At 46.9% G+C, this 219,616-nt stretch overlaps 17 protein-coding genes across 29 annotated transcripts; 7 read left to right on the forward strand and 10 right to left on the reverse strand.

Annotated features, from left to right (window-relative positions):
• Positions 1-21,573: 21,573 nt before the first annotated feature.
• On the forward strand, positions 21,574-31,857 carry LOC143374410 (uncharacterized). The gene is made up of 2 exons (XM_076822566.1): positions 21,574-22,447; positions 30,156-31,857. Exons 1-2 carry the CDS (start codon positions 21,574-21,576, stop codon positions 31,013-31,015), a joined length of 1,734 nt encoding a protein of 577 aa, XP_076678681.1. The 3' UTR covers positions 31,016-31,857.
• A 37,247-nt stretch (positions 31,858-69,104) lies between these two features.
• Hmx (H6 family homeobox) lies at positions 69,105-87,478 on the forward strand. The gene is made up of 3 exons (XM_076821490.1): positions 69,105-70,686; positions 81,456-81,802; positions 86,585-87,478. The coding sequence occupies exons 1-3, from the start codon at positions 70,109-70,111 to the stop codon at positions 87,406-87,408; spliced, it is 1,749 nt and encodes a 582-aa protein (XP_076677605.1). The 5' UTR covers positions 69,105-70,108; the 3' UTR covers positions 87,409-87,478.
• Positions 87,479-104,859: 17,381 nt separating this feature from the next.
• Positions 104,860-106,123, reverse strand: Tpx-3 (thioredoxin peroxidase 3). The gene is made up of 3 exons (XM_076822591.1): positions 105,777-106,123; positions 105,472-105,704; positions 104,860-105,398 (listed from the first exon to the last, which is right to left on the reverse strand). The coding sequence occupies exons 1-3, from the start codon at positions 105,816-105,818 to the stop codon at positions 104,939-104,941; spliced, it is 735 nt and encodes a 244-aa protein (XP_076678706.1). The 5' UTR covers positions 105,819-106,123; the 3' UTR covers positions 104,860-104,938.
• A 132-nt stretch (positions 106,124-106,255) lies between these two features.
• Positions 106,256-109,220, reverse strand: Nelf-a (Negative elongation factor A). The gene is made up of 6 exons (XM_076822588.1): positions 108,980-109,220; positions 108,175-108,607; positions 107,674-108,087; positions 107,406-107,602; positions 107,240-107,339; positions 106,256-107,165 (listed from the first exon to the last, which is right to left on the reverse strand). Exons 1-6 carry the CDS (start codon positions 109,187-109,189, stop codon positions 106,933-106,935), a joined length of 1,587 nt encoding a protein of 528 aa, XP_076678703.1. The 5' UTR covers positions 109,190-109,220; the 3' UTR covers positions 106,256-106,932.
• A 433-nt stretch (positions 109,221-109,653) lies between these two features.
• Positions 109,654-111,620, forward strand: P53 (p53). Of its 2 annotated transcripts, none has more exons than XM_076822589.1 (3): positions 109,654-109,879; positions 110,256-110,487; positions 110,565-111,620. In XM_076822589.1, the coding sequence occupies exons 1-3, from the start codon at positions 109,794-109,796 to the stop codon at positions 111,288-111,290; spliced, it is 1,044 nt and encodes a 347-aa protein (XP_076678704.1). In that variant the 5' UTR covers positions 109,654-109,793; the 3' UTR covers positions 111,291-111,620. The 2 variants fall into 2 exon arrangements, with proteins under 2 accessions (XP_076678704.1, XP_076678705.1); XM_076822590.1 differs by having other exon boundaries at positions 109,716-109,962.
• A 24-nt stretch (positions 111,621-111,644) lies between these two features.
• LOC143374423 (uncharacterized) lies at positions 111,645-113,694 on the reverse strand. Its single transcript, XM_076822587.1, has 4 exons — positions 113,225-113,694; positions 112,931-113,150; positions 111,980-112,825; positions 111,645-111,901 (listed from the first exon to the last, which is right to left on the reverse strand). Exons 1-4 carry the CDS (start codon positions 113,470-113,472, stop codon positions 111,662-111,664), a joined length of 1,554 nt encoding a protein of 517 aa, XP_076678702.1. The 5' UTR covers positions 113,473-113,694; the 3' UTR covers positions 111,645-111,661.
• A 419-nt stretch (positions 113,695-114,113) lies between these two features.
• LOC143374427 (oxysterol-binding protein-related protein 11) lies at positions 114,114-115,280 on the reverse strand. The gene is made up of 2 exons (XM_076822593.1): positions 114,753-115,280; positions 114,114-114,660 (listed from the first exon to the last, which is right to left on the reverse strand). Exons 1-2 carry the CDS (start codon positions 114,985-114,987, stop codon positions 114,308-114,310), a joined length of 588 nt encoding a protein of 195 aa, XP_076678708.1. The 5' UTR covers positions 114,988-115,280; the 3' UTR covers positions 114,114-114,307.
• A 634-nt stretch (positions 115,281-115,914) lies between these two features.
• Vret (vreteno) lies at positions 115,915-122,006 on the reverse strand. 4 transcript variants are annotated; one of them, XM_076822362.1, is made up of 15 exons: positions 121,842-122,006; positions 121,276-121,356; positions 120,943-120,991; positions 120,498-120,766; positions 120,182-120,367; positions 119,978-120,110; positions 119,718-119,887; positions 118,375-119,628; positions 117,907-118,285; positions 117,674-117,788; positions 117,402-117,589; positions 117,095-117,329; positions 116,851-117,017; positions 116,517-116,757; positions 115,915-116,442 (listed from the first exon to the last, which is right to left on the reverse strand). In XM_076822362.1, the coding sequence occupies exons 2-15, from the start codon at positions 121,326-121,328 to the stop codon at positions 116,273-116,275; spliced, it is 3,609 nt and encodes a 1,202-aa protein (XP_076678477.1). In that variant the 5' UTR covers positions 121,329-121,356; positions 121,842-122,006; the 3' UTR covers positions 115,915-116,272. The 4 variants fall into 4 exon arrangements, with proteins under 4 accessions (XP_076678477.1, XP_076678478.1, XP_076678474.1 ...); XM_076822363.1 differs by having other exon boundaries at positions 121,276-121,370; XM_076822359.1 differs by having other exon boundaries at positions 120,943-120,997; positions 121,842-122,005.
• A 169-nt stretch (positions 122,007-122,175) lies between these two features.
• On the forward strand, positions 122,176-134,675 carry Mbc (dedicator of cytokinesis protein myoblast city). 5 transcript variants are annotated; one of them, XR_013086640.1, is made up of 22 exons: positions 122,176-122,637; positions 123,196-123,434; positions 123,529-124,274; positions 124,396-124,552; positions 124,629-124,799; positions 124,862-125,242; positions 125,314-125,529; positions 125,598-125,920; positions 125,999-126,347; positions 127,358-127,456; positions 127,719-127,909; positions 127,985-128,335; positions 128,421-128,697; positions 128,761-129,008; positions 129,100-129,231; positions 129,312-129,591; positions 129,659-129,882; positions 129,957-130,569; positions 130,646-130,755; positions 131,081-131,206; positions 131,746-132,174; positions 132,276-132,402. XR_013086640.1 is itself a non-coding variant. In XM_076822355.1 (22 exons), exons 1-22 carry the CDS (start codon positions 122,595-122,597, stop codon positions 133,072-133,074), a joined length of 6,000 nt encoding a protein of 1,999 aa, XP_076678470.1. In that variant the 5' UTR covers positions 122,183-122,594; the 3' UTR covers positions 133,075-134,675. The 5 variants fall into 5 exon arrangements, 4 of the variants coding, with proteins under 4 accessions (XP_076678470.1, XP_076678471.1, XP_076678472.1 ...); XM_076822355.1 differs by lacking the exon at positions 131,746-132,174 and adding an exon at positions 132,613-134,675 and having other exon boundaries at positions 122,183-122,637; positions 132,276-132,537; XM_076822356.1 differs by lacking the exon at positions 131,746-132,174 and adding an exon at positions 132,613-134,675 and having other exon boundaries at positions 122,183-122,637; positions 124,399-124,552; positions 132,276-132,537.
• Positions 134,613-136,890, reverse strand: LOC143374319 (uncharacterized). The gene is made up of 7 exons (XM_076822364.1): positions 136,742-136,890; positions 136,054-136,422; positions 135,517-135,987; positions 135,374-135,427; positions 135,007-135,150; positions 134,866-134,940; positions 134,613-134,791 (listed from the first exon to the last, which is right to left on the reverse strand). Exons 2-7 carry the CDS (start codon positions 136,405-136,407, stop codon positions 134,702-134,704), a joined length of 1,188 nt encoding a protein of 395 aa, XP_076678479.1. The 5' UTR covers positions 136,408-136,422; positions 136,742-136,890; the 3' UTR covers positions 134,613-134,701.
• A 529-nt stretch (positions 136,891-137,419) lies between these two features.
• LOC143373680 (uncharacterized) lies at positions 137,420-138,910 on the reverse strand. Of its 2 annotated transcripts, XM_076821141.1 has the most exons (4): positions 138,797-138,900; positions 138,625-138,702; positions 138,219-138,547; positions 137,420-138,149 (listed from the first exon to the last, which is right to left on the reverse strand). In XM_076821141.1, exons 2-4 carry the CDS (start codon positions 138,632-138,634, stop codon positions 137,550-137,552), a joined length of 939 nt encoding a protein of 312 aa, XP_076677256.1. In that variant the 5' UTR covers positions 138,635-138,702; positions 138,797-138,900; the 3' UTR covers positions 137,420-137,549. The 2 variants fall into 2 exon arrangements, with proteins under 2 accessions (XP_076677256.1, XP_076677257.1); XM_076821142.1 differs by lacking the exon at positions 138,625-138,702 and having other exon boundaries at positions 138,835-138,910.
• Positions 138,911-139,124: 214 nt separating this feature from the next.
• On the forward strand, positions 139,125-140,330 carry LOC143373681 (uncharacterized). Its single transcript, XM_076821143.1, has 4 exons — positions 139,125-139,261; positions 139,356-139,754; positions 139,858-140,012; positions 140,093-140,330. The coding sequence occupies exons 2-4, from the start codon at positions 139,443-139,445 to the stop codon at positions 140,184-140,186; spliced, it is 561 nt and encodes a 186-aa protein (XP_076677258.1). The 5' UTR covers positions 139,125-139,261; positions 139,356-139,442; the 3' UTR covers positions 140,187-140,330.
• Positions 140,331-141,182: 852 nt separating this feature from the next.
• LOC143373678 (uncharacterized) lies at positions 141,183-142,686 on the reverse strand. Its single transcript, XM_076821140.1, has 3 exons — positions 142,300-142,686; positions 141,839-142,242; positions 141,183-141,773 (listed from the first exon to the last, which is right to left on the reverse strand). Exons 1-3 carry the CDS (start codon positions 142,301-142,303, stop codon positions 141,198-141,200), a joined length of 984 nt encoding a protein of 327 aa, XP_076677255.1. The 5' UTR covers positions 142,304-142,686; the 3' UTR covers positions 141,183-141,197.
• Positions 142,687-143,729: 1,043 nt separating this feature from the next.
• Positions 143,730-148,027, forward strand: LOC143373635 (coiled-coil domain-containing protein 142). Of its 3 annotated transcripts, none has more exons than XR_013086494.1 (13): positions 143,730-143,915; positions 144,167-144,384; positions 144,477-144,609; positions 145,038-145,186; positions 145,383-145,570; positions 145,658-145,849; positions 145,941-146,080; positions 146,162-146,458; positions 146,526-146,642; positions 146,728-146,881; positions 147,227-147,344; positions 147,606-147,714; positions 147,782-147,797. XR_013086494.1 is itself a non-coding variant. In XM_076821047.1 (13 exons), the coding sequence occupies exons 1-13, from the start codon at positions 143,745-143,747 to the stop codon at positions 147,916-147,918; spliced, it is 2,202 nt and encodes a 733-aa protein (XP_076677162.1). In that variant the 5' UTR covers positions 143,730-143,744; the 3' UTR covers positions 147,919-148,027. The 3 variants fall into 3 exon arrangements, 2 of the variants coding, with proteins under 2 accessions (XP_076677162.1, XP_076677163.1); XM_076821047.1 differs by having other exon boundaries at positions 147,527-147,714; positions 147,782-148,027; XM_076821048.1 differs by lacking the exon at positions 147,782-147,797 and having other exon boundaries at positions 147,606-147,755.
• A 2,362-nt stretch (positions 148,028-150,389) lies between these two features.
• On the forward strand, positions 150,390-159,476 carry LOC143373634 (uncharacterized). Of its 2 annotated transcripts, none has more exons than XM_076821044.1 (4): positions 150,390-150,943; positions 153,438-154,434; positions 155,566-156,664; positions 157,270-159,476. In XM_076821044.1, exons 1-4 carry the CDS (start codon positions 150,801-150,803, stop codon positions 159,345-159,347), a joined length of 4,317 nt encoding a protein of 1,438 aa, XP_076677159.1. In that variant the 5' UTR covers positions 150,390-150,800; the 3' UTR covers positions 159,348-159,476. The 2 variants fall into 2 exon arrangements, with proteins under 2 accessions (XP_076677159.1, XP_076677160.1); XM_076821045.1 differs by lacking the exon at positions 150,390-150,943 and adding an exon at positions 151,835-152,108.
• Positions 159,477-159,513: 37 nt separating this feature from the next.
• Positions 159,514-204,252, reverse strand: Kl-2 (dynein heavy chain 2, axonemal kl-2). The gene is made up of 64 exons (XM_076822136.1): positions 204,218-204,252; positions 203,696-203,949; positions 203,056-203,513; positions 200,165-200,301; positions 199,614-199,956; positions 198,618-199,137; positions 196,636-196,778; positions 196,079-196,224; positions 195,924-196,017; positions 193,953-194,123; positions 193,513-193,702; positions 193,354-193,450; positions 193,023-193,274; positions 191,630-191,757; positions 191,335-191,453; positions 191,016-191,130; positions 190,825-190,958; positions 190,580-190,773; positions 190,121-190,349; positions 189,517-189,662; positions 189,150-189,400; positions 188,506-188,726; positions 188,332-188,446; positions 187,483-187,654; positions 185,645-185,820; positions 184,809-184,971; positions 181,703-181,927; positions 180,323-180,611; positions 180,108-180,245; positions 179,573-179,743; positions 178,734-179,025; positions 178,551-178,642; positions 177,902-178,201; positions 177,637-177,842; positions 176,669-176,854; positions 176,365-176,584; positions 176,118-176,284; positions 175,663-175,883; positions 175,467-175,576; positions 175,251-175,366; positions 175,089-175,189; positions 174,681-174,859; positions 174,224-174,523; positions 173,424-173,711; positions 171,939-172,129; positions 170,860-171,035; positions 170,330-170,481; positions 168,795-168,959; positions 168,555-168,721; positions 168,159-168,330; positions 166,584-166,796; positions 166,186-166,401; positions 165,872-166,022; positions 164,766-164,915; positions 164,483-164,615; positions 163,929-164,273; positions 163,579-163,851; positions 162,825-163,169; positions 162,380-162,514; positions 162,035-162,311; positions 161,461-161,868; positions 160,685-161,203; positions 159,814-159,964; positions 159,514-159,684 (listed from the first exon to the last, which is right to left on the reverse strand). Exons 1-64 carry the CDS (start codon positions 204,250-204,252, stop codon positions 159,530-159,532), a joined length of 13,098 nt encoding a protein of 4,365 aa, XP_076678251.1. The 3' UTR covers positions 159,514-159,529.
• Positions 204,253-205,249: 997 nt separating this feature from the next.
• Positions 205,250-210,635, reverse strand: LOC143374203 (uncharacterized). The gene is made up of 4 exons (XM_076822137.1): positions 210,519-210,635; positions 210,356-210,457; positions 207,062-207,181; positions 205,250-205,642 (listed from the first exon to the last, which is right to left on the reverse strand). Exons 1-4 carry the CDS (start codon positions 210,633-210,635, stop codon positions 205,250-205,252), a joined length of 732 nt encoding a protein of 243 aa, XP_076678252.1.
• Positions 210,636-219,616: the final 8,981 nt, after the last annotated feature.

The raw sequence follows: 219,616 nt of genomic DNA on the forward strand, positions 1-219,616 counted from the left end.
AGCTACGAGGTCGTGACCTCCTCTGGTTAATGAGCCAGTGCCATCAAAATTATAATAATGCCTCGTCCTCCACCCCACACTGTCTAGCATTCCACTTGCACTCCAGTGCATCCCTCATCTCCTACCATCCCGACGATCTCGCGTATATTCATTGCACTCGCAATACTTTCCTCGACGAACCGAAGCATTTAGAGAAGCATGCAAATTAAATCTGACGCGACGAGCGCCCCTCGTCGCCCCGACAATCCCTTTTTTCCTTTTACCGGAGACACTGCTGCAATTCGTTTGCATTCACTTTCAAGAGCTCCCGGTAGCCTCGAACCTGGACACCTGGTGCGCCCGGTAATTCTCCTTACACCCGACGACACCCGGGGCCCTTGAATTTCCCAATCTTTCCCGCTCGGTGTCTCCAAGATGCGGGGAGCGAGGTCGTCGCAGCGATCGAGCACATGTCGGGCCTCGAGTCGCGCCCCTTTGGAAATCCCAGGCCTTATTTCGAGGAGACTACGTGTCTGGGCCCGGCTCCAATCCCCAGAAGGACTAATTGTCTGGCTTTTTCGTGGTATTCCCTCCCTACGAGATCTCGCGCGAGTTTTTCGATGGACGTCGGTGCTCCGTGGGACAAGCAAGAGGGACGCGCGTCGAGCTCGCCAGGCGCACGTGTTGCCAACGCATTCTCCGACAAATTGACTTCAGACCTCGACGCGATCCGCTCCGCGGCCGTGCCTCCTTCCCCTTGCCACGTCGACGCGCCGCGGTGCACGACGGCGTCGTGGTACCCTCTGAAAACGATCCTCTCTTCTCGACCCACCGCCGGCCCATGCCCACGGCGACGCCTTTATTATTAGCCGCGGCGAAGCTAGTTAACCGAGTTAGTTAAGTGAGAATTATTATTTAGCCGTCCCGTCCCGTCACGACCCTCCCGGCCCCTCCCTGGACAACCTCGCGCCCCCTTGGCCCTCGCCGCCATCGCGGGCTGAATGGAGGAGAGAGCTTCTTCAACGGTGAATGCCGCGTAGTGTAAGCGTAGCACAGAGTCGTCCCACTCGTCGTCGCGGTTGTCGTCGCCGCTTCGTCTTCTCCACTCGGCGTCTTATTTGTCCAGGAGGACCGAGGTGTCGAGCACTTTACGATTTCCGACTACTTTTCCATGCCGTTTCTTTCGCGTGGCCTCCAACGGCCGCATCCACCCTGGGCCTCGTGGCGGGGAGTATCAGCTGCTTGATGGAGACGACGTGACGTGTCGTGGGCCACCGTGGATATTTAGGGAGTTGGAACTGTTATTATACTCCGCGGCAGGGAGGCTGCGGTAAATTTCTGTCGGTCGCTTCTCGTATTTTGTCGCCGTTCGGCGGATATTGTTGCGATGATAGAAACGGTCGAATCTATGAGGCGAGATATGGTTACCGCTCGCTCTGACTCTCAAAGTGGAACGCATGGGAACGTAGGTTCTAGTGAGTGGGCCAGGAAAGTTTGAAGTTTGAATGATCGGGGAGGTAGTATGGTGGAAGATGTGGAAGAAGTGTGTTTAATTCGCTTTTGTTAGGAGTTTGCAGTGGAATAGTTACCACCCACATTCACTTCCATTCGGATCAAGGAAGCCTAATTCCAACAAATTTCAAAACAGAAACTTGACGAAGTATTAAGGAGTTAAGAGTACTTAGGATTAAAAGAGTACTTAGTCAGCTTTCGAAAATGAACGCGATTTTCGGGAATTTTTTGTGCACTATCTAATGTATATTTTTTTTACAACTATTCGCTTATATTAAAAGTTCACATATAGAGAAACTGTCAGTAGGGTAAACCAACCAGTAATTGACCGCATGCCAGTGAATGACCGTTAGGCAAAGAAATGTAAATTATAAATTTAAAAATTATTGTATGTTTATAAATGGAGTGTAGTTGCACTCTTAATATCCCATATTTTTAGTTACGCGTATTAAGCAAACATTAATATGTACGATTCTTATTAAAAGTATTTAGAAAATGTATCCCGTAGCCACTCATTCAAGAATCGCCAAATTTTTAGTAAGAAGGCAGTAAATACGTAATCTCGAAAATGAAGTATTGCGCTAGTAATGCTTATTGTTTTTATTTATAAACTAAATGACAACGAGGAGAAAATCTCATTAATTATTAAAGTTAATTTTATGTGTAGTAAAAATAATTATAAATATTCATTGTTTTAAACTTTCTGTCGGTCATTCTTTGGTATTGAAAACAGAAGCGTTCTGCCAGTAAATGAACGACTGGTCAAATATTGGCAGGTTAGAAATTCATTACAACCAGTAAATGACTGTGAACCCTGCTGAGCCTGCTAAGCACGTTGTCAAGGTTATACATTTATAAATTATAATTTACAGTTAGTAAAAAAAGTATTTGGACACTTTTTAAAATCGTATAATTTTTTTAGAATTGGTCCAAGCCACATGAACTTTTTTGAGAAGCTGGAAGGATTAGTTTGCTAAGTGACGTGTTTTGTCGTTTTGAAAAAAATGCAATTGGTCGGAATTGGTTCTACGAAAAAATTACCAAATGTTCTTTAAATGTTGCACTTTTAAGCACAAAAAGTTTTGTAAAAATATACGCTTCCGTTTCTTCAAAAAAAAATTCACAAATATTCGCCTCTTACCGTTCGATTTGCTTGTACAGTCAAAAGGTGGAGTCTAAATCGGCCCGATTTCCGGACACACATGCTCAGTTTTGCATTACAACTTTTGACTGCTCAAGCAAATCGAACGGCACGAAGGAGCGAGTATGGCGGCCTTTAGATTCGGCCTGAGTTTTCCAGCACCCAACAATCCCACACACCGTGGCACTTATTGCTCCTCCAACGTTCTCGCTGGGCAAAGTTGCACAATTCCTTCCAGAAGCTCGTATCCACATCTCAAGGCGTTCACGGTAGAACAAGTCCCAAGTAACGGGCCGAAAGGTTACAGATTACCCCAGTAACGATCTCGTGGCGGCCGCGCGCGGCGCGATTCAAACTTCACGTAAACGTTTAAAACACAAGAAGTGGCCACAAGAAGTTTGCGCTTCGGCTTATATCCGAGTACAAATTGCCTTTCGCTTAAGACCTAATTAAGAAGGCAGTCCCGGCCCCGTCGGGAAACGGCTCCGCAGACGGCGGAAAATATCTCTAAACTCTGGCGAGCCAGCGTCGTGACCCTTGGACTGGAGAACTCGAGCAGAAGCGGCAGACCCTTCGCCGTACCTATACAGACCGACCGAGTAATCGTTACGACCTACCCCCGTAGACAGATAAGAGCATCGACTTGCCTTCCGCCTCGATTTCCTCTCCCTCTGTTCAACCCTCCCGCCCCCGTTCCCCCCTGCCAGCCCCACCTCACCTGGCCCACCGGCCCAGAAAGCATAGAATCCTCTCGGATTCCCCGGAGTCGACTTATCCGCGTATATTCCTGAAGTGGCGGGGTGATCCTCGATGAACCGTGACCGGTCAGGATTCCGGCGGATCCAGGGGACGAGCATCGACCAGCCTCGACTCATTGAAAGCGTGTTACGTTCGATTTAAGAGTTACGAGCGACCCGACGTTTAGAGGACCGTGAACGGTCGCCTCGTTCCTGGCCCTGCCTGAATCTTCTCCGTCCTACGCCAGGCTAATCCGATAGATTCCCGAGGTCCTCCGGGCAGCTGTACCGAGAGTAATTTGCTCGTTACCGAAGGATCGCGATTCCGTTGGGTCCTTGCGATTATCGGTCGGAAGATAGGAGGACAGGGTTCAACTGTGAATCGTGGGTGTTGAGATTGAACGTTGCACGAAGTATTCTTGAAAACGGTGCTAGGAATTTCAGTGTACAGAGTTATCTTAAGAGGTTACATCCACCTAGAGGTCCAGGAAAAGCATACAAGTTCAGGATTTTTTGGGGGAAATTTACAAGTGAAAATCATACACAATGTTTTTCTACTAAAAGATGCATGTGTTAACTATATTATTCTAAATTTTTATGAGATATTATTATTAACTAAAGGTGATATCGGCTTGGATGTGAGTGGTGTTTTTTTTAAGCATTAGGTGGTGGACATTCCCTAGACCAAACGATGTATCTGAAAGCAAAAATTCAAATAGATTTTGAAAATAAATAACTTACAGAAGTACCTGACATTCTCCGAATTTTAATATTGTATTTTGGTAAAAAAGGGCGACCGTTTGAAGTTGAAATATCGAATTTTGTAGAAATTTTTTTTTTCAAGAAAGCTTTGCAAGTATTTCCATTATTGCAAAATTAAAAGCAAAATTTAACAATATGAGAACGTCAGGTACTTCTGAAAGTTATTTAATTTTAAAATCTATTTGAATTTTTGCTTCCAGGTGTATCGTGTAACCTAGGGAATGTCCACCAGCTAATGCTTAAAAAAAACACGACTCACATCCAAGCCGATATCTCCTTTAGTTAATAACAATATCTCATGAAAATTTAGAATAATATAGTTAAAAGATGTATCTTTTAGTAGAAAAACATTGTGTACGATTTTCGCTTATACTTTTCCTCCAAAAAAATCCTGAACTTGTATGCTTTTTCCGCACCTCTAAGTGGATGTAACCCCTTAAGGAGTTAGGCCACCTTCAACGCAGCACAGTTATACGAAAAGAAAATAAGACTTTTTCCGTCGAGAGTTGTACAACAACAGGGTCATATTGAATTTTCCATTTATTTCATTATCTCCCTAAAAAAAATTGTCGAATTTGACCATAACTTTGCTTCGTCCAAGAAAAACCCAGGGGTGGCCTAAAAGTACAACAATTTCTGAGAAGTTTTCCGCAGAAGTTGATTGGAAATGCTCACCTCTCCTCTTTCTTCAGCGATGAAATTGTGAATTTTTCGTTCCGATTTACCAGAAAAGAAATAAGTACAAAATCGCCAGGCGAACGATCCTTGAATTACACCCCCAAATAAAACCGGCGAGCGAGAGTAGCAATCGTGGGTGGTGAGCGGATAAATTGCCAGGCGAGATTGTCCGGAATGAAAACAGGCAATAAAGATATCGCCCCGTGAAAAGGGGGGGATGTATGCAGAGCCCGCGGAGCGTATTCCGCGGTCGGTCTGCTTCGCGAGGGAAAGAAAATTTTCGCATTCATACGAAACGTCGTTGCGATAAAAAAATTCGTGCTCTGGGCAGGTTCGCCGGCGCGATGATGCGAGCGGAGGCGCGCCCGTACACCGGGGCTCATATCGTATTAATAGGCAATCCGGACAGCCGAGGGGTGTCATAAACTCGAACCCCTAATACTCGCCTAAACTACCTCGGTTAAATAATGGAATCCCTATTCCCGCCAGCGCCGCCTCCGCTCGCGCTCCTCTCCGCAGCTATTCCCTCGTTCCTCACCTACTACAGGAAACCGGAGGGCTTTGTGTTTCTCGTTGCGGCTTCCGCCGCGGCGACGAGAATATCCGCGAGATATCGCGCACCGCAACGGCGATGATCACGGAGCAAATTAGCCGCCGGTTGCTCCATTACTCGGGCATCCTCATTCCTCGCGATTGACTTACCTGCGTCTTTCCGGCGGAAATAATAGATTACCCGAGATGGACCACGAGAAAACGAGCAGAGACGCCTGGAATAACCAAAACTCAGTCGACTGTAGTCATCGTGAATTATCGCAAATCTCCGTGAAAACTTTAGTCCCCTACCCTCCGCCAATCTTCCACGCCACACGACCGATTAACTAGCCGCGCACTCAATAGGGAGCCACGGGAAATTCGACGATCGGCGCGTTAACAAATGCCCCGGGAATCTACATCGTATTAGCGAGCAATTTCGGTGCGCTGAGTCCACGTCCCCGTTCCGTCGTCCCCACGCACGGAGCCGACCCCCCGGCCCGGCACCCTTCGGCGAGTCGATCGCCGATCGTTTTCTAATTTGCCGAGCAAACACTCGCGCCGAAACCGAATAGGTTAGCGGGCACAATCGCGGTGCCACGGCTCGTCTCTAGAGGGGGAGGGATGTGCCCACACGGGTGGAGAGAAAGGGAGGGCAAGCGGGAATGCGGAATATAGAGGAGAGAAAGGGAGGAAGCGGCCAAAGCAAGTACCGGCGAGATCGCTACCCCCTCGCACCCTCATTTGCACGCATCTGTGCGAGTAAGAGTCGCCAGTTTGCGTGACGGGTAAACGATCGCGGTGCCCCGAACGCAGCGGGAAGATGGTCGTGTGTGCCCTACGCTGCCACAGGGTGGTGTTTCCGCGGATCGACATCGTAGTCGTCCACCGTCGACGTCGTTGACGTGGATGTGTACGCGTGTACCAGCCGCTCCCTACCCCCGTGCAACCGGGCCAACAGAAGGCAGATCTCTCCCGAGAGACTCGACGCTTGTTTGCGCTGCTTATCATCAGTTCCCATTAATATTAAACCGCATTCAACGAACGAACAGCCCTGCCCCCAGCGGCGGCCCCCGCCGATGTGTACATAGGTGGAACGCGTACATACGCGCGGTTTACATATATTAAACGCGTGCGCGCACACCGTTGCCGAACGTTCCTGGCGACCTGGCGTCGCGGAGGAGTTCTAGAAACGTCGGACACGGTCAACGTTCGTGATTGGCGCACTGCTCGTCCGCCGAGGCTCGAATTGCTGCGGTCACTGCTGGTAGGAATTGAATGTAAACGTACACGCGATTACACGACCGCGAGAAAGCGGTAATTCCACCCTCCGAAGGGTTGCGAGACGGCTATAATAGTACACTGAAGTCTTTCGAATGGAACAGTGGCCGGATAAATATCCGGAAAGACAAACCCTTAATATTCTACAGTCTGTTTACACTCATCTACCCCCTAGCTAAAAGACGCCGCTGCGTACGGCGACCACCCTCGCTCGGAATTCCCCGGGGACAAAACAAATACGCGAATAGAGAGAATGAAGCGCGTGATGAAGCAGATATCAGGGTAAAGTCGAAAGCTTGCAGAAAAGAGAGAGAGAGAGAGAGAGCCGTGGAACGAGAAGGAAATGACCACACCGGAAACCGCCGCGCGTTACGAGCGATCGAGCCAGGAAATTGCCAAGGGGTGGGTGTAGCCGATGCGCTCGTTCGAGGCGCGTGTGCCCCAACCGCCGCGGGGGTAGGTCGGTGCTCAATTTTCACCCTTTGTTTAATCGCCGGCTACGGAGTCGACTACATTAATTTAATACCCACGCGTGCGCGCCGGCCCACTCGATCCCGCGAAGGGGTGGCCGTCTTATGTACGCATGGGGGCTGCTGGATGGCCGACTGGCTGGCTCCGAGCGTTTTTTTGCACGCGGGGCACCTGTTTTGCCCCTTTGTGGCGCCCGATCATTTGCTCGGCCGAAGGGTCCACAAAGCGTCGTGATTCAAAAGGGGTGGGCTTCGACGCTTTATCGACGCACGGACGGAATTAAGCCCCGACGGCCCGGAGAGACAATTCGCCGACGCTTTTTTAAAAATAACGCTCGAAGCAGAGCGTGACGGAGACGCTTTGGTCTGCGATGCTTTCCTGCGCGATTGTGGGCGGCACGGGTGGCAGCGAGATGGGAGTGGGAATGTAGATTGTATTGGTAGTTTGAAATGAATGGATGATTAGCAGCTTGAGGGAGGGAGTAAATAATACAATCTGCATATTTAAGGGGTTCTGCCTACCTGTGAGGTCTGAAAAAAACATGTGTATTCGGGAATTTTTGGAGGAAAACTTGAAGGCTTTTTTAATCAAACCTTTATGTATTCAGAAGTGTACATGTTAAAGTACTTGTGGTAATTTTTGCGATGGAAAATATAAATAAATTAAAGAAATATCGCTACAAAAAACTACAAGATCTTTAAAATATATACTTTCGAATATACCACAGTTTATTTAAAAAAAATCTTCAAGTTTTAAAAAAAATTCTGAAATACTTGTGTTATAAGGGGACTAGGTAGTCGTTTTCGGTGAAAGAAACACTTTTTTTTAATGTATTTGTAAAAAAATGAAAGCAAATCCAGATGTATCCTTTTACCCGATGTTTATTATTATCATAGAGATTATAACAAAGTTGGTATGAAATGTACATGTGCTTTAAAAATGGCGGTGCTGACTGGTAAACAATTTAACGTTCTTCTGTAGTTTTCAGGTAATATTGGTCTTAAAAAATGACGTAATCCAATTTCAAGGGGTGATTCTTGTTTGTTACATCCGCAGTATCCCGCGCAACCAATAAAAACTAAAAAAAAACAGAATTGTTAAATTGGTGGCCGAAAAACTGCGATTATTTCAAGAAAAATTCGGCCGTGTTTGTAGGTTACTAAAAATCTGCGACTTTCCAATTTTTTTATGAAAATCTCGAATTTTTACGGACCATATAATAGTTTGCGCGGGAAATGGCACATGTTTCACACATCCTGTAATTTTTTCAAGTCTACCTGTACCCCCGTTCATTCACAAATACGGCAAAACCAAGAGGAAAAAAGATTTGAGATAAACGCGTTTACAGTTTCTGGGCAAAGGCAACGCTATAAGTTACCGCTTGACCTTTTTAGCTGCCAAATCAACAATTTTGCGAATTTTAATATAAACTAAACGGCATTTTATTCAGAAAAGATAGTACTTTCAGCAAATACAAACAAAATCGATTTTTCGACTGCCTAAGTAGTCTCCTTAAGTGCTTTTTCAGACCGACTCTCTATCCATGCATTGCGAGTGTCGAATTCATCTTGAAAAGGCACTCTCGAACAACCCTACGCGAGATTCTCCCGCCGATCGCTAAACGGTTCATCAAATTCTACTGGTCCTCGTGCCCCTTCCACTGTCCCCGCAATTTTTCCATTCCACCGTCGAGCCCAAAGCAATCCCACGCCCGATGCCAATCTCTGTTTCGGGAAATTAATTTCCAAGTAATTATCGGCGGCGATGGATCGCGCGGCTCGCCGGGCAGAACGGAAAAAGGAAGGAGAAGAAAGAATTCGAGCGGATCGCGTCTAAAATAAGACGAGTCATCCGGTGTGGAATCTGTACTCCGAAACGCGTAATAGAAACCGGTGGATGCTGGGAGGGGTCGGACGTCTCACTCGTCAGCAACGGTGGGCGGGAACTCCGATCGCTTAGAGGCCAAAGGACGATTCAATTAGAATCGACCAGAGCAATCCTGTACTCCAACTGCTCCCGTTGACCGTCCTCCCTCTCTCTCCCTCTTCCTTTGCCCACACATGTACCACGTTACTCTATTCGATCGGGCCCGGCAGGCTCCCTCGCAGCGATTAAAACGCTGCTGGGAGACACGCTCGTGGAAAAAAGCTACGGATAATGACCGGAAAATGGGAGGAACAGCGCCGACCGCGAGCGTCCGCTTCGCAGACTGGTCTGCTCCCCAATGACCGAGGCACGTGAACGTCGATACGCCCGATAAATAACCAAAAATCCGCCGTATCGCTCGATAATACCGAGCCAGCCCCAGGGGCTGAATATTTCACGAGCGTTAATCGTATTTTCATAACCGTACGCGCGATCCTACGCTCCTATTGTTCAACCCTGTCGCTTCCGCTGAAACGTTCCGCGGCTGTATCGCGCGGTTTCATGCCCTTAAACGTTTCCGCGGAGCCGCGTGACGCAGGCTCGTCGATTACCGCGTAAAAGCGCGCAAAATCGACGTCCCTCCCAGCCGATGGCTGGCCGGCAGTAAAAACCCCCCCTGGCGTTTAACGAAACCGGCCCTCGTGAATAAAAACGAGCAGCGTAAACTTTTCAAGGCGAGCGGAGCCGCCCGCCGCTCCTCTGCCCGCCGCCCAGCAGCTTACGTTCAAAGAGCCTTGGGTCCAGAGAATGCCAGGGGTGTCAGGCAAGACGCGAGATGGCCCGTGTGAAGTCTCTTCATTACCTTGACGTGCAGAAATTCGATTCGAATTGGCGAGGAGAAAGTAATGGCAGCGAGTGGAACGCGTCAGCCATCCAGCCGTCGTCGGCGGAGGAAAGGGGTGAGGTCGGAGGGTGTAGTTTAGGCACAAAGGCCGCGCTTGGCACCGTGTCCCGTAACTTTCAATTCGTCCTCGCGTCTCTCAGACGCCGCCGCGACGCGGGACGTCTGAATTCTTAACGACTGTACGCGTATTAACGACGCGGTCGGTGGCAATTTCGTGCGAAACTTACGGCCCCGGCCCATCGCGACTCGTTAGTAAAAATAATCCCCGGCAGGGGAAGGAGGACCGTTGGGGCGATCTTCGCACGCCGTCGCTCGCGGAGATCGCTCGTCGCGAAACGGGGGATAAGGTGAATATCTCAATTTCTGCTCATGTCCCCATTTCTGCTCGTTTCGTGGTTTTCTTATTATTATAAGCGTCACGTTTGTACTATAGTGACAACGGAATAATTCTAAATTATTTGAACATTTACGCGAGTGTTGCACGAGCTTGGGGCTAATCGAAGTGCAGCATAAGCAAAGAAAAACTTTTGAAATCAGAGACTCATGATTTTTCGAACGTGTTTTAGCTGGTCGTGGTAAGCAAGAGGGTCACTATTAGTATTCGATAATTGGGCAGAGAATAGCTTTTGCAGTAAAAGTTCTTATTTAATAACAAAAACAGATACCGTATTGTGCTCTGGGTGTAGATTTTGTATTATTTTTTATTATTTTAGGTAGAAAACAGGTGATTAGGTTTAGGGTCAAGTGAATCACCGTCGTGTCCGCATTTCTACTCGCCAAAATTTTATGCTGTAACCACTATTTCTATTCGAAGGCATTTTATTTTTTGTTTATCATTATTTTATGCTTTACTCTTGTGTTATAAAACATTTCCATAAAATATATGACTTATTTTAACCTGGAAAGGCAACATATTATGTGAGCAGAAATTGGTACAAATGGTGAGTAGAAATACGTACATCGCTATTTTTCGTGAGCAAAAATACGGACATTTAAAGCATTATATTTAATTACAAATTACTAGTAGTTAAGCATCTCGAAATATCTTTCTTAAATAGTATTCGACTGGTTGATTTATTATTAAAGAATTAATCAAGTACTCTGCAAATTTTGATCATAAACAAATTTTGTACTCCTTCTTTCTATCGAGTAACCTCTTAAATGAGCAGAAATTGGGACATTCACCTTACGCGAGCAGCGAAAGGACGCGGACCCGCGCGAAACGTAAACGAACGGGTCTATAAGTCCGCGTCAGGTCGCCGGGCGCGAATAAACTTGGACAGTTCTGTCTTAGCGGTCGGCTCCTCGCCCTCTTTCTCCTCTGTTCGTACGTTCGTTCGATCCTCCTTCTCCGCCCTCCACCAGTTGGACGCTCGCCTCTTCAAAGTGTCAAGTGACAAACGGTCCCGCTACCGAGTAGGCGTAGTCGTCGGGGTGGATATAATTTGTCAGGAAATCACCCAATTAGCCTCCCAGTTATGCGGCCCAACAGATTTAACCAATTAGTTTAGCTATGCGAGCCCTAATACATTTCCACGCCGCCGCCGGCTACCAGCCGCAGCCGTTTCTCTCCCCCTTTTCTGCTCGCGCCTCTTTCTCTCTTCGCCTCCGCGCGATTTCTCCACTGGCCCTCCAGCTTTGTCGCCCACCCTCCTCCCAGACGAATATTATATATCGCCTTCCCCTCCCCCGCGTCGAGATGCAAATGCGCTGGACCAAGGGGGCACGGTCAGACGATGAAGACGGCGTCGCGATCGACTCGAACCGATTCTCCCTTTGCGTTCACGCGTTCTGCACATTCTGAACGTGCACCACGTCGCAGGGGAAAGTGGTTAGTATCTATTTATAGGGCAGCGTCGCGCTCCTGTGTGCCGCAGGGCGGACAGGGACACGGAGCAAGGGGGAGAGGGACGGTATACAGAGTCGAGAGGTGAAGCAATTTGTCTCCCTAATGAGATGTCACCCCATCCGCGCGCGTGCAGCCGCGGCCAGTAAGGAGACGGGCCACGGTGGAACCGATCGAGTAGAAATCCAACCGCCTCCCTCCCCTGTCGTCCTTCTGCTTTTTCTCCCATGTCCTTCGCGGGACCCTGCGCCCGTGGACGCGTCCTCGACGGTGAACGATGTGTCGCGACGTCCTCGCTGAAAGAAATCTCTTCTTCTTCGCCTTTTTCTTCCTCTGTATATCATCAGCTGCGATGTTTCAAGCCCTATCGCTCTTCCCTATTATAGGATTTGCGGCTGGAGTTAATAACCATTGTGGGTAAACTTCGTCCACGCTCGCTGATGGAGAGCAGCCAACTTCTCGCCCGCAGATTATCATCATTATTTTACACTTTCCTCCCCCGTGCCCCCTCTACGCGAGCAAAAGAAAGGCAAACGCGAAGCCAGCGTCTAAAATATTGCAATGGCAGCGTGGTCCTCCGGAATCGCCGCTAATTGGATCCCCGATAAACTCTAAATGAGACCATCAGGATCACGATTCCCTCGTCTTAAATTTCAAACCCGGTCTCCAGCCGGGCGACTCGCTCGCTCGTCTACGAGATGCGCCAATTTTTCCCAAGACTATACGGGGGCTGGGCGTGCTCGTTACCGTGATTTATCGCGGATACTCGAGAGTCGAACGCGGATTCGTCAGGGTGAAGGCACGAGAGGTGCCCGCCGCCCGCGCATAAATATCACGTCGCGTGGCGAATCGGCCCGATACTAACGGCCGATTAGCCACGAATCGTCGCCAAAATTCGGGCGACGGTCGATCAGGCCGACCACTTTGCGCATTCCTCGCGGGCAACGCTTCTGGCAATCCTGCCAGCGTCTAGACGAACTTGTACGCGCCTCAAATTTAAGAGTTCCGCGACGGTGGAACAGTGAGACGTTTCGGTGGGTCAGCCATGAATTTCTTGGCGATGCGGTCTGCGAAATCGCTATTAAGCGTGCTATTAGCCACGATTTGTACATCCACGCGAACTACTGATAGCTCCGTGAAGTTTGCACGTGAAGACGAGTCGCAGGAGCTGTTTGGTGTGGAGAGATAAGTGCTCGACAGAACTGTATATTTAATCGAGACCATTAGGTTTGATATAAAAAACATTCTGTAGATTTTACTTTGCTTCATCTTGAAATGGAGCGTGCAATTCTCGAGCGCACGTGGATTTGATCTCGATTAGTTTCTATCTACGATTAATCGTGGCTGAATCTGAAAAGTTGACGAGCACTGGCGATCAGTAGAAATACTAATTTTCACTGGGTTCTACGATGCCAGAACATATTTTTCATGCGAGAAGGCGTCCGAAGTTTTTAAGTGGTATATCCCGGCGCGTAATAGAGACATTTTCCACTCGAAGGGGGAGCCAGGGCGAGAATTAATGAAGGAGAGCGCTGGCTGACACACTGTGCAGCTTTAGCTCTAGGAAAATTAAACGGATTATCTTGAATAGCGGTGCGTTTCAACACCACATTATTCGTTTAACCTTTGCAGGCAATTCTCTGATATTTTGTAGCTCTTCTTATGCCGTAATCTCTGTGTCGCTATAAAATCAGCCGACTGACGTGTTTCCAGAGGACTCATTTTCCTCTTCCGAAGGATCAGACGTTTCTAATCACTTATTCGGTGCATGTAACTTGAATGATTTGCCACGGTAGGTATATTTCGTGGTAAAGGAAGACAGGAGTTTTGTTGAACTCACAAAAGGGCAAGGCAATGGGTCACGTAATTACATCAAACACTCGTTTCATCTCCTCACCTAATTCTTCAGCAAACATGAGAGAGAATCTCAGTCGGGGGTTTGCATTTTCAGCCTTTCGGGGCATTTGAAGTTTCACTGCAATCCATTTAATATCCCTTTCCCTTTTCGCCTCTTCGTTGACTCGTCCAATTGTGGTCTTGAAACTACTTTCATGCCACCATTAGTACTTGTAATAATAATAATAACAATAATAAAAATAATAATAATACGTTTTTATTACACCAACAAAGGGCGGTAGATTAATCTCCACAGTTTAGCTGTTTGTCATGTGACAGATGATTGGGTCTCATGCATTTGCTGATTTGTGGCTAGCAATTCCCTAAGATACAATGGAGTGCCGTCTTCGAGTAATTTATGTGCTGAGCAACGAATGTAGAGTATCCATTGTTGTCTCACGTTGAGCCAACCAAACAACTGCAAAGATCTTACAGTAAATACTTCATTTTCTATCGCCGCTTTCATCAATTTCTTGAGTCTTTACAAAACACTTCCCTGAGAATCATTTACATATTATCTTCCAAAATGACTCCCCTACCACAAAAATGAAAAACGAATTAGCCCACGTTTAGTAGAGATCCTCTAAAATCTGTTCCACCCTTATCCCGTGGAATATCAGGATTCTTCAGAGCGTGTCGCCTGAAAACGCGCATCGTTGGCCGCAAATTAAGACTCAGCGACGAGCACGGTCCCCGACGGCTGGCTCGAGCGGAGAATCGCGGGATATACAGCGGGCGTTTAGCCCCGGTCATAGGCGAGAGCCGTGCAAGTGGATCAGATCGCAGTTAGGGAACGCGAAGGAGGGAATCTTTTAATTTGACGCACCATAAAGCACGCCTAGCCGGTTTCCATGGGATCCCCGGACCACGCCGATGGTGTGACAGTTGGTGCCTACATTGTATATGATATGGTGGCCCGGGCCCCCATGGGAGGTCACGGGTGACACCGTACCGTGTCGTATCGCTGCAATAATAACGCGTAAGCGATACCCTAGTCCGCGTTTTCTCCACCCCTAATGCGATATATTATATATGTACCATCGGCGACCCTTTTACGGGGCTCGGCAGCGCCCGTACGCTCGGGCACGTGGGTGTCCCCGCGCGTTTCCACCGCGTAATCACCTCCTTTGGGCCCTATTCGCACGCTTCGTCCTTTGGAAATAGTGCTACTCCTTGACATCGAATTATCCGGAAAGCTGTGTCGTCATTAGGTCCATTATGCTCCCCGTTACGGCCATTGTTCCCGATATCCCGTGCATACTGGAATATCTCCGGACCGAGGTGGGACCCTCGGCTCGGAAGGGAGTGTAAATTGCGATAACCTGGCGGATCGGTATCCTGATTCGTCGACGAAATTTTAGGCGGTTGAAATCGAGGGGATTTAGACGTCGATAGGGTCTCGCGCAGATTCGTTTGACTCGAGGTGACGGATGTTAGGGGATGTTTGAGGGAGCTTGGATGAAATTGAAAGGATGTTTGAATTGTAATTTTAAGTTTTAAGACTTTGCTGCGCAGAATTGGGGATGCTTCGAGTGATCTGGAGTTGAAAGGACTGACATGAAATTTCAAAGATGTGGGTGAAAAGTGGGTAATAACTTGGAAGCTACTGAATGAAAATCTCTTTTGTCTAATTTCTCGTTTACCTGCAGCCATACGTTCAATGGCGTGCTAGCTCCTGATAATGTCAACTCGATAAGCCGCGACGCAATAATCACTCGAAATGGAGCTTTATTAAACAAAGGCTCAATAATTATCATTAATCGCTGGCCAATAGTCTATAGGAAATGTTAATTGCGAGGCGGCAATTGGCAACAATTAACGTTTACGCGATTACGCATTGAACGTCCTCGGAACGGTGCTGATTTCCATAATGCAAAATTCTGCGATGGTATGACACAGTCCTCCGGGTTCCTTTTATTAATCTGACCGTGGAACGCGTGGAAGGAGCTCGGTTCTTTATTCGAGGGGATTTTTTCGGGTGGGCCGTGAAATGTAAATGAAAGCTACGCTCCCAATTAAGAGGATAATTAGGCAGCCTCGGAAATAGAGCGACTGCTAGCCGCCCAAGTATCTTAGTGCGGTTGTCGCTAAGGTTACTGAAGTATAACGGTCATACATCATTCTGTTCTCCGCGAACCTAATTTCCGCTCGTGTCACGCGTAATTTCGTCTACTTTTTCAAGGCTTCCCCGATCTCTAATTAGGGGTAAACGATCAATCACTTGCCTCTGGAATGAATCAAAGTGGAGCATTCCTAATGAGACATACATCACGGATCGTGTGGTTAATGGCTTACCATTTCCAAAGATCCTCGATCGACTAGAAAATAATCACTGAAAATTCAAGTTCCTCTAAATCCGCTTTCACAACGCGCTGACATCAGACTTTAAATTTGAACTCATCGTAACTTGAATCCGAGATCCATTGTAGCATCCAATCACACGACTAAAACTCCGCAACAAGAGAGTCTTGAAATGAGCGAGACATTCACCCTCCGCGCCCATCAAGTCAAATCAATTAACATCCAACCAATCCGTCAACCCCCGCCGTGCCTGGCCAACCGGGCATCCCACTGTCCTCCTCATCAATCGCCATTGTATCGATACCTGGGAAACAAGTCCCGGTAAACAGACCGCGGATGAGCGCAGAGAGACTCGAGGAATATTCCAGTCATGCGTCACGGGGTTAAGGAGAGGGCGTGCTGGCCGCATTGATTTACGCGGAAGAGGACAGGACGTCGAGAGGAAGACTAGCCCAGGGTGCCGGGGGTTCTGCGGGGGGGTTCGGAACCAGCGCGGAGGGAACGAGAGGGCCAGGTGGAGAGAAAGGGAATCGTAGAATCCGAAGCCACGTAATCGGAATAGTCGATTCCATCCCTCCGCGTCGGTTCCTCCGCGGGCAACCCTCTCGCGCTCCCGGGCCCTCCCTTCGCTCCCGGCAGGGCGATCCTCTCCCTTTCTCTCTCCGGCCCTCTCTGTCTCCTCTCCCTCGCCCGGCTATCCCCTTGGTCGCGTGGATACGTGGTCGAACCACCGCGAGGATACCGTATAATTATCGGATGCCAGGTAACTCGAACGCTCTCGGCCGGTTTTAATTGGCCAATTATCGTGGCGCGAACGAAGTCGGCGGTGCCGTCGGTCCAGATAGGCGTGAAACTTTTGGGGTGGCCAGGCGCACAACGAGCAACAACACAACGCGACTTTCCTCTCTGACGAGTATCTTTTGGCATGCCTGGCCCGGCCAGGGGTCTCGTGCACGCAAGATCGACGGCCGTTCTGTGTCTGCGCTCCCGCTCGACCATGTATACGAACGAGTGTCGCTGCATGTATGCAGGGAGCGAGGGGGCGAGCGGGATCGGGATCAGAATCGGGAGCACGAACGGGCGCAAATTGGTCACGGCTGGTCTGTTCGATCTCCGTTCCAAACTACCCCATCCCTCTAGCCACCTTCTATCAGCCTCTCCCTGTCTCTGTTTGGTCTATCGTCTCTTATTCTATATTTACGTCCTCCTCTGTTGGCTCGTCAACCGACATAGGGCTGTCTTTGTCCCCGCTGTCCCTGTGTCTATCGATCTATCCTCCTCTAAGTCCGCAGCGGCTGCATAACACCGTCTCGCTCCGATCCTCCTCCTTTTGCCGGTCTAGCCATCTATCTATCCGCCTAGCTTGCTCCTCGACTCGTGCACCGTTTCGGAACTATTAGGAACGCTCGCCTAAACCCACATCACTTTGGCAGGTAGGGTAATCCGGCGGTGTGCTCACCTGCAACCTGGCAACCCTTCCGCCTCGGTTGCGCGATACTTAACGGGGTGGTTTCTTTTTTCCACGCGCGACCATCGAACGCCGATGAGTTTGAAAGTCGCAGGTCGAGCGTGACGCGTACCGGGGATTTTAAGTTGCTGGTTACTCTTCGTATCTCCCCCGTTTCACCCTCTATTTCTTCGTTGTTCTGGCCTGGTCCCGTGGTAGGCGAGACAGGGGCAGATTGTAACAAAAAAAGTTTTCAGTTGTTTCTCGAAAGTGTTTTCCTCAATCAGGAAATAATTTGCGTGATTTACTACTTACATGTGTGGTGAACTAATTGCGTGAAAGTACGTGGCAAAATCTTGGACACTTAGACATCTAACTTCATCTTTAACAAATCTGAACCTTTGTTACAATCTGCCCCAGTCCCGGGGTAAATTGTAACACATCTATTTTACTTATTTAAATACAAATATGAACACAAATAAACATTTCTAAAAAATATAAATGAAAGCACATATCAGTATTAAACATTTGATATACATGAGTTAAACAATAATTGCTTATTCATATGATTCTATCAAAATCTTCTCTTTCGCTTTCTTTACTTTTGTCTTTATACTTTTTTTTTATACTTTTTGGATTCTCGATTGTTCTCTTGTGCGTCTAGAGCATCTTTTTCTAGTGTGTCAGCAAATAGCTTGCTTTATCACCATTTAGAGCGGAGTAACTAGTAGCATGTTACAATTTACCCCGAGCTTGAATTTTTGCGTTTGATCTCAGCAAACGAGAAACTAAACATCAAATTACTAAAATGCGTACACATTATAATAAACCAATATGTACTGATTCGTTTGCGACAAAAAAGCAAAAATTCAAACGGTTTCTAATGACGGTTAATTGAAATAAAAGTGCTAAGACAACGTTTACTTACGTGCGCTAAATACTAAAATTCTGGGCTATAACCACAAATTGAATACCCAACGCTTGTTTGTGTCACTAAAACCGACGGTGCTGATATCGTCAAGCAGCTCTCGGATGCTGTGGGTTACCAGATTTGTCGTTCAAAAGATTTTACTTATGTTACAATTTACCCTATGTTACAATCTGCCCCGGTCTCCCCTACGATTTTCGGCGCGATCGCTTACCGAGAAGTTTATTTTATCTTCTCCACTCACTGCGTCACAGAGCTGTTTTAAAACCGCGGGTACACGTCCGAGATGAAGATGCGTCTCTCTGGAAAGGCCTCCGGAGGAGCCTCGCTCGGGAGACAGTTCGAAGCGCCCAATGGCACGCGAGCGACGGTGTGGAGCGCGAGCGCGCAGATTACATTGTCGGTGTAAATTTTTAATTAAGCTTCGGTGGCCGGGCTGCAAATTGAGCCGCAGCCGGCGCGGCGGCATTCAATGCAGTAAATGCACCGTGCACACCGTACGTGTCATTTACGAATTAAATTAATTTGTTAGTTCTTATGCGGTGGCCGTGCCGGGAGAGCGAAATAAATTTACGATAATGCTCATTAGCCGCGGCCGCGCGCACCGGGAAATTAGTGCGCGTACCAGGCATCCTGGAAAATCACGCGGGCGGCGGAGAGCGGGAGGGTGGCGAGGAACAGAGAAGCGACGCGATTACGAGCGACGTCGACGCTGAAACATCTGTATTTCGAAGTAAAACGCGCCCGATAAGCTGGCCAGGGGGATTATAAATATTTGATCTGCTTCATTGTGTTATCGATTCACCGCGGAGAAAGAAACGGTCGGGAGGGAGACAGAGAGGCCGACTCGCACGCGGACCTATTATTACAGCTTATTAACGGGGGTGAGATCAATGGAGGCGGCCGAGCGGTTTTTTCAAGCCGCATTTTCGCCTGTAACTTTAAAGAACGCCGGGAATGAAAGAGTCTCCGGGGGTGGTGGTGCATTAATCATCGGAGGAGCTAAGTAGCGGAGGCAGCATCTGCTCAGACACCCGCAGCGCATATCGAGACGCTTACGCGATATATTTCCAGGCGGAATGGCCGTTCCCTGAATTATTGCGTTCTTTCTTTGATGTGGCGAGATTGAAACGCGGCCCCGGTGGCCGGCGTTTCCCAATTATCGCGACACCGCGATACACGCGGGAGAGGGTGGAGTGTCGGAGGACGGGATCAATAACAGATTCCCCGGGTGTTACGCAATTTTAAGACAACCAGACGCGATGAAGGAGCACTCCCTTTTCCTTCCGCCGTGCCCGTTAATTGGACCCATCTCACGGGGGATGGTTTGCGTAACCTTCCCGACGGAACTATTAATACACCGCGTCGACCGATCGTCACGTTTGATCGGCCATTGAACAATCGGACGACTGGCCGTCGCGTGGTGCGGCGTGGGGGTGTAACGCGTAGCTCGTCAATTTCGTGGAAAGAATCGATCATCGCCGGCGGGAATAGCGGCGTCAATCTCGCCGAACGATTGGCCCCTGAGCTAACTCGATGATGATCGGAGGGTAGTCTGAACAGGGATGGAGATAGAGGGAGCGAGAGAGATAGATAGGGAAAAAGGGAGGAAAAACGGCGAGCGGGGAGGGATCGCGAGAGGGCAGATGCATGGAGAGAGAGAGAGAGAGAGAGAGAGAGAAGAGAGAGAGGAAGAGAGAGAAAGAGAGAGAGAGAGAGAGAGAGAGAGAGAGAGAGAGGGCTCGGTATTGCAGGCTCATCCGCCGGTTACGTTCGATTGGCTGGCAGGGCGGTAGGCCAGCAATTACCTAAATGGTCGGGTAAACAATATCCGGTGCGCAGAGTTAAGAGCGGCGGCGGTAGCAGCAACAGCAGCACCACCAGCTCGAACAGCAGCAGCAGCGTAGCTGGCTCCTCTATCCGTCGTTCGGTCGGGTGGCCGACCGTTAGTATTGGTCCCTGGTTCGCCTCCACCCTGCGCCAAAGAGGCCGAAGAGGAAGCCAAGGCGCGAGCAAGAGAGGAGAGACGGATAGAGGAGGCAGAGATACCCAGCGTAGCCGGCGCGATTATACTCCCGGCACGATTACTGTACACAACGATCCCGGAGGCGAACGATGCGCCGCCCCCGCCGAACCTACACGCCAAGATCATCGACAAACCCGGCGGGGTTTCACGATCACTAATGCCGAGGAGCGAGCGGAGCGTGCGACTCCTCCACACATCCTCCGGAAACGTTGAACGACGGCAACGTGCGTGGAAGGGAAAAGCGTTCCTCCATCGACGGAGTCGGCGGTGGTGGTGGCGGTGGTGGTTAAATCAAAGACAAACCACTTTAGCCGGTCGGATCGCGGGGGAGTGGGACGAGAGTGGGCTGGATGCAGGCGGAGAGTGGAGGGAAGGTAGACTCTTGTGTGTACATACCCGAGTATCTGGCGAAAGCTCCGCTCGTGGGGCCGCGAAACGTCTGCACGCGGCTCCCGTTCCCGTGTTCGTGCCCGTCCATTCAGCCAGCCCTGGTTGTCTGAGTGCGTCTTCGTCGTCGTGTACGTCCGCGAGCACGTGAACCCACACAGATGCAGCCGTGGACCAGCTCTCGGACACCCGCCACGAACAAGGGGGTAGCACGTGTGTGCGCGCAACCCCCGGTGGAACGCCACCGTGCACGCCCATTGGAGCCTGCCGGAGCTTTTTGGTAAGCTAACAGGGGTTGGACACGCCCACTCGAGGCGGAACAACCCCCCCACCAGAGGGTTCCCGATGCTCTCCGCTGCGAGGCTAGGTTCCTACGACTGCTCCTCGGGTACTAATAATACGCCGATATACCACCTATTCAGCCACCATGGCTCTACGTGCAAGTCCCGAGAGCAGCTTTCACGGGACGCGCGGCGCGTCTGCCTGCCAAAGACACTGCTAATCGCGCGACCACGCTGATCGGGAGCCAACCCTGAACCCGATGATTTCGCTCGATCGTCGGCTCTCGTTGCTCCAAGTGTCTGTCGCCAGTTCAGTGAACGGATAGGAACTGTATCCTGCTGCCACGTCGCCAGACATCGCGGACCGTCGGTGCTCTGAATAAACTGGATCAGTGCAACGATTTATGGATTAGTGGTGATGACCAGGGGGTGGGTTGAGTGCGATGTCCCTGAGGTGTCAGTGATGTCCCCTGTCGGGGTGTTCCTCGGCGAGATTCTCTGAGCGCGAAACGGTGTCTACGGTGACGGGCGCCGACAGTGTTCCTGGTTCGACGCGGAATGGAGCGTCGCGAGGGCACGTAAAGAGGGACCGCGGGGTTATGTGGAGGATGCAGGACGGCAGGACCGTGTCGCCTCTAGGACCGGTCGTCCTACCGCGGGAGGAAGCAGAGATGCGTGCCGGACTGTCGATGCCGCCTCAAGAAAGGAGGCACGTGTTGCTCCACGTACGAGCCGGCGAGCCTTTCGTGCGATACGACAACGTGCGCCAGCAGCACTCGCCTTCTACCTCGCCGATCCTTCGGCCCGTGGAGAAGGAGCAGTTCCACGAGATGGACCCGCAGGCCAGGGAGAAGAGGATGGAGACTGAGGTGGATGAGGAGGAGGAGCAGGACGAGGAGGAAGAGGACGACGGCGAGCACGCGAGGAGCGCTACGCTCGAGAGGAACGTCGCCGAGGACGAGGAGGACGAGGAGGAGCAGGAGGAAGAGGAGGAGGAAGTGCATCCTGGGAGTCGTAATGGGAATTACCAGGAAGACGAGGATGTGGAGGTCGACGTCTGCCGCGACGAGGTCGACGAGAGCAATCCTAGCAGCCCCGTGGACCTAACTGCCCCTTCCTCCAGGGGTACAGGGTCCGAACAGTTCCTTAACCCTTTCGCGAGTCGCGGCGTGCACCCTTTCTCCTGTGTTCAGAGTGGTGGCCAGACAGCTGGCCACGGGACTCCTGTGTACATATCCGCGCACGCCGCCGCTGCCTCGAACGTGATGACCGTCTGCACTTCCGGTAACGCGGCCAGAACCACTGGTACCGCGACCGGCAGCATCACCACCACGGCCAGCACCGTCCAGGCGAAGAAGAGGTGCCTGGCATTCTCCGTGGAGAACATCCTGGACCCCAACAAGTTCACCGGCGGGCGAGTCGTCCACAATCCGGTTCACAGGCGACATCGGCGGGCCGATAGCGTACACGAAGGTGAAATCTTGGCTCCTTTCCTCGATTCGCCGATGATCCAGCCGATGGTTAATCATTTCGTTGCGATAGTTGACGTGGGACAGCGTTTCGTAATGTACGGATGATGGATGTCTGAATTTTAGTTGGCAGGAGGTAGCGTGTGTCTAACAGGGGTTCTAGAATTGAGTGGTAGACGTCGACTTTGTTATTTCGTTTCGTTAGGGTACGTTGATTGGCAATTAGTCCTCGAGGAAGCGACTTTTTTAGGGGTTGTAGGTGGAGGAAGTACAGTGGAGTTGTAAGAGTAGTGAGAAATGAGAACTTGAACTGTAATCAGTGATAAAAAAAATGTTACGTATCTCACTCAATTTCCTCCACCCACGGCTTTGTTAATTATCAGTTGAAGCGACGCTAGGTTCGATCAGAGGACCCTCCTCAGCTCCAAAGTCTTTCCAAAGGTGCTAATCCACAATGAGATTTTACATGCGACTGTTCTATCATGAGACAAAAATCTCAGCGACAACAAAATGTAAAGAATGGAAACAAAAGAATTATAATAATGGAAATTAAAATCTCATGTGAGACATGATATTTTTGTTTCATTGTGGATTTGCACCGTTACGGAGTATCTTTGCTCGAAGAAATATTGAAAGTACAGTCAGTGGATTGGCCAGGTTTGCAGGCAGCCAGTAGAAAACGCTCCATGTCTGTCAGCAGCGACCCCATCAAGCGATCATCGCCGATTTCGCTGTAACCCCGGCTTGGGGAGTAAGCTTCAGGGACATTCCATGCGAACTCGTACAGATTTCGGAGTAAGTTTTCGTAGATTGCTGAAATTTGAATATGTTGTAGTCTTTAGTGATATTTAAACCTCAAAGGATTTTTCAAAATTTTGATAAATGTCGATTTTACAGCTGTTTGAAGTTAAGTGCTACCTGGTCATAGTATACCATATGGTTGAATGTGTCTTGACAGTCGCCTTCATATTGGTTAATCAAATATATAGCATTCCATTTAAAAAACTAAATGTCACCCTTGTTTCAAGGAAAATATTGCGAACACCAAAAATTGAGATACCGTATTACGTTGGATATAAAAAACAGTAAAAGTTTTCCTCCTTCGTTTTTTTTCAAATACTCAACATTTTCGAGAATCCTGTATAAGAATATCAGGTATAACCGCTTGGCCGCTGCGAGTACCGCACGGCCCGACCGGTCGAGCCTGTGCTGGGCGACGCAGCGTCAACTTTCGGCAATTTTTACAGGGCCAATTTTAAAATGTCCATATTTTTTAAAATTTGTCCATCAAGGGGAAGGATAGAACTATATTCTCCTTTCCAGATTTTAAAAATCGCGCCCGATGTTAAAAACCGGCATTTGTTTAAAATAATTACACAAAAAAATGGTTCAAATATATTTTTTTTCAAACTGAAATAATTTTTTCTTAAAACTTCAATGTCGTCTCTATAAGCACCGTAAAGCTCATCTCCATCCGTTTTCTACTTCCATAGCTATAATATATTGGAAAAAAGTTAGCACTTAACTTCAAGCAGCTGTAAAATCGCCATTTTTCAAAATTTCGAAAAATCCTTTCAGGTACGTTTAAATATCACTAAAGACTACAACATATTGAAATTCCAGCAATCTACGAAAACTTACTCCGAAATCTGTCCGAGTTCGCATGGAATGTCCTTTCAGCGAACGATTAGTCTCGAAGAATCTGTTGCTTCCGAACAACTAGCTGCTCCGCAAAGTCCCCCAATCCCCGGTGTTTTTTCCTCTGAAAGCCGCGGCTCGCATCTTTATTGCTTCCTCCTTGCTCGCGCGTCTTCCGTCGTCGTAACCGTTCGCCAAAACACTGCACGGCTCTCCGTCTCGTTCTTCTGCGAACATATGGGCCTCGTCTCGCCCGAGATCCCGTGATCTTGAACGATATTTTTTCGTCTTCGACCTGTGCTCCGTCGCTCTCCGGGCGCTCGTCTCGCTTCTTCCTCGTTCTAACTTTAGACGCTGGAAGGATGGCTTCTTCCCCGAGCGCCGCGCGATTTCGGCCGTTTCGGAGTTATTTGCGTGGACGGAGATCCCAACAAAAGTGACGATGTAGACGGGTTACTCGGAACACGGCAACGGGAGCCCCTCGAACATCGTTAACGTCGCCGTGACCGATTCGTTCGGCTGTGATCCGCTTAAACGCCCCTTCATCGTCCCTCCAAGTAACTTAATTAGCAAATCTTCAGTCGCTTTCGTGGCGAACTCATCAAATCTCTGTTTACGAATCTTTCGTCCCACTGGAATTTACTACACAACGTTTCTTATTGTTTCAAATTCCAAATAGACAAGCAAAATTCATTTAAAAACTGAGTCTTTTCTCAAGCAGAATCCACTATTCTGTCTTCAAAAATAGTCGCCCTTAAAATACAATAAATTTCCTTGCCTCCATGGGCACCGTGTCTCCCAGAGTTACCGCCAAAAGTCCCGAGAAAACAGAGACAGAAATATGGCGAATCCGCGGTGCCGTTTATTAAATTCCCGTGCATCTGCCGCGGAAAGCTTATCTCCTGCCGATGATCGAATCCGGAGAGTCGCGCCGCGCCGATCCCAATTTCACAGTTGACTTTCGAATTTAATGGAGTCTGGCGGACAGATAAGAGGAGGAATCCCGTCCGCCGATAACGCCGGAGGAAGAAGCATCCAACGAAGGGGGTGAAACGACGTAGAAACAGAGCGAAGGAAGCCATCCGCGCAGCGGGTGGACGGAGGGGGGGGGGTCGCGAGGGTGGCCTGTCGGAGCGTGACAAATTGCTCCGCTAATCTGCGTTAACCAGTCCTTGAACCCCATCATTATCGTCCCTTTATCCCGGTACGGGACACTGGCTGCAAACGAAATCAACCGACAGCCCCGCGTCTTCCGTCACCGGCGCGGGTGAGATGCCGAAGGGAAAAAAAACGTCGTATCTCGTCGCTCGTGGTCCAAGGAGCGTCGCGAATCTCTCGCGCGTGGACAGTGGAACCGGTGACGGGAGGAGCGCGGTCGGCAGGATCGATTCGCGGCGATGAAATCGGGATTACACGATCCTCGAGCCCATCCATCTTCCAGGGAGGGGGTGGTTGGTCAGGCAACCCCTATTAAAAGTGCATCAGTGCCAGGCCCCTGATCGGCGAAATCCGTTTCGACTGCTGTGCGGGCGAGGACTCGCAGCGAGGCCCCCTTTCGCGGCAAATCCACCGACGGAATAATATCGTCGGTTGTTATGATAATCGCGCAGCATCGCGGCGTATCGCGTCGCATCGCGCCAAGCCGCCCAGAAAATTGGCTCTTCTGCATCATAATGACTTCTCTCTCTCCCTCTTCGTGGCTCCGCGCCTGCTCCACGCTACTCCAACCCCTCCGCGCCCTTGCACACGCCATTCCCCCCTGCCCGTCTTTGGCCATGGAGAAGCTCGCACCCCCCCCCCTGTCCCATCCTGGGTTCATGATCCGAAATCTCCCGGATTTTCCGCTAGATTTCTGGAAAAATTGTAATTACCCCTCGCCGCAGACCGAGATACCGTTAAACGCTGGATCCTTGGGCTACTCGCGGCGGTGGTTGCGCCTTTCTTATCGAAACGAGCGATGATATCGCGGCGGCTCGTTGAGGGAGCGATTCCACGGTCGTAACGGTGCGTATTGTTCTCTTCTGGATGGCCTGCATTGTTCTTGCTTCGGGAAATAATATGATAATTGGGTGTAGCTTGTTGGTGGGTGTTTGGATAGGGGTGAGGCGATAAGAATTTCAAAGGAGTTTTGATGAGAAGCGTAGAGTGCTTTCTAGATGTACGAATTATCACGTGGGTGTAAATTTCAGAGCTGAGATAATTGAGGGAGGTTTGGCGCGAATATCTGATTGTAGGATAAACTGTGCATCCAGTTGTGAATAGTAGACGAGATCATTGAAGCTTTAGGATACCAGTAGCTTAACAGAGTCTTCGTCAAATTGGTGTATTGAGAAATATTCTGTACATTCGAATCACCGTTGATACTCACTTATCAACGACTTGGAACCCTCCGCTTCGCACTTGGGCTCAAACCATATGTTCCCAAATTGCGAACTTTCGTTCACATGGCGATCTGTACGCGAGGATAAAGAGAAGGAAGGGAAGTGACACGATATTGCTCTGTAATCAATAATTCACTCGCCAGCTGAATTTATTCCTAGAACTGCTCTCATCCCCCTATTGGATCCATCAGAATCCCATCATTCATTAAATTTTCCGCGCGTTTCCTCTGTCTCCGTTATTGCTGCCAGACGCTCGTACATCTTGCAATCACGCATCATTCGTACCTCTATTAACGTTTCTAGGCTTCGATCCAAGCCGCGCGTTTCGCGTGCTTCGTCAACGTCGGCGACGGGGACACTGTTTACCGATATATTCCCAAGCCACTTGCCGTCAAACGCTGTCATTGTGCTTAATGAGGAAAACCGAAATAAGTATTCGTGACTGTACGGATCCGGCGTGTTCACGAGCCAGCATCCCCTGTGCACCCTTAGCGCCGCTCTCTGGGGACGCAACCCCCCCGGATCGCTTCTCCGGCACAGAAGTCCCGCGATCGTGCTTAACGAAGAAGATCTAAGCGAGATAAATGCCTGGAGCCGAACCTGACGCTATAAAAAGTCGATTGAACCGATAAGAGGCTGCTTCGTTACGGATGCGTCGACTGTTTAATCGCCCGAAACGCTTCATGACCACCTTCGCGAACGAGCACTGTTACTATCGATCTCCGCATCGACTGTCCGCAAGGTAGTTTAAATAAATAAATAAATAAAAGAGAAGCGATGCAGGTATTTAAAAACTAAAATTATCGACATCTTTGGTATCTTCGAGTACTCTTAAACACTTGTCGATGCAAATATCAACGTGTTTACATGAAATATTTATAGAAATAAACTTGGAAATCGACATCGTTAGATAAAACCTGAACTTGTACTCTTCTCGCGCGGCAAAGTGCCCACGGAAGTTCATGCATAGGATATGAAAACAGCGCGTTTGAAATCTTGGATGCGTCGAGATTGAAGGGGATGAAAGGTAGCCGGCCACCGTCGGAAATAGGCAAAGAAAGAGGAAACGGAATAAGAAGAGAAGGGTAGCCGTTCAGCGGCCTGTACGACGGGGCAAGAACGATCGCGCGTTAACGAGATACAAATCCCATTACGGCGTAAACCTTCTCGATCCGTCGCCCCCTACGGACTTCCAACCCCCCCAGGCACAGTGCTCGGCTACGGGCTATGGGCCACGAGCCACGCCAATTCGGATAAAGTCCCGCTGCCGCTCTCTCCTTCCTTCTTTCTCCCGCGTTGCTTGTCTTTACCCTTCTCCCATCCACCGATATCCCACGTTCTGCCCTCTCTATCCGTCTATCCGTCCCTTTCAATCTCCTATCTCTTTCTGATTTTATCCAGCAACCTATACCCCACCCCCAGGGGCGCCCCAACCACCACGGACCGGAGCCAGGGAATATCTGTCCCCGGGACATCTGCGTGCTGATTGAATCTCCAATCTCCTCTCTCATTGAGCGAACGATTGGCCGCTCTTTCTCTTTCCCTCGTAGCCGCGGCCAGTGCCCCGTCTCACCTCGGTTCGCGCCGTTTCAATCGGTTTCGCGCGGACACCATCGACAACGGGACCCGCGATCGGACGGCCGTAGCATACCCGGCTACCTTTCCGCGAATTACCGCGTCTCGAGCAAACAAAAATTAAATTAAATGCGCCAGGATACCGCGCCACGAACGTTTGCGGCCGGGCCGGCGACACGCTCGTTAAACTGATTGCGTCGAACAAACGGTGCCGATCTTGGCTCCCCACAGTAGTACTAGGGGTTTGTTCCAATGAACCCCGTCGAACGGCTAGTTGCGAAAGCTCAATTGTCTTCTGGGCGTCTTTGGTTCTGCGTTGCTTTAACTTTACAAGTGGATCGGATGATTTGGACGCGTGGTGGTCCTGCGACTCGGTGGTAGAGTATTGTGGGGCAAGAGTGCGCACTTAAAGTTTAGACTTCCCTAAAATACTTGGTATTACACTGATAGCACGTATCATTTTGTGTGAAATGACTACTATCCCTTGTTATTTGATAGGCAGAGACTTCGTGTAAATTTACCTGTCACAAATTATATAAAATAAATATTTCCAAAAAATGTCAAATGCGAACTTTTACCCGATATGTGGGGCAAAAGTTCGCATGTTACGGGGTCAAAGAACAGAACGAGAAATTTCCACAACAGTTTTTTTATTTTCCAACATGCAATAGTTGTGGTAATATAGCAAAACGACTAATAGTTTAAAATTAATTTTGTGTTAATCAAGGTAACAGTAATCGCACATAACACTACCCCCTTCGTACTTTGCGCAGGCATCAGTCTTCTGGAGGATCTCTGTATTCTTCTTCGCACGCAGGACAAATTATTCTTTCCGTAGACGTTGATGGTTGGGCTATTCTCTTCTTGCAACCGATTTGTTTTGTTCCTTTCAAACTTTTTCAGAAGTAGACGTAATTTTTGGGGATTTATGTTACTTTTCTAATTATTTATTTGCACGTTTGCATTCGGATTTTCTTTTCATTGCTTCATTTACTTCAAGCTGATTTTTTAATCAAAAAGTTAATTAAAACGGATTTTTGAAAAATATTGTGGAATAAAATAAAGAAATTGAAAAGCTGATATCAGCGTGACTCAGCTATCATAAACTCAAAACTTATTTCCATGTTGTGATTGATAATTAATTTCAAATTTATTTTTTATAGTCGGTTCAATCAGTTTTCGTTATTAATTTAGCAAACATTAGAAATAAAATAAGTTTAATGAATTTATAACACCCGTCATATTATTTTGGGGCAAAAGTTCGCATTCGAACTCTTGCCCCGCTGCATTGTGCGAACTTATTGGCCCCACAGCTACTTTTCGATTGTTTAATCAATCCTGTTATCTATGAGGAGAATTTAAAACTTCTATTAGTACTTTTGAATAGAAGAATTTCAGCTCTTTCAGACGGCATATGAATTAAAATATTTACTGATCAATTTATAGGAATAATATTGATTCCTAAAAATGAGAATATTACATCAGAATTAACGAATTCAGTACTTACCGCATTGTACGATAACAAAACAAAGGACAGCTACACAATTCGACACTGCTGACTCTACCTTGATTGACAACTGATCGTCAATCACCATTGGCCACTGCCACAACTCAAACAATGAAATTCACATAGTGCGAACAAAATTTACCCGCTGCAAACTTTTACCTACCTTTACTCTACTCATCATTCGAATGCAGTCCACCCAGATTCTAACTTCTTCTTGTAAGATCGAGTATCTTCCTGTCCAAGGCATCTAGCACACTTATTTAGGGTCACTGGACTTAACAAACCCCAGTTCGTAAGGCTTGAGTCCTCTACTGCCCACTTTCTCGTTACAATATCAACGCGTCAAGCCCGAAAGATCATACCAGACCGTATCCTAGGATTGAACGCGAGCGTAACCATTATATCCCCCCGGGCAGCCGGAGGAAAGCAGGGTGTGAAACAGCGGCCGGGATCGCGTTACCTCTCCGTCATAGGTAAACCGACACCAGCCGCGCAATTTTATCCCCCGGTATAATCAATTTTCGTCACGCAACACCGTATCGCTTTCCTTGCCCGGCGAGCGATCCATCGCGAGGCGCGATTTCGCTGATCCCCCGTGTTATCGCTTTCAGATGGAGACTCGCGGGGCGAGTTCGCCTGCGGCAGCGGCCAAGAGGACGAGGAGGGCACACCGGACACGGGGATGGAGGACATGGACGAGGACCCTGAAGAAGAAGACGAGGACGAGGACGTGGAGATGAGAGTGACAGACCAGGAGTCGTCGAACGCAGCCAGGGAGGGCAACGCCACTGCGACCAGCAACGTCACCAGCTCCAGCTGTAAGAAGAGGCAGTCGTCCTCCTCCTCGTCGTCGTCCAGCGGGATGCAGACGCAGGGGTGCCAGGGCCAGAACCAAAGCAGCCAGAATGGCACTGGCGGCAGTGGTGGTACCGGGGGCAAGCCTAGAAGAGCGAGGACGGCGTTCACGTACGAGCAGCTGGTCGCCCTGGAGAACAAGTTCAAGACGACCAGATACCTGTCCGTCTGCGAACGGCTGAACCTCGCGCTATCCCTCTCGCTGACGGAGACCCAGGTGAAGATCTGGTTCCAGAACCGACGCACCAAGTGGAAGAAGCAGAACCCGGGGCTAGACGTGAACAGTCCCACGGTGCCAACCACGCCGCCACATCCATCGCCTTACGCACCGGCCTTCCTCTTCGCCACGCACCCTCATCAGCACCCCCTGCCGCACTCCCATGCACACCCTCATCCGCACGCCCACGTCCATCATCCACCGCCAGTGCCACCGCCACCGCCTGGCTATTATCACCCGGCAGCGCCACCTTACCCACCCACAGGGCCCACCTTCTTCGGCCACCACCTGTCCGCTACTCCTGTAACCGCGTCCGGCCCGCCGCCAACCTCCACGCCATCCTCCACGGGCCTCACGCTGTCGTCGCATCCACATCCACACACGCACCCGCACGCGTAGCGAACTCGACAATTCTCCGCGTGGACGTCGTCCTCGCCTTCTTAGCCGCGCGTCGACGAGAGCGAGCGGACTTCGACGGGGAGAAGTATGCAGCATGGAGTTGAGAGTGGTTTGTATGAGAGCTGATGAACTGTTACATTTGTATGGTGATGGTGTTGGCACCGGGTGCTTCAGAAACGCAGGTACAAGTGGGGTGGCTTTCGATTATTTGCCGTAGGAACGATTCCTTTCGGAGTAGATTAGGTGGACTTGTATCTGCACTTCTAAAACACCCTGCGCGTGGGTTTCTTAAGGGGGTAGTGGACTATTGGATACGTAAAATCGTTAGTTTCTTTGACGCTAAATTACTTTGGTACCAAACAATCGGTATAGTCCTGCTTTTGACAATCTATTGTGGGCATGTTTGCGAGTATTTACAAAGAAAAAATCGTCGGAATGTATAAAATTGTCGAAGTTATTAATCGTTGAAGATAGTCCTGTACGGCGCGCCGCTGCAGGTGGTGTACATCGATTCAGGTTAACCAATCATCTGAAAGCAAAATGCTTCGAGGTGATTATTCTATACACAAATATCTACAGTGTGCAAACTTGCCGATGAATTTGAACAAAAATTGTGGAAGTTACACGCTAATCAATTTTCTTTCCACATTTTTACGGGAAAAAGTCGTCTTTAATCAGTTATAAAATGTTTCACAAACATCCAATATTGATGCGGAATTTATACACGATAGAGAATGGAATTCTACAGCTCCATTTAAAATTTTAAGTGAAAATATTCATTCGTTCAAGAGTTATGATGTACACCGTTTCTGAAAATGGTGTTTCGAGAAAACCGGCTTCAGAGTTCGGGGTGTTACCATTATCGCGCGGTTACTCGGTGATACACTGTGTTACGTTCGCTGCTATAACTTCTACAATTATTTGAATTTTTCATGAACATTTATTTAAAATGATCGTAAAGGATAGGACTTTTAGAAGCAGTCAAATAAAAAGTATCGATTTTTTTAAGCTGAAATAGTCCACTACCCCCTTAAGTTAATGGGCCACGAGATGCGGTGGTCGAACTGCTGGAAACGGAGAAGCTGCCTTTGTTGATTGTTAAAGTCGAGATATTGAAGTGGTAATTTTGAGAGTATGACGAGGAGGTATCGCGAGTGTTTTCCATCGATTCGAGAGGGTGAAATAGAGGGTGGTATATTTATTGAAGCTATAAGGGTTCGAGTTTAAGTGTAGGGTAAGTCGGGGAGAGATGGCCCACTTTTTTAAAGCAATCAGTACACCGTGAATTTAGTAGTTTTATAAAGGACACAAATATATTTGCAAGAGGAAATACATTTAGATAAATAATATAAAATTGAATTAAAAAAATAATCATACATTTAAAAAAAATAAAATAAAATTGCAGCCTATGCGAAAGGCCGAGATGACCCATATGAAAAATACATGTTATGAGGTTAATAAGACGAAAAATTATTTATTTTTCTTGCACAGAACTTTTCCACACTTATTGCATAAGTTCACAAATTTTGAGCATCCTTATCACCTGCAAGGCCATCTCACCCGGAATTACCCTGCATTAAAATATCCCCCCTGCTTTCGTGAAATTTCCGACCAGAAACTGTCACCTGCCGCTGATTACTTTCAAGTCTCTGATCAAGTGTAAATATTCCGTCAAACGTGGACACCTCTGCTCCCACGCAGCTCGACCGCCAGCTCCGTCGCTCTTTCGCTACCTTATCCCCGAGTTCGTTTCGTTCTTCCCCAAGAATCGTTCGGCAAACCCCCGAACACGGACACGAACGTTACCGTCGAGTGTTGCGAACTACGGTGTCAGTTGGCTCGTCGAAGGCGCTCGAGAATGCGTCACGGGCTGTTCGTCGTCCCACGCACGCGGGTCGTTCCGATAGGGGTAATCGGTTTACGCGGGGGTGACGCGCAGAAAACGAGCGTATCTCTTGGAGGATATCGCCGGAGCATTTAAATTTCGTCGGCTGGAGCGAGAGAGAAAGGGGTGTGGGGGGGGCGGGAATCCGTCGTCCGAGCGGAAAGATAAATACGCGGTGATACGTAAACGAAGAATAACACGCGCTCGATCGCAGGCCCCGCCGCGTAAACCCACCCTCCACTTCCATTCGGATATAATTAAAAAATTAAACGGACGGGGTGACGTTATAAAAGCCGTCGGAGCACCGCGTTCGCGGTTATATCGCGCTTTCGATCCGATATCCCCCGTCGACGAAACGTGCGTGGGCGGGAAAAAAAAAGAGCGGAGAAACAAACGTCCGCGATATAAAATCCAGAATACCGTACTTCTCTCTGGGCGAACGCGCGGCCGAGTCTCGCCGTGTTTTGCCACCGTTGTAACATATTCCGTTGATCGTCGTGAAAGAGGGCTCGTTCTAAAGAAGGAGAGAGGAGGGAGCAGAGAATGAGGGGGACGAAGTAGATTTTATCGGGGATGAATAAAAAAAGAAAAATCAAATGAAGAAAAACGCTCGTAGCTGTAAGGTGTGAGTGGATATTAACGAAAGGGTGGGAGTGTGCGCGAGTCTGTGCAGGACGAATGAGCGGGAGCGGATTTAGCCAGCAATTTTTTGTGCTGAACGCAAAATTGAACCACGTCGGAACGCAGTGGTACGTTCCTGTGTAAAATAAATACCGTACGTTACACTCGTAAGCTTTTTGCCAGTAAATACACGCAGATTATCCCCGTAGCACGCGCGCAGCGAGAGGAAAGATCGATTTTGATCGCCCTCGGTGATGATGATGCAGCGTGAATTGTTCGCCGATCGTTGCAGCGGAGTTGCAGCGTTACAAGTTCATCCTGCCGTCCCTTGGAATAAGAATGTTTCCAGATCGACGAGAATTTATTGCCCTCGCCCGTGACTGCGCATTATTCTTTTAACGATCAGACCAACGATCGGAGTATCCCTGATTCCTGGCAGAGCTCACGAACTCCAGATTCTTCTTCAGTGCCCTCCGCTTCATCTTCCATTTCTTCCCCACGAGTAGCCAATCTCCGAGAATAATTAAACACAGCGAATGTGAGAGCTCCTCCCAGACACGTTCGTCTCCGAAAAATCGTAACTCCCGTGGAGCTGCAGGCGATCCACATCGCTCAAGGGGAGCCCCAGATGTCCAGGGATTCCGTTCGCGGGATTACAATCCTAATTGTCCTCCAGCTACGACCAGCTCCGTTCGCTTTTTCTTTATCAGACCTCGGGGCCGGGACGATCGTTTTTCCGTCCTGCCGTGCAGCGCGCACACACAAGAAAAGTGGCTGGACGTTTTCGTGGAAGAGCCGGGGACCAGAGGGAGGGCCGCTAAGTGAGCTGAACCATTAGACGGCCGGATGGCGGAGGAATATTCCTCGCTTTGAGACTCGTTTAGCCTTCCACGCACGGCTCGCGACGGACAGAACAGCCTTGTCGTCGGCCCTACCAAAGGCAGCCACGTTCAATTGACGGAAAATCGCTCGCGCCTTGCTTTGATGCTGAAATTAGAAGCTTACCGTTGCGTGCACGCCGATCCGCGAGGCACGCCAATCCCTCGCGAATTAGCGGCGAGCGGAAACTTCGTCTGGGGGCCACAATGGGAGCCGCGGCACTTGCAGAAACCGGTGGCCCGCCTGTAATTGGATCTCTGCGCCTCTCCGGCGCTGAAACATTTTTAGGAGACGCGTGTCATTTAAACGCGGAGTGCTGGAAGAGGAGCAGAGTCTGGCGGCCACCTCCCTCGGAAACGAGAATGTTGAGCGTGAAGCTGATAGGTGACTGACGGTGGGCTTTTTGTCACCGCACATAGCTTGATGCGCTCCAGAAGAGGTATCGAGCTGTGTGTCGTTCGTCATCATCGACGAACGTCCGTCAGCGTTAATGAGAAGAATATTTCGAGCCTGACCTGACGGTGCGGACACGTCGATACCCAGCCGCTGAGAGGTCAGCTGCATTTTGTCGGCTGTCGAACGAGCTATCCGGTGGCCTGACAGCGTGAAATATTTTCATCGGCTGCGCGTGCTTCTATGAAAATTGTGCGCCGCGCGTTGTGCGAATATCACGCCGCGAAAGTAGAATTTCCAAGTAGAGGGTGGATCTACCTGAATCTGTTAGTTATCAAGAACCAGAGACAACAGTGTCGAAGGATTCTCCAGCTGTCGTTCCAAGTCGATCGCGGGGGCGCGCAGAAATTAGCCCCCGGGAATCTGTCTTATCGTCCGTTCAGCCAGAGACAATGAAAAAGCGTGTCCCCGCTTTTAAGGACACTTCTGCCCCTCTCCCCCACAGAATTCAGGCCTCCTTTATCTCGACCCTTCGAAACGACTGCGTTATCAAGGCATGGGCCAGGAGGAAGTTAGATCGACGCGAACGGTAATGTGAAAGGAGAGGCGAAAAGAAAGATCCCAGGAGGGGAGGGCGCGGGTGGGCAGGGTACGGAGCCCAGGGAGGAGATGATCCTGAGTGGAAGCAGAAGAGGTGGCTGTCGCTCGGCCGCCGGACGATTCTCTCGAATTAATTCTTAGGGGTGGATTTGGAAAGGGGCTGCCACCGCCGCCGCCTGTAAGGGGTGTGAGTGGAGCGAGTGGACCGTGAAATAACCAACCCCCGCGCGACACTCGCACACCCCACGTTCGGAAGCTACGACAGTGGCGTAACCACGCCGCGGACGCCTCTGCGCGGGGGTCCAAGGTTCTTTTCGAGAACGCTCAACTTCGCCCGAGAACACGAGGGGCGCTAATTAACGATCTGTCTCGGGACTCTTAGTGCTCGAGACCCGTATTTCTTAGCCGTGGCTCATTAGCGTCGCGAATTAACGGCCACGTCCGCCGATGCTCCACTGGAGGCTAGAAAAATACCCGGGAAAGCAATCGGGATGTTCCTTCCTGGATCTTAGAATGACCTATTGAGGCTACAAGAACAATATCTACCAAATCTATAGTTTCAATTTTGCTACAGGATCATTAATATCGTTAAAATTAACATTCACGTTGGAAAATCGAGAAATTGGAAAATGGGAGCACCTTCCCTGAACGATCTCTTTGGAAACCTAATTACCTAAATACCTTATTAGTCACTAATCGACAATCCCTGACGTTCGAGTTCAAGCTAAGGAAGCTTGAAATGGTCGGTAACGTTAAAACAGAGGGCTAATGAGATTTGCATCCCCTCAAAGTCGTCCACATTCCATTGCTGCCTGTTTTTCAATGCTCTCGTCAGGAAACGCTGGGAATTACCAGGAAAGTCCTCGAAGACAACATCGTGCAAGCGGTGTAATTATTCATGGCGAAGCAGCCATTCCCTTTGGCCAGGCCTCTTCGCCTTCGTTTGTTCCGGTGCAACGAGCTCCGCCACCGCTCGAACACCGCGCAGTCCTCGTATTCGCTCACGGATTACCAGCTTGAGGTCGTGGCGTTGCACGCATCGGAAGCAGCAAGGCACGCCACTGTAGTCAGGCTGTTCCACTTAAGCGTGTAATAGCTCAATAGCTGTCGGTCCCGTGTCTGCGAATACGTCGACGGTCACCACTGCGCTTCGGCCGCCCGCTGGAGCCCTATTTATAGGCGAGCGTCGACCCCGAAAAAAGACACTGCTCCATGTCTCCCGACAAGCCATACAACGTTTCCTGATTAATCGTCGATAATAATTTGGTCAGACTTTAATTGGATGGTGTTGATTCGACACGGACCTCGGCGAAGGGGGATGGTCGAGAGGCTGGTTTCAATCTGTTATTTGGGTAATTGGTCCGGGAGAAGAGTGGCCCGGTGAGTGATCAGACATTGGGCCGGAGGGTTGAGGTTGATATAATTAATTATACCACCCTGGACACGATTTCGAGAAATTAGGGATAAGTGACGTTTAGTGTTGCGGAAGCTACTCGTTCGTAGAATCCTTTCTCGCGAGATCCCAGAAGAATTTCTTTCCCCCTATTGGTGTCCTGTCTTTGGTTGACGGAACAACGAAACTCGAGCAATATTTTTGCAGGCTCCGTTTCACGGATGGGGCTGCAACGCGGTGAGATAAAGTCGGTCCTTACCCGGGTGCCGCCTCCATCGAGCGTTCGTAGTTAAATCGGATAACGGGACCGTAGACGAACAAAAGCCTCCGTGAATCGATCGATTGGCTGTGAGCCGTTATCTTTCGCGTCCGCGCTTCTCTCTTTCCTTGTCCAGCCCGTTCCGCCGTTCCTCGTGGCGATGCGAGCGCATCTCGGTTGTCTCGTGCCTCTAACGAGATCATCGAGGATTACGGGGCCCTGGGAAACTCGCGTCCTTTCTTCCCAACTTCCGACCATCGGGGCTTCGACGGTGAAAGGACGCGGGAGCTCGGCACAAATTGTCGAAGCCCGTTTAATCGTCGCCTCTAATCGACGTAAAACGTTCACCTGGACCTCCGGCACAAGCGATTGCCAGCGGAACCACGGGCTACCGGAGCAGTTCGAGGTAGAACTTGGTCCACTTAAACGTTAATGGTGTACACGTTCCATCATTGCGACGAAACTCCGTTTCTGTACCTCGAATGCCTGAATTTCTAAATGGTCACTGGGAACGCTTCAGACTTACGAAGCTCCTGTACAAAAGGAACGGCGATAATTGCTATTCTGAGAGGCGCAGAGTTACCTCGCAGCCTCGGTGAGATTTAAGAATCCAGAGGATTGCGATCTGTAATTTCAAAGTAATCGATGTCATTTAGCCGTCCCTTTGCGGTTCAATCTTCCGAGCCGCGAGCTTCCTTAACGAGGCGCAAATGAACCACAATTTGCTTAATCATCGGTAACAATTATTTCGAGAGACAGAATGAAATCAAGAGCAGTTTGGTTAACCAGTGCTACTGCGAATTCCCCCCAATAAACTGGCTGGTGAATTGGTAAAACCGTTCTGTGCAACCGTCTACGTGCACTTTCACCTTAGCCATAGCGGAGCGTGTCGGTGAACGTTGCCGTATCTGGCTGCACGCACACACGGCGGATCCGGCCAGGCAGGAACGGAATTCGGTTCGACCTCAACAGTGCAAACAGAAGCATTGATTTCACCGCTTTCAAACACCCCCTAGCAAAGCGTCAGTCGCTGAGGGGGTGGTGGTCCCTCTCCCAGGCGTGTTGTACGTGTGCGTGAGGGACCTGCGCGTTTAGACGCGGCCGACGGCCGACTGTGTGCGCCCCGACGAGGACGGGCGACGATCGGCGCTCCTCGTCGCCGATGCGGTCCTAATAATAATGCTAATTGAAATCAGCACGCCCGCGAAAATCGACGGCGCAGCCCTTCGCGTTTCCACGCTCGAGTAGCTGCCGCCACGGATCACCCCAACCGTCTTTTCCATCTCGATTCTGCATGAACCGCGGCGTCTCGCTTAATTCGCGGGACGAAGTTCCACCATGGCAAGTACCTGCTGGTATGAATTCACGCACCGAAGTATATCTGATTTCGAACACTTATTTGCATTTTCACCACGATCTACGAATTATCCCAACGTGTCCCTTATTACAAGAAAGGTGGATTGCCTTGCTTCGACTTAAGTATCGTCGAATTTGAACTCCGATCACAGTAGCGCAGAACCTCCCTTCCATTCGCACGAACTCTAGATCCACGAAACCCCGAGTTCCCATGCTAGCTCGTTCAATTTCGCCGGAGCTATCTCGAGCGCAGCAGCCGATTCTCTGGCATTTCCTAATCAAGCTATTACCAACCAGCAAGTAGCTTCCACCTCGTTATCTGCGACGTTGAACAAGCTCAGCCGCTCGACCAGAAACGTCAATGGAGCCACGTAGGCGGGCAAGTATGAAGCGTGTGGACAGGCCCTGGCCAGAGACAATGAGCCATGGGGCCAGCAGTTGCAGCTCTCCGCGCACCTTTCCGCGAAGAAGAGAGCAGTCAGGGTGGCAATAACCCGGCCGGCTACGGGGGTGTGGAGGGCCGCTCCAGCTCGGATAGTCGAGCGGTAGGAGGACAGGAGGGGCGGTGGCGGCGCAGGGAGGGGTGGCAGGGACGGCGAAGCGAACGTTTAATAAAAGATGCGCAGAGATAGCGCCATTACCCCGGCTTGCATTATTTACCGGTGCGAGGCAACTCTCTGGCCGCGTTCCGCCGCAGTCGCGGCGTTAGGTAGGCGTGTCGTTGTCCGATGTGTGTACAGGGACCGGCGAGGGTGTGTTGGTGACTGGATCTGTGTGATGCAGCGGCGTATACCTGCTGCCTCATCTACAACGCCGCGTCGTCTTGGTTACATTCCCGATGGGAAGAATAAGGGGCGAGGGGGTGTTCTCGATGACGACGTCGGAGGTAGGTGTAAGATCGTTGCGAGGGGTCGTGATCGTTGATTCGAGGAATGATCGCGTTGAATCTGCGTGACTCCAGGTCGGAGAGCATGCGAGAGAGGTACTGCACAGCTCTGGAGAAATTCGAGGTTTTGCTGGTCGTTTGGGGAGAATTTGCAAAATTAGGAGAAAAGGGTTGTTGATTTTTAAAACTGTCAGCGTGGTTGCGGAGTTTGGTAGGAAGTCTGAGGGTGAAGGACTTGGTAAGGGCAGACAATTCTGAGCGTGAAACTGTGTTTCACGATCGTCAGGAAAAATGATGAACCCACTTCGAAATATGACGATGGAACCTCGCATAGGAGAGCATTCAGCGAACAGTGTGAGAAAATTAGGTGAAGATGGGGTCCCAAGTAGGTTACCGTTAATTCCACGGAATAATTATTGAGTTTACGTGACTGCGGGGTTGTAGAAGGGAGCGGATTATTAAGACGATTCTCGGGAGCTGCGAACAATTCAAAGGGTGGATTCCCGCGACCTTTTCAAAGTATACTGGGTAGGCGAATAGCAATTAGCAGCGTAATTACGTTCAAAACTGTAACGTTTACAGAAAGTCCTGTCGAAGGGAAACTTCGACAAATTTCCTTCCAACTACTGTAATTTCACAAACACCGCTATACAAGCACTTCCTAAAGCCACCCTATCCAAGAAGACACTCTTACCAGACTCGAATAAATACACATGATCGCCTTTGATCTAAAACAACTCGGTTCACATCGCTCAAAACTCCTGCGCGCCGGTAGACGAAACTCCTCGATCAGCGGAAGGAAGTCCACCCCCGAGCTCCTCCAGAAACACCACCCTCTCGGTGTTCTACGGCCAGAAACCGTCGTAACGAGGAGCATTACTCCGGGGGATGGAAAACACCGTTAATTACCTCCCGCTGGGCCGTTCGTTATCCACTGGACCTACCCCCGTGTAACGGTGGTGTGCGGTTCGCCCAAATTGCCTTCTCACTTCCTGGGCGAAGATCGCCGCGATTACGCCCGGATCGTTGTTTCTCTTCTCTCTGCACTTTGTTTGTTGTTTCGCCGTCGAGAAACGGTCGGGATAGGGGCGGCGGGGTGGCATGGGGCGGCGAAGCAACGGAGCTTAGAGAAAGATCGCGGGCTGAGGGGTTGTCGGACTTTGCGGAGCCGAGGGAAGCGAACTGTGAGCATACTCGCGAAAGGTAGGGAGCGGGGGAGGTGGTGGAAATTCGGAAGGAACCACGGAGGGAAAATTCGAGGATCGCGAGGGGAGTAAGTAACGACAGGAGCCGAGGAGCAAGGGAGACAGATACAGAGCGCCCGTCAAGGACAACGAGAGGGCTGAAACAACCCTCAGCGATGAAAGAGAAGGACGCATGGGACAGGGAGGAAGGGGAGGTTCGAGTGGAAAGCCGAAAGACGAACTTGACATTTATATCGGGGATTCTCGGCTTTACACCGGGAGGAACCCTTTCTCGGTGGATACCGTGAACGGCAGAAGGGTGGCGAAGGAGCTACGGGGGTGCCCCAAGATCCTTCCTCATGGGCTCCATCTCTTCTCCTTTCTTACGGTCCCTCTAACTCAGGGAAATTATGTCCAGACAGTTCGCAGTCGAGGGAGCTTCAATCGAGCGTGACACCGCCTGGGCGCCGTGGAAACTTTCCATATGGATGACGATTCTTGGCAATGGTTTAATCCTTCCTTTTCCTCGTGGCTCCTTGTCTCTGACTGCCCCGTATCGCTACTCAAGCACTTTTAAATAATACTGTCTACAATAAAAGTTTATCTCGGGATTAGCTAAAAAGAATACTTATAAAGAGGAACATTCTTAACTTGGTGAGGGGGAAACTTGTGCGTATGAGGCTCTGCGTTCGAATCGAGGAAATGGGGGATGCACAAGTGCAATTTCTCGAAGGATAACAGAATTCCTATCAACAGAACTCGACTGAGGTTTTCAGTGCTAGATAAAGTGGAGGTGTAAGCTGATTCTCAGACGGTATATATTAAATAAAAATCAATAGCTTCCGTGGACAACCAAACTTCCTTTCTTTAATGGTGTCAACAGTGGATGACGAGGGATACTGTGTTACAGGCCGAGGGTAACTACCAACGGACGATCGATTGCCGCCAGCTGGAAGGTTCCGAGGGTTGCAGTCTCAGCTGCCTAGTGCTGCCATCACAGACGAGGTATAGAACAGACCTAGTGTTCCTGATTTCTCCATATTTCTTGTTTCTCGAGAAATCAGAAATGAGATCATATTTCTTGAGAATTCTCGCGAAATCAGCCTTCAGCAGTTAATAATATCGAATCTCCTGCACTGTGATTTTCTATTGGAATTCATATAGGTTCTAATGTTATTAATAAGATGTATTATAAATTCTAGATGTGTTTATACGTTCGCGATTAATTAGTAATACATTAATTTACGAAAATAAATTAGATTTATAATATTTTTCCTAGACTTAAGTTTCTGGAGAAATTAATAGTATTTCTCGAGAAATAAGAAATAAGTTATTATAAAATTTCTCGAGTAATTCTCGAGAAAGAATTCTCGAGAAGGAACACTGGACGGACCTATTCTATACCTGGTCTGTGATAGGTCTATCCGTGCTGCCACCGTCAAGGGTGAGTTTGCTCTCATGGTTACCTAACTTCAAGGATAGTTTGCCCGTAATCAATAACCCACCAGTAGAAGATAACACAGCATCCTCCACCATTTGTCGACCAGTTATCCGCATCCCCTACTCGTTTACTTACTCCCCTGCACCGAGGCGTTAGGTGACGATCTTCCAGCACCCTCGATTCGAGCCTCATCCCTCCCCCCAAAAGCGCACCTAAAGTGCAGCGAAAACCGCTGAAATTTCGGCGAGCGTGAAATTTCGAACGGTCACGGGGAAAGAGTTATCCGCGACACTTGCTCGTGCCAAGATTTATTTGCACCAGCGCCAATAAATTGCGCCGAAAAACCGTCCTTATACCACGTTCCAGAAACGAAAACCCATACCGCACACTGTAGCAGTGTATAAAAGGCAAAAAATGACGTTGAAGAATCGCCGGACTCGACGCGTTCAGAAGTTTCGATCGCGGGGCAAACGCGTTACCTTTAATCTTTTACGTTTGAGACGTCCCTCATCTCCCGCCCTTCTTAGTCGCAAATTGGCTACGGCATTCTCTTCTTTATCATTGAAAAAGTTTCCATTATACGAGAGAATTTCCCCGTTCCGCGCGATACCGTCCTGAATAGGCGATGTCTCCGATAATAAAAGAATGAAACGGGACAACGGGGCGCGCAACCGTACAGAGAAAGAGAGTTGAATAACAAGAGGCAGCCGGTATCACGGAAAATCACGAACGGGGAACAACAAATGCATTTGGCATGCGTCCTAATGAGGTCGTTTAGCACACGGCTCTACTCGTCGGTCTCTGGAGGACAGTATTAATGAATCGAGGGGGGTATGTAGAGACGGAGGCAAGGGGGTTGGTGATACGGTAGGGGGGAGGGAGTGGAATTGGTGCAGTGCGCCGCTAGAAGTGCATCGCACAGCCGGGCTGGCAAAGTGAGCGCATTAAAGGCGCACCGTTTTCACGTGCAATTAGCCTCCTTCATCGGCAACGGATCGATCCGCGTAGAAAAGATAAACGAGCGCTCTTTTTCGGCCTGCGATGTTTCTGTTGCCGAGCGAAGAATACCCTCCGTTGCGCCCAAACGAATAATGTGAATGAAAGAACACGTCTCATCTGCATTTGAAGCTTGATTGAATGAGATTCACCATGAGGGTTGATTTATTGGGTGTCTTGCACGGGATAGGTTGTTGGGAAGGAATAATGAAAGTTCTGTATAGTTGGAGGAGGAAGTATTACTCAATCTTTATTCTCCAACGTTGATGTAATTGTACAGTATCGATATCACTGTCGATTAAACACGGAACCAAAGAATCTACCCCCAAATTTTCGATTCTCATTTCTCTTGAACAAGCACACCAGCAGCTCAATTGATTTGGATCCGTGGTCCAGCGAAAAGCAGGCACGGAATTCTTCGATCCCATCTCGAGGACGGTTCTCAGTCAAATCTACCACGTTGGCCGCGTAATCGAATTCGTGAGATTCACGGGGTAAAGGAGGGTGGCACCGGGACCGCGACAAAATGGCGGGCTAGGTCGAAATTCATAAGAATCCCGGCAAAGCCCAGGAGATCCAGCCGAGCGAGCACGGGACGAAAACTTCATCGTGCGATTCCTCCTCTTTTCGTCTTCCTCGCTCCCAGCCTCCCCTGCCGTCACCCGGGGATGGAAGTCCTCGGGAATCCGCGGCAGCCATATCGCCGGGCGAACCAACAGATTGGAGCTTGCCGCCTTAATGCTTCTGGCCCGGGTAACGGGGTGGGTGACAGGACAAACAAATTTATAGGTCTCTTATCCGAAAGATACACGGGATTATCCCCCGGGTCGCGCGCACTGCGGCTCACCGTAGACGCCAGGAGGTAGATTCGGGCGGAGGCGGAGGGTTGACTCTCGAGGCAGAGCTCGAAAAATCGTAAAAACTTTATATAACTCGGCTGAAGGAGCGGAAGATATTCTGCGGACAGGGAGGGCGACGGCGGGAGGTAGGGAAGGAATAGCGACGGGGGTTGGCCGCCGCCAGATTTCCGTGGAGGGGCGGGAGGAAGGAAAGACGGTTACCAGAAGCCTGCAGCCAGAGGGGTTTGTTCGGAGGGGGTGGTGCTGAAGCGTTTCAGAAAGAACGAGAGGGAAGGAGCGGGTGGCTGGAGGGTAGGAGGTTGATTTCAGAAGGAGAAACGAAGATTATCGGGGCGAAGGAGGTTGAGCTGGGCGGGCGTAGAGAGAGAGAAAGAGAGGCCAGGCCGTGGAGGAGGCAGGGCAGGGTGAAAGCGACGCGTAAAGAGAATAAAACCGCGGGAGGAGGCCGAAAGGGAGCAGGAGGCAAGGGTCGATTCATTCTAATTCGGTTGTGAAGGCTACAGCTTGTCCAACAGCTCTGTAGTATCTGTAGGGTGGCTGCTGGCTGCCACTGTTGCTGCCAATGTGGCCGGTGTACTCACTGTTCCTCCACCTCCGCATCCTTGTCCACCCACCCCGCGGCCTCTCTGTCTGTCCCTCTGGCCCTCTCCTCCCGGCCTTCTCGCCACCGTCTATCTGTCTCCGGCGCCGTTGACTTCTCGCCCTTCGGGGAGGGAATATTTTTCAGGAAATTTCCGTGCCCGGATGGATAACGCCGGCGATGATACTTGCCGGCGACACGTACCGCAGGACTTTCCAACTTGACAAATTGATGGCCGCCCTTGTCGCCTCTATTAGCGTCGCGAATGAGGATTTCTGGCGAGGATGTCCTCCCAGCGATGAGATTCTTTCGCTGCCCTCACCATCGCGCCATGGCCGCTCGCTTTTCCACACGATACTCCGTTCTTCTGCCACGTATTAACGATCTGCTTCTAAAATCATATTTCACTTCACAGTTCACACATTCGATTCTTGTATTCGCAAGGAATCAACCGTCCGTCTCTATCACTCTAGCAAAATCATCACACCACTGCACAGTGGTCTGGATACCTACTTTTAGCGGCCAAAATTTTAATTTTTCTCAAACTTGGTGATCAAAGGGTTTTGAGGTCCCTGATAACGAATCTGATACCAAAAATTCAAAATTCAAGACGTCGGATTCAAATTTATAGCCAAAATTGGAAACACCTTTATTTCGATTTTTTCCAACGCAAATTTCATTTTCTATTATATAATTCGACTATTTATCGTAAATTATTAATAAAAAATACTGTTATTATTAACTAAAAAAAATCGTGACGAAAATTAAATATCAATTTTTTCCGCATAAATTATTGTTTTATCACGGAATTCAATAAGTACTTATATTTTTGAAAAAGAATCAGTTTTAATATTATCTTTAACTAAGTAAATATAAGTAAACGAATAAATAAGTATTATACATATACACGCAATGATAACATCTGCATAAAATTGAAGACTGCAGGAGACTGCACTTGAAATTTGCGTACTCTTGTTAGCAATTGTGTAAGCTTTCATGTAAGAAATATCCGACGTTAATCACTCTTAATCATTTTTTATAAGCCTTCTCAAAGTTTAAATTGATATAAACATTGCACTCTTTTTACATGGACTAAAAAATGCTTATGGCAAAAAGTGAAACATACTTCTTTACCTATATAACTATATAATACAAACATGTATTTGAATGTTCCATAATGAGTAATTAAAACAATTAGATTCACATAAAATTTTATGAATTTGACTTCGTAATATTATATCTAATCAAAGAATCGTATGAAAAAGGAAAGATATGCGGATTTAGAAGCTCTAGAGTGTTGTCAATTCATACAAAAAAAAATACATTCTAAAGTTGAAGTTGAGAAATTGAATTTTGGCCACCCTCCAGACCACTGTGCACTGTTCAGGTACTTGTGTACTTCATTCCAAGTCTCCTTTATTCCTTTGCAAATAATATATCGAGTTCACACCGCGAGACACCCTGATCCCCGGGAAAACGAAAATTCGGGACGCCTCTCGCCCAGGAGCAGAGGCGACGGAGCAAAGCGTCCTCAAAGCGCACCACGGAATCGAGAGAGTACACGTTGGCTGTTTACGTCGATACGGGGCACAATGTAGCCTCTCGCCGCTCGTTCCCCCCGTTCCTCCCGATCTATCGGGAAACTTCTATCCGGGAGACTTTCCATTCTGCGCGGGAAACATTCCCTGGGAAATTTCAGCGACCGAAAGCCAGCGGCGGTGACAAGTAGCGCCATAAATAGAGCCGATACGACGGATACGCCGCTCGTTCCCTGTTCGTTCCACAGCACGCCTTTGCAAGTCAACCCCTCCACGACCACCCCCGATATCTTTCTCTGCTTTACACACCGCACCGCCTGATCCCGTGAAAATCACCGTCGACCATCAACGGACGGATATCACTGCCTTTCAGCCCCTGTTCCGCCTACACGTTGTCGGGCTTCGTAAATAAACGCGCGGCAAATAAAAATTACTAGCCGAGCGAGGATCGACGAGTTTGACCGCAGCAGCTATCTAGTATCTACCCGCGGAGCGTATTTGGAGCGTGCCGTCCACGCTCTCCACTCGTATACGTTTTCCGCTTGTAATTGGAAATCCTTCGCGCATAAAGCTAGCGATCGTGTTCGGGCCGCAAGGCCTGCCGGCCCGCGTACCGCAGCGTGAACGTTTAACCAGCAGTTTCGAATTTTTGTTATCGCTATCTCGCGAGAGGTCCATCGCGAACACAATGTTTCTTTTAATTTCCCCGCATTCGAAAATCGCTATCCGCCGATTGTGTTTTTCATACCGGCCGCGATTTGCAAACCGTCAATTCGAGTGATCATGTAACCGCCGCGGTACACTCTCTCGTTCCCTCGCTTTTTTATTTTAACGTGAAATACTGTAGAAGGAACTTGTTACCGACGATCGCTTGCGAACGTTAAACTGACCGCCTGCGAGGCAATTATCGCGCCGCTATTGCGGCCCGGTAAAATATTTCACGTGCGTGTTTCCCGCGAGCGATCGCGAACGCGCCAGGAAATGGGCTGTCGCGGTTTTCTATCGCTGTCTGTCACGCGACAATTATCCGAATTTCCGCGGAAATCTCGTTAATATAGAGCAGTCGTTAATTGCGCGTCGATGGTTTACCGGGAGAGTTTCATTAGTAGCGAAGCGATTAACGTCGTCTTTAACGCATCGTAACCAATCTACCTATTATTCTTTCTCCATCAACTTTCAAGATCCCCGAGTTCCCTGATATTCGACGCAGGAACAAATACGCCAATCTACACCCTTTGGTACTGTGGAAAACAACAAATTTCATTGAAGAACGCGCGAGAGCCCGCGTAGAAATTCGAGAGGGACGCATTAACCAGCGATTTCGCGGGCGATTTGCAAGGCTGGCCCCCCCCCCGGGGGTGCGGGCGGACCATTCACTCGAAAATGCATTCCCCGTGCACCGGCTGGTGTGGCACAGACGGTGGCCCCCGATGGACTCGGATAGCGGCGTTTACAATTTAATCGATGATAAATGCCGACAGATATTCGCTCACCCCGCGCACCCCCGGCCGTCTTTCCACCCCATGGCGGGAAACCACTTGGCGCTCGGTTGCTTCCTATTAGACCGCCTCTATAGATTTCCCGGCATGGTCCATTTGGGGCGCGACTCGTGGTCCCATCTCTCCTCGGAGGGGCAGGGTTAAGGCCGTTGTCGACGACATGTGGGCTCACCGAAGCAAAACCAGCACGGGAGCCGTGGGTGTCGTAGGTGCGACAGCATCCATCCATCTATCCGTAGGCCGGCGTAAAGCCCGGTACAATATCCCTTGTGGGACTTCTTTTCGTCCTTTTAATGGTCCACCCGTGGGTATCCTTTCGACATCCAGCCCCGCATTACGCGGTCCGCCGCATTCTCGACGCCACGATCGTTCTGCGACCTGCCGTCGACTCTGGCAAAAGGGATCGGCAGTCACGATGACGATGACGCCGTCCCCTTCCATGTTTTGACTGTTACTCGCGTGGTAGCACCCCCAATAACTGGCGAGCCGTGACGTCCTTGATTTAGGTTCAGAGTGACATCCTTGGAACCGCAGGAGGCATCAATGAACGCACCTAGACTATAGAGTTTAGTTTTGCTATAGGGTAAACCAACCAGTGAGTGACCGAATTGTCGAGTCTATGGACCTTTGAGATTAATACTTGAATATGTATTTATGTATAACAACAAAACGACTGTTGAAATTGCATTTAAATTTATTTTTCTTGAAATTTCTATAAAAATAATTACTCATTCTTATCGTAATTTAAAAGAAAAAAATTATAAAATGCAAAACGTGTAGAAGCCCAGTAAATGACCGCATACTTTTAGTAAGAATTGTACGTATTAATGTTTGCTTAATACGCGTAACTAAAGATATAGGATATTAAAAGTGCAGCTACGCTCCATTTATAAACATATGATTATGTTTAAATTTATAATTGACATTTTGACCCTAGATACGTTGAGGCTGCGGATGAAAATATTACATGGCATAGCAAAGTCGACGTATCTTCCAGTGCCCACCTCCATCGTATTTGAAATTCCTGACAGACGTATTCCGTTGATAACATATCGTATTCCTCGATAATGGATGAGCCGAATCTCCGCCGCGTTTCCGTTACCAGCGACAGCAACGTGTCGAATTCGGAATCGTTAAAGTCCCGTGTACACGATATTCGCCGGGAATTCGGGATAGACGTCGGTCCGAGGAGGGGCCAAGCGCGTTTTACGGCGAGTTACGGGGAGTTGAATCGCGGCGAAGATCGATTCGCGGCTGCTGAGGCCTGGAAAATCGCGGAAATTATCGAGCGTTGCGCAGGCGGGCGCGGTCCGCCAGCGATCGCCCCCTAATGACGGTAAATGTTTTTAAGTGTATAAAGGGTCTCGCTTCAATATCGTTTAAGCCGGCCTATAGTGCTAAAGTGCAGTTTACCGTGCATAGAGAGAGGTCAGTTTCGCGTCGAAGCTAACCGCTCACTCCGCGCTACATCGCTCCGAGCCGTGTACGTGTGGTTTCGCCCGTTCTTGTTCGCCCCCGTCTGACTCTCGCCGTAAACTGCGCTTCAAGCTTTCCTACAGCCGCCGTCTAATAAGCGTGCGCCCTCGTAAAGGGGTGAAAAGAGGCGAATAGTTCGGATAAAACGTCCCTCGGAACCGCGGAAAATGTTTTTATCCGCGAATCGCGTTACACCGAGCCACCACTCCCCAGCTGTTTTCTTCGCGCTCCCGTTCTCGGTCGTTAAGGTGGCTTAGGGGTGCGGGAGAGCGTCGCTGGATAAGAGGGTGGAATCGCCGCGGATGGTAAATTTTTAAACGATACTCCACCCTCGGAGTGATATTTTCTCTGCACCGGCTCGCGTAATCCGAGACCACCTGAATTTCTATTTCTTTTCTCTGCGGTGTGCCAGCGGTGGAGGCTGGTGGCTATTGCGAGAGAATAACTTCAGTAAATTTCATCTAAATCGGAGGAGCTGCTTTTTATTAAAAAATTTTGTTGTCCATGCTCCCGCGCGTTGGAATCGGATCGACAACTTACTTGGAAAAGCTTTTATTGATTGTAAGACGTTAGAGAGGAACTGCCTGGCAGTCGCCAGCAGTCGCTAAAGATTCAATGCCTGGGAAATGGGTGAAAAGCTTTAAACGCGAAGGATTCTAGACACTCGGGGGGAAACATTGCAATTCCCGCAGATTGAAATGCATATTCGAGACGTTAAGAATTCTTTACGCGCCGTGGTTTCGGGGTGAAATTGAAAAGGCAAACTGCATTCGGTCGCGGAGCATTTCAATTTTCAAAAGTTGCTTTTTTTCTGCGATTAGACTCGTTTTATTGGATTCGCAGGTTTTTGCGAGATTCGCAAAATTTTCGAATGCCCCGAACGATTGCCACGAATCGGGGCTTCCCGTTTTTAATCCGTCAAAAGTATCAAGACGCGGAGGAATATAAATCACTGCCATTTTTAAAATCTGCCCATCCGCGTCCAGATCCAGGCGAAAATATTTCCGGGGTTATTCGTTTCCTACGTTCTTTATTTCTGGCATTACTACACGTCCCACTCGGTTGATGCGTAATTATAACGTTGCCTGTTAAGCAGAAAATATTTGGACAATATCCAGTCCGAAATTCCTCCGCGAGGAATTTTCGAAGAAAATATTATGCGCGCAAAATTCTGCCACTTAACGAGTTGAATTTTAATCCACAATACCGCGATATCATCGAAGTCATCCCGTTACAATTAAAAATAGAAAGACCCTGAATAAATATGTACACTATACCCACTTGAACCACTGAAAGATACGTGGAATTACAACCCCTTAAAAATAATTCCAGCGCGGACTCGATAAAACCATGTCTTAACCCTTCAATAACAATTTTTGAACGACTGCCATTCTCATCTAAAGAATCCAATTGTTATGGAAAAAATCATGGGTCAATTTCAAGGTCTGTAGAATGTATTCCAATAGTTTTCTGACTGACATTTTATCACAGCTTTTCCAAACAAATTCTAACTTACCATATGTCGAGGAAACAGGAAAGAACATTTCACAAAATTGTATCTTTTACAAATTTCAATATCAGAAGTTGAAAATCTACAGAGTTGTTGTTCAGATATAATATTTTCAGAAAAAAAATAGTTTGTAAACCGGCTTAGGAAAAAAGGTATTTATTTTGCATATAGAAGTTACAGAGCGTCAACGAAAGGTTATTATTCCGCCGACCAAAGAGTTGCGCGTAAAATAGCATAAGCTGCATAGTGCATTTTTTTTCTACGAACGATCCAAGACAGTTGAGGCTGCAGCGCGGGGGATGAAAAATGAAACGTCAGCCTCGTGGCAACGCGAACTGATTACGCTGGTGCAACATTTTTATGCGTATTTTCAACGGATACGTTTATCCGCGCCGCGGCTGTTCGTCAAACAGGGAAACGCGTGACGGGCGTGGGCGTGCGAGCATCGCGAAACCCGACGCGAACTTTGCGCCTCGTTAGTTCGCGATAACTGTCCGCTGTTTACGCGTAAACACACGCACCTCGCCGCTTACGGCTTTTCTGCTGTTCCGTCTCCGCGGCGCCGATATTAGAAACCCTATACGCCGCCAAAGCTTCTTGAAACAGGCGAGTTGCACCCCGGGGGAAGTCCTTTGGCGTCATGGAACGAGGATTGACTCGCGTCGCGACTCGGTGTCTGATACCTGCAACGAGCCTCGACTCTCCTACGTTCAATCTAAACCAAACATATCAAACCCTAAAAGGAGAACCCAGAAACAAAACAATCTTCCACTCACAAATAAAAACACACCCCCTGCGAACGTGCTTCTCCGCTAGCGTCTTCCTGCGAAGTTGATCGTAATCAGGTTCGCCAAGGAAATCTGTTCCAGGGGGGGGGTAGAATCACTCGCAACCGAGCGTGTCCCGTAATACTCTCCGCCTGGACAAAAGCAGTAGGAAGAAACAAAAGGGAGACGATCGCGCGAGGATGTTGAATGGCAGAAACGGCGGCAGTGCAACGATCGTTAAGAGGCAGAGCGGAGAGGGTGAAAGAGAGGGAAGGAGGAGGAAGAGAGAGAGAGAGAGCGAGAGGCAGGATGGTTTGGACGTTTAGCGAGCGTGCATAGAACGGGGACAATCTCGCGGCGCAAAGTAACCCGGCAGGAGGAACGTCGACGGAGAACGTCGCGGTCGTTGCATACACGCCCGGGAGAAAGGTACACCACCGGAGGTGTAGGTGGCCCGTTGGTTAGGTGTGTGTTTGTTTTCTTCTGTGTCGGTGGCGCGGAAACCGAGCGGAGGCGATGGAGAAGACGAGTTGCCAGCCCCGGGCGGTGGTCGTTTCCCGGGCAAGTAGCCGGAGTGGATGGATAACTTGGCCATTGTGACGAGCGATGGCCTCCAGCAAGAGTAAATGATTGCCGGGGAAGCGGATACGGCGGAGAGGGTGCCGGCGGGTCTTTGTTGTTTCGAATAACCGAAGGGTTCTCCGATGGGGCCCATCGAAACCGCCACCACCACCCCTCTCCTTCATCTTTCTTTCACCCGCTCTACCACCCCTCTGTCTATCTCTCTCCGTTGCCCCTGCCACCCCTCTCAAACACTTTGGCCGTTCTCTTTACCGCTATTATCGGTAATTAGAAGCACCCTCGTGGCCACGCGACCATCGCAGCCCCGATCAGATGCCCCGCCACGCGATCGGTAACAACTTCGCTAATTCGAGAGAGGAAATATCGCTGGAACATTCTCCGTTTCGATGGACTCGCTGGGAGAATTAATTGGAGGAGCGAGTGATTGAGCTGTATCGTCGCTGTGATCGCGAGAGAGAACGGTTTTTTTTTATAGAGCTGGTGTTATCGAATTATTTGTAAAGAGAGTTGTGGATGGCGCTAGTTGGAAGGGACGAAGCTTTTATTCTTCTTATCCAGGTGTATAATTTATGCGGTGCACAAAGTTGACTCGGGGACTGTGAAAGCTGCGGGTATTGTCGTCTAACTTTTCAACAAGTTTTTGCAGAATAGCTTTATATTCATTGCAACGGAGTGTGATACCTCAGAGTGCACGCAGCTTGTTAATGTCATTCCCGCTGAAAGACACCGCTGCACTGCACGCAACGATACTCCGCTGTGAAGAATGTAGCGGCTGGCGTGGCCATCGAACGATACAGAGCAATATTCAATGAAACACCGGCAATGCCGTCGGCCATGAAATTCCTTTATCGAAAAAAATTCCGCTTCCGGATGCGTTAATATTCGAGATGAAAGCTCGCCGGGATTCCCCTATAGAATACGGACAGCTTTCGCCCAGTCACGCGACAATTATCTGAACCTCGTTGAAATTGCATTAATGCGTCCACGCGTTTCATTTGCATGATGGATAACTTATCACCGATACGACTTCCCGTGATAATTCGCAGGCGAGCTTACGGGATGATGCACTTTCCGCGATCGTTCCAATCAGCCCTTAAATTGTACATCGCATAATTACAACCCGGGGAATGAAAAACACCCCCGTTTCGTAGAAACTACTCTTTCCTCCCAAACGTGGATTTTACGTTTTATCAAAATCTCCTCCGCCAAGGATCTTCGCTCCCACGCGCGTTACGTTAATATTCGGGATACTATCACGACATGGCTCCGTCAAAGGGAGCGTTCCCAGAATACAAAACCGCTCGCGGACTCGCGAAATCGCATTACGCCGAGGGCCAGCCCCGTTCCTCTCTTATCCTGGAATACGCTCGATGTGTTGTGTTATCGATAGCGGCCACAGGCACGGGCGCAAAGGGCGGCGAATACTTTGAGCAGCAGCGATTCTTTGATCAGAATCTATCAAAAGGATTGGTCGGCGCATTGTGGCCCGCGTTCCGCATCGGTATTACTTGCTATTGCGATCAGAACGGCGGCTGCCTACGAATATTAACGTTCCGCGGGATTCAGCCCAGCCGCACAATACGCCAGCCAATCTCTCTGATAGTAGCACGAGAAACCTTTCCCGATCCGATATCAGGCTAACTAGTTATCGAGCCTCGGGTTGTCTGCCTTAACTCGCCCTCTGCCGCGCTCGCTTTTATTCGCTGCCCGTTTCCTCGTCGAAGCGTCGCGACTCGAGTCGAGGCGGAAAATTCCAAAGTGTGTCCCCGCTCTGTCCTCCTAATGAATCAGTCGCCTGGCTCGGGATGCACTTACCGCAATTGCGTCCCCTGTCTCTAGATGCACCCGGCCCTGGTTGGGATTTCGGTGGCGTTTTGGGGACGCTCAACTTAGAAACGGGAGGATGTTTGTCTCTTCAACTGCGTCTATCTATGGAGGCTTACCTTTTCTGGGCAGTTAGCCACCGCAACGCACGGAATATATCTAATTTAAATCCATACGCTGGAAGTGAAAACCTGGAATAATCCGTGAGTTGCAGATAATCGTCAAACTTAAAAGCCCGGAATAATCCGTTGCACTGTAATGATAAAACGAGTTTATGTATGCGTGTCTCTAATTCACGAGCTGGTCAATTTGATCCCCATAAAAAAACTTCAAAAAGTAAAAAAATTACGCCATGTGCATGAAATCAAATACATCACAAAAAATACAAGATAATGATAAGTACAAAATAAAAAAGAGATGTGAAATCAAAATGAGCTGCAAGTACGTAAAGGTGCTTTCAGTCGAATACTTTGCCTGGCGAGGCAGGGTATTCTCAGATCGTCATTAACAGATACCTTTCCCCTCACAAGCTTTCAGATAATTTGTCAATTTAAAACTCTGACAATATGAGTGCATTTTCATTATTTTGCGCTTTTAAATTATTTTTATTCATCGACACCTTGACCTTGCCCGGCCAGGCCAAGTATTTGACTGTGAGCACCTTTATGTACTTGCAGCTCATTTTGATTTCACACCTTTTTTTTTATTTTGTAATTATTATTATCTTCTATTTCTTGTGATTTATTTGATAATACTCTTTTCAGTCCTCGACTTTTTCATGTACTGGGCGTATTTTTTTTGGCGAACGAAACATGTATTAGTCTTTCTTTTGGCTGAAGGTGTGCGTGTAACGCGTACACGTATTATACTGACGAAAATTTGGTTGAAGGAAAATCAGAAGAAGAATCAGAAGAAAAATCTTACCGTTTCCGACAGATCCATGAGACGATATTACGATATCTCTGTCATGCGTGGACCGATTTTATTGAATTTGGTCATATTCGAAAGCTTATATGCGGTTCACATAAGAAAAATGCCTTTAAATTTAGAAAATATTGCAGGCGTGATGAGATATTAATGAAGTAAGTTTCAGATTAGGTTGGAATAGCCGTGTGACGAGTAAATGATAGCGGTAGCGACAGTCGACATACGCAGGGTGTCGAAACAAGTACTTGGCGTCGAGACGCTACCGCGTCTCTAGATTCTGCAGGAAATTAATGGAAAGAGGAAGAATACTTGCGTTCAACGCAATCAGGGTTTTATTAGATGGTACTCCTGAAGGCTTCCAGGCGCAAGTTGTGTTCCTCTGTGAAAGTTCTGACGATCAATTAAAGTCCGTGGTCAGTGATCGTCGATACCCGATACGAACGTGGGGATTCACCGACGCCGGTCTGCTCTAAATATCGTAATTCAGGTTTCTTTCAGCCGAGTTCCTTAGTGGTGTAGCTTCTGGCAATTGGGATCGTGGTTCACAGCTCCCCGGCCGCAAAACCCTCTCGCGCGTCTATCCCGGTGCAGGCGAATTTCGATACGATGCGGGAACAAAGTTTAACGAAAAGGGGGAAACAGAGCGATGGGGCGGTGACCCGGAAGGCCGGCAGTGCCCCGAAGAGAACAAACAGGCCGGCGGGGGCCACGTTCATCCAAAAAATCGTGGATATCACCGGTAACGCCGGCCTAACAAAAGCGGGGAAAGAGCAAAGGGTGAGAGAGCAAGGCACAGAGAGGAATATAGGTAGAGATAGTAGAATGAGGAGCATCTACTCTCCCCCCTTTTCTCAGCCGGGCGGTATAAAGAGCGTGGAAGCGCGGCGCGGAGCGTGGATTGTGCGACGCGAGAGAAGGTGGAGCAAGAATCGAAACTCGGGGACTTTGAGATCCAGTCGATAAAGCTATTAGCATTTAGACGAGCTGTCGCCCGGCGTCGTTCTCTCCCTCCCTCTCCGCAACCCTCTTTCACCCTTGGAACCTGTACCCCTACTTCCCGGTCCTCGCATCTCCGCCCTTTTTACCCGCGGCCCTCTTTCCCTCTTTCCCAGCAGTGGCTCCGCCGCTGAAATGCATACCGATGTATCACCCCATCCTCCCACCCTGACCCCCCCGCGCATTCCACCCTCCGGCCGCCAAATCTGCTCGTGTGTACACACACCACGCCGCGGTGCTCTCTCCTCCCTTCCCTGGCCACCTCCGCACACTCCCCACCTACCATTTCACCCCCAACTCTGGTATCGGTACGACGCACACGCACGTCCGCGTGTACGTGTGCGCAGAGAGGCAGGGGAACCGCAGCAGTGACTCCACCGCGTTCTATTACCGGTGGATCGCGGCGGGTAAATGGTAGAAGAAGATGAACCGAGCCAGGGAGAGATGGTTTAAGGGGTTATACCTAGTCAGGCGGCTGAAAAGAGGCGAATGTTTGTGAATTTTTTTTGAAAATGCGGAAGCATATATTTTTACAAAAGTTTTTGCGTTTAAGAAAGTAATATCTGAAGAACGTTTGGTAATTTTTTCGTAGAAAAAAATTACGTTTATAATGAAGTAACAACCGACATCCAAGAAGCATTTTTAAAAATTTGATTTTTCGGTGAGCACTGCCATTCGGAACCAAATTATCTAAAATCGAAAAACAAAAAAGACTTTTCGTTAGTATATTGATGTATCCTCAGGTTGGCGGAGAGAATTTTCCGAAATATTAATCGAAAACAAACTGGCGGCTATATAAAGTTGAAATACTGTTTTTTTTCGCGTGACTTTTTCACGAAAAAATCAGGGTTTCAACTTTAAATAGCCGTCATTTTGTTTTAAATTAATATTTCGGAAAATTCACTCCGTCAACCGGAGGATACATTAATACACTAACGAAATCTTTTTTGTTTTTTGATTTTAGATAATCTGGTTCCGAATGGCAGTGCTCACCGCAAAATCAAATTTTTAAAAACGCTTCTTGGATGTCTGTTGTTACTTCATTATAAACGTAAATATTTTTCTACGCAAAAATTACCAAATGTTCTTTAAATGTTACTTTTTTAAGCGCAAAACGTTTTGTAAAAATATACGCTTCCGCTTCTTCAAAAAAAATTCACAAATATTCGCCTCTTTTCGGCCGCGTGACTAGGTATAACCCCTTAACGCACCAACCACCCGTTCGGCCAGCGTGGAAAGGTGGTGCGTTCTATCCGGTTGCCGACCGTCCACGCGCACCCACACACGCTCGCGGGGGTGCGGGGGAGGGCGAATGCTAGGCTGGTCCATCTCCAACCAGAAGATACTTATTAAAGGCATCTCTGCCGCGAGCGCGGCCGGTTGCCGTGGAAACCTGACTCGACCACGCGTGTATACGTGTACAACCGCCTGCCCTGCCACCCCCGCGCCGTCGTGCGAGGATGTGCGCGCGATATGACGCCGCGACCGTGGGCCTAGAGACACGTGGAGGACGGTGGATGTGTGCGTGTGATCACACGTTGCGGAGGAGCCGACACAGGGTGGAGACGGACGTGAAGGGTGGTCGGGGCGGAGGACGCCGACACACACGGTTCCGGGACGCGCGCGTATGCGTGCACCGCGGCGTTTCAACATCGAGGTAGGGGTGAAACAACCCTCTAATAGCCGGGGCGGCGCCTATACCCAACCCTAATAGCCCTATCTCGCCCTCGACTCTCTCGCTTCGTTCCTCCTCGGGCATCCGCCGTGGTTCCTCTTGCCCCCTTCTAGCTCTCTCGCTACCTTCTGTAATTTTCTCCTCCGCTTCCATCCTCTTCGTCTCTCCTTTTTCCCTCGGTTTCTCTCATCTTACCCACCCACCCCCGCCCCACCTCCGCCATCGTCGATTCTTCACGCTGGTTCCCTCGTTTTCTGGCCAACCTCTGGGGCCTCGTCCTTTTCCACCGTCCGCTCACCAACCACCCTCTTCACCCCCCTCCCGCCCCCGCCCCCGTGCAGCAAGATGACTCTCTGTCCCTCTCTCTACCACCCAGCCTCTCGATCCTCGCCGCCCGCTGTTTGTTTATCCGATGCCTTTTCACTCTCTATTAGTCTCCCGCGCTCCTACATTTTCTGATTAGCCGGATGTCGCGCGTATACACGCTTTACCTACCGCACCCGATTCCGCGCGCCGGCTTTTCTTTGAACCGGAGGCAACCAGAGCCATCCCGATCGATCGCGCCACCCTCCCGGCCCACCCCCTGCCCCGCCGACCGACTCACCCCTTCTGTCTCTTCTTCTCTTTCCCGCTTTCTCTGCTCGTCTCAGCCGTGCGGTCCCCCGACCCTCCCGTGCATCCACCACCCTCCGCTTTCGCCGTTTTTCTATCCGTGCGCGCGTGTAAGGCGTGTGCGCGGGGGGCGGTTTCTGCGAGCTCGCGTTCAACGATTCGCGTTTTCGTTTTCCCGCAATGAACGGTCCTTTGGCAACGGTCAACCGCGCTCGGACGGCCAGAGAATGGAGCAGCCGGAGCTTTTCCACGAATGTCTTTATCTCATGCGCGGGAACCGGCGCGGGCCTTCCTCTGTCCCTCGCAAAGGAGAAAACTTGATCGCCGCCCTTTCACTGGCCCGGGGTGGCGAATAAAAATGTAAAACGCGCTGGGAGTTTTCTTTTTTTTTTCGTTGCTTTCGTCGTTTTTGTTTTTAGCGGTAGCGATGCACAGTGGGAAAATTTCGCGATTTTATGGCCAAAACCGCAAAAATAAATTTTTCAATTCGACAAAATAAATGCAAATGTCAATTGAAGAACTAATATGAGTATCAAATGCCACCAGTTTTAACTGTTAAATGTTTTAATACAAAGCTCGTGTAGACTCGCAAATGTTTATGTTCATGCGAGGTTAGACCGATCGCAAAGAATTAATCCAGATTTTCAAGTTGCTTCAAACACTTATATTGTGTTATCCAAAGATCTGAAAGTAATTTCAAGGCATGGATTCAATTCCTGGTGGTGCGTAACATATCTTTTTGTCCTCGAAACAATTAAGTTTCCGTTTTTAATACGTAATTTATACAATTTTTAAAGTACTGTTTTAGAAATAACATTTTCGTATAAGAATCAATTTTCAATACATAAAATAGTTATCAATCCCATAATATCCTGCAATGATTTTCATTTCTATTTTACGTTGAACTATTTTTTTCTATAAATGCAATTATTAATTGCTAATAGTTGCTAATCTTGTAATTATATGCATTTTTTTTAAACACGATCCAGTATGTCTTGTCTAAAATACGACATAATTTCTGTAGTTTTGGCCATAAAATGGCAAAATTTCCCCACTGTGCGATGGTCTCTTTTAGGCTGATCACCTCGTTTGACAAAGTCACGCGTGCATTCTCGCGTGCACTGTGTGGTCTTGGCACTTACGTTGTTGGCATCGAGGCAGTTGAACTCCTGCGCGTGTGGTGGGCTTGTGATTTTAGTGCAAGCTGAGGGGAAACGTGGAAGAAATTTTTTGGGAACGGCCGAAGATTTTGATGCAGGCAAGAGATTGTACGATCTTCCTTCGCAATGGTTCTCGAGGCCTTCAGGTTATGTTTAACCCCATAAATGGAAGTCGATTTTCTTTTCACAACAGCCAACATTCAAATGCATTCTACCGTGCAGGAATAACGCAGTCGCAAACCACCCCTTTTAGAGATACGATCAAAGGATCTCAAAGTCGAACTGAAAAGGCTATTATTCGAAAAGACATTGTACGAGGGGATGTTTTCCAGCCTCCGATGCCACTTTTACGGTGCTCCTTTGGAACAGGCTGCCTATTTCCAGACACATTTCACGGCAAGATTTACATATCGATTTCTTCTTGATTAAGATATAATCGTCTTACTTCAACCTTGTACCTACGTTGAATTCTTTTGGAAAGAATGTAGGTGATGAAGACAATTTCCCTAACTAATCTCCAATTAATTCTATATTGCTCTTCTTTTTTCCGTAGATTGCCAATTTCCAAGCACGGCTCGCGCAGGAATTTAAGCACCCATTACGCGTTAATCACCCATCATCCCTCTCCGCCAATACAGACTGTTCCATAATCCCCTGTATTACCCTAAAGAATCTACTTAGCTCAAGCTGGATGCAATCCTGGCCTACCAATCTTTAAAACTCCCACAATTTACTTCACTATTCGAAACCCGAAAACCACCCCATTTCTACTTCACCATAATTCATCTCTTTCCAAACAAAACTTACCCGTCGTATTTCCTCCCCATAATTCTCCCGACACGTCCACCTGAAACAGGTCCTCGAAAAGGGCGCCATGAAGAATCGCGAGTGGTTCGGAGGTGCGCAACCCCGAAAATGTTACTGGAGCGATCGATGGAATCGTCGATCCTCGCGGAGAATCGAGCTCGATTTACCCCGTCCGCCGAGCAACCCGCGACACAGCTCCGGAGGTTGTTGGAATTTTCCGAATCGAGGGGCTGCGGCGGAGGGGTGGCGGCGCGGAGAAAATCGAACGAGTAGGCGTCGGGACGACGATTCGCCGGAGCGTCGACGAACCGCTCTCTTGCACCTTTCTCCCGGCGTTCCTTTTTTTTTTTCACGTGCGGTTTCATTTAGCCGGGCGGCAATATCACGGAGACCCAGTCGTACCTTCTTTCTCTCAGCCTCTTCCTGTCCCCTCCTTCCATTCATGCCTCCTCTTTGTTCCGCTCTTTCTTTCTTTCGCGCGCGTAATCATCGCGAGCGCAAGACTCCATTTCAAGCCTCCAAAGAAGCGTCTACCCAGCCTCTGCCTGCCACCCCCGTCGCCGACCGTCCCTGTTTCTTGCTCGGTTTGCCCGAAACGGCCCGAAACGCAAAATCCACCGGGGACCGCCTTTCGCGCGCGTGCACGCTCAATAGCCGCACACAGACGCGACCGGTGACGCTCAAAAGTTCCACGGCTACAGCCGCCCTCGCAGTTTGCGGATTAATGCGAAATGGAGCTGGGGACATTTGACCGTTCCTCGGTGCTCCGGTGGGGGGAGCCAGGGGGTGGAGGAAGAGATTTCATAGACCCTGATGACACGCGCGGCCATTCCTCCAGTTACTTTTGGGAGAAAGTGGATGGAGACGCTGGGGAACGGTGTCCAAAGTCGACGCGGTGCTTGCGGGAATTATTGTGGGGGTGGGTGGACGGAGTTATCAGTGGATGAGGAGCACGTTCCCGTTTCTCAGATTCTGGGTAGTTGGAGATCCACTTCCAGCTGAACTTTCCGATTTCTGTACCTTGGCGGTCTCCTTGGACTTTGTCCGTTTCTCAAACGTATCTGTTTTATCCCTTAGTCGCACTCTAATATTCTGTTTGATTATTGATGATTGTATTGACTTTATATTAGCTTGCGCGAGCTACTTCAATCTCGTATTCCGAAAGCTCGGAATCCCATGGCAGAATAATATATAGAATGGAGGATATTTCAATGAGAAGGATCTTTTCAAACCGCTGCCGGAGCACTGGTAAATTGAAATATATTCGGGCAATGAATCTTTTAAAGAGCTTCCTGGTCAACATGTCCAGCCCAGCTTTTGAACAGCAATGCTAGCGCGTGTGTCGCGCATAAACATCGAGACAGAGTACCCGCTAGACTGGCTGTGAGGGGTGTGCGTCAAAGCCTCAAGTCTCCAGGGTCGAAACTACGACTTTTCGTGGGCTCCCGTGGCCAAACGCTACATCCGAGGAATTTTTCCGGCTTCGTCCGGGTCCGGCTCGAGAACAGTCGAAAATACACCTGGAAAATGCATGTGGAAAAAGACAATGGCGACCGAGCGGCTGAGGGGGGTGTGTAGCAACTCTGCAGTCGCTGGGGTGGCTGGGGATAATTTGTTGGAGACGATTTTTCAGGGTGATTTAACCCTTTGTGTGAACTGTGATTCCGTATCCTCTTCAACTTTTGCCTAGCGTAATTCTAATTCGTACGTCCTCTACGAACTTCTAACAATCAATCGCGCCGCTTGTTTGTTTCGGAAAGATTTCAGAGTTACTTACTTATTCAAATCTGTAGTATTTTAAGTAACGGTTCAATTACAATCGTCTGAATATCCCAGAGGAAAGAAAACATTTGCTTAAGGATCAGCTTTCATCGAAATTAATGGAACTAAATAGGTGGCATCAACGTCAATTATTCTTTATCTCGCTTTTCGCCTCGCTGTCGAATTGAAAAGTCACCTGAATTTTATCTCGTGTTTTTATCGCTTTTACGCAATGCACGATTTTTATTATGGATACAGGCACAATGTATCCCCTTCTCGCCGAGCGAATATCGAAGATTGCGTTTTCCTTTCTCTTCCGTTTCTCTCGTTTTATTTTTTTCGAAAAACCAACACTCCGCGTATCCCCGCATCGGCCGGCTCACACGGGGTTGGGTTTTTCATTCGACGAAGGTTTTAATTAATCGCGCGATGTATCCCGTATAAATTATTATTTATTTGCAGCGTTGGGTAAGGAAGAGCTGGATGTTTGTTGCCTCAATGAATTGAAATATCGAACATTTCGACGGGGCTCGCTTTCGCGCGAAATGATAACGTGCCTGTAAAATATTGGGGAAATTTTTGTTTTCTTTATATTAATATTATATTTGCATCCCGGCGTAACGGGCCACGTGCTGTTTTTGTGCCCAGCTATTGTTTACTTAATTGCACGCTCATAAACAGGCGGACGCGTATTTTTAGTTAAATTCGCCTTTTTCTCATCATCGAGCGACCGGCCATTTGTTAAAATAATCATAATGCATCCCCTGGAAAATAAATCCACGTACATCACGCACCAACAAAACAACGGATATGCCACGTTTTTACGCGGCCGTTCATTTGTTCGATTATTGACAAGGACTGCTGTCATTTTTCGATTTCGAAATCTAATTATTAGTATCGTACATAAAACAAGAATAAATACTTTAAAAGTCTCTTAAATACGTATTTTAACTGAAGCGAAACATTTTCGGATAATATACACCCCCAGGGGTGCCCTTATTTCCCATAATTATCCCACTTTCGTGAATTCCACCGGGGCGCCAGTTATTTCACGAGAATCTTAGCTTCTCTGGTGTCCACGGAACACAACGATTATTCTGATACCCTGAGTTTACGAAGATACCCGCAGAGAGGAGAAAAAGAACACGCTCGAGCAACCCTTAACCCTGGTCGTCCCGCACCCCCGAGCTAAGAGCCACACGGTGGCTATTTACGAAAGTTACCTAATTTGACCGGCACGATTGTCCTTAGGGGATACTCTCGCCCTCGTCCATTAACACTACCCCCGGCGCGCGTCGCCCGAAATTTAGATCGCATCCCCCCAGTCGCCAGTCAAAACGTGAAAACGCCATTATTGACCGCAACATAGCGCGTCTACCCTCGCGCTCTATCATCGCCACGATTTTAATTCATCCACCTTGGAAAACGTCATCCCCTTACACTCTTCATCTCTATCGATGGGCACCGATAAATTAGCAAAAATTATCTATACCATCGTCTAAGTAGTATCAAATTAAACTGCCGAGGTACGAATTACAAATCTTTCATAACCCTTGAAATAAATAATCCGAGGGGTCCCTAAATCTAGAATGCATAGAATACAGATGTAGATAAATCGAGCTGCCTGCTTTCATGAAATCGTTGGAGTTCAGCAGCAGTCGATGAAAATCGAGCGCCCGACTCTGTTCCTTTAGCGAAACGATTCCCGACGTTCGTTTCGATCGATCTCCGCGCGAAGATTAACCCGACGAAAGTGGCCCAAGGACGAGGGGTCGCTCCGCCCGGACGGAGACAAAGCGTCCACGAAAACGAGCCACGGGTTCCTTTTTAATTCGCGTTTACTGTGAACGGCGTCAAGTAATTAGTCGCTTACTCGCCGGGTTTAATGTAAGGTATTAAAGCCGGCAGCCAACCAGCACACCCGGGGCTTTTCTTCTCCGCTGCCTTGTTCCACGACCTTCGGGGCTCCTCGTTTACCTCCGTCGCCATTATGTCCCTCCCTGCCTCCAGTTTTAAGCTGTGACCGTCGTTAATCGCTTGTTATCTAACTGCTCCACCGATTCCTCTTTCTCCCGCGCTGTCTTTCCCTCTCCTCCTTTCTTTCCATTCTTTTTTACCTGTCAGCTGCGTATCCCTCGTTAAATAGGCATTATGTCACGGTTGTTCAGCTGATCGATCTCTCCTCAGGCTCTCTGCCTTTTCCTCCTCCCGGTTGTTTGTATTGCGCGCGCGGGGGTGTCGCGTTATGAGTGTTCGATCACAGGATTAAGGGCTTCAGGCTCGAGTAGCGTGACGGGAGGTTGCTCGTGCAACGTTGCGCAAATTGGTTCGAAAGAAATTGGTCAGATTCGGTGAAAAGTGATATTTGAAGGGCCGGGAAATCGGGGGTGGAATTCAGATAATGAGAGACGTTGTCTGAGGAAATCTAAGAAGCTAATCAGCGAGGATGTGGGGCCATCAATAGTACCCACGAACGCAGTTTCAACAGTCCTTCTGTTGTTATACATAAATATATTCAAATATTAATCTCAAAGGTCGATAAATTCTACAATTCGGTCATTCACTGGTCGGTTTAGCCTACATGGAAAACAGTTTCCGATCAGATTTGTTAATTTTAATTTGTCAGGAAATTATTTTAAATAGTTTTAGTAGACAGTTTTACTGCATTGTGGCATTGAATAAATAAGATTTTTACAATTCGCGGGTGAAATTTCTCTCCACGATAATGTTACGCTTTATTCCGTGGCTTTTCCTCACGAATCAGCTTCTTCAATTTTGCCCATAAGTTCTCGATAGGGTTTAGACCGGGACTGTTCGTTAGCCATTTCATTCTTTTAATACCATTTTAACTAAATTCGATTAGAACACAAATCAGGCCAGCGTTCTCCATCAGTTATACTCCGCATTAGCTTCTCCCAAGTATCAACCAAAGAAGCCTCTCTGTAAACCACAGAGTTACCCTCAAGTGTACCAAACGCTCGCCCCGCACGATTTCCCAACAATCGAGTCCTCCGGAGATCAAGCGCCCAACGATCGTCCATAGATCTCCCTCGGACCACCGCAACACTCCAACAGCCGACTTGGGATCGATTTGAAATCGATCTCCAGGTGCGCCCGTTCGGGAAAACGAGCCGGGGCCCGGTCTAATTACTCGTGGAAAAGAGACTCGCGCATAATGGACGGCCGAGGCACGCCGGTACAAATCGGCCGTGCAAAAACGCCGCCGATCATTGTTGCGGGCCACGGTAAGAGTATAAATTTCACAGCAGGTCGGCGGGCAGCAACCGATTCACGGAGCCAGCCGGTCCAGCCGCTCAACGGCGGGGTGCGTTTCCTCGTGAAGTAGCGAGAGGAGGAAGAAGAAGCTACCGCCGACAGAGACAGACAGCCCAGGGACAGACAGAGACGGACAGAGACGGACAGGAGGACACCCTTCAAGAGGATGGTCGCGATATTCCAGGGGGGGTGAGACTCACGCAGTTCGCGGATGAGCGAGTAGTTGCTCCCCAGGAGTATAATGGGACCCCCCGCGGTAGCTTACCTGCATCATCGACTAATCACGCCGGATAATAGGGAACAATGGCGCCCCCGTGAAAAGTGAAGCATACCCACCACTTACCTCCCTTTTCACCCTGCCGTCTCTGTCTTCCTCCACGGCCTCTCCTTACCCCCTCGGAACTCTCTGTCCGTCTGCTTCGCTTCTCCTGAGATCGCTCCCGTCTACCCGTCTCTCTCTCTCTCTCTCTCACCCCCGACGATCCCCCCGTCTCGCAGTCTCTCTTCGTCACGCCACACGGAGAGGATATAATCCTCTTACGCACCGGGCACAAAGTAAAATACGGACAACACAAGGCGGCCGGCTTCGTCCCTAGTATTACGCGTAGGCACGAGGAAAAAGTGTTTTCCTGGCCGAGCACTGGGGGTAGAGAGCGGCGTCGGCGGAATCAACGCGGCGAAATTCCGCACCGACAGGCGCTCCACCCTCCCGCGAAATCTCTTAAGCGGGTAACGATTCGATGCCGCGCTGCGAGCGAATTCTTTCCTTGGGAACCTCGGAGCGGGCCCTGGGATGCTGGATTCTCATGCGACTTCGTGGAAATCTGGTTAGGCTAGACTATGTGTTCATTGCTGTTGCTGCTTCGTCTTCTTTGGTGCCCCTGTCCGTCTCGTGGTTGATTTTTATAAGGGTTGATCAAAGATTTCTTGTTATCTGTCATGCGAAGGTTAACGAAAAGGCAGAATCCGTGTACCGCTACGCGAACAAGTCGCGGCCCGCTTTGTCGCGTTTTATGCGGCTCCTCGCAGGCAGAACGTGCGCGTTTGACCCTTCCGCCGCTGGCTATGTAATCATTTTCCTACTTTCGCGCTACCTTCCCCCGATTCCACGCGAAATCCAGCCGCTTTGAGGCGCTTCTCCTGGTTTCCCGCTGGGTCCGCCTGCGTGCCAGGCCGTTACGCCGCCCGCACTTTGCGCGTGTTGTCAACTTCACTCCAGGAGGATCGTTAAGGGAGCCTTCTCGACTCGTACCTTCCCCCTGCGCTACTAGAATTCACGATCGTTCTGTTAAGGAAGTAGATTACCCTGAAAATTTTCGAAAATTGGTTTTTAGGATGTTCGCATGTTCAGCTGGCTACATCTTTTCTACGTATTTCAAGCGTAACCGGGCTCCGAAATTCCAAAAATTGAAGGAATTACGGTAAAAAATGTACGAGCCTGCACATGAGATCGGATAACGATGTCCAAGTTTGAACGCGATTTCACAGAAACTATGTTTTCCAAAACGGTGAACACAAAATCTCGAAAACAGCTCCAACGATTTGAATGAAAATTTACAGGGTGCTGCAGGAAACTATCCCTCTCGATGTATTGGGAGCACATTTTTAATCTAAATTCTTAAAAAAAGGATAAAAAATATTTTTCCTACAAGAAAAGATAAAATCGGAAACATCAACATAAAAATGGTATTAATTCGTTTATCAAAATTTTGCTTCCTGCACAAGATGGAGACTGTCTTGCAAATTATAAAAAGGCCTTTACTTTGTGCTTTAGGTAATTCACCTGTCCGGAATCGTGTTCACCATCAAACGATGCATCGCGTACCCGCTCTGACATTTATATTTACAACTTTTTTTCCTACAAATATATTTAAATTTTTCTTTTTGCGCATTAAATTCAAGGAAATAACGCATAAAAATTAAAACTCATATAGGTACTAACAGAATCTTTTTCACTTCTTGATTTCAAATAATCCAGATTGGCGAAACCGTAGTCACCGCTAAAAAAAAGTAGCTTCCGGGAGAGTGACTGTTATTCCTGTTCATTTCTTTAATATTTTTCTATAACAAAATTACCGAGAGTTGCTGAATATATGTACTTTTAAAATAAGCAAATAGTTGTAAAACATATACAGTGACTCACAGCCATAATCGTACACTCTTTAAAATCGCATAACTTTTTTAAAATTAATTCAAACGACTTGAGTTTTTTTAGAAGCTATAAGGATTAGTTTGCTAAGTAACGTGTTTCGCAGTTTTGAAAAAAATGGAATTGGTCGGAATAGCAAAAAAATAGTAATGGTAATTCTTTAAACTTTTTTTTGTGAGCTTTGATGAAATTTTAGGCATGTATACCGACAACTTACTTCAACCTACAAATGTTTTTTTTTAATTTTCGTTACAGGCTGATAAAAGAAAGTTTAAAAAACGACCTTTTCTATTTTTTTTTTGCTATTTCGACCAAGTGCATTTTTTTCAAAACGACGAATCACGTCACTTAGCAAACTAATTCTTCTAGCTTCTGAAAAAACTCAAGTTATTTGGATTAATTTTAAAAAAAGTTATGCGATTTTAAAGAGTGTACGATTATGACTGTGAGCCACTGTACATTAGATTTTCCACAAAAAATTCCCGAAAGTCACGTTCTTTTTGGCTTGACAACTAGGCGTAACCCCTTAAAAACGTGAATTTTGAATCACCGCGCTGAAGATAACGAAATCTATCTCGACACACGTAACAAGCTCCTATTTCCAAGAAGATCGTGGGTGAAAGCAGGCTTCGGATTGTTCGCCCCGGATGCAACGCTCAATCTTCCCTATACGAGGAAGCAAGTATTTTCGCCAAGACCCATCATCATCAAAGATCCAACATCTAAAACATCGCTGGATTCATCTGGCCACCCACTGCGGTCCCCGCGAATCGATAGCCCCCCGCTGCGCGGGTACAGAACAGCGGGAAAGCAAAGGGAAAAGCGAGGCAGCGCGACAGGGGTATCGCGACGGAATCGCGCTGGTCCGGCTCTTAATTTCCGTCGCCCCGGCGCGTATTTAAGCTCGCGCGAGTAGCGAGACGGAGGAAGAGGGGCGGAAGGGAGGTCTCCAACGTTCCTGGATCGGAACGAGAAACCCACCCCCCTCCCGGCTACGTGCTCGGGGTATTTGCACGCGCGAATACGCGGCCTCTGATACACCGACGCGCATAACGCGTGTGGTTATGGAGAGGAAGCGAGACAGGAAGGCTCGGCTGGGTGAAAAAGAGAGAAGCACCGGAGGATAGAGGTAACTAGCGAGGGGGCGGAAGAGAGAGAGATGGCGAGGGACGACGAGGGAGGGCTGGAGGTAGAGAACCAGCAGATTAGGTGGGTACATCGCGCGACTGCGGCGAGGACGTTGGTATAGAATACGGATATAGGTGGTACGGCAACTGCCATCGTGCCACCGGAGCAGAGGGGTTGGGGTAGAGACGGGAGTAGGAACAGAGAGAGGAGACGAGCTAAAACGTGCGGGAAGAGGGAGGGCTGGCAGGACAGGGAGGAGGCTAGGGGCAGCGCCGTGAGAGGGGTAGGCTATAAAGGCTAATTGGTTAAAAGCTCACCGCTGGCTGCAGGCTTAAATCAAGATCTTGGAGTGTTATAATGGATAAGTAACACGGCCAGGCACGGCCACCGCTGGCGGAGTTGTGTGTTATCCCCACCCCCTGCCCTCCCGGCCGGCCGGAGGTAGGTAGGGTAGCCTAGCTGAACCGCTGCAGCCGCCCCTCGTCCCCCTACTCCGTAATCCGCGGGATCGTCGAGGGCGAGTATCTTTCGAGTTAAGGACGACGCAGCACACGCGATTGGCCCGCGTCCACGACTACCCCTGTGCCGGATACCCTCTGCCACGAGTCATCGATCGCGCTTCCACCCTATGAGGAATCGCGAGATCCATCCCCCACGGAAGGCCATTTGCTCAGCCCCGCCCGCTGCCCCTCCAACAGCGGCACCCCTTCTGGTAACTTGCGGCTTAGCCGCCCTCTGCCTCCCCTCCACGCTACACTTCTGTCTCCCTCCGTTCCGGCCATCTCGCTCCAACCATCCCCTACGCTCGTCCGTCCGACGCGCAACTACCACTCCGTGACTCTCAAAGCGTGACTCGACGCGCTCCGTCCTTCTCCGAACCTCTCTCCGCCGATCTTTCCACCCTGCTTGCTCGCTCTCTCTCTCTCGACCTCCCTCCCTCCCGCCTCCTCCGTCACCGGTGTGTCTCTCGGCGTGCTGCGTGCGCGAATGTTCGAGTAAGGCCCTCGTTCGTGTGACCTGCGGTTTCTCCGGCGTTTTCCTACCCTTAGTGCGAGCACAGTGCCCATCCGCAGTCCATCACTCGCCGCGATACGCTTCCGCGAGCCGTACGCTTTCGTCGCTCGCTCGCTCGCTCGCTCGTGCCGGCACCGATCCTAGCCTCCCTATTACCACGCGAGGAGCCACCCACGATTTTGCACGCCTGTCGCGTCCCGCGGAGTTTACGGGGGTCGACACTGCTTCGGAATCGCCCGCCGAAACGGATTCCGAGCAGCGGACGCGGCAGCCTCGCGGAGTGAACGAACGTTGAAGCAATCCCGATCCGCGAGCACGAGGGATCGGGGAGTCGGTGGCGCGACAGACCAGTGATTAACGATCAGTGGAAGAGAAAGTGACTCGAGGAAGTGGCTCGGTGTGTTACTCTTCGCGGTTTTACACGCAACGGCGACGTTCCGCGGATAGACGAGTCGGAGAAGAGGGGTGGCCGTGCCGGAGACCGTGGAGGAGAGGAGAAGAACGGGTCTGCGTGTCAGGCTGGTGGGCGGCTAGTGGGAGGAGGTGCCATCGCACGCACACGTACACACACACACACACACACACGTACACGTACACACGCGGTAGAGGAGGTGGTGGCTGAAGGACGAGAGGGGTGGCGCTGGGAAGGGTGGTCCCTCCAAGTGTCTTGTCTCCTATCATCCTGTCGTCCAGGGTATCGCTTACGAATGTCGCGCGATCGAGCGATCCGTCTCCGATCCACGACGACGAGAGACATCCTGCCGACGGAGACGTCGCGACGTGGACTCTAGCTCGGCTGGGACGCCAGCACCGGCGCACGTACCGCCTGATATGCGACGCGAGGGACTGGAACCGCTCCGCATGTCGGATAGACAGTGCACGGCCGTCGGATCGTCGACGGTGCAGCCGGTGCGCTTCTGACGGGAGGGTGAAACGCGAGCCAGGACGATCGTGCTGAGTGATAGAGGTGACGAGTCGCGGGTCTTTGCCGAAGGGACGGAGGCCATCGTGCAGTGCTCGAGGATCCCCGAACATTGGGCGGCTGGAGGCGCGTCCACCATGTCGGGCGAGACGGAGATCGAGGTGTCCGTGGTGTCTGAGGAGGATCTGGAGCTGGAGGGTTCGAGGAGCAGCTCGACGCCAGCGGAGCTGCTCCTCCAGGAGAAGAACGGCAAGGCGGGCTGCGGCCTCGGTAATCATCACTCGTTCGGCTTCGACATGGGCAAGCCGCCGCTCAGGCCCGCCTGCAATCCCCAGTACACGTCCTTCAGCATCTCCAGCATCCTCGGCAGGCCCGAGTCGCCTCCTGTCGACTCCACGTCCACCGTGTCCGGCGAGAGGCAGTCGTCGGACGTGGACAGGGGCTCGCCGCCTACGCAGAACTCCCAGAGGATCGGCTCCGCTTGCGACAGCCCCAACAGAGGCCTGTCCTCACCCACACCTTTAAGATTCGCCGCCGGCCAGCGCAACGCTGCGCTCGGCCACGGTATCGAGACCAGAAATAACGCGACCAGTATCGGTATTGGCTGTGCTACCAGTGCTACCAGCCCTGCGTCCACATTCTCGCCGCCCGGCGACGCGGCTGCGAATCCGCTGCTTGGCCACCAAGCGTCGGCCGACCTGGCCATGCTGTCCAGGTACGTTTCGCTTTGTATTGATCTGCTTTTAGAAGCTAGTCGCCCGATCCAACCTTGTGGCCTTACTTGGAATTTAACATGCAACTCTGTGCTGCTATCAACCAGCCACCACTTCTGCACCCTTCATGTTTTTCCACGTGACTCGTGGGATCGAACCTCGGTGTCCTAGCAATGTGTCGGCGGCTGGGAACAGTTGTTGTTGAGTGATAGTTTGCATTGATAAGAGGCTTGAGAAGCACTTTGGTAAGCACACCGATAACGTCACGTTGCAGTGTCGTTGGCGCACAAAGGTTAGACTCGACAACGCTTAAGGGGACTAGGCAGTCAGAAACTCGATTTTTTATGTTGTTGTATTTTTTACCACCCTTTGAAATGGTCGAGCGCGTCATAAACTGTCTCTGCGCGCACGCAGGTAGACTAATTCCTCTTTCGAAACTTTAAACGCGTCTTTCTCGGAATCATATTTCCTCTTCGTTTTGCATTGATTGCGAAAAAACGGAGGTACAAGTCGATTTGAAAAAAATTCAGCATATGTGAAACATGTCTAGCTACGACCTGAACCTAAGCGTAAGACTGTGAAAATTTCTGTTTTGACAAAAAAAAATAAAATGGCTCTTTTCCCTGGCGAAACATCAAGTTTCTTTAAAATTTGCCGTTTTACAGCCGCCATTTTTATAATTTTGATATTTTTTTCTTTTTCAATAGCTTCAGGGCAGAATGGGGGTCAGAGCAAAGTATCAATTTCAGAAAATATTTCACAATTCAATTTCTTACGGCCAGAATCACTGTAAAAGTACAGTATATATTATTCAAATAATTTTTTTTTACTGTCTAGAGTATTAACAAACATTACCCAAAAGTACTAGTCACAATTTGTATTCATCTGCTTGTAATTAATTCGCAAAAAATACTTGATTTTCGAGCGATCTGACTGCCTAGTCCCCTTAAGGGTGCAAGTTTACATTCTGAAAGCGGAGTTCCAAGGGAAATTCCGTTCGGAGCTTGTTGCAGTCAAGAGATTAATCCTGCGCGGTTTATCATTCAACCGTGGTCGCGTTTAAAGATGCATCGATTGCCTGCTTCAATTGTATTCGATCCTTTTGACCGAGTTTTGTGGTTGTTCTTCCAAACACATTGTTCACGTTTGATCCTCCATATGCTGAATATCTTTGCTTTCACTTTCCATCAACAATCTTCGAGCTGGGAGACTCGTTTACACGCTCAACATGTGTACTAGCGTAATGTAAACAACGCGAAAGATTCCACGGTGTTTCGCCCTTGAAATTACAGTAGCGAGGATGGTATTTATCGCTGCGCTGCCGCATCCTCGTGCATAGTTTATTCTCGTGCAACTAACGTTTCGCATTATCGCGTCATCCCTATTAAACTGGAGCTATCAATGTTTACTAATAAGGAATTAACGCGCGCCATCAATTTTATATCTGTGCTGCAACGTGCACTAGCCGCGCGAGTCGCGATAACTATTTCATCGATGATCGCGAGCAACTGGACATAATCAACGTTCATCATCGACGAACCCGAAGCGCTGCTTCCGATACAAATTTTCAAATCTCTCAGGCCTGCGAGTGTACTCAACCCTTCTGCCAGTGACAACGACAATGCAAGCCTGTGGACGCGAAACAGACGCAATCCCAAGCCTCCCCAAATCTTTATGCCTCTTACCAAACATTCCTCTTGCATCTTCGGAAATACTTTTTTCACTCATCACGTGTTTCTTACACACATTCAGGGGTTACACCTGGAAGATCAAAACACCCCCAACCCCAAACATCTCCTCTAATAAACACCACCAACCTTCGCATCAAACAATGCTCCAAAAGCATTTGCAAATAACATCAACAACCAGCATCCAAACCCCCTGAATCTCTGTTCTCAAATAAAACCTTCGACTCGCCTGTGAAGAGAACAGCATGAAAGATCCTGTTCTGCGAGTGGAGGGACCTTATTGTCCGTCGGACGGCGCATCGTTGATGCGAAATTAGAAGGCACCGGTGGCCGAAGCGAGAGGCGGTGTCCACAGGCCGCAGATGAAATTTTCGTGGGCGTGAGTGCTCTCGGATCAAGATACACGAGGGCAGTAAGGGGCGGGGGTGGGTTGATAAAGTAGCAGGGAGCGGGCAGAGCGCGTGCGGTGAGGATTATATTATGTGGGAATGGACCGAGGGGTCCGTAATGGGCCTATTAGGCTGTCTCATTTAATAACAACCGTAGCAACAACCACCCTCCTTACATTACTTACGTTACTTAGGGACGTCCCGGCTCTGTATCGGATATATCAGCGAGAGGAAGCCGAGCACGGCACCGTCCACGCCGCTGGGGGCTGCGACGGGAGGGTTCCAGATGATTTTATCAGATTTACACCCCCTTCCGATTCACGGCTCCCTGCTATAACCGGCTGATGCTCGCTCCTGCGCGCCCGATGCCTCCAATTGCTTGTTTTCCACCCGTTTACCATTTGATTAAGTCCCTCTCGTCTGCGCCATTTAGGATGAGCGCAGCGGGGAAAAGATTTTCGTGGGCCGTCGCGGTGACACGCGGGGTGCGACCGCGGGGGTGAGTTCAGATGGATGGGAAGGGTCGCTGGATGTGCTTGATGATTCTGTCGATCAACACTGGAGCAGGAGAGGAGATCGTATTTTTGCTGGAAGACGCTGGAGGTTGCTCGAGCTTAGCGATTCTATATCCACGAGGCAAGTAGATCGGATGTCAGGCTTGCGCGAAAAGTAGAAAAGAGTCGATCAGGGAACGGGTGCATAATACATCAGCGGATGAAACGGCGGCGTAGTCAAAGTTAAGGAGCCTAAAGGCTCTCCCAGGAGGAACGGGCACCTAACCCGGGCCATTTTCGGCATGGGCAGACCCTCGCGTCTTCCGCGGAGGAAGCGAGCAACTTCTAGGCTTGATTTATTATTAAATCGGCCGCCTACGGCATCCAGCGGAGTCTTGGCCCCGCGCGAGGTCGTCTAAGTACGCGAAAAGCTTACACCGCGAAATCTTCTATGGGGCGTCTCGACGCTTAACGCCCACCCCTCTGCAACCCTCCTTCAACTGATACGGTAATAGCATTTCCTGGGAGAAGAGATTTCAGCGGAAAGGATTCCCGTGTTGAATATTATCTGAATTAGACGCTCCGCGAATTTCACCTCGCCCCCGACCACCCTTCTCGCTCTCCGCGCCCGCGGTGCGTTTGCGGAAGCGCGTTAAGCTCGAGTCGCGACATAAACGGGACTAAACTCGTTTCCAGGGAACGGGACCAGGTGGGGTGTATTGTTTCGCGGCGCGATGTTAGAGTTAATGTTTGGTGATCTTACAGTGCGGAGATTTAAGGTTGCTTCTTTCGCATTGAAAGACCCGTGCAAGTGTCTATTAGATCCCCATAAAAAAAACTTTAAAAAAGTAAAAAAATTACGCCAAGTACATGAAATCAAATAAATCGCAAAAAAATAGAAGATAATAATAATTACAAAATAAAAAAAAAATGTGAAATCAAAATGAGCTGCAAGTACATAAAGGTGCTCACAGTTATATACTTGGCCTGGCCGGGCAAGGTCAAGGTGTCCATGAATAAGAATTATTTAAAAGCGCAAAATAATGAAAGTGAAAATTTTGTCAGAGTTTTAAATAAGTTTCAGGTTAGGTTGGAATAGCCGTGCGACGAGTAAATGATAGCGGTAGCGACAGTCGACATATATACAGGGTGTCTTTCATGCACTTGGCGTCGAGACGCTACCGCGTCTCTAGATAAGTTGCAGCACTCCTTGATTCCATCATACAAGAAAATGATTTTAGATTTTCCTAATGTTTTCTCACTTCAAGTGCAGAATTAAGTAATCCACCTTTATCGAGTAGTTGGATAAATTTTTCACACCACTATTTCACCTCGTTCGTAGGAAGAAATCGACGAAAGATCGATCACCACCCCACTTCGCGCATACGCTGTAAATTTAAAAGGTACTTTACGGGGCCGAAGAATTCAACTGGCCAGAGTTGTATTATCTCCCATCAGGTTGAAAAGGGACCAGCAGAAACCCGTGTCGGGATTAATAATATTGCTGCGAGCGAGCGAACCGCGCGGCTCCGTGAATTAATCAGAAACCCCGTCTCGCGTTTATCTTCGACATTTTCCACGCGGCTGACGATCTAATTACCGCGTGTTTATCCGGGGCCGACGGGGCGCAGCGGAATGTAACGGGGTACCATTAAAGAGGAGAAAATATCTCGCCGAGTTGCCATTGAAACGCGAGATACAGGAAGGATCGTAAGAATATTTTTCCTCCTTTTTCTCTTTTTCGGGCACCTTTCTCTTTTCGCGCGAGTAAAACTCACGCCAGCCCGCCGTTTCGCGCAGGGGAGGAGGGCAACGATATTCAGTAACGTTACCGCGGGCACACGACGTCTATATGCGCGAAAGATCTTTACTGGGCCGGGGATAATCCGCGACAGAGTCGGCCTCGTTAATTACAGCCGCGAAGAATGATTCGTTAATTAGCGTGGAATCGCGTTCCAAGTTTCAAAGGATGGTACGATAAAGCCCATTGTGTATGATCGCCCGTTCGAGGGCGATATGGATGTTCAACGTCGGAAACAAATGTGGAATGAACGGTAGCTGGGAATAGACCACGAATAATAATCGCATCGAAACACAGTGTCTCTCTTACTCTCCCTCCGCCCTACACCATCTCTCTGCTGCCACCCTTCCCTCACCCGTTCTCTCTGTCCCTGCCCCGCATGTCTCTTCGATTCCCCGTTTTCTCTTCTACTTTCGTCGACGCTGATGACGCCTCCATTCTCCCCAGCAAATCAAAAACTTCGCTAGACAGTGACGGCCAGCAGAGGCACACTTCGTAATAATGAAAACACGGATAACTTTTGTTCTCTCTGTGTATGACACTCCGGCCAGGAGTTATTAAAAAATCTTTTAAGTGGACCTTCAGGTTTAATGGCTTTTGACGGACGTGTTGGATCCTCCTCCTCGAAATGTTGCTGTCGGGTTGAAGCTCGTCGTCGCCTGTTAGTTGATGTTTAGAGATTGAAGGGTATTCGGGAGTTGAATTACTTTTTAGTGGAAGAGATTGTCGCGATGTGTGCGTAATTAATTCCCAGGCGAGGGGGTCGTGTCCTGGTCGCGTTATAAAGCCGGCAAGCCGTCGTGCTAAAGCAATTAAGTTGTTTCCTTGGAATCCAGCGAAATGAAGTTGTCTCCTGGCGTGTAGGCGCAAGCATAAATCCTCCACTTGGCCTGTAACAGGCAGCGAGCGGGACGAAGCCAAGCAACGGGTTTAGCCGAGCACTTTGAAAGCCAATAACTCATTGTTGGGTCATCGTAATGACACTTCATGAGTCAGTACGTAACCGTGAACGTTGCCAGTCGAATCGATAAAAACAGGAGGTACCTGTCCGCGTGCCAATGCGACACGACATAATTACTCGTTCTTTAACAAAATCGAACTCAACTTATCCTCTTTTTCGTCACTAAATATCCTCCAACCCACGTTGTACTCTGTGAACACATTTCACACAGGAATCTAAGATTCTTCCAAATCTCCGGTGAATAAATCAAATGCAACGGCTACAGAAACTTTGAGACGAGTCTCTAAAGAAAATTCAAACTTTGCCTAAAAATGTCCCTACCTTCTAAGCACCCTCGACACTTCCTCCTATCATTGCCTCACAAATTGTCACACAGCCCCAAAATTTTCGGCTATCAACCCTCCCAAAATAAGTCCCTCAACCGTTACACAAATCTCCACCCCGCGAAGATTTCCAAAATCGCGGCGAAATCTCCGAGAAACCACCCCATGGCGATTGCCCGCGCGCGCTCCGCCATCGTGCGTGATCGACTTTCTCCTTCTCGTCTACGGCTGGAGAGCAACCCCTGCTGTAACGGTACACGACAAAACGTATCGTGTTACGAGCGATCGTTAACCACCGCATAAAGAGTTTATATTCGAGAACGGCACTTACTCGCCGCGCGGAAGCAACGCGAGCAAAGGTGGAATAATAATCAATACAAAAAAAAAGGGATAATATGTCCCCCCATTGAGCGGGGTACGGCTCGTAGGGCGGAGGGGGTAGAAGTTTAACGGACAAATTGCCCGAGGATCCCGTGGCGCGCTTGAAGAATCCAGCCCCCGTGCTTGACCAGGAGCGTCGAATCGATGCACACCGTCTGTATGGAGGGAACTCAAAAATGTTGAGAACAGTGCGGTTTATTTAGATTGAGATTGGCAATTAGGTGATACAGTTAATAGAGAGGTAACAGTTCGCGATACGAGAGATTACACTGTAGAGATACAAGAGACTACTGCTCTGTATAACCGAGCACTCGGGTCGGTCACGAGAGCGAAATTGTGTGTGCGAGTGTATGTGAGGTGTTGCGTGGAAGAGTATGTATGTATGATCGCGAAAAGTAAATATGAAATCAATCAGCTGCTTGAGAATGTTCGTGGTTTCTTGCGGCTGATGTGAAAGAGAGAGAGAGAGAGAAAGAGAGAGAGAGAGGGAGAGAGAGAGAGATAAATAGAGAGATATAAATAGAGAGAGATAAATAGAGAGAGAGAGATAAATAGGGAGAGATAAATAGAGAGAGAGAGAGAGATAAATAGGGAGAGATAAATAGAGAGAGAGAGAGAGAGAGAGAGATAAATAGAGAGAGATAAATAGAGAGGGAGAGATAAATAGGGAGAGAGAGAGATAAATAGAGAGAGAGAGAGAGAGAGAGATAAATAGGGAGAGATAAATAGAGAGAGAGAGAGAGAGAGAGATAAATAGAGAGAGATAAATAGAGAGAGAGAAATAAATAGGGAGAGAGAGAGATAAATAGAGAGAGAGAGAGAGAGAGAGAGAGAGATAAATAGGGAGAGATAAATAGAGAGAGAGAGAGAGAGAGAGAGATGATTTTGCCGAAACACCGTCATCGATCCACGATCGATCGGAGCGCTCGATATTCACCGTGGCGTTTCAGCAGAGTCGTCTGTATCCGATTATACAGAGGCAGGGGGTTGCATCGTAATCAACGAGGTTCCTCTTGACGGACACTCGATCGGGCCAATAAGATCAGGGAAATTGGCGGCGGTCGTGACCGTTGAGGATGAAGCGGAGGTGTGTATTGCGTCTCGGGATCGCCGGGAATCGTAGGAAGTCGAGGGCCCTCGAGGAATCGATCGAGCGAAGAAGAAACGGCTCGAGCGAGAAAGTTGCGCCGAAAGAAAGAAATAGAGCCCCCTCCTTCTCGCCACCCCTGCTCCTCGGGCCATTCATTCCGCTGGCTACCTAAGAGGAGACGTAAGCCGCGCAAGAATTAGGCAGAAAAAGGTGGAGCACACTCCTCCAGCCGACTGTTTGGTGTTTATACCTGCTCCGCGGAAGAAAAGGGCCCACCCCTGCTGATGCTTACAAACAGGGCGGTTGTCAGATTTCCTTTATCTTTCCCGGGGCATCTGTATGGCCGCTACTCCTCTTTTGCGTTTCCTCGATTCTTGTCCTCCTTTCTTGGCCCGCCACCCTCCCCGACCCTGATATCGATGCAGACAACGCTGAGGGCGAGGATCGCGTGTCCTTTCGGGCTGGACGCAGGCGAAAAGGTGAGGAGCAATTATCGCCACACGTTTCAGAGGTCGATTGATAGCTCTCCGGGCTCGCCGGGAAGCTTTTAGGCGCCCTGTTTACAGGGATATTTACCGAGGGATGAAGATCTTAGCGATATCCCTTTCTCCGGGGGATAATTTGCTCTCTTTCCTTTGGCCCTGTGGATTTTAGGGACTGATCTTGGATTTCCAGGAGGGCTTTCAACTAATTCACGCGACGTTGGATCATGCTTTAAAGCGAAATTTTATTCGGTAATTACGGTAACTGAAACGTACAAACTCTGGTTCCGTGCTCCCCCACTCGATGTCCAAGGGAAACGCGATCTTTCCTTAAAAGCGGACGACGTACTCGTAATTTCCGAACCGACTCGCACAGATGACCCCCTCTTCCGTGCCCCGCAATCTGTCTCGAAATTAATCTCGTTGAACCGAATGATAAATCGTTAATCGCAGCATTACCCGTGAATCGTGTGTCCGAATCAGGGCGCTCGACTAGATTCCACGTTTCTGCTGCCGTCTCCCCTTGCCCAGTCCCCCCGTTCTCTTTCGCCCCGCGCCACTGATTAAACGAGCCACGTCGAACATCGATAATCAATGCACTTAGCGGGTGTTTGTCGGGGCGACGCGGCTGAAATCCGCGCCACGAGAAATTCGGGAAGCCTGTGACTCGCTGTCCATTGATCACACCCTTCCGCTGCGACCGCCTCAAACAAAAGGCACGAAAATCAAACTCTACTTCGATAAGAGATCGATCTACTCGCGGACCTAGTAGATCCATGATCGATATCGATGTAGCAAAAGTTCCATCGGCTTCCGAAACAGTTCCAGTTCGTATGAAATTGAACTCTCCATGCGCCACGGCTCCGAGGGATCCCGCTAAATCGGCAAGCTTGGGCGCGAAATCGGTGCCGGGCGAGAGGAAAGCGCATCGAAGCGCAACGATCAGATCGTTGGGCGCAGTCTGACTGGAAGGGAAGCGAGCCAGGAACAGGGGAAGTAGTAGGGCTTCCGAAGCCTCGGCTACTCCTCTGCTTCCACCGCGTTTCACGCCGGAACCCGGCTACCTACCTACCTACATTTCTGCCGAACTAAATCGTCACCGCAAATCGGCGCTCGCGTTAAGTTGCTCCGCGTCAAGCGGTCGCAGCTGCACTTACCGCGCTGATCAGGAGTAACGATCGGCCATAACACGGCCGTTGGGCGGCTGTTACACGCGACCTGGCAAAATGGCCGGCATAATTGAGAGCCCTGCCCGTGGATACGCGGCACTGGGGTCTCCAGAGGGCAGGTACGCGTTGCTGCGAGCACTATTTGTGAGGTACGCGCAGTGGCGAGTGTCCGCGAGCGACCGAAGGGGCCCGCGCGTTTCGGCTATGATTGCGAGTCATTTGGATCAGGGTTTATTATAACAGCGCGTATAAACGCGATAGCAAAGTTTAGTGGCAGCCTGGGACGTTTATACATACACACACCTACATTCTAATTGAAGATTCCTCGAAGCGAATTCTCAAACTCCCATACACCCTAACAATTCTAATTTTACGCACCCTTGGGCATCGCCACTCTTCGAACCAACTCACCGTATCAATCCCCACTTGACCAAGAATACATCTCGCGATCACCTTAACCGTACCCACTGCCGAAGTCCTTAATCGCCTGTAACCCACCGACAGCTCCCAATCACGGTCACGAGTATCCAACGCGGCTGCTAGCCCTGGCACCTCGTTACTCCATTCACCGAATGCGCGTGTCCTGCGGCGGCAGGTACGACTCGGCGAGGAATCCACGGCGCAGGTAGGCCGATCCTCGCGGAGGCTGCGAGTCGTAAGCGGATTTTCGCTCTTAACAGTGGAGCTAAACGGGGGGATGGTGTCATTGTTGCGACGCAAGCGTCGCTCTTAATAGGCATAACTCTCGAAATTCCTTTGAGCATCGAGGACCAAGTAGCCCGGGGAGATGTTAATGGCTGGCAGGGGTGAACGGTGGTCGAGGAGCACGGGCACGCTGGCATCGATATATACACGCTTCTCTCCTCCCCTGAGCGATCTTTCCCTCTCGTTCTTTCTATCCACCGGCGGAGAGGAGAGGGGGGGGGGGGAAAAAGAGAATGGAATTCACTTCCGCGCGGCTGCGGACTGGATAAATGGGTTTGGAAACATTTGCCGGTTTTTCAGCAGAGAAGACAGGTTCGGCTGAATCGCGCTCTCGACGCCTCGGACACGGCCGCGATCCGGTTGTGAGCTCGACGTTTCGCATTCAGAACGGTCCGCCCCGTGGAAAACGCGGCCGCTGTTTTAATCCAAGTTTTTTCGGCGGTGTTTTATTTAGAGCGCGGCTTTAAACGGCTCGCCCCGGCAAACATTTCCCCGTACGGTTTCACTTTTACGGGCGCACGCTGCTCGAAACGATTCGTTAAAACCCCCCGCGAAAAACACGAGCAAGTGGCTGCCCGTGGATTTTCGGGGCTGTGGATGCTGATCGAATCCCTGGCATTTCGGCGCGATTTCCGGGGGGTTTTTTTCGCGTTGCCCGGTTCGAATGGAATAGCGGACAGTACACTCGGTGTCCTCGATGCAGTGGACTGTTCGAATTGGATGCTGAGAATCGTTACAGAGTGTTCCCCACGATCTCTTTGACTACGTGGCCGGTAGGGTGGTAGTCGACGCGTGGTACAACCGAGGAGCTTAGTCGTTCGATGGTAGAAATGACGGAATAGAGAAGAACTCTCCAGGCCGAGCTTTCCATTGACCTCTACTACTAGCTAAATTCCTATTCTCTACACCTGAACGCATCGGCGAAGCAGGATAATCGGCGAAAGATGCAGCTGCTGGGTAACCAGCTAGAATAACGGGGCTACTTTCTCAGTGATCTTGAATGATTAATACCCTCCATCCCAACTGTATCCTTCGACCTATTAACTGAGCCACTCTCAACCAGAAACCACCCCTTACAGACTCAAAAACAATCAGACAATTTCATCCACCTCTAACGCTGCATTTACTCTCTATATCCTCGCGAAACAATTAAACATTCTGCACCCTTGAACTCGTCTCGCTGATCTAATAAATAATCATCCCCCAATACCATACAAAATTCCCTATTTCACGTTGTATGCCACGGCTGTTCGAACCCTAACTAACTATCACGCTCGTCTGCTTTCAGATTGGGCCTCATGTCGTCCCTGATAGCTGGCCGTTACCCAGTCGGAATCGGGGTCGGTGGCGTTTTCTTCCCGTCGACGTTGCAGCACCTCCACCAGCAGCAGCAGCATCAGCACCACTCTCGGCTGGCAGCCGCCTCTTCGGCGTTAAGCAACGCCGTGCAGGTAGGCAGCCAATCGGACATCGTGGACGCCGACGGTATCCGCGGCGTCCTCCCCGGCGGCGCCGGTTGGCCGTTTCCATGGAGGCCCACGCACAGCCTGCAGACGCTGGAGCATCCGTCGCCTGGCGACGTCGTGGGCACCCTGAGCCGCGTTAGTCCTGCCTCTGCTTCTTTCCCGCAAAGGGGTGAGTTTCCACGCGATAAATACACTCCTACCCCGGTGTTGCCGGCTGAAACCAAGGCCACCGCTCCCTATCCATCTGGCTGAGTATTCAAGTCCTACCACGAGATGCCTGCCACCACAGGCTCTCTGTGTACCTCATCGAAGGTATTCTTCTCTTAACACGTCAACTGCGACGCGATCCAAGCGGAAGTCCACCACTGTGGGCGTCTTCGTGTTTTCACGGTGGCTAGTGTAACGAGAACGGGGGAAACGAGGGATGCGAAAGATAGTCGATGTACAAGGGCACGTGCGCGAGGTAATCGTGCATCGTAGGGTGGAGATACTGAGGGGTCAGTAGCGTACTGATATTGTCACGTTGGGTGAAGAGTTTCGTTTGAAAGGAATGCTGGAGAAGTAACGTGGCTCTGGATGCAGATATCGAGTCGCTCCATTCTCTGGATATAAATATCGAGGCATTGATTCGATTCCGCTTCCCATTGTAGCTCCGCTGAAACAGTTATCTCGGTTTTTCGGGGGGTGGCTCCGGTGTTTCGGTTATGTTGCACTGGATTTTGTTCGACCCGCTGCGGTTCCGTGATCTACTCAGTGTGGACATTTGGTTTCGCGTTGTTTGGATTTATCGCGAACTGGGCGCGATTGGCGTAGCTCTTCGTCGGAAATTCTTTGAGTAAGGCTTGCTACTCTTGAAACTCTAAATAGGGAAAATATGGCGGTAGCGAAGAGATACTTGATGGCGTAGAGCTTCCACTTTGAAAAGAAAGATTGCTTAAGAGGACTAGGCAGTCGAAAGACCGATTTTTTTATTGCATTTTCCGAAAGTACTATCTTTTCTGAATAGTCTGGTTAGGCCTAATGGGAATAGTCTGAATAATTTGGTCAAGCGGAGGCTCAGATTGACTTGAAAAGATTACAGGATGTGTAAAACATGCGCTATTTCCCGCCAAACCTCTGATATGGTCCGTAAAATTAAAGACTTTCATCAAAAAATTAAAAAGTCGCGGATTTTTAGAGCGCACGAACCCGACCGAATTTTTCCTGAAGTAATCGCCGTTCTTCGGCCACCAATTTAATAATTCTGTTTTAATTCTAATTTTCATTGCTTCAGCGGGGAAGTACGGATGTAAAAAATAAGAATCACACCTTTTTAAGACCAATATTACCTGTAAACTAGAGAAGAACGTTAAAATGTTTACCAATCAGCACCGCCATTTTTACAGCACACGTACATTTCATACCAACTTTTTTCAATCTCTATGATAATAATAAATATTAGGTGAAAGGATACATCTGGACTTGCTTTCATTTTTTTTACAAATAGTAGGTGTCCCATTTACTGTCAGTGTCCCTATTACTGCCACTTTATTTATTTCACTTTAAAAAAATGTAACGTATAAAGAATAGACGTATAAAGAGTGTACTATAATAATAACAAAAGCAGTCCCAATTTTATGATAAATTCTTTTTTACACTATTCTTTATACGTTGCGTGTTTATTAAGTAAAATAAATGAAGTGGCAGTAATAGGGACGCTGGCAGTAATTGGGACATTTGCCCTACATTGAAAAGAAAGCGTTCCTTTCACAGAAAACGACTGCCTAGTCCCCTTAAAAAATTATGCGACTGATAGGAGCAACAACAGACACCGGGACCTCTTCATGTACCCCTAATTCGAAACACCCCTTCTCCCCGTTCCGTTACACTAGTCGGTGCTTCAATAAAACCGTAACTCCGCTGTGTTCATGGCAACAGTTTTCCAACAATCTTTAACCATCATCTTCAACTCTAAACTAATACCCAGCATCAACCCTGGGCAGAGTTCAATCCATAAACAGACAAGCCAATTATCAGCCAACTTCGCCTTCCATCGTTCACTCCGCTGGTGCATGCAGTAGCCGGCCAGGCAGTCGAGTATTTTGGCGAAGTGGCAGGAGTAAAACGATCGGCGGGTAAGGCGATCGACGTTGGTTTGTCGTGGTGGAAGCCGTGGAAGCCGTACTCGTCGCCGTCCACGCTCGCGTTTATACACTTACGTGTATAACGTCTACAAAGACCCACACCTTGCCCTTCTGCCTTCTTCCTTCCCTTCACGATCCTCGCGAGTCCTCGTCTGGCAACGCTCGCCCTATCACCTCGTCCACCCACGAAATCCATTCTCCCAAAAACAACCCCCATCCCCGGTGCGTTCTTCCTCGAGGTGTCTTGAGATCTTTGACCCGTCTCGATGCCTTCACGCGACCAGTCCCTCCTCGTCGATGAACTGGCCCGCTTGTTTTCCTCTCGCCACCGACGGATCACTGGATCTCGTGAGTCAGGGGTGGAAATGCCTGTCGGTGTAAAGGAAATATTTTGTGGATGGTAGATTCATGAGTAGAGGAGCGTCCAGTAGAGAAAGCAGGGTGTAAGCTTGACTCAGTTCGCAGTTTCTGTCGATACTCTAGCGACAAAGTCTGCAATCTCTACATGTGTGACACGAGACGCAGAACACGGCTCTTCGTGCGCACCAACATTTCCTTCCAAGTGCTTCGAGTTAAGTGTTGTAGACCACATGTAGCTTAAGAATCGATGCTTCGTCGAGGGCTCTTTAACTTGGGGGAACACACGCGTCTATTCATCACCTTTCGTTGGCTAAAACAAGCGGTGGACGTACCTACGCGAATAATTTTCGCAAGAAACTCTCCGAGCCGAGAGGTCTCTTTGATCGCGCAATATTTCCACCCCTGGGAAATTCAAAGTTTCACAGCTGCGGGATTGACGAGCACGTGGGGTACAGTGCTCTGCAAGAAGTTATCGTTATCGCGGTAAGGGAGGATCGGTTAACGCGCGATTCGCGCGAAGAATCGATACGAGAACGACAAATGTTTCGGCGTGCTATGAAACACGGTTCCCGCCTGCGAATACATCCGAGGATTCGAAACAATTATATCATAATAGATAAATAGAATATTAATTAGCCGACTATCAATCGGGCACACATTAAATGCAACGCCGTCGGAGATGAATGGGCGAGCGATTTATTGAATACGCGCCTGGCTCGGCAGAGAGAATTCGCTCATCGACAATACCGAAAGAGATCTCCTCGTCGATTCTGTGTCGAGCCGCGGGAGAAACGTTTTGGGCCAAACGGTTAATCAACGCATTTAGCGCGGCAACCGCTGCTGCAACATTCACGATCTCGGATGAATAGCGTGATTTGCGAAATCATTGTGGCCGTGTGTTGGTGCTTTGCCACTTGCCACTGGCGTTTATCGCGATCATCCGATGAAATTCACCCACGGAGATCAAAAGGACCGTCCCACATTCTTCTGTCTGGTGCATTACAATTGTAAATTAATCAGATTAGCTTTAGTCGCTCTGAAATCGGCTGCTCCTAGGGAACAGAATGGTTGATTGAATTTGTACGTCATGGAAGGGAGGATATCTTCTTCTGCAAGGGTTCAAGTATTTCTTTATTCGTCCAGTTGTCAGGAGATCCTGAAAATGATCCTGCAGTGCCTTGAAGAAATTTTAATAGTAGGTGCTTTTCCTCGACTTTCTGATGCTTTGCGGAAACGATCGCGACACTATCGGAAGGGAGGGCGATGAATCGAGCCCCAATCCGTTCGATCGATGCAGTTTCATAGTTTCAGGCTGTACTGCGCCGAAATTTACAACACTCCAGCTCTCGATAGTATCCATTTACCCCTGTGCATTTGCGACAATGATAATAAACTACCGATCATCGGCAGGATTCGCGTGCTTCTGCTTGGCAACGTATGTTTCCATTACTGGCGTGCACGCGCTAGCGTATCGGTAATTTGAAGAGTTAATCGATATCGATGAGCAATAGACGATACCAGAAGTGCATAATATCATCCTCTTCTCTAGAATTTGATTATGGATCTTGCGGATTCTGGGCGGCAATTGTTCAAGCTTTTTCCTAGCACGTAGGGGGTGTTTAAGTTTGGTTCAGGTGAAAATAAATGCATGGAAAACAATGATGTCCGAAGGGCTCCAGTTTCCAGGGATTAAGGGGACTAGACAGTCAGATCGCTCGAAAATCAAGTATTTTTTGCGAATTAATTACAAGCAGATGAATACAAATTGGGACTAGTACTTTTGGGTAATGTTTGTTAATACTATAAACAGTAAAAAAATTTTATTTGAGTAATATATACATATGTATGACAGCGCTACAGTTGCCTGATATATATAGGTGTTTTTTTCTGGAGCCGCTGTAATTTTGCAGTGATTCTGGCCGTAAGAAATTGAATTGTGAAATATCCTCTGAAATTGATACTTTGCCCTGGCCCCCATTCTGCCCTGAACCTATTAAAAAAGGAAATAAAAATAAAAATTATAAGTATAGCGGTTGTAAAACGGCAAATTTTAAAGAAATGTGATTTTTGCCCAGGGAGAAGAGCCATTTTATTTATTTTTTGTCAAAACAGAAGTTTTCACAGACTTACGCTTAGGTTCAGGTCGTAGCTAGACATGTTTCACTTATGTGATTTTTTTTTCAAATCGATTGCATGTGGTCGCACAAGTGTTCCTCCATCTGATAATATTTAAGGCTCAACTGTGCACTATAGACGAGTGTCCTCAGCCCTGAGCCAACTCAATCAGATCCTCTGGATGTTACGGTGCATCGTTTGCAAAGGCAACTCTAGTATACAATTTGATCCACGAAATTTTCGTGAAACCTCCATCCTCTTCTCCGTCGTCATGGTACCCGTTCCCGACTTCCTGGTGGATCCCCCCAAGTTAACCGACCGATTCTGAAAGCCCCGAATCTTGCTGTGCGCAGACGACCTGGACGACGAGAACGGCGAGGAGCGTCTGCACCGGACTCGGAGCCCGTCGACGGGCGACGAGGGCCACGACGACCTCGTGGAGCAGGACGACTGCCCGGAGGCCGACGGCGAAGGAGAATCGACCAACTCCACGGGCCATCACGGCAACAACGGCGGCACGGGGGTGGGCGGGGGCGGAGGTGGCGGCGGCCAGAACAGCGTGCAGGTCGGCGTGGACGGGCGGGACTCGAGCAGCATGAAGCGGAAGAAGAAGACGAGGACGGTGTTCTCGCGGTCGCAGGTGTTCCAGCTGGAGAGCACGTTCGACATGAAGCGTTACCTGTCGTCGTCGGAGCGGGCCGGCCTGGCCGCGTCCCTGCGCCTCACGGAAACCCAGGTGAAGATCTGGTTCCAGAACCGCCGTAACAAGTGGAAACGGCAGCTGGCCGCGGAGCTGGAGGCGGCGAACATGGCCCACGCCGCCCAGAGACTGGTCAGGGTGCCGATACTGTACCACGAGGCGTCCGCCGGGAACGGAACGCCTGGCAGCGTGACGGTGTCTGTAGCGGCGTCACCCGCGTCCGGCGTTGCGCCAGCGTCGGTGGCCACGTCGGCGCTCTCGCACTCGGTCGGCGTCGGGGTCGGCGTCGGCGTCGGCACCACCTGCCCCCCGTCTGCCGCCCAGCCCATCTTCTACTCCCATCACCACCAGCACCACCATCATCATCCAGCTCACGTGCAGCCGCACACCCTCCTGCCCCACCAGGTTCACCCGCAACCGCCACCGCCCCCGCCGCCACCACCTAACGGGCAACCACCCCAATCCTCCTCGCAATAACACCGTCCGGCTCACGAGACCGTCGGCCCGCCGCGACCAACCGTCGCCGACGGCGCCCTGTCCCTCTCGCGGCTCGTCACGATCGCGTTGTCCGGCTGAGAACGAGAACCTACTCCTTGCCGTGGACGACGACCGGTATGGAGGTTGGACTACGGGCCATTCACAGCTCTCGAGGTTTAGTTCTCCGGCTGCTTTCATTCTTTTTATTCTTTGGCTTTTTCAATGGACAGTAGACGCAGCGGCTTCAGGGCACCGGGTGCTTGTTGCCTTTAGTCGCTTTTGGAGAAGTTCTGAGGCGTTCTGAGGAATTTGGGATACTTGAGTGGTTTACAGTTGGAAGTACCGCGAGTGGAAGGAATGTAGCGAGGCGCTGGTATCCTTAGTAACTCGAGCGCTTCTGATGGACCAATTGGTAGGTGTATTGTACAGCGATGGAGGCGGATGAATTCTCGTGGAAGTTATATGTTTACAGAATTTCTTTAATTCGTGGGTTCGTAGGGGTACCTATAAGCGCACCGAGCTTGATCTAATAGAGCGCTCGAGGCGTGATATAAGACTTCAAACATGTCTTCGTCTAGGGTAAACCAACCAGTGAATGACCGAATTTTTGAATCTATGAACCTTTGAGAGTAATACTTGAATATATTTATGTGTAACAACAAAACAACTGTTGAAATTGCATTTAAATTTATTTTTCTTGAAATTTCTGTGAAAATAATTACTTATTCTTATCGCAATTTAAAAAAAAAAATTATAAAATGCAAAACGTGTAGCCCAGTAAATGACCACATAATTTTAATAAGAATTGTACTTATTAGTGTTTGCTTAATGCGCGTAACTAAAAATATAGGATATTAAAAGTGCAACTACACTCCATTTATAAACATATGATTATGTTTAAATTTATAATTGACATTTCTTTGCCTAATGGTCATTCACTGGTATGCGGTCAGTTACTGGTTGGTTTACCCTACTAATTGCAGAATCTTAGTGGTATAAAATAGTCTAGTTTATTTACAACCCCGCTACATGCCTTCCACCCAAAATCAGTACCAAAATTTGTTCGAGAATAGTGTCCTTAGGAGTGTATACCTGAAACAACGTACAAATATCTAAAAATTCTATCATTCTATCCTTCCTTGACCATAGAGACTCTATCTGGCTCCCTTACACTCAAGCGCCTAGAATTGAACACTCGAATATGGCACTCTATCGAACAAACATAGGGCGAATTCCACTTACGCCCAAATCGCCCGTGATTTTCATTAAACTACATTTTCCCGTACACGGCTGGACGCATCGTCAAGAATTTCAAAGTCGATTTCCTCGAAACTGGAGCGCAATAGCAAAAAAAATTGTTCCTTTTTCTCGACTTATTAACTTATTATAAATCGAAAAGAAAGAGTAACTTTTTTTCATATCGCGCTTGATTTTCGAGAAAATCGACTTTGAAATTCTCCACGTTGCGTCCAGCGGCGTACAGGTAAACCTACCCTAATGAAACTCTCGAACGACTTGGGCGCAAGTGGAATTCGCCCCTAATTAAAAATTATGGGGAAGGACGTGCAAGTAACTATTCGAGAACTGATTCCCTCTGAAGTTGATATTAGCCTCTTTTTCGTTTCATCTGTAAAGTGTAGAGTTGCCAAAAGTGGTCCAACCGTCGACCACGTCTGTCCATCGGGGACGTTCGCCTCTCCGTTTCGTCGCGGACGTCTCCCCGGGACGATCTCACGCTTCTCCGCGTTCTTATGTCTTTCACAACCCTGTTCCCGAAGCAAGGGCCACGTACCCGTTCGAACGGCACCGCGGTGGTTCTCTCGAACGCGAGAGGGAAGGGACGCTCCTCGGCGGGTTTCCAAACGTCGTCGCGGTCCAGCGCGACTGGCGACTTCCGGCAAGTCGAACATTGTAATATAAGTATGTATCTAGTCTGTCAGTTGTCGATAAGAAACTGCTCGTGGAACGATTATATTTAAGATATTTTCATCGAAGAGCGCGGGGGACAAGCACACTTCTGCCCCATTTTTGTCTACCCCTTACCATTAGTTCTCCTTCTAGTTTCATCTCGGCCGTTTCGGTATCCGCCTTTTCGTTTCCTGTTAGATTCCCGCGTGTAGGATCATTTCTACGAGGTCGGAACGGATCGCTCGGGAGCTCGATAATCGGGGACGTTGCAAAAGCGAAGTGGACGAAAGGGAAGTATGGTTCTCTCTTGTAAAGCGTATTAACCGCGAGACATTCCGTTTAAGAGATTGTAACTAACTGTTAGGGTTACGTCGAAGTAAGACACAGGCAGGGTTCCTACGACATATTCTACCTGTTGTGATAAGCATCTAAACGATTAATTTTATTGAAAGGGAACGGTAGAGTCTCGAAGATACCGGCGTCTACCTTTGCACTGTATTGTCACACCCACCTTATCTTATAGACGTCAATTAAAGACACGCCGTTTGTCGCGTCGTGTTTTTGTACGGACATTTGTGATCCGAGATCTCGAATTATTGTACAGCCGATCGTTTCGTAATCGCTAATAATGATCGTTGAACCATACACAGTGGATGTCGTTCAGAAAACCCTTTCTCTATCACGCTCCAACACCCTTCTCGACGCCATGGACGACCCTCGCGGATCGTTCTATCGTCCAGACCGAACTCCGTCGTTTTACCTTTCAGATATCGTCGTTTTTGGTATAAAATACATTCTGTGTAATACGTGGGACAACTTCAAGGCGATTTAGAATGAGAATTTATCTTCTCCAGAGGAAACACCCCTCGCGACAGCGTCAGAAAAGAACTGGCCTTTGAAAAGGGTTTAAAATACCAAGTGGTGGCCATTTCCCCGTAATTCACGCTCCGCGGTTTCGATTATCGAGGAGTAATTAATTTAAGATGGCTGTAACATGGTGAACCGACTGTAGCCCCGGGAAATTCAGAACGTACGCGGTAATTCGGTTGGAAGGTCGACGCAAACATTCCCCGCTGTCCCGCGATGCGTGACGTTGCAAAACAGAGTCCCCACCGTTAATAGGCTCAATAACAATTCTCGGAAAAGCCTGTGAACCGCGTGCCCAAACAGTCACCTTTGCCGAGCGAATAGTAATTTTCAATATCACGGTTCAGTCTACGGCAAGCCTCGATAATGAAAACATCGCGGAGCGTGTCGTAACTCGGCACACCGAATCGGTAGCACCACGGTGGTCGTACGATGATACAATCGAGTCGACGCGAGTGGATAGATAGTGGTCATCGATTGTCACGTTGCTCGGTTCGCGCTTAACTGCATCGTCACGTCGAAACGTCTTTCCCTCGAGTTTCCTAAAACGTTTCGGGACAAATAGCTCCGACAACCACAAGTGTCCGTGGCTAAGTGTATTTTAAAAGAAAAAGTGCGAACACCTTAAACTCACAAGTGGTACCGTTTCCAAAAGTTCTCGTTTAACGCGCCCTAACCTTCGCTTAAATTAATCTAAAATTTAAAAAAAATGTCTCCCTCGTTAGGTTAATATTCCTTAAACTCTGAAACCGAGAACCTCCCCTAAAGTACCTCGCAGTGTCTCCACACCCTCGCGTCTAGTTTAAAATTCGCTTGACCAAAGTAGAACGTTGACACGATGAAGAACAGGGCGAAAGATCTCGCGTATCGGTCATCGAGGACCGTCGGAATGGTGAGGAATCGGGGGTCGCTGGGTGACGAGGGGTAGCTCGCGAGGAATCGCTGGGTACGCGTGTCGGTTGGTGCAGGTCGAAGCAGATTCACCGTTTGCCGTCGAGGAGGGCCGAGGAGAGGAGCCATTGGCGGTGGTGCGCGCGCGACCACGAGGGAACACGGACGACAATGCCAAGCTGCACCGCCACGTTTCTGCATCCGCCTACACATCGGCGCATATCCGAGTAAGTACGCGCACGTAAGCACTTACGTGCACTTCAATCATCGTTCTCACACCCCGTCGCGCGCCATCGCACCTTTCGCCTCTTTTTCCTCGCCTCTGATCTCTCCACGAGCCTTTCATCCGTGGAGCGATTCCATCCCTCCCTCCCCCTCCCTCCCGCCCACCCCGGAGCCTCATGCTCCTCGCCCTAGCCGGCGTTTCAGTTTTATTTCGCCTCCGCTGTCCTTTCTTCTCCGCCCTCTTTGCGCCGTTTACTGTCTTCCTTTCTACGGCCAGCTCCCACCCCGTCGGCACGGGCTGCGCTCCCAGCAACACGTCCGTGCCCTTTTCGCCGCCCTTTGGGACTCGATCATATCGAGACTACCGCCTGCGCATCCCGTGCTCTGCATGCCTGCCCGCGGTCTCGTTTGAAATCCGATTGCGCCGTCGTTGGCAAGTGTCCTTCGGAGATATGAGCCGATTCCAGAATTGGGGGTGGGTGGTTGGGTGGTTCAGGCCGTTCCGGGGGCGGGTTTCTTTGGGAAATTCAACTTCGGATCGTGGGTACATGGAGGTCGCTGAGAATCTTCTGTTTGTGATTAGGGAGCTATCGATAAGTTGCAGGGGAATGTAGGTTGGGGTAGGATTCTGATTAGAAATAGAGGAGTAATGGAGGCTAGGGTGATGCAGAAGTTGTGGAGAAAAAATTTGTTCTATATTTAATCTGAAGGATATTTGAGTAATTAGTACTCGAAGAGTAGGGTTTTCTGCTTAGAAGCGCGAACTAAAGCCGGGAATCCACGTAGAAGCTAACAAGGGAACATCACGAATACGAAAATTCAAGAAATTCTGAAACTTTGTGAATTTGCAGGGGATTTACTCCTGATTACAATGCAATTTTTGTTTGCCGCCCAAATTCACTCGAAGGAAGTGAAATTAACCCCTAAACATCCGGTTATTTTCCGATTTTGTCTTATAACTCGTGAACTATAAAATAATTGTTCTACCAAATGATAGATCTAATTAAAAGAAGTAGCTTTTGCTTTTAAACTTTTTCCTGTCTCTTACAGTTCGCGAGTTATAACACAAAATCGGAAAATAACCGAATTTTCAGAGGTTAATTTCAGCCTCTTCGAGTGAATTTGGGCAGCAAACAAAAATTGCATTGTAATCAGGAGGAAATCCCCTACATATTCATAAAGTTTCAGAATTTTTTTAATTTTCGGGTTCGGGACCTTTTAAGCTAAAAAAAATTAGCTTCTATACATTCTTATGGAACCGTTTCCACCAAAAGCAAAGCTAAAACATAGCAGGATGTGCTTATACAGTTTGTCAGAATATTTGCTTAAACACAGCATGAGTAATGCAGATTTAATGATAGGTACGTCCGAATTGCAAATGCTGCGTTCCGATTAGTTGTATTTTATCGAGTTTCTCGGTGCACGTTTTAAATACCATGGAGGACGATTACGAGTATAGTTAAGCATTAGTTGACGCATCGGGAGATATACCCGGATGAAGAAGCTGCGTAGAAAGGGGAAACAACGAGAACTGAATCACGTTGAAGTGTAACCGATGTCGAAGAACATTAATTCCGCATGGCCGATGGCGACGAGTGGATTAATCGCAGCTCGATTGATTAAACACGATTTATACCGTTAATAAACGACGGCATTGGATATTTAAAGCGGCTCATTAACTCGGTAATTGCGATGAAAGGATGTTATCCACAAGCGTGTACCAGTCGATCGATCGATTCCAATTTCGTTCCAGTTACTCTTGTACAGTTGTGTCCGCTGCGGAACAACGTTTTCCCAATTGCTAACAAGCCGATTGGAAAATTCAGCCGTTCGTCGATATCGTTGCTAAAAGGAGGAGGAGAAAGGAAACATCTATTTCCTTCCATTCCATTCGTCGTGAAAAACGGAAGGGTGGCTTCTACGAGGATTGTCGACGCATCGTTAAATCACGACCATCACTAACGACTCGCGACCTTCTACGATACCGTAATCTCTGATAGGTTCTTACAATATTGAAAGAGCGACCTCGATAATGTCGATACCTGCTAAAGATCAACGAGCATTCAAACTGTGGAGGAAATAAATAGGAATGATTTTCGTAGAGAATGGTACCTCGACAGAAAATCTGCAAAGATTTCAGTAATTAGTAGAAGAATCAAAGCGGTGATAGAAATTAGAATTATCAAAGTAACTTCAAGTTTCCAACCACATTTAAACAATGTTCTCCATTATGGTTAACAATTTCTACGCGCTTCGAGTAAAATAAACCACCACAAATTGCTGCTACCAAAAAAAACACGCGCCTCTGCTCGTTTTCCAACACCCTGTTAAATCCTTGGAGAGAAAGAGAGAGCGTGTTATGTCGAACCTCGCACCTTTCAAAAATCTTCCCCCCGAGCATCCAAACACCCGTCAATTAGCCCCCTCTGGGCACACCCTCCCCTGAATAGAGGTTTCTCGGATTCGAAAAACCGTGTTAGGATTCTGTTTGCCAGGGAATCGAGAATTCACCGGCTCTTATTGTCGGCTGCAATCTAGAGTCGAGTTGCACACCTCCCCCGTTGCCGTTCCCGCGCGCCCCAGTCTCAGGGTAATTTAACACGTCGAAGGGGATGACAACGGTCTCGAAGCCCCCGTGTCCTTCTTCGAGGTCTCTAGTAAGTGACGATCGTGTTACACCGGCGAATTCACGAAATCTTGGGCAGAATCTATTCTTCGATCATCCCTTAGGTGATTGGTCTCATTACTTCTACCCTGGCTTTAATCTCGGACAGAAAAAAATATTTTCTGCAAGCTTAAAGATCCCTCCTTAGATCCCAAAATAGTTTAATCCAATATGACCAACAGTTTGTTTAAAAAAAAATTCTTAAATATCAGTTGCTTTTGTGGCTGTTAGACGAGAATCCCCCCGAAAGTTAGCGTTCTTGATGAAACGATTTACAAGGGTAGATTCCAGATCTGGGCTCTTTTTTAATAGGAAAATACTTGAAACCTACAAGCAGATGTTAACAGTAACAACTAACTCTTCCCCTTCTCCAAGTTATAGATTCGAAAGCAGATTCAAATACAGCAGAGGGAAATCAAAAGTAGATCATTCAGAATCAGTGCTGACATTAACGTAAATCACAATTAATTGCCAAATTCCTTACGGTCAGCCGTGTAGATCGAAGCTGCTTAGACAACAATCTTAATACTTCCCGCGACTTCTACATAGAGAACTTTGTAAAAATAATCTATAACGTCCAGAAAATACAGCCTACTGTGAGTCCCCAGAAATAAGCTTATAATCTAATATACATTTGAATCCGAGTCCATAAAAAGAGTATAGATCACAGGGGGGCTAAGTGGCCCCACATAAATTCCAAAACCCCTGAGCACACGAAGTAGACCATGAATACACACTCTCCACTCGGCATCGGGGACCCCTCGTTTATTTTCCCCTTCACTGAGCCATTCTGCCCATGTCGTTGTCTCCCAACAAATCTCGTGATCGATGCAACGGTGCCATCAAAACACGAGCGAGCCCAATTCCTCCGAAGAATACACGAATTTCCAAGTCCGCGGGGGTCCAGGACCCCACAGCACGGCCGATTCCACGTCAGCTACGTCAACTCGTAGGCGTCACTCTGGGCCAGAGAAAGGAATCGGTAATTCCTAATGGTTGAACGTTCTCCGCGACGCAGAAGGGATCCCCGGTCGTTAGTAAATTAAACATCCGCGATCCGAGCGGGGGAGAGTCGCGTGACCACCCGAACGACCTCTGTTTAAACAGCACCCTCGAAGTATGACGAAGGTTCACGCAAGTGTCGCGTAATTCGCGTGATTCGCGATGCAGCTCAATCGATACCGGCTAGGCGGAGCGGCCCGTTAATTGCTGTAGCACAGAAGTCGGCTCATTTGTTTAAAGCTTCATCGCCCGGCTAATCGAGTTAATTACCAGGGCTGATAAAGCGCGGCGACTTCGCGACAGCTGCGCGGAAGAAAAAAAAAGGCCAGACGGCGCAGATGACGCCGCTCTGCTGGCCTCGGCCAATTTATGGCGGCCATTATCGCGATCCTTCCGTGACCGTTATTATCCGGCGCCGCGGGACAATTACTCTAATGGAATAATTTTTTGGAAAAATCTATCGCGACCACGGGACAAAGGTTTCCGCGGCCGCACCCCGGCCGCGCGATCAGACGCTCGTTAGCCGGCCACGATGACACGACACGGCTTCTTCGGGGAGGAGATGAGTGGTCTGGAATTGGAGGAATTGCGGGGAGAGGCGCGATAGCGGGGGCGCTGATTCGAGGGGTTGATTGCGTGGCGCGTCGCTCGAGAGGGTGATTGCAAGGTAAATCTTAGTCGACGCGCGTTGATTGCGCGCATGAAGAGCACGTAGAACTGGGTTCTTTGCTTCTTTTCACGGGGTGCGTAAAACATTTCACGACTTTAACGAAGAAACATTATTGACTAATCGATGAACTCTATCAGCAACCCGTGAATAAGATTAATAGAGATTAGAGATTAATAGAGATTAATCCAACAACAGGCGACACCTCTCTGTCCCCGATCCACCATCTCATTTATCCTCCCTCCATCCCTCTTCATCGTCACATCCTCGAAATCGTTCGCGCAGAGAGCCAGAGGCTCGCCAAAGCGCCGCGACCCCTCGGAACGTCGAGGAGAGTGTTCCGAGAGAAACGCGAGGCAAGTGGAGCCGCGTTGTCCGACTTGAAGTAGTACGATCGTCGCTCGGCCCGGCCGGGATCCGAACTCGGGGAAAAGGTCCGAGCGGGGGCGGAAGGAGGACTGGTTCGGGCCCTCGGTCACAGAGGAAACCGGCTCCGACACGACGACAAAGAGGAAAAGCGAAAGAGAGAGGAGAGAGTGAACGGGAGCAAGAGTGGAGAGAGTCAATGGGTATAAGCACTAAGCGCGTAACTATAAAAGGAGCCGGGGGTTGCGAATCGTCGCTAGATTAAAAAGAGGCTCCCTTTTTCGCTTGCTCTTTTATGCCTGTCCGCCGCGCCCCACACGCATCATGTGCCTACCAACGTTTCACGTTCCTTTTTCTCTCTCTCTCTCTCTCTCTTTTCCTACGTACGCGCACGCACACAGCGCGGGGGCGAGTTAACACAGAAAAGCAGACTGCGAATCCGTACACAATCGCCTTCTTATGCACGCGCACACGTTCGATATCTCGCGCGACCGTCCTCTGTAAAAAGCAATTCGATCTGGCAGCGCGGTATAAGCCCCTCCGCAGCCCTTTCTCCCTCTATCCCTTTTAGTTCCAAGCTCGCGAGCTCGCGTCAATCTTCCTGCGGGATTCGACTTTCGATCAAGCCCCGTGGAGATCGAGGCGTGTTTCGGGGGTGTTTCCCGCTCTACCTGCTCCCTCCTCAAAACGATGTTCATATGCTCGTCGCTGGTGCTTTTAATTTTAATGCGAGTGCTTGAAGAACAGCTGTTTTATTTCCAACAGTTTGGGATATAAATTACAGGGCAAGAATTCTGCATTCGTAGCTTGTTTAATCTACTTCACCCTGAAAGCTCCGAACCGCTTTTCAACGCTCCCTCCGCCAAGAATGGCGTCCGGAAAATTTTTGCGAAATTCCACGATTCGCCGCAGCCTCGCTGTCCCTCCCCCGTTCCGCCGCGAAGTGGAGGCATTGTTCGAAATAACGAACGGCACGCTTCTTATTCCTTTTCCCCCGAAAGTGCCTCGCTTTCGTACGCTCGCGCATACACGCCTGGAAACGTGTGCACGGTGCACCGGGCGGGCAGGTCGGTCGCATATGTTGGAGAGCCGGCACAATGCCGCGTGATCGTATTACAATTCACAATACGCCGCCGTCAGCTCTAATGCTGCAAGAGGGAGGAAGAGGGGAGGAGCGAGGGAGAGGACGGGTACTAATCAACCCTTTCGACGAAATTTCAATCGGCATTCTCGCGGCTGCGCTCCGTTTCGCTAAATATCGCTGCTCCATTTTCCAACCAGGCACGCTGATCACCAGGAGGGAACGCTCACACCGCTAATTAAATCGCGGCTCCTGTCATTTTTCCCTTCTCTTTTCCACTCCGTCATTGTTTTCGCGATTTCGAAACGCGCACTCACGTCCGTCGCTGTAAACCTCTCCGCTTCCCCGTCTGCTCTGTACGAACGTGTATTTTTTAAAAAACGTAAAGAGAATCGAGGGTGCAAAAATCTGTGGGAGTTCGAGGTGCACTCGCGGACGATTAATAATTGCACGGAGTACCACGTACTTACCACCTTGGTGACTAATGTTAGAGCTCTTGGCACGTACAGGCTCCCCGTTCCTTCGTTACTGTCCACCTTTTTTCTTCATCTTTTTACGCGACTATAATTATCTGGTCGGTCGTTGTCTCCCGCGTTGATCCTGAAACGCGGGAGGAAAGAGATCGCACGCAGCAAGTAAATGGATGGATGAACCCGAGCGAAAAAGGGTGCCTTTGAGCCGGCCGAGTCTCGTCGCTGCCAGATTAATTAACGAAGCACTCGCCCGGGGTCCAGAAAAGGATCAACAACACCGATACCCGGGGATACCAAGGGCTAATAGACAGGTGGTACTATCTACTTGACCATCAGTCTGCTCCTCGATCGGCCTTCTTTGGCAATCGCCAATTAATCGTCGCGACCCACGAACCTTCGACTTTTAATCATTTCACAATGTCGCGTTATTAGTGACAATACCTGCTGTGATAATGGGAGTAGTACTTTAAACATTCCTTCGCTCTTGAGCTTCTATATCATCTTCCTTGTCCATTAAAATTTCCCTCGAATGTGCTAGTGTTCAAGTCGCGTGTTCCTCAAGTTGCATTAGTTCTTCCATCGCTGCTAACGAAGCTATTCCATAGACAGAAATGAAGAATGCATATTCGTTATTTAGATTTCCTTCTAATTCCCTCGCGGACAATACAAAATTATGCAAAACCTATTATCAGTATTCTGGAATCATCCAAACGATAATTTAACGAAAGCTCCATCCACGATCGCTGTTAATTTCGCCGCGAGTCAATCAAACAGCGCAATTACAGCGAAATGGGACGAATTAAGAGATATTTCCATACGTCCGTCTGGCAGGGTGCAACGGATAAACGCCGACACAGCCAATGCTCGCACGATTATTAATCATGCGCGTTCTCGTTTCGCATTATTCCCTTTCCCGCCGCGTTCGGATGCAGCAGGCTAATTGCTCGACTGCAATCGCGATTACCACCGGTCCCCTGTCCCCGGATGGCAACTTCCATTTAACACGTAAGCCGCGCGGCAAGATCGATCAATGAGAAATTCATTGGACAGAATAAATAATCGTTGAAATCCACGCGGTGCTCATTGAACAGAGAGAGAGAGCGAGCTCCGTCGACGGCACGGCAAACTTCTCGTCGATCAAGAGTAATTAATTTGGAGGATTAAACGAATCTTAACCTCGCTCCTCTTTGTCCGCCCGTAAGCATCGACAACAGAGGTGGGCGCGTTTTATTTCTCGAGGGTGGTCGTGTCAAAGGTTCGGACACGTCCATCTAAGTAATTACTGGAGCTTTAGGAGCGTCGCAGTTGGGGTGGACGATGTTGATTACACGTGAGATAAGATACAACTGCTCCACCTTTGCACGCTTCGTGAGCCACGGCTTCTGTTTCCGCCCCCCCTCGTGCTCCGACGATATTCCCTTAATCGCTCGAGTATTCATTTATCAGGTCATCGAGGGAGTCGCGTTTTAGGAATCCTCCTCTCTCTCGAGTGTCTGCCCTATGCTGACCCTGTTCTACTTAAATTACGCTCAGTCGATCAATTTGCTTCTTAAACGATGTAATCGTTCGTCACTGATTACCTTAATATATAAAGCAGAGAGCTTCTATATGTTTGCGTGTTTGTCTTTCGCCTAAAAACATTCGAACGATAACCTCTGGGAACACGAAACGTGGCTTAGCTCATTACGCCTGACTAATCCAGATGAATGTGACCATTTTCACAAAACAAAACACTGAAAACAATGTATTTGTTTTTATAAAATCAGAATCTAAATTTCGGGCGAAGCCGAGTAGTAAAGCTAGTTTAGAAATATAGACAACAGATGGGATGTAAGAATGGAACGAGTCTTCGTCAAACAACCCCTTACCCTTTGCTTCCTGAACTCCCCAAGAAGTTGTGTCTACAGTTCGCTAAATGCAGCTAGATTTCAAATAAAGTTTCACTCTCGACTGAGGGGAATATCCTCGCCCCACCCCCGGTTGCGATAATAATTTCTCCGTTCGAATCGTCTCTTTGAAATAAAAAAAAAACAGCAGCGCGTACATGAAAAAAGCGTTCATAGAAGGGGCGATGCGCTTTTGCCAGGACAAAAGAGCGTCGCGTGTCCCGACGTCAATTCGTCAGGATTGCACGCGCGACCAATGACGAAGCATCGGCGAAACAATCGGGTCCCGGTCCCGGCGGCTGGATTCTGAGGCTTCGCCGCGCGTCCACGCGAGCCAAAGACGAAAATTAAGTCGCCCGTTTCAACCCCCCTCCGGTCCCAGGTCCACTAATAGACCCCGTCGTGTCCGTTGCCCGTGGGGGTGAACTACCAGCGTTGATCCTACTCTCGGGCGGATAATCGACTGAAAATAACCCCAAGAGACATCCACCCGGGGACCAGCCCCCCTCCGACGGTCTCTCGAATACAGGTCGGTGCATCTGTTCCGTTTTGAAAGGACCGAATGACTCCGACAATTAGAGAGAGGAGCAGCAGCGGCGGGCGAAAATCCCGGCGAAACGCTTCTTCTTTTCTTGCTCATGGTATATTCACGGTCGCCGAGATTGCGCCCCCCCCCCCCCTCGGTGCTTCTGGGGGACGGGGGTTGAATCGGGCAGATTAAATCGGACGGAGGAACGATTACGTCGCGTTTCGACGGAGACACTGAGTCTCCTGCCGAGAGTGTTCCGTCTCCTTGCTTCAGCCTTCGTGTCTTGTCATTCTTCGTCGAACGTTCGGCTGAATTTTCTTGGGAGGGGTAGGGGGTTGTAGAAGTAGCTACACGATTCGATGGAAGAAGATCGAAATTTTTTCAATTTCAATTTTTTTCAAAACGACGACACACGTCAGCTAGAAAACTAATTGCGCTAGCTTCTAAAAAAAACTCAAGTCGTTTGGACCAATTTTCAAAAAGTTATGCGATTTTAAAGAGATCATAGTAAAGAATTGAACAACAAACTTCACGTATCTCGCCAAAATGGAGCTACATATATACGGTGTCGAGATAATTCGACTGTATCAACCTGCCCCTGTATCAACCAGCCCCGGTCTCCCCTACGGGTGCTAAAAAGTTGTTTTACATTTGAGGATCCCAGTGGAAAACAAGCACATGCCAACGTTTTCTGATTTTAGAGGAAAATAGGTCGAAGGAGAAATTATTTTCATAAGAAATGCGGTACGATATTCTAATTATTTTAAGCGCTACTTGAACTAGATGGTAAATGACAACTATTATCAAATTTTTGCTGAAAAATTACTTCTACTAGGTCAGTTTTTAGTGCATTTTACTTCGAGTAAATCATTGGTTATTAGCTCCTATAATTTGAATATTTTTTAACAAATTGTACAATTATATTGCTAAATATGTGTTGTGTATTTAGTAAATACCTAAGAAATAATAGTATAAATACTTAAACTCTCTATCGGTTATATCCATTTTGAAAACATTGTAAGATGTGTGTGACATGGGCCCCTCTTCCACTACATTTGTTTTTTCACAACGCGAAAAAATTTTAATATGATTTTGCTGGGAGAAACGCACGTGCTATTATATTAGGAGGTGGTGGAATTACACTACATTGCAGGAACTAATTAATGCTGCAAAAAACGCAAATTTATGTGGCATGTGCCTGTTTTCCACTGGTCCCCTAATTTTTACAGAGGCTTATTGTTAGTTTTGAAGTTTTAGAATCACCCCAATCGCTGCCGAAGTTTATCAGAGTGGTTGATCCTCCGAGAGTATCCTATCGCTTTTTCCATAAATTTGCAACTTCCACCCCTCCCTGGCTACCCCCCTCGATAAAACAAAAGCCGATACCCAGGAAGCTTCACGTGATAGGCGGGTGCAATGAAGCTACCTTCCGGTGATGCGCGCGTTTAGCGGTCGCCAGAGGAGAAAAAAAGCCCGGTACGGTATTAAATGAACGAACCACCCCCTCTGATGTAGCTGGCTCTCGGACAAGGCACCGTCCACCCCAACCCGCGCTATCCACTTACCGCACGAATGGACGAGGTGGTCATCAGATCGATGAAAAGAGATTCGCGACACGCCACCGCCCCGCTCGCTGCACCCTCCACGCTAAAACTGCAACCTCCAACCCCCCCCCCCCCCTGTTCACCAGCCCACCCCGCGTCTACGGCCTGAAACGAAGCCAATCGGCCCACGGGGCACGAAACTCTCTCGTGTAGCCGTGATCTAATTGCGCCCACTCAAACTGGATCAAAACAATGCGACGCACGAGCTCGCGCGTTCGCATTTAGCTAAATGCACCTTTTGTCGCTGCCATTGGCCGCTCGAGTCGCGAATCGGGCGACAAAACAGCTCGTTGTTTACGTTCACCTAGAGGGGGGTGGCAGTGTACCTATCAAAGCGCACTTAATGCCAGCTTTAATTACAAGTGTCCGCGACACAATGAGGCACTCCTCCGCGTCATCCTGCAGACACATCTCCATGCGTCGACCATTTACAATTCATCTCGACGAGCTTTCGAGTCACCGTAGGAACGTGATTTCGCTCGCCGGGATCTATTCGGAATTTCCGGGTAACTCAGCCCGTTGCGAAAGGTCGCGCGCTGCCCGTCGAAAACCATGGCTACCAGATCCCAGAAGAGCGGTGGCAGGAATTCGACGAGCGCAGCAGCTAATCCGATTAGCCGATCGCCTTCGAATGCGCTCCGGTAACCGGAAGGCCAGTGTGAAAGTGCTAAACGAGCAATAAGAAAGGTAATGGCGATGCTCAAAGCCAAGAACCCGGCCCCTCGGAGCCCCGTGATGGGCGGGCAGAGGCCCGAGGGTGGTTGCCGCGAAGGGGTGGAGGACCGCGCGCGCAATTACGGATTTTGAGTGACAGATGCTCGCCCAGTCGGCAGTCGGAAGATTAAAACAAGTAATCAAAGCCCTGGTAGCCACCCCGGGATGGATATGGATGGATGCATCCCCTCTCTCACTCCACCACCGAGCAACCCCTCTGACGGTGTCTCCTCGTTTTCGTGGCCGCGCCACGTTTCCCTCCTCGCCCTCCAGCCATCCCTGCCGGCGTCGAACCACCGAGGGTAACCCCCAGCTACTATAATATCCACCTATCAAGCCGCGCTCTGAATGCTCCTTTAAGAAAATGTTCCTTTTTCGCGAGCAGTCGCTAGCTGGTAGGTTATTAGACGGCTCCGCGAGGGGAGAAGAGCGGGCCGGGGACTTTGAGAGTAGGGTGGAGGGCCTAAAGAGGCTCAAACGACGGGAGCGAGTTCTATTTCACGAGAAACGATAGAGAGGATCCTCTTTGACGCGCTCGCTGGCTCGTTCGCTTCGATCGCTGGTCCTAACAATAATCGACGAGCCGGCTGAGTTTTTCTCCGCCGGCGAAGAACGGCCGGCCGGCGCGGTGGGAAAGCTAATGACGTTGACCGCGATAGAGTCGCTCGCTTTGAAGCGATTCTCCTGGACGCGGCATCTTTAACGTCCCTGGATTAACTCCGACATGTAAATTGACGGCGAACTATCTGCCGACTGAAGAATCCCTATTTCGCGCAGAGAAATAGGGATAACGAGGAGAAATGTTAAGGTCGTTTAAGCGTTAGTTACGGGCAACAAGAGGAGCAATTAGAACGGGAAGCCGTACAGTAGCCCCAACAATCGCGGGGGTGGAACAAACCGGCGGCGATAGGCGACTAGGAAGTCGATTAGAACAGGAAAATCCCTCCGTCCCGGCGACGACATAATCCACGGCTCACTCTTAATCGGACGGACATTACCGACGAATCGGCGAGCGTCAAAAGGAAAATCGATACCCGCCGTCCTGGCCAGGAATCGAGCGCAAAAGGGAGGAGGAGTAGCGTGATTCGATTCTGCAAACTTCCCGAAGGGATGAACGCGAATCAATGGAAAAAATCAATCTCGCTATTGTGGCCACGGTTTAATCCGTAAGCTCCTTTCTACGATTTCAGCCGGTTATATTCAGCATTTGCTGGACCCCGCTTTCCATACTCCCGCTCTTCATCCACCGCGACACAAAAAAAAGGATACCGCGACAGGGAGGAATCGCTATCTAACGGTGGTCTTGGCTCTTTGAGCATTTCAATGGGGAAAAATAGGAGAAGGGAAACGTGTGTGTGCAGTTTTTAATTATCCGAAACCCAGGAGGGGTAGTTCTGTCTATACAGAGTTTATAGAGTTTAGAGTTAGATTTATCATCGATCTTCGTGCCGACGCTTGGAAGTAAATCCTAGCGGCTCAAAGACACGAGTTAGGTCTGCTCCCTGAAATATGTTTAATCCCGAGAATTCGGCTTGCAAAGGACAGGATTGGATTCTGTAGGGCGAGAGAGGATGAGCCGTTTATCTCGGGCGTCGCTTTTCAGTTTTTCCCTCTCAGTACCCTGTCTATCTTACGCCACCACCCTCTTCTCCGGTTACTTCATCCCTTCCTTCGGGGCGTCGCCGGCGACGGTATCTGCTTCGCGGAATAATAAGCTCTCTCTTATAAATTTATCACGGTCTCAGGAATCAGCCTCCTCCTCGACACCCTTCCCTATCGAATCTACAGCTTAATTGGAGCTCTCTGTCTTTACACCTCGACGGCGGTAGTTACCTCTGTTGCGCCAGCGTTGATTTTTCCACAAGCTGTTTCTTCTTCGTGCGTTTCGAACTTCTGGCAAAATTTGCCACAGAGAGACGTTAAGGGAAAATAAATTACAACGTTCGTAGAAGAAGCTGAACAGTGGAAGTAATTGTTAGGAGAGGACAATTTTTAGAGAAACTACTCTGTTATTACCCAAGTAGGGGTAGTGGTCGGTCTCTATGACACCCAGCGTCCCTTGCCTACGTAAATTCGAAGGGGAAGGGCTTTTGTAGCGAAAACGACGGAAGAGAGAGTGGGTAATCCGGAACGGCCTCTGAGAGATTTGACCCGCCGCTCTATTACTTCCATCGCCACAAAGAATCAAATTAACCAGCACAAGATTGCTCTCCGGAATTCACCCCTCGATCCTCTGCATCACACGCGTACATACGAGCGTTCACGCACCTTTTTCTTCCCCTCCTGCTTTCTATTCGAGCACCGCGAGCCCTTGGTGCCCTTTCGCCTCTGATTGAAGCACCCCCCGAGCGCGCACACCCTCCACCTTATTGGGAAAAATAAACTTCTACCTACGAGAAGCTCGATCATACAAACACGCGTGCCTTCGGTTATTCGTTTGCTCTCTCCCCGATGTTCCGTTCCGAAAAGGGGGAACTGCCGTTTCACTTCGTTAACGGATCGGGGAAAAATTATCAGTCGCGAATGTTGTAATTAAAGGAAACGATGGGGGAGGATGAAATAAACACGATCTGCAGATTTGTGTTGCCGTTTTATTTATATATTATTTTACATTACATTACATCGTCGTATAAAAATTGTTATACTCGCCGCTTAATTCACTGACTCAAAGTATTCCTTGCTCTCTTTCGGGTTCGGTTTGATCGTCTTGGAATCCGGCTGCCAGTTCGCTGGACAGACTTCTCCGTGCTTCTCGACAAATTGGAAGGCCTTAAGGAGCCTCAGCGTCTCCTCCACGCTTCTGCCCACGGGTAAATCGTTCACGCTGAATTGCCTGAGTATTCCATCCTTGTCTATGATGAAAAGTCCTCTTAAGGCAATTCCGGCATCTTGGAGCAGGACACCATATTTAGTTGATATTTGTTTGTTAAAATCGCTGAGCAGTGGGTAGCCCAAGTTTCCACCCAGCCCACCCTGTTTTCTCGGTGTGTTGATCCACGCCAAGTGGCTGAAGTGGGAATCAGTTGAGACCCCGATCACTTGCGTGCCCAGGGCCTTGAACTCTGAGATTCGTTCACTGAACGCTATCAACTCTGTCGGGCATACGAACGTGCTACAAACGAGAACCTGGATTTAGTTTCGTTAACAATTTAGCTCACTTCGGACTGCGATCATTTATCACTTACAAATCTAGAGGGTAAAAAAATAGAACAACGTATTTCCCTCTGTAGCCTTCTAATTTTATTTCTTTGAAGTCACCGTCGACCACCGCGGTCCCGCAGAAATCTGGTGCGGGTTTTTGAACCTGAGGTCCCTGAACGCGACAGCATAGGAGCTTAGAACTAACACAGATGCTGCGAGCATTTTCTACTAACGTTGGATTCTTCGCTTTCGTCAGAATCGATGCTGCAGCAAAGGCCTGCGAATGTACCATACAGAAAATCAGAAATTCCGCCTTCTCCGTTCGCGTGCTTAAATAGTAGTAACTTACCTTGCAAGCCTGAGGACGCAAAGATGTGAACAGTCGGAGCATTATGAATGTAGGAGTCACTGCTTATAGGAAAATGCAAAAATACTTGGATTAAATAAAAGTGAGATTCTGGATTCCGTTAAATTACAGAAACACGTCGCTCGACTAAATATCGACTGCGAGTCTTCGGTCGGCTCGTAAACAGGTTATGTAACTCACACTGCACGCAAATTACGCATTTTCATTAAGTACAACGTAAGAGAGTCATTAAATTCGTCGAAGTGGTTGAAAACTTGCCCACGTTTACTTGCTCGATCGCTGTCAGAAAATGTTTAAAAAATTAATACGAGTTAGCCGCTCGTGTAACACGCTTGCACAAAGTGCAACATAGATGGCAGCATATGTTAGGATATCTAAATGACCTTGGACTCGGAGCATCGCACATATCGAGACAGTATCGATTGCCACTGAACACTGGATATCTTTAATTAAATAGAAGGTTAGTCAATATAATCATATTTTATTCAAATAACAATGTTATAAGTTTTATGTTCATTCTTCTCTTAATGGGGGAGAACATATATTTATATATTTATATATAAATTTAAATATATATAAATTCAAATTATGAGCGACAATCGCTGTATTCGAACTAGCAGCGTCTGGTTTCCCCCGCAATGGAAGATATCACATTATCTCTTGATAAATAGCATTTAACGCTCTAAGTAAATGATAACCGACTTGAGAATTTTGCTCATCGTCGGCGAAACCAGACACGCGTCAGAAACACAGGCTCTTCTTTACTTCCGTAATATCTGAAACTCTCGTTAGATCTGCCGTTAAACGCTACTCTCCGATAACAAAAAGGAAACTAAGAATTTTCACCCGCGCGCGGCGATGTTCCACGATTTCGCGAGGCGACATCGGGACGCCCTGGCTCGCGCGTGTATTTCGGATCAACACAAACAGTTTTCGCATGTAACTTTAACATGTACATATTCAAAGCTTTACTACAAGAAACATGATACACAAGTCTGCTTACACCGTATACAGGTCACGCGGGTCGCGCATTGTGCTTGACGTTCCTTTACTCCAGAAACAAACATGAAAAACAATGACAGGATGACTGACCCGTGTAACCGTTAACTAGAGTAATCTCTCTCTTTTCATTAATCTTTTAATTGGAAGCCGTGGCGGTCGCGCTGGGAGCGGGTGTCGCAGCGGACGTAGATTCCTCTGTAACGATCCGTCGATTCTTCTTTATCCTCTTCCATTCGCCGTTCGTGTAATTCATTTGGAAATGCGTCTCGACCAGCATGGGCACAGTCGTGCCGTCCGACTGAGTCACCTCTTCGATATTCTCCGATAGCATCACCGTGACGATATTCCCCAATTTCGGGCAGGGATTATCTAGATACGTAACACGCAGCTGTCAGTAAAACACGCCAAGGGATACTTAAATGATTCCCGAACGTAATACATACCCCTCGAGCCAGCCATGAAACCTAGAATGAGAGCCTTCTCCGGTCGAGTCACTTTATTAGCCGTTCTAAACATTTCTTGTGCTTCTAACATTTGTTCTCGCTGGAAGCATAGAAAAAGGAACCAATGACTCACGTCACTTATCGTGCCGGACGTGCTTATACGTACCGTGAGAGACAGTCCCTTTCTCGTGTTGGCAGCCGCGTTGGCAGGCTGCGCGGTAGTTTGTATACGGATCTGCGTAACAGTCTGAGCTGGTCTGACTGTTTGCACTCCAACCGGCGTACTCTCCACCGGCGTGATGACCGTTGGCGTTGTAACCGGTGCTGGTGTACTTGGAGTCGTAGGTGTGCTAGGTGTAGTAGCTGCGTAAGGAACAATTTATTATTCTCTGTGCACTGAACGCGTGATAAGATCGCTGCGCTTAGAAACGTACGCGTTTGCGGTGTAGTTGCTGCGGTCACTCCGCTCGGAGTAGTAGGCGTCGCGTAAGGCTGCACGGGCGCCACAGGGGTGATCGGAGTAGCCGGTGGATTGATCGAAGCCAATCCCTGAGCATATTCGGGGGTTGTCGATGTCTCCGTGGTGGTTGTCGCCGTGGACGCGGCGGCGGCCGCGGCCGCTTGAGCTTCCGCGACTTTCTTCTGCTGTTCTTCCAGTTCCAGCATTTTCTTTCGCTTCTTCGCCTGAGCATATCCGAGTGGCTGCTCGTTAATGTCCAGCAATTTAATGCCGCCGTCTTTACGGATTCTACTGCTAAGAGGTGTTCTACTAGACATGGAGGAGCTTGTAATAGAAGGTGATCTAAAGCCACTCGTCGGCACTCTGCTAGGAATACCTTTCAGTGGTGCTGGAAATAATAGGCATGACATTATCTTCTGACTCTGCGCGTGTCCTCTCGAAGCGGTACTCGGCCTTACTGTGTACAGAGACTTACTTGTGTCAGTCATCTTTCTGGGCATTCCTCTGCTCCTTACGGGCACCGTGGGAGCAGTGCTCTTTTTCAAATTATTCGCCGCATCTGTACTCTTTTGGAGCAGCTCTGCCCTCAGTGCGGCGCTTTTCGGCTTTCTCTTCAAAGTGAAATGCTTCACCGGCGCTGGTTGCTGACCAACCACTGAAGTCAGCGCAGTCTTATTAAGATAATGACATTCTAATGGAAGCATAGCCGGATCATTCTGCTTTTTCAACAACTTTCGAAGATCATTGACTAGCTCCCCAAAGATGGGTCTGTGCTCGTCCAAGTCTGTGATGTCTGTGTTCAAGGAACCCGTCGAGGGGAAAGTTTTCATCGCTTCGGATAACATCGATACCCACAGCTCGCTGTCCAACGACGCCACCTCAATGATTTCTTCCAGTTCAACGCGCCACTGTAGAGGTCAGCGCAATTAAAAAATTAGAGTCGCGATTGGCAAGAATACTTCCACGTCGCTCGAAGAAACTAAACAGAGGTTTCTGGCGATCTCGACAGTTAAGATTTATAAATTCAAATGACATTTAACTCTACGGGGGGACGTTCGTCCCGCATAGAATACGAGTATTTACTAAACGTTCCAAAAACATCTAACGCCTAAGTGGAGTTAAATAAGTGGCGGGTTTGCGATGCGCGCATGTGTTTCCGTGACCGAATGCTTAGCGCGTGAAGGTAATCTTCGAGTACTCTGTAATTTCTCTTCCGTGAAAGCATTCCGTCGTGCCTTTGAGCCGCGTTAAATGTTCGGCAACGAGCGAACCGTGCTTACCTCTTCGACATTCCGCCTCGGTATGTGGAAAAACGAGAGAAGTAATTTGAGCTTGACCTGCGTCTGTAGATCTGGAAAACAGTCTTTAATGTTCCGCAGTACTTCTGCGTTGAGTTGCGAGCAAATGGAGCTCCCAGTCCAGCTATCGTTTGACGTTCCGAGCTTGTTATGAAGCCACAACGACGTATCACTATCCCTCACATTCGCCATATTGAAGTCGTTTATTTCTTGCGTTTGACGTACATTGCCGTGGCGCGCCACATGTGATTCCCGCCATAAACAATGTTACATATATTCACGAAGTGCGTGAACAATAGAGATGCATTCGAGCACGAAGAATGGAAATCAAGTAAAATTCCAACCGTAGATCGGGCACTATAAACTATATTAGAGCTGTTACTTTTTGACCCGTCAGGTACTCGGCTACCCGGAACAACTTCAAGCCATTGAACGTGGTAATGTTCCATCAGTTTTGGCTAACATCAAACAATACCACAGGCAATAAAACATGCAATTGCTAGAAGTTGTTTCGGGTAGTCGGGTACATAGACGGGTCAAAAAGTAACAGCTCTATTCGACATTATCATACACGTAACATTGCGTTCACTGTGCACGAACAGAAAATATCTGGTCACTTTACGCTACGACGTACGTTGGAAACGGTTTAAATATCGCCCGGAACGGACTTGAGGATCGAGCCTAATTTGAACAAAGGATTTTCCCGCTGATACAAATGGCGTCCCTTAGCCGCAACGTGGTTTGATAGACTTGATATTGTGAATATAAAGCGGATAGTGAAAGAAACTTTTATAACATGACGAACACAAACGGGTTCTCAGACTCGCAAGAGTCTGCGTTGTTGACGGATGATATATTTGCCACATTGAATGAAGAGTTGATGTAAGAGTTTTGCTACGATACGTTCGTCGGTATTTCAATTTTCCTTGCATCGAGCGTAGAGGATATGTAGTCTCGTCACAAAAGTATTCGTATTCTAACAGCTATCGATTTTATTGATTGATATTCTTGCAAAGGGAAGATTGTTGTTATGGATATTGATAGAAACGGGGAACGTGACAATTAAGCTGTCTAAAGTAGCTTATTACATCGCAATAATACTCCCACTGTTATTGTCAACAAACTTGGGTTGAATCTTTTTTAGCGTCTGTACTCGTCAATATTCATTCCACGATGTTTCCTTGAAAAGAGCATCTGTTGCTTCATAATTGTAAGAGTAAGAGTAGTTTGTTGACACTCTTGTTGACATTTTGTACAGAGGAGACAACACGTTCCCTTCGCTAGTAGAAGAAGTAATGAAAGAGGATATCGACCAAAAATATAATTTAACCCAGCAGTATATATCAGAAGGGAAACAAATGAAACAAGAAGAAGATGATGGGCAATATTTCCAAGAACCAGAAACATACACTCCTGTAAGAGAAGAATTCCCCGGTTGCTATAATTTCCAGTTTTCATTAGCCAATCAAGATTCTAGCAAGCATTGGGTGGTAAGTGTGTATTATTAAATTATTCGCTCGCTCCAAGTAACATTGTTTTATACAACTTGTTCCTTACGGTCGCACAGTATTCTCCGACTTTGAGAAAAGTGTTCATTAACATGGAGGAAACACTGCCGTTACGTTTCAAATGGGAGCCAGCTCTGGACGGCCTCCGTGTGCGCACTGCGATGGTGTTTAGTCTGGATCAATACGCGAGCGATCCAGTCAGGAGGTGCCATAACCACATGGCGACAAACAATACGAATAACCGGGATATAGATCCCAGACTGATCAGACACGTTGTTCGTTGCTTAGATCATTCGAGCATGTACGAGGAAAATAACGAACACCTCTCTGTACTGACGCCGCTGCGCACACCCCAAGCTGGGTCCCACTACGTGCTCATGAATTTTAAGTTTCTATGCAAAAACAGTTGCCCGTCCGGCATGAACCGTCGACCCACAGAGTTGATTTTCACCTTGGAGGACGCTCGCAAGCAAGTGTTGGGTCGACGAAGGCTTCCCGTTAGAGTCTGTAGCTGCCCGAAAAGGGACAAAAAGAAGGAAGAAGCAGAGGTGGGAGACTCGCAGGCTAACACAAAAAAGAGGAAGCTGTGTATATCCGTCGGGAAAAAGATGACGCCGTCCTGTGATACGCATGTGTTCAATGTTCAACTGAATATAATCGGAAAGGAGAACTACTTAGCGGTAATGAAATATGCATACGATATCATGGCGGGCCAAGCGACTCGAACTGGGCAATTTGAATTCTTTAAACCATACATGGATGATATACTGCGCAAAACCCCGTAATTGCATGAAACATACATACGTCTTTCATATCACCTTACGTGCCTCAATGATACGAGAGCAATATATTTTATATAATGTTATTATCCATTTGTATACGTTACAAATCTAATCTAACTCTGCATGCATCAACCATTACATTTAACTCAATGTTGATTTTAACGCGTATTACGCACATTTGCGCGTTACGTGCATTATTCGATGATGCGTGGTGCATCATTTATTTAAGCATTCTAATATTGTGATATTTATACGATAATTTTTTATACCGAAGTATGGTGTACTTCACCATTTTTAATTATACTGATAAGAAATAAACAGGTTTCTTATTTTTTTTTTTTACATTACGTATATATATACACATATATATATCGTTACACATCTATTTGGTCGCGCGGGCGATATTCCAGTAATTGAATGTCCAACGTGTGCAATAACAAAGCATTCGGCAGTGGTGCGATATGTTGCGATGTTAAAATCATGGGATTTTCGAGACTCGCGACGGTTCTTCGAATCTTTATTTCGCTACCGTTTTTTCCTTGACCATGCAGACTCCATTCCCATGCATTCTTCCCTACTACGGCGCTAGCGATCCAAGCAGTTTCCTGTTCGTACTGCACATGCATAATTCATAATACGAGTTTTATAATAACCAAATTAAAACAACTTTCCATTTAGTCTGAGAAACATACCTGGAAGAAAAACAGATCTCCGCCGCAATGCAATACGTAAACAGCTTCTGAACCGAACGGAAGTGGCAGTGGGATTTTTACGTGAATCGAATGAAAGTGAACCTGCGGTACTTCGTGAGCTGAACTCAAATGTTCCAACACTGAATCGGCTGTAATTATGTATTTGCAGCCGTTCTTCTTTGAGAGAGGACACGTTATTTGTACGCAGGACATGGAATCCATAGAACCTCCCCAAATGGGTGTAGGAGGCGCACTGGACACCAAGCTAGTGGTACTCGACATTGGTCCACTCGGCGTGCCAATTTGCAGGCGATCGCACACATTGTTTATCGTTTCTTTCGATAATTCTCCGGTGCTTGCAGATTTCGTCCGATCGTGCACGCTCAAACGCTCGTCAAAATTCAAGTCATTCCTATGAATGGCTTCGTGTACGCTAGATGTCCCATTGGGAACCACCGTCAGATTATCCGCTGAAGCAGCTTTTTCTAAACCACCCAGGAACAGTTTAGTTAACAACGACTGACGCGCTTTAGGAATTACACTGCTACTTTTCGCCGTCGCCGATGTTACACTCTTTCTTTTACTTTTGCCGAAAAGACGATCTCGAAGACTCCAGGTCTGATGTTCCGCGTTATCGCGGGAGCTCCCCTTTATGTCGAAGACTTCGTGGAATGTCTTATGAAGTTTGTCCGCGAGCAAGCATCTGCCTTGACCCAGTCTAATTCTGCACACCGGACAGCGCTGTGTCCTTGGTCTACAGCTAACACAAATGATGTGACCATGAACACACTGAGAGACTGGGGGCGTTGAACTTTCTAAGCAAACGGGGCACTCCAAAGCTCGAACCTAAGCGAACATAATTAGCTACCTAAAGTATCGCGGTATGTATGGAAGAATCTTCGGAGATTAGTCTGTTGATAAAGGAATTATAAAAGAGACTGAATTACGCACAACTCCTGACAGCGCATTTGCAAGTTTACTGGCTACATCTGGTAGTGGTCCTCTTATCGCCACTCCAGCTTCTCTCTGTTCTTCTTCTTCATCATTGGAATATCTCCATACAAACAGCTGTATATTTTGCTCTTGATGATGATGAATCAATGTCGCAATTTCTTTTATCTTCAGCCCTATTACATCCTTCTCGTTGACGTTCGTCAAACAATCACCAGCTCTGAGCACAACGAATTCGTTGAAGTTTACGTAACATTTCCTGTAATTATCTTTTATAAATATCTTCCAACTTACTTAAGTCCAGCTGCACCAGCGGCACTCTCGGTTTCAACGTAGCTTACCCAAGGATAAGGATCCCACTTGGATTTCGTGAGGTGAAATCCGCAATTTTTACCATGTAATTTGGTCTCTCTAACATTTTCTAAAGTTACACAAATTTTGCCCACCATCGAAGGATCAGTTGGCTCTTCTAACAAAGGTGTCCTAAAGATCTTAACGCCTGCAGCCTCAGCCAACAGTTCTTGCCTAGGTGTAATAGACATGGCTTCCCTCACTTATTTTATTTAATTTCAACTAATATTTGAAAGAATTGTCGGCGATGTATTTAACATTAAATTAAACCACAGAATACAGACTTCGAAAGCAAAGTAACATCGTTCTCGCGCCACTGTACGTTTCGGTTTATTATCATAATTGCGCTAGTAAGAATACGAATTTCTGATGTCACATGAGCGAGTATGTTTACGATCTTCACATGGACCACGCGATGATCAAACTGATCGATTCTGCTTCCTAAGCAAAGTAAAAGTCTCCAGCTTGTTCACCTTCACCTATTTGTGCGACCTTGACATTCATTCTCAGGCGAAACCGCAGCTTCGTCTTTTTTACTTTGAAAACGTGAATGCAACAGGGAAAATGTTTTTTCATTACGCAATAACGCTTACGTCGTGATGTCACATTATAGGGTAATAACGATGAACAGACATGTATAGGAATACCGTCATTTTTCTTTATTAACTCGTTTACACGTAATCATTGCAAATATTTGTTCAATCTTACTTTGATCCAATGGTAGAGAATTAAGTCAATCTATGTCTATACGTATATACAAATATTCTGTTGCGAGTTGCATCCTTTACATACTATAAAATGTACAGGTGAAAATTTCTCAATGCTGTAGGAGTATTGTATCTCAAAGTCTTACAACAACATAAGGAGGGTAAGTACACTCTCCCAGATCTCAGACTTGGAAGAACTCTCAGCTGGATTGTCGGTAGGAGGGTCGAAAGGTATTCTACAGGAATTAATCGAAATGCATCTGATGGGAAAAGTCTCTATAAGTCTCTGATAAATGGTAATGGTGCATAGCAATGAAAACTACTGATACAATATGTTGAGACATTGATTTAATGTATGCAACGTAGTGTGCGCTGTAGCTTTAAGCACCAGTAAGTCAGGGTCTAAGTTCAAACTGGAATTTTCTATGGTTTGCGCTAACAGAAGATTGTGTTTCTCCACTTTGCTCAATTGCTCCTGGCAATTGGCGAAGGCGTCTAAGACTTCCAGCTTGACAACTGGGTTGCGGCTGGAGTTGGTGGAATGTTCTCTGGGAGGTAAAGGGGGATGACTGCTCGCTATTGCTCTGGTGTACATTTCTGTAACGGCTCGTAGCTTATCCACCCATTCTTGCCGGGCACGGGCGTCCGTGGCTCTTAATTTAATCATATCACCTGCGTTAATGTACAAACATTATAACGGACGCTGTACTTCTGTTTCCTATATGACGGCGTAGAGTATCGTGCTGCGTAGCGTATATACACACCTGTGGCAGAATTGACAGTAAATGTGTTAGAATCTTCATCGCTCGGTGCGATCACAGCACCAGCTAAATATATTGAGCACCTTGGTCGTTGGTTCTTCTCTGATTCACTGAGAAAATAATGCAGTTCACCAGTCTCAGGGCTGAGGATAAACCAACGATATTGCCAGCCTTTCATGGCGTTGGTATACTTATGCAATATGCCCTCGTAAGGGTGCCTTATTTGAGCATTCATCATTTATTGCTCCTATTGTTTGGAAGCGTCGACAGTCGTTTACAGCAATCTGTCATCTGAGCTGATGCATCAAGGAAGGTTAGTTAGATCATTGTATGTCAGGTTAGGAGCTGAGGTAAATACATAAAGCGTGAAGTGGTATAGTTAAACCACGAGGTCTACGGGTGAGGTACAGGATAGAGCTAACATCGTGTAGGACTTCATATCGCGAGTACTGAAGTACCGACTTTGTTAAAAAAAAACAGTGATTTGACGCGCACTCTACATTTAAGACCGGTGGCTCGAAGAACTGATAAAACTGAATCACTGTTGGCGGTGAAGTTGATAAAGAAGGCGGCTGCAATTAAGTTGGTAATTTGTAAGAAGGGGGCTGTGCTGGAAGCGAAGACGGGCTTGTTAGTTTTTTGCATTTCCGTGTGTATGTAAAAAACAATTTTCGTCATATTTAGGTTCAATTCTAACCACTAGCAGAATTGTGATCGAATTCCACTCGGAATCGATGTTACATGCAGTGGCGGAGTTAACAGGGCGGCTGATGAGCAGTTGCCGCCTGTGTCCTTGCCCAGAAGGCCCTCCAGGGCCCCATCTCCAAAAAAGTTATGATTAGGTATAGGTATACAAACACTACATTTTTTTTCGTACTACTACACTTGGCCTGTTTTTAGTAAACTATTTTTATTTTCCTGAAGAAATGCACCCCCCAGAACGTTTGCCACCTGGGCCTTTTTTCTTAAATCCGCTACTGATTACATGCGGCACGAAAAATATGTAACAATGGTCTTGAAGCTCTCGAACAATATTAGAAAAGTTTACATTAGATATTAGGTGTATCAAAAAAAGGAATTAGGAAAATCTATAGTTGGATCGTAGAATTCATGAATTATATAAACGTGGTGGGAGTTTCATTTAATTTGATCAACATTAAGGTGATTTAGTTTTATAATCTCATTTATTATTAATTATATGCAAAGTATACAAAAAACTTATATCCTTTTTGTCTGAAATACTACGATATAGCTTCCCTTCGATATTATAATAATTACATTCAAAAGGTAACTGAAGGTGATATTAAGAAAATAAAATATCACGCTAACAAAATTAAGTGGGTAAAATGATATTGAGAAAGTAAACTAAGCTCACATAGTTCTATGGAAAGTAACAATGTTTTTACTATACAGTGTTTATATTTCTATAATAAAAATACGCTTTTAAAACTAAAATGTCTCAATGCCTTCGTGGCCCTTTGTAACAAAACGTAGATACAAGCTGCGCAAAAAACTAGCCCCTTTTAAGACGACAGAAAACCATCTTCAATTAATTGGGTTTGCACCGTCGGCAACTCCACGCTATATACTCCAGTTGCTTCGTGACACTGGACGATTTTTATTTTAATACAGTTGTTGGGAACGATCAGTTCTGAGATCCTTGTGGAAATTTTTTCATCGCTTGTGTTGGGCACTAAATTTACAAAAATGTGAGTGACTATCAACGAATATTCAAAGCGCAATGTTTAGCAGAAGCGTCATACTTACTGACAATATTGCAAATGCTTGCAAGCGCGTTAGGAGAGGTGAAATCTTTTGGCATAGGCCGTATATCTTTGTGATTAATGCTCTCTACATTCCCGAAGTCGATGAAGAAAATGGTGCTTGTCGTAGGCGTTTCGCTGCGGGAAATGCAAGCGGCACGATACCATCCACTTTCAAAAAGAGCAAGGCAAAGTTCTTTTTCCCGCGGAATATAGTACTCGGTCCGTTCGCAATATTCAGCCATCTATATGAAAATAAAACAATGTACACATGCGCAATATCGAGATAGTACAACGACCGATATTATATAAACAATTTTTTTTAAAAGATAATTTACCGCTTTAGGCATTATGTCGAAAACGTGAGCCATTATATCGAAATCTAATGGGCACATTGCATATTTGAAACAAGGCTCGATAGGGTGCAGTACGAGTACTTCGGTAACGTCTCCGACTTTTCCTAAACTAGCGACGTCCACATCGCTCACCATATAACACGTTGTGTCTACAACATATTATTATATTTTAACGTTAACATTAAGTAACTCAACGGAAAGATGCTTGTCATTCATCCATAATTACCTTCCTCGCCATGCTTGTTCCAAGTCGGTGCAAGCAGTTCGCTTAGCTTCTTACTAATATCTTCTCCGCTGGCCGTTTTAAGATGTACGCCAGATTTTGGCGATTTAAGATCACGCGTCAATATTAAAGGAACTTCCGCTCCCACTAGATAACTGAGAAAATCGCTTACTTCTTTCGTCATAGGAACATCTTCAGGAACATTGCTTAAGAAGATCCTGGCCGAACATGATGGCAGCTTTTGGAACGTTACTTATGAATACTTTTGAAAAATGTTGTATTATTATAAGCGCATTAATTAGCGACGAACCTGTTTTAAGTCATCAGACAGGACCTTGAGCTTCTTTATATTCGTAACTTCCGTGTTACCAAAATCGATATATGCGATTGTAATTTTATCATTCTGTACTTTGGTAACAATTGCGCGATAATAATTATTATCTATATACTGAGATATTACCATTTGCCCAACAACTGGTGTTTCCTTCAAAGATGCAGCTGATACAAAAAGACGATGCTTTAACTTATGGAAATTAGTTAGGGCGCTTGTCGCGGTTATTGCTGTATCATGAGGCATAATACCTGTTTGTGCACATTTTGCAACATTTTGCATAATGTAGTTGTAATGTTCTAAGTCCGGAGCAGTCAGGGATCGAGCGAACAAATGAATGTGACTCCGAAAAGCAGTGAGGCATACCTAAAGTAATCACCATTGTAACTAACGGGCCATTTATTAGAAAAATACCTTTAAAACATCCTCGTAATTATATTCAAATGATTATTAATCTTGTGGAAATTGTAGTTGACGTTCAAACCTCGGTTCCATTTTCCAATTCGGCATATTGTATTCCCTTCTGTTCTGGCATCGGTACCCAAGGCTTTACAATAGCTTTCAATGTCTCCTGATCATTTGAGATCTCTATCTCAACTTCACTTTGCGCTTTACGTGCCGTTACTTTAAATTCGTATTGCTCAGACGCCGCAAATTTGGATTTAGCATTGTTTACTTCGCACGTAGCGCCGAAAGCGCAGATATCCAAAAAGGCATCCGAACACGGTACGGTTTTGCCAATCGTCATCATTCTAGCTTCATCTATCATAGCCATTTTCAAAGGAGACTGAAGCGATAATACATAGCCCCTCAACCAATCACCATCGAGCCTCTGTCCGCATATTATATCTCCCACCTGTGGCCTGGAAATCGTAAATTTTGCATCACTCGAAGTACGTTACATAGATCTTACTATTTCTATGCGTGCGCCTTGTATATTTCTAATACGTACCTGTGATTGGAATCTACCGAAATCTTTTCACACGTAGTAGGTAGTTCGGTGAGAAGTTTTTCAAAGTCCGACATCGCAGTATTCGGTAGTAACGTGATACTATAAGTATTGCTACTCAATTCTGCATGTATTTCTAAAACGCCAATTTCACCAACAAGCACAGTATTCACTATGCTTCTCAATTTTCTTATAGAACTCGATACTTTATCGTGACTTGGAGGTTGTTGCACTTGGGCTTTAACTGGACTTGGAGATTTATGGACTTGGACATTATCATGACTTGGAGTCTTTTGGGAAGTGGGAGTGGGAGCTTTCGGAGTTACCACAGTTTTCTTAACGTTGGATTCCGTTGAAGGGACCACCACCGGAACATTGTTCGCCTGAACAGCTTGCGATGTCGGCGCATCATTCTCCCCTTCCACTTCCACGTTAATTACTTTCTCAGAATCAGCAGATATCATTCTTACAGAGACTATATCATCATATTTGAGGTGTTTATGTTTCTCGTTTGCCTTGCCGGATATACGGATCTTAGCACTGTATCTTGGAATATTCTTGTGTTTATTAATTTCACGAAACTCATTTGTATCTATGACTTCGTCGTTGCCGTAGTCTATGTAAGTTACGGTTAAAGGATTCAAACACGTGACTGTACCTCTATGCCACATGCCCTCATACGGGACAGCATAAATTTTTCCAACTACCGGCTTCACATTCTGCCCTTCTTCCGCTTCACTTTGCAAATCCGTCATTAATTTCACAAGATTATCATCATCTTCCACCTTTTGAACCCAATACTCACAGCCCATCTTTAAAATTATCCTTACATCGGTGAACTTTGATTTGGACAAAAATGTCTGCTTGGAGAAAGCTATATCTTCTTCTATCTTAGTTACATCATCGGCACTAATATTTTGCCGCTTCTTGGTAACACTTTCAACGCTATCTGCTTTTTTATATTCGGATATTACTTCATTCTTCTGATACCTATTCTGTTGGTCGGTAGCTTTAGTGTGCGAGGATTTCGGCCTAATATCTTTCGGGCTATCGTTACAAACTGCCGGAGGTACATCGATCGTACCTCGATCGTTTGAAACGGCATTTAGTACTTTTGGGCTCAAACATGCCTCCGCCTCTACTAATTTCTTAGGTCGACGTAGGGGCATTTGGATATTAGGAGTACTTCTGGTAGGTGTTTGCCCCTCGTTCTTTAGTTGCACTGAGTGCATAGAACTCACAGCTGTCACCAGAGCTCTTAAAATGAAATACAAGAACAAAAGGACTTTAATACACATGCAAGATCCAATATTTGGAATAATTAATGATAAAAAAAAAATATTTACGGAATGGCTTGACATTCAATTTTATGCTGTGGCCAATCAGCTATTTGGCAGTTTCTACTGCAATAGAAAACATGACATTTCTCGCAGTTGAACTTTGTTAGTTTCGAACATTTTTTACATTTTCCAATCGTATCCTCTTCTAACATGTATTGCCCATATTCATATAAACCCTGTTAAATCAAATTGCAATAGATAATCTTCAGTTCTTTTTCAAAATACTAATAGAAGCACTTCTATCTTCTAAGAATATATTTTCTTACAGAAGTGCGTTTCTCATACACTTTGCAGATCTTGCTCTGAACTTCAGGGTCAGGATTAGGGATTTCGTACATCGTATAGCCTCGCCCCAACGAGACATGCTTCTTGCCATCGTCCGTAACAGTTAATTGCCCCCTAACATATCATCGCAGGAGTTGACTAACATCGACTATAGCATTACCCATTTTGTATAAAGTTTTTAATACCTTGTCCATAATGTATTTGTGTTTGCATAAGGTTCCGCATTCTCATACGGATTAAACGTATGCGGATCGGAAGGGTGCGAATATAACAAATCATCGTCCGCTGTGTAGGTATATTTCGGAAGTTCTGCATTTGGCTCTATTTTCTTAAATATATCCATCGGTTGGCCTCGACCTCTAGCTTGCATGCTGCACGAAATTACAATTCCTCTTTTTTAATTCAAACACGAACAAGTGTGGTCAAATACTCAGAAGCATGAAGAAATATTCGAATTGTAAATTAAAAACATGCAGGATTATTAATTATTCGCCTACTTACACTGATGTATCCACATGTCTAACATCTCTAGCAATATGATTTTCATATTGCTTTGCAGCAGCAGGTGGTTTAGCAAGTTGTATCTTGCTGTCCTCTTTTTCCCTAGCAAACGATACTTTCAAACGTAATGGCGACACATTGTGCAGATCCTTTATGGCACTCTCCGCTTCGCCATATGTCCCGTATGTAATATAAGCCCAAGTAGCATTTGAGCGGTAGAAATGTCCAATGATGTTCCCGTAATGATTAAAAATTTGCAGCAACCCATGCTTTAACATTACATTTTAATACATTACATGTGAAGTAAAAATTATACGTACTCTACTAAAAATTCAATGCAACCAAAAGCACGGGATATTTTAAACTTTAATAAATATAAGTATTACGATTCAGTGCAGACTATTAATGATTAATCTATAGTACATAATAATTCAGTTTTGCATACCTCATTCAGTTCTCCAGGTAAATCATTCACGTACAGTGTGAATTCTCCACTAGAACTACATTAAAAAAAAATCATGCACGTATGTGTAAAAAGAAATATATTCGCCAAACTAAAAAGAAATATATTCACCAATGTTTTGCACGTAAAAACAGATGAATGGTAATCGTTTGCTTGAACAATGAATGATTGTTACAGAAGGACACTCACACGTGATTTGCGCGCAATATTACGAGAAACACGAGGGAAGGGAAATTGAGATCTTAGGTCGTTCGAATAAATCTCGAGAGATTAAGTTTCGCGAGAAATTAGTTACTGAGAATCCTCTAATCTCACCTGTTGGACGCTGCTGTACCCTTTGTTCCTACATTCGACATATAAAACGCCATAGCTTGTTTTGTTGTTGATGCCGGTCACCTACAAAGAATGACCTACAAAGTTTACGCGAACGTGCTTTTTTCACAAACGTGAGATAAAAACCGTGAATGAAGAATGAACGAAATATACATGGAATTTTAGAAACTTTCGAAACGTGCGATGCAAATTCTCCAACCAACTACACGCTACCGGCGTTTAAACGGCTATCACATTTCGTCGACTCTAACGCGAAGCGTAATAGGAATAATCTGCTGACAATTCACTTTGAGTAATAACTAAGGCGGGTACATAAGTGTGTACAACCTCTGACGAATGAAATGAATAAAAAGAATGCTGCGGAGAACCGGCAGTCTCCTGATCGAAAAGATCCGAAAGCGAACAAACAATTACGAATTTCATTTCGCGACGAAGAAGATAAAACGAAGATTGCCAAAGCAAACAAAAACAGAAACACTAAACACGTGCTCCTTAAATCTTATTTATCAGATTTAAACAATTTATAATCGTCGTGTAGAATATCTTACCTATAGTATTGCAAATTACCTCCTCGGAAACTATCGAGGATGCCAACAAAATTTTCTTCTCGATATTATAAAACACAATCACAATGGAACCGCTTTTGCGGAGCTGCGGGACATGTGGTATCGCTGCTGGCTGTTGGGCGACCCCTATAATGATCAGGGTTGATAATCCTCATTCAATTTTGAATAAAATAATGCAAAAACTTGTGCATTCCTCTGTTAGATAAGTGTTAAAGACAAGAATTTGTACACTCTTCGTATCTTGGCTAATTAAAAAATATAATGTAAACGTTTGATTGACCGATTGAAAGTTTGAAAGAACTTCCTTACATTCGTGTACAGGTTAGTGGGGTTGGTGGGGATGCCCCCATTCACGTGTCCTATGTAAAGAATCTTAACGAACCCTGAATCATAAAGAAAACGAAATTGATTGTTCCCATTAATGGTTTTTCAATTCGTAAGCATATATGCTCGCACCAGATGAAATTGAGGAATTTAATTTTTCGCGGTTTCTGATTCGAATGGAATCACGTGCGCGGGACACTGGAATATCTATGCGAGGCATGTGGTTCGTGGTGTATTTAGCTTGATGCGTGTTCTCATCACTGTGATAATATCGAGGCAGTAGCATCGTGGTTTTTCATTATAGTTGTGTTAGATGTCAAGATAAATGAGTCGTATTTTGCTCGCACAACGAACGTGCGAATCGAGATGTAATTAGTGTACATACGTTGTTATAATAAGTGTTCAATTAGAATGGCGATGGCATGGAAGCAGGTTAAAGAAGATTCAGGAGTAGGTGAGGAATAATTCGTGGAATATTATTAATTTGGCCTTTGTAAGGTCTAACATCCTGGGAGGTGCCCCGACCAGATAAAATTTCACTTCTTCTTTCGCGCGCGAAACATCGATTTTAAACAATTCCCTTGCCGCTGTTTCGCCTCCAGTTGCACGTAACTACTTTATTTCCATCATTCGGAAATGTTTAATCCACTTCTGACTATTCATTAAAACGATTTCTCGCGTCGATGACATTATCGTTTGCATAATATAATTGCATGACATATACGCTGTTCTTCTTATCCTCCTGTTACTTTACTACATTTCGTTCCATTCCACGAACTTATCGAAATTTAATTTACTTTCGAACGTACAGTGGATTTAATGGTTAAGAATTTGCGTCACGTTTCGTCACGTACACGTTCAGATAATTCTACGTAATATCGCATACGCGAAAATAAATAATCGATAATAAATATTCAGCTCTGTACCTCTTCCGCCCTATGTGTCCCTTTGACACGTAATATATAATAAAAGTGACACTGTTAAGTGTACCTAATTATCTATTATTACACAGCCATTCATAACTTCGCACACGGGACCCCCCATGCATTACGATTAACCGTAGGGGAAGTGGTGTATGTATTGGAGGAGTGCGGAGATTGGTACTACGGGCGTAGTAAATTTAAGGGAACATGTGGGATCTTCCCCAAGTCTTATATACATATTCAGCAGTCGATGAGTATAGATTGTTTGATACATGAGATTACTAATGTTTTGAGAGAATGGGGGCATCATTGGAAGCATTTATACATGGTTCGTATAATACAGTGTCGTATTTGTAATTGTTATCCCACTAATAAAAACATATTTGATAAAACAGAATTAATGTAATCACCTCTATTTACAGACTCATTCGGAACACTTCAAAACGATGCGGCAACAAATCCTAGAATTGATAGGGTACAGAAGCAAGATTTTAAGTGGCACATTGACAGTGGATGAATTGAAAGACATGAAAAGATTAGCGACAGCTAAAATTGATACTGGTAATCAGTTACTGGGTATGGACATGGTCGTTCGCGACGATCGAGGGAACGTTCTCAACCCCGAAGAAACGAGTACAATTCAATTGTATTATCATCATGAAACAGCTGCGGAGAGAATAAGAAAGGCGGCTATGGATACAGAGAAGAAGCCATCGAAGCCGCAAGCACCAGTATACTCGCATATCTTTTTTGTTAGCGTAAGAAACTTTGTATGCAAAATGACCGAAGACGTAGAATTATTACTGACGTTGTACGATGGTCGTGAGATGAAAGCAATCACCGAGAATTATGTTGTATCGTGGAGTAAGGAGGGACTTGCGAGAGACATAGATCAGCTTCATAATCTTAGAGTCTTATTCACGGACTTGGGCTCTCGGGATTTAGCGAGGGATAAAGTTTACTTAGCTTGTTACGTAATTAGGGTAGGAGGCATGGAAGCTAAAGATATTGATTACCGTCGATCGAGCGTCGCACAAATTAATCAGAAATCCAGAAGTACCGAAAACATGAGGAGGCCGTTCGGCGTAGCTGCGATGGATATCACTGTGTACATTACTGGTAAACTTGAAGGAGACTCGGATCATCACCATTTCATTCCATTTGTACAGTAAGCGGATAATTGTATTCTAGAATTGTAATTTATATTCTAATAAGTGCATTCATGAGAAACTTCTTGTGGATACAGTTGAGATAGATCTGTTTTGTTGGTCTCTTTCCTTTTCTTCCAGATGCTGTGAGAAAGAAAGTTTAGATGGCACGTTACGTAGAATTCTTACTCAAAAGGAAGCAAATACTCAGAAAAGCAGTAATGGCAATAATGGCAACTTTGCTGGTGGTCAAGGATTGTGGACCAGTTTAAAGCTGCTCAGAGGAGACCCGAAACAAGTAAACTGAATTTTCAATTTCAATGATAACAGTTTAGAATCAAATCTTGTAATATTAACAAGTATTCGGTTCTTAGGTACGGGATGAAAATCCTCATTTAGTACTTGGTAACGTTGCTATTGCAAGGAAAATGGGGTTTCCAGAAGTGATTTTACCAGGCGACGTGAGGAATGATTTGTACCTCACGTTAATTAGCGGTGAATTTAACAAAGGGTCAAAGTCTACAGATAAAAATGTTGAAGTAACGGTTGGTATCGTTTAACTTCTGGTAAAATGTTCGTGTGCATTATTATTCTGTTTCTTCGGCAGGTTAAAGTCTGTAACGAGTCTGGCACACCGATACCAGGTGTTATGACACTTGGTGGTGGAGCTTTACCGATCGATGAATATCGTAGTGTTATTTATTATCACGAAGATAAACCTAGATGGTGCGAAACATTTAAAATTGCCGTGCCTATCGAGGAGTTTAAACAAGCTCATTTAAAGTTCACGTTCAAGCATCGCAGTTCGAACGAGGCGAAGGATAAAAATGAGAAACCTTTTGCCTTAAGTTCTGTCAAATTGATGCAACGTAATGGCACAACGTTGCAAGATATACAGCACGAACTGCTAGTCTATAAATTAGACCAGAAGAAATACGAAGAAACTGATATCTCATATCTGAAATTGCCATCGACAAGGGGTGAATTGGTAAAACTGATATCCGTATAAGACTAATGTTACATATAAGAGTTGCCGAAGCTTGATTGTTGTTTTTCCAGGTGGAATTGAACGTTGAGAAGAAACCAACGCTGGGGGTACTTACCTTAAGTACCAAAGACAGTTTTTTGATAGCAACTAACATTTGTTCAACGAAACTGACACAGAATGTAGACTTATTAGGCTTATTAAATTGGGCGTCGCATAACACAGATTTAAAAGAATCTTTAGCTGCCTTAATGAAAGTTGACGGGGAGGAAGTAGTTAAGTTTTTACAGGTACGTAGAAAAAGAAATATGTATACAAATTTCGTAGTACACGCATATTAAACAGAATTTTCTTTCAGGACGTTTTAGATGCTTTGTTTAATATATTAATGAGTAATTCGGATAGCGATGTTTACGACGATATGGTATTCGAATGTTTGTTGTACATTATCGGTCTTGTGTCCGATAGAAAGTATCAACATTTCCAACCGGTATTAGATTTATACATATCTGAGAGTTTCTCCGCGACGCTCGCGTATAAAAAGTTGATTGCAGTATTACGTAAACGCATAGACAATGCAACTAATAATGACGGTCAGGAACGTGACGTACTTCTCAAAACTATGAAAAGTCTTCAATATTGTATGAGATTTGTTGTAGAATCTCGTCTTTTATTTACCGAGTATGTGCTTTAATGATTAATATTGGCGAGGAGTTCTGTACCGATTGTTTTCATTAACGTACTCGTATGTTATAATAGGCTAAATCAAGACGAAGAAGAGTTTTCTCAAACTTTAACGGAATTATTGAAATCTATTGTTGAGCTCATGAGACACGAAACGGACGGTACCTTACTAGTTCAAGGAGCTTGCCTTAAATATTTGCCAACTACCATACCTCATTTATTACGAGTATATAGTGGCAAACAGTTGAGCACAATTTTGACTGACTTGTTAGTCACTTTACCAGCGGGAAGATTGACCAAACAGAAAATGATGACAGTGAACGACATCGTTCACAGTCCTCTTTTCTTAAATGCTGAATGCAGGGCGATTCTATTGCCTAGGATTACTATTTTGGTTCGAGATTTGCTGGAAGCCAAAGAGGAGGTAAGAAACGTAATGTTACTGGATGTGAACAGTCTGATTTGTTAAGTTTTAGTGTGAAGAAAATGGGATGTTCAAGTTGCTCATTAAAGTGTACGTAAAATATGTAAAAGAATGCTGCTATTGATACATGATGATTTTCTTCGAAATTTAGGATCTTTTTTGAGCAACTCGATACATTTCTACCGAAGCTTCGTTCATGTTAATACCAATGTGACGTAACAAGGCTTAGACGCAGGTATATGTCTTGCATTTAAGGCATTAAAATTCTCCGTGCCATCTGTATGTTATAATTGTCATAGTCGAAATGTGAGCGGAGCTTTTCATATGCATTCGATACTTTTCTACCCAACTTATAAATAGTGCCATTATTTGTGCTTTCCGTGCAGCCTGACATCCTCTCGCCACGCATCTTTCTGCGAATCTTATTAATCTTGTTTTGTTTTCTTTAAATAGGATGTCTTTATTTTTATAGTATGACGTAGTCGAGCATAGTTAACACATACTATTTGAAACAATAGATTCAGTCTTTAAAACAAGTATAAAAGAACATAATGAAATCAAAGACATCCTCTGCAAAGTTCGATCAGAGCATGAAAATGTAATTACATTTCTACTTTCTGATGTAGCATGTACTCATTAAACGGTACCGCATCGAATCGACGCTTACCTAAGCTCATAAAATATACATCATTCTTCATACGTCTGTCTTTCCATTCTCTGCTGATCAGATGACATAGAAAACTACACTGCTCGGGGTAAGATGTTGAATGACTTGTTCAAGGGCAAATAGGCAATCTTTTAATCCTTCGGTCTTTCATAACTGTCCTATTGCTTAGGGGCACTGCATCCTTCTTGCATGCAGTTCTACGATGCAATCTCGATCAGGTGATGGACGATATTGAGGATATAATTGTATTTTTTGTTATGCGTCAACTGGCATTATATTCTGACTAACATAGGGCTGTTTCATTTTTGTGTTTGGTTTGGTTTTGGTTATTGGCCTATAAAAGGGGCTGTCAAGTACGCCTGGAAAAAGCGTGGCGAAGGTAGCCAGGCTGCTCGGCGAAAATCGACATCGACTCAACCAGCATCGCGGCTATTCCGAGGAGGTAATTGCTGTGATATAAACATGGCGAGTTTAAACACGCGTCACTTACAATTTAATCTTGGATTATTGGCATGACGATTGCTAATGATATGAGAGATTTACTGATCTACTTAGGATAAGTACTTTATGCTAGATTTCTAGGAATAGTGAATATTGCCATGTTCAATCTTCTCTTTTCTATTTCCGATTAAGTTTTCACAAGGATATAAGTAAACGATCTGCAACGATGATATGGGATACGTGTCTGTCTTATGTTTACATAGGTAGAATTGTGTGTCAAGATTTTATCTGACATCTTGGAATTAACATTTAGGAAAGATATAGGAAGCACGATGCAAGATGTGAAAGAAATTATGCTCACAGCTCTAAGGACTATCATACAAACAGTTATATCAATGGATAGAGAGAATCCGTTGGTAGGGAATCTGGTTTCTGTTATGTTAGCGATATTCAGGTAATAATTAAGCTACGAATATAAATCTCGTACATCGAACAGCGTCTAACATTTTATCTGAATATTCTGTCGCAGACAAATGACGCAACATCATTACGAAATCTACATAAATCACTTTGGAACTAAATTCGATTTGCTCGATTTCCTTATGGAAATATTGTTAGTGTTCAAAGATTTAGTGTCGAGAAGCGTGTTCGCAAGCGACTGGTGTGAAATGATTATGCTTCAGAACAGCATAATCTTAAAGTCGCTACGCTATTTCTCGGGCACTATCAGGGATTATTACTTCACTGAGTTCGAGCAGCAGGCTTGGTCAAACTTCTTCCATTGTGCAATCGCTTTTTTAACACAACCCACTTTACAATTGGAGACGTTTACACCATCGAAACGCAATCGCATCGTTTCCCGTTACAATGACATGCGAAGGTACGTGCCTTCGCGCGAATTTTTTCAGAAGTTCAACACACATTTATGTATCATAAATAATGTTGAAATTTTTCTTCCCGCACAGGGAGACCGCCTTTGAAATACGATCGATGTGGTTCAATCTGGGACAACACAAAATATTGTTCGTTCCTGGCCTGGTCGGGGCAATATTAGAAATGGCATTAATTCCTGAAAGCGAATTGAGGAAAGCGACCATACCCATATTTTTCGACATGATGCAGTGCGAATATTACAGTTCGCGTATCGTTGAAGGATACGGCGATACGAAAAGGGATCCTGCTCATATAAAAGCGAACTTTACGGAATACGAAAATGAGATGATCGCGAAATTAGATATTTTGGTATGACGATTATTAACATATTTTTCTATCAGTTAGCCATGCAATATATTTATATTCTAATAGGTGGAGGGTGGGAGAGGAGATGAACAATTTCGTTTACTTTGGATCCAAGTGATGGGTAATCTCTGTGAGAATCACTCAACTCTGCGAGAACAGGGTTTACGTTTCGTCGACACAGTAGCGAAACTCATGGAACGTTTATTACAATATCGCGATATCATTCACGCCGAGTCTCAGGAACATAGAATGCTGTGCATTGTAAACTTGTTAGAATTTTACTCGGAAATAAATAGGAAGGAAATGTACATCAGGTATTCGTGCAGTTCCTGTATTTTTAAATCTGGTGTGTATTGGATAGATATACAACTTCCACTAATATTAAATTATATTTCTGTTTCATAGATATGTGAACAAGCTCTGCGAATTGCATCTAGAATGCGATAATTATACCGAAGCAGCGTATTCTTTGAAACTTCATAGTCAACTACTCGCATGGAGTGACCAACCATTGCCACCGCTTTTAAGATCACACAGGTGCCGACACTAGTCCCAGTTAATTTGTTAATATCACACGTAATTCTCAAGTTATGTGACTGTAGTTTTTCTGTACACAGATACTTATCCTGTCAAACGCATCGTGAATTGAAAGAAGCACTTTACAACCACATGATCGAGTACTTTGACAAGGGTAAAATGTGGGAATGCGCACTCGCGGTGTGTAAAGAGCTAGTCGCACAATACGAAGAGGAAACGTTCGATTATTTGCAGCTGTCTGTACTTTTAAGGCGCATGGCCAAATTTTACGATTCCATAGTAAAGCAATTAAGACCGGAGCCTGAATATTTTCGAGTTGCATATTACGGTCGGGGGCATCCTGCGTTTTTACAGAACAAAGTAATCTACGCTAAATTATTACACATTTCCGTTACTTAATTATGTCTTACGAAAAAATTATTCCCAGGTGTTTATTTATCGTGGAAAAGAGTACGAGCGCCTCAGTGATTTTTGTTCACGGACATTGAACCAATTACCAAACGCCGAACAAATGAATAGATTGTGTCCTCCTACTCCTGAAATACTAGAGTCTAATTACCAATACGTGCAAATTAACCGAGTAGATCCATTAATGGATGAGAAAAGGCATCGGCTTAGTGGGAAACCTATAACAGCGGAAGCAGTACTGAGGTACAAGTCAGAGTCCACCGATGTCCAGTTATATCTTAACGAGATTTATATTAATTGCGATAATTGCGTTGAAGGTATCATCGAGTGAACGACGTCCAGCGTTTCCGATTCTCGAGACCAGCGCCAAAGAAAGATTTCATCTTGGCCACGGCAAGCTCTGGCGACAAAGAAAAAGAAACGAACACCGTTGTTAACAACGAATTCGCCTCGTTATGGTTGGAAAGGACAGTGCTAGTAACGAGCCATCCTTTACCAGGAATACTTAGATGTTTCCCTGTCACGTCCAGTGAGACATACTTGGTCAGTCCTCTTCGTAACGCGATCGAGACGATGGAAGCTACCCACACCGCGTTAAGAGATTTGATCGTGGCGCATAAAGCTGATCATAGTCTTCCATTGAATCCTCTCAGCATGAAGCTTAACGGTATACTGGACCCAGCGGTAATGGGCGGTATAGACAATTATGAGAAGGCCTTTCTCAATCCCGAGTACCGGAACTCTCATCCGGAAGAAAGCTCCGATCTTCTGAGGCTGGAAGGATTAATTGCTGAACAAATTCCTGTATTGGGTGTCGGTGTTCAATTGCACAAGACGCGCGCACCTCCTGAATTAACGCCGTTTCATCAACGCTTGGAGCAATGTTTCGCGTCCATGCGTAGCCAAGTAGAGGCAAAGTACGGAAAGCGGGTGAGTTATGATACTAATAGATAGAACGATTATTTAGCGAGGGGATTTTATTTGAAAAAATTGATTATTGTGGTAGACATGCGACTTGCAAATCGAAAGTTTAACGCAAACAGTTACAATGCGACGACCACAAGCCTCTAGAGGCGACAGCCATCGTTTATCCGAATCAAATATTGGGAATTCAGAGTAAGTATTGTATATATTGATACGTGTCATCATTACCTGCTGCAAATATAGCAATTACTTTTACTAACATTATCGTTGTCGCTCATGTGTTACCGCGATCGTTGAACTATGTTGGCTTTGGTACCGGGATTACGATCATAGTTGTCTTGATACAATATTCGTATTACATTGTGAATATTAATATGCATGCGAAAGTGTATAAAGTCGCTTAAATGTTTCGTAATACTTACACTTCATGCAAGACTGAAGGAAAGGCGTTCCGTAGACATTCCTTCGTATCTTTTGTTATAATATTATGTGGCTACTTTGTAATTATCTCGTTCAGCTGTGGAACTCACTCCAGGGTATCTTCTCTCACAAGATCCCAAGTTGCAACGTTCAAGTCGCTCGCATCATTCAATTTTAACAACAGTACACCCTCATCTGGTTCTCAAAACGTCAGTTTATCAAGGTAAAGACGTCACGACCACGTGCAAAACTAGCTTCACTATTTCATTACCTTGGTACTTCACTACAGTCTTGAACAATCACCACGACTATAATTATACGTCAACTACTTACGCATTCTACATCCATTATCTGTACGTTCATGCTGTTACATTATATCATGCGTACATTATGCACATATTTCAACTTCCTTATACCTTTCTTAGTCTAAAAACTAATTGGGCGTATACATTTAAATTAGGGGTATATACTAGAGCTGTTACTTTTTGACCCGTCGTGTACCCGGCTACCCGGAACAACTTCAAGCCATTGAATGTGGTATTGTTCGATCATTTTTGGCTAACATCAAATAATACCACAGGCAATAAAACATGCAATTGCTTGAAGTTGTTTCGGGTAGCCGGGTACCCGACGGGTCAAAAAGTAACAGCTCTAGTACATACCTCTAAACAGCGATTCAAAAATATTTCTTTAATTGTATACTCTCAGGTTCTCATTCCAAGAACGGTTATTAGAGCAATATATACATATATATGATTTCAGGAATACCGCTGTTGGACCTGATAAGCACAATATCTTATTATCCTTTCTTCGCACCTAGCATTTTTTGTATATGTATACACGTGTATATACATGTACAAATAATTTTTTCGCACTTAATCATTTGTACATATCGTGGCGAATTATCACGTTAATCTATTAATTTATTTTCCTTTCGCGTTAACGTTTATTTTACATCGTTAGTTACATGCTGTAAATATGGGAATATGAGAATTTGATAGTAATAGAAAGAAGATTTTGAAAGCCATATACGTACATATATGTTATATTTGTACATATTCGTTTACTTTCTTATTTTCTTAGACTTTATTCTCTATTTGCATGATATTTTTCTTTGTACCGTTTGTTATGTTATCATGTTTGTCCCTGGATTAAACATCTTTGCTAACAATTGGCCACTCGACTAAACAGGTAAATAGTAAATTGTTAAAACACTTTCAATGCTATTCTCACTGCTAACTTGTTTTTTCCTATAAAATTCATTATCTACAATGACGCTTCCCGGTATATAGGAATGCATCGATACGTTCGCATATCTTGTCTTCGGCATCCCTGCAAAAGGCATTAGGAAGTCCAAGCCCGGGGACGAACAAAAAGAAAGACTCGAAACGGAGGAGTTCGCGGAAGAGTGATTCAGCTGCTGCCGCGAAGATCGATCAACCTACGAGTCAGTGGTACACTACGACCGAAGTGTTGCAGGCTACTTCAACCCCTATCATCACACCATTAATATCAAGTTACCCCACTACTCCCATATTCGAGCTGCGTCAGGAGGTAATTTGAGTTTTTTTTTTCATCGGCGCGTGGTTTCTTGAAGAATAGAAAATCGAATAAAATATTTTTATACAGCTAACACCAAAGCGTCCACTGAGATCGGAGGTGGAGAAAGAAAGAAGAATAAGCAACCGCTTATCCGGACAAACTCAACATTATTTGAGGAACATAAATAATGGAATGGAGTCGAGCGGTTTAGGTAAGGGGAATAGGGACAGTATCGGCACGACAGACAGCACAGCGTCGGAAGATGATCCACCACCACCTTTACCCGTGAAAACTCGAGAGGCTGATTACTGTAATCTTCCAGAGGAGCTACCTGTTACCCATTGTGGAACGGGCAGCTTGAATAATTTGAATCGACCTCTAGCGCAGTGGTCAAAAAGCAAGCTCCCAACTCCTACAGACGATCTTGACGTACAAACGAAACCGCCTACACCGCCACCGAAACCAAAAAGACCACCTTATAACTTAAACAAGCTGGTACTTCCTTCGGGCGACATAAACAATTTTAGTCAAGACCCGTCCGTAACTTGACACAGATTGCACCATGATCATTTAACTTGCCAGTATACCGAGAATTACGTGTAATAATACGATATTTATACAAAGATTTAGGTTTCGCACTACACGGAGCTAGAAAGTTACCATTTACACTTTTTTCTTGTACCATCGTTTCTTGTATAAATAGGAGAGTATCTAGTAATGTTATCAATAGCAGAGCATTATGTAGGATCTTAACGCACCTTCAGGAACCTGAATGCGCTTATACGAATACCAATGGACCTGCACGTTCGCCTTTAGTCCATCCAATTGAGAAGCTTCCTGAGAAAACCATACATCACTGATAGACTGGTGATACAGGTATATGGAAGCACATTTGTATCGCAAATTTTCTACTCGATATTTTATAATTATATTTACGAAATATGGGCCTGAGATTTCCACGTATCCACAAATATTCATATACGTACGCGCGCGTATTTAAAGAGCTAATGCCATTGACATCGAAGTCTTTCACTCGTAAAAGACTTTTATTATTCGTCGTAAGACACAAATATAAAGTGTGCATAATATGCTGATTGGAAGGAGATATCACAATTTTTACTGCGTATTTTTATAGATTTTGATATTGGGCGTTTACAGTTTTTTCTACAGCGACATACTTTTGGAAGAATTTTACCGTTAGTGTTGCTAATTTTTTTTCTACTATTTTACCATCGACGTAAACATTCGAGGAGCTGTTCTTTAAGCTGAAAATACTTCTGGCATCTATTTGTTCTTGACGTTTCGATTTTTATAACTAGAAATCTGTTTATTCTATCTTTTTTTAGTTACGAAAGTAGCGTTTTTAACACGTAATCACTACCTAAGCATTACCAATCCATTGTGATTTAGTAGAGTAAGATCGAGAATTTATGTTTTATATACCAGTTGACAACAAGGCACGCATAGTTTTGTATATGTTAAATTATTCGAAGCAGTAGGAACACAATTTCACAGATTTGTGACATGGAAAGCGATGAATGATTAATTTCATACATAATGGACAACTGACACATTATTTTTATCAAATTTACAATATGCTTATTTATTGTATTACCGTATGATACCATGGCAGATTGTAATGAATGGAGTAAAAATTCTTACGCGGTTTCACAAAATTAATGTAATTCGTTATAAAGCACTACATATCGTTTAATAGAGACAATATCTTTTCGATCTATCAAGCATATATTGTTTAGTACAAAAGCAATCGCACGTTCGACTATAAAATATTATTTAATATTTTTGATTGCAATTATCACGTGAGTCTCATACCAAAGAGATTAGTGCTTTATTTAATTTGTTAGCAAGCTGTATGTACCATTTAAGAAATGTTATAAAACTTATCTACTTAAAACTTAATCGCCAACGGAAAATTATAACTGCATACGCGTAGTTTTAGTTCACTTCGTGAAATTTGCTACTAACAGCAAGAAAAAGATTGGTAACATACATTTAACGTGCCATTTGCTTTTTTTAACGATTACAGTGATTAATTTTAATTTAATTTAGGAACCAATGTAACAGCGTTGTACATCAAAACTGAAATTTATTTACTGTTATGCATAATACATAGTTATTTCTATAAAAATGAGTTTTTTGTAATTAATAATTTATCTTACGATACGGTGCACGAATCTTTCGAATCTTTTTTTTGCTTCCCTGCCGCAGGTGTCGGTGGATTTCGACTTGGCGAAGCATTCATAGCCTGTTTGACAAAAAATTTCATTAGTTTAAGGTAAAGTAGTGCTACACATATAACGATATAAGAAAGTGAATTACCTGCGGTGCGGTTCTCTGGAAGTCGTTATTTACTTTTACATTTTGTTGTTCAACCCATGACCATGCATTCGGATTCTATGAGAAATCGCGAAAATATTATATCAAGTTTTATTTATTCTAAAATACTATTTCTAATCGTACCGGCTTATTTTCAGGAACCGTCGTCGGATAATGTAGATTTGGATATAATGCATTATTATTAGATCCAAAATGTTGTGGAGCACTAGGTGCACAAGGAGCACTGGGGACATTGGGCACAATGGGGACATTAGGAACATTGTTATACTGCAACCAAAAAAAACATTTTTTATTTTTCCATTTCCAATTCTTTCATAAACGTTACAAAGTATAATTCTGTGTTCGATGAACCACAGTAAGGAGGCACGGCATGCATTCTCATATCATTGTCTTTTATGAAAATAGTTTAATTTTAAAACGAAAAGATGAATGTTCATAAGCAATGATAAATTAACATAAATTAATTTTCATTTCTCCAGATCTACTTTACCTGTTGATTTCCTCTCTGTAGGTTCAAATTATGAGGCGGAATACTGGTGTTTATCTGAAATAAATGAAAACGAGGATATGATTGTACGATTACCAAAGAATGAAAGAACAGTTATTTGGCAAATAACAAAATGAAAGATGTACTTTGGGCACATTTATTCCTCTCCTTTGATTGTCATTACCAGTTTGGCAACAAAAGGTATAATGATTACGTTCGCCACACTTTTCACACTTGAATCCCCAAGCGGGACAAGAGTAACTCGGATGCTGTTGCCTACATCTCCAACACCTCCTAGTTTCTTTATTCTTTAAATTCTGCTGACTTTGTTCGGGTACCTTTGTAATATTACAATTATTATTGGCATTCTCAATATTTGAAATGTGTGCACAATGGCTAGTAGGTTTTTTAACCTGGGCAGTGTTCTTCTTGAAAGCTTGAGTTTTTTGTTGCATAAGCGTTTCGTGCTCTTTAAAAGCTGTCGTTAATGCAAACAAATCCAAGTTTTGTATTTCAAACAACTTCTGTCTAAGATTTTTATCTTTTAAATCAGCGATTACTCTGTCTCTAATAAGACTGTTTGTTATATGCCCAAAGCTACAACTTGCTGCCATTTTCTAAAAATGAAAAGAGCATAATTCAATTATCCCTGCGATACGTAACAATTTTTAAGAGTAACTCACCTTTAAATCCTCTATGTATTCCTCGATAGATTCCTTATGTTTCTTGGACCTGGTGAAGAAGTTGTATCGGTCTACAACCTGCTTATTTTTACGACTGAAATGTGAATCGAGCTTCGCTAACAAAATATTTATATCATCTTTGTCTTTTGAATTCTGAGGAATAATTTTGTCTATAGCGTCTTGACCAACTTTCCCTATTTGACTTCTCAGAAGATAAGCTTTCAAATCGTCTGACTTCATTGAATTATTACTGGCCTCTAGATACAATAAGAAATCTTTCTTCCATCTCTGCCAATTTTCAGACATATCCCCAGCTTCGGACAAAGGCTGTGGAGGAGGTATGCACGCTTCCATAGCTGCAACAGTTTACTGTAACATTAACGCAAAATGGCATTGGCAAGAATTTATCTTTGGTCATTTTCATACGGTTTTATCAGGGTCGTGCTTTTATCTCTGTAATACAAAGCCTTATCTATAAAAACAATACCAGCCAAGTTACAGTTATCACGTCATTTTGAACTGTTTTGCTTCAATATGCATCTATATATATGAAGCAACGGGTGGCAGTTACACGCAACACTACTACTTAACAGATTCCTTCATTATTATAATTACGCGCGCTTCTACGAAGCAGATTAAAACCTGCAAGAAATTTTGTACATTTATATGAATTGTAATTATTACGTACGATACCCGAACAGATGATATAAAGATGTCGTTGAAGAAACAGTAGATAGCAGCTACAGACGCAAGTCGTTAGTCACGACAGTGCCATTAATGCGTCAACTTCTTGATACACTGATTAGTATTCAGTAGTATTGTACGATATTTGTTTAGGTAGGTATTCCCCGACTCAGCACAGTAACCAGATCGTGATTGGTCACAGCTTTATCCATGACGCATATTCGAGATATCGAATTTCTCAGTTAGTAGTAGGTATATAATAGCGAATTCAGACGGTCGCACTGGTGCGAATTTTACCCAATTGGAAGCGAAAGAGTTCGCACTCAGTGCGCACTAGTGCAGGTTGCCGAATGTGCTATAAGTTACATGCGAATGCATTCGTATTCATTTATAGCGAATTCGGTAACTCGCATTGACTCTGCACTGGTGCCAGAAAATGACTTGGATTGGTTGTTTCTGATAGAAACGAAGATAGCTCTATAAGAATCAACCAATCCAAGTTATTTTTTGGCACCAGTGCAGAGTCAGTGCCGAATTCGCTGTTAGTATTTAAAATGCATACACATGTATCAGAAACAGTTTTACAAATTCTACAAGAGACAAAGTCAAGGAGCAATTATGAATTTTTATTGTCATTTTTATTGCTTTCACAAATGTCATAAGTATCTCATATAAAATCAGTATTATTAAAAGCAGTCATATTAAAATCAGTGTTGTATAGAAGCTTGGAAAAATATATATATATATATATATATTTACGTTTCCTTCTATTTCTAAATCTATATTCATAATAGAAAAGTTCATATACTTGATCACTTGCTCGAACATTTCTTTTCCAAATGATTAGGCTTTTTACACAGAGAGCACACTTTTCCTTGCGCCGGACACAACGTCATAACGTGGTCCGTACCGCATCTGGAGCAATTCCTTACCATAGGAACCTGGCATTTCCATGAGTAATGATTATTCTTGCCACATTTGGTGCATGTATAACCGAAGGCAGGGCACTCGGTTTGCTTGTGCTCTGCTCCGCACTTTTTACAATTCTCAACGTACGTTATAATAGATTTACATTTCTCTGTGAAATGATTGAATTTTTTACAGTTACTGCACTGCCTTCCATGGGCAGGGCATTTATTACGGGGGTGCTGCCTCCCACATCTGATACATTCGATCACATTGCTGTTTATGGGACATTTTTTAGCAGCAACATATTGCTTACGACTTTGATTGTCATTCGTTTGATTCGCAAACTTTTGCACCGACATCCATTCTGAAATAATTTCACTTAAGTTTAACGATTGTAGGAATACTCGAAAGTCTGCATCAGATTTCTGTTGCATAATATCATCAATAATCTTTTCTTTAACAATGCCTTGGGGATCCTCATGATTGCTCTTTACAGCAATGTCCTATAACATAGATAAATTCTAATTAGTTCCAATTTACAGGATTCGAATCACGTGATACTACTATTGTACCATCAAGTTGTTAACATATTCGCTGATGCTTTCATTATGTTGCATTTTTTTAGTGTCAAACAAAAAATAAAAATCCAATTTTTTAAGTAAGACATTAAAATTTTCTTTATCCGATGTTTGATCCATGGATAATTTTTTGTACGCTTCTTGTCCCACAGGACCAATAAACAGAAAAAGAAATGTCCCCCATCTATCTTTGTAGGATTCTGTTGGGTCCTCCTTTTTCAAAAACTGTACAAAATCACTCCTCCAGCTACACCAATTTTTCTTAGAATCTCCTTCTGCACTTAATGGCGGTGGTCCTTGCATTTCCTTTATTACGTTTTCACCTTAAACATTTCATCTAAGTAACTTATATTGTCCACATACAAAGTCGCGTATAAAATTCATTTCCAAATGTTATTACTCTTATTCATCGTTTAAAGTAATGTAATTTATAAGGAATTAAACTGAACAGAGGCAGGAAAGTGTACGGTCGTCTTATCTGTCGATTTGATAACGCAGAAGTATAAATTGAAAGAACAAAGGCAGTTCAAAACAGAGATATTGAATATGTTTATTTAAACAATGTTACCGACAATTCGAAATATTGTCAAGGGAACTTTAACAACTTTACTTTTGCAAGCGAAGTGAACTCAATGAATGTCTATATAGAACTAAATATATTTCTAATCACTTCAATTGTTTCATTTCGCGAAACTGCACCTCATTTGTTCAACTTCATGATAAATGTACTTTGTCAGTTACCGTATCCTTTAAATATATATTTTCTATCATTTTATTTTATTTAATAGCTTTGTAAATGTTCTCCTAATAACAACGCGTATATAGAATTGAATTTGAATATGTCATTAGTGCTTCGTTTGTATAAATTTTTATTCAGTGAAACCCCCTTGCCACTACGTTCCTGTTGTATCACGTGATTCTATCTATATAGATTAATTGTACTTTTAAGTTGAAGGGATAATAGGATTAATTCAAATGTGCTCGTATTTCTAAAATGACCGATAAATTTGATTCGTCGTTAATTGTAGGTAATTACAGTTTGTTTCTGTTTTTATCTTTCTCCATTGATCTAAAGAAAAATAATTATTATATACTAGTACATTATATATACTAGTACATTATATTTGTCAGGTTGGCAATCAACGATAGTCGCAAATCGCGGACTCGCAGATTGTTACAATTCTGTGTTTTGACTTAAAATTCGAGGGACAATATAAAATGAACGAAGTAGATCAGTGCGAAAATTGGAGGATTTCTTTAGGGGCACGGAATAATTTATTGTACAATGACATTCCGTACGTTCCTTTATTAGTAGAGCATATTCCAATATACCTTTCTTTCGAGGATCATCAGGAGAATGGTGTTAAAACAATACAAACATTAGGGGAACTTGTTCCGAAGACTGAGACTTTTGCCACGCTCTTATCCTTGACACCAGGGATTAATTCAGAATTTCCTCTTAGTTTTGAGAATTTAAATATTAGGGATATTTATATTAAGAATCTAAATAACACATATTGTGCTATATGGGTAAGAGTTATGGGTTAATAAAATCTTAGTACTTAAACGATTATCCCAATTTGTACAATTAACACGTGTGAAAATGCGAAAATAACACTATATTTTCCTTCAGGAAAAGTATACTGTCTTTAAAGTATATGGAACTTTGAAAACAACAGAATCTGGAAATATATTAGAGACTACTCACTTGATACCAGTACATGATGTCGCGGGTTCATTGAATATAATGACCCTGCTTGTTACAATAGCGCGTTCGGAGTGTCGACAGTAAATATTATGTTCTATTAGATTATTTAAGTATAGAAAATTGATTATGATTTACTTGCTTCTGTTTTATTTTGTTTTAGGTACTATCGTACTCAAGGACAAAATGATATGCTACAATTACAGTGGGATAAAATGAAAGAAGAAAAGAAGCGTTTAGTACATGAGAAAACTTGACAAGAAATATGTTGTAAAATATATAATGAACTTTATTCCTGGGCGTAAAATAATATACAATAACATCAACTAACTACATTTCTGATTGTAACATAGTATGTATAACATGTGTATAAAAACAGTAGATTATATTCTTACAGGTTATTTAATAAATTGAATGATTAATAAAAATGACTTAGTGCACAAATGTTATAATGATGTAGATATAAATGTGATTTTTATACAGTATCAAGATACTGTCAAGAACTATTTGGTCTAATCACCATTGTGCTTAGTTTCTTTTTTAAGGGGACATTCTACTCTCTCGGTCGAAAAATCCGCCACTTTTCGGCGATGGTTTTTATAATGAAATACACATTTAACGTTTTCGAATTTCGGGGGGTATATTGTACCACTCTCGAAATATAGGAAAAAATCTTTGTTGTTTGTTTATTTTACTTGTTTACTTAAATATTTCGCAGTGAAGTTGGCGTTTTCAGAATTGCTGGCGGTTGAAATTTCGGACGACTGGATCATCGGAAATGAAGAAATCAAACATATTTCTAATTTGCAGGAGTATGGCTATCTTGCTAACCACAAATATCTGAAGATTTTTTAATATTTTCCCACATTTTATATCTATTAAACAGAAAAGAAATGCCCTTTTCGGTACTGTTAACTTTGATCGACTCCCATTTTAATAATTTTGGTTAAAAATTGTTCTTTCGTGGAAAGCGAGATAACCATACTCCTGCAAATTAGAAATATGTTTGATCTCTCCATTTCCAATGATCCAGTCGTCTGAAATTTCAACCGCCAGCAATTCTGAAGCCGCCAACTTCACTGCGAAAGATTTATGTAAACAAATGAAATAAATAAACAACAAAGATTTTTTCTTGCATTTCAAGAGTAGTAGAATATACCCCCAGAAATTCGAAAACGTTATGTGTTTATTTCATTATAAAAACCATCGCCGAAAACTGGCCGATTTTTCGGCCGAGAGAGTAGAATGTCCCCTTAATGGCATTTCAATCATTTCTGCTGTTGAGATGTTTTCTTACATTTTGAAGGAACGTGTCCTATGTTCTGGCACAGACAGCAAACATTATCTCTCGCTGGACAACATGCTTTAGCTGCAGGATGACTTAAGCCACAGAACCGACAAGATAATATTATATTAGGCTGACATTTCCAAGAAAAATGATTTAGCTTCTGGCACTTAGTACAAGTCTCCCTATAAGCAGGACATTTTCTAATAAAATGTGCACCTCCACAATAGGTGCAGTTATCAAGAAAGATTTGTGGACACCGTCGGCGAAAATGATTGAATTCATTGCATCTTTCACAGTATTTTCCTACTGCTGGACAATTGCCCGCGCTGTGATCCAAACCACATTTTTTACAAGTTTTCATAAGACTGTGATCACTGTACATTTCCCAAAAGAATGCAATCTCCTTTAATGTCAGTTTACGAAAATCATTCGAGAACATAAATGTCGGTAAAAAACATTTGGCAGCATTGGTAAATTTGTACACATCAATTTCTGTTAAAATCTTTGTCTTTATAACTTCTTCTTCATTTTCAACACCTTTCTGTTCGGTCATGGCCTAAAAAATAATACCATAGAATTACCTTTCTACGAATCGTAATATGTTACGCTGCTTATATTTACCCGCAGGTCGTTTATGTATTCGTAAACATTCTCTCGAGGCTTCCTCTTCATTCTCGGGATAATAAAGTAGTTATCAAACTTCTTTATCAATATATCTATGTCTTTGCTTTCGACTGGCAAGTTAAACACAAACGTGTTAAAAATAGATCGCCCGACTGGTCCCATTAGATTCAACATCAAATCTGCCCATCTACTTTTGTTGCCGCTGCCTTCATTTACCATCGCTTTGAACATCAGGAATTCTTTCTTCCACGAAGTCCACGTTGCAAAGAAATCATCTTCCGATGTAAATGGTCGAGGCGGCTTAGCATTTGGAAGTAAAGCAGGTGAAATATTAATCCCATTGCTCGACTTTACATTTGACATCACATTTGACTTTCCATTTGGCTTCTGATTCGAGTTACCTATAATAGTAGGCAATCATACAAAAATGAACCGCGTAAGTAAAAACAAACACTTACCCATTCTTTCCCGATAGTTATCGTATATAATCTGCTAGCATCTGCTGGTTAACTTCCCTGAATTTCACGGATAACAAGGTTGATAACAATTCTACAGGTGTAAATACAGGCTGTCCATTTTACGCATGTCTCATCTCGCGGGACTGTGCACGAAATAAAAATCTCCACGAAACCTGCTTATCGTAATAACGTAGCGGTGGATTCAATACATCTTTACACGCAGTACTATACCAAAGCGAAGCGATTTGAATGTGTCGTTTTACAAAATTACGAAGAGAAGTGAATATCTTCAATAATCAGCTACTGATAACAAAAAAAGTCACTATCTTCTGCGAAGTTTACAAACTGTTGAACTAGCCGAGGGGGTTCACCCGCTTGCATGACATAATTTTTAAAATACAACGGGATCGTGGTGGGGCTCCTCACGCGGCTGCTTCCCCTTCCAACCATTCCGTCCCCACACAAATTCCCGAGGAATTTGTAACAATAACATTGGCTCTGATTGGCTCGCTGCGGCTACGTGAGTCACGATGAGTCACTAACGCAGCACGTCCCGTGTAGCGTCACAGTCAGCGTGGCGGGGAAACGGCTCCGATCTGTTCGCAGTGGGGGAAGCTACGCGCGTCCACGCATGCGCGTGATGACAATGCGGACGAGAGTGGGAGAACTGCACAGCAGGGCTGTTCGATTCACCTCAAAGAATCGATTCAGAATCGAATCACAACAATCGATCCTTCTAAGAAATCGAATACCAAAGAAGAATCGATTCTCTAAAGAATCGAATCGGAATCGAACACCTCTACTCCACAGAGCCCGCGTGCTCTAGCTTGTACAGCGCTGGATCAGTTCATCGAACGATCATAAATATTTCTTGCCTAGAAACTTCGATTTAAACCGAATGAAAGGCCAGCCTTGACACAGCACTGCCCTAGAAAATTAATTACTTATCTCACGGAACTAATGAGCGAGCCGATAATCACGATTGCGAAACCGCGTTGCACAGGAGTAGGAAGGATTGCCATGCGTTAGGCGTCTCCGTGGTAACACCGCAGGAGTTACACGCGACAATGGTTTGCTATCGAACAGAGCAGCCGTGCTGGTAGAATTTATTCAGGCCGTGCGTGCCGAATTAAACTTCGAAAACGCGACGGTAATAAAAGCATCAGGGAAGTCGCGAAGCAGTTAGTGATGAACCGCTTTCATCTGAACTCGACTGGAAGCGTGGTGCGTTAAAGAAACTATCGACGCGTCTGCGATCCCTTAGTTACCAGCGTCGCAGCTCGAGCGGCGGCTGGCTTTTCGTTTCTGGAAGCGATATACCGCGCGGAAAGAAGCGCTTCTTTCTAAATGCAGCTAGCAGGAGTTGAGGTGATAAGGACCGTTCTCCAGACGATCGAGTGAAGGAAACTCGAGCGGCTCGGGACGGGAAGCTGGGAGCGCGCCACATGGATTCTAATTACAGGGCGAATATCAGCAAGTGGCTGCCACCTCCTGGCGGTGTCCTGGAGGAATGGTTCGCCGAGTCCTCGGCGCTCGCCGAGAGGATGAGCGGCCTCGTGGAGCGCGTAGCCTTAATCATCCAGGGCATTACAGACGTACAGGCTTGTGATTTGCAGGTGCGAAACTAACTTGCCGCGGACCAACTTCTCGGGGCAGCTTGGTTTCTCATTATCAACAGGCGAACCCTCGATTGTTAAGGCTAGCCCTCTCCGCGTTCCTCTTCATTTGCGTATGGGGCTTCGGTCGAGGCAGTGGAGACCCTTCGATCCGTAGCAAATCGGCGATAAATATTCGGGGATTGGCGGAGGCTGTTCCTTGAATTATTCCTCCCTGAGGAGGCTGCATACTTATCATGTCTCGCGCGTAGGTGTACGAAGGCGTCGCGAATCATCTGGAGGAAGCGACGAAGGAGTACAAGTCGATCTGCTCGATGGCACTCAGCAGCCATCCGATATACAAGCACAAGATGCGGCACTTTTTGACGGCGTTGATGCGGAAGCTGAACGTGCTCGCGAGATTCACTCGCAACTTGATCAACGAAATCGTCGACTGCAAGAGCGTGGAGCTACTCAGAATCATCTTTAGGTAAGACGACTCTGTTATTAAAATCTATTCGCGTGTTACGAACCCCATCGTGGGCGCAATTTTAATTGCGATGGGGCATGCCTTGATTTCAGATTGGTGAACATTTATAACGATATCCTGGACATTGATATCGCCGTGTCCGATCCGTCGACGAACGTGTTCTACAACGACTGCCCTTCCATGCTGGAGCCATCGAAGAAGATGTCTGTCACCCGCATATTGCAGGTATTCGCGCGCGGCGGCGCGCTCAGGATTTAATTTTGGGGTGGAGCCGAGTTGAAGGGATAAAGATACTTTCAATGGGAATCTAATAAAATTCATTAGGTGATTATAAAAATTTACTCGAAGAATCAAATTCAGTTTGCTATTCTTTTAACAAAGCTCTTGAATTACTTCAGTCCTGGTTACATTAATCTCCTTTTTACTTTTTCCCGGGGGGTAGCAGGGCCCATTGACTTGTAATTCGCGAGCCTAATCGTCGTATCAGTTATCTCGATCTTTCCTTGCCGAGTTGCGAAGTGGATAGCCTCTTGCCACTTTCGAGATGAACGACAGATGAGAAGCGCGGTTTAATATCCTCCTTAACTAATTTCCTTCGGGGTCAGAGTTCCAGTGGAGTTTGTAAAGCGGCGGATGATTTGCAACGGTTCCAGATACTGGCGAAGAATAGGGCGGAGGTGTCTTGCCACGAACTTATCGACTGTCTCCTAGCGAATTACGAGCCCCGCGAGAAAATTGACCCGGCGTCGTCGTTGCCCCTCGACGTCGAGGCTTCCGAGGACTCGAGTATCGAGATCTACCGGTCAGTCCTCTGCAGGGATTCCTTTTTCAGCGGCATTACTCTTAACAGCGTAGCTATGGGAATTCGACGAATTCCTCGCGACACCGCGAGATCTCTTGGAGGGCATTTCAAGCTCACTTCAACGCTCGAATTCCGATAGAGACGCTACTGTTCTCCTCCCTTTGCGCCGGGAGGCTCACAAAGGATCGTTTCGCAGAGCTCTCACGAGACACTTAACGCCGCCGATCGAGAGCGCCTCGCCGAGATCCGAGGCGGAGATGTCGAACGTCGAGAGCATCCAGACCCTGGTTAATACCCAGAACGAGCAAGTCCCCAGGTTGCTGAACGTCGCGCAGGACGTTTCCCCGCGGCTGCTGGGCACTGACGCCTTGAAGACCGTCGGAGGTACCGTCCCCTTCCTACCTGTAGCTTTCTCTGCTCGAGGAATTTAAAAGACAGTAAAGCGTACAAGGATGCGCGCGTCTGTACCAGGCGAGAAGAGGCTCAGAAGCAGCGCGATGAAGAAGGTGAAGAATTACTATCAGGAAGTGGCTTGGGGCGCGCTATCGGGCATCCTGGACCACGTGATCCTCTGGTGGTCCCCGGAACCGCTCGCCACTCATCACAGTCACGGGGCAGGCCATCTCAAGGACTGGCTTAGCCAATTCGTCCAGAGGAATCACGGTAAAGTAACGTAAAACCTCCATCGCCCGAAATACAAACATTCATCGACATCCTTTTATTTTACTTAGGTCTGTACCTGTTTAAATTTCAGTGCCACCCACGGTGCGACCAGCGCTGCAGAATCTTTGCGACGCACTCGGTTACCACGCCACCATCACCGCCTGGGACCAGCTGTTCAGGCTCGCCTACACGTCTGCCTTCCAGTGTCAGTCGAGAGCATCGCCTACAGAGGTCAGTTCCAGACGAAAAGGAAGCCCCTCCGGGTCACGGGTTTCAATCCACTGGAGTTAGATTGTAAAGCAGAGGGGGTAGTCGAATTTCCAGGGGACTGACACCGGGCAGAAGTTCGTCGAGCTGTTCCAGCTGCTGGTCAGGCTGAGCAACGAGTGCGAGGCAGGGGGTGAGTGGGTGATCGGTGCGCCGTTGATGGAGCTGCCCCTCTCGGAGCAGATCGTGGTCCTGCATCGGTTGGATCACTCGATCCACACGGTGAGGCTGTGGATCGTGCAGGAGGCAAAGATCATAGCCCACACGTGGGAGCTCGACGTGTTCTTCCTGCTGGTCAAGGGCGACGTAGTGAACTGCCTCGAGGAGCTCTCCTACTTGAAGGTACCACTGGTGTTGCAAACCGAGCGACCCTTCTCTCTCGTTGCTACAGCGAACGCTCCTGTTCCAGCTCGCTGACCACGCGGGTGCGCTCTCCACGGATTCTGTTAGTGTCCAGGTGTACGTCTGCACGAAGATGAGGGCGAAGATTGTTTCCGAAGTTAACACCAACGTGGACTTGCTCCAGGTACCGTCTCTTGGGAGCAGTAGCTTGCTCCATAGCCATCGCGAGAATTTGCCCGTCGAAATAATAGTAATAATTCGCTTTATAGAAGTGCGCCACGAACTGCATAGACATCCTCGCGAAAATCTGCCGCGTGATCAGCCTGGCGAACCTGCACATGTGCTTTCCCCGGTCCAGTTACTGGAGGAAGGGAAGCAACGTCGCCCCAGTCGCCGCCAGCCTGTACGTGGAGACTTACTTCGGTACGGGGATCCCCTGAACGAGTGTGTAATTTAGGGTGGCTCTTCCTTACACGTCTTGATTTCTGTTTCGTATTTCTTTGCTCCCTCAAAATATTCCACTTCTCAAACGATAAAATTATATACACAGTATTGGAAGAATGTTGAAAGCTCTGTTAATATTATTTGAACAAAGCTTCGATAGCATCGATGAATTCTAAACTTTCTAAACACCTGCTCGCCACCCTTCCCTGCTGTCCGATTGCGACAAGCTTTTTCAGGAATAATTGTTTTACGTTGAAAATGAAGGGCCACCCTAGCGCATACGCGTACTAGCCGTTGGATTCTCCGAAACCCTGTGTTCCGTAGAAAAGCTGCTGCTCCCGGTGGTGGAGGTGATCGAGGACCACGAGACGTCGAACATGATCCTGAGAATAATGTGCGAGGCGTGGCTCGACTACATATACCTGCATCGAATTAAATTCAGGTAAATTGCGAGCCTCGGTCCTTTCAGTCTCACTCGGCCCGAGGACGGATGTGAAAGAGAGAACAGACAGTAGAGAATGAGGTAGGCGATGTACACATTAGACGACGGACAGAGACGTTCCCACGGTCGAGTAGCCACTCCACGAATCGTCGAGCCAAAGGGGAGTCTGATATATTTTGCAGCGAGTACGGCGCGCTGCAGTTGCTCATGGATTTCGCGTACGTGTCGAAATGGGTGACGAATTGCTCGATAATTTCGCAGAATGTGCGGGATCATCTATTGAAGAACGAGGTGCTGCGACGCTGCGAGGGAGTCGGACGCCTCCTGCTGCGACACCCTGGCGAGGCCATCGCTATGCGCAAACGAATGGGTAAGAGGCGAGGGTTTCGGAGTCGATAGGGGTCGATGATGATCGATCTCTGCGTTTGATTCCCCAGCCAGGAGGACGAACGACGACGGGTCACCGGAATCGCCCGGGCTGGAGCGCATGCCAGCGGAAATGTACGTCCCGAATCAGGAACAGTGGCTGGAGCTGCGCGCCCCCAAGAGCTACATCTTCTGCTGCATGGAATGACCTAGGGACGAGTATCTCAATGTAACGACAAATACACGTTCGCTATGGAAACGTGGTTTCATTCTGAGCTAACGCATTCTAAATTCTCCAGCGGGGCTGCATTGGACCAGTTGTTTCACGACGGAACAGAGTCTGTAGATGAAGGGTAAATGAATGTTTAATCGAGAATAAGATTGATGATTCTTGCGCTATGATGAACTGTGGTGTACACGGTGGAACGCGCGCAGGCCGAGTCCACACGCATTCTGCTGTCAACAGAGCGGGAGGATCCCGCAATTTATGCGTCTGCGAAGCCCGGCAACGGGAGGAAGCCCTTTTCTGATCTTGCGTCACGTATTACGTTACGCGCCCGCGTTACAAGATAAAAAGGGACGATGTAAGACTTTGTCTGAGCGTCGACCCCTGCCTCTGACAGTTGAGTTCTCACGCCAGGGCTCGTGGCTCGCCCCAGTCGGCGATTTGCGAAACCCCTTGATCTATCAGGAGGAAACGAATGATCGATTACCCGTGTCGAGTGCAGTTCGTCCAGGTTCGCAATTAACGCCTACGTAAAGTGGGTGATCAACGTTGACACGTTGATTACCGTGGGCTTGAACGAGCGATCGCTGCGTTATCGCTTACGATCACCGATAAACCCAGATCCATTCGTATCGTTATGGAGCGCTCTGTACGTTAACGCTCCAGCGTCGTCGCTCCGTTTCGATCGATCGAAATTGCACGGTACACAGAGACGACGCGAGCACGACACTGTATCAGTATATCTTGGAACGTGTCGATGATCCTCGGTAATAGTCCTCGGCCTCGCAGCCACCTCTCTCGCCACCGCAGGATAAAAATGCGAGGATGCGAGTCGTGTTTCATTCTCGGCCGTCGATCCTTCGATTCTTCTTATATAACGCGAGCCAGTCGTGTCTGCAGGTGTATGGGTGACATGGGCGTCCGGACGGAGGGGCAAGAGGGGCAGTTGCCCCCCTGGCTTTTGAGAAAAAATCGCTTATTTTTCAAAACTGATCTTTGTTAAGTTTGTACTAAAAAGGGAATATTCTTAAATTTCGGTTTTAAATTTCTAATTATATTAGCGTTATAAAATGGGTTAAAAAAAAGGAAGAGGGGTATATTTTTCTTTATCATCGTCCTTAAGTTGCACCCTCTCTGGAAAAAAATCTCCGGGCGCCCCTGATTGGTGACAGCGCGACGAGCACTCGCGGCAGATTTACGATAGCACTCGCCAAGCCGCTCGGCGGCCTGACTCACTGTCCTCGCGTTCCTTTCGGATGCTGATTTAAGGTCTAAATACACTCATCAGTTTCCGTGACAGATCAGTGCCGGCGTGCGAGTGGGAAGAAGAAAAGGAGCGTGGAGGATCCCGCTTTAATTGCATTTGCATTGGACCCTCCAGCGTTCCCTGCGCGTGCTACGTTAACGACCCATTCGGAAACTTCTCTAAAATTCGATTCGTCAATGGCACCCGCGTTCACGACGCATACGCAGTTTCTTTCTTCTCGTGGGGGACCAGGTCGTGGCGGATTTACAAGAAAAGGCCCAGGGAAAATGAGGAGGTAGTCTACTAAAAGGGAGTAAGTGTGCAGAAAAGTATAGAAAAACAAATAAAATGCTTTGGATAAAATCATAATTTTTTTTTAAGACAAGGCCCTAGGGGGTCCTTCAGAGCAGGGGTCCTTTTTCAGGAAAATAAAGCGAGCTGTTTACTAAAAACTGGCTCAGTGTAATAATACAAAAAATATATATAGTCTGGATAAAATCATAATTTTCTTTAAGCATGGGGCCCTGTGGGGCCTGCTGGGCAGGGGCCCAGGTGGCAACTGCTCGTCGGCCGCCCTGTTAAATCCGCCACTGGAACCAGGGGTGCAGAGGCAAAAGGGTCGGACGCGAGCTCACCCTCTGGTCGACTTCTGGGGTTTCAGATGTCTCAGAATTTACGTAGGGTTTAATAAGTACTTAGAACTAATCTCGTTTACTTGCTAACAGTCATTACGTATGTCGGCATACATACACCGAGTAGTGATTACGGAATACTCGAAGAACGAACGCGAAACGTTCGACTTTTCTATTCTCCTCTCTAGCTTTACACTTTTCAGCTTCGCCTTTTCTCAGCTCATAGATTTGTCAGAGGAGTGGTAGATGGTACCTGCTACCTATGCAATACTGGTGGTTCACCCTAAAACGCGATTTAACATTAGCAAGACGATTTTTTTTATACGTTCCAAAGGTTTTATAAGCGACTACGCGCAAGCATACGTGACAACAGGTGATTACACAGGTATAAATAATACTAATACATAAGCATCGCAGTAATTGCGACGCACAGTAAATCCAAGAGGGAGGGGGAAAGCAGAAACGTTCCCTTCTCCGTCACATGCTCGGCACTCGGGTTCGAAGCACAGCTACCACCACCATGTGAACGCAGACAGGAACATATGATTGATACCGTTCAAGGGTGCATTCGATAACGGCTAACCAGTTCGACTTTAAATACGGTAGAGCGAACGTCGCGTGTCACACACTATTTCTCGTCACCGTGTGCACAATTACACAGCATCGTTAGCACCATGTCACGAGTAGTGTGCTAGACCAGTGGTATGGATCTATAAGTGTCGATTACCGTGTGTCTTTATTGCAACGTGCTACCAGCTACGTTTTCATAAAGAACATTCATTTCCTGCAACCACCGAGAGAAAGGGGTGCCGGGGCCGGAAATTCCGTTCGACTCGGCTCGGTTCTGCCGCTGTAAACCGAGTCGACTCGAGAAACTCGACTAGACGTCTTCGACTTTGGCGTGCCAGTTGCCGATCGTCCACACGGTTCGACGAACGTTCCCCGCCGCGGTAGTTCAGCGAGGTTCAGTAATTCGCGAGTGCAAAATGTATGGAGGAAGACGCGTCACGGAGAGGACCTCGCTCACGAGGCCCCTGGACTCGCCTGATTACGTGGAGTTCGCGAGCCTCCTGAGGACCAGGAAGTCACGCGTCAGGCAGTATCAGTGTTGCATCTGCGCCACCCTCATGTAAGTTGATGACTCTTCTTGGTGTTAAGGGTGACCAGGTTTCTTTTCATTAAATTTTTCACGCGAATTTTGTAGATTTAAGAAGCGCCAGTTAAATTTCTTTGGGTGTATTTGGTTTCATACGCATGCTAGGTGCGCTTGAAATTTGATCAGCATGCTTTGTATAATATTTATCACGCGTAGTGGTTATTAAATGTTGAACGACAGTTTAGGTCGCCAGTGTGATAGACGGGTAATTAACTAATGTTTGCAAGTAACGCAGCTTTTTCTGAGATCGCTCTGAGCCGCTTTGCGCTTGAACGATGAAAACCTGGTGTTCCATGAGCGCCTTACGATTTTGCGTGTGTAATTAAGCGCGTTTATATAATTACACGGCGAGGCGCGCTGTCTTGCGCCCGTGATGCAATAGAGATGGCCTTTTGAAACAAACAGCTCCCATGGAGAACACGTACATTCAATCATCAAGTAAACGCTATCGTTCGTACTTAATCAGTCGTATAATTACAAAAAAAAAACAGTAATTCCATAAAGAAGACAGAAATACGGAAATAGAAAATGAGGTCGAGCTTTATAATCCTTCAGCTAGAGAAGCGAATCAAGCGAAGGTCCCTCGGACCTTCGTCCACAATATTCCAAGTAGACTACGAACCAATTAAAATCTACTCTCCATCATTCCTTCTCCATCGTCTACAATTGAATCTACCACGTTCTTAACGATCTCCTATTCCTCTAGTCCCAAGAGATCCTCCTGCACGATTCCTTCGAAACGCTGAAGCAGAAGTGAAAAATGTAGGATCCTTTCTGCCTGCTCGATGCGTTCGGAAATCTCTAATACATCTTCGTAGAATGCTCCGCGCTTATAAGCCGCGCCGTGAACGATCTCCACCGGCTCGATGCACCGCTGCAAAAATCCTCGTGTATCCATTCCCCACCGTAAGCGGATACTTACGTAAATTCATCGCTCACCTCGACCGCCGGCTGGGACGCTCGTTTCAGTCCGGTCGTAGCTGTAACGCGCTCAAGAAAGAATGCCTTCGTCGGAGAAGACCTCGCTGACCGACGACAAGCCCGCCAGGGTGTACTACGTCCACGACACTCATCCGTTCTACTCTTACCGAAGGAGGCAGAGGATGCGGCTGCGATGCCTCGCGTACACCTTAGTGGCGTGAGTCTCTATCTCTATCGCGTTCCCTCGCAGCGTTCTTCACACCTGCCATTTCTGCCTGCCAATGCCCGAAACCCTCAGAAACGCTAAATCTTTAAAAAGAGGTGAAAGACCGTCATAGCGACGATACTTTCGGTATGGTAGCTCGTACTACCTTCCACCCTTGCCTGCTAACAATCTAAGCATACAAATGGGCGTCTTCGAGAGAAGTGTTGGTCTTTGAACTGAATCGAAGTCACTGGACGCGAGGAGGAACTTGAACGGGCACGACGAGATCCCTCGCGGCTTCTCGGTTTCTCTGTTGCGGTTTCGGCTGGCCGCTGTTCGAACGCATGCACGTAATACGTGCGCGTGGAAGAAACACGCGGGCGGACTCGTTGAATCTAGGGTTCGACGAATGCTAGCTCTTACGATGGATGTATTTAGCTCGTGGCGATATCGCGGGATAAAGAGTGACAGTTGGACCGCACTTGGGTAGCTAGAGGGCTTCTCCCTCGACACCGGCTGACGTGTATTAGGAACAGTGGCTCGTTATCGTATTTGCAGGGTAAAACGTCGCGTAAGACGCTTACCAGACGCAAACGGCCGCGGAAAATGCGGCGTTTTGCGCGTAGGCTGATTAGAGTTACGTGACGCCGGCCTTGATTACACGCGTAATCGTACGGTGACAGTGTGGTTGCCCAACGTCGTAGCGGTTCAGGCAATTCCTGAGGAGCTGTGTCACCGCGGGTATATTGAAATCGGTGTACAGTAGTGGTGAGAAGAAAATTTGAACGTTAGCGAAAATAAATAAAATAAATAAAATAAATAAAATAAATAAAATAAATAAAATAAATAAAATAAATAAAATAAATAAAATAAATAAAATAAATAAAATAAATAAAATAAATAAAATAAATAAAATAAATAAAATAAATAAAATAAATAAAATAAATAAAATAAATAAAATAAATAAAATAAATCTGTATCCCATGGATCGAGGTGTCACCAGTTCTCAGTAGAATTAGGCGTCAGCTACTTTAATTAATGCAGACATCTCGGTTTGGGTGTCAGCGTAAATTGAATCCATCCCCTAAAGCCAGGAATCCACCTGAAGGCTAAGCCAAGCTATGTTATGCTATGCTATGTTTTAGCTTAGCTTTCGGTGGAGACGGTTCTATGAGAATGTATTGAAGCTAATTTTTTTAAAACGTAGCATAGCATCGCATACCGTAGTTTAACTTTTAGGTGGATTCCCGGCTTTAGATTTCACAGCACTGTGAATCTTAATCTCGGTCGACCACCCTTCAGCGATGAAAGACAAAAAGGAAATCTCTCGCCTTTTTCCAGAGCGATCTTCACGATGGCCCTCATAGTGGCGGTCAGCTACTCCGTGAGCCACGACATCGTGGACTCCTCCCCCAACCTCACATCCCTCTCGTCCCAAGTCCCCGCTAACTTCAGCACCATGAAGCTGGGCTTCTCCCCTGGATCCGGCTCGTACACCCTGTTCACCAACCCAGCGACCCTGCCAACCTCCAACTCGATCCTGGTCACCGACAACACCGCCGGTCCTCCAACCCTCACCGAGGACGAGTACAAGGAGGGGCTGGAAGCTGGACGCCAGGCGATGAACGAGCGTCTCTTCGCTGACGCGACCGCCTTGATGTCTCCATTACCATCGCCGTCCCCAGAATCGAGGCACCGCTACGCCGTGAGCACTTGCGCGAGCGTAGGGACGCTCGCTCTGTCCGCCATCGGCGAGCTAGCTGCCACCAGGAAGATCGAGAACTCGAGGACCATCCTGAGCGAACCATCCGCCTTTGGGAGCTTCTTCGACGGCGGCTGGTCGCCCTCCGGTGTGTGCAAGCACCTGGACGTTCCCAAATGCGTCGCGAGCAAGTACAGGAGCTTCGACGGCAGCTGCAACCGGCCCATGCAGCGCGGAGCCACCATGATGCCGTTTAAAAGGCTCCTGCCACCTAGCTACGCTGATGGCATCCAGGTTCCGCGCAGGGCGATTTCTGGAAGGGACCTGCCATCCGCCAGGGAAGTCAGCCTGAAGGTCCACAAGCCGTCACCCAGCACCAACCAGGATTTCACGGTGATGCTGGCTGTTTATGGCCAGTTTCTGGATCACGACATCACCGCCACCGCGATTAGTCAAGGTGTCAATGGCACCTCTATTTCCTGCTGTCCGCCGTCTGTGGGCCACCCGGAGTGCTTCCCTGTCCCCGTCGCTGCTGGGGATCCGGTTTTCGACGTCTCTGGCAGAACCTGCATGGACTTCGTCAGGTCCGCTCCAGCGCCACAGTGCAGACTTGGACCTAGGCAGCAGTTGAACCAGGTACTGCTCCTTTGCACCACTTGATGAACACTGTCGAGTTTGTGGAATGACAATCTAGCTCCTTTAGGATCTAGAGTTTCTTTTTAGTAGACTCTTGTAATTGTTCTTCTAATCGTTTTTCGAAGATGGAGCGTTTTTTCAGTTTCGGAAGCGACCTTTTGTAGCTTGAGTCTTTGGAGGTTTCTAGGATTACTGTAATTATTAGACAGCTGAAGTTTATGCAAGTATGATATTCATTAATCAAATCGAATACTCGAGCTAAAAGTTCTGCATATGCTAGAAATAAATAAACAGCATTTTTTAAAATAAAATATATATTTTGAAAACCCTCTAATGACGAAACATATTTCTATCGATGTTTCAATTGTTTAGTTCTTTTCTATAAAAATGTATATTTGCATAAAGATCCACAGTCTAGTAATTATAAATGAGATTTTTCCTGTAGAGGGTGTAACTGGAAATGTGGGATGATTTTGGAAGATTTATCGAGCACGTGTTTCACTGAAAAGTCTAGCGTGTCTGGCTATTACTCGATTTTTCTACTTAGGTGATCTTGTCTCTGAGGTATTGATGGTGGTATAGACGAAGGGGCAGAGTGCTCTATGTCCTTAAATAGTTACTGTTTGTTATGTTAGAAATTACTGAAAATATCTCTTTCACGGTAGTGCACAAAATGGCAGAGAATTAAGAAGAAATACTACTTTATTTTCATTCTTTATGCTCTCAAATCTCCACGGAATCATATTACACATTCGTCATTTCCTTCTTTACGAAGAATCTCTCCCATTATATCTCTATATCCCAGAATATCCCCCATAACTCGCTGAGAACAATCACATCAAACAATTCTCCTTCATGCTCTTTGATATGGAAGTTCGTACGCATAATACGCGATTTACCCGCTCGCTGGTCAGCCAATTAATTAAGCTCATTATCGGTGTAACAGCGCCGCGCGTTTCGACGATAGCGGCGCGTTCGTTATCGCTTTCACAGAGGACTGAGCAATGGAGACACTGAATAGAACGGAAATTCGGTTAACAGACACGGGTCAGCTAACCAAACCCGCGATATCCTTAAAACATACACTAGTCCGTTCCAAGAAGGTGGCTCTAATCGCTCACTACCTCACAGGTGACAGCGTTCATCGACGGTTCCGCGATCTACGGATCGGACCTGAGCTCGGCGCGCGAATTGCGAGAGTTCGCTGGCGGTCGTTTAAGGATGCAAGTGACCCCGGACAATCGCACTCTGCTGCCGGCCAGCACGAATCCCAAGGACGGCTGCAACAGAGAGACCGAGAGGCTCCGAGGACGGTACTGCTTCGCTGCTGGCGACCCGAGGGCGAACGAGAACTTGCACTTGACGACGATGCACCTCCTCTGGGCGCGCCAGCACAATAGGGTCGTCGAGAAACTGGCTAAGATCAATCCAGAGTGGGACGACGAGACCCTCTACGAGGAGGCCCGACGCGTAGTGGCCGCTCAGCTCCAGCACATCACCTATCAGGAATTCATACCCATCGTCCTCGGCGAGCAGGAGACGAACCTGCGGGACCTGAGGCCCCTGAAGTCTGGCTACAGGCAGTGGACGGAGGACCCGGATGGTACCGGCACCGATCCAACCATCGCCAACAATTTTGCAGCGGCTGCGTTCCGTTTCGCTCATACTCTGCTGCCTGGGCTGATGAAGGTGACGAACGAGCAGCAGGGTACCTCTTCCTACGTGGAGCTGCACAGGATACTCTTCAATCCCTACATGCTGTACGTCGAGGGCGGAGTGAAGAGCTCGGTGACGTCCGCCACGAGGAACGTGATCCAAATGACGTCCACTCACGTCACTTCCCAGTTGACCAGCCACCTCTTCGAGGACCCCACGGCGAACGCCACTGTGCCCTGCGGCTTGGACCTGGTGTCCTTGAACATCCAGCGCGGGAGGGACCACGGACTCCCTGGGTACACGAGATGGAGGGAGCATTGTGGGCTAGGGAGACCAGAGAGCTTCAGCGACCTGGAGGGGCACCTCGACCCGCAGACACTTGAGGACATCTCGACACTGTACGCGTCCGTCCACGACGTGGATTTGTACACTGGTGCTCTGGCTGAGTTGCCAAAGGCTGGTGGGATCGTTGGTCCCACGTTCAGCTGCTTGATCGCGGATCAGTTCGTTCGGTTGCAGAAGGGAGATCGTTTCTGGTACGAGATAGCTGGACAGCCTCATTCGTTCGCTGAAGGTGAGGGTGGCTTTCTTATCATTTTGAGTGGCGTTGGCGTGTTTGTAGGAATATATGCTCCCAGGGGCGGATTTTGAGATTTGGCGCTCCTAGGATAACAAGCGTCTGACCTTTCCGCGAAATATCATCAAATATTTTAATGCCAGAGTTGGGATGATTTTAAAATTAATTCAATATGACAACTCACATATGTATGAGTTATTGCATAATTTGCTACATGAAAAAAATGTGAAGTGTTTGTAAAGTTGTCTCAAGCCTCTGTGTTTAAAGATCACACGGTCAAAACAGCCGAAATAAAAATGTGGCCCTTCCTATTAAATTATGTTTTATATTTTTCTCACATATTAAACAAGTAGACATATAAATACCTGTTGCATATTGAAATGTCGTAATACAATAAAAGATATCGAAAGTATTAAGTATAAGCAGAACTTGGCAACTTAAAAGGGGACGTTTTTCAAGAAACTGTGCCACGCAAAGAGTTCACTAGGAACTTCCCATGTTTCATTTACATTTTAGTGTCTAGCGGGAGCTCTTTTAATTTATGCAGTTTATATAAGTTGTCTCTTTACCACATTAACATGTTACTTCTTGCCCGACCGTAGACCAGCTGCAGGAGTTGCGTAAGACGTCTCTGGCAAGGATTATCTGCGACTGTTCCGACGGTGTGACGCAAACCCAGGCTCAAGTGATGCGCGCCATTGGTCCCAAGAACCCCATGATGTCCTGCGAGGATATACCAATTGTCTCATTCGAGGCATGGAAGGAAGGCAGGCCAGTGAATCCCGTGCTACGAGCCTCCTTCATGCCAGCCAATTGGACGGACTTCAAGAGCAGCATCAACAGCACGATTCAAGACGTCGTGACGTTCATAAACGACACACGAGCCTCCGTCACGGTGGACACAGACTGGGTGGCCTTCAAGAATTACATAAACAACACGTTCTCCGATCTAAGGAATCAAGTGTCTGGCCTGCATCCGCCGAAAACTGTCGAGAGCCCTGTACCGAATGAAAAGTCACCGTGGAATCCGGATAGTTTCATTTTAAGGTCAGCTGGCCCAGCGAGCGCGTACCAGGACTGGCTGAGCTTTAAGAGCAACATAGTCAAGTCCCTGAACGACTCCATAGGAACCATGGGTGGCGGTCCAGCCGCCGCTGGGAAGTGGAAGACCTTCAAGCAGGACATCACCGATCAATTCGCTGATCTGAAAGATCAGATCGCGTCCATCAAGGCAGACCTAGCTCCCAAGCTGATGCTCAAGCAGGAGTTAAGTAACCAGAGCGATAAACTGAAGGAATCCACGATCCCAGCGATTTTCGACTGGAAGAACTTCAAGGACAATGTTATATCATCCCTGGACGACGCCATCGGAGATGTCGCAAGCAACATGCCACCGCCAGGCGATCCAGCGTGGGCCACCTTCAGCGATGATATGAAAGATCGATTCTCTGCTTTCAAGGATAAAATAGACAGTCAGAGGCCCACAGTTGCGACGGAACTGGCAGCTGGAGGGCCAGGCTCTGTGGACTGGCTTGCCTACAAGACAGATGTCATCAAGACCGTCAACGACGCTGTGAAGAAGATCAAGGACGGAATGCCTCCGCCGGGTGATCCAGCGTGGACCACTTACAGGGACGAGGTGATGAAGAGCTTCTCCGCGTTCAAGAGCACACCGTCGCCGCTGGAGCTGGCAACCCTGTCCACAGCGTCTGCTAACACGGCTCCTCGAGCTGGCAACATGGGTGCCCCTTTCGCAGGCAAATTTAGCAATTCCGAATTGTCCAATTTGACTAACGACTGGCTAGAGTTCCGCACTCAGATCAACGGCACTCTCGCTGGGATAATCCAGGATATCCAGAGCAGAAAGCCAACGACGATCGACCCAGTGGGCTGGGCCGCGTTCAAGGATTCCACCATGAACGACTTCGCCAAGCTGAAGGACGAGATCGCAGCCGCGAAGGCCGAATGGGTGGCAGAAGCGAGTAAGCCGAAGCCTAACCAGGACTCCCCTACTCTGAAAGCTTCGAAGAAAGGTGGTGGGCCTGCGGGCGCTTCTAAATTCGATTACACCGTGTTCACGAAGCCAGTCATTCCTCCAGACGAATGGATCGCGTTCAAGAAACAGATCAACGACACGGTGATGAATCTACTGAACTCTGCCAACGCCACAGACAGGATAGACGTCGATAAAGTTCACGGGATGTTCAACGAGTCTTTCTACGAATTGAAGAGCGAGATCGCGTCGTTGAAGAGCCTGATCGCGGAGAGCAGTAGCAAAGGCTGGAATAAGTCAGCCGCTTGGGTCGACTTCCAGACGCAGCTGAATTCCACGGTGAAAGGCCTCGTGGACGGTCTCAAAAACCAGACCAGGCCAACCGACGCGGTAAAAGCTCTGTTTCAAGCCAGGGACAGCTTGTCCACCCTCGAGCCCCCGACGAATGCAACCGGCGTGTCGCCTGTGGATTGGGTGCAGTACATTTCCAGGCTCAATACGACTGTCACAGAGACTTTAAAGGGTGTCGGCGGTCTTCGTCGCGCAGCGTTGATGATGAAATCGGAGGAACCTATGTCTTCTGCCTCCAATAAGCCTCTTCCGGAATGGCTAATCGTTCCTTTCCTCGCGAGCGTGCTACAGATTCTACCCTCAGCGTCGAAGTTCCGCATCCCTGCGGTACGTTGAAGCCCCCGTGTAAAGAAAGCTAAGCTACGTTTTTCTACTACAACTATTGTAAATATATTCTGCTGCGTATAGCGAGCGCTTGTGTTAACTGAGAAAGAGAAGCAGGAGAAAGGAGTAACAGAAAGGTGACTTGGAAACGATCTTCCCGTCCTTAAAACTTAAGTATTCTTCTTCTGTTGAGTCTACGTGTCGAGGCTGAGCAGGAGAGCGGTGCCCCTTTTTATCCAGAACTCCGATCCCTGTGGTCCGGCGTTCAGGTCGACGGCCACGATGAAGGACGCGCGCCCTTGGTCCCCGCTCCTTTGTGGGTAGTAGTAGCAGGGGCAGGTGTACAGTCCTGTGTACAGAAATTAATGAAGAAGAAAAGGGGGCCACGCTTTGACGCGAGAGAGACTGTCCTTTCTCTCTCTCTCCTTTCCACCACCTCGCGAGCTTTCCTGTTTTCCTCCCCTGTTCTTTCCGCTACCTTTTGTCCTCTTTTTCAGGTGCTCCGTGGGCCGGAAGTAAATCACCGGCATGTTGCAAACAAGCTGCATGGGGGCTGGCTCTACGAGGACGCTGTTCTTCTTGTCCCAGCCAGCGCCTTCCAGAAAGATGGAGCGTATGTACACGCCGTCCTGTAATGGAATGTACACACGGTTATAAGCGTGCACACACGGCGCTATTTCGCGGCGATATCGCGACGCTGAATTCTTTATCCCACCCGCCCCCTCCCCGTGTATTTTTCGTCGGCTGGTTCGGCTTGCATTAAAAGCGGCCAAAGCGGGGGAGGGGATTGGATAATTGGATGTGTGGATCGATTCCTGTGTTTGCTGAGCGACGACAATGCTGTTGCGCGTTGCGAATGAACGGTATTACGCGGGCCCACGGTTCGAGTGCAATCGATATTAAATAGCGGGTACGAAGGGTGGTAAGTTTCTGCACCCTGGCATTTAAATTTCCGCGCCCTAGAGATGTAAGGATGGACGAAGTTTAGTTAGCTTCGAGGAGACTCTTTGAATTCCGACGGCGACGAGAAGTGAGTGGCTGTAATTCAACTTCAGGGTAACTCGAACGGAGTATATTCTGGGATTAGTGCGAGGGGGTGAGTGGTGTCTTCTGAAGTCTTACTTTAGGACAGACGAGTGGTTTGATAAAGTACTACTGCAGATTTAAGATGCATCTACTAGTTTATTGTAATTTCAATTTTATGGAAGCTAGCTTCTAACGTTTGCTCTAATAGATCTATCTTGCATCTAGCTGAAAGTAGACTAAGAGTCGCGCACTTTGCAAAGCCACTTCTGTTTCACTGATTCCCATCGTCCAGGCTCTAAATTCGACGACAAATTGCAAATTACCGCGGGCGGCTCGACGATAGTCGACTCGCTGATCGAGAAGACGGAGAACTCCCAGGACAGGGAATCGATGGACACGCTCCACATCCTCGCAGACGTCTGTAGCACAGCGGTGAGGAAGCCAGTGGGGAATGTGTAGGCGGCCAGCCAGAATAGCAACGGCGGATGAGTGGTTCGGGCCCATTCTTCGAAGTGTTCCACTCGGCTGACCAGGTCCCTGGTCCAAGGGCCGAGCAGCTTCAAGGATGGGTAGGCGATCAGCCAGACCGACGGCACTCGTCCCTCGTAAACGCACGTGAAGATCTCCTCCAGGTCCGTGGACATTAGGACCAGGCCCTTGATCGCCTGCTGGAGCTCCTGCAGACTGCTACGAGTCTTCTGCAGCAGCACGTTGTAGCGTTGTATCTCCTGCAGCAGCACCACGTCCAACGGCGACTTCTTCGGGCCTAGCAGCTTCTGCGTGTTCTCGTAGTTGATATCCGCGGGGATCTTGGATAATATATCCGCGGTTAGCTGGGTCACCTATGGAATAGAAAATATGGAAGAGAGAATAGACAGAATGGGAAGATTCTAAGAAATATTATGCAGGCATAGGTTTTGTAATTCCTATGTTTTGGAGCCACGGAAAAAAAGGCCTTGGGGCGACGGGATTCGAACCCGCGATCTTGCGGAACCTCTGCGTACTGAGCAGCCGCCTAACCAACTCCGCCAAAGCTGATCCTCCGAGGTCTCTTATTCCCAGTTCCCTCTTATCTGGCTTCCTGATCCCAGAGATTTACCTTCTCTTCTTCGCTCGTTTCTTTGCTGGCAACCGCCTGCACCTGAAGACCCATCAGCGTTTCGAACATGTTCCTGGTCTCCATGATCAGGCACGTGATGTCCGCGTTCGGGTGCTGCCCGAACGCCTCCGGTTTATCCACGTTCGGCAGCACGGAGATGAAATCGAGATAGGAGGCCAAAGAGCCGTCGCGCGGTATGTAATAGGTCGGCAGGGATGACAAACGATAATTGGGCGCGGTCAGGGCCTCCTCCGTGAAATATTGTTGCATATACGTCATCAGCAACCGGCGGTCCCAGTCGTCGGTCACGTGGCCCCCGTAGCAGACACCTGCTATGAGATATTTCAGGGATTCCCACGGCGTGACCGGGTACTCGTCGAGGTAGACCTGCAGGAGGTTCTCAGACACCTGTCGCGACAGTGGGACAGTTTACCACTTTAGCTTGTAATCTGAGCGCTTTGTCACTTCCACCTCTACTAGTTTCATTAATTGTTCCGATTTCGGTGAAGAAGTGAATTCAAAGAACAGCCGAATTTTTCAATCACTGTATATCCCCCAAGTTGAGGCGAATTACCACAAAGTCGGAGTCGTTGAAGCTGTAGACGACGTTCCAGCCCAGCTGCTGGAACTTTTTACGCTCGAGGAGGACTGCGTGGAAGAATACCAGGGCGAACAGGAGCTTCTTGTACTTGGACTTCGCTTGGCACAGCTCGAACTGGCTCTCGGTTATTAAACCGTAAAGGCGCCTCATGTTTGCCTTCATACCTTTCGGCGGCTCCGTGGTCATCTTTATCCCCGCTTGGAGGATCGATATAGGGAACTCGGGGGTCGGGCCCGAGCTGAGCCACAGTCTGCAATTAGACGGACCCTCTAATTATCCACCTGGGCGACATTCACGCTCGATTGTACTTCGCGCCACCTGAATTCCGGGTGGATGGTGCCGCTGTGTCCGAGGGTCTCCACGATTTTGTCCAACTTCGGCATCCAGCTAAGAGACAGGTGGCAATTGGCGAGGAACACCCACGCTCCTTCCTTCGCGCCGATCTCTATCATTCTGTAAAATGTAAACGATTGAGGAGTTGAAATGGTAAACGAGAATTAATTCTTCAGTGGAGAAGGGTGCAAATTCCATGCCAAGTACGGTGGCGAACGCTGTAAGTGCTGGAATAATTTATTTCAGTTTCTAAAGCTGTAAGAAAGCATAAATACCATAATCGTTCTGGTTAAAAAGGTAATACTGAAAAGTTTCACTTCTGGCACTTATATCATCTAGTATTTGGATTCCCCAATTATTTCCACCCCTTAGATGCATATCCCCAGAGGTTTTCCTCGTGTAATTGATTAGCAGGAGGAACGTAGCTGACCTGGTGGCGATAGGAGACTGCCCTTGACCCAGAGAAAGGGTCATGAAGTGACTAGTCATTTCCTGGCTGTCGACTAACTGCGTCAGAGCGCCCGTAGGATCCACGCCCGGCGAGAGGACAAATATGAGTGGGCTCTGAGCGACGGAATCGTCGAGGACCCCTTTCAGGTCGAGCACCGGTGGCTCCACGAACCTCTGGCCGAGATTCAGCACGATGAAGCCCGCGATGCAAAAGGAGATCCTGTCTGGGCGACAGCTCCGTATCAGTAGCATCTTCTGAAACACGCTGCAGTTCGACTCCCACTCGGCTACCAGCGGTATGCTCTCCGGTTCCGTGCTGATGTACCTGTACGTTGTTCATTAGGAACGTTGCGTGAAGAACATTGAATGTATCTAGGGAGTATAGAAGCACTAAGATATTTCATATAAACCTCCCACGACTCTGTATTCCACGAGCTAGAAACGCCTGTAGAAGAGCAACCGTAACCACCTAACGCGCACGGCTGAAAGAGGGTTGCTCTCCCAAAGGCGTTCGTACGCCGCGCTTTAGGAAATACAAAACAGCGCATAGCTTAAAACAATCGCGCGTATTCGAATCTACATATATATAAATTCTTTCGCGATTTTAATCCACAAAAAAAGTAAATAATTTTTTTTTACAAAATCAGAATCTAAATTCTGGGCTCAGCGAGTAGTAAAGCTAGTTGAGAATAAATCCGAGTCGATTCCACACCCCAAGTTTGCTCATCTCGTACCAGTTATGCCAGTCCCTCGGAAACTGCTCGAAGGAGGCCACGAGCCCATGGAAGCCAGGCAGCTTATCCAGTTCCGTGATATTGTCCCAAGTCTCGTCCGGCAGCCAGGCCACCGGTTTGTCCGGTTGAGTCTCTCTGTCGAGAACGATCCCACCGCGAAGCAGGAAGCCGTACTCGGCGGGTATGACTTTGCCCTGGGCGTCCAGAATCTTCATGCACACGTTGAAGGAGAACAGCAGCTTGTGCTGCTCGAACAGGCCTCGGCAAGTGTTCCTGGAGGATCGGTACACCTCGGTTCACTTATACACTGCGCGTCGAGTGTAGGCAGATGAAAGGCGAGCTCTCAGTACTTGTACAGGGCGAAAGTGTGATACTCGTTCAAGCTCTCGATCCTCTCCATCAGCTTCATACTTTTCGGGCTCTTGTCGATGGACAGCATGAACAGGGTGATGTACGCGTCCAGGGAGAACTGGTACATGGGATCGATGAGGCTCATGTCGTTCAGGACGAAGAAGAGGATCGCCGCGCGCTCGGCGCAGGGCCTGTACTCCTCCCTGGCGAGATCTATCTCCTGCTCTGTCCTCACGGACACCACCAGCGACTCCTCGATCGAGATGGCGGTCGCCTTGGACGATTGCAGGGTGCTCAGCAAGTCGAGGTCGTCCAGCATCGTGTCCCCGGCTACGTTCAGCAGGCTGCGTCAAAGGGGTGCACTTAAATAAGTTCTTACGGTGGGTGGAATAGGTAAGTGAATGTATTTTCATAGAAATGTGAGAAGATAAGGAATTGAAGGTTCCTATAGATTTCCTAGCTACTGTAACTGTTTGTCGATTAGTTGATTTGAATATTCTCGATTGAGTAATCGTGCCCCAAGGGGTAAGAGGAGCAAGATCGATCGCCTTACTGGAGTATCCTGTCCTCCAGTTCTTTGAGAGTTCGTTTGTTGGTCGAGATGGTCAGCACGAGATTGTCCTTCTGTTCCTCGAGCTGCGGCTTCTCTTTCCGGACCACGATCCCCAAGAGCTGGGCTTCCAGTCCTGCGCACAGGATAATAAGCTCGCTAGTCACCCCTTTCCCCTGCTTTCGGATGCTACGTCCCTGCACCCCAATCTACCCCCACCATCTAGCACCGTCCGCCCATCGTAGCCATCCTTTTCCTCCCGACGCACGATAAGACAATTAGTTACCCTGCTCCTTAATGGCGAAGTTGCATAACGTCGTTTTAGTGGATATCTCCGGGGCGTAATGGGGGTTCGAGAGTTTCGTCGTGATGAACAGCCGGAACTTGTCGTTGTAGGTGATCATCTTTTCGTTGAAGTTGATCATCACCTGGTCACCTGAATGTGGGACTAGATTTAATTATCAGTATAGTATAAAATATAGCCTGTGATTGCTTTCATCTCCTCGTAATTAATTCGCAAAAAAATACTTGATCTTGGAACGATCTGACTGCCTAGTCCCCTTAAGGGATAGCAAAATTTGAGATTTTTTTTTTAAGAAACCAGCGATTCGATTCATCTGAAATTTGGACCATGTTTTGATGCATCTTTGAAGAAGCTGCAGTTTTTTTTTTACTAATTTTTAACCATAAATATAGTAGTTATGCATGATCGACCGTCACGCCGCTCAAAATTCGTCGTCAGTTGGTGTGCATGATATTTATCTACCAGTTAATCTGAAACAGAAACATAAAACGGCGTTTTATTTTACACATATGTAGCTTGAAATTGACGAACCAGCAAAAAACCAAAAAATTTATTGGGCGGTGTGGAGAGTTTTCAAACTGACAAGGCTGAACCTTGAATTTTTGCTATTCAATTTTGTGCCATTTTTCTTATGTAACAAAAGAAGCATAGAACTTAGCGGTATTCTGGTTCATCAAATTGAAGCTACATATGTACAAAGTGAAACGCTGTTTCATTTTTTCTGTTTCAGATTACCTGGCAGGTAAATATCATGCACACCAGCGGACGACGAATTTTGCGCGGCGCGACGCATGACTCCTATATTTATTATTAAAAATGAATAAAAATAACTGCAACTTCTTCAAGGATGCATAAAAACATGGTCCAAATTTCAGATGAATCGATAAGCTAGGTTCTTAAAAAAATTTCTAAATTCTGTTATGATTTTAGCTCATAAAATAGTGTTCCCCCTAACAGTCACCGTTACCCTTTCATTGCAAATCGACTATGTTATCATCACGCACCAAGCAACAGTATAAAGTTGTCTCTTTACGAGGCTACACCCTCTCGGCCTTCAAATCTCGAATTCTTGAAACAGAACGCGTTACCTAGTTTAACGAACGCCTTTTCGAGGATGGAGTTCAAGATTGGATCGAGCTCCTCGCCGATGTTTTGCAGCAGTACAGGCCTGCCGAACTGGAGAGCATGCTCCAACACTCTCACGAAGTCCGCTTGCCCGAAATCAATTACTCTCAGTGCCTGGAACCGTGATTCTTAGGTAAAAGCGCGTAGCTCCCAGCTCTGTCTGCACACCCTCCCACATAATTAGATCCCCTCGACTCTCGACTTTCTTTTCTCGCCCGAGTTTGCGCTGGATTTGCACACGGCCAGGCTATCCTCTTTCCACCTGAGAGATACCTACGTTCTTCGACTCCATGTTTTTGATCCACTTCACCGCCTGGCACTGCGGATCGATCACCAGCGGCCATCTGCTACCCCTCGTCACGATGATGCCGTTCTCGGTGCTGAAGTCGTCCGACGGCAAGCCCTGGAGGTTCCAGTCCCGGATCAGCGCCGGGTCCACCAGGAACTCCGCCACGTCCAATTTAGGCGAGGTTGGGATCTCTTTCTCCCGCACCTTCGCGGATTTATTTTAAGCGTGGTGGAAATTAGGGGGGCGGGATCGTCTAGCCTTGGCTCCGCGAGGGACCGAGGGAACCTCGTTATCTCCTCGTTAATTGATACTCGATATCCCATGGGGAAACGATATCCGCGAATTACGATTATTACTTGGACGAGCGATCGGATCACCGCGCTCACCTCCTTCATCCAGATGCCTATCAGCTCCTCCCTGTAATTGGATACGAACGGACCCAAATAAGACACAAAGGCGGTGGATATCAGGCAATCGCCCGGTAGCCAGTCGAAGGACATGGCCAACGTCCCCACCGTGCTCTCCCATCGAATTCGCTCGCCAGAGAGACCGTCTACTAGTAGGCCAGCGCGCTCCAGTTTCAGTTTCAATAGCTCCGCCTGAAAACACGGCGGGATTTAGTCGGTAAGTACTTTTGCATTTATAGGTACTTGTTAGGGAGATTATGAAATGGCACTTTGGGTGCCAGCTGGGAGGTTTTAGGCATCTTTTGGGTTTAAGTAGGCATGTATGTTGTGTGTAGATTGTGAGAGATTTAAATAGTGAGTTATTTAAGTATGCATAGTGTTCTATTGCGGGGTGTGTAGAGGAATAGTTTCGAAACTGGTGGTGGTATGGAAAAATGTTTCAAATAAAAGTGGGGTGGTTTCGAGGGAGGTGTAGGATGTTTGGAATGTTTCATTTTGAGGTGAATTTTTAGAGGAGATATGAAGGTCGACTAAGTTTTTCTTCGCGTAATTGTATACTTGTGAATATACTAATCGATGCAGTTTTTCTTTTGCTATAGAAGAGTATTAAGGTACTTGTGTCGAGAAATCATTAGTTTACGAGATTTTTAATTTTGCAATACTAACAATGACATTAGAATATCTATTAAACTAATGGTTTTCGAGCATAAGTAGTTATTACTTTTGTATGGGGAATTGAGAACTGCATCGATTAATGTATTCATAAGTGTACAGTTGCATTTAAGACAATGTAGTTGACGTTCATATCTCCTGCACCGCTTGATTTATAATAAACCCATTTACATAAAACTACACCTACTTTAAAACCATTTAACTTCTGTTTAAAACATTTTTCGATAACATTAATATTTTCGGAGATATTCGCGCGAATCTATTCAAATGCAACCTGACCTGCACATGCGTAAGGTGGTTGCTCCCCTACAGGCGCTTCGGTACCACGCTTAGTGAATACAAAGTAGAGAGTAACTATCAGTATTACAGGACATATAACTATAGAAACTTCTCTCTTCATCTTAATAGATGGAATCAACCCTTACAAAATGTCTCCCATAATATTGCATAACATTAATATCACCTATCTATTGACATTCTATTTGCAACTGGATTTAAACCGTCACTACGAAGCACCATCCCCCACACGTGCCAAGCTTCACCGTACGCAAGTGAATCAAACAGAATCGCCAGAAAGCCGACAGCCGCCAGTCACGTTTCGCTCGCACACGGACTGCAAATAACGCGAAAAGTGGTGGCGGTTCCGCGTCCCGCCGGACAGGGTAAAAGTCCGAAAATTCGCACTGAATAACGGTCGGTGTAAACACGGCTAGCTTACGATTCCACCTCAGACGATATCTCTCGCCTATAAACACCGTGCAAACGGAACTTTCAGCACTGGCTGAAGCGCGAGTTTATGCAAATAGAAGCACTCGCGGCTAGCCAGCAGCGTGTCCTCCCACCCTCGGCTTTCGGCCCCGGATCGCCCCGGTATATACTCGCCAGCTTAATTAACTCCTCCTTCTCCTTCATCTTCGCGTCGTACATCTGCTGCAGCTTGCCGAGCTTCTCGTGCAATTTTTGCAACTGCTGCATCGCCTCCTCCAACGCCTGCTCCTTCTGCTTGAGGGAGCTCAGTGCCGCCTGCAGTTTCTCCCTCTTCGGCGCCACGATCCTGCGATTCAATACCGTTGCAGGCCACCTAGCCAAGCGAATTTCGTCCCCGATCTTTCTTCCGCCGAACGGCGGGCGAGACGGGGTGGCGGAGAAAATTCCACCGATTTTCGGCCATCGAGGGCCACCGTTATCGGGACGAGTTCGCGCCCGGAGTTGCTCGACGCTCACCTACTCGTTCGGGGAAGAGACCTCTTTTGGGATATTTATCGCGGCTCGGGTTACCTGAAAAGCTTCCCGTACTTCTCCATGGCTATGACCCATATGCAAAGAGACTTGGCGGCGATCGATACCGCTCCGACTTTTTCGGCATCGAACTCGGGATTGGACGTGTACCTGGAAATGGCCCTCAGCGTCCTGTCCGATATGTGGTCTTTGTCGAAGTTCCGCAGCTGTAACCGAGCGTTCCGCGTACAGGGGAGGCCGCGATATCGCGGTGGATAGGAGCCCAGCGATGTTTCGTACCGTGTTGAGAAAGTTCACGTCGGCAAGCTGACGCTTCGACTCCGCCCAGCTCGGCTCGGAGGTCTTCAGTATCATCACCGCCTCCATCACCATCTCCACCTTCGGCGGCGGCCGCGTGAACGATCTTATTTCGGAGATGTCCTTCTTGCTGAGCGCGTCCAGGGCCTGGTGCGAGGGAACGATCGACGGAATGAAATACGAATGCCTCGTGCAATGGCAGGAGGAGAGGAGATTGGGGTACTCAATTGTGTGTGTGCTGAGTGAGAGTTTAAAATGGGGAGATGTCGTGGGTGTCTTCGAATAATGCGATGGTATTGTGTATCGAGTGAGGAGATTAGAATTAGCAGAGTTTTTTGGGGAGTAATGGAACGGAAGGGGATGGATGTAGAAGGTTCATGAATTCTAGTTCAATGTACGATGTATTGTATGAGTTGAGTGTACATTTGATTCATTTTTTTTTTTAGATAATTTGTTAGGGGTTAGTTTTGAAGTGTTTTGTGCCACTGTGTAGTAATATGTTGTTGAACGTGTACTATTGTTTCCGTTTGTGTTCCCCCAATGAGTTTCCATCTGTTATTCATATAAAGAATTTGGAAAATAATCTTTTTAATGATGCTGCATTTACTTATCGACCTACAACATGGTCCTGATAGTGCACATGCAGGCTCCCATATTCTATATACTCTCATTACTTCCAAACCTCTCCAAAATTCGGGTTTTGTGGGAAAATGTCACTTTTGTGGGATAAATGAAGTTCATTTTGGCTTGTGGGCCAGCCAGAATTCCCAATTTTGTGGGAAAATCAGAATTTGTGGGTCGTGACGCGTGTGGACTTTTTCGTTGCGACCCACAAAATTGGGAATTTTACTAGTCAACAAGCCAAAATAAACTTTTCCACCACAAAACTGACTTTTTCCCACAAAAACCAAATTTCGGATTTTGTGGGAAAATGTCACTTTTGATCTGTTCGTAAAACCTTGGTGGGCCTCTGTTTCCTGTACAGCGTCACCTACAATGGAACTGGAGATGCTTGCATATGCCTGTTTCAAAATACCACAACTTTCGTATGAAACATTTTGTCATATCACCCAAAGATATTCATGTTGGACAATTTACACGACATCTGACGCGGTTGCTGTTCTACAGGCGTTTCAGAACTATGTACATGGAATAGAGTGTAACTAAGAAATTTGAATGAATACCTTACATTTTTGTCAAACCCTAAACTGTACTACGCGTGGCAATAATTTCAAATGTTACGTAATTCGAACGTATGTAAATATTCTGCCAAATGTACTGTATTACAAACACTTTATAATATAAATACATATAACAAGATTATCGACAGTGTTCGCTCGTATCATTTTTCCAGACCCACTTTCCCACTAAATTTACCTGATCCTAAATACAACCAAGTCTCACAACTGCATATTAAACCCCTAACACACATTCTACGATTAAAAACATCTTCTAAAAATGAAATCTTTACTGAATGAAATGAAAATGAAATGAACGCTAAGCCGAGGGATGCATACCTGCGTTGCCTCGTCCAAAGCTGGCTCGACAGTTGCCAGATCCTCGCGGGCGAGTTCCTCGAGTTTCTTGCACTCCTTTTGTTCATCAACGATCCGATGCGATCTAGCGGTCACGGTTTTCTGCGTTTCGTCGGCGTCGCGCCTCTGATTCACTGCGGAATGCCACATGTTTCCCCTTAGCCCCTTCGAACGATACTGACAGAATTGCAAATAGGTAAGTCGAGAAACCCGCGAGAAAACATCCCCCACCAAATCCACTCCCGACACCAACGCATTCAAGCAGAAGCGACTGTTCCCTAAATGCTTCTTACCTCTACCTGTACAATACGCTACAGGAGATAGAACCTTACACTTCAAACTACCTCCCTTTCGCGGTGCCTGTGTTATGACACGCCCGGATTATGATCCACAGCCGAGGAATCGTAAGATCCTTGGTGAGCGCGATCGCAGTTGCACTCAAGTGGAAACTTGGATGGGATCGATGGCGTTGTAACTAATGATAATACATCAGCGTCAGGGCTGACGCGTACCTATCGTTACAAGGAACTCTTCGCATTCCCTGGTAGATTTATGAACCTGCTCCTGCGTGACTTCCAGCTCCGCGGCCATTTCGTTGACTTTAAGCCGGGTGTCGTCGATCTTGGAGAGACCGCTGCGAAGTTTGTTCGCCTGGTCCGCCAATTCCTGCCTTTTCTCCGCCAGCATCCTGAAAGAGGACGACCGTGACGCCTCGTCGAAGCGACGGGTCCTTTGGCTGGCCATGCGCCGCGCTCCACCCAACTTGCGTGAAATACACTCGCCAGCGTCGGGGACGGTGGCAAAGGGGATGACTCGCAGTCGGAACTTTGCTACGGATGTCTTTACGGCCGGAATATTTTCGTCGTAAGTGGAATTGTCGAGGAGGCATCGAGCTTGTTTTCCCTCCCTTTAAACGGAGTGTCATATTCTTTTTATCGGGCGCGTTCCAACCGCCTGCGAGCTCCCCCGAGCACCGAAACTCCCGCGGCTAGCTTTCTCGCGAACGTCCCGAAGGGTGGGATGTACGGGTTGTCACGTTTAAATCGATCGATAATGGGGGTACTGGGGAATATTTGAGACAGGGATTGAATGGCTTCAAGGGGGTACAATATGGTGGCAATTGGAGATGGTGGAGGAGATATGGAAATCCTCTTTGTTTTTATCCTCTGAGGAAAAGAATTATTTTTTAGTGACTTTAGCACTATTAAAATGTATTTCAGACGATAAAGTTGGGTGATGCGGCGCATGTGGCAAAAGGACACACAAGGGGAGGGAAAGGGTGATTGAAACTGGTGAAAGAAATTTAAGGAGCAATTGTTGTTAAATATGAAACAAGGCAATATGTGGGAGGTTACGTCGTCGAAGGATGTTCGCAAGGGTCGAAAGAAACTTAACCTTTGGATTCCAGCTACCAGCACCGCTAGTAGTATCTCTTATATTAAACAAAATACCGCAGTTTATCGAATAATGATGAATCATTAAGAATTGTATAAAAGTCTATAAGTCATTCAATTCTTACTTTGGTTCGCAAAGTAGAACGCTGATGCGACGTACAGAGGTAAGTCCCTGGTAAATTGTACCGCGAACTCACGTTTTGTAGCCCGCGACCAGCTCGAGGAAATTCACTGGAGTCACGTAATTGTGCCTCTTCATCTGCGCAGCCATTCTTCGCGAAAACTGTGACACCGACTCGTGGATCAGGGAAAACGTCCCAGCGATTGCGTCCCTCATCCGATCCTGAAGAGGTGCCAGCGGTACCGCTGTCGCCGACTGCCTAGATTCCTATAAACAATTCCACAAAACACAAAATAAAATAGAAATCTCCTTCGTCAAAACTACCAGAGCCCATCCGTCTCCTCCAAGAGGGGTGCGCCATTAGGGTGGCCTTTATTTATACGTGCCAATTTCTCAAAAATGGTAAGTCCTATCGAAATTTTGTTCAAATAATGTTAAGAGAGCATTCAATTTGCTACAATTATTTTATATATAAGTTTTTCCTGCTTCCAACCATTTTTTAGATAACAGCGTTTGAATATAGAGGTCCGCAGACAATACGTCACGCCGTACAGGTGGGACGCGCGAAGTGCGGACCTCTCTATATTCAAACGCTATTATCTAAAAAATGGTTGGAAGCACGAAAAACTTATATACACAGTAATTGTAGAAAATTGAATGCTCTCTTAATATTATTTGAACAAAATTTCGATAGAACTTACCATTTTTGAGAAATTCTTCAAATTCAAACTATTGATGAATTTTAAACTTTAAGGCCTGGTCGGCACCCTTTCCTGTTGTCCGATTGCAATAATCTTTTTCAGGGACTATTTTTTTAAGAAACGGAACCATATTAGGGGGTGAGAGCAAAAGAAATCGCAGGTTGAAAATAAGGGCCCCGCTACTGCGCCATATTAAACATTTTTCCAAACCCTCAACAATACCATTCACAATCAAGCCAACAAATCCAATGAATCTATAAATTATCTATCTCCGAGCCTCTTAAACCATTCAATTAAACACTACCATTGATACCACACAATGAGGAATCTCCTCCGCACTGTCTTATACCGTCCCTTAGAAAAGAAACTCAATCCCAGCAGATTCCAATCGAAGCGAAACGGCGCCCTCGCCTTTCACGCTGACCAAAGGAAGGAAAATCAAATGGCGGAGGAAAATTCAGAGATCGATGCTGCGTCTCTACTTGAAACCAAGCCACCCGATTCGCGGCACCAGCCCCCAGACAGATTCGAAAATATTAAGCGCCTCCGTGGCCGGAAACGCTCGGACGATTGCTCCCCCACCGCCCCGTTTCGGGCGGAAGTGGATGCGCTAGACGGTCGTATCATTCGCGCGGAGGCGACCCCGTGGAGAGGAAAATAATCGGATTCCACGAAATTGAGAGAAGAGGGGGGGGGGAGGGACCAGGGTGCAGCGTCCCTTTCTATTCTGCCACTCTTTGGCGGGAGCTAGGGTCGGGGTGTCTCGATCCCCGTGGAATCGAATCGAATGGGATCGATCGCGCGGAAAAAGGGGGAGGAAGGATGGCCGGGATGGGTACGATGCCCGAACGAGGACCAACCACTTTATTTTCGCCGGTGATAGTGAGCGTCAGATTGAGATTCATGAGGAACTTGTTGCCAACTTCGAGGAGGGCTTCCCTGGGCCATTCGTGGAACCAATCGATGGTCGTGCAGTTGATCAGGGCCGGGTACTGGCGTAATCTGTTCCTGAACGCGTCCCCGATCGGGCTCAGGCACAGGATCAGATGCATATTGGCGCGCGCCCTCTCGATCAACAGCGCATAGACCGCCTCCGTTGTTGGTACGCGTCCAGACCGCATCGCCTCCTTCGTCAGCTGCTTTCTAATCTGCCGGATAAGGAGAAAGGGTTGAGGGCGTGCGCGCGCGGGTCGCGACTCGGTTTCCGGGACCCGTCCGTGTATTGGAAAATACTTCCGGGGCGATCCAATATATGCGAGTGGATTAGATGCGAGAAAGAGGAAACGGGCGCGGGAGAGGTGAAACGGAGGGATGAGGGGTTGCGCGCAGTCTGCTAGAAGTCGAATCTCGAGAAGCCCGGGAGCTTGGAAATTTTCTTACGCGATTGGATCGCGGAGATGGTGTTGGCTTTGTTTCGCGCGAAACGCGTGTTCCTTCGGCTCTCTGATTTGGGAAATGGATGCAGATTCGTTGGATAATGGCTGCTTTCTCGTTTCCTCAGGGGTGCTGCTACTTGTGTTTAAGCGGACGATAGCGTCTTTAAAATTTCGGATCATGTGGCTTTGAGAAGATGTGTATTAACATAAGCCAGAACTCTGCTCCGCGATAAATGAATTCCTCCTCCTCCGAGGCGATTGAAAATAAAGATTCACAGACTCACCTCCTCCATCTCGTCGCTCTTGTACAAGTTCGCCACCTCCCCCGTGCTGAGCATGCTGTTAATCACCTCCAGGAACTGTTCCTCGATCACCTGGGTGTCGTTGAAGAGGAACGTGGTCGGCTTGTTCTCCACGCCCGTTTTCAGGTACAGTGTCTTCAGGTCCTCGCGAAACTCTGTCAGCCGATACTGCTTCGTGACCGAGATTTGGAACTGGTTTAGCTCGCACATGTAAGTGGCGATTCGCGACAACGACTGCCTTCCACTTCCTCCGATCCCCACCAGAAGCATATTGCCACGGGGCTGGCGAAACGATTACATTTTTAATTAAGCCTATCAGTTTCATTGGCTCTCGTCGCTGCTGGAGCATTCCGGACCGACTCCATTCATTTGTCAAAATTTATCAGGGAATGGTCCGCGAGCTACCAGAAGGACGCGCGCGAGACGCGGATCACCCAACCTGAGATATCACGCGAACGATCCGGCAAATGTGCTCGACGGCATCGCGGAAGAGAATGAGATCAAGACGAACCACACCCGTCGAGGAGTTGTACTCGTCCATCTGCTTTTCGATGTGCGTCCTCACCGCACCGATGTCGGTGAGGTCTTCGTATATGTCCCATGCGTTCATGAAACTGCCTAGGAAGATTGTGTCTGCGTTAGGTCTGAGTTGCGCCGAGTTAGGATCAAGTTGGAGTATAGAAAGTTCATGTTGATTCTGGGTCTACATGATGTGCTTTCTTTGGTGAAAATCAGGCTTATGTTTGCTATGAGCTAGATTTAGGTCAGATGTATATTAAGTCTAAGTCCACTCTACTTTATAGGTCTGCTGTTGTAACTACTACCGTTTCTGTGAGGTGAAGCTTACCAAAAACAGGGGACCTCTTTTCTGGGCAGATATTGTGGAAGGTCAGCTCGAAGTGCTTCCCAAGTTGCCCACCGAGCTGGTCCACGAACAGTTCGCTGTCCCTGAAACGAAGATTACAGCCTCTTATCTGTTTCTTGCATTTTCGTTTAAAGAGATCCTCACTTCCCGTCGATGAGTCGATCGCTGAAGACTCGGAATGCCTCGTGTATCCATAATCGGAGAAACGTCTGTCTGGAGTATTGGTAATCCACGTGGCTTCGTAGCAGACCTTGAAATATCTATTGTACGATAGGTGTTAACAATTTTAATGTATAGAATTAAATAAACGTTGGACTCGAAGGAGAGACGATTAACTGTGTTTTATTTCTCCTTTCCTACCTTCGAAATATCCCTCAAGTTGAACAGGTAGTGCATTTTCGCCGGTGTGGGCAGCATTTTCTGAACCACATTGTTGTACAGACCGATGGTAGCCTGGGTCACTTCACCGGCTAATTGAAAGCGACAACTTCCAGTGAGCTTGTTGCCCGAAACTTTTCACACAGGAGATGTACACACTGCTTCACGTTTTACTAACATATTCCTTTGACTTCCGCGTGGAACTCGGCGAAGTGCTGGTTCAGCATCGTCCCATAGATCCTCGTGATCTGCTTCTCGACAGGGAACGTCATGTTGATGACGTTGAACTTGGTGAGCAGTCGATCGGTGATAACGTTGCGACCACCCCCGGGCGGTCCCATCGCCGCCATTAGTTGCACCCTTTGTATATACTTTCTTACCTGCTTCTGACGGTTGTACCTTCGAAAAATGATTGATAATAACTCCTTATCGGCCAGTGATGAAGGGCAAATTGCAGGACACCACTTACAGTGGCGCACAAAGATTAATTGTGTTTTAAAGAAACCTCCCTTCCTTCTTTACATCATCCCTTTTTCAGAGATGAAACTTTTCCATCGACAAAGTGTATCAGATTAATTTCATAACGAAGCGTACAATATGCGCAACGATCGACGAGAAACGATAAACTACTACCAGAATCCGTATCCTATCAACTGTCGAATCAGTTCCAGCGGCGGCTGCGAGCCATATGTCTCCTTCATGGGCATATTGAAGTCGTCCATGAAGGCGATCAAGATTTTATTACCCGTGGGGATGTAGATCCCCTTCGTTCGTTTCTCCAGCCTGCTTTCGAGCGTGTCCTAAAACATGCAGAACCACCAAAGCACCCTCGACTGGACGCAAACAGCCAAACGAACAAATATCTTTTGCAAATACCCACTTGCACGTTCTTCGAAGTGGTCTGCGCGGACATGTTCAACGCGAGCACGCTGTACTTCTCCTTGTTCAAGGAGTCCAGCACCGATTGGAACACGGAGGTCTTCCCCGTGCCCACCGGGCCCAGGAGTAGCACTGGAAACTCGCTCGCCAACAGCGCACTAATTATGTACTCGTATCGAACCGTGTCCACTGTGGGGACCACTATTTTGTAGAACGGTGTCCTGCAATTCCGTTTTCAAACAATCGCGCGTTTAGGAATCGTGTGCAGAGAAGCAAGCGTCGCACCCGCGTATGCAAGAACGCACCCTGGCGGAAACCTCCACGCCTGAGGCAGCCTTTCCTCCCAGGAAACGAAAGCGCGTAAACGCGCGTCCACGAGGTACTCGTAGACGGTGTCCCGCAGGGGGAACGAGCCCTCGATTTCTCGAATATAATTGTCCACTCTGTAGCGACCCTCCTCGTTAACTGCCCCACACAGTGACCATATCATGCTAGAAATTTTTGGAGAAAATTGATTCGCGATTCCTTATTTAGATTTATTTATAATAATTAAATTGCGATATACTGGTGCGCCATCGATGTTGAAGTAGTAGTGGTGTCTGGAGGATATTCCTAAGTACACACAATAGATTTTGTACGTTGGATATGGATTTATCAAACCTAAGCTTTCATATTCTTCTGTTAATAAAAAACAAAATAATACGCTAATTGGCATAGCGTAATATTAGCGCAATATTCGTGAAAAGTTGTATTCAAATCGGTCTGCTAATTTCTGAGATAAGGTAGATGAAGCGTTTCTCGCCATTGCACTGGTCTTGGCCATGTGCATAATTATCTTATTTTTAAATTGCCTGCAGATCATTATTATGTGGAGAATTTCACATGATAAATATTTTGTTTAGTGTATCGCCAGAAATATAAGGTTACATTTATTGCTTACACGGGAAAATATTTTTTAAGAAGTGGCTAAAATTGGTACAATACCTTAAAATGGCCACAAATGGTGCATCTACCCTATTTTTGGTACCGCAAATGCTGTAACTATGAAAAGCTCTTGAGAGAAGGAGCTTCTATGGCACCATTTCTCAAGACATCAAATTTCCCTTTGAAGAGAATATAGCTGAATTTATACACAACAAGGTGTGTATCTTGATTTTTAAATATGACGTTTCTTTATATGAAAAAAAAATCACAAAAGTGACCCTATTTTCGGCCTGTCAAAGGTATGTAACCCTTTAATTTATATATTCATCGAGGGGAATAGATGTCATACCAGAAGAAGAACCACATTTTGCAGATGTTGGCGTACGAGTCTTTGTCCCCGGTGAATTCCACCCCGTTCTCGGGGGTGGCGAGCACCTGGATCAGCTTGCACAGCGACTGGACGGCGTTCAGTTCGGGGACGGGGACGAGTTCCTCGCAGCGCCGCCGTTTGAAATTGAGGGTCGCGTTCACGTGCTCGGCGAACAGCTTCCTCATCTGCTTAACGTTGCCTTCATTCATGAGGCGGCCGGTGACTTCGGGGTGCCGTGTTTTACCTGCTCCTGGAATTCCGCTTTACCCTGGAACTTCTGCAGCCAGGAGTTCATGTACGGCTTCCAGCCGAGGTCCTTGTAGTCATTGTACACCATACCCGCCCGAGAAACCGTCGCTGGGGACGCCACGGCGAGGTCCTGGACCTCGAAGAGCAGTGACACTTGGTCGGGCATCGTGATACGGTCGTTGTTGATCAGCGTTAGAACCTTGGGGAGGATTTGTCTCGTGGTGACACGTAGGGGGTTTTGAGGGAAAGGGGAGGAGAGGCTTAGCGAGGATCGAGAGCTTTGGAAATTGGGAAACTAAATACAGAAAGGTTTTTGGAATTAGAGAAGGCAGAAAATTGTGAGGATTTGCAGAAGTCAAAGGTTGAAAGAATCAGAGATTACGAGATCGAAGAATTCCAGAAGCCCAAGTATCGCGAACTGGAGGAAGCCGGGGATCAAAGAAAACTGCAGAGAATCTAGCTTTGACAATCGTAAGCCCACCCCATCGCTCTTCCCTCCCACAAGTCCTTTATCTGCACCACGGAGGAGGTGAAATTAAAAGCTTCGCAAGCTAATATCTCTAAAATCAAGCCACATATGAAATCCCATTTCCTAGACACTCATAAAAGCTCGTGCTCTTAAACAGCCCATTAGAAGAGCTCACCTTGTTATCGTCCATCACGCTGTTCATGTTCTCGATCCAATCAGCGTCCACGGGCCCGTCGAAGAGGATCCATTTCTCGTCAGGGCTGTCGTCTGTCGGAAGCAACGAGATTCTGCGTGGAGTGTGGACTCTGCGCGGCTGTTCCCAGCCAAAATAGCCGGGTACAGAACGGTAGCTGGTTACCGGAGCAGGTTTTCCGCATGATCGAGGATATAACGCCGTCGTGCCATTCCCCGGTGGAAAGATTGTACTCGCCGTAAAGCTCGCCGAGGGCGAGCGCCTTCGGATTAATCGGATACACGTAGACGACGTTGAAGCCCTGCCTCCTGTCGTACTTCATGTTGGTCATCGCGTTCTGCAGCACCTTCCACGTGGCCGTCTTCGCTGTGTTCGACTCGCCCACTATCATCGTCGAGTGTCTCGAGCTCATCGTCTCGTACAGCTGGATAACTTTCGTCAGTATCAAGGGAATAGGCTGCAAACAACGTTAGTCGGGCCACTGAGAGCGCAAGTTCAACGAGGGGCCCTCTAGATTGCGATGTTAATGGGCGTCTGGGAGGGCTCGAAATTCAGGCCGAATTGAAATTCAAATGTATCTGGTTCCACGCGGCCCCGCGCACTCGTTGATCGTCGACTCGTTCGACTTGTTCGATCCCTTGATAAAAAAAGAGTGTACTTCGGATCCCCTGGCCGGGAGGTGACAGGCGCGAACGGCTTAATCGAATCCCGCTTCGTGTTACAGGAACGCGACGGACGTTCAGTGGAACGAGCGAGATCCCGAGCGACGATGCATGATTATTAACAATTCGCGCGGGCAGCGATAATAAATCCGATTGAATTTCACGGCGAGAGATTCGCAGCGCGGATTATCGGTATTCAATATATGCCAGAGAGCAGCCTGAGCGAGCGCGGGTAATTTCTCGATCGGTGAGGGTTTTTGTGTCGAAGGTCATGCTGGTAAAAAATTCGATTAACAGTCGTGGTGGATCCTTCGACTCGCAGGGGTTTTCAGGGAATATTACCTGCAGCTTCTGCTTGATCGCTTCCTTTGTTACGTAGCTGTTCATTTCCTCGTAATCCACCGTCGGCACGTCCACGTCTGGGAACAGGTCGCTGGTGATGCCGAGGAACAACGGCAGGTCGTCGGAGGTGAGCTTGGCGATGTTCATGTCGTTCATGGCGAGGATGATCACCTGTGCGTGCGTTGATGATCATTGTTCACTGATTCTACTCATCGGTAAGGTCGGAGTGCCCAAGCCTGACGTTTCTTGGTAACGTGGATAGGATGAGTGATATATACGGGGTGGTTTTGCATTGAGGGAAAGGAGTAAGAATAGTTTTGTGGCAATTCGCATTTAATGCTTCGTATCTCCTGTGGGATTCTAAATAAAACTCTCTGAACGATGAAGCAAAAATTATGGGTGCAGGAGAAGTGTCAGAGGTTTTTTAATTACAGTGAAGCTTCGCACATCATCGCTGCCACGTTCCAATTGAATAGGGTTGATGTCTCAATTACTGCCAGTGACCCTAAAACACTCTCCACCTCGTTTATCTTACCTCGTCGTCGGGCAACTTGGGATAGAGCCTCTTCTTCTTGCCAGCGTACCTCGTCAACGTCACTATGCCTCTCAAACCGAAGTCGTAGTGGTACTGTTTGCTGAGCTGTTGTTGGGCTAGCGTGTACAGCGTGTACACCTGTCGGACGATTCAATTGATCCCGTTTTCTAGATTGCGCGGTGAATAAAACGGGGAACAATATGCTCGATGGTAACCTTTTTAGCCAGGACCCGGGTATTCTCGAATCCCTCCCCGAACAAGTTGATTTCAGCGATCATGCTGCTGTCCGGCACCATCATCGAGATTGGCCGGAACATGGATTTCAGATTATCGGGTAGCTCGGTTCTACCCGCGTAACCGGGATTCATCGTGATGAAGATGCCGCAGGTGTGCACCAACGATATTTCACAGCCCTCGAACACGAACTTGGTGAGCTTCTGCGAGAGGGCGGTGAGGATCGAGAGTATCTGTTGCGCCACCACCGACAGCACTTCGATATTTATGCTGGCAATAAGAAGAAGGCAATTCGATTCGATGAAAGAATCTGGTAAAGCGCGTTTCAACGCTGTCCAGTAGTTTGCTGAATATACCAAGGAAAGGAGTACAATGTAAGAAACAAACGAAAAGAAGTATTGGTTTTACCTATTCTCAAGGCTGGTTCAAACACTATCGGATTAATAACATTGATGTATCGGATTAGGGTGGCCTTTATTTATACGTTTCGATTTTTTTTTGTATTTCTTTGCTCTTCAGGCCTTAAAGTTTAGAATTCATCAATAGTTTGAATTTGTAGAATTTCTCAAAAATGGTAAGTCCTATCGAAATTTTGTTCAAATAATATTAAGAGAGCATTCAATTTTCTACAATTACTGTGTATATAAGTTTTTCGTGCTTCCAACCATTTTTTAGATAATAGCGTTTGAATATAGAGAGGTCCGCACTTCGCGCGTCCCACCTGTACGGCGTGACGTATTGTCTGCGGACCTCTATATTCAAACGCTGTTATCTAAAAAATGGTTGGAAGCAGGAAAAACTTATGTATACAGTAATTGTAGAAAATTGAATGCTCTCTTAATATTATTTGAACAAAATTTCGATAGGACTTACCATTTTTGAGAAATTCTACAAATTCAAACTATTGATGAATTTTAAACTTTAAGTCCTGGTCGGGACCCTTTCCTGTTGTCTGATTGCAATAATCTTTTTCAGGGACTATTTTTTTATAAAACGGAACCATATTAGAAGGGAGAGCAAAAAAACCGCAGGTTGAAAATAAGGGCCACCCTAGTGGACACTAAAATTTAGTCGAGTAGTTTAGTAAAACAATGATAAATTACTAAACTACTCGGTACTCGAATAAATTACTGGACGTGTCTGTTCCAGCCTTTAGACAGTTCATTGAAAAATTGCCACTGTCTTGAGTTTGAAAGTTGTTCTTTTATGTGGAGCACATGTAGCACAATCCACCCCAAAGAAGCTGCCATTGCTTTTGGCTTTCTCTTTATAAACCCCCATTTATTTGATCCTCGTCTTCGGTGGATGGTTCTACACTTCTCCTAGTCTAGAAATGTCTACATTCTAGCCCCACAGCGTACCGATTGAATTCATCGAAGCAACCCCATGCACCGGTCTGCGAGAGTCCAGAGAACAACCTGCCCATGCTTTTGTAGTCGAGACCCTCGGAGCAGTTCTGCACTATCACGTTGAATCCGAGGGCTTTCCCGAGATCCTTCACCGTCTCCGTTTTCCCTGTGCCAGCTGGTCCCTTGGGGCTGCCTCCTCGATACAAGTGGAGGGCAGTGGTCAGGGTAATGTAACACCTGTCGTAAAAGATCATCAAGAATACAATATAAATTACCCTTCAGCATCCAATTAAAGCACAGCAACTCTTACGGCTTATCAGTACACCTGAAACACCTTCGTTCATCTTCAACCCTTCCCCAGCTCCTTCAAGACCCAGAAACTTGTCTTATAAAGAAGCAAAAGCGATAGCGCGATTCCATAAACATCCATTCGAAAAGCCATCGATCGTCCCCTCCCGAACGATACAGCGCCCTATCCTGCAGTGAAACGTTTCCCTGGGACACGCCACGATTCGTCGTTTAATCCGTTTCCAACGGGGCGAGACGCCAGGACGTCGGGAGGGTGCGACTACTAGGAACCAGGGATGGCCCGTGGAAAGGGGGCGTCGCGAGCTTCTTTCCGCAAGACAAATTCTCTACCGGGAACAAATGTATCGGTAGCGACGGCCCTCTCCATAAATTAGAGAGGCGCGGGCGGGCAGCCTTTTATCGCGATTAAATCGATACCGCGTTAAGTATCGCCGCGGAGCCCTGCGCCCCGGCCAGTCCCATCCGTTTCCTTTGATGTTGCCTCGCGCAGGCAGCGTTACTATCGAGGGCCACGAGATTGAACAGTGTCCTGAACCACCGTGTACACATGGGTACACGTACCGCGTGGTGTTCAGCTTGCTGGACGAGAAAGTCGCGTTTGCAGAGGCTGGGCAGATTTTATGGGGTCGCTCGATGATTCATATGTGATAGGGGGTTGATCGTGACGCGTTAAAAGTAGGAGACTCGGACGTAGGAATCATAGCTGAGGGTATGTTGGATGAGCTGTCCGATCTGCAAGTGCAGAGTCCTGTATGTAGATTGCTGAACCGCATAAACAGGGTGCAGCGCTGTGTCACTAGCTAGGGGCGAGTTTGCAAACACTGATTCATACCAAATGTTTGCCTCTGCTTAGGGACTGCAGTCGGAACATTCAGACTGACAAGACCTTTAACTGGACCCTTGGCTATTGTTTCTGGCCGATTCTGAAGTTCTAAAGTATTCTTGCAGAAGGGTGCTTTTAGGTTTCTTCTGGGTTACGAGTTAGTGTTGCATGTGAGGATTAAGGGGTCTAGGCAGTCGAAATTTTTTTTTGTTGCATATTCCGAAAGTACTATCTTTTCTTAATGAAATGCCGCTTGGTTTATATTAAAATTCGCAAAATTGTTGATTTGGCAGCTAAACAGGTCAAGCGGCAACTTAAAGCGTCGCCTTTGCCAGGAAACTTTAAACGCGTTTTTCTCGAATCCTTTTCTCTTGGTTTTCGGCTAGCTGCGAATGAACGGAGGTTCAGTTCGACTTGAAAAAATTACAGGACGTGTGAAACATGTGCGATTTCCCGCGAAACCTCTGATATGGTCCGTAACAATTAGAGATTTTCATCAAAAAATTAAAACGTCGCGGATTTTTAGTAGCGCACAAACACGACCGAATTTTTCTTGAAATAATTGGTCGCGATTGGTGTATATTTCATACCAACTTTTTTTCAATCTCTATGATGATAATAAACATTGAGTAAAAGGATACATCTGGATTTGCTTTCATTTTTTTTAAAAATACATTAAAAAGAAGGTATTTCTTTCACGGAAACCGACTGTCTAGTCCTCTTCAGTATTCAAACTCAGAAACTTTATAGGTATTCTATTCTAGTAAAATATCTGTAGCTCTCTGTAGCAAGTGCTCCCGTCTGGTTAACCGAAAACAGTATGAAGTTAACAAGACCATGTATCCAATGGACTAGAATTAGCACGAGTAGAACTTCTATTCTCGATGCCGCAGGTCTCGTCTTCAATTGCCAACTGCTAGCTTCCTGCAGGATATCTTAACGATCTTGATCGCGAGCAAGCACCGAATAATTTTCTTCGAATAATTGATGAAGCCGGATCAAGATCAACCAAAATCTCGCCTTCCATTTCAGGTTAAATTACGCGACTGTTGCTTAACGTTAATTACATCTTCGCCAGTGTTTCCCTGAACTTTGTCACTCGACGTTTCTTCGCGTGGATCGACGAAGACGAAGTTTCTCGCCGCGAAGTTTCAAGGGTCTGGTTCCCGTTTCCCAGGCACCGTTGATTAACGTTTATCGCGCTTCCCCGCTCCCTATCTACCTGCAATTCCCCGCCGACATCGTAATTTTTGTAGGACTACAAATTCATCGATTAACGCCGATCAACGCCTTGGTGCTCGGCGGTTAAGTGGCGTCTGATCTCGAGCTCGTTGCGCAAAGGGCGACGATGGCAAGCTGGGCGAATAGGATCGAACTGAACTGCGGGGCAATTTAGCGTCGAATTGCAGTCGAGCTCGCGTATGCTTTATTCCATTAGCCGAGTAATCAAGTTAATATTTCGAAGGGAGGTGGAGGACGCGATCGGTTGTAATTTCATGCGGTGCTAGCAATCGTCGCGACCCCTGACCTAATTACCTTGCGCTATCGACCTGCATGTAACAGGACCCTGAACCGTACATACGTTTGCAATGGGGAATCGGTTTCACGCGTGTCCCAGTTTCCCATACTGAACTGTACAGTGGTGATTTCGCTACGGGGTGGTTTCATGGTACATTGTCTTTTTAGATAACTACGAGCTCAGGAATCCTAAATGTATAGCGTCAACTTTGAAATTCCAGCTTTCAATCACGAACCTATTTTCACCCCACAATCGTCAGCCTGAAAGCTTCTACCATTTCTGGAACACCTTTCCCAAAGAACCCACGTGTTCCACCACCCTGAGACAGAAGTGTGAAAACTTGCGATCTCCCTTGATTTAAGGTACTCCCGCGCCCATTAGCCTTTCGACAAAGTAGTTGCCGTCCAATGTTGGATAACGTTGCAGCGCGCACTTCAAAGGAAGAATAGGGAAACTCGATGCGTTACCGATCCGTCAGGGGCGTTATCACCAGACGCCCCGTGTTCCCAAGGTACTCGTAGCCGTAGACAAAGTAGGTGTTCGTTTGCCAGACGATACAGTCGTCGACGTCTTTGTCCCAGTAGAAACGCATCTGCGACAGCCACTCGAACGCGGACACGTCCTTGCAATCTGAAACGGCGGCGAATTTCGTATTACCGGTCCAGCCGCCAACCCTCCCGACACCCCGCGACCGTCTCCTCGGTGACCAGGGATCTCCATTAAATCCAGCGTGCCCCTGGAAACGTGAAATTTTCACGCGAAAGCGTTGCGACCCGATGCAACGCCGAACTCCCTGCCGGTATTAATTTAATTCGTGACTATCACGCGGTGTCTCGCTCTCTGCAAACCGAGAGCTCGATCGCCGATCGAGTTTGCCAAATGCATTACAGCAACGATCCGCAAATATTGTACCTGTTCACTTAGCAATGTTTGCGCCGCGTCCGCGTTCGATTGTTTCCGGGGGTTACAAGGGTAATTCGCGCACCTATATGTCCGTTCGTTTATCTATTTTCCACCCTATATCGGGGGATGAGTTTACAAGGGACGCCAGGGGCGGAGGGGCGAACGGCCTGGTCCAGGGTAGACGCGTTGCAACGTCATACACGGCTAAATCCCGTAAAACCCATAATTCGTTGCAGGCAGCCTGCACCCGCGAGGAACCGGACCACGAGCGGCTGCGAAGGGTTCAGGGAGCGCGGGCGGGCAGAAGGACGTTGGGAAAAATTACAAGCGGCACGGGGCAGCATGAGGGGGAGGGTAAGCCGACTAGATTGGAAATCGGATAGCCGCTCGGATGACTTACTCGCGCGGTACATCTTCTCGATAACGTCCCTCGAGTGTATCTCGATCACCACGATGGCTTTGAACTTCAGACGGTCCAGGTGGCTCAGCTCGCCCCTGATGGCCTCCGAGTACTTGCTCAGCGCCTGGTCCCGTCTCTTTCGAAGCTTCTTCAGCGGCCGCCTCGTGTCCACCATTCTTCAACCGGCCAGAATCGATTATTAAACGAAGATGAATGGCCATTCTCGTTCATGTAACGCTAGGGCGGCCCTTATTTTCAACCTGCGATTTCTTTTGCTCTCACCCCCTAATATGGTTCCGTTTCATGAAAAAATAGTCCCTGAAAAATATTATTGCAATCGGACTTTTGTCCGACTGCAATAAACTTTTTCAGAGACGATTTTTTTATCAAAAGGCACCGTTTTAGGGGGTGAAAGAAAAGAAATACCCCAAAAAATTCTACCCTTATAAATAAGGGCCACTCTAATGTAACACGCCCAATGCAGCCTTTAAAATTAAACACCCCGTTCTCTGATACGCACCTTCCCTCGAGTGAACTTAAGAAGACACGTCAGTGTAATATTACACTTCAAACCACTAGCGCACCTAACAAACTTTGCCAAATTAAAGGAGGCCCAATTGCCCACCTTCCACTCTGCTAATCTCCCCTAAAAAAACCCTCATCTTCAAACGTGCACCGCCTAAACCCCCAGAGCCGAGTCATTTAACCCGACCGTTCCGCGGCCAAAGAGCAGCGCGAAAATTTCCACCCCTCCCGGCCAAGCCTCCACCGTCCAAAGCGCACAAGGCCGTTCCCTCCCCAACGGCATAATCAGCCTCTTTGTCCAACACCTCTGCGCCCTTTTATTTCTTTCACCGGCCGCGTCGTCCCCTCTGGTAACCGAGAGACGCACAGTCGGGAAATTTCGCGATTTTATGGCTAAAACCACTAAAATAAATTTTTGAATTCGACAAAATAAATGCAAATGTCAATTGAAGAACTAATATGAGTATCAAATGCCACCAATTTTACTGTTAAATGTTTTAATACAAAGCTCGTATACACTCGCAACTGTTTATGTTCATGCGAGGTGCGTAAGATATCTTTTTGTCCTCAAAATAATTATGTTTCGGTTTTTAATACGTAATTTATAAAATTTTTGAAGCAGTGTTTTAGAGTGTGTCGTGTCTAACATATAGTTTCTCATATATTAGAACGTAAAAGTGCCGAATTTTATATATTAAAAATAAGTTTTGAGGTTTCGACCCCGAAAATGGATATAGTTCTTCAATTGTCATTTGTATTAAATTTGTAAAATTCAAAAATTCCATTTCTGTAGTTTTGGCCATAAAATCGCAAAATTTTCCCACTGTGAGACGGTTCGAGGCCGGGGCGCGCGCCCACCCCCGTTGCACGAACGTTAGAACGGGGTCCCGGGACCGAGGGATTCTCTGGCAGCTAGGTAGGAGCGGATATAGAGCGGCCACGGGGGTGTGGGTGGGTTAAATTATTCGCAGTACGGCTAGTATATGCAAACGAGGGTGTATGAGGGGGTGGTCGTGGGTGGTGGATCGCAGCACGAGAGGCAGAATATGCAAAATTTCCCTTATTAGAGTTACCGTGTCCCTCTATCCGCGATCCCAACCCCCACTGGTCCCTCTCACTTTCTCCCGGTGCCCTAACCAAACACCCCCGTCTTCGTCCCGTTCTTCCCTCTCTGGCCGTCTCCGACAGCTCTACCGCGTGACCCATCGTCTCCCTAGGTTGGATTCAGCCTTCCCTCTAACCCACCCCCTATCTCCCAGCGCCCGTACACCCCTCTAACGTCGCTAAATTTTCGCGTGCAACACGCCACTCACTTGCAGTGCAGCAGGGTGCGGGTGCAGTCGGCCGTCCACTGGATCTGCGTGGACGTAATTCCCGGCTGGCTGGGCCACTCTTTCACCCACCTGTCGCGTTTCGCCGACATTTTCCGGAGGGCGGTTCGACAGTGCTTCAACACCTCGCGCAGGCTCTCCCTCATCGCGGTTTCTGCAATTGCGAAACAGCCCCCGTGTTCCCCGCGTATTCTTTCTCGTTTCCATTTCCTGCTCGTCCATCCCCTCCTCGCGCACACCCACCCCCTTCCCTGTTCTATACAATGACCTTTCTCTCGTAGCAAAAATTGTTACCGGATGGTCCCTTGAAAATTGAGGGATGAAAGGGAGCAACGAGCAGAACGCCAGGGTTAATCCACTTTTTTTTTCACCGTCGCGGATGCGCATTCACGGGGTCGCTTGTACGAGACCAAATCGGATTTTCATCGTGGATGGCGCGAATGTGACGCGTTTAAGGGTCGACAGGGTTGGGGCGGGAGGGCTGGGGATCTTCCTCCTTTTTCGACGAACTTTCAGCCACCCTCTTAATTCTGCCAGTCGGCGGAATTAATTAAGGACAGGCGCTTAATTCGATTCTGGCTTCAACGTCTGGGTGGATCTCGATTTTGATGAATTTTAAGTTTACTCGACGGGGGAGTTCGTAGTTGGTAATTACGGGGGGATTAGGTTGCGCTCTATCGAAAATATGTAACTTAACGATAGTAGTCGCCCGTGCAGAAGCTTGACACGCTTAAAAATTCTTTCTACACTGCGCTTCTAATTCAGATGAATATTACTTAGTTAACAGATCGCCAGCATAGGCACACGAAAATAATATTCAAAGCTACTTGCCAATGTTGCACAGCCATTTCTCCACTTGCCCCTCGAGGGGAACGGGATTGACGAACTCGACGCACTCCCCCTCGCTGGAGGACATCGCATCCGCCAGGTTCTTCCCAGCGGGAGACTTGAAGAAGCACGGAAAGTATTGTAAAAGGATCCTGCGAGCGGAGCTCGAGTACACACCTTGCCGAGTCTCAAACTTCTGATGTTCTCGAACAGTTTCTTGATGTGGGGCTGTATCAGCTCCGGCCTCCTCGAGTTCGCCAGGATCTCCAGCAGATCGTCGTTGGAGATGAAGTAGAACCTCGGGAACACGTGCCTTTTGGTCTCCAGGTACTGTTCGAGGGCCCGTTGCATCGACTCCAGGTTGTCGCTGATTTTATTCAGCACCTCGAGCAGCTTGGCTGCAGGGGGAGGAATCGCGGGGGAGGGAAAACGACAGAGACATTGAGTGGGACGGTGGAAAAAATGCAAATGCTTCCGGTAGACCGGATTTACATTATTTTATAGCGCTGCTACGGCCATGCTGCTCCCCTTTTCTTTTTATCCCGCCCTCCTCCCTGTCCCTCTCTCTTTGAACAGACGACGCGCCGTACATTCTCTTTCCATTTTTCCCTTCTTATTCCACGGTGGAATTGCGCGGATATTATGGCGCGAATCCCACCTCGAATTACAATGTGTTGCGTTTACCTCGCGTTCTTACAATTCCTCTAAATGTCCTTTGCTTATTTCTCCCTTTCCCCCGATATTCGCTCATTTGTCGGAGGGGGGGAAACGAAGTAGATATCGGGGCGGATTTCTCTAGCTTTTGTGGCGAAGGTACGTACGCGGGTCGTGGGTCGCTGGCAGAGCCAAAGCGTGAGCCGCCATTCGTGCCGTTATTTCTATCCACAGTTTCGTCAGCTTGTCGTATTGGTCTGTCTCCTTGGGCAGTTGCTTCCTGATATCGTCCGTGGTGAATATATTGTCCATGTAGATGTAACCCCGTTGAATCACCAGGGTCAACTCGAGCACCTCCATCACGGTCGACAGGGTGCGCTCCCAGTGGTCCACTTCCTCAGCGAACGGTTCGACGAACCTGCGTTCGTGACACTTGCATGTGAGACGTTGAATGATTTTAAGGGGAGGTGAAATAGATGATTGGGAAGTGCTAGAAGGTGAGGTGGGTGTCGGAAGGTCGAAGGATTTTTGGACCTTGTCGTTTTCATTGTTGACAGCTGAGACTGATGTTCGTCTAGCACTTGCATTATGTCATCTATGGATGTTAGCCTCTGTATGGCTTTGTAGGGGACCATATGTAGGGGCATGGACTTCCAGGTCTCGCTTATTTGGCGGAGACCCTGCAAATAATGATAAACACGCGACACTGAATATCTGTTATTTTAAGATCCAAGAGACACGCTTTAGAGATTCACAGTATTGTAAACTATTTTTGACACTAATATTCCCTGAGCTTAAAAACCCCAGGTCTGATTCCAAGATGCAGCTAAGAAGTTACGTCATTTGCCTTCCACTTTCAACTCTATCGATAGCTTCCTTCTCTACAGGGATTTTACACTCTGAACCACCGTCTGGGTTAGGGTTTAACTAGGTTTAAGCCAAGTTGGGAACAGATCTACCTCAGGTATTAAGTTTACACCCGAATCGAGGATTCTAACTCTGTAACGACAATCCCAAAGGAATCTGATACTCAAAGCAATTCAAGTGCCCTTTGGAATCACTGACGGCAAGATACGTAATCTGTTACGCTTGCAATTACGAGCGAACAATTTGTTAATATTAGCGGCAGTTTACTCACAGTTTCGATGGCCAGCTCCATCGTGGCAGCATTCGAAATCTCGTTGATCTCGTCTGTGAAATTCTCCAGCTGCATCTCAGCGATCAACTCCAGAGTGAACTCCTTCGACGTCTCGTCGAAGTCGCGATCGACGGCCTCTTTGACCCTGGCCCAGTGCCGTGGTCTCATCGCTGGATTCTTTAGGTCCGTGATCAAGGGAAGGGTGCGTCTGAACTTGTCCACTCGAAGCCTAAAACGTTTCCATGCTTTTAACTTGTGCATGGGGGATCGATGCCTGTTCAAACCTTTTTTGCATTTGAATAATGAGAAAGTAAATAATTCAAGGTATTGGTGGCACAAGGTGGGGTTGAGACTTCGTTAAAACATTTCGAATGGAAAAATAGTGCTAAGAATAAAATGTTCTTATTATAGCCCTTTATAACAGCCTGCAACGAATATTTCGAGATTGCAATAGATCACCTTGAGTGGCTAAGTATCTCCCAGTTCTTGTCCCTGAGCTCCCTACTGAGGCGGTTCAGCTTCCTGAAGAGGATGTTCGCGGTGTCCTCCATCTCCGCCATCTCGATCTCCCAGAAGTTCTCAGTCCTATACTTGTCCCAGGCCTCGTTCCAGTCGTCGGTGATGTGCCACACCAGCTCGATAGCCGCCAATTCCTGAGAATGAAACATTCAAGTCCCCGTTCAACGTTGGCTACAGTGAATTACCTTTTGCAACAGAATCAGCTCCGCGGAATCTGGCTGGTTGATGCCGAACAGCAACAGCTGACCCTTCAACTTGCTCTCCCTGCGCCGCATGGTTTCGATTTCCCTTCTCAGGTACGTTATCCAGGTCAAGGCCTCTGGATCGTTCAAGTATAAAGTTATTTCCTGCTGAGCTGCTGTGAGATCATGCTCACCTTTCGCACCCCACTCGGAAGTGAACGGGCCAGTGTCAGCGAACCTGCCAACTATGGCCGTCACTTCTCTCTTGAACATCGCTGTATCATCCAGGAGCATCGTCCTGAACTCCTCCTGCGACACACCATTGACTTTGCACAACCACTGTTAAGATATCTCAAAGGAAATCATCAGAATCTTTGAACAGTGACCAGTTAATCAAACGCGACCCCTGGATGATCTCATTTCAAAGTTATACGTAGATCTCTCAACTACGCTTCGCTATTCACAGGCTCCATGAGCGATACACCCTTCAAAATCGCCCTAAAGTCGCCCTACCTTCTTCTCCTTCAGCATCACCTCGCACTTGGTGAGTAGCGCCAGATACGCAGCCCACGAGGGTTGCACGTCGTTCAATTTCCTTCTGAAGTCGAACGACAAGTGCACCGCGTACTTCTCTGCAATAAAGAAAGGTGGGGAAAGGAGCAACAATTACGACGTCTTTGCGAGAAGTGGCCGGGGCATCTCTTCCCTTTCGCACGGAGAAGCATCGCTGATTTTAACAGGGGTTATCGATCTCCCCCCGCGTCCCATTCACCCATCTGCGAAAGCAGAGAAACGTTTAAAGGTTTACCCAGAGTCTGGCATTGCTCCAGGATCTTCGGGAATTCACCCTCCTCCTTCGGAATCTCGGCGGTGAGCCTCTCGAACAACTGCATCGCGTATTGCATACTGATCAGATCCGTCGGCTCCTTCGATATTCTGTGAACAAATGAATTTACTAAGACGACTGCTGCCCGCGAGATTCCGAAAGAATCCGCGACAGAATCCAGCGGAGCAGCCGCGGGGATCAGAGGCTGCATTCAATCTCGTGGAAAATTGATATGACTGGCGTTCATCGTGCGAGGAACAGGGATGTCAAGATCAACGAGGAATAGGAATTCAAGAAATTGCAAATAAGAAGCCTGTTGCTACTTCTGATGTGTGCTTTCTGATTTCTTGGAGTATTTACCTATTTGATAGGATTAGTGGTACGCTGAATGTTCCTTAATGCGTGAAAAGATCTGTAGCAGTAGATTTAGAAGCTCGAACTGGCGACCCTTAACCAGAACGCAAGCCCACCCACTACAAAGTCGTAGACGCTGTCAATTAGTAATTAATCTGCAGCTTGAGCACAATTTAATTTGTACTTCGTTTCGCTTCAGGCAGAAGGCAGGGGCTATTTGGACGAGTGGTTCCCTGATAAATGATCGTAGAGGGGCCGATTGCTCCTCGAATCTACGTGATTGCTATTTGAGAAGGATCTGCAACCTAACATCGTAGCTATCACTCGATACGAATCCAAAGTTACCAATAAGTCCACAAGACATCTTCAACAGAGCCCTTTCTGGTCAATTTCCAAGCCGAAAGCAACAATTTTTATCACTTATCAAGAAGAGAGATCGTCAATGTCTAACTCGATCTTCAAAATCTTTTCACCCATCAAGAGACACTGTGAATCTGTCTACTAAATATCTGACAGGGGAACATCCCGAACCCGGAAATTCGAAAAATTCTGCAACTTTGTGAATATGTAGGGAATTTCCTCCTGATTACAACCCAGTGTTTGTTTGCTGCCCAAATTCACAATAAGGGGGTGTAATTGACCCCTGAAAATCCGGTTATTTTACGATTTTGTGTTATAACTCGTGAACTGTAAAATAATTTTTTTACCAAATGATAGATCTGATTAAAAGAGGTAACTTCTGTCTTGAAACTTTTTTTCTATCTCTTACAGTTTGCAAGTTATAACACAAAATCGGAAAATAGCCGAATGTTCAGGGGTTAATTTTACTTAATCAGGAGGAAATCTCCTACACATTCACAAAGTTTCGAAATTTTTTGAATTTTCGGGTTCGGGATCTTCCCTTGTGAGCCTTGAAAGCTAAAATCTTTGTCGTTCGATATCCCTTTGAAAGGTTTTTCACTCGATCACGATTCACTTTCCAAACTCATTGTTCTCCGGGCGAAGCTATCGCGATACTAACTTTTTCGAGTTGTCAGCGATATAGTGATAAACGTGGTTCACCATATTCTCGGTCTGCCTCAGCAGAAGGTCGATCAATTTTTGCTGCCAGACAGAGCACTGCTCGATGATCACGCCCTTCAATCTATCTGCATTCACGTCGAGGAAGTGCACGGTCATCACCGTGTCCTGCATCTGGACGTTGTTCGCGACTAAGGTGTATCTGGCGATGTCCGATTCGAAAGACTCCGCGGTGGGCCTCAGCTTCTCGTATCTGAAACGGCACCGGACGCGGGTGATTTTTCACCGTCGGCCACGAACACGGGATTCGTTTCTCGCCATTTCCAAGTCACCTCTGGATGTACATGTCCCTGTTCACCTCCCACACCTCGTGGAACGGCTCCCAGTTTTTCAGGTACTGTTGCGTCTGAACGAAGCAGAAGCTGACCTCTGGAAAGCGGAGGCACTCGAATGATATCGATGAAGATCAGGCAGAATTGCGGGGACCTAACCGTCGTTGAGCTTCTGCTGGAGGTCCAGCAGCTCTGCGTCCTTCTCGTAGGTTCGCCAGAATTCCGGGACCTCCGCGGCGAACTTGAATGTATGCACCAGTCGACGGACAACTTTCAGTGGCTTCAGCAGCTTGTCGAATATCACCGAGATCACGCGACCTACGTCCACCAGACTGGGCACGAAGTGTACCTAGAAGAGTAGAAAGTGTGCCGGTGCTTCTGTAGAGAACGTTGCTCTGGCGATAAACATTACTCTGCCGCGTTTTATCGCGATAGTTACTATTTTAGCTGATCTACTTAAGAATTAAGAAGAACTATCCAGCTTCAGGGTTAGGCGTCCAGAGTTTACACAAGCGTCGAATCCCTCCCTTCTTTCCCACCCGTTTTCAATAACAAAAAGCTACCTTCCCACACAGAAATATTAAAACCATGAAATGTACCTTGTTATTAATGAGTTCGACGTGGACCAAAATGAGGGGCGAAGGAGGGGTGGACCCTTCTCCGTGCAGAGCAGTGTACATGGCCTCTAAAGATCCTCTCAGGCACAGCCTAAGACCCTCAGCAATCACTACGTCGATTTTCTCCAAATAGCTCTTCCACTCTTTCAGACACTGTCGCAAAAGAATTGTCACACGAGTCAATGTAGCCTCTACGAAATCGAGTGGTCTTGCAGAACTACTAAAGTAGCCTCAAGTGGCGTCATATATTGTTCCTCTACCCTCGCACGTGTTAATTTTACCTCGATACTATTCTCTTTTCGCGCGACAGCCACAAAGATACACTTTTCACGATTTTATGAGAAAACGGTGAATCATCGGATTGTCGATCGATGTCGACGCGATCGAGCCGTCGAAGGGCGAGCACCGTTCCGCGTGATCAAGGGTGGCGTCCTGTTGGCCCGGTAGCTGCGACTCTTCGACAGCTTCCGGATTAACGAAGAGGGGACACGTGCGCTGAGCTGCAGTCACGTCACGGAGCGACATATCGTAACGTGAATCGTCCTGGACTACGTTCCCCCCTGGTTCGCTCGCACGAGAATTGCTTCCCTATGGCCTGCAGGGATAACGCCACGGACATTTCGCAGAGAATTCTGCATTCCCTCCCGCGAGACGTCGCTTTATGCGCGGGTTACGTTGCAAAAATGGCACGACTGTTCCCAGTGGCATACGTTCGAAGGGGGCACAATTATTTCCGCAGTAATAGCGTCCTCGCCACGAGAAGCCAGAAAGAATTATAATTTCCAGAAAGAATTATAATTTCATCCAAACACTATACTTCATTTGTTTACCACAATTTTCATACCACACGCGCGTAAATTTATTTTTGAAAAACCGGAAGCGTATGTTTTTACGGAACTGTTTGCACTTAAAAGATTATTTGCAGCATTTAAAGGATATTTGCTAATTTTTCGGTAAAAAAATATTTACGTTTATAATAAAGTAACAATCTACAATCAAGAAGCCTTTTTAAAAATTTGGTTTTGCGGTGAGAATTACCATTCGGAACCAGATTTTCTAAAATCAAAAGACGGAAAAGGTTCCGTTAGTATATTAATGTATCATTTGATTAACGGAGGGAATTTCCGAATTTCTGAAATCCTGATTTTTTCGCGTCATTTTTGCGCGAAAAAATCAGGACTTCAACTTTAAATAGCCGCCATTTTGTTTTAAATTAATATTTTGGAAATTCCCTCCGTTAATCAGAGGATATATTAATATACTAACGAAATCGTTTTTGTTTTTTGATTTTAGATAATCTGGTTCCGATTGGCAGTGCTCACCGCGAAACCAAATTTTTTAAAAGGCTTCTTGGATGTCGTTGTTACTTTATTATAAACCTAAATATTTTTCTACGAAAAAATTACCAAATATTCTCTAAACGTTGCTTTCTTAAGTGCAAAAAAGTCTGTAAAAATATCTGCTTCCGCTTTAAAAAAAAAAATTCACAAACATTCACCTCTTTTCAGCCACCTGACTAGGTATAGCCCCTTAAATCCGCCATTGTCAGAAACAGATAGTGTCGGTTTATACAAGTCCAACTGACGCGCTAGCACCTCAGAGTTTCCTCTATAGCAGCAATTTAAACCAAGCAAGATGGTGTGAGCCGACTCCTAGCGAAGAACCACGGGAAGGGCGGAAAGCAGTGAGGAAGTTTGAAGACCACGCTTGACTCGATGGGAATTTTGCTATAGGGTAGGCCTTGAGGTCACGAATTACATACGTTCGCAACCGAGGGAACCATACCCGCACGGTCAGAAACAGTGGAATCAAAGAGTCCGTAATCTGTAAATTCAGCTCGCACGGACCTAACCCAATTTTCCAAAAATTCATTCAACAATATCGACGCCACTAGCAGTTGCATCGACCGCATGTTGATCCCTGGAAACCCGGGAGCCCCTCCTTTAAACTTACGTCCTCGATGACGTCCTTAAATCCGTCGTAGATAACCAGCACGTACTGGACGACGGTCCTGTGCCTGCCCCGTACCTCTTCGAACGTCCGGTCCCTGTAAAGTGACCAACATGTTTTCACCGACCCCCAGAAGCGAATTCCTCGACCGTCCCTACCTGACCCTCACCACCTCCTCCTCCAGCTCCTGCAGCGTGTACGTGTGGTTGGGCCGTATCTTGATCATCGGCGTGTCGCAGATGTTCTGGCAGATCTTCATGATCTCCAGGTTCGAGGATTTGTAGACGTCGACGAATTCTTGCAGCTGCGAACACAGAGCCAGGAAGCTCGCGTGAGTGACGTCGCCCAAACGAGTGTACTCTCCGCATCGCGTTCACTCGGGCTTCGCCCTTGCCTCTGCTCCAAATTCCAGCCCAACCCCGTCCCCCTACCTGGCCAGGACTCGGCGGGGGGGGGGGACGGGTGTAACGAACGGCCGCAAACGGTACCGTCGGATATCCGCTATTGTTATTCCGTTTCGACGGCACGCGCTTCTTGCTTAATTAAACAAACAAAGGCTGCGGACGGATCCCCACTTGGCTGGGTCAAAATTTAATTTCGCCCGGGACAGAGCCGGACTCGCTGCATAAATTTGTGCCCGTATATAGGCGCCGGCCACGGTAATAGGGGGAGCAGAGAGAGAGAGAGAGAGAAAGGGATGAAGAGGGAAGCGTACATTTGCCGTTCGGTTAAAGCAATCCTCGATGTATGCGTCCACGTATTCCGTGTTCCATGTCAGCCTGCTTAAGGCGGGATTGATCTTCCTATCTAGCTGGCGAATTAGTTCGCGGAACAGCTCGCGTTCCGTGGTTGACAATGCTGCAAGAATTGCATGATATTCTGCTTTACAGTGGCCCTTTTCACGCGGCATGATTGAGTTTTTGGTGGGGTGGAGGGTGGACTGTGCAGGCACGATTACCCGAGCAGCTTCTTTTCATTGAACGTTTCACTTTCTACGTGATATTGCTTGTTACGTACGAGGGGCGGAGGTCCGTGGAAGATTGCGAGGGGTGGAATGGGGATCAGTTTAGGATCGTTGAGTGGGATCACAAGTTACCTTTGTACTTGAGGGAAACTGGGAGGAAGATTAGGGGTTGTATGTGGAGGGCGTTTCAATAAATTTTATTGGGTGGTGCGAGGCGAAACTTTGGGGGGTTTCCATTAGGACGAAACAATTGGTCGTCCACTGTTAATATTTTTTAAAATACCGGGGGCGTTACGGGGTAGATGCAGCTTCCGTCATATTGCTTGGAAAATGGCGACTGACAATAGGCAATCCGATTTGCCTGCACCCTCTTCCCCGCCATTTTACATTTCCCCTGGAATTACACTGGCGTGGGTCAATCATACTCTCCCGTATGCGACTATAACTTCCGCGGCGGGCGATATTTCGAGACCCGTTTCGATCAGGAATCATGCAAATTGATAAAGTCAATCAGTTACGGCGGAAATTTGTCGGTAATGCCAATTCAGAACTCCGAAATTCCATCAGTATCCCCCGCGCTATTAGAAAAGGCTACGGAACTCCGAACGAAATGGCCTGCAGCGGCTTGAAATCGAAATGAGTCGCGATTGAAAATTCGACGTTGAAAGTTAAAAGGAGCCAGCTAGCTTTCGCAGAGTATTAAAACGTCCACTCCGCTATCAGTTACTTAAGGCCGTCAAGTTAGGCGAAACACTCCGTGTAATTGAAATCAAATTCTTCAATTAATTCGAAAACAACCCCCACCCTCCCCCAATTAGCCCGTATAATCGAGATTCCGTCCTAGCCAGCTTCTCCTCGCGGAAAGTTCCAGCTCACCTTAATATTTCATAATTTGCAGCCTCTCTCTCGGTAATAACACGCGGCTGTGGCGCGTTAAAAGCTACGAAGAGAAGACGCTCGAGGTATTTTCGTAGAGACGTGCTCGAACAACTATTTCGCAATCTCGAGCACTCAATATACAAACGCGAAGTTTCCGCGAACACTCTGCAGCCGCTCGGCAACTTCAAAATATTTGCCCCGTCTCGTTCGAACAGCTGGAACACGTGTGCGAGTCGACTCGATTTATACAAGTCTCGTATTAGCGAGAAAGGTGGAGGAGAAATAAGAGAAATTGCTCAGCGAGCATCGCCCTCGTTCCTTATCGTTTTTTCAGTGATTCTATGGGAAGTCAGCGAGAGGCACTAATTACTTCGCGGTAATATACATTGGATACACACAAACACGATCCGCATAATTGGAGAACACGCGTTTAATGGGATTCGGTGGCGGGGTGAACCTCGGACGACTTCTGCGAATTTCGTGCTCGTGAAGGGGGTATCAAGAATCTCTCGATTAAAACGCTGGATATTAGACGGAAGTTAAACGTCAGCTGCATTGCAGTAGCTTGAAGGTTGCGAAGCCAACCCCTAAAATGACAGATTCGCAGAAAGCTCACCACAGTGCATTAAAAATCAACGCTACGATCTCGAAAGCTAGTACATCACGCAACAAAGTCTTACGGAAGCTAATTACTTTCCGAAAGTAAGGAACGATATTCCTGGTGATCAGTAATTAAAAAAAATCCTCTCCCATAATTTTACCTATCAAATCCACCGCTGAAGAAACCTGACGTTCCTATTCAATCCTCCAAAAAATCTCACCCTCCACCCTCCAATAGTCTCGGCTCCACTGACCTTCTATCACTTTGTTGTATCCAATGACGACAGCAAGGACGCTCTCGTAGACGAAGCACAAGGTCTCCCACCTATCGTAGACGATTTGAACGTGGACTGGAATGGTGAACCGGAGGTTGATCCAGTAAGCGGATTCGCGGCATAAATTTAAGATGCCTGGGTCGATGTTGCACTCGAGGAGGCCCGACCTCGAGTCGCTGTGACGCATCAGAAAACGATCAAGCCGCGCGCGCGGATTCTCGCCGATATCGTACGTCCAGTTGCTGTACAGACATTGGACGAGGTCCTCGATCGATTTCATCAGGATGTCGTGCTGCATGCAGATCTCTATACTGAGGCCGCAATATGGCATCCACGCGGCTTCCTCCAGCATCATCTTCGTTGATTGCAGGCGAGCACCTTTCAATCGTAGGTTCAACGCCCTGCCTGAATAATAAGGAGTCATCGAAGGATACTCCTCCCTCTCATCGAGGACCTCCTGCTTCGTCCGCTGGATATCGCGGCCGAACATCTCCCATATCTGAGGAACAACCATCAGCGAGTATCTCTCTTAATTCCTTATCGAGATTCCTTACGGTTAAAGTCGAGCTAACACGTCGGCCCGGATTATCGTTGACCTATACTACTAATTTTGCGAATACTTGAGGAAAGGTTACGGTATTCGCCGCGAGTGACTGATTCCAAGGTTCAGGGTTACGGTGCAAGCCGAAAATGTAGAGTGACTTTTTCCCGTGGCTAGTTTCGTTTAGGAGAGAATCGACTTTGAATGCTGCAAGTAGTAATTGCCAGTTTTCCGCGACGCGGAGGTGGTGTGTCGGGTGAAGCGCGTAGATCGATCACTTGAATTATTTCTGACGTTAGGAAACTGATGCGGATTTGTTTGTTAATGATCGCGGAGACGTCTGAGTCGAACTATTCAGGCTGAGGGGTAATCTGAATCCTTTCGTTAACGTTAGAAATGATGTAGATCATCGAATATAGAGATCGACTCCTTACGTCGTTAGTCCTAGCGTCGAACAGAGACTTCAGATTCTCTCGGTTCATGTAGCTATAAAAACCCTGGAGATCCTCGATCCCCTCCTGCACGTTGTTCAACCCCTGGAAAACCGACGGGACCAGGTTCTCGATGATGATCTCTAGATCCTTCATCTCGGCGCGGAACGTGAACATGTCGTCGTGCCACGAACTCTGGTTCACGTCCAAGATCTTGTGAAAGTTCTGCTCGATCCTCTGCACCGCCTCGTGGAAAAGTCTCTCGATCTTCTGGCACACCCTCTCGTACTCCTCCCCCTTCGTCCCGCTGAACATGGGCCTCGTGATTTCCGTCGTTTCGTCCATCCTGCACGCACCAATCCGCAATTACCATTCACCTGATCGTTCGCAACTTCCACCCACTTCAACCCCTTAACCATGGGACCATCAAAGGATCGAAGAAGCTATTAGGGCTCGAAAAATATCCAGATGTATACGCGCTTCTATCCATTCCTCCCCCTTAACACTGCGGTGGAATCCTGGCGGAGGGGGTGCAAAGGGGACGGGCTGATTACCTGGCAAAATCGATCATCGCCTGACAGATCTCAATCATGTCGTGGCACCTGCCGATGAAAATATCAATGTGGCGGAATATATTGTCCACGTTTAAGTCCCACGGCTTGTGAGTGACGCTGTTGTGGACCTCGGCTATCTGAAAACCAAAAGGTTCTGCAGGGAGTGGATGAAAGAGCACTGCTGGTGATTTGCATTGCACGGGGACAAGCAGTCGATCGTTTAATATCCGGCTCGCGACGCGGGCGCATCGATCTCGCAGAGGAACGCGCGAGACTTAAAGCGATTAAACAAGTCCGATTACAACTCCCGTCCATCCTTCGATTCTGTATTATCGGCTGGCTGCTGGCTGAAACAGTTCGTAACCACCCCAAGGGATGGTGTACTCGTTCGTTTCGCTTTGTTAGGGGTAAATGAATCGTTTGAAACGCCTGCTCGGCCCTGGTTCACGCGTTTCCTATCGTGACGACATTTGTGTTTTTTTTTCTTTTCTAGGTTATTGTGGGTGAGTAATTATTTCTAAATCAGTTAGAAGGTTCTGTAACTTTTTGTTCACCCTTCTGTAACGATACAGATCATTGTGCTCAACCGAATTGTACAGAAGGGTTGCTTTTGTCATTTAGCTCTGTCTTTAATGAATGACGATTTCAATTAAAGGGTTTTTAAATAATTTTTTTTAAGAATCATCCCCCGTCGGGTATATCCAAGGGATTTTATGGGACTGTGACTCGAATTTGAGAGAAGATATTTTCTTTTATTTTCTCCTGGAAAATATTGAATCGTTTAGACGAACAATTGAAATTGGAGTATCGAAAACTGTCATCCCGCGTTTTGACAAGTGTCGTAATCGTTTTGGTATTTTCTTTCCTTGCTGTTTTTTTTTCTAGTTCGGATAGGCAGTGACGTGAGTGTATGTAGCCCACCGGGTCACGAGTCGTTTTTGAAAGGGACGGATTCGTTTGTTTCGGACACCAAAGTGGTTTATCAATAATTGAAATATTGGACATTCAAAAGCCATTTCTGTACTCTGACCAGGTCCAGCGTGACGACACATTTTGCTTTTTTTTTTCAATTTTACGTCGAACGTTTGTAACGGAATAGGTCACGATTATTGCACGAGGGGCTAATATTATTCATTTGGGAATTACTGCGTGGTATCCTGTATCAAATCGACGCGCCGTGAGTTCAGAGGGCCGATTGCATCGTTCATGTTTAAACAGTCAATCGGGCGGAGGTTCAGAGCACGCTAGATTTCGTTTCGCTCTTCAGAGGGGCAATTACGACCTTTTCCAAAGTAATGAAATTTCGAAGGGGGGCAATGTGCTTTAAACATCCCTTTTAATTCAATCATCTCATAAACTGCAGTTAAACTCTGTCTGCGCGAAGTGAGGAAGTAATGTAACTGAAAAAGAAGAACAAATTCAATCTGACAATGTTAAAATTACCCATTATCACGTAACATTCGTTTCTCATTTTTTTTTCGGGAACGAAGCTCTGCTCTTATCAATTTACATCCGCGTAAATGATAATCCTCTTTCCCATTCACGCCAGATTTTCCATCTTTTGTGCCACATTTTTCACCACGAGAGCCACGTGCTAGCTTTTATACTGTTTTCACTTCGTTCACTGGCTACCTTAATACAAGCAACGTCGAATATAAGTAGAAAGCTACATTAGGGATTTTATAGATTACTTAGTATGGTTCGCCACCCTTAAAGTGACGAAAGCGAATGGAGGCTATTCGTAGCGTCCAACCCTCTGGACACGGGGTTAATAAATACTTGTTACAGCTAAGCAAGTCGACCCTCCATCTCCCTAGGGATGTTTGTCCACCCTCGATCACTGGCCCACGCGATACGATTGCGAGGATTTCCCGTAGAAAAATCGTAGACGCCCCGCAATTCACCCCCAATCCGACTCGCTCCCTCGCCACGCGACATTCGCCAATTCTCACCCCTTGTTTGCGCTTATCTGGCCCGCGCGGCAAACGCCCCAGCCAAAGAGGGTTATTGTGACTTCTGCTTAACGCGCAAAACTTGACCCCGTTCTACATCCCTCCATTACCCTAGCGTCGACAACAAGGCACCCTCTTTGGTTGGATGGAACGCTAATCCCGGCTGACAAATTATTTTCTAGGGCATTGTGCTCTTCTTTCCCTCACTGGTGGTGTTGCTCGGTGAAAACATTGTTGTAGATGAACCTTGGACTGATTTTTAATGGATGTACGGGGTAAACTGTGACGGAGACTGAATTACAATTTTTGGGCTCTGTAATTTGAGGTTACGAGTCAACCCTTAATGAGTAAAGGAGACTACTACTATTATTAATGAGTGATTATTGTTAAAAGTGGACAAGCTTTTTTAAGATCGTACTTTATCAAAATCACTCTTTCCTTCTTTCACACTTTCCAAGACAAACGACGACCAAACAGAGGGTAAAATGTTCCTCCCCTCCTCTCTAAACGACACCTTTCATCCCATTAATTGCGTGTTAAATATTCAGCACGTCTCCGGGGCAATCAATCTTTGGAATTGTTTTGAAACGATACACGATTAAAGGGACGCTAAGATTAATCGCCGGCCGCGGGTGTGCACCCGCCGCTGAGAATATTATTTTAACGTCGCAGGAGGGACGGTGTTCCCGGCGTTCCACGGCAGGATCATTGTGGGCCGGCCCAAAGAGAGGGTACAATTACCGTGACTTCCGCTTAACGCGAGAACTCCACGCTAACGGCTCTTCCCGAAGTATCCAAAGTGACTCGCCGCGCACGTCGTTTAATAGCCCTTTAATGCACCAACCAGCCAGTGAATTTGTTCGTAATATCGCCGGGGGAGTTGATAATTGCATTGAACCCTAGGTCCCCGGAGGAAATACGCCTCCAATGAGCTCAAACCTTTTCGTAGAGGGACTTGTAGTTCTCGCAAGTGTCCACGCATTCCCTGAACTTCTCCATCGACTTCCTGGTCCTCCCCGCGAACACGTCCTTCAGGTCGATGAAGTTCCGGCAGAGGATGATTATCTGGTTGCTCAGGGCCTTGAACAGGTTCTCGATCCTCTCGTGGGTGTTGTAGTGCGGTGAATTCAGCCAGATCGTTCTGAACATGTGTATCGTCTTCATCAGCTGCTGGCCGATGGAGGACGGCTTGGTGCACTTGTTCAGCTCCATCGATTGCGCGTACACCACTTGCAGGAACTCGATGTTCGATTTAGCCTCGTTCACGCCATTCTCGATCTCGTCCTTCAGCGCGAGGAACTGTCGGACGTAGGTCGACTGGCTGGCTGATAAGAACTCGGTTATGTTCTTCACGAGGGGGTTCTGCAGCTGGAAGTTCAGGCCGCAGAGATTGTCATCTGTCGCCATGGGAACGTTTCCTTTTTGTAGAGCGGACACTCGGGAAATGATGCTGAGGACTGTGCACTGGGTCCTGGAGATATCATTCGATTCATTCTTATTTCGACCATCGTTCTCAACAAGCTGAATGATCCTCGAGTTCCAGGAGCCAGTTCACCAGAAATGTTTCTAAGATACTAACATCGGTAGATCCAGAACTCGTACTCATCTTGCAGGCACAATAATTCGCTGGGTGTTGCTTGTTCCTGGTCTGAGAGGGCTATTCTGATCTGGGTGGTCCAATAGGCCACCACACCCTCCAGCCTCTTCACCAACTCCTTATCAGCGTTGGCGTCGTCGCTGTCCAGATCGCCACCCTCTCTGGGCACGTATATCACGGTTAAACCTCGCATTTTGTACGCCAGGTCCGTCAGGCTGCACAGGAACGTGTCCAGGCTGGTAAAAAAGTCCGCCTTCACGCATGTGTTCTGTGTTAAGGAAGGTCGGGGTGCCGGATAATGGACAGTTTATTCTTTGGGGGCTTGAAATCCCATAAAAAATAGACGAACGTGCTCACGAGCCTAGTTTCAATTTCATTCAAAGCTACCAAGTGCCCGCTTTGGCCTCTCGTAGAAGCCTGACACTCGTAACAATCCAGAACGATTAGCATAAAACACGACGAAAGTCTGATACAATTTCCCCCATTAGCCAAATGAAAAATTACCCCTCCTCGACGTTCATCGCGCAAAAGTCCTTCATCCAGTCTCATCAACGCGAGTGCCACTCGACTCGAAAACGGCCGATCCAGTACTACACGCGAACAAAAATGGACGGAGGAATTTGGCCGAGGCGGAGGGTAAGAATGTTACACAGAACCTCTGCCCGCATTCTGCGGTAAGTTCGAGGTGTTGAGTTTTTCGACGACCAGCGTAGGGCGACTCTCGTGTCCCGTCTGCGCAATTACAGACAGGTCCCTTCGATCCAGTTGGAATCCATTAGAAATAATGAAGGCGGCTTCCGTCCGAATGCAATCGTTTCTGACTCGACTGCCGAGTAATCCCGTTGCGCGGGCAAACATCGACGCCGAATTTACCGAGCGGCGAGTTGCGCACTGCATTTAGCCGAAAATTATGGTAATAATAACTTCGCGCAACCCTTCCTGTTTCGCCCTTCCCTGCCCGTCGCCCTTCTCCCTGCGGACCGGTGGCCGGAAGTTCGCGCAGCGGTAACGGGATTGCGCGGGCGAAGTTACAAATTCACTTGGTTACGTCATCACGTCGGATTGTTGTGACCTTAAGAGGCGGAGACTATGCCGGACTAGCTTCAAGAGGCCAGCTTGATGGCACATGCTCAACTTCTTCGAATTTCTTCCGCATTAAGTATGCTTCAGGACTTTGAACGCAGCTGGACCTGCGATGCGGGTGCAGGAATTTTTCCTACGGCATCTTGGCTTCGAAGAGTAACGCTTGATGAATTTTTCTGTGTAATTAGTGTTCTTCAAACACCATTCAAAATCACTTACACTAGATAACGAAAGATTCCTTCTCGGAGGCTTATCCATTGACTCGTACTACTTGCTCCAAGGTAGTAAGGCTAGAAGTTCAGGTTGTAGAAGTTTTGTCGCGAGTATCACGAGTTAATTAAATTTTCTTTGCCGCAAATAAGGAGGGAGGGACGAGGTGAAGGAGGATCACGAGTTTTGAAGCTTGACAGAAACGTTGTTGCGCGATGCTTCTAGAGCTCGAAGCGGAACTTGCTACCCCCGCGGCTGATTAATTAAACGCGAGGTGAGCAGGGGAAGGATACTGTCCGGCCAGGTGTCGATCTTGACGAAAATGGGCGCCAGCACGTTTTGAACCACGTGAAGAACGTAGGTCTCTACGTTGTCGTTCACCGTGCCAAACAGCACGCGCTCGCGGAAGGTGTCGGCGCGCAGTATCTCTCGCGGTTCTCGAATGAAGTAGGTGAGCTCGTTCACCGGTACTATGGGGAATCTCAACGACACGTTCAGGTGATTGTAGATACGATACACGCAGAGCACCCCAACGCTTGGATTCAGGAAGAAATCACGGATCGTCAGCTCGGCGTGGTAACCCCATTCGTCGTCGTCTATCCTCCTTAACGTTGTCATCTCTCTCACGCAGCTTACCTACATATTCAGAAAAGATTAAGGGGGAACTGTTGGTCTCCTCCTCCCTAAGGGTAGGCAATGAGATTATGTTGTCTCTAAATATGAGCGAAATATGAAACTTTCGTGTGCTGGACACTGTTTGGTCTCGAGGGACACAGCTCGCTATTAAGTTAGTTACTTCCGGGTGAATGAGTATTGATCACGTCGGGGTAGATGTATGTTCTTAAATACTTAGATTGGAGGTTCATTCCTGGACGCCTGAGGTGACTGTGCACTGTCAAAGTTCAACGAAACGTCGCGATGAGAAAGTGGTGTTCTTGTAGTTTCGCTGGTAAAGGGAGCCAGTGAATCGTTGAAACGATGAGTCTCAAATATGAAGTTGGGTTTAAAGGAGGTTTATTTACTGGTGGTACATTGGTAATACGATTTAAGCTGTCAGACGAGACTAAGGAGTAGAGCATTTATGAGTGTCTGATCATGCGCGGGGCTATTCTACTTGCTTCATTTATATTATGAGGAAGCGCTGTTTAAAAATGATTTAAATGGAAACCTTCCTTTCTCCACCCACTACTTTCCCATCACGAGCTTCGCGTGTCCTTACCCTCGATATTCTATCATCAATACTTACAATTCACTTTAAGGGGGAACACCACTGTGACAGCTGGAAAAGTAAGCCATTTTTAAGAATTTTTTTCAGGAATAATTTACAGTTTTCATAGAAAAATTTTATTACCTACCTTTAGTACACTGTCTTAAGAGACTGTACAAAAAATAAACAGAAAAACATCCTTAAATTTTAATACATTAATTAATTTTCTAGACCCCCCACGCGAGCTGGTCGAATGTGTAACTATGGAACAGCAGGTCCAAAATCAAATTTCATTTCTTTTTATAAACTATATGAGTATAGTTTCCGTTGTACGTACGGATTCTTTGATTGAAAACAATTTTTTTGAAAGACGCTCGAGAAACTGTCCACCTTATTCGCGGATTTTCAAAACTTTTCTTCTAAAGCGCACCATTTTTACAAAAATGATTTGTTTAAGAAATCAGCACGTGCACGGAAACTTCACTCATATACTTTATAAAAAAAAAAATGAAATTTGATTTCGGACCCGATGTTCAAAAGTTACACATTCGAAAAGCGCGCATGGGGGGTCTAGAAGATTAATTAATATATTAAAACTTATGCACGTTTTTGTATCAATTTTTTTATACAGTGTCTTAAGACATTGTACTAAAGGTAGGTAAATCAAATTTTCTATGAAAACTGTAAATTATTCCAGAAAAAAATGATTAAAAACGATTGACGTTTTCGACCGTCACAGTGGTGTTCCCCCTGAAATTCACTTTCCACAGAATTCCCTAACCGAAGCAGCAACGAAGCCACTTATGAATCCACTGATAACTAACGAAAGGACCAAGCCAACTGCTCACCAAATCGATCAACTCCGCCTCCTCGTAGAGAGGCCTGAGCTCCTCCTCGATCTCCACGGCCACTTGTTCTGCAACACAGCGCATCCACCAATTAGCAGTCATCATTTCACGCAGCAGCAGCTGGAGCGTGAATAAACGTGAGAAGATTCCGTGAACGAGCGAGGATCGTTCGTTAGCCATCCCCATGGGAGACAATGGCGTCCGCGATGGGCCCCCTTAAATCCGGCGGGAGAGTTAAATCGAAGACATTCGTTCCAAGGACTCCCCCCCTCGCTCTCCCTTCCCTTATACGCCCTCCCAGTGTCGTTTTTCTCTGGCCCTCATCCCTGTCCCTCTAGCGACCTGCTCCCTCCGTTCCCAGCAGCCGAAAGGATACGCCTTTGCTCCTGGCAATCTAATAGGAACGATAAATCGCGAGCAGCTACTGAATCGGCGGAAGAGGAAACACGTCGGGCGATCGAGGCGCCGCGGGAGGACACGTTGCCATAATTTATTGGCCTATGATAGCGTGGCATTATGTAGATGGTAACGATGTCGTCCTGCTCGTTTTCTTCTTCTCCAAGCCGCGCGTTTCGAACCGAACCCGCCCTGCCGCGCCTCACCCGGCCGCCCCTACGAGGGACTTATTACTGTCACGTAGCCCGTACCCGTTCCAATGGTTTTTCACGGTTTACATTGCGCCACCGTCACGTTCGCCTTGTACGTTTTTCTGGATTTCTGCGACTGACGGCCGCGGGTATTCGTTTGGCTGTCGCGTTTACGACGGGCGCCGCTTTGCTACTCTTTCCCGGTCGTAGAAAGGGGCTTATTGCCACAGAATCGTTGGGAAATGTGGTGACACCTAGCTGGGATTTCGGGGCGGAGGGTTTGCCTCTCTTTCGATGCTTCCTTAAGTGCATCGATTCAATGGAGCCTCTGTTGGTTTCAGATTTTCGAGCTACCGGGGGCGTTTGGTTCAGGTACTAGCTGATTCGGTAATTACGATCCCCTTTTCATTTTTCATCCCTTTCTCCTGGCCGCCGGTATATTTAAGGATCCCGTTTCTTTATAGTCTGAGGGCGGAAGAACGAGGAAGGAGGTTTCTCGTCAATCGACGACTCCCGGCGAGGAGCGTTTAATCAGATTAAACGCTCGCGTTTGGAAACTTTTTTGTCAGAGGGCGGGCGCGGGGGTGGTGAAATATCGGGGATCGCGGAGAGTTCGGTGAAGTTCGAGCTGGCTTAGAAGTTATTTAATTCTCGCGATTCCATCGGTCCGAGGGGCTGGGTATGCTAATCGATGAAGGGGAGCTTTTAATGTGGATAGATGGGATGGCTGAGGGACAGTGCCTCCAAATTGAGGGCTTTAATTTTTTATCCCCCGCGGAATCACTATTCCGCCAATTCCCCTCGTTCGAGGGCGGTAAATGGGATTCAATTTAGTAATCGGCAAATAAGGAATAATTGGCCGACTGTATGGCGGAACGAGAGAGTTGTACCGAGAGTAATCTAGCTCTCTGTGGGGCTCACTTTCGCCAATTACTGCTCTTCATCTCCCTGCCTCGGTATTACCGTGGCTTGTTTGCACCTGTTTCACTTACAGCGCTGCAGAGGATAACGTTCAAGCATGCGGAGGCGTCTCGGGCCGAAGAGGGTTGCAGCGATTGCCATATATTTTTACTTTGGGAATAGAGTCCTACGAGATAATTAAATCTTCCTGCAGGGTTACTGTACCTTAGAATATTTCGGGAAGGTCTGAAGGTTCATAGGACGCACAGAATTTCCCTAATCCACTTAAAAAAGGCGTGTATTACAACCTCCACTGACTCTTTAGCTCTATATCCAGTATTCAACTTTACATTCCAATCTACGCGAATGTAACACGACATTATGTTTCACGAAGAGTCACTTATTAATACGAAAGAAAGACCCATGTGTCATCGATGCATAGAGCACACACATCAATTACATTTTCAAGCAGGTTAGGAAGCACCGATTTAGAAAAAGTGGAGAGAGAGAGAGAGAGAGGGAGAAAGAGTAACCGAAGCTGGCTTGGAAAGCGATGGGGAAGCCTTTAATATTTCTCTCGTAAATCTTACTGCGCCCGTCCTCATCGTCGGTCGAGTCAGCGTCCAAGTACTCTCTGTGCGGGTTCGGTCGCGGCTCATCTTTACTTCTCTGTCTATGCATTTTATTGACGGGGGTCGGGCTGCAGGCCTCGACACTTCCTCCGGCTCGAGAGCCCCGTGCGGTTGATTTATGCTGCCCTTCGTTCGACTGTTACCCACCACTTCGAACCCTTTTCCCAGGTTTCCGCTTTGCCACGTAGGTATCGTCGAGAGCCACGAAGTTGCTCGATCCTCGAGGAAGCAGCGTGACGGACGAGAGATATATCTCGATCGATCGTCCCTTGTTTCTCGATTCGAGGATCGAGGTGTCTGGCCGGGGCGGCGACGGCTGAGGAATCGATTCGTCTCAATGAATTCTACTGGGGGGTAGAAGTCAGTGAGAGAAAATAAGACTGGGTTATGTAGTCCCTTAGAATCACAAATGGGGAATTTGTTTGTGTCATTAATCTCTGAAATTTTAGGAACACAAATCTAAATTAAAATTAAAATAAAATTGTTGGCATGATTTTTCTATATAAGGTTATTAATGGCCACGTAAATTGTCGTGATCTCTGTTTGCTTTAGGTACTTACAATGCCCCAGTGAGGCACACGCGGTCTAGGCCTCTCTTTGTCTACCTAAATATCAGTACTACGCGATTCATCCTATTAACAGAGCTATGAGTATTGCCAATGAATACTTCAATGACATGAATCCTTTCATGGGCTCCCTTACATCGCTCAAGACGTTGTTACATAAGCATGTTAATCACCTACACGGTGACAGCTACTGTATCCATTACGTTTACTTATTTAGTTTATTATTTACTTAACATTGTTTAATTTAAATGTGTTCGGACTCTGTAAATTGCACTTTGTGTCTTACGTATTTTGTATACTATGGGTATTCCCGTATAATAATAATCCTAATAAATCTGGGCTACATATTAATCAGGTCTAATTTCAATATTTAGAATCTCGATAATGCCACAGAACCCTCCGTCACGCTGAATATATTCAATGTTCCATAAGTTCTGAGTCGCTGCTTACATATTATCCCCAGAAACAGTGCTGCATCCACGAATTCCAAGCGAACGCTTAATCTCCTTCGAATCGCAGTAGACGTAGAATATTGGCTTGCTTTGATAACCCCAGGTGTTCCAGTCGCCCCAGGAATCATCCGATTTCCAAGAATTTCCGAAGTCCCACCTCCGATCCACGATCGTCCCCATCGTGCCGCAAATCCGAGACCAGTCTAACAGTGCCCAGGTACCCTGTTAGTCCCAGATCCCCGGGATTATCCTCTTCAGTCTGCAAACAGTCCTTCCACTTACGAGACTACAGCTTCATCCGCTCGTCTTCACCGAAATACCCATAAATCTGCGTCCACGTAGCCCGTGGCGCGAGCAGCGACAGAACCGACCGACAACGTCCCGTGGAGCAGGAACAACAAAGGCACCGGGCGCCATAAACCTCCCTCCACCATCATTTTTATAACTCCGCGGTGGTCCCGGGAGGGAGGCTCTTAAATAAGATGCAAAATGGCGCTGCTCCCATCCGACAATACCCATCGATCCCATCGGCTTCTATTCGAGGAAATATAAATCCAGTTTAATGCACCGGCCACCTAAACGACGTGGATTTGCGAGCAAACCCGAACGGCCATTGGATCCCGATGGGAGATTGATGTGGCACTCCTGCTCAACTGTAAATATATCGTGATCCGTCCACGGTGATCCCACGGAATCGCTTGGCCAATGATAAACTTAAATAACCAGGAATACCGAACAATGGTCCACGGACCTGTCCACGGGAATCGTTCTTTCTCTGCAGCCTCGCTGGACCATTGACTGTAAAGCTTCCAGATCCAGATACATCATGAAATCAAACGTCATTGTCATCGTCGCCACTTGCGGGTGGATTCGAATCTCGATACTCTAAGCATCTCGCCACGGTCAAGAATAGATTGACAGATTCACAGAATTAGATATCGATTTTTTAAATTACAACCCGAGGGGAGTAAAAAGGGGTGAAATATGTTTTCTCAGGCTCCTTATTATTTCTTAGGCCCGATTCGATATCAACTTGGTTTTTGCTTACAAAAGTTACCTACACAAATGCCTAAAGACTCGATTCAGCGTTTCCCTTATCAACCCCTAAGGTGGTGAATCGGGGTAAAATGTGTTTTCACGGATTCGTTAATATCTCTTAAGCCCGAAGCGAAGCACGAGAGTATTTGGCTAGTACGTGATAAAAGGGACAGAGGCTCAATTTACCAGAGATCGAGGCTCCATTGTAGCTCGATTATTCGCATCGACTCGCCCCGTTTGTCTCACTCAATGAATGCTATCAGGAGGCGCAATATGAGTCGCAGTTGATAATCAGCACATCCATCGCGATCCTTATACCACCGATTATTTCGGTCCCGCTGCTGGTTCCCGAGCCTTATCGCCGTCGAACCGGAATCGCCGAGCCTCTCGCGTAAATCTCCCTGCGTCCGCGTTAAGTCCAGCAACGATATCGGGGCAGCGGGCGCGCCGCGCATCCGCGCTGCTTCCGCGAACAGTTCGGATGAGCGACGTTTCCGCGCGGACGAGCGAGCAAACGGAAGGAGGAATTGCATCGGGCGAGGCGCGGGGGTGGCGGGGCCTGGTCGATGGAACGAGATTAAAAGAGGCAAAGCTACAAGATTAAAAGGCAGTGCCGGACACGGGACGAATCGAACGGCCGACTGCTCGCCGAGGACATTTATATTCCCCAGGAAATCGTTATTGACCGATCAGAGGACTCGCCCGATCCCCTGGCGTGTGTCGCCCCGCCATCTCCCATTTCTTTCCCTCCGCCTTTCGGCTTCTACAGCGACTCGCTTTGCCTGCCGAGGTCGCCCCTTTTCAGGGACACGCGTGCACGGGCACGGAGGGGGTGGGACACTTTGTTCCAGCTTCCTTCGGGGGTTCCATTGACGTTTATGATATCCAGCCTTTCGTAGCTGTTCGCGTAACTCGTTCACGTCGTTCCTCTCTGTCGCCTGTATCGTCACGTCCGGGATGAAGCGGGTAGAGTTTCACGGTGCGCAGGGGTGGTTTTTACGCGACGTTTAATTGGCCCGTGACTGGACCCCATTCCAGGCACTGGAGAGCGATGAAGGTGAGAGGGATTCTAGTTTTTCAGAGGGGATGCTTTGGGGTACTGCGTGGAAATTATTTTGAGCTTCTGGGGCGGTATGGTTTTTGAGTGGTAATTGGTTAGGTGAGTATTGAATGGGGGAGTTGCTTGAAATTAATTTAGCATGGTTAGTCCCTCAATGTGATGATTCATGCGTTTGGTGAGCAAGGACCTTTTTACGTCTCGAAGGGGATTCGTCTATTTGTATCCTTTTGGAACTTCCACTAGCCTGAATCACATTTGCTGCAAACAATTTTCTGAGAAAAGCCTGTGTCGAAAGTTACGGGAGTATTTAGGGAGATGCGATTGCACCGTGCGTCTGCAGTGCAACGGGGAACGGGAGCAAGTAGAAGTGGCACGTGAATGGTCAGACGCGCCTCGCAACCAGTGCCAGGGCAACGGTATTTCCGCGAAACTTTTTCCACGTGCGTTATTTCTAAAATTGCTCGGAGTAAAAGTTACTCAGAACAACGCTGACTTTCAGTGCGTGGAAGAATTTTAAGCTACATTGGCGAATACCTCTTTATATAACCAAAAAGAACACGGTATCATTACGAAATGAATGAATAATTTGATCCAATGGAATAGTAACAAAGTGAAGCATCTATAATCATTCAAAATTAATACCATCTCCCCGTGTCTATCTTCAGACACTCAAATATCCACAGTAATATTTTAACTCCCGAACGATTTCCCACATAAATTCACTTATGAATCACCCCCACAATTCACGCTTTCCTACACCCGTGCATTATCATTCCCCCAACACGCTATCAGATAACGCACCGCCGAAATTGCTCTGCTCATTTTTATTGCGACGTTATTAATCACCGGGACGGAACACGTTAGCGCCGCCATCCGAGCTCTATCCATCATCCTCCATCTTCCTCCGCCTTCCATTTTCCGCGAGGCACGGCCACTTTAACCGTGCAGCCTTTAAAAGATCAAATGCAGGACGCGAAGCCCCGACAATGCTCAGTTCTCTGGCGACGCCGAGCCTGTATTAATCCGTGGACCCGAGGGCTGCTGATTTCGAGAAACGAAGACGAGCCGCTCCCTTTTTTCTATCTGGACGACGGGCCAGGGTCTCGTGCGTCGGCCGCCTGCTTAATCGCATTTTTATCATTCCTCTCTGCCCCTTCCAAGGCCGATGCTTACCTGTTGCTGCGGCCCGCAATTATGCATCATCCTTTCAGCCGTCGGCTGTACGCTCGGGGGATCCAGCGCGGAAACTCGCCTCGGTTTCCCTCGTTTTCCTTCCTCTCTGCCGCCAGCCAAGAGCCCGGCGAACGGAGGGAAAAGAATCGATTGCCGGAGCATTGTGGTGACGCCTGTTTAGTCCACTCTCCATCCAATATTTCCTTCTTTTCAACTTGTCAACGCGTGGGTGGAACGGCCCCATTAGATACCAGGCGTTCTGCAAGTAATCGAATCACTGATTTATAAACTGGAGTGGTAATATCTCTGGCACTGTAGTATTCAAAATAATTGTAGAATTATACTGAGAGAGTGATGATATTCTTGATTTTTAACCGACTTAAAAAAGAGGGGGTTGCTCAATTCGTCACATATATTTCATTATTAGAATTATATATTTCCTTCATTTTCCAGGGAAAGTGTCCTGTAATGAATCCTCTATCACAATGCAAGACTGGATACTTATCCTTTGCCACACTGTCTTTTAATAAAAATTCTTCTGTCACCTTTTGTATTTTTAATCGCGTCAGTAATACAGATTTATCATAAATATGGTTCGCTATTTTCTATTTATCCTTATACTCCCCATCTATATTTCTTCTTCGCTCACGAAGAATCCGTAAATAGAGATGCATATTTCTTAATTGTCTCCTCTATCTCGACGAACTTACCACCTAGAACACCAGTTGACAGGAAGACGGAAATTGAAGGAACCACGGGGAACCGCGGATGGGGACGAGTCATGAAATACGACGGGCCCCGCTGAAATTTACATGAATCTTAATCGGCCGAAGCGGATGCACGCGCAGCTCGCAGGATGCATTTATAATCAGGCATCCGTTGGCCGCGATTTTCCCTCCGAGCAACAGCCAACGGCGTTATTGATCCCATGGATTCGTATTAATTGCAACGACGGGGTTGGGGGCGGTTATGGAGCCGATCGGAACAGCGAAACGTTTTGTTCCCCTCGAGGCTAGTTGTTTCGATGCGTAGTTTCCTTTGACGTGTTCAAAGGGAGTTCCGTTGCGATTATCTTCTCGCCGAGCAATTGCTTCTAATAACTCCAGTATTTTGCTCTCGCCGATGCAAATTGCTGGTCGCACTATAGTGGAATAAAATTCGTGCGGAGGTGTTTAACTAAGTAACTAATCGTATTAAATTTGTTCGAGGGTGGACACTTGGCGCACCAGATGAATTGAAATTCTTACAGTCGCGCAGCTTCGTGCAGGTTCTAGTTTTCAAGCTCGCAGCAGAAATTTTTCTATTTCAAATGAAATTGTGTTTTTAAAGTTTCGTGAATTTGACTGCAGCCTTCGTTATCGTTAGAGGTCGGAGCCTCGCTGAGAGCCACCGAAAGGTACGCTTCTCCTTCCTTTTCTGTTTGGATTTTCTGTTATTCCCGCGACAGATGAAGAGGCTCTGGGGCGAAACTTTTTGGCTTTTCAAAGGAACGAACGAGACAAGGCAGGGCAAGAATGGCCTCGATGGACCGGGTGAGTACGAAAACTCAGGCTGCGAAATGTAGGGAGGAAACACAACTCTCCCTGTATTTGCCTGATAAAAGCGAACCGAGTTCGAAGAATACTCGAACTGCTCGCGAAACTTCGCCGCCGCGGCTGGACATTTAGGGAATTGCGCCGTCTGGATTAACGCGTGGCCGTTTTCTGGACATCCCGTTGTCTGCTGAGTAGAATATTCTTTCAGAATCGACGACTACTCTCCCTGGGAAGCTAAATAAACCGCGTTTGCTAAACCCAACTAATTATCGTAAAGTATTTTTCTCGCGATTACCCCGAATCTGAGATTCCAAGGATACAATACATCAAGGATACAGTTATCCCATTTCTTCCTGAACCTCGAGATCTTCGAGCCACAGCTTTCTGAAGCCTCGAGATCTCCAAGATCTCAAGGGCACGAATCCTGAACCCTCCGATCTCGAGGACCCAGCCTCCCCCGGATCAAAGCTCCCTTTGACCCAGAATCCTCCACTGTCGCAAGCATCAAAATCACTACAGCATAGATCTACTCACGCGTTATTCCACGCCGGTGCTCCCATCAGCAAAGCCCGCTCTATCTAACGAACCTATAACCATCGACCTTCCCTCACTTTTCCCAGGCTGTTCCGTTCAGCAACGTTTGCTCGCACGTTGGCGTTACACTTCGAGGCCGAATCGAGTTTCAATTTAGCGAGTCTCTGCGAAAGAGCCAGGACCGGTGGCCGTGGTGGCGGTCCGCGGTTGTTTGTCGACCGGCAACGGGCTTGCTGGGGTACGCTTTTCTTCGGCAATCGATTGCTGGACGAGCGGGGGATTTCCTCGAGTGCTTCCGCTGTCTCGTGCAGCCTCGGCCCCTCTCGAATCGGTTCGCTGGCCACCAGAATGGGACTAACTGCTTTCTCGATCGTACCGTGCACGCTTGCCGCTGATCGAATCGAACGGAAACAATGGCAGCCAGAATAACCGGTACACGTACCGAGCACGGGACCGTGCCTCCTCGATTTTCGTTCACCGACACCGGGAACACGGTGCAACCATGGCAAACGACTGTCCGCTTTCCCTCGTAGGTACCTCAACGACGTCCATGGGGATGGTACAGTAAATTGTTAATAAGCAAAGGTGATTTACTATCGATAATAACGATGTCGTGCAAGCTTCAATTTGGAAAGAGAAAGAGGATGTACTTTGGTTTCTAAATCTTCTGTGGAATGCAGTGGATCTGATGTTCAGGTTCGGGAATCTCGAGTCTGGAGTTCCAAAGTCCTTGAGTTCTCCGTTCCTCGGTTCGCGAACGGTTCGCTGCAGCAGATACAGGTTTACTTTCCATCGTATCGAGCCAGGGGGCCAAGCAGTACACACCGACGTCGCTAACCAAATATCAAGCATAACAATGTTTCCACAGCAATTTTTAAATATCTCTCGGCGCCGCGTTTGGCTTTCAAATATTCAGACGGAACGAATTTCCCGCGGCAAAATATTGAATCCCAATAAACCACCCGGTTTTACAAACGTTCACACTTTATACCGGGACTCCGGGATCCGGCCGGCGGATTTGCTTTTCACTCGCACGGAAACGGCGCGCCCCTTCGTTCTCGAAGATCCGCCGTGTTTACGATCCCACGGAGCGACTTCTTCGCCGGTGACTTCAATTTAGACGAAAGGCTCGATGGTACCCTGTGACACTGTAATCCCGGAACAGGATTTTGTCGTCCACTCTCGGCCACCGAGTCGGCAAGGAGCATTAAAGCTGTTTTCACATTGTCGTCCGTAGGAGGAACCCTCTGCACGAGCACTTGCCATGGTAATCAACTGGAAGCCGCTGCCAGAGTCCATTCCGGATTGCCCCTCGTTCAATTAGCATACATACGACGACCACGGGGGCTGCTTTTCGCCCCCCCCGCCCGTGCCTGTGACCCAGTTTCTTTCAAAACAGAAGCGTCTTCCGCCCGCTAATTAATTCGACCGACTACCATCGGCCGCGTATTATTCATAGATCCATGTATTGTTGGGTTAATTAGTCGTCTAGGTAGTTCTTCCGACTGGTAACTTCGGGGGAATAGTTTAAGGGGTGCACTTTGCTACTTCTGAGTGGAAACTTGTCGACGCTTGTCTACGTAGAATTTATAAAGAAATTCATATACAGTCGAACTGCGGTAACTCGAATCTCAAGGGAAGGGAAAAAATCTTCGAATTTCAGAGGTTTTGGCTTATCGAGTTTTCGAGTAAGAGGGGTTCAACAAACGAAAATTCGACGTATAGAGGCTTTGTGAGACTGTTCATTTTTTCGACTTGTGAAGCTGTAAAGCAAGACAAATTCCACTTTTAAAGGTCAATTGTTTGCACTACATGTATACCTACATATATAAAAGTAGGACACATTTTATTCTCGAAATATTACTGTTTATTATATATTAAAAAAATTTGTGATTTTGCTTTGTGCTAGTCTTTTAGTGTATTGTAAGTTAATAGCATTTTCGATTGTGAATAATGCAGGGAAAAGATTTTCCTCAATATTTTCAGATCTTTCTACGAAATTTCGTAATACATATGTAGAAGTAAAATTCGACTTGTAGAGGTCGGAGTTCTTCTAAATTCGAGTTGTAGAGACAAAATGCATAATTTAACACGCAAAATATAGTTCGAGTTAAGGAAGTTTTATTTTGAGATGTAGAGGTGTTTACAGTGGAGCGGAAGGGAATGGAAAAAAATTTCGACTTATAGAGGTTTTCGAGTTATCAAGGTTTGACTGTAATAGGTAACAGATTGTCGACAATGCGAATTGAGGCATTGAAAGCAAACACAGACTAACCCACATTGAAAATGATTAATATTTCCTATTTTATATGATTAAACTAAAACTACTAACTAAAACCAATTCGCAAAAAAGTGGGTTAGTTCGTTTTTACTCTCAATGCCTCAATAATTGTTCGAGCGAAGACAAGTAGCTGCAACTTACAAAATAATCAACTAATGTCCAGTATCAGCCATTAATATATTAAGAAAGTATCGTTATTTAAAAGAAGACTCGATTTCAGCAAGGCAACCTAGCAGCCAAACCTCGTACCCTATAAAAAGAACCTTTCACCACAAATTTCAAAATACAAGACACTTGTACTCCCAATAGTTTCTGGCAAGTGGACGATTTATATCAGCACGAGGTTCGCTTCCTCAAAGAAACAAGCCATTGAACAACGTTCCAGCCCGCGCTGTGGAGGGTGGCAGCAATCCGCAGCGACCTTGAGTGGCCACTGCCTTTCGCCCCGACTTAAACGTCTCGATCGTCGCGTAAAACCAGCAGCTTTACTGAGGAGGAAAGGCCGGGCAAGAACGTTGCCGCAGGAAATTGCAGCAACGCTGTGTAGCTCGCGAGCTGCATGCCGCCGCGCGTAAATTCGCCATTATTAAATTCGACAAGGATGAACGAGGAGAGGAAGCCGAGGGCCGCGGCGTTTCCCGCGTCGAAACGGGAGGAAACGGTGACCTCGGAGTCAATCGATCACTCACCGAGTTTCTTGCCTCGTCGTTTTATTTCGTCCCGTTTTATTCGGCCGTGGTCGATCCCACGAATCCCACCCCCCCGCACGCGTGCAACCTCTCTCGCCGTTGCACTCGCGGTGGGGCGGCCGTGGAAACGTTTCTCGCCCCCGGGAGCCTCGCTCAGCGATCGATGCTTTTTCACCGTCATCGGCTGCCAAACTCGATCCCCCGCCATTTGTTCTGTCCGTCGAACGCTCGGCCGGGGATTCCTTGCAACCTAACCCCCTGTCCTCCGCCCGCTGTTCCCCAGTCTCTGTGTTTGTAAACAATCTGCGAAACGGTCGATTGTTTCAGCCTTCAGCGATTATTTCGTCTATTTTCATCGTCCGTCGAGCTGTTTCGTCCCGCTCCGACTGCATCGAGCAAGCGCCGCGCGGTAATCCTTTCTTCGACGTGGTTTAACAGAGATTCGCTCGATCGCTGGATCCTGTTAGGATCCTGTCGAGCTGTTCGTTATTTCCTTCTCCATCGACGGTTGGATGAAGAAGAGGAAGATTCGGGTCTCGCGGCGCAGGGGGGAAGGATCAGCGGCGACTGAAAGGGGAGAGGGTGGAAACCGTGTCGCCGAGTTGCAATGCGCAAAAGCGCGAAGCAGAACGAGCATCGAATCCCCTGTGGGATCTATGCTGGATCCCTCTTCGTCTGGCGGTTTCTTGCGCGCGCCTGTGACAGGTTGAATCGAGTCTGCGTCATCGGAACAACCGTTCACCGTGCCGCGATTATGCTTCTTTTCCGGGCTTCTTCTGCCGGGCTTTCTTCTGCGGGGATTAGGTGGTGTTCTGGATCGAGGAACGGTGGAATTGTTGGGTGGATCTCTGAGGGGAGCTTGACGAGGGTGAAGTGACTTCTACCGACGAGAAACTGGAGACTTAATTCGTTGCTGTTGATATTCTGCAGGAACAGTTTCGAGGCGATGCAGACACTCTTTGTACGAAGATTGTATAAGAAAAAACTATGCGTTGTATAAGAAAAAACTATGAAGTCGACTTAAAACAAAATGTTTCATATCGCTAGTGCAGGTTGGCGAATGTGCTGTTAATCTATTACCGACTTTCATTCGTTTAAATTAGTCTCT

This window comes from Andrena cerasifolii, chromosome 10, assembly GCF_050908995.1.
Source record: "Andrena cerasifolii isolate SP2316 chromosome 10, iyAndCera1_principal, whole genome shotgun sequence".
Classification (NCBI taxonomy): Eukaryota; Metazoa; Arthropoda; class Insecta; order Hymenoptera; family Andrenidae; genus Andrena; species Andrena cerasifolii.

Coding starts and splice junctions, on each gene's coding strand:
- Nelf-a (XM_076822588.1), bottom strand. CDS start 109,189: ATGGCGAATGTGAGGGATAGTGATACGTCGTTGTGGCTTCATAACAAG. Junction 108,608..108,979: donor CGAGGCGGAATGTCGAAGAG/GTAAGCACGGTT, acceptor TGACCTCTACAG/TGGCGCGTTGAACTGGAAGA. Junction 107,603..107,673: donor AGCAACTACACCGCAAACGC/GTACGTTTCTAA, acceptor TTCCTTACGCAG/CTACTACACCTAGCACACCT.
- Vret (XM_076822359.1), bottom strand. CDS start 121,328: ATGGCGTTTTATATGTCGAATGTAGGAACAAAGGGTACAGCAGCGTCC. Junction 118,286..118,374: donor TCGGTAGATTCCAATCACAG/GTACGTATTAGA, acceptor TACGATTTCCAG/GCCACAGGTGGGAGATATAA. Junction 117,018..117,094: donor GAACAAGCATGGCGAGGAAG/GTAATTATGGAT, acceptor AATATGTTGTAG/ACACAACGTGTTATATGGTG.
- LOC143373681 (XM_076821143.1), top strand. CDS start 139,443: ATGAACGAAGTAGATCAGTGCGAAAATTGGAGGATTTCTTTAGGGGCA. Junction 139,755..139,857: donor ACACATATTGTGCTATATGG/GTAAGAGTTATG, acceptor ATTTTCCTTCAG/GAAAAGTATACTGTCTTTAA. Junction 140,013..140,092: donor GCGCGTTCGGAGTGTCGACA/GTAAATATTATG, acceptor ATTTTGTTTTAG/GTACTATCGTACTCAAGGAC.
- LOC143374319 (XM_076822364.1), bottom strand. CDS start 136,407: ATGGAAGCGTGCATACCTCCTCCACAGCCTTTGTCCGAAGCTGGGGAT. Junction 135,428..135,516: donor GAGGAATAAATGTGCCCAAA/GTACATCTTTCA, acceptor CATTTATTTCAG/ATAAACACCAGTATTCCGCC. Junction 135,151..135,373: donor TACAGAGAGGAAATCAACAG/GTAAAGTAGATC, acceptor TTTTGGTTGCAG/TATAACAATGTTCCTAATGT.
- Hmx (XM_076821490.1), top strand. CDS start 70,109: ATGTCGGGCGAGACGGAGATCGAGGTGTCCGTGGTGTCTGAGGAGGAT. Junction 70,687..81,455: donor GACCTGGCCATGCTGTCCAG/GTACGTTTCGCT, acceptor GTCTGCTTTCAG/ATTGGGCCTCATGTCGTCCC. Junction 81,803..86,584: donor TGCTTCTTTCCCGCAAAGGG/GTGAGTTTCCAC, acceptor TGCTGTGCGCAG/ACGACCTGGACGACGAGAAC.
- LOC143374427 (XM_076822593.1), bottom strand. CDS start 114,987: ATGATGAATGCTCAAATAAGGCACCCTTACGAGGGCATATTGCATAAG. Junction 114,661..114,752: donor TACTGTCAATTCTGCCACAG/GTGTGTATATAC, acceptor ACATTAACGCAG/GTGATATGATTAAATTAAGA.
- LOC143373678 (XM_076821140.1), bottom strand. Junction 141,774..141,838: donor AATACATAAACGACCTGCGG/GTAAATATAAGC, acceptor ATTATTTTTTAG/GCCATGACCGAACAGAAAGG.
- P53 (XM_076822589.1), top strand. CDS start 109,794: ATGACGAACACAAACGGGTTCTCAGACTCGCAAGAGTCTGCGTTGTTG. Junction 109,880..110,255: donor ACATTGAATGAAGAGTTGAT/GTAAGAGTTTTG, acceptor CATTTTGTACAG/AGGAGACAACACGTTCCCTT. Junction 110,488..110,564: donor ATTCTAGCAAGCATTGGGTG/GTAAGTGTGTAT, acceptor ACGGTCGCACAG/TATTCTCCGACTTTGAGAAA.
- Tpx-3 (XM_076822591.1), bottom strand. CDS start 105,818: ATGCTCCGACTGTTCACATCTTTGCGTCCTCAGGCTTGCAAG. Junction 105,705..105,776: donor TGCGTCCTCAGGCTTGCAAG/GTAAGTTACTAC, acceptor GTACATTCGCAG/GCCTTTGCTGCAGCATCGAT. Junction 105,399..105,471: donor TTTTTTTACCCTCTAGATTT/GTAAGTGATAAA, acceptor TCTCGTTTGTAG/CACGTTCGTATGCCCGACAG.
- Mbc (XM_076822355.1), top strand. CDS start 122,595: ATGGCGATGGCATGGAAGCAGGTTAAAGAAGATTCAGGAGTAG. Junction 129,232..129,311: donor CCGCTTTTAAGATCACACAG/GTGCCGACACTA, acceptor TTCTGTACACAG/ATACTTATCCTGTCAAACGC. Junction 130,570..130,645: donor AGGCAAAGTACGGAAAGCGG/GTGAGTTATGAT, acceptor TTATTGTGGTAG/ACATGCGACTTGCAAATCGA.
- LOC143373635 (XM_076821047.1), top strand. CDS start 143,745: ATGGATTCTAATTACAGGGCGAATATCAGCAAGTGGCTGCCACCTCCT. Junction 146,081..146,161: donor CGAGAGCATCGCCTACAGAG/GTCAGTTCCAGA, acceptor CAGAGGGGGTAG/TCGAATTTCCAGGGGACTGA. Junction 146,882..147,226: donor GTACGTGGAGACTTACTTCG/GTACGGGGATCC, acceptor TGTGTTCCGTAG/AAAAGCTGCTGCTCCCGGTG.
- LOC143374203 (XM_076822137.1), bottom strand. CDS start 210,635: ATGATGGTGGAGGGAGGTTTATGGCGCCCGGTGCCTTTGTTGTTCCTG. Junction 207,182..210,355: donor GGGACGATCGTGGATCGGAG/GTGGGACTTCGG, acceptor TTCACGCTCCAG/CTGCTGCTGCGTGAAATGAT. Junction 205,643..207,061: donor AGGCGGAGTTGATCGATTTG/GTGAGCAGTTGG, acceptor CTGAATATGTAG/GTAAGCTGCGTGAGAGAGAT.
- LOC143374410 (XM_076822566.1), top strand. CDS start 21,574: ATGTGGAGGATGCAGGACGGCAGGACCGTGTCGCCTCTAGGACCGGTC. Junction 22,448..30,155: donor GGCCGATAGCGTACACGAAG/GTGAAATCTTGG, acceptor TATCGCTTTCAG/ATGGAGACTCGCGGGGCGAG.
- LOC143373634 (XM_076821044.1), top strand. CDS start 150,801: ATGTATGGAGGAAGACGCGTCACGGAGAGGACCTCGCTCACGAGGCCC. Junction 150,944..153,437: donor TGCATCTGCGCCACCCTCAT/GTAAGTTGATGA, acceptor GCCTTTTTCCAG/AGCGATCTTCACGATGGCCC. Junction 154,435..155,565: donor CTAGGCAGCAGTTGAACCAG/GTACTGCTCCTT, acceptor ACTACCTCACAG/GTGACAGCGTTCATCGACGG.
- LOC143374423 (XM_076822587.1), bottom strand. CDS start 113,472: ATGTCTATTACACCTAGGCAAGAACTGTTGGCTGAGGCTGCAGGCGTT. Junction 112,826..112,930: donor CAAATGCGCTGTCAGGAGTT/GTGCGTAATTCA, acceptor ATGTTCGCTTAG/GTTCGAGCTTTGGAGTGCCC. Junction 111,902..111,979: donor GAGATCTGTTTTTCTTCCAG/GTATGTTTCTCA, acceptor ATGCATGTGCAG/TACGAACAGGAAACTGCTTG.
- Kl-2 (XM_076822136.1), bottom strand. CDS start 204,252: ATGAAGGACTTTTGCGCGATGAACGTCGAGGAGGG. Junction 161,869..162,034: donor TCAACGACTCCGACTTTGTG/GTAATTCGCCTC, acceptor CTGTCGCGACAG/GTGTCTGAGAACCTCCTGCA. Junction 161,204..161,460: donor AAACGAGCGAAGAAGAGAAG/GTAAATCTCTGG, acceptor TCTATTCCATAG/GTGACCCAGCTAACCGCGGA.
- LOC143373680 (XM_076821141.1), bottom strand. Junction 138,150..138,218: donor AATATGTTAACAACTTGATG/GTACAATAGTAG, acceptor TCTATGTTATAG/GACATTGCTGTAAAGAGCAA.